This window comes from Uloborus diversus, chromosome 5 (assembly GCF_026930045.1).
Source record: "Uloborus diversus isolate 005 chromosome 5, Udiv.v.3.1, whole genome shotgun sequence".
Taxonomy (NCBI): Eukaryota; Metazoa; Arthropoda; class Arachnida; order Araneae; family Uloboridae; genus Uloborus; species Uloborus diversus.
The window spans coordinates 156253195-156541552 of record NC_072735.1 but is presented as its reverse complement, the minus strand read 5'-3'; the positions used below and the strand labels follow the sequence as shown (position 1 = coordinate 156541552).

At 33.0% G+C, this 288358-nt stretch overlaps 5 protein-coding genes and 1 long non-coding RNA gene across 10 annotated transcripts; 4 read left to right on the top strand and 2 right to left on the bottom strand.

Annotated features, from left to right (window-relative positions):
* The first annotated feature begins 3581 nt into the window (after positions 1 to 3581).
* Positions 3582 to 21766, top strand: LOC129222329 (apoptosis regulator Bcl-2-like). Of its 2 annotated transcripts, none has more exons than XM_054856822.1 (5): positions 3582 to 3694; positions 6148 to 6507; positions 9746 to 9863; positions 13323 to 13550; positions 20893 to 21766. In XM_054856822.1, the coding sequence occupies exons 2-5, from the start codon at positions 6164 to 6166 to the stop codon at positions 21001 to 21003; spliced, it is 801 nt and encodes a 266-aa protein (XP_054712797.1). In that variant the 5' UTR covers positions 3582 to 3694; positions 6148 to 6163; the 3' UTR covers positions 21004 to 21766. The 2 variants fall into 2 exon arrangements, with proteins under 2 accessions (XP_054712797.1, XP_054712798.1); XM_054856823.1 differs by lacking the exon at positions 3582 to 3694 and adding an exon at positions 3846 to 3940.
* Positions 21767 to 61738: 39972 nt separating this feature from the next.
* LOC129221943 (zinc finger protein 474-like) lies at positions 61739 to 175434 on the top strand. 2 transcript variants are annotated; one of them, XM_054856329.1, is made up of 6 exons: positions 61739 to 61811; positions 65988 to 67258; positions 159298 to 159561; positions 167423 to 167591; positions 171336 to 171419; positions 175051 to 175434. In XM_054856329.1, the coding sequence occupies exons 2-6, from the start codon at positions 66038 to 66040 to the stop codon at positions 175230 to 175232; spliced, it is 1920 nt and encodes a 639-aa protein (XP_054712304.1). In that variant the 5' UTR covers positions 61739 to 61811; positions 65988 to 66037; the 3' UTR covers positions 175233 to 175434. The 2 variants fall into 2 exon arrangements, with proteins under 2 accessions (XP_054712304.1, XP_054712305.1); XM_054856330.1 differs by lacking the exon at positions 171336 to 171419 and having other exon boundaries at positions 175051 to 175432.
* A 1903-nt stretch (positions 175435 to 177337) lies between these two features.
* Positions 177338 to 199982, bottom strand: LOC129222398 (secretory carrier-associated membrane protein 1-like). Of its 2 annotated transcripts, none has more exons than XM_054856903.1 (10): positions 199889 to 199982; positions 198038 to 198148; positions 192346 to 192495; positions 192114 to 192180; positions 190440 to 190568; positions 188720 to 188879; positions 186752 to 186853; positions 182241 to 182379; positions 180199 to 180364; positions 177338 to 177567 (listed from the first exon to the last, which is right to left on the bottom strand). In XM_054856903.1, the coding sequence occupies exons 3-9, from the start codon at positions 192430 to 192432 to the stop codon at positions 180200 to 180202; spliced, it is 849 nt and encodes a 282-aa protein (XP_054712878.1). In that variant the 5' UTR covers positions 192433 to 192495; positions 198038 to 198148; positions 199889 to 199982; the 3' UTR covers positions 177338 to 177567; position 180199. The 2 variants fall into 2 exon arrangements, with proteins under 2 accessions (XP_054712878.1, XP_054712877.1); XM_054856902.1 differs by having other exon boundaries at positions 199598 to 199963.
* A 234-nt stretch (positions 199983 to 200216) lies between these two features.
* On the top strand, positions 200217 to 205069 carry LOC129222315 (probable 28S ribosomal protein S16, mitochondrial). The gene is made up of 2 exons (XM_054856809.1): positions 200217 to 200629; positions 204833 to 205069. The coding sequence occupies exons 1-2, from the start codon at positions 200368 to 200370 to the stop codon at positions 204949 to 204951; spliced, it is 381 nt and encodes a 126-aa protein (XP_054712784.1). The 5' UTR covers positions 200217 to 200367; the 3' UTR covers positions 204952 to 205069.
* A 5080-nt stretch (positions 205070 to 210149) lies between these two features.
* Positions 210150 to 225617, bottom strand: LOC129223363 (uncharacterized). 2 transcript variants are annotated; one of them, XR_008580628.1, is made up of 3 exons: positions 225476 to 225617; positions 222121 to 222354; positions 210150 to 210899 (listed from the first exon to the last, which is right to left on the bottom strand). It is a non-coding gene; the product is annotated as an uncharacterized LOC129223363 (long non-coding RNA). The 2 variants fall into 2 exon arrangements; XR_008580627.1 differs by having other exon boundaries at positions 225453 to 225557.
* Positions 225618 to 225767: 150 nt separating this feature from the next.
* LOC129223362 (3-phosphoinositide-dependent protein kinase 1-like) lies at positions 225768 to 259376 on the top strand. Its single transcript, XM_054857940.1, is given in 15 exon segments — positions 225768 to 225921; positions 226281 to 226302; positions 226305 to 226438; positions 236167 to 236209; positions 236322 to 236468; positions 241322 to 241466; positions 243621 to 243718; positions 243852 to 243945; positions 245239 to 245307; positions 245391 to 245487; positions 250502 to 250678; positions 252745 to 252981; positions 256828 to 256925; positions 257024 to 257078; positions 258472 to 259376. Coding segments are annotated over 15 exon segments (1536 nt in total). The 5' UTR covers positions 225768 to 225903; the 3' UTR covers positions 258574 to 259376.
* Positions 259377 to 288358: the final 28982 nt, after the last annotated feature.

Here is a 288358-nt window from a genome sequence, read left to right as displayed (position 1 = left end):
ATACAGTAAATTCACTAAGTGGTTTTTTATGCATTTTTCACTTTAACTTTTATATTGGAGGCAAAAAAAAGAAGAAACACAGTTGAAAACATATGTTGTTTAAAGTAATGTAACAGTGTTGGACGTAAAAAAAATTTTACGTTCAACACCTAGATTTTAGTAAAAAATATTCACTTGTTACAAAATGAAAATAGATTACATCAATGAGACTGAAAATCTTACTTTGTACCCAAAAATACATGCGTGTAGCTTTAAAATTATTAGCTCAGCATAATTAACTGCGCATTTTGGTGTCAGATGTAAAACACTTAATGTACCCCAGAGGAATTCTTTTAAAAATCAAAATGAATTATATTTTGACACATTTTTGCAATATCACAAGCAACACATTGTATCTTTAAATGGTTATTCATCTCAATTCATAATATTAGTATGCATTTTTTGGAAAAAACAGTATTTCTTCGAGAGTCACCAAATATGGTTTGAAAATACTCAAGATGTTGACCATAGTTTAACCTCCTGTAACTTATTTATAACTGAAGTGATCAAATTTTAGACAGGCATTCCAAAATATGCAACTCTTTACCTTGAAAATGACACCTCATTTGTTTAGAAATTTTAATTTTGAAAATTTGATCATCTGGTTGACCTTATCATGGAATTGCCCAAAATTATAACAGAAGTTGTTTGAGTAAACCAGTCCAACGTGCTTAATGAGGCAGACCAACGTACCCACAACACACGTTAGGCTTGTTAACCCCTTTTACAAGGCTCCATTAAAAAACTAATAAAAACCATTAAAAAACTAATACAAAAAAAGTTAAACAGGTCGAATTTCAGAACAACCTGTGATGATGAGATATGTTTAGTGAAGCTTAATGCAGGGAATCAAACTGCTCATTAAATTTTTTGATGAGATAAAAATTAAAAGTAGAAAAAGCAACAATGTGTAATTTGGTAAGTTATTAATTAAATTACCATTGTTTACAGTATAACAAATTAGTACAACCAATCATAACATTAATCATGACATTATAACATTTAAAAATGCATTGTAATATATAAATAATGTACAAAAGTAAAAATTCTTAAGCTTGCATGCTGCTTTAATTGTTTTATTCAAGCATGATACAGTTACCTCTTCAAAATTTTAAAAAAACCCAAGAGACCGGCTAAAATCTTCACATTATTGGTAAGCAGTTTCCACAACATTCTTAAAAGTTTAAAGATCGATGAAAACTTTCGACATAAAGGAATATTCAAGTTATAAGGTGTAGAGTTATCATGAGTTGACTCTAATTAGCAAAGGGTGATAATTTGTGTGGTTAGTATGAAAATGAACCGCAAGTGTGATTAAAATGTACCGACCCCAATACATGATAAACCAGTATGGATTGTGCACAGGCAAGAGTTTCATGTAAACTAATACAAAGGTTTCAAAGGTTCTGCTGTACTCATGTAGCAAAAAAAAAGGGGGGGGGAGCAGCATATTGCTCTTTTTATCCACTATAACGCAGCATTATTTATACGGGTTATTATACGATTTACATATGTGTAGCAAAATTAATACTCAAGTATTCTGTGAGTAGCATATTAGATGAAAATTATTATATTGGCAAAAATCGTAACTGAACATTTCATCCATGCATAAAAAAGTGTTGAGCATCTCAGTCAATGTTAGGTTCATAAAGTTTTCGTAGACTATCAGGGCACTACCATTTCTTTTCTTGCAGTTTCACGCACTTTATTAGAAAAATATTCCAAGTTCTATATGCGTGAAAGAAAAGCAAATGTTGGGTATGTATGATGTGTAAGAAATAACCTACATTTTATGTATTGACTGTTCCACAATGCAATTGGTATTCAAGTAATTTTTACACATTTGTTTCTCCCCAAAATACATCTGTTTTAGTATATTTCACAGTACTAATACAACGTGATCCTTAAAAAAATATATTTGCTGTTGTTTTTGTTGGATATGCAAGCAGGAAACGCTTAGAGATGTAAAAAACTAGAAGATAACAAAAATGAAGGTTTCATACAAATTTAAATTATGATAAAAAATTTATGACCCATAATACGAAAAGTTTTTTATGATTAAAAATTTTTCTGTTAGCCTGTCTTCAAAATGCTGGCGGGACTTTAAAAAAATGACTCTTTAATTATGATTTTATTAAACAAATTGCGTAACAGCTTTCAAAACGAATTTCAATTTTGGGGCATCATGGATGCAGCAGAAATGTTTTATAATTTCATGAAGAAAAATATGTATAAATGTATGATGGGTATAAATAACTAGCCCGGAAAGTTAAATCTTAAACGTTTCAAAAATCTTGGTTCTGCTTCAAAAAAAAGTAGTTACCCCGATATTTGACGCACCAGAGACGTGGGATTTAAAAGTATTTGACACATTGTGCCTCATCAGATTTCTGTTAATCATATTGGATGGTGGAGGATTGATGGTCTTCAGATTCCACACGCTGTTGCGAGTGCACTGACCATTTGTTGACATGTGTAAATATTGAACACATACCGGTTAATAAATCGTGGCACTTACACAAATTGAGCTCCGAAAAGATGTCTTTTCTGTATGCATTATTTTTATTGTTTACACCTATGTTTATACATTATTTTATTCAGTTTCATAATAAAAACAACAGCACAGCCAATCAACATGGCGGGAAACAGTTGATTTCCAATAAATATAAAATTTAATTTTACACCACAACTGTTTTTGTATTAAAGCTCCTTTTTATTCAAAATATGAATTTTAAAATAGTAAAAATTTGTTTTAGAGAAACTGGTTTTTGCTGTGCCTACCATTATTATCTGCGGGATAGATTTAATTAACAGAAAATGGCAAAGATGAACTACTGCTGCCACCCACGACAATTCTGTGTCGTAAAATCCAAATTTAGTAAATGAATTTTAAAAATAAATTTCAAGTGAAATAAAAAAACGGATTTTTTTGAGTGTCAATCTTATCGAAGATCTTAGTGGACCTTTTTTTTTTTTAATGTTTCTTCCTTCAAGTAACTTATTATCTTTAACCTTTAATTTAACAAATGGAGCACGATAAAAAGAAAATTTGCAATGAAAACCAACGCCGTGTTTCAGAAATGCAAGTAGCACCTTCTTCACGTCAAGAAAACGGAACAGTGACAAAAATATGGTTTTGAGTTTCTCTCTCTCTTCCACAGACAGGAAATTTCAGACACGGAAAAGAGGAGTTTCACATTTCTCCGAAACAGTAGAGTACATGTGTTTCGGAGCAATGAGAAACTCCTCTTTACCAGTGCAATCCAAATTTAGTGTAACACTCTTTATTTACATACTGAAATACTTTGGCACACAAATTGATTTAAATTAGCAGAAAAATAAATAATAATGGCAATAAAGGTGATAAGCTCACCAAGCTAGCAACCTTTAAACCGTTATTTAGCGCCGCTTGCCTCTGATGATGAGATCAACTACGCGATATTATTGGCTGTCCAAGAGGAATCGAAATGTTTGCGTTACAAACCATTGGCTGTGTTGCAAACCCAAACTTGAAAGAAGCAAATGCTCTTTAGCAAATTAGTAGTTTCGCGCTTTCGCTTTGTGTTTGTATGGATTTAGATGTGTGCATGTAAGAACATGTGAGAAAATATTAATTTTCATTTACATTTTGGAATAACCCATGCTCTATCTTTAGGTATGTATCTACAAAACATTTCATGAAACAGTTTCTGATTGATTGCATTGCATATCTGGTGGCAAATTTTTTTGTAAGGACTTGAAATGTGCAGAAATTATTCTGTTTACAGTTATTGGCCGTTTCCCTCAGATTTATTGCGTAAGATGACGCAATGTTGTTTTTTGCTACTTCTCCATCACTCACTAATATAGTCCCTTTTAAAAACTTGATAGACTTTGTGCATAATTGATACGATGTTGTCTGGTAAATAAAAAAAAAGCATAGAAATGTGCTATAAAAGTTTTTTCTTTCTTCGAACTTCGAAGTAAATGTAATGGATTAGTTACAATATTCATTTGTGCAATTTTGTTTCTTTTGATAGTTTGACAGTTCATGTCATACATTACAGCTTTGTTTTTTTTAAAAAATTCCTTTTGTAGTTTATGTGACAGTTCAAGGTGGTTATATATCCGTCCCTAAAGGCTTCACATTGCTACTAGTTTTTTATGTTCCTTCATAAATCACTATTTTTCAGGGAATATTTTATACTTTTCCATGCATGTCTTCAATTTTGAAACAAAAGCCACTATGTATTTACGGGAGGAAAATTAGTGTCTGTATCAAAGTTAGTGTCCGTATCTTTCGTGTCTGTTTCTCGGAGATCACCATTCTAACTAAGTCTGACTAGGCTAAAAAGTTTTTTGTCATTGAATGCCTAATGTTTCAAATAGGGTTTGTTTTGACAATTAGTTTAATCTGTCGCGTCAAAAATGTCAATTACTGTCGAAAATCGTGTAAAATCTAAGTTTGCAAGAAAAAATTATTTTGTATTACTACTAGTGATGTGGATCGGGTAAATACCCAGCGGGTAGGTAAATATTTTTTGGGTATTTACCCAAGGCCTGGGTAAATACCCAAAAACTGGGTATTTAATCAAAAAAGCGAATGAGAATTTTTTTTTTAAATCTAAATATGAAATAATTGGTAAAACTGATATATACATATATATTACACAGTTTATAATATTTTTTATTGGAAGACTTGATGAAATCATGAAAGAAACATATCGTGAACCAAAGAACCTTTCTTTTCAATGTCATAATTGGAGAAGTATAAGCAAGCATTATGAACTTCAGGATTTCAAAATCACAATCTAGGTTAGTCATATCCAAAATGAAAAAAAAAAAGGAAGCATGAGGGATGTTTGGAAGAATAAACTGAGAAGTTATTATGAAACTATGGTGTTATTTATTTTATTGATATTTAAGTGATATCATGGAAAATATAGAAAGTTTTCATATTAATAAACAAAAAAAAAGCAAAATTTTCTTTTCTGTTGCCTTGCTCATTTGCATTTGCTCCCCTGTAGGGTGGGAAGGTAAATATTTTTTTGGGTATTTATCCGAAGGCAAGGTAAATCCCCTAATAACTGCGCATTTTGCAAAAATTTTTAGGTAGTATTAAAAGGTGACTATTATCTTTTTTAAACGTAAACCCTAAAATAAAAGATTAAAAATTTTAAATGTTTATGTATATTATGTGTGTGTGTATATATATATGTGTGTGTGATACAGAATACACCTGAACAATTGAACTAAGTTTGGAGGAAATTTCTGCATAAGATATAGGTAAATAAATTGTAATAATAAATTGAGCGACATTTCGTTACATTTTGATGTCATGCATGGACATATTACTGGGTTATAAAAGACTAGGACCTTAAAAAATTGATGTTTGCTTTTTTTTTTTTTTTTTTTTTTTTGTAACCAGTTAAGCTTTTTTCTTTTTGTAGAATGGCTTTTTATATCTGAAATTTGGCTATCAACATTGATTAGGCATATCCAACACATTTAATGTGAATATCATATTAGATTGCTAAGCTGTTTCACACAATAATTCTTTAAATATGTGATCAAAATACAATTTTGGGGCAAAAATTTATTGTTTTGTATATGGTTGGTTGTATATATACAGAAAAGTATTTTAGATGAATATAAATTTTTGAAATAAATACCCGGGTATTTACCCATTTTGGGATACCCTGGGTATTTACCCCTAAAAATAAATACCCGAGTATTTTACATCACTAATTACTACTATTTAATTCTAAATATGCTAAAAAAAAAATATTACATTTAGTAATTTGTTGGGTGGGTTTCTTTTAATAACTTGTGCAATTGAAAAGCTCATTAAAAAGACAAAATAACATAATGGCATTGCATAGTTTTTGTGTACTTTTGACCAAGCAATGAATAAAATTAAAAATAATCTCCAAATTGAAAAGTGCGTCGAGTGATGCACCTATGACGGAAAAGTACCATTTTTGTTTTTGTAAAAGAGAGCGAGATTATGTTCGGCAGTACAAAAATGCCTGATTAATATTTTTGCATTCATCAGAAACATATAGCATTTTAGAAATTTTTTAATTTGATATTAGATGCTTAAAAGATCTTAATTGTGTTTATCTTTAGTTTCTAGACCACTTCTATGGCAATCGGTTTACAGCCTCCTGGTGATTACTCACAACCTGCAAGTACTTCTTCTACCAGTGAAAATTGTCCCCAACTTTCAAGCATGAACAATCTCAGGAGCACCCTCACCCTTCCATTGGACAAGATGGCGATTCCAATTTATACTGCTTCACCTTCTCAAGCAGAAGTCCAAGCGAGTGGCCAGGTGTTATTTCAAAGATTTGTTCATGTAGAGTTAGAAAATGAAGGACTAAGTGATGTTTTGAATGTTGAAGAGTCGGCTGGTGAATATGAAGATATTGCTCCTAATCTATATTCTCCTGTAAATAGGAGACGTGCTGCTTCCCCGTTGTTTGCGAGGTAAATTTGTTTTCTTTTTCATTCTCTAGGGTGTGTACACTCTTTAAATTCTCCCTAATTTTCATTTTAAGAGACTGTAAAATACAGTTAATTCGGGATAACTCGAATCTAAAGGGACCGACGAAAAACTTATAGTTATTGGAGGTTCAACTTACCACTAATTTCGGTTTTCAACATTTTAATATTAAAAATCATCGAATATTTAAATTAATATCATTGACAGAGTACTTGCTTAGACATCTTTCATAGTAAAGAAGACTCACTCTGTCTCTCAGGAACTAGTCAGCAAATGATAAAACAAAAGAACGGATGGGAATGTATCTTAACTTAGGTCAGCCTTTGAATAAAGGTACAATCAGTTAACTTGACAGCTTAAAAGCAAATTCGTAGCCCAGCAACATGTCAAAGTGTAAACAGTACCGTAAACCGCCCATGTAACTAATTTATCACACATTGACTGAACAGGTGTTCTCCTAGCTTTACAGGTTTATTGTGCAGAAATTGCAAGTGAAGGTGGATTAATTTTTCTCATAGTCACTTGATTGTTTCTTTATTTATTTATTTATTTTTTTTTTTTTCGTTCTTTTGAAATAAATTTCAAGTCATCTTGGAAAAAACTTTGAATTAAAGGAAGTTGACTTGGAGATATTGAGAATAATTAGTGTGGAATTAAAGACAAAGGGGTCGGAACTTGATAAAAACTTCGAGTTATAGTAATATTCGAGCTATTGCGAATCGACTGCACCTTAATCTTTAGTGTTTGTCTCTTTGATTTCTACTTATTTTCATTTTACCATCAAGTGCTGTGAACTTCCTTTGCTATTCATTTACAAAACCCTATTTCAAGCTAGATTAAAATACATTTTTTATTTACAATATTTTAAAAACATAGTAAGAAATATTTCTACTTCATTTTTTCATTTGAAGTGGAATTAAACAATGTCATCATTTGTCAAAAATAACTAAATATTAATATTATAGCAAGTTGTATCTTTTGTATAAGTATACAATTTTGCTAGGGGCAATACTCCTACCCTAGAGATACAAGTAAAACTACTAGCTTAACTACTTACAATGCAAAAAAAAAATAATAACTATAATAATTATTCAAAAGTTGCATTTGCCACTCTTAAGATCTGCAGCCCCCTTTAGTACTGCCTAATTTAGAAAGCTTCCGCTGGTAAAAAGGTTCCCCATCAATGAACCCTAACAACTTTGTCATCCTGCCAGATGCACAGGGTTTAAGCTAAGTTCAAAAACTAAAATGTTGATGATTAATGAATATGTTTGTATATCTTTCTAACTACTTTTATGTGTTTCATCTTCAGTTGAATGCGGCATTCTGAATTCAACCGAAACATCTTTAAAGAAAGAGACAGCAGCTAATATTTTTCCCAATTTTGAAATAAAAAAATTTCTTCCTCGTTACAAATACTACAGGATACCCAGGCTTGTTTTGTGAACGATCTTTTAATTTCCTTTTTCGAGTTGATATACTTAAGTCAAAATGAGCTCGGATTTCACTCTCTAAAACATTTCTCCATAATTAAATCTGGACACAATTGTAATTTTTCCTCTTAATAATCGCATATTTCCTACTTCAAAGCATTCTTTTACTTTCGGACTATTTTTATCCCCAGATCTGTGCATGTTATCGGGTATAAATAGTAACTAACCTCTTTATTCTAAAAGATTACAAACCTTACTTAACATCCTAATTTAGTGATGAAATGTGGTCTGGGGCTGCTTGAACGCTGGGTTCAAGTAGCCCCATTTTAAGGCAACCAGTGCACTTTTACTAACTTATATTAGATACTGTGTTAATTATATAGCTATAACCTTAAAACACTGTTTTTTTATTGAGAATTAGAATGCAAACATAAAACTATCTTTACCTAGATAATATCAGATATTTCCATGAACTTGCTTGTGAAAGTTTGCAGACTCTAAAAACAACTGTTTAGACTACTTGCAATCATAACCTCAATCAGAAAAAGACGGGAGTAGCAGAAACTTTGTTTCATACTCCAGCCTCTGCCTAGTACTGCTACCTGTCATGGAGAAGGTATTTTAAGTCTATACATTGAGTTTTATAGGACCAGGGCGGATTTTAAACACTTTTTTCTCATGAGTTCAAGTAGCCCAGTTTACGGTATTTAGTCAGTATTTTATAAATTTTGGTCAGTAAAGTTGGTGTTTTTTCCCCTCCAAACAGTTTTACCCCTGTGTATGAATTAATTAACATTAATTTTTATGACAGTCTTCATTATTAAAAAATATTAAGAGTATTTTCATACTGAGGCTTTTAATTAAAAATTTTTTTTTCTTTGATAAAAAAATTGCATTCTGAAATGTATTAAACCAGGAGAAATATTGCCAACTAGTGGTACCCCCCCACGGCTTTGCCTGTAATAGAAAAATTAAAAGGTCTTTTGGTTCGCCTATATATTTACAAATAATGTCTGGTGAATTTTCTTCCGACCCAATCACATGTGGATATATGCCTAGAAACGTAGACACCCGAAATATCCATTTTGACGATCCTCGAGTTAATTACAACGAATTTTCTCGTGATGTCCGTATGTATGTATGTGCGTATGTGTGTATGTATCTCGCATAACTCAAAAACGGTATGACCTAGAAAGTTGAAATTTGCTAGGTAGCCTCTTAGTGGGGTCTAGTTGTTCACCTTCCCTTTTCGTTGCATTCGGATGTCCCTAAGGGGGTCTTTTGCCCATTTTTGGGGGGAAATCATTGTTAATTTCGATGTAAACTCAAGTTGTGTTATAATTTGTCGGACATTTGGCGATATATCGCCAGTGCTGGCGATGATCGCCAACGGGTTGACAAATTTGGCAATTTTTTTTTTTTTTCAAATTTGGAGGGTTTTTTTTTTTTTTTTTTTAATAAATTTGGTTTCAATTTGTCCACTGTTGGTGATATTTAGGGAATAAACAACTGAATCACATTAAAATTGCCAATAATGGGAAAATGACATTAAATTGGAGTAAAAGGAAGTCATGTGATGCACACATCAGCTAGTTTTTTTTTTAATAAATATAGCAATAAATTAATTTTCTTTAAACTTTTCTTCCTCATCTCGCAACCCCCCCTGGACGCATCCCGCGCCCTACCGCTTGAGAACCCTTGTATTAGGCCCATTACATTATTTTTGAACTTAACAATGCACTTCATATCATAAAAAGTACAATTGTTTTTTTCCCCTCTCTCTTATTAGCACTCCTGAAGGTTACAAAAATGCTCATTTGTTGGAAATAGGTGCCAATATTAGAGAGTTTGCTAATGAATTCAACAGAAGCAGAGAAAGACAAAGAATTCGAGAGCAGGCCGACCAGGTGATTATTTTTCTCCTCAATCTATAACAAGTAGTTTTCTAATTATTTCTTAGTTGATGCATTTTTAAAGGTGCAACTATTGTAAAAAGTTATCAGGGGTCTGGCCAGAGGATATTTGGGTCCGTTAACGGACCCTTCACAAAAATCCGATCAACCAAAACGGACCTTTCACAAAAATCCGATCAACCAAAACGGACCTTTCACAAAATCCCGATCAAACAAAACGGACCTTTCACAAAATCCCGATCAAACAAAACGGACCTTTCACAAAATCCCGATCAAACAAAACGAACCCTTCACAAAATTCTGATAAACAAGATCGGATCTGTCACAAATTGTTTATTGAAAGAGCAAATCTGAAAGCAAAATAACGCATATTTCTGTGTATAAACCGATAATTTTTGGAGCCTTTTTTTAAGTCTAATTAGAGGAACCAGCTTATACAAAATCGGCTAATTTTGAAAAAAAAAAAACGGCACTCTTGCAATGCTCCTGCAAGCGATAAATAATTGCTACTGCCAAATAAATATAATGGTTGTTTGTTTTATCACAGCTAATTAGCGGCGGTGTTGTAAACTTTTCTGAAAAGGCATTGGTAAGCACTTTTCTCCGCTCATGATTTAATAAACAATAATAATATATATCTGCGAAATGAACTTAGAACTGCAAAGGAATAGTAAGGATGAGGAAAAAATATGATCGCTTCAGATAGGGTTACCAAGTTCAAAATTATCACCACGTCTGGCGTTGAACCTTTATAATGACTTGATTAGAAAATATTCTCATCATTTTGCCAGCTTGTCAATATTTGCGTTTTTACGGTGCGGTGCGGTGCGATGTTTAATTGTTATTTTGGGAGAAAAATTATATGGATTTTGATTTTTTGATGCTAACAAGGATGATTAACTTTAAACTCTTTTAATTACCGTTTTTTTTTCTTTAGATGTCTACATTTTGAAAAATGCAATCTTTTAACATCCGATATGAGAATCATATTTTGTTCTTTTTTCAAGCTAACTTCGCTTTATTAGGATTCAAATAAATGAAAAGTCTCTTTATTTCTGTTAGAACTCTCATTTCAAGTTTTTAAAGCTAAATTCCATTTTCTGTTATGAGTCAAAAATTAAAATGCTGCATAGATGGTTTATTTTATTTTATTTTTTGGGTCAACTGTGTCCACAGATATTAATGATATGTTTATCATAGGACTCTAAAATGCAATTTTAAAATAATTTTATCAAAAACATTTCTTTCACAAGCCGTTTTTATACTTTTGATGCCTTCACTTTGAGAATTGCGATCTCTTTGCATCCGCTATGGGAATCCGATTTTACGAAATTTTGATGATTATTACGCTTTGTTAAGAGGTAAACAATTGAAATATCTTTTTATTTTTGTTAAAATCACAGAATTTATAAGTTTTTAAACGAAATTCTGCTTTTTAAGAGTGTCTTGGGTCAAAAAGTTGAATGCTGAACCCTATTCTGAATTTTATTTTATTTATTCATGTTTTTGTTACAATTATTTTAAGTACTGTACAGAAATATATCTAGTATAATTTAACATAATGTAGAATGGTAGATAAATATTGATACTTGAAACAGCGATGCCCCCCCCCCCCCCCCGCCAAATATCAGAAAAAAAAATCCAGAATGATTTTCTCGACGTAGAAGAGGAAAACACTCAACTTTAAGTTTAATTGATGCCGTTTGTGCCATCTCTAAATTCTAAAATTTTGTTTTGACAATTTTTTTTTTTTTTTTTTTTTTTTTTTTGCGACATTTTTTGACTTTTCACAAAAAACGGACCCTGTGAAAAATCCTGGACAGACCCCTGGTTATTTATAATTTTGTTAAGTTGAACATTATAACAATTTAAACACACTCAATAACTTATTCCCTTTGTTAAATTTTATTGCTTTTAAGTAAAATATAATCTAAAATTAGTTGCACAAATATGTAATTTTTTTTTTTTTTTTTTGGTTTATAAAATTATGAAGTATACAATCTCTCTCTTATAATTAAACGATTAACTGACGAAGTATAATGTATTACCAATTTTATATTCATTTTATTACATCAAAACAATAAATTTATATATGAAACGTATTGAAAATTAGTTGATTTTCATTTTTGTCCAATTTCTTCCGGCGTCCCAGACTTTTTACAAAAAAGTGGAAAAAATAGCAACCCTGGCTGCTCCCATTGTTATGACCAAAGGTAGCCTAAAATTACGTCTTTTCAATTTTGGTAATGTCTAAAGGATATTCCTAAGTGCCCCCCCCCCCCTCCCCTTCCCATCGGAATAATTTTTGTCTCTGAAAAATCTAAATCAATTTATTCATTCATCCAATCAGTGAGTTGATACATGAGTATCAGGCATGCTTGGGAACTAAACCCTAGAGGTTCCACATTCAGATGACCATCTTACTGGAACATTTGCTTAGCACCCCAGAGGACTTGGTTCGGCAGACTGAAGTGGGCACAGTAGGGCTTGGCCTCTAGAGGCTATCGTGCCACTGGGTTTGGTTTGTAAGAAACTAAAAGAGCCCAATATTGCATTTTTAAAACTTCTATTTCAAATGTTTTCAGGTGAGCTTTACCCAAACTCCTTTTTCGCAACGTCACCAAAGGCAGCTCAAAATTTGATTTTTGGATATCTTCGCTCAAAGTCTTTTCCGAAATATTTATATTTGACTAATTTTGGAAAAAAATTTGGGTATGAACCTCCAATCGCTCATTTCCTATTTCTCCAAGCCTTACCAAACAAAGCCTAAGTCGCATTTTTAAAACCTCAAATTCGCTTTTTTTTAGGAGAACAGCCGCCTAACAAAATTTTGATGACAGCAAGGCTTTCTTCAAACATCACCTAACATAGCCTACAATTGCATTTTTAAGATTTTCAAGTTGAGATCTGTGCTCATTCCTCTACTGCTTCTAAACATCGTCTAAACTTAAGTTATTTTAAAACGTCAATGTTGAACATCTTCCAGAGGTTAGCCGCCAAATCCCTTAACATCAACTAAGTAATCTGAAATTGTGCCTTTTGAACTTAGATTTTGAAAAGCTTCCAAAGGAGATCACCAAATTCCATTCCATCTTCTAATGGGAATAAATGTAATATACAATTGGGTCTTTAGTTCAATGTCGAACATTTTCTTCATAGAACTCTCGATCCTCCCTGTGTCTTAAATATCACCAAGGATAGCCTGAAATTGCCTTCAGTTTTGAACAAGAAAATTCCTTTAACCTTCACAAAAATTGCCTAAAATTGAGGTTTTGAGTGTCATTTTATAAGTTTCTCAGGGGAGGGAACAAGAGTTTCCCTGCCCCGACCCTCTTATTTTAGCAACACAAAATTATGTTTTAAGACTGAAATTAATGTATATTTTTGTGTAGTTGATGTACTTTGTAAAGTTGTAATCTCTTCCCCACCCCCCTCCCTTTTCCTATTTTGTAGGTGGATCTTGGTCACATCAATGAAAACACTTTTTTTAGGATGCTTGAAGAGGTGTTCAAAGACGGAATCAATAAACATTGTTTGGTTGCATTGTTTTTCTTTTGCTCAGATGTGTTAATAAGGTGCCTAAAGAGAAAGATGACGCAACTGGGTACAGAACTGTTTTTATGGTCAACACAATTTGTTGTAGAAAGAGTTTGCAAATGGGTCTATGAACATGGGGGTTGGGTAAGTATATTTAATTTTTTATACTTTTCTAAAGATTATTGCTAACAATTTAAAAGTTTATTCTTGTTATCTTTGGGTATTTTCAAACTGTAATTTTCTTTTTTGTCTCTCCTCCCTCCCCTCTTCTTTTTAGTATGGGTATTGAATAAGGCAGTGAGAAGTAAAACCATGTAAGTGAACATTTTCAAGTTTTGAGTAAAACGCATTTAAAGTTGAGGTCTTAAGTAGGCTTTCATGGAAATTTTTTTCTAAATAATGCTATATAGCAGCACCTATGAAAACTATTAGTAGGGAAACATGGGGCAAAGTGAAATGGTGAAATATTTACTCTGCTTTTAGTTTCACCTATCTGGCATTATTTTAACTAAGTAGTAGCATATGTAGTCTATTTCTGTCAGGAAAAAAAATACCGCTGAAGATTAAAGCATTTGGTAATACATGCAATTTTTAAAAGTTGATACACATATTGTAATATCTTGTTGTGAGCAGGATTCAAAAATATCATATTTTCAAAAATATCCAATATTTTGATATATATCAGATATTTTCAATCAGTAAACTAAAGTCTTTAAAATAATAAATACATCCTCAAATCATTCTTTATTTTCTTATATTGTTATTACATTATGTAGACTAAAAAAATTAAGTAGAGTTAATTTAGCATTAGCTGTTTTCCTTATTTTTCTTCTGTTAGCTACTTTTTCGCAGTTATATGATTCAGAAATAAAAAAATATGCGTTAGTTAGTGCACAGTCATTAGACATTTTCTTTTTTTCAGACCAACATTTATTACTTAACTAAGCCCTTTTTATATGAATTAAAATTGTTATATTTCTAATAATTTTAAGAATATAAAATAAAAATTATATTAATAATGTATTAATTCATCATAAAAATATTGCTTCGGCAAACAGAGTTCCTGCTATTATGAGAAATCGGAAAGCCGTAATAAAAGTACTGAAACTTACGGAAAACTCACTCAAAAACATGAAGCGGCATTACAGTTGGCGCAAATTAGCTTTAATTTTAATGTCTTAGGAGATTTTTATGATAAACTAAGATTGTTTCTATACATCGAGTTTTTTTCTGGCAATTTGCTACTTCAATCTATGGAGGTCCAACTGTACTTTATTATAGAAATATTTTATTTTTCACATTGCCCCATGAAAAAAAATGAAAATTTTCAACTTCTTTCGAAGACTCAAAGTTACTGCGAAAAATAAAAAATACTGCTTCAGTGCAAGTTTTATTTTAACCTACAATGTTTTTTTTTCTGCACTGTAAGTTACAAAACAAATTTCAGATTTGTTCGTTTTGAAAAAGATCGGTCATCTAAACCATTTCACTTTGCCCCACATTCCCCTACTATTCTTGCCCCAAAGACAGAGCAGAGGTTCACCAACCTCTTGTTTAATTTTGGATCTTGCATCCCTTTGCATCTCACTGCTTCATATGTGTATTTTCTAATGACATTAAAAACTGTATTTTTGATTTCTCAAATGACATTGAAACAATACTTTTGAATAACTGAACAATCATAGCCAGCTCAGTTGTGAGCCTAAAATCTACCCCCTCTAGGGTATGAAATAGCAGATTTTTCACCCTGCCTTATCGTGTAACTAATCAGCTACATAGAGCAAGCAAACCATTTTTTTAATATTTCTAGGCTGGATCTTCCAAGAAAAAGCTTAAATCAATAAAGATGCCTGAACTAATGCCCTGCTATTCAGGCCATTTATGAGAGGCATGTTGCAAAAATATGTTATAGGCGTAAAAACTTACATGAGTTACATTTACTCTCATCACACCCTAAGTAGTTCTAAAATGCAGAAGTAAGAGGCGTTCACTGGAATGAAGTTTTAAAATGCTTTTTACTGGGATGGTGATATTCTTTAGACTTTTATGTGAATTACAATTTTTTCTTTAAAAAAAATTTCAAACTTTAAAAATTTATAACTTTTGACCAGGGTTGTTTGGTTTAAACCACCTTGGTTTAAACTATGGTTTAAACCAATTGGTTTTTTTTAAAAAACCATGCGGCTTTTTTAAAAAATGGTTTTTAAAAAAAAAGCCCAAAAAAATCACTTTACAGGTTTACATTGATTTCCCCACACATATTGAATAAGAAACAAATTAGGATTGGAAAAAGTTTCAAAGCTAGTCTTTTTGTTCAAGGCTTTCAACTAAATGAATTTTTTCTAAAGACTGTTGGAGAAAACAACGGTTCTTTTGGTTTAAAGCAAAATATTTTTAATCTGTTACAAACGAAAACTGTAAAATTACATTTATAAATAAATATACAGGGTATAATCAGTAAATTACCGCCCATCAGCCAGGGTTAAAGCAAAAATACGTGAAATACACCGCCAGCTCAGTCATTTCCAGCCGAGGACTGCAGTTTCGTGCTTATTAACACTCATCAGCACGGCATAGGAAAGTGACTGAGCTGAGAAAGAGGTTTTCCATCTCCAGCTCAGTCACTTTCCTATGCCGGGTTGATGAGTGCTAATAAGCACGAAACTGCAGTCCTCGGCTGGTAATGACTGAGCTGGCAGTGTATTTCACATAAATATACAGGGTGTCCGAAAAGTCCTTGACACATTTAACCTAAAATACCATTATTATGTGTCGAGGACTTTTCGGACACCCTGTATATGTAATGCATTCAACTCATTTCAGAAATATGTGTATAAATCTCTTTTACATTTACATAAAATCAACTTTACACCACAATAACATATGCATAAATACATAGCAACTTTTATGTTATAAATTAATATTATTTTTATGTTATTTAGTACTTTGAACAAAAAGCAAGTTTTGAAGCTTTTCCAGAGCCTAATCAATTTTTGAGTTATGAATGATATCTAAATGACGAAAATATATGCACTGCACTTTTCTGAAGCTGGTTTTAGTAATGTTGAAGACTTTTAAAGACAGTTGCATTGCATTTTTCAAATTCTTTTTCCTGGCTTTTCCACCACTCACAGTTGCAGAAGATATAACGTTTTAGGCAAAAAAATTTCTTGAAATAGAATTTGCTGCACATTTATTTGTTCTTAAGAGTTTGCATTTAATATTTTTTAAACTTCAATGCTGGATGCAACATGTATGCCAGTAAATAAGCTGTAATTTAAGCCATGTTACACCAATTTTTGTATTTTTGATTTGGTTCTTTGTTTTAGCGATAGTCGATATCTTTTCCAAGTCTTTCCAAAATAAGAACGGAGTCGAATATAGAGCAGCACTTTTTTAAAAAACTTTGTCAGTACAACAGCAATCGATTTTTTGACTGTTCAATCAAGTACTGTTGTACATTTTGCTTTACTTCAATATTTGCGACGTGTATATAAAAATCAGCGTTATGTAAGATCAGAAAGAAAAAATATGAAAATTGTTCTTTTGAAAAGATTATGCTTAAAAATATATTTTACCTATATTCGATAATTATTCATATTATGTTGGTTTTATAAAGTTTTTTTCTTGGATCTTCATTATATTTTATCTTAACCCGCATCACAACCACTTCTTGAAGTATTTCGTATCATAAAGGGTCTATACATACATGCATACTAATATGTTAATCAAGTCAAACATTTCAATCAATTTTGTAGTAAGTTACCACCCTAAAGCCAGGGCTAAGGCAGAAATACTTAAAATACACCGCCAGCTCAGTTATTCCATCCGAGGACTGCAGTTTCGTGCTTTTTAGCACTCATCAGCCCGGAATAGGAATCACATGAGCTGGAGGCGAAAAATCTCTTCAGGGAGCCAAGAGAGCCAAACAAACTGGTAGCTAATGCAGAATTAGACAAACCAGATGAGCGACCGCAGCAATGGTGCGGTTCAACTCAAAGATTGATGGCAAAGCTAAGGTATTTTGTAGTAAGTTACCGCCGTTTTAGGGCGGTAACTAAAACTAATTGATAACTAATTAGTCAAGAAATTAGGTATAATGTGACTATTGAATAACTTAATTACATGGAACCTTAATTACCTTCCGAAAATTAATTGTTTTTCTCGCAAATAGTATTTAAACCAAAAAAAAACCCGGTTTAAACCAAAAAAACGTTTTTTTTTTTACCAATCCTGTTTTTGACAATTTTCCTCTTTTTTTAATCATTAACTGCATCTAGCAAGATAGACAGTCATCATTGTACTCAAATATCTTCAACCTTGAAAATAAACTTTTAGGTTCATACACATTCTGAAGTCTTCTTTATCATTTGCTCTATAAAAAGTACACCTGAATATTGTATTGTTTTTTAGTACAGCATAAGATATTATAAACTTTTTTTTTTGCAAGCTTTAAATTTCATATGTATTTTCAGACATTTTGTGCTCATTGCATTCTTATGTCAGGTTTTTGAAACAAAATATCAATGTTTAACTGTCTTATCAATAAGGACTATAAGGAAAAGTAACAGGCTTTTCCCAGACGGGAGCTACCTTTGTAAATATTCCCTCTTACTTTTCCATATTATACCTGGTAAGGAACATCTCTGATTGTCACTTCTTATCTGACATTTGACAGTCTGAATTAAAGTATAGAATTTGGTCGAAGGACTAATACCAACCTGCTTTGTGTACTCTAAGCACTCACTAAGAAAAAATCTAAAAACGAGTCTCAATTCACTGAAATTGGATCAAGTAAGATTTAGTATTAACTAGGCCACAAGAGCGCCCATATAGGGGGGCTCAAGACTCCCCCCCCCCCCCGTTGAAATTAGAACTTCCTTGCTTTTAGTATTTTTTCTTTCTTTGCAAAAAGGTGAAAACATTTCTTCTCCTACCGTTAATGAATAAGTTATTAAAAACATCAAATTTTAATAACTCTAATCTGCACTAAAATCAGTTTCCATGGAGAAAATATCCTGTTAAACTATTGGGAAAATATCTGAGCCCCTCCTTACAATTTTGCATATGGACGCCCTTGCTAGGCCACATAACAAGAATGTTCTATCTGTTAGCAGAAGCGGTATGAAACTGCACTGAATCATACATTTGAAAGGTTATGTAACACAAACCTCCTTCAGGAATCTCCAGGAAAATAATCTGTTCATATCAAGATAATGCTGATAATGTATGATTAATTAAGAGAAATAATCTGCTTGAAAGCATGAATAATAAGGTGTAATATTTGTGATTGTAGTAGCTTGAATTCATTTGATAGTGACATAATTTAGGGTTTTTGCTGGAAAGAATTGAAATTTTTTAGAGAATTATGTTTAATGCTGAACATTTAATATAAAGCATGTTAGCCTTAAGATAAAAGAAGAAAATTCTGTTCCAAGGTTTGCAAATATGGGCCATAATTGAAGGTTAAAATATTTGGCAGTTCCAGAATATTTGTTGCAGTAGCGTCATCTTTAACGTAAAGTCTGAAATTGTTGCATAAGTAAAATATTTGATTTCCTGCAATGCACTAAATTGTAGATTTTAAAAAATATTTTGAAATTCATTAATTGGATTAAAATGTTATTGGAAAAAAATTTTAGCAAAGCAATGTGTCTTATAAAAATTAAGCTATAACATCAAAGTTTTTAAAAATATATATGTTCTGGATGCTAAATTTTTAAAGAACTTGGCAGCCCCTGTATGTTAACACACACACACACATGTTACAAGAAAAAATATAAATAATAAAATAAGGAATAATAATGTACAAGCGCTGTAGTAAATGATTCCTGAACATAAAAAAATAACAATAAAGAAATGCAATTTCATTCATCCCTGTCAAGGACAAAGGTCAGACATATCCACCAGAAACCAAATTGCAATAAGTGATGCCATTACACAGTGTGTAAAATATAATATTAGTAAACATAAAATGGAGTCTGTGAACAAAACAATATTGGCTTTGTTTGTGTTATTCTTACTATATTAGGATTTTAAATTGCAATACGGAAATGTGCAAATGTGCTTAATTATTTGCTAAAGACATCATGTCAGACATTATACAACAGTCTTGATATGTATATAAAATACCGTATTAGGGTTGGCATTATGCGTTCAAACCAGTGGTTCTAGTGAGTTTGCTGCACCCAGAAATAAGCAGGTACTTTTTTTTTCTCAAGAAGTTCTTACAAAGTGCTTGGACTAAAATATTGCTACACAGGCCCGTGATTGCCATTGTTTTTAATTTGCACTTTTTAGCCCCCTGATGTAAGCTCCCTAACCACTGAGGGTTCTCAAACCACACATTGAGAAACTCTGAAGTACATTGAAACTTCAGTAAGTCGATCTTCGCTGAGCCAAAAACTTCCTTAAGTCGAAGTGAATCTTTTATCCCTTCTAACTGAATGGAGAGTTTATGTTATTTGTTTTCGACTAGCCGAATTTTGATGAGTCTAAATATTTGATAAGGCAAAGTTTATTTCATGATCCTCTGTCGTCAACTTTTCTTTCCTACCATAACTCCATTAGTCAAAATTGTTGTTTTCCACAAATAGTATGAACAAAAAGAAAGAAACGGTGCTGTTGCATTTAAAGCGTCTGGACAAAATGAATCTAATGAAGTCTCTTTTTCAAAACAAGTGGCGTTTTTACAAAAAAAAAAAAAAAACTTTCCTTCAAACGTAAGTTTTATGGATTTTATTGCAATTTTTGATGGAATTTGAGTCACAGAGTACCCTACTGATGTAGATAGTTGATTGAGCATAAAGGGAAAATAGTGAAAATGATTCTGGTGAAAAAGAGAAACTTGATTCACACACACACACAGTGGCACAATTACCTATTCATTCAAGATGCAAGAAGAGCAGCAGATATATAGTGTGGTTTTATAAAATCCTGCCCGTATGATCCTAACTCCTCCTTTGAGACACTAAAAATATCCAAGGACTATTTAATTAAAAAACAAATTTCTGCTCAGAAACAATTATTGGTTACATATGTTTTGAAAAAACTTTTTTTTTTTTTTGGTAAGTAAAAATTGTTACATTTCAGCATAGAATTTGTTTTCCAACCTATATAAACGTTTGAATTTATGTAATTATATTACATGAAAATTATGTCAAGTAAAAATGTAATCTCCTTCATACATAATTCTATCAATTTTTGATCATAATGGAAATTAATGATTTTCAGTAGTGTAGTATTTTATTTTAGTCTAAGTTATGTTTCAATGCGTCGAATTTTCGATAACTTGAATTTTTTTCACTTTTTCTGCAACTTCTTCTTTTCAAAGTTTCACTGTAATGTACTTTCTATGCTTTCATCCACACCTGTGATATAAGTAGTATAAATTATAATCATGGTTTATGCCTGAAATTTGTACTTGAACAAAACTGACAAATTGTTATAATGAAACTACAAAGATTCAAATAATTTTTATTTTTAGGCAAAAGTGATGAAAAGCTTTTGGACTGGATTTAAAGAAGTCACTGCATGGACTTGTGCTGTTGTTGTAATCATCTGTGGTATTGTGTATGTCAGAAAAAATTTGTTTTGAGCAATATAATTTTGTTCCTTGTATTTGTATGCTATATGTATATTTATATGGAGCTTTTGTAAATAGTGTATGCTTAGTTGTTTTGATGTTAAAAAATTAAGTATAAAGTTTTCTACTTGTGACAAGTGTGTACTTTATGTTGAAAATTGTATTCTCTTGAAACATGAGTGCTAGAGGCATAGTACTGTATGTCGAGTTTTTTTGTGTGAAAATGTCTAAGACTAGAAATGGAGACAACACTGTTGAATGAACGGCTTTTCTGTGTCAAATTTTCTATGCATGTATTTAATGCTCAAACTCTTATGTAGTTTTTTTTATTAGCGTTATTATTAGTAACTGCAAATAAATCATTTTTTGTTAAAAGGGCATAAGTCAACATGGGTCATAAGGGGGGCTTGAGCCCCCCCCCCCTCTAGACATTGGTACTGTCATTTTTTTAATTAAAAGTTTGAACATAAATATCATTAAAACATTTCAACATAAGCCTTTAGTGAATGACTGTTGTTAAAACCTTCTTTAAATTTTTTAATAATTTCAATCTCATTTATTTTTATTTTGGAATTATAATAATGTTTTTTAAATAACAAATTTCCACCTGTTTTATGAAGAAAACAAATCTAGGAATTCCCTTTAAGTGATTAGAAGTTTTTTTTGAAACAAATGGTTGATGATGAAGGTTTTCATGAATCAAACTTTCTTTTCTTTCTTCATTAACAGAGAAAGAAGAAAGTAAAAGTTTTTTTCCCTTTGAAGTTAGGCCTTGAAACATTTCTCAGCCCCCCCCCCCCCCTCCAAAATAAATTACACATATGTGCGCACACTGTTTGTGAGTTGACTTGGGCCCATTCAACAAAACTGGTTCAAATAGTCTCTACACTTGAACTTTTTGTATGAAAATACTCAACCAGTGTATTTTGGTTTTTATGAACTGCCGTCCAAAAATATGAAACCCATAGTTCTTCAACAGCATCTTTTGTACAAATTTTTACTTTTGTATGCTCATCTTTGTATTTTAATAATCGTATAAATATGTTTTTAAAGCTGACAAAACTTTTGTAATAATTATTCACATTTTTTTGTGACAATCTAATTTTTTTACTTAAGCCATGTATATGTTTATAAATAAACATTCTGCCATTTTGAATTTAAAAATTGTGGTACAAAATATTTTGATATTGTCTTTCTTTAAGGTTATGCTTAATTTATATACGAATAAGAGTTGTCACTTAATACCACTCTCAATAATCAACAAGTAATTCTCAAACTTTTTTACCTCAGTTTTATGGTCTACATGACACTAAATTAATAAATACAATCAAAATCATTTGTAACAAGCTCAAAGAGCAAAATCAAACACACTTGCTCTCTAAGATTTTTATTTCTGTGCGGAACCAAAGAAGTCAGTTAATATGCCTTGAACTGTGAACTGTCTTATTGTCTCTTTCTTGCAGTACAGTTTTTCCAGAAACGCTCCTGACTCGCAAAATATCGTCATTTTTACCCAGCTTCCAAAATAGTTTGAAGCTTTTCTGCATATCAAAAGCCATTGACTGTTTAGCTTGATGCAAGTGTGGTTCAGCTTGAAATTCTCCTTCGAATTGAATTTGTGGTTAGGGACCATTCATTAATTACGTAAGGATGATTTTGGCAATTTCTGACCCCTCCTCCCCCATGCAAGGGTATGTAAGATTTTTCAACCCCCTCCCCCTATCCTTACGTAAGATTCTATTTCGTTTTTCAAAATAATAAAATAATGAATCTTATATTACTAGAATTGTTATTAGATTCACTATTATTAAATTAAATCTTTTTTGTAAAGAAATATTTACTAAAATGTTAGAATCTAGACTGAATATTTTTTCGACATTTTTTTTTTGTATGTGATGCGATACTAAATAAAAATAAAACATGCCTTACATAGTGCAATTCTTTTTTTCACTTTACACCCTTCATTCTTTGTAAAACAAATAAAAACAGCTCATCCTAATGCATTTTACCTTCCAGGCGTAAATGAAATATCATCCCTGCCATATCACTTGAACGCGAGATTTCTAATGTAAAATACAGACTTGGGGAATCTTACTTAAGAATGGGTTTGAACCCCCCTCCCCCCAAGTAAGGGTATGTAGAGATATTTCCAACCCTCCTCCCCCTCGGGACCGTTACGTAATTAATGAATGGTCCCTTATGTTTTAGGTTTCATGATTTCTTCTGTCTGCTTTAGCTTGAATTAGAGCTACAATAGCCTCGGAAATATCTCAGAAGTGGCAGCAACTAATCAACAAATATTTTTCAAATGCTCCTCCACTCCACAAATTCAAGAAAGTGCAGCAATTATTTTTCTCAAGATTTATGACTTACCACTAACTTTTGGTTACCCTCAGGATGATTAAAAAGCTTTTTTAAAAAAGAACTCAGTTGGAAGTCTATAGAAATTTTATGAATCGCAAAATATTGCTCACTTTAAGCAGGGTTTGCTCGTTAAAAGCGAGTTATGCTCCCATAGACTTATTGCACCTACCAAGTAGTAATTCCAATCTCCTCAAATCTGGCTGCTTGTTAAAAGCGAGTTCGACGTTACTGTCATGTGCAGGTAAACAGCAGTATCTGCAGAAATGAGTTTTCGATATATTTGAAGAAATGTGTGTCGGATTCAATATTAACTTTTTTCGTGCCTTTTTTCAGCGGAAACCAAATAAGCAAGCTTGCACAATAACGCTAATGTACAACAGGTACAAAAATGCAAAAAAAATGAAAATTTGCAATTACTGCCATTCACCTGCACACGACAGTCTATGTGCTTACAGCAAAGTCATGTTATCATGATTAGTGTACAATTACTAATACTCTAAAATTCAATGGTTTTGTTATTTAGAATGCAAATTTTTGTGTTGCTTTTGACACTTTTTTTTTTTTTTTTTTGCTTATTTGAAAGATCCAGATAGGCGGTTAGTACTCACCATGTAGCTAACTTATAAAAGAAGTGGTGACTAAAAGTTTTGTATCATTTCGCCACTTTCTCGAGCCGCACTTTGGTTATCAATTAGCATTACTACTGTTAATTAGTTGTATAAACATTTACTTAAACGAATAATTTTCTGCTGCAATTTCTTTTTTGGTGTACAAAAGAATGGTGACTAAAAATAAGGAGTGGAGACTAATAAATTGGATTCTACTCACCACTGGCATCCAGAAAAATTTCCTAATATTGGTTTGTAACTTATGGCCTTAAGAAGCTTATTGTAATTTTCTTGACTTAATAAATTTAATGCAGTACCCTCTTCAAGTTTTTAAGATATTCATGACTTAGCAAGAAGAAAAAAGTAAGGGACATGGATTGGAAATTGAAACTCAACCGACTTTTTCAAACATTAAGGATATTTTTTAACCACTGTTTAAACTCAATCTAATATTTCCTCTGTATACTCGATAAGTTTTGTTACTTCATATCAGGGATCAGAGTTGTTCTATTTTTCCAGGGGTGTTTGTGAGCAGAAATTTCCGACATTTGCGAAAATATAGGGTTGCCGTTTTCGAAAGCTTTGGACTGGTAACATTCTAAAACTGAAAAATTATGCAGTATAACCCCGATTTAACGATTGTCAAGGGACTGAAAAAAGTTATCATTCAATCAAAAATATCCTTAAATCAAAGAGCAAGGACATTCAATGAGCCAAATCCGGACGAGTGAAATGTTTTGTTAAATTGGGGAAATCTGGTATCGTTAAAACAAAGTTATATTGTATTTAAAAGGAGAAAAAAAAATATAAGCTTTTAGAGAATTTTATATTTATATTGGAAGAGCTTTTATGAAGGAGGGAGGGGAGGAGCTTCCAAAAGTTTCACACTGTCTTCAGAAAATTTTACTTAAATTCACTTGGTATTTTTCAAAAAATTTACAAATTTTTAATAGTTTCCTAGCATTTGAACTCTGTCCTAAATATCCTCAAGTTTTCGACATTTTAATTTTTACAACCTTCATATTTTTTTTAAATAAACAATAAAATGCACTAATAATAAAATAATAGTTTAAAAAACTAAAAAAAAAAACATGCTTTTGTAGCAAAATGAACTAAAAAGTTAAAAATAATCTTTGGATGATAGGTATATAAAGTAATTGACCAAACACTTAATTTTAATGTAATACAAAAAACTGTGGGGAGCTGTCGATTTACATTTTTGCATGGATAACAAGTGGAAGAAATTCAAAACAACTGATACGAAGCTCCCCCCCCCCCCTTTTTTTTATTACATTAAAATTAAGTGTTTGGTCAATTACTTTATATACTTATCATCCAAAGATTATTTTTTACTTTTTAGTTCATTTTGCTACAAAAGCATGTTTTTTTTTTTTTAACTATTATTTTAGTTACCTTTTTTTTTCTTTTCTTTTTTTTTTCTGTTTAGTTTAACTTGTTTTACGAAAACATATTCATTTCAACATAGTTCAAAATCTTTTAGATTCATGAAATTTGCCCAAAGAAAGCTACTAAAGTCTTGGGCAGCATTAGAAATGCATTCTCCCGAACTCCAAAAAGAGTAATTATGCTCCTTAAAGTGTAATAGATGAGATACATTCAACTGCCTCGATAAATTGCCTGTAGAATTACAGTCCAACCTCCATTATCATAAAAATCTCCTGAAACATTAAAATTAAAGCTAATTTTCGTGCATGAAACACAATTTCTAATTTATACGAGCATTGGATTAACCAAAAGTTAATAACTGAAAAATTAACAGAAATTACATTTTTGTGCCTTCATACATCTTAATTCTTCTGCAGTTCAACTTGATTCGCAACTTGAAGGGATTTTCGTTTTGACAATGTAATAGAGAGAAAAGCAAGAAATCGATCTACTTAACTTGAATGATTTTTACTGAAGCTAAAAATACTAGGAATTATAATCAACAGACAAAAAGGATTACTTGAAACTGATTTTACAGTGTTACTGGTTACAGCTAAGATTTGAAATAAACTTGAGGGAATTTAAGAACTCCAGAGCGGAACAACGACCTATCTACACACCCCTCAAACCCAGATTTCTTATGAGTTTCTTAGCAATCTTTAGTAAACATAATTTTCTCCCCTAACCTTCATTTTTCATGAGACAAACAGTAAAGTGGTAAAAAAAAATCTACGAATGTCTCGAAATTTTTTTCGATATATAGAGATTTTTTCGATATATAGAAACAATTTTTCTATGTAATGAATGGAAATTTGCTGGGATTTCGATATATAGAAAATTTTGATATGTGGAAGTTCGATATATGGAGGCTCGACTGTATATTTGTCTAATCCATCTCAGTCATCGATGCATGTGTACGGAAATCATATTTATATTACTTGAAAATCTGAAATGCATTTTAACAAAAGTTTTGTTCAGCAATGACCTGATCAACGATGAATTTCCAATTGAAGGCTCACCTAAATTTTGGCATGAAATTTGTTAAAAACAATAATAACTCATGTTCTAATTACCTTGGAACATTGGGAAAAATTTTGTCTGACACAGAAAAATCAGGAGGTTTTTACAAATATTTTTAAATAATTGTTTTGGGCATTTTTTAATATATATTTTTAATTTTTTTTTTCATGTTGTTGGATTTGTGCCAAAATATTGATTAAAATCGGAATAAACTAACAATTAAAATAGTTAATTTGATTATAGAATATTGCATGGTCATCAGGTCTGAGGTGGCGTGCCAAATTTTAAAGGAATCTGATCGCAGGAGTGGGCAAGATTCCGTTACAAGATACATACATATAGGTGAAGCTAATAAAAGCGTGTTATTAATAAAAAGGAGCAACTGCCCCTGATCTTAAAGGTACAGTGATCTCTCGCTTATACGCGACATCTGTTATACGCGTTTTTCGTTTATGCGCGTGTTTCTCACGGGCCCGACCAGCGATGTAGAAAAACAATGTTGACTCTTGTTCATTTATACGCGAAACCTAAAATGTAACTTTCACTTATGTGCGATAAAATTTTTTCAAGTTTTTGTGAAATCCCTTATCCATGCTTTGCTTATTGGAAGATTCGTACCATTCTTATTCTTTCCCTTGGAATACGTTCATACGCCTTTATTTCATTGTTCAGATTCTTCCAAGAACGCATTCTTTTTCGCAGAAGTGTGCAATTGTGGGTGGAATTAGTCTTGTAATTGACATCGAGAGGGGAGAACGGGTTACATACGAAAAGGATGACTGCACTAATAAAGTCGTTGTCAATAAGGCCCCTATAGGGGATCTAGTGGTCAAACGGTAAGCATTGACGTAGACTATCGAGGATCTTTTGCATCCTCGTAGGTTATAGTATTGATCACGTACTGTACAGTGTGTAAAAAATGACAAAACGTACAACTTCAAATTTTATATTTTTATTAAATTACAATGCATAAACAGAAATTATGAGCGTATTTAGCCATTAGTATTATTATTGTACTATCAGTATTACTATAACTAATGTTAACTTATTGCATTTAAGCTTAATTTTGGGTTTTTCACTTATGCGCGAATCTCACTTGTACGCGAAAATTTCGTTGTCCCGTTTGGTCGCGTATAAGTGAGAGGTCACTGTATTATTTTTCCTAAAACATATATGAATCGATTCCTATACCTGTATACATAGTTATATTTTGTAAAATTTAAACTGAAAGGGAAGAGAGTGATGCACTGCAGCTAAAGCTCACAAAACTAGTGGATTTTAGTCTTAATTCACGCCCAAAAATTTCCATTTAACGGAGCAAGGCTTATCTTCATGGGTGACATCTTTGTTTGATCCCTTAACAAGGTGTCTACAGGTCATGACATGAATTGGAAATTGGGTCATTAAAATCCCGAAAAAGGTACGAAACTTAGAACTTACGAATATATCGCAATTTTTTTCTACCTCTGTTTAAAAAAAAGTTCTTAAAATCTTTTCAATTTGATGTGACTCCCCTCCCCCTCGTTCCTACCCTCAACAAATTTAATCTAGCTCAGACAGAAAGCCTAAGGACCACTCCATGAAAAAAACAGGACATTAAAAAAAAATAGTTTTTTAAATGTTTTTTCAAACCATTCATTGACTACTAGTTTAGAATGTTTTGGAAAAAAAAAAAATAGAAACATAATTCACACACACAAGATGGAACACAACCTGGAATTAAATTCTGGAAAGAATCAGGGAATTTTAAAACCTTCTCCTAATATCATGGAGAACGAAATTGAAGGGAAAATAGCTTAGTAGTTTTGCATAGTCTGCTTTCTATTGCCTACTATTCATGAAATAGAAAGTTGTGTGAGAAACCACTAGAGCAAATGTGGAAAGATTGCCACTCAATTGCAGAATGACAGTCATAGTACAAAACTAGCAAAAAAAAAAAAAAAAAAAAAATGCTGACACATGTTTCAGGTTTACAATTGGGGTGCCCCCCCCCTAAAAGCAAAGGTCCCTTAAATATCACGAAGACCCTCCCCCTAAACTTCAATGCCTCAGTCTGCGCCATGACACCCCCCCCCCAGGTGGGCTTCCTTGGTTACAGGGATTTATCCCTCTTATGTATGACGAATGGAGTTAATGGATAAAAGACACGGGAGCATTTAAACATTGCTTGTTGCCCTTAGTCAAATGTTTTTTATCCATTACTTCCTCTTTTTTGCGTTCATAGAAAGGTTCTAAGTAATCCGAAAACGAGTCTCACAATTATGTTTGCAAATTTTGTGCTACATTAATGTTATTGTTTATATCTGTGCGAAATTTGCCGATTCCTACAAAACTTGAACATATCTGCAGAATTACTCAATTATTGATGCTTCAAATCAGCCACCACTTTTGCTTAGACAACCCTATATGCTGTTCGCCTCTGAGAAGTTGAGCTATAGCCTAGAGCAAGTCTATTTCGTTCAATGGAGGGCATCAGTAAGAAGAGGAACTGTTTTGGCGCAGACTTAGGCAACTATTGCAACCCTTTTATTTGCGAGAAAATTCCGTACCTCTTGACTTCTTACCTGAATATTGTTCGTCAAATGGGCAATAACCCTGCAAACTAAATCCGCAAGTTCTTAAGCCGTTTTTCCTCACCCCTATTTCAACTAATGGAATCGTTTAATCGCTCAGGCAGCGGAGCTCAACTTGCCAGAGGTGGACAGTGCCATCATATGTTTAAAATTTTTATCTACATCTCTACAGGATAAATTGAAGCCTCCAGAAAGTATGTGTGTTTAAACGCGCAAAACTCGAGAACTATCCGGCCGATTTTGCTGAAATTTTCTTTTAGCACTGGAAATATATGCAGACCAGTTCGTATAAACTTAATGGAAAGATTAACATTGAGTCTGAAATAGGGGGGCCTCTCCCCCCGGAAAATTTTCGAAATTATAGTCTTAAAAACTCAATTTTAGACAATATTTGGTGATGTTAAAGAAACGTAGGTTCAGGGTTTCTCTTGCTGCCAGAGGCGTAGGAACTTTGTAGAAGTAGGGGGAGCTGGGACACATTATGAGAAGTGTCTGGTATGTAAGAGGCAGAAGCAGTGGCCCCTTAAAATAATTAATGGGGGGGGGGGACTTCAAATTTTTTTTCTACATATGAAATTAGCTTCGAAGCTTCCATCTCTTTTTTATCTTGTATCAATTGTTTGTGGAGAGAATGAGGTGATAAAACTTCTGGTTTTGAAAGAAGGTCAGTCAGTACTCGATGATGAGCACGTAGAAATAGAGGAGTTTCGGGGATCCTCCCCCGCAAAATTTTCAGAATTCTTGTTCTAAAAACGAATTTTTAGGCGATCTTTGGTAATGTTAAGGGGAGAAAAGGTTTAAATACCTTCCCTGAACATTTTTCGAAATTAACGTCTTAAAAAAGCAATTGTATATCATATTTGTTGACTTTAGTGAAAATATGACTCGAAGGATTGTCCTCGATCGATTTTTCGAATCGATTTACATCTCCCGCCCAATATTTCGATTTTGAAGTCTTAAACGTAATTGTAGACAACCTCCAATGATGTCAGAGGAGAAGATTGTCCTCGGGCTCTACTTTGAAAACTTTTAAACGTGAAGTCCTACTAGAGAGCGTTTTTCAGTCATGTTATCAGAAAAGGTTCAGAGGTTCCTTCTCGTTGATTTTTTCGAAATTGTAGTCGCTAAAACACGCGACTGTGGATCATATTTGTTGGCGTTAGGGGCCCAGCAATTTTTTTAAATTGAAGTATCAAAAACGGAACATTACATAATCTCCAATGTTGTTGGAGGGCAAGGTATCCAGGGACTCTCTTCCGGTAGTTTTCAGGGAATCGGAGCCTTGAAAGCGAAATTTGAGGTGATTTTGGAGGAAAAGGGATGCTTCGACAGCGTAGCATTTAGAAGAATTTCTCATTTTCTGAGAACTAGAAAAAGGCGAATAGATGAAACAGGAGGGCAGAGAAACAGAACGTTGGAAATGTGTTAAAATTAAGTGTTCGTTATATATTATATTGTTCAGATAAGTTTTTGTAAACGTCTTTGATAGAAACTATAAAATATTAATATAATAATATTGTTGGGGTTTTTTTTTTCTGCAATAGTAGACGAAAAGTAACAATTTTGTCATGAAAATATATTTGTAAGTGACGAAAAAATCGTAATTTAGAAATAAAAAAAACAAGAATAACTGTAATTTCGTAAAGTATAATCTGAGGGGTCAAATAACTTAAAATGAGATAAGTTTTTGGAAAGTTGAAATTATTTGAACAAGTACAAACAACCTTAGCAATCTTTTTTAGTTATGTCTGGAGCACCCATGCTATTCATATTTAAATGCCAAACTGACTCATCACCCCCAGCTTAATAGACACTTAATTTTTTGTTGCAGAATTATAAAGAAATTAGCCCAAAAATCAAAAATATGATTCTTCTAACTTGTGTGGTCTTAAAAATGTATTCTAGATGATCTTTGTTAATACTAGGGTGGAAAAGTGGCCTGGGAGCGTTTTCCTCGACATTTTTCGAAATTGAAACTTGAAAAGTTTTATATTTTTTCTCTAATTACGTTAAGGAGGTTGGTATTTTAGGGTTCCTCCTGGAATTTTTTTTAAAATTGTTGTTCTGAAAACGCAGTTTTAGACATTATTATGAGATGTTAATTAGGGGAGAAATACGGGGTCCCCCTCCCAGAAATTTGTCGAAAATGAACAATCTAAGAACGCAGCTGTGTGCCATCTTTGATATCGTTATGAAGACTGGAAATTTTTCCAAATTGGAGCAACAAAAACAATTTAATTTGACTTTTGATGATGTTAGGGGTGAGTTTTCGTGTGATTTACCCCAGTAATTGTTTGAAAGGTAAGGCCTTAAACGAAATTTAAGATTATTTTAAATTATATTGGCGGAGGTGGAGGGGGGGGGGGGCTGAAGCTCATTAATAAAATTTTCGAAGTTAGTTGTCAAAACGCAGTTTTAGATGATAGTTGGCTATGTTACTGGGAGGAGAGGTTCGGAATCCGTCTTCAGCAATTTTCCGATAATGAAATTTCAGAAACGCAATTTTAGATGACTAGTTGACCCACGCGAAGCAGTCGAGTTTAAAGGAAGAATTTTCTGATTTCAATGCAACTTCGAGACGCTATAGACCAAAGCAATGCGTAGTAAAGCAGCAAAATAAATTGAAATTTATTCTTCTGCAAAGTCAAACTTCGATTTACCCTCTTAAAATCAATGTTTTGTTTCCTGATTTTAACAACAACAAATATACAGCTCAGAATTTTGCATATTAGTGGAAACTTGGATTAAAATTCTGCTGAAAAACAAAAACCCATTAAAACGATATTTTTCGGCACAGATTTGAACTCCCACAATTCCCTCATTAGCACGCTGCTTTATCCAACCAAGCCAATGTGTCTTCGCTCTCAGATGCGATTCATTTCCAAAATTATTTGAGTGGTTTGTTTTTTTCCATAATGAAATTTTTCAATTTCTAGCCTTATATTTTTATTTGTTTGAAATACAAGCGGTTGCGGCCCCCGTCAAAAAAAAAACTTTTAACATTTTGAATTTTTTGGTAGCTCAGACTTATCTTAGTTTTTACTTTCTTTTATTTTAGATATGTCTCCAGAACATCGCGATAAAATTTTTGTTTAATTTCGTCTTTTGAATTTAAACACTTAGAACTAGCACACTAGCAGTGGTGTGACTAGTCATGACATTTTTAAATCTCGCCTTACTCTGTTTCAACTTTTTCTCTAATTAAAATGTATTTTGGTGGCACATATATTTTTCATTTTTCTCTACTTAATCACTATTTTCATAATGATATTTTTACAAAAAAAAAAAAAAAAATGCCGGCAGCCTCTATGAAGTTATGTTTATTTACGTATTCATTTTTTACTTGACTGACGCTAGTCATAGATTTGTACTAAACACTGAATACTGAAACGTTCGTTTCAGCGCGTTTAATGCATAATGCATAACCTTGCTTGGATGTAACTAAATAATATTCAGAGATTGCATTTGCTTTCAAATTTAACAGAAAAAACTCTTTGTTCACTTATCATTTCTATTACATGTTCTTAAGATCGTAAAGGTTTCCTTTCTGCTTTTTTTCCATTACTAATATGAAATTGGTGACACTATTTCTTAAAAACTGTGCAGGGGGGGGGGGGGGGGAAGGTTAACAAAACCCTTCTTGGTGATGGCTCTTGCCCCCCCCCCCCCCCCAAAAAAAAAAAAAATATTTGGTTATGCTACGCCTCTGACTGGTACTGAATTTCGCAGACAGCGGAGTAGAGTCCTTTTTCTCGCATTTCGGCAATCAAGAGTGTTTAAAAAGTGAAAATGAAGGTGAAGGTGAATTCAAGTGCACTGACCTCTCCGTCTGCTCACTGCTTTTGTTGCTCATTGGGTAGAAATTCCCAAAAAAGGCAGATCACATTTTTGAAATCAGGTTTGAGGTAAACAATGCACGGCAAAAAGCAGCAGCGCAAGAATTTTCCGGGGGGAGCTATGCCGGTCTCAAATATTCCAGGGGGAGCTCAAGCTCCCTCTGCTCCCCCGGTTCCGACGCCTATGCTTGCTGCTGTTTTTCGGAAGTGAAAACTCAAGTCTTAAAAGCCTTTTTTGGTAAAAACTAGAGAACCGGCAGTTACTCGAAAGTTAAGTTCCAAGAAACGAAATTTTTGCTGACTTTCAGTGATGTTAGGAAAAGAAGTTTTGAGGAGGCTCACCCCGAAAAATTTTCGAAATTGAAGCACTAAAAACGAGATTTTAAACGTTCTTCATTGATGATGCCGAGAGAGAGGAGGGGTAGGGGGCACTTTCCTAGAAAATTTTTGATACTGTTAATTTAAAAACAGTTTTAGACCATCTTTGGGAATGTTAGAAAAATGAAAGAGGTTCGAGTGCTTTAATCCAGCAAATTTTCGAAACTGGAATTCCATGTTATGGAGGGAGTGGATTCGGCTGGTTCTCTTATGAAGTTATTCAAAATTGAAGCCTAAAAATTTAAATTTTACACGATCTTCTATGATATTAGGAGGGGGGGGAGGTCCTGGGGACCATCGGGGGCCCGAAACCGTGAGTTAGTACAGCGTACAGAATACTTCATGATTCGTCAAAAAATGTTTGAAACTCACATTTCGGCGGCCTTTGATTATTTGATAATCTTAATAATGTACAGTCTTTCATGCTCCTCAATCGTATTTTATAATTGCATTTTTTTTAAATAATTTTACGGAAAAAAATATTTTGTCACTTTCATTCCAAATGTTATAAACAGGGTCGCCGAGAGCAAAAGGGGAAAAAATGACATAGGTCAATTTTTTTCACAGGCCCCCTTCTACACCTTTCACCATTAAGATATTTTACCCTCTGCACGAGTTCAATTCCGAGCCGGGCCCCTATTCTCCAACTGAGCTGACATGACCTCACGTCGGCCCTTGTTGTAAGTAGCATTTTTGAGCAATTGTGAATTGTCATTTATAAATAAAACCGTCAAAGAAACCAAAAGTATTTTAACTTTTTACGACCGCTAAGGTTTCCCTGTTTTTTTTTTTTTTTAATTAATTAATTTATTTTTTACTATACCACTGAAAATATATTGACAGCCCCAGAGCCCGACTAACTAAAAACGAGGCTCTAGGCCCACATTAATTTGGAGGCCCCCTGAAGACTATGCAGTGTTTAATTTACTTTTTTAAAGCACGAATGCACTTTCGGAGGCCTCTTTGTCTAATCACACAACTATGTATAAATCACTTATGTGCATTTATGAATCATCTTTGGGCTCCCTCATAACCGTGACCAAGGAAATTCGTTACTGGCAGAATGATTAAAAATTTCCCTTTAAAGAAGTTTTTTTCCAATTATTTTTTTTTTAAATACATGTATTTTTCATATCGTTGCAATGCTATGCATAATTCTTTGAAAAATTTGGGGCCCCTTAGGAACATGGGGTCCCCGGCCTAAGCCTAGTCAGCCTGTGTGGTAATCAGGCTCTGGGAAGCCCCGTTTCAGAAACCCCCCCCCCCCCTCTTGGTGACGGCCCTGCCTCCCTCCATACGTAAGCTCTAGCCCATGCGTACAGAGGAGCTGAGGCTGTGTTTTGCGAATTTGCGTTATTCTAAACACATGCGCGCAAAATTTATATTTTGCTGTTAGTAGACATGCCCGAAATACTTTGCTGTTAGTAGACAGGCCCGAAATACTTTGCTGTTAGTAGACAGGCCCGAAATACTTTGCTATTAGTTGATCGGTCCGAAGCATGACCGGCCCACCGGGCAAATGCCCAGTAGCCCGCCAGCTGTATCCGCCACTGGCGGCCAGTTGCGCAACGGCAACCATAACTTTCCAAGTTCTTTAGGTATATTTCTTTGAAGTAGAGTATAGTTTATTTTAATAACAAATGCGTCATTTTTACCCCAAAATGTCAAACAATATTAATCTGATAAAAAATACTTGCGGGCACTTCTTGCTAGGCAACCTAGCCAAAACACATTGCCCCTTTTATTATGTAATATAAAAATTTGATTTCGACTTTATACTCGATGGGTTCAAAATTTTGTAATTTGGATCTTAGACTATAATAATAAAAAAACTTAATTTGAATCATTTCTCATGCATTGAATTGATTAATTAAAGTTTATGTGTTGTGACAGAATGACTGGCGGAGTGACAGAAGTTCTTAAGATCTATTTATTGAAATCGAATTGACCATATTTTTAAAGAAAGAAAAAAGTTGTTGTACTTGGCTCAGATGGACACGTACACTACTGTTTGTTGTTTACGTGTCCATAGCTAATAAACGTGGAAAGATTGGGTGGCATTGCATCAACATGTTAGGACATTGGTGGAAATCGAACCCACGACCTCCAGTATATGAAGCGAAATTTCTACCACGGAGGCCCCTAACGTTAAAAGCATAATAAGTGAAATAGTTAATCATTCCAATAAAATTTGAAAATATTCGGAAAAGTTCTCATTTTCGTGGAATTTGCCCTTCACTGAAGTTAGACCAGTGGCGGCACTACATTGAGGCGGTTCGCCCCGGGTGTCATCCGCCTGGGAGGTGACACCCAACGTGGAATTGCAAGTTTTTGGAAAATATGAAGCAAAAATGCATTTTTAAGACCACAATTTTGAAAATTTTCCGGGGGTTAAACCTCCGGACACCCCACTTATATCTGTTTTTTGTACATTAGCCGACTTAAAAATTTCGTAATTTCACAAATGTAGTTGTTTCTGAATTGCATGAATTTCATTTTCACTTTTTTTTCTCTTTTGTGTCTGTGTGTGGGGGGGGGGGGGGTGACACCACAAATTAACGCCCCGGGTGTCACCCATGCTAGATACACCACTGATTAGACGGTACGTGAAATATGCGAAAATCTTTCATAAACGTCGCGATTCTTTTTAGTAGGAATATATGCGCGGTAATAAAAATGTTTTGAGGGGAGGGGGGTTCCTTTCGACAGCGAATTATTCATAACACCAACTATGCTATGTTCACGGATTGAATAATTAGTGAATGGGGGGGGGGGGGTATTTATTCCATTTATGAATATAAAAAAATCATTTTATTCAATTGTATATTTTTACTTAAACAATCTAACAGTAGTTGATTCCACTCTTCATTTATTTTTGAGTTACTGCTTGCTAACTTGAATCAAGTAAAAATAGGGGGGAAAAAATGATCTTACCGGAAGTTCGCCGCTACAATACGTCATTCGTCTCCCTAGAACCAGTAGAGAAGTAGAGCTAAAAATATCCCTTTATTTGTGGGTATTGTCTTATCGGACAATAGAAAGAGGATTTTTTTTAATGAGTTTTCATAATTTCGTTTGATAGAAATTAGCTCATAAATCTCATCTGAAAAAAAAAAAAAAAGTTTAAACATTTTAACCCTTCAAAGGAAGGTCTTTTTAGCTTTGCAGTAGAACTTTGCTGCCCCAACTTTTCTTTACCCGATGGCCGGACTTTTGATTTGATGAATCTAGCTGGTTATAGAACATGTGCAATTCTCTAAAAAAAATTATTTTTGTCTTCAATTTTTATAAGGGTTGCATGATGTCATTTTTTAGAAAAATGGTATATGTTCATATTTTTGTCGAATTAAAAGTATCACAAAACACCTTCATTTGTTTTAGAGATATTGTGGGGAACATGGAAAGATTGGGTGTTAATTTGAATTTGTTAATTTGAAAAAAAATTGCTATTTTGCAATTTTTTTTCTCATAGTTTTCTTAAATGTTTGTCATATGAATCAATTGATTAATTACTACTTCATTAATTTTTTTTTTCATTTAAAATAAAAATAAGTATACTAAAAATGTTAAAATACCGATTTTTTTTTTTACTAATCATCGACTAATTTTTCTCTAATCAGCTTCGATTAAACTTATCTAATAAAACACATCCATAGTTTTAAAGAAATCACTTTAAAAAAAAGAAGCATCTAAATTATTAAAAATAATGCTTTTAGTATCTTTTGGCGTCATTCCAACCACGTGTTTTTTACTTTTGTGCTGGATGGTTATCATATTTTAACATATTTTATCAGACAAGACATAAGCAATGCTACCTTCGTTGAAATTTTACATGTTTTGAACAAAGGTTCATTCTATATTAGCACAAAAAAAAAGCAAAAAACACATTTGAATAATAATGTTAAAAGTAACTCAGTATGAGAAACAGGGTTGCCAGATTTAAGAACAGTAAATACGGGACAGGTTTCGAGGAGTAAAAGGGGGTAGGGGTATATTTTTGAGATTGAGGGCAATTACTGGTTATGTATTTTTAAGGGGTGATAAATAATCATGTTTTAATAGCTTTCGGAAGATTCATCTTAGTATGTTTATGGGTGAGCACATTTTTGGAGGAACTCTAACTCAAAGAATAAAGCAAGCAATAGAACGAAGTTCAGTAAACAGATCGACGTTGATAGAAACAGGTACTAATTAGTTTTTTTACTTGCGTTCGCTATAAGTTCGACGGTGCAATTGAAAAATTTTCTTATTAAATGTGACTACTTTATCTGAAATAGTAATGCAAGGAATCGTAGAACAAAACTTGGTTTTTAATGCCATACCAGCCAATGGAGAAATCTGAATGAATAAAATAATTTTAATGCACCATTTGCCACTTATCGCCAATGTTCATAGTTTTTTGTGCAACAAATCAATTAAGAACTTCCTTTATTGTGAAAATTCATCGTATAGATCATCTACTGATACTTTAATTTCAATATGTAACTGTTCTACAATAGCTGTTAATCAGAAAACTACTTTATCCATTAAAGCCATTGGTATTAAAATAAAAAGGGAATTTTTATTTGTGAAACCAAACTACTTTTTGTTTCTCATGTAATTCACAGCTGTTTCAAAAACTTTCTGTTATCCCTCAATCAGACATTGTTTTTTTCTACCGTCTAGATGTTTTAAGGTTTTATTGACGAACGATTTATAAAACTTATCTTCAAATCTACTCTCTAACTGTTTTACCATATGTGTTATAGTATCATACAGTTATCAGCTACAGTTGTAGATTCATTTTGAAGTTTTTTACTGGCAACTTCAAAAACGGGGGACATATTACTAAGAAAATGGAAAACTAATGGAACCTCATTGGTTTCAAATGTTGTAGCTGTACTTTCTTCACTTAAAAGCAATAATTTTCTGAGAGGCTAGGGGATGGATTCTTCCTTGCTTATAAAATAATTCATCAGAGCAGGCCAAGATTTAATGAGTCGATCTACAGCAGGAGTAAAAAACTTAGTCATCGCGTCGGGATATGCTTTAGTACCTAGCTCTTTAAACTCTAGGTTAGCAAATTCAAAAAACTCCTTCGGCTCATTCCGCTTAACTGCAGATCTAGAAATAAATTTTTAAAATAATAGTTTTTACATCAATTTCTACAGCATCATCATCATCATGGCGAAATGCATTGTTAACTATATGAGCTAAACACCCTGACATAAGTAAATTTTTGTTTTGCTCTCTAAGTAGGGTATATGTTGACCGCTTTGATTCAAAATTAGCGTTGATATTGTCGGTTGGAAATGATGAAACTGACTAAATCTAAGTCTGACTCAATCAATGAGTTAGTTAAGCAGTTTACTATATAGAATCAGCCATCTATGAATTTTTTGCTCTTTAATTTTCTTATTGCTCTTATTGCTTCACATTTTTTGTTTAACTTTAATTTTTTCCCTTTAAAATAATGTCAAGTTTTGTAAAATATTGTTATTAACTAGAATACGGGACTTAAGCCGTCCCGTATGGAAGTTCCCCGGGACGCGGGACAATTTTTCAAAATACGGGACTGTCCCTTGAAATCCGGGACGTCTGGCAACCTTGATGAGAAATGATAATGGGATGTTAATGGCAGCCAAAAAAAAAAAAAAATTTTTTTTTTTTCATTTGAAATACACCCTCGAAGCACAGAAGCTTCTCCGCACAAAATTCTTGTTTTATGAACAAAGTTATGATGATTTTACTGAAAATTAAAATTATCTGGGCTGCCATGCGCCTAATGGTCATGAAAGCCTGCAAAAAAATTTGATGTGGACATCACACTACTTTCTTTTACACCTATTAAATAATCCATGCTTACTCAAAAAAAAAAAAAAAAAAATGGGCGCGTGCACTTATGCACGTGCTCATTAGAGGTAAGGGAAAAGACGAAATATGGCTACTTTATCCATAAGAATCCCTTGGAGTAAACAAGGAAACATTTTAAATATTTTCAACCCTTAGTTTGTCGATGCGAAAAAAACGTTTTACCGAGATTAATTTTCCTGATATTTACAATTTTGACGTGATTCAATGGAGAACTCTCTAAATATAAATCTAATAGCGCCAAATTGAAACCAGACTGAAAGATAATTTTTTTCGCCAATTTCGTGATTTTTCGCCAAATGTTTGCCAAATTATAACATTACTTGAGTTTACGTTGAAATTAACTGATTTTCTGCAAAAATGTGTAAAAGACCCCTTTTGGAACTTCCGAATGCAACCAAAAGGGGTAGCGCATCACAAGTAGGCCCCGCTAAGGGTCTGCGTACCAAATTTCAACTTTCTACAGCATACTGTTTTTGAGTTATACGAGATACGTACATTCGGACATGCAGACGTCACGTAAAAGCTCGTGCTTATTAACTCGGTTGCGATCGGGCCGAAAAACAACTCAACGTTTATTGGGAGGTGAGCAAAAGGGAAATTTAGGCCGATAGTTGAGTAAAACTCTTTTCGCGGATACAATACTTCCTTTACAATGTAAAAGGAAGTAAAAAATGACGCAAAATGCCGTGGACAAGTTTTAACGTTGCAAAAAACATATTTTGGTATGCAATCAAGCAAAAAAGGAACTTACGAGGATCGATCCAAAAGTAAGGTTCCCATCAATTTTACAAATATGCAGCCTGTCTATTCTCATTGAAATTTACATCGTTGGAAAGAAAAAAATGTTTCTCTATTATATACATAATCGCCATCTTTTTCCGTGCATTATTGTCGACGGTGCCTTAACTTCTGTATCGAGTGTCACAGAATTCCACCTTGTAACACTTGTGTAAATGGGTGGAGCATATGTGTATCTATTCTATAGTTCATTAGAGATGCAAAGTTGAATCTATTTTCCAAAATTTGATTCATTTATTATTCAACTCAGGAAGTATTTGGATAATGATGGACGTTGCTACATTTAATCTTCAATGGGTAGGGTAGTTCTCGAGTTTTGCGAGTTCAAACACACAGACGTTTTTTTGGAGACTTCATTTTATACTATAAAGATATTTTGGATGGGGTAAAATGGGCCATTGTTAAGCTTAGCTGATTTTAATGAATATTTAGTCAATAAGTTGTACATCACACATGCTGATATTGTGGAAACAAAAAATATTGAACCAAATCAAGAATCTCGCATTGTTATGTATCCCCCCCCCAAAAAAAAGAGAGGATAGGCTTATTTTCATAAGGACTTATTTTCACTCAGGAAAATTGAAAATTTCGAAATTTCCCGCGCATAACAATGTGAAAAAAAATTATTTTATTTACATTCCAATGTTTTTTTTTTCAATCTGTTTATTTATTTTTTATGCTCAGTATCTAACATGAAAACACTAACTATGATAATGCAAGCTATAAGATACATAATTCGATTTCCCTGTGCACTCAAGTATTATTATATGCCGCGTTTCTCACTAAAACTGAATGTATACACTGGAAAAAACTAAGTCAATAATATGAATTGGTGGAAATGCTTAAGTCAAAATTTTAATATATTTTCCTTAAATGCGTGCATATATATTTGAGTGTGCAGGAGACATGTATTGTAACAACTTTTAGAGAAAGAAAAACAATTTCTTGTTTAAAAATAATCTCACAATTTATTTAAAAAAAAAAAAAAAAAAAAAGCTGTCATAGAATTGATTTACCAATTTATTCAAAAAAAAAAAAAGAAACCTTTCTCAAAATTACAAAATTAACTGCTAAATGATTATTGGATTTAATGAGATTTTTTTTTTTTTTTTTTTGTGTTTTAAACTTAGAAAACTACTTCCTATTTGAAAACAAAATTTTTTCTATTAGTAAAAGTTTTATGTATATTTTTGAGAAGGAAAAATTATGTAGACTGCATATGTTGGTCTTTTTGCACTAGTTGGCTCTTTTTAAGTTTTGTGAGAAAATGCAGCGATTAAACTAATTTTTATTGGTAAAAAATTAATTTTCCGAGGAAAAGACTCGAGAAAATGCTTTTTTTTCCCATTGTTTCAAAATTTCCGGAATTTCTATGCATCTAGCACGGTGCTATTGGAATTAGAGTATCTACAAAACAACAGGTAGAAAGAGGTCACATCTTTTTGACTCTTCCGTGCTATGAAAATATTGTTACAGGCTGTGGTGAGGTATTATGCTCTTTATAGTCAACTTCTGCTTTCAGGCCTGTTTTATTCAGTCAAATTTATTTCATTTAAACGCAGAGACGGACTGGCCCGCCGGTCATCGGCAAGCGGGCCGATTCGCTCAAGAACGCCCTCTTTGCCCCTTCATGTTTTTTTTTTTTTTTTTTTTTTTTTTTGTGCCCTCAAACCTGAGCGCCTTTGTTTTTGTTTGCGCATTCAAGGCCTGTGCGACTTTGCCCCCCCCCCCCCCGCTGGAACTTTTTTTAAAAATTTTATTTGCGCCCTTTTTTTTCGCCCTCGAGCCTGTGCACCTTTGTTTCTTATTGCACCCCTCAATTCTGAGCGCCTTTTTGTTTTTTTTCATTTTATTCTCATTTTGTTATTGTTATTATTATTATTATTATTAATATTATTTTGGCCTCAAACCTGTGCGCTTTCGTTTCTTTCTCTTTCTCTCTCTCTCTCTCTTTTATTTTGTGCCCTCCAGCTTGTGTGCCTACGGTTTTTTTTTTTTTTTTTGTGCGCTTTCCCTTTTTTTTTTCGCCCTCCAACGTGCGCTTTTGATTTTTTTTTTTTTTTCCACCCTTTCAAAGTGAAGGTTGGCACCCTCTTGGAGGACCCAGTTCGCTCCTAGGCGGATCCAGCTTCTGGTTTTGGAAGTATCATTATCGGAAAGGGAGGGGTTAAAGTACAATTTTCTGCTCAAAGAGAGGGTCGGGGCGAGTTTTTTGAAACTTTGGAAACTTAGCTTTAGGCAATATTTGGTCACTTTAGGAGGAGTTGGGGGGCGTATGTTTCTAAATCTGGATCCGCGCCTGCTGTAACGATGCATTTTTTTATGTATTTAATTAAAACAGAATTTCCTTTTCGGCTTTTCTCCTATTTATTTAGGTTTATCTCAAGCACCACAAACATAAAGCAATTTGTTCAACTGGCGATCAGTCATTTCTTCAGTAGTTACTAAAGTCGCAACAATAGTACTGTCTGACCACGGATTGTATGGAAAGACAAACATCCGTTTTACAGCCGAAAATGGACGAATCTATGATTTTTTTTACCAATGTCAGCTTTTGCAGAAGCAAAGTCTCATTCAAATGAGCGGAATAAGCGCATCAAATTTTTACTTTTCTCCCTTATTCACATAGATTCGTCTTATCTGGACGTTTGAAAATTCCATGCAGTCCGTGGTTGGACTATATTATTGTTTCATTGCTTTAGAAGGTGCATATGAATGAGTAGAAAACATACCTCCAAAAACGATAAACTATACAACTGTAAAATTTATATCTTATCAAAATTTGGAGAAGATTAACATGATATCAAATCAAAACAATATTAATCAATAAATGAACATTATTCATTTCTCTCCTGATAGATTGGAACGGAGAGTTACTGATTGAAAAGAAAAGGAAAAAAAAATCAATTCTAGAAAATCTTTACTAGCTGTATGTAGAGTAGCAATTCCAGATTTTCCAAAAATTATCGCAGGGAAAGTTAATTTATAATTTTAAAATATATCAGCTCACAGATCTCTCTGTGATCTTGTAAAGTCAGACCCGTCATTTCAGAATTTTCTGGGGGAGGAGGGGGGGGGGGCAAAGGGCTGTGTTCAATATGTTTTATTTGGAAGAAACAACAAAATAAGTACAAAAATGCCTAATTTCATTGTGTTTTCTAAAATCCAGGAGGGGGTCATTTGACTTTCCACTGATAGCCAGGGTAAAGTTCTGATGTCACTAATTTAACAACAACAATTCGTACCATAGCGCTACATGATGTGAAACTAATTAATTTAATTGTTAGGGCACCTCTATTATCAGTAATTCCCTTTCAGAAGATAATTTCTTGAATTTTATCTGAAAAGAGAGAGTACGTCAAAAGTTTTCAATGAAACTTTCTGACAGATGTTCTGCATTTACAAGGTGCAAGGTACCCTCTTCTTCTCCTTAGCAACATGTGGATTGTTAAATAAATTAAATAAATTCTTTTTTTTTTTGCTACGTCCTGAAATATTATCTATACATCTGAAAACACCAATTAAAAAAAGTGTCGGATAAAAATTTATGGAAAATGATGCCACTGAGCGCCAATGAACTATCGCACCAAAGAAATGCGAAGAACTGTGGGAAAAAAAAAACTGATTGGATTTCGCAAAGCTTTTTTTTGTTTCCAAAGGAAACATTCTCACTATTCATATACTTCCTTGGAAGTTCTGTCGGCACATACATGCACAATGTTGTTGATTATTTGCAAAAAACAAAAAATCTTCAAAGGGGTTGTCATATAAAAGAATATTATGTCTAGAAATTCCAAGATACCAAGTTTGGTTAACTTATACCAGTCAAGATATTCTCAAAACATTCAAGTAAAATTAAATTTGTTTTCAAGATGTTCATGAATCATATGTTAAAATAAATACTTTTATTTACAGATTTACAATATAGATAATGGTTTTCATAACTGCTAACAAAATGTGTGAAGAATTGCTAACATAATCAAGAAAACTAAAACGGCATTCAGCCTATTTGAAGGACACATATAACTTCATTCTGGATCACATAGTTTGCATAAGTTTACCTCAACTTCAAAATAAACTGAAACGAGAAAATATACATTCAAATTACAAATGTTAATAAAAATAATTAACAGCCCACAAATGATGTCCCTCTTTGACGGGTCTCGTGAAATTGTGAGTTAATGACAAATGTGAGGGAGTAGGTAACAAAGGGGTGACATCACCAGGACCAGATTAACGCCCAGGCCAACTAGGCCTGGGCCTAGGGCCCCATTTTTTTAAAAAACTTATGCAGAGAATTTAAAAAAATCATGCATTTTTGTGAGAAATAAAAAATCCTATTTTAAATATATGTTGAATGTTATTTTCATTATTTTACGTTGACTTAAAGTGATAGAATACAGAAGGGGCCTCCAAAGCATTGTGGCCCTTGATCTTCACTATTAGATATTCGGGCCCTGGACCATCACCATTTTTTTCCCATAAGAAATGTTTATGAACAATAACATTTGGTAAGGGGAAGGTTGGGGGAAAGTTTAATTTTGACACTTTGCGATAAAAGGGGGAAGAGACGTCAAAAATGTTTAAAAAAAGTGACATCAGGCCCTTAGCTACAAATTTTGGGCATCCCTGCAGAACATACGAAGGCATCTTTCCACCAACAAAATTGATCACACTGGATTGGACCGTGGGTCTCTCAGTGTCGGGCCCCCCGCACTGCGGGTACGTAGATCCGACAGTTCCAAAGAGGACGGTTGAAAAAATGCAGAGCTCTTACTTTATTTGCTTAAAAATAATCTTGCTCGGTCGTTGACTCACTTATTAAACCGCTATTGTATATTATCTTACGAGTGACGATCGTTATTCATGGTAGCGAAGATACCGATGACAGTGATGTTTGTCTAGAATTGTTTGTTTCATCTTGAGTAACTTGTTTACTTTTTAAAGCAAATAAAATCTCTGAAACATTGCACACCTTGATAGGTGACGCATTGAAAAAGGAATTTTAAAATGATTCCGAAATTGTTTCGTTTCTAAACGAAATGTTCATTTAAATCTGATTTTCGATGATGTTCGCAATAAAATAACTTTGTCATGTCTCAGGACTTGTTGAAGGGCGATCAGTTCAGCGTTGAGTCATTGTAACGATGTAGTTTGCTATAGTGCAAGAAATTAGTGTTGAGCATAATCGAGTTATAATCGAATCACTGGATTATTCAAGATCACTCGAGAACTCGGTTATCTGATCTCGAGTTCTCGACTATTACATCTCCAGTTCTCGATTATTACATCTCGAGTTCTCGATTATTACCTCTTGACTTCTCGATTATTATATCTCGAGTTCTTGATTATCACATCTCGAGCTCCCGATTATCACATCTCGAGTTCTCGATTATCAGAGATCGATTCTCAATTTCAAAAGATCTCGATTATACATTGCTCGAGTTCTCGATCTCAAATGATCTCGATTGGCAATCGCTCGATTCTCGAGACTTCGATCATCAAAAGTTCTCAATAATGCCCATCAGTTACAAGAAATGTGATAAAACATTTCGAAGAGTTTGGAAAAAAAAATAGCACAACATCGTTTATCTGGACTAACTTCTTAAAAGCAATATGGTAAATTCATGTAATATGGGTAATAATTAAAATATATCCCTTGAGAAGTAAATTTACAGTATATTATGATAATAAGAACGAATAGAGAATTGTTTACAAGACATCAGAAGTATAAAATTAAATTTCTTATCATTTCTTAACAGAGAATTGATCTACTGTCCTCAGAGGAGCCCCGAACTTAAACGGAGGGGGAGGGGGATCCTAAATTTATAGAATGGAACTCGGAATCTTACCAAATGATAAAATAGAAGCATGAATACCAGGGTTCGCCAATATATATCGGACGATATCTATCATGATATATACCACGGTATATATCCGATATTTATTTTTAAAATATCATGATATTTTGATATTTTCGATATTTATTTTTTCAACTATGGTATTTTCCATATCAAAAGTACATTAATCATAGTAATATTGTTCATTTATTATTAAACATAACCAAAAAGTTATGCACTATATTTTTATGATGCATTGATACATCATTAAAACAATAAAGTAATATAACACTCCTTTTTACTTCCTTTTACAAAAAAGGAAGTATTGTATTCGCGAAAAAATTTTCACTCAAAAATCGGCCTTAATTTCAATTTTGCTCGCCCTCGAACTAATATTGATTTTTTTTTTCAACCCGACCACGCGTGGATACATGCCTAAGAACGTATCGACACCTGAAGAACCATTTTGACCATTCCCTGAGTTAATTACAACGAGTTTTCTCGTGACGTCCGTATGTACGTATGTATGTGCGTATGTGTGCATGTGTCTCGTAAGTTTTGTCGCCAACTTAGCGACAAATTTGGCGTATTTTTTTTATTTATTTAATCTGGTTTCAATTCGGCCATATTTAGAGAGTTAACCATTGAATCACATTAAAACTGCCAACATTACGAAAATTTATCTGTATAAAACGCTTTCTTTGCTTCGGTTCGCAACAAACTTGGGGTGAAAATTAAAGTAAGACAAAACAACGTTAGAAGAAGCACAAATTTGTAAATTACAGCAGACACGTGTTTCGGCGTTACAGGGAACGCCTTTTTCAATGCAAAAAATAATGAGCTTATGGATGAAAAGACATCCGACAAAAGCCAAGAGCAGATAAGCATGCAGCTTAAAAGATAAAAACAGCGGATTAGCCAAACACCAATGACAAAGTTATAAACCGATCAGGAACCAATAGGAATGCAAGCAAAGGCCAAGAGCTTTCTCTTAGGAACGAACCCAGAAAGAAAAAATTCAATTGGACAAAGATTAAGCCGAAGCTTAAACAAAAAGAAAAGAAATTGTCAGTAACCGTGAACCGCAAGAAAGGAAAAGCTAAATGGAAAACCATGAAATAAAATAAACAGAAACAAAAAATATTCGAAAAAATGAAAAATAAAGATAAATAGAAGAAAATTGGGGGGGGGGGGGCGGTGTCAATCAAGACAAAAAGGTAAAAATAAACAAAGGAAGATCGATAAAAATAAATGGGGAAAAAAGGGGGGATGGGGAAAGGACAGCATTAAAGATATGGGAGCCAAAAGTTAGAAAAATATGGAACTGCACTAAGATCGTTAACTAAGTTAGAACTGTTCCTCAAAATATGAAAGGATTCCCAAAAGTCAAGATCTGATGAATTGGGGCATTTTTGGATAATCTGATAAGAGTTAAAATCAAAAGAGTGATTCGAATCCCAACAGTGTTGAGCAATACTAGACTTATTTAATTGTTGTTTTTTCACATAATTTTGATGCTCTTTCAAGCGAATTTTTAAAGCACGCCGAGTCTGTCCAATATAGGCAAGTTTACAACTACAATTAATTCTATAAATTCCACAACAGTTAAGAGGGTGAATAGGATCTTTAAGAAAAGAGAATGAAAGTTTATTAATAGGAGAGAACACCACCTGGAATTGGAAACGTTTTAGAATCTTAGCAACCTGATAGCTTACAGATGGAAAGAATGGCAAAACAACCAATTTCTTTCTGATGAAGATTCGGTTAAGAACATTAGTTTGGGATTTATTTGAAAGTTTTTTATAGATGGAATCAATCAAAGTTGGCGGATAGTCTCTATCAATTGCCACAGCTTTAAGATAATTAAGTTCCACTTGGAGAAGTTCCGACGAAGAACAAATATAAATTGCGCGATAAACAAAAGAATTGAAAGCAAAATATTTTTGATTTGGAGGATGAGACGATAGTCTATGAGGAGGTAAAGAAACAGCAAAAGGTTTGCGATAAACAGTAGTTTCAAAACCAATTTCAGTACGAGTACCAAGTACATCAAGAAATGAAATGCAATTATTCCGTTCTTTCTCACAAGAAAACTGAATATGAAGATCAATGGAGTTTAAAATAGATAAAACCTCATCAATCTCAAACTGATTTTGGTTCATTAGAACAAAACAATCATCAACATACCGAACATAAAATTGAAACAACAGTTTTTGGAACAGCTTAACCTCAAAATAATGCATGTAAATATCACTAAGAATGGGGCTAAGTGGGTTTCCCATAGCCAGACCATCAAACATAATATAAAATTTCCCATTAAAAACAAAAGAACATTGCTTAAGACAAGTACGGGTAAGGAAAATTAAATCCTCAATTTCCGTATTGGTGAAATGAAATTCAGAAAGTCTTCACGAAGGCATAACAATGAACCCTCGACGGGAACGTTCGTAAATAAAGAGTTAACATCAAAAGAAGCCATAAAAGAATTATTTGGAACGAAACTATGAATTTTTTTTAACAAACTCAACAGAATTTTTAATAGTAAATAAATTGTGACTCCTAAGGGGAGAAAACACAGAGACTAAATATTTTGCAAGTTTGTACGAAGCCGTTACCAATATTGGAAACAATCGGCCTGAAAGGAATACCAGCTTTATGCACCTTAGGTAAAGCATAAAATCTAGCACAATTAGCAATAGATGGAACAACAGAGCGTTTAACATTTGAAGGAATAGACTTAACAGACTTGACAGCAGATGAAATAGTTTTTAAACTCTTTATCACTAGGATCTTTAGAAATTTCAGCATATGGCCAAGAAGAAATCAAATCATTAGTTTTATCAACATAAGATGATTTGTCAAGAACAACAATTTGGCTACCCTTGTCAGCTTTGGTAACAACCAGATCAGAATTCGAAACTAAGTCTTTAACAGAACGGCTAACAGTATTTCGGTATGTTGATGATTGTTTTGTTCTAATGAACCAAAATCAGTTTGAGATTGATGAGGTTTTATCTATTTTAAACTCCATTGATCTTCATATTCAGTTTTCTTGTGAGAAAGAACGGAATAATTGCATTTCATTTCTTGATGTACTTGGTACTCGTACTGAAATTGGTTTTGAAACTACTGTTTATCGCAAACCTTTTGCTGTTTCTTTACCTCCTCATAGACTATCGTCTCATCCTCCAAATCAAAAATATTCTGCTTTCAATTCTTTTGTTTATCGCGCAATTAATATTTGTTCTTCGTCGGAACTTCTCCAAGTGGAACTTAATTATCTTAAAGCTGTGGCAATTGATAGAGACTATCCGCCAACTTTGATTGATTCCATCTATAAAAAACTTTCAAATAAATCCCAAACTAATGTTCTTAACCGAACCTTCATCAGAAAGAAATGGGTTGTTTTGCCATTCTTTCCATCTGTAAGCTATCAGGTTGCTAAGATTCTAAAACGTTTCCAATTCCAGGTGGTGTTCTCTCCTATTAATAAACTTTCATTCTCTTCTCTTAAAGATCCTATTCACCCTCTTAACTGTTGTGGAATTTATAGAATTAATTGTAATTGTAAACTTGCCTATATTGGACAGACTCGGCGTGCTTTAAAAATTCGCTTGAAAGAGCATCAAAATTATGTGAAAAAACAACAATTAAATAAGTCTAGTATTGCTCAACACTGTTGGGATTCGAATCACTCTTTTGATTTTAACTCTTATCAGATTATCCAAAAATGCCCCAATTCATCAGATCTTGACTTTTGGGAATCCTTTCATATTTTGAGGAACAGTTCTAACTTAGTTAACGATCTTAATGCAGTTCCATATTTTTCTAACATTTGGCTCCCATATCTTTAATGCTGTCCTTTCCCCATCCCCCCCTTTTTTCCCCATTTATTTTTATCGATCTTCCTTTGTTTATTTTTACCTTTTTGTCTTGATTGACACCGCCCCCCCCCCCCATTTTCTTCTATTTATCTTTATTTTTCATTTTTTCGAATATTTTTTGTTTCTGTTTATTTTATTTCATGGTTTTCCATTTAGCTTTTCCTTTCTTGCGGTTCACGGTTACTGACAATTTCTTTTCTTTTTGTTTAAGCTTTGGCTTAATCTTTGTCCAATTGAATTCTTTCTTTCTGGGTTCGTTACTAAGAGAAAGCTCTTGGCCTTTGCTTGCATTCCTATTGGTTCCTGATCGGTTTATAACTTTGTCATTGGTTGTTTGGCTAATCCGCTGTTTTTATCTTTTAAGCTGCATGCTTATCTGCTCTTGGCTTTTGTCGGATGTCTTTTCATCCATAAGCTTATTATTTTTTGCATTGAAAAAGGCGTTCCCTGTAACGCCGAAACACGTGTCTGCTGTAATTTACAAATTTGTGCTTCTTCTAACGTTGTTTTGTCTTACTTTACTGTTCAGCACAAAGGTATTTATTTATCTTGGGGTGAAAATATTTAAAATGTTTCTTTGATCACTCCGAAGCACTATTTATCTTTCAATTGGAGTAAAAGGAAGTCATGTGATGCACACATCAGCTCGTTTACCTTGTATTTTATACATATAAAATTATTACCAATGTAACAATTGTAATTAAGATTAAAAGTGCCTAGTTAAATATTAAATATTGCTCAGAAAAAATGAAAATGTCTTATGACTGTGCACTTTCTAATGTATATCCTTTTTTCTGAGTCATATAACTGTAAAAGTAGCTATCAGAAGAAAAATGAGTAAAACAGCTAATGCTAAATTAACTCCAATAAAATTGATAGAAATGTAAAATGAAAAATTAGATATAAATAATGAAAAAACCTTAATTTTAAGTCTACATATTGTAAATATAATATAACAAAATAACGAGTGATTTGAGGATGCATTTACCATTTTGAAATCTTTGGTTTGCTGCTAATTGAAAATATCGGATATATATCAAAATATCGGATATTTTCGATATTTTTGAAAATATCATGATATTTTCGAACCCTGATGTATACACAATCTACAACTAATGTGAAAGGACAATAGGCTCATTTGAAGAAAAAAAAAGTTTTCCGACACTGAACAACTTGATATACTTGGAGTTGGAGCAATTAAAGAATGTTTGGGATAAGGGTCACCGGAGATTCTGGTTTGGGAAGGGCTGCGACACCATAACTCCCTTTCTGGATATGCTATTGCATAGCAGTCATGTGAAGAGACTTAAATCTGGTTTAGCCCATTTTCAATTGCATATTCAAAGACAATTATTCAAAAAACACTAAAATACATCTTTCTTATTACTACTTACTAAAAAAATATATATGTGTTTAAAACTATTGACGTTAGCGTTTTTCAAAGGCAGCGAACGTTTTTGGGTGCAGTGGCGTACCTAGGGGGGTTGGTAGAAATGGCAATTCCCAGGGGCGCAATTTGCCTAGATTATTTCGAAAGAGTATTATGACTTTTAAGTAAAATATTTTTTCATAGAAAAACTAGTTAGAACAGAGCTGGACAGAAAAAATAATAGTTTTAAAAACTAAATAAACGAGCTGATGTGTGCATCACATGACTTCCTTTTACTCCAATTTAAAGCCTTGGAGTGAGCAAAGAAACACTTTAAATATTTTCACCCCAAGTTTGTTTCCAACCGAAGCAAAGAAAACGTTTTATACAGAAAAATTTTCGCAATAAATGCAGTTTTTAATGTGATTCAATGGTTAACTCTCTAAATATGGCGAAATTGAAACCAGATTAAAAAAAAAAAAAAAAAAACTTAGCTTAAAAAAGCTTGGCGATATATTGCCAAGTGTTTGCCAAATTATAGCACCGCTTGAGTTTACACTGAAATTAATAATGATTTTACCCCAAAAAGGTGTAAAAGACCCCCTTTTGAAAATCCGAATGCAACCAAAAGAGAAGGTGCACAACTAGACCCCACTTGGAGTTTATATACCAAATTTCAGCTTTCTAGGACATAGTGTTCTTGAGTTATGGGAGATACATACGCACATACACACACACATACGCACATACATACATACATACACTGTAAAAAAAATTCGGAAACGTTTCTGAGTATATCGTGCAGCTGCGGTTCATGAAATTTTCGAAAACGTTTCTGAGTATTTCGGAATTCTCTTTCTGTAATGTCCGGAAAACGTGTCTGAGCATTTCGGAATCCTCTTTCTGTAATGTCCAGAAACGTATCTGAGTATTTCGGAATCCTCTTTCCGTAATTTTCAGAAACGTTTCTGAGTATTTCGGAATCCTCTTTCCGTAATTTCCAGAAATGTTTCTGAGTATTCTGTGCAGCTGTGGTTCATGAAAGTTTCGAAAACGTTTCCGAGTATTTCGGAATTCTTCAAACAATTTTCAAAAACGTTTCCGAGAATTTCGGAATCCTTTTTCCGTGATTTTTTCTAAAATATAATTCTTTATTATAGTATTGCATACCATATCAGTTTCAATTCTTTCATATCTAAGAGCAATAATACAAGCAATTTTAGAATCATTCGTGGATTTTTTTTTTTTTTTTTTTTTTTTGGAATTTCTAATGACAAATAGCATGGTTAACAGCATAACATATGCACAGTTATAAATTTTTGAAAAATTATGAAATAATCTACTAGTTTCACTCCTAATCACAAAATCGTCGGGGAATTGGAGTGGGGGGTACCTTCTGAAAAGTGGGGATTGTTTGTTAAACAATCTTAAACTTCAGTTTTTCTCTCAATATTTTCAAGACAAAACTATCAACATATTGTATTTTTAATGCAAAACTTAAAAACATATCTTGTATCAAACTTGATAGCTTTTATCTTCGGATAAAATTTGACAGGACTTACCTACCCTTCGCGTTCCGGAATTCGTTCACCTCAAATCAATTTCTCTGACGAACAAAGTGTACCGAAAAGTACCAACAGAGAAATTGATGAATTTAAATATGACACCAAGTCCCCCTGCTGGAACCATTCGGGTTGATTCTTCTGTTCTTGCCCTTTCCAGCTCATCACAAATATAAATACTTATTCAAAATAGGTTACTGATTTTCTTTTTACAGTGTGCGCAAAATGCATTATATATTTTATTTATTAAAACATTGAACTCTATTACATGATTATTCCATTTTATATATACGAGAATACCCCCCCCCCCACCATAAGAGTGATGGTGCACCCATAAAATGCTATGAAGCACCCCCCCCCCCTCGAAAAAGCAACATCATATACATTATAAATCAAAGTATCATATACATTATAAATCAAAGTATCATATGAATTATAAGTCAAATACTTTAATATGGTGTAAAAATACAAAATTATTTTATTAAGTCTTTTTTTTTTTTTGCTTTTGGTAAAATTGGGGCTCGTAAAACGAAAAAAATGAAGACACTTTTAAATACATACATGTATTTATTTGTTAAATAAATTAATACACATTTAACTAATTTAAAGCGTTTCGCTAATGCAAATATTTAAAGAGATATCGTCATTTAGATAATACTGAAGCACTATGTTCCTAATTACAAGAGATAGTTTTTTTTTTTACTTCATACAATCTAGCTACACTGTTTACAAGAGAATGAAAACATGCAACCTTAAAGACGAACTATCAAACCTGACAATTTGCATATTATAACATTTAATTCATAATGCTTGATACATAAATGTTCAGCCAAATATTAACTGAGATTGACACATAAAAACAAAGTACACAATAACACTTATTTAAATTTTTTTATATGAACTAAATCTCTTTAAAGTAATAGAGTTGCAAAGCGACTTACCTATTCGTCGGTGGTGGTCTTTTGCAGGCTTTGGTCACCAAAAAGGTGATTTTTATGACAGAATAAAATTCTGCCAACAAAAATTACCCATTTGGTAGAAAGAAGAAAAGTATCCAAGAAAAAAGTAAATTCCCTACACAAGTTATGCGACGCAATGAATTTACATGGCGTCCTCTCGGCAGTTTTTTGGTTTTTAATTTCAGTTTGTATTCCTTCCGCGAGCATGCGTCGAGAATTTGCACTTCGTACTTAAAAATAAGTGATATAGCATAAAATTCAATCTCATGACGATACATATGCAAGAAAAGTATAAGACTTTAAAATTAATCTTCAGTGAATTCATGCGAGGAACAAAACTTCTACTAATCCCCTTGATGAGTGTTACTTCGCATACATGAGTCAGCACTTGTTTTCATTGCGTGCTTTCGAAAGTTTCAGTTTAGATTTGCTGCTGGACTATAAAATTGCCGTGTAATCTGCGCATGCGTCGACTCTTACTTTCTTGCTAAACGGGAAACGTTTCTGATTATAGCAGAAAACTGCGGAGGGCGTACGAATCTGTGTATTACGGAAAACTTTTTTTGTATATTCAGAGAGTTTTCCGAGATTTTTTACAGTGTACATACATACGGACGTCACGAGAAAACTCGTTGTAATTAACTCGGGGATCGTCAAAATGGATTCTTCAGGTGTCTATACGTTCTTAGGCATATATCCACTTGTGGTCGGGTTGAGAAATGAATATCAATATTCATTCGGGGGCGAACAAAATGGAAATTAAGGACGATTTTTGAGTGGATGTTTTTTTACGAATACAATACTTCCTTTTTTGTAAAAGGAAGTAAAAACACGCTTTTGTAGCAAAATGAACTAAAAAGTAAAAAATAATCTTTGGATGATAAGTATATAAAGTAACTGACCAAACACTTAATTTTAATGTAATAAAAAAAACCGTGGGGTGCTGTTTATTTACATTTTTGCATGGACAAAAAATGGAAGAAATTCAAGATAACTGATAAGAAGCCCCCCACGTGTTTTTGTATTACATTAAATTTAAGTGTTTGGTCAATTACTTTATATATTTATCATCCAAAAATTATTTTTTACTTTTTAATTCATTTTGCTACGAATTTTCTTTTTTTTCCTTCTTTTTTTCAGTTTAATTTAACTTGTTTTACTATAAAATATTTATTTCAACGTAATTTAAAATATTTTATATTCATAAAATTTTCCCGAAAAAGTGACTAAAGGTCTGGAGCAGCATTCGAAACGCGGTCTCTCGAACTTCAAAAAGAATAATTATCCTCCTTAAAGTGTAATAGCCATGCTCTAAAAATATTCAACTGCGCAAAAAAAAAAAAAAAAAAAAAAAAAAAAAAAAAAAAAAAAAAAAAGATACTGATTTGAATTCTGATATAATTCAAATTATGTTTTTCACTATCACGAATTGCGACAGGACCCTACTCATTGAAATTATTGTTTCTAGAAACTGCTCCTGTCCGCCCCCCCCCCTTTAACCTGCCCCTTCTCCTTGGCGGTTACGTTAGTTGTGTGTGTGTGTATTTGTGTGTGTGTAGGCGCGTGCATGTGTAGGCTTGTGTGTGCGTAGACCTGTGCATGCACGTAGGCGTGTGTGTCTGTGTGTGGGCACGCGTGCATGTGTAGGCTTGTGTGTGCATAGATTTGTGTATGCACGTATGCGTGTGGGTGTGTGTTGGATATGGACGCCATTGACCAGGAGAAGCGGATTTTGGGGGACATTTCTCAGGACCGGAGGAGCTGCGCCTGCAGAGGTCGGTGGGCGGGAGTGCTGCAGAGGGAGGCGGGGGGAATAAAATCAGCGTAACGTCAAGGACAGTCAAATGAGAACAATAAGCAATCGTGATTGCTCAAAAAAAAAAAAAAAAAAAAGCCCGTCGAGTAATAATTACTATTATCCAGTTTATTTTATCTCAGTCATCGATGTGTGTGTGCGGAAATCATATTTATATTACTTTGAAAATTTGAGAAACATTTTAATAAAAGTATTGTCCAGCAATGGCCTGATCAACAATGAATTGCCAATTGAAAGCTCACCTAAATTTTGACATGAAATTAGTTAAAAACAATTATAACTCATGTTCTAATTACCTTGGAACATTGGAACAAATTTTGTCTGATGCAGAAAAAATCAAAAGTTTTTATAGATGTTTTAAAACAATTTTTGCAAGTATTTTTTAATACATTTATTAAAAATTTTTCTTCTTCCCATTGTTGCGATTAATGCCAAAATATTGGTTAAAATTGAAATAAACTAACAATTAATAGTTAATTAATTAATTTGATTATAGAATATTGCATTTTCATCGGGTCTGAGGTTGTGTGCCAAATTTCAAAAGAGACGGATCGCAGGAAGAGGGAGCAATTTGAGTTGCAAGACTCCGTTATGAGATACATACATACATACAGGTGAAGCTAATAAAAGCGTGTTTAAAAAAAAAAAAAGCTGTTTTTAATGCTCAGGGGGAAAAAAAACAACTTTTCCTGTACAGGACAATTTCTATTCCCTGCATCAGCTTAATATATTGAATTTCTATGAATTAGTGTGGAGGGGGAGGGGGCACCACCCCTAAAGTTCGCCAGGGGCTCTATTATACCCTATAGGTACGCCACTGATGGGTTTGGTGGGAGGAAAACTAATGCACACGGTTATATTACTGGTTGAAAAGCAACTGAACTAAGTGAATCAAATTTGCTTCCAATGTATTTTTGGGACCCCAGCTCCCTATGTTGTTGGACCCAGGGGTGCCCCCCCCCCCCCAAATCAAAGGGTGCACCCCCAAATGACCCAACTCCCTCCAAGATTACGAGCCCCCCACCCTCAAAAGAAAAAATACCCTGAAAGAACCCCCTAACAATTTCAATGGCGTAACCTTTCTCTATGCCCCCTCCCCCCCCAGATGCAGGGGTGCCCACCCTAAGAAGGCTCATGGCGCAAACCGTGCCATTGAAATTTTATGGGCTTGTTTTGAGAGGTATTTTTCTCATTTTTTGGGGGGAGGGTCTTTTGCTTTGGGGGGAGGGGTATCCGCTATTCTGAGGGGGTGCGCCCTTGCCTTAGGGGAGGGAGGGTGAGCACCCCTGCCCAGGTGAGCACTCAGGTAGCTCCTTTCGCAATCCGCAGGACTGGACATTGTATGTCCCCTGCAGCACACCATTTTAAAGTATTGTTTGAAGTATCTTACGTCACACATGCACTAAGTCATCATAATATTTGCTTTATTTTTCTCATGGATAATTACGAAATTTTGATAACATTAGCTGATAAAAATTTCCTCCTTTTGTGATACAGGACGCAGACTCTTTTTATGAAACAGATAATTTTCGATGAATAAAACTCAGTGCGGGGAAAAACCCATCGGTCGAAAATAATTCAGTGACGTACAATCAGAGAAAAACATCTGTGTGATAACGGATCAAAAATAAATTCAGCCCTTCAATTTTTATTTTTAGCCTACGCTTTTTTTTTTTTTTTAAGGATATATGGTTTAATAATAGTGCTGCCATCTGTTATCATCTCTACACACTTGAAACATCATATACATGCATATGGGGTCGTTCACAAATGAGTTCACACTTAGAGGATAAGGTGGATTCGTGAAATTGTGACTGTTTGTGACTAGGGATAGGGAGGTGGTAATTTAGTATGAGGTAAATACCGAAAAATTCTTTGTGTGTAATTGCTTTGAAGAAATATATTTCAATTTTTAGTTATCTTTCGTGGCATTTGTGGAGGAGCATGGGGGTTCTCCCACAGAAACGTTTCGAAATTCAAGCCATAAAGCGCAAATTTAGGCTCTCTGGCCTCGTAAGCAATAGGTGTACTACTCAGAGGACAGCCACATTTATAGATCAAAATTTTAGAAATAAAATAGTTTCTTTCGAGGAGGATATAATTTTTCTCCATATTAAAACCTAAATTTCTTTTAAAGTAAAACTAATATGTTAAATTTTGTTACTTTGTTTTGATATTACTCGAAAAAAAATAAATCTCGCGGCTCCGAACAAATAAATATAGGCTGAAAATGAGCAACTGGCATTCATTACGTTAATGAAAACGATTTTGACTGCTTCAGTTTTTAGTTCTGTGCTGGGGTCATCAAAGAGGTAGAGTGTTCTTCTTCAGAATATTCTCCCTTCAGAAAATTTAATTTTTGGAGTGCAAAAAAATAAATAAATAAAATAAAATAAATTGAATTTTGACATTTTGAATTCAAATTACAGGTTTCGCAATCACGAGTTGCGATCGGACCCTATTCGTTGGGCTTCTTGTTTCTGCAAATGGCTCCGGTCACTCGGGATCGACATTTTTTTCCTCAACCCTATCGATTTTATTCAAACCTCTTGAAACAAAAAGAACATCCGACGCGCAACAAACCTCTGCGAGCGTCTCCTTCCTCCTGGGTAATAGCGTGTGTGTGTTTGTGTTGACCCACGAGTGTATGCGCATGTGCGTTAGGGTGGGTCGAAAACCAACTTTTTTTTTAAATTTCGATGATGGGTAGTGCGGAAAAGGTACCATTGGTGGAGCAAAGTGCACATAAAAAATTTGAATTTTTTCCGACAATTTCTTGATCTGCCGCAATTGGGTTGAAGTTTCGAAAAAATGCTGATTTTTCATGTTTTTAGCCAAAATTAGTAAAAATAGTTTGTTTTTATTTTAGATGATGAGTTGCACCAAAAGGTGCCATTGGTGGCACTAAACCATAACAATTTTGGAGTGTGTAGTGTAGCTCTTTCCTTTGCCACAATTGAGTAGAAGTTTTGGTAATTTTCAGTTTTTTTAACGTTTTTAATAAAAATTCCCAAATAATAAAAATTTTGTTTTCGCCATATTTTTCTGCCATAATTATTACATTCTGCCATATTACATATTAAAACATTTAAGCAATGCAAAATAATTAACATACAGGAAGCGAAAGAACATTCAAGTTATGTAAAATAAACAACCTTCAGCCAGCGTACTGTCTCTATTGGTGAATCCTACTGTAAATATTGAGATTCAATGTGTTGGCGTTGAGAAAAAAAATCACAGATAATCCGCGGCAGCGTGTAATCCGCGCCTCATTAACTTTGCACTTTTTTAACAGATAATCCGCGGATATACGCAGGAAAATACTATGTTACATAAAATGAGGGGCGCCTTGCGGTGCCCCCTCATTTCGTGGCGCCTGGGGCAATTGCCCCGCTCGCCCGCCCCCCCCCCCCCTTTGGACGGCCAATATTGATATTAATGGTCAATATTAATGTGTTATACATCATTTTAAAAATAACATTCTGAATTTTTGAATCTGGAAACAATCTTTTTAAGATGGATGCCTTGCAAAGAATAATTGTTGTTTGAAGATATTCAAGAACAAAATTTAAATATTCCCTATAAATTATTCAAGAAAAGCGTTCTTGCATACATTTGATGTAAATATATATATATATATATATATATATATATATATATATATATATATATATATATATATATATATATATATATATATATATATATATATATATATATATATATATATTATTATTATTATTTAGATTTTTTTTCAAATATTGCTTACATTTTAAACTTTTACTTTCTTTAATTTCTTTCATTGAATTTTTATTTATTTATTTTTTCCTCATTGAGCCTAACTTGAACTCTGTGCTGAACGACTTGTTGCGTTTGGCCGAAAACATCATATTTTCTCTTCCATACTTTGTAAAGCACCATAAAAAGAAAAATTGTGCTTTCTTCTCTTCCCAAGAGCTACCTAAAATGCATTTGAAATGTTGAATTTTTATTAAATTATTTATAAAATTAATTGTCAGCGTGACAAACGTAACAAATTTTTTGTGACGGAAAAATCGTTTGAAACAAACACTGAGGTTTTTGAACGCTTCGTTGAATTAGGAATACATGAAATGTATATTTGGATAAATCCAAAGATTAGTTTAGTTTTTTTTTTCAATGTCACCGTATATTATTTTATAATTTGTACAGGAATTAACTGGATCCTTTAACACTTATTTGTGGAATTTTCTTGGGAAGTATATTATGGAGAAAACGGCTACTCAAAATAAGAGTTAAAGCAGATCAAGAATGGCAGATAAACAGAAAATGACAGGAAAAAAAATAATAGTTTAAAAAACTAAAAAAACATGCTTTAGTAGCAAAATGAACTGAAAAGTAAAAAATAATCTTTGGATGACAAGTATATAAAGTAATTGATCAAACACTTAATTTTACTGTAATAGAAAAAAAACGTGGGGGGCTGCCTATTAACATTTTTGCATGGGTAACAAGTGGAAGAAATTTAAGACAACTGATAAGAAGCACCCCACGGTTTTTTTTTTTCTATTACAGTAAAATTAAGTGTTTGGTCAATTACTTTATATTCCTATCATCCAAAAATTATTTTTAACTTTTTAGTTCATTTTGCTACTAAAGCGTGTTTTCTTATTTTTTTTTTATTAAACTATTATTTTATTTTTTACTTTTTAGTTCATTTTGCTACATAAGCGTGTTTTTTTTAGTTTTTTAAACTAGTAATTTTTTATTTCTGAAAATATAAAGTCCTTATTACTGTTTTTTTTTTTTTTTTTCCAAATAAGATTTAGATACTAAATATTGCTAACACTTGTAACTCTTAAATGAAATCTTTGTGCGTGTGTTCGATTTTTATAATGGAATGTGTCTTAGTATTCTATTGCATTATTTGCATCAAACATTTAGAATGCTTTCTGGTAAATTCATGTGCAAACATTGTTACACACCGCAGCTCTGATTTGTACATTGTAAGTAATTCTAATAAGCCTCTGGCTATTTGTCCAAAGGGAAGTTAGACCTACAAACATACCCACAAATATACAAGTTAAGGTAATAAAAGCGTATTAATTAGAATGAACTAATAACTCATCATTAATAAATTAATTTGATTATAGAATATTGCATTGTCATCGAGTCTGAGGTTGCATTCGAAATTTTAAAAGAATCCGATCAGAAAAAGTGGGCGAGAATTGAGTTGCAAGATTATAAATTTAATTTCGGTGTCGACAGACACGCCCAATGATTCCCGGAGGTGCACGTCAGCGAAGACCGCGAAGACCCGCGCCTTAGAGCGCTCTGCCACGAACGCTCATAAAGTGGTAGAATGTACTAATAGTAATAAACCACTATTTCTTTAGTCCAAAGGAGAGTTACTCACAAACATACAAGTGAAACTAATAAAAGCGTGTTAAAAAAGCAGCAGAACGTATGCAAATATTACGGCAAAGTAAAAACAACGATAAGAAAATCAAGAAGAAAGAAAGATCAAAAATCAGAATGAAAGAGATGAGAATCAATCGAAGGGAAGCTAGTAACTTAACTTTATAGAGAGTTGTAAACCCATGTAACTTCGCTTTTCTTAACATACCAAGGTTGCGGAAAGATTCCAAAAAACACGCTCTTCCAAGTAGTCCCAGGAAAACATATCTTGCTAAATAATAACAAAACTGAATTTACTGTGCCAGAAATGAAAGGGATTAAAATTCCTGGAAGAAGCCTTCTTGGTAAAACAATCCTTACAATTTTTTGTTTGTAAAGAATAACATTTCCAAGTAGTTTAAGAAAGGGGGGGGGGGGGGTGTTAAAACTCACGATAGAAGGGAAACTTTTGTCTTTTCTTTTTCTTTTTACATTCTGATCTGTCACCTCATCCGCACTTTTTCTCTCACGGCAAACTCTAGATCTTTCTACGCCTGACTAAGGCATATTCAGAACAGAGTTGTATGTTTTATTGAAGAAAAAAAATTATGAGAAGCAACAAAGTAAAAATTTCGTAAAATTAAACGAATCACCTTTAGTACTTTTGTTTGTTTATTTATTTATTTATTTTCTATTTGAGGCAATCGGTAGTGAGAAAAAAAGGGATTAAGTGTCAAAATTTAAAAAAATATATCGGTATACCCAGTACAATAGTAATGAATGGTGGATGAACCTATCCTTTGTTTTGGGGCAAGAGATGGTACTAATAACGTAAATTACGTTTCCCCGTATTTTACGTTTTTTTTTTAACCCAGTCCTTTGAGAAACGTAAAATTCGGGGTTCAGTTCACTGTATATTATATCCCCACTCGCGAAAAGTTCAGATATTAAAATATAAAACGTAGTTTTGATGTAGTCAAATAGAGGTCGCCACTGTAGCAAAGGCATGCTGGAGAATTATGTTTTGGTTTCGAAATCCAGTGATCGCTTCCAAATAACTTAAACGCAGCCTGCAGCTCCAAGCAGAAGCATCTCTTAAAAGTTGGTTCTACAGTTTATCAACATTCATGCGTGACAGGTAAATTTTATTTCTTAAGGTAAATTTATCTGAAATATGTAATGGATTTTCACGAAAACATGTAAAAAGTATTATTGCTGCTGTGTTTTGAATAAAGAATAACTCTATAAATTTAAATTTCCATTATTTTTATTTCTTATTAAATGTTAGCTTGCCGTGAGGTTTTTCGATATTGTTAATTTATTATGCATGCACACGTTCTTTTAGAATTTAGATGTACGCAAACTTGTAAACGATCTTTTAATACAGATTATCTAAATGGTAAATATGTTATTTTTACAGTAATGCTTATACCGTTTCCATTAATATTGTGGTTTGCCAAGAAACTATAGATATCATGTGATTTCGTTCATTTCCCATTTTTTAAGAGCTGAAAAAGAAACCTATTATTTCGCAAATCGAAATGACTTATATTACACATTTTTTTTAATGTTAATTATTGATTCCATTAGAGTCGAATTAATGGACGAATCGAGATATTATGTTCCCTCAAATTCTAAACCAGGGAGTTGAATGTATTCTGCAGTCATTTCGAATTTTCCCGGGCGGGAGGAGAAAATCAACGGGTCTATACGCAATGTAAATTTTTCGAAAAACCGCAAAAAGCACGCCCATTTATGTATAAATTCATTATTTTTTTAATTGCCCTATCAATTGCCCCTACTGACCTCCTAAATGATGGGCCTTATAGTATGATTTATGGTTAATAGAAAATGGTTTATTTAAAAAGTAATATTTCTTTTTTTCTCTTTTATAAAAATGTTTAACGGTTTCTTGTCAATAAAATATTTGTTGGTTTTTTTGTGCAATAAAACTAGCGTACTGATTACTGCCATTTTCGCTAGTTTTCCATTATGTTCTTCATAAAGCAAATGATTTAATTTCTTCCGAAATTCGCGCAACTTAATAACATTAATGACGACTGATTAAAGTGACAAACCAACGTAAATAAAGCCAAAATTCTCAAGAAATTGTTTTTTTTTTTCCTTGAGAATTTGTGCTTTATTTATGTTGGTTTTTCACTTTTATCATTTTGTAGCACAAAGCTTTTTTGATTGTTTTTCATTTAAATAATGAAAACATAAAAAAAAATGTTTAATATGTTTTAGCAAGTATCATAAGAACAAAAGCATAAAGAGGTTTAGAAAGTAAAGTATTGCTGAGAACCGTGTACCTATCCGATTAGTTTTTAATTTATTTATATTTTTTAAAACTATTTATTCGTTTTTTTCATTTATACATAAAATGTAACAAATTATAAACTGAGAATGTTTCAAACTTAACATGAATTATGCTGCCGGGGGCAGGTAAACGGCAGTATCTGAAAAAATGAATTTTCGAGATATTCGATGAAACGCATTTTGGGATTAAATAGGGAAATGTTGGAATCACATCTATTTTTCGAGCTTTTTTTTTCAGCGGAAACTGAACTAGCACACACATAACACAATGAAGCAACTATACAATAAGTGACAAAAATGCAAAAAAAAAAATTGAATTTTTTGACGTCTTGAATTTAAATTATGATTTTCGCAATCACGTGTGTGTGTGTCTATAGGCGTGTGTGTTTGTGTCCAGGCATGAATGTGTGTGTATGCGCATATGTTTGTGTCTGTGTGCAGGCATGAGTGTGTGCGTATGTACGGCTGCGTGTTTGTGTCTGTGTGCATGAGTGTGTGTGTATGCGTGTGTGCTTGTGCCTGTGTGCAGGCATGAGTGTGTGTGTGTGCGTATGAGTGTGTATATATGCGCGTATGTTTGTGTCTGTGCGCAGGCAAGAGTGTGTGGACATGTGTGTGTGTGTTTGTGTCTGAGTGCATTCATGAGTGTGTGTGTGTGCTTGTGTCTGTGTGCAGGCATAAGTGTGTAAGTAACTATGAGTAAGTATGTATGTATGCGTGCGTGTGCGTGTAGGATACTATTAGACGCAACCTGGAGACACTGCTCGCTAGAGGAGCAGCAACGGGAGGGGCCGGTCGACGGTGGTGCTGCAGAGGGAGGCGAGGGGGGGGGGAATAAAATCATAGGACATCAAAACTGTCAAATAAGAACAATAAGCAATGTGATTGATTGCTTAAAAAAATGCAGTTACTGCCTTTACCTGCACATTGCAGAAAAAACCTATAACCAGACAATTCCTTAAACGAGGATAAAACAACCATAGGAGTTGGGGCACGTTGGTCCGCTTTTCTAATTCTAATATTTTTATCTCATCATAAATAAACAATTTAGTCTGATTTGCAACCATAATATTATTTACATAGTGCTCATCCTCTAAGCTTTTTTTTTAAACCTTTTTGATTCTAATATTTTTTATGTACCATTTGTAAAGAGAATTTTTGAAAGTGGACCAAGGTTTCCCGCGTTCGGGGTACGTTGGTTCCAGGACCATCCTAAGATATGTAGGCGCTCGAGGCGAAGATACTCTGAAGCTCCCCCCCCCCCCTACCTCAAAAAAAAGTTTGCAGCAAAAATTGATTTTTAAAAATTTGGGAGCGATTCATTAATGGGATTTAGTTTGGTTTTCAAAGTAGGTTTGTTTAATTTTTTGGAGAAAGAAAGAGAGAGAAATTTTCATGTGTGTCCACCTATAGGAGCACATGGATCTGAATTCAGCTCTGATCACTTAAAAGACAAGAAATGAATCTATCATTAAAAAAAATTTAATCCTTTAACATCTTGTATAAACCTTTTTAAAAAGATAAGCGACAGCGAAATACTTGTGTTTTTAATATCTAACATGTGGCGTCCTTTCATGTTTGAGCGCCCCAAGAGACCAGCCCCCCCCCCCCTTCCGGTATTCAACTTACAGACAGATTAACAAAATCAATGAAACTTGTTAAAAGTTATTGTATTGCAAAATATAGCTGTGATTGTAAAAATAAATATGAAATACTAACTTTTAAGTTTAAAAAAAGGGGAGTGGGTAATTATTCAATGAAATAAAATATTTGGAAGTTGGCATTTATGGTTTGGCAAAGTTTCTTCATGTTCAGGTCACCATAGATTCCCACCTGAAAATGTACCAAATTTGCAGACCCCCCCCCCCCCCAAAAAAAAAGAAACTTTATATGATACATTTAAATCTTATTTTCTAATACAAAGTGCTACGAATTGTTCTGTGCATTTCTTAATTTTTCTATATTTTTTTAGAATTATTAATAGTTTTCATCACTTAACAATATTTTGGGCTGTATTAGAAAAAAAAAAGATTCAAAAAATTAATATCTAGGAAATAAATGTTCTCAATATATGTCCTCTTCAAAATTACTAGTTCTATCGGACTTACTGGAGTTAGTAAACAAATAAATGTTAGCCTTGTTTAAATGAGATTTTTCTTCATAGGAATTATACAGCAATGCCGTATTAAAATTTTAAATAACAACACAGAAATGTATAAATGTGTCTAACGATAAATAACGTATGAGTGTTCAAAATGTTCCCAAATGCGTTCCTAAAAGTGTTCAAAAATTGCTGAGCCAATACGATTTCAAAAATGTGGTCTCAAAAGGGTTCTGAAAACTATTCCTGAAAGTGTGTCTCTAAGAGTTCTAAAAAAAGGAGAAATGTCTTTGTTAAAAAAATATTTTGAAACATACATTAAAAGAATTTGCGATTTATATTGAAACTTTGATGATTCATTCATTTTGGATTATAAAAAGTAATTTCGCTATTAGATTTGAATGAACACGTGGTATTGAATATTTTCTCCTTAAAAAAAATTCAGAAATGAATTCTTCAGGAAAGTAAAAGAACGAATTCTTAATGCATCATCATTCTGTTATGTAAAGTTTGTCTTTTACATTGACTGCTGCTATTGTAGTGCTTATTTGTAGCAAGAAATTTTCCCAATTTATTTTGATATTCTTTCAAGCATTGTAAATACTTTTATTTATGAGAAGTAAAACGTTTATCTTCGTGTAGAAATAATAATTGTCTAACAACATTAAAGCATCAATTTGAAAAATATATTGCATGTACGTGTTTTGTGGTTATTAGGAACTTGTTTTAATGCAGAAAACAATTTCAGATTCTGACAGCTGCTAGCTTTAGAACGTCTGTTTTATCATGCACAACATTGATTTTTATCATTTATAATTAACAACGCTGTTTTTGTCGTTTATAATTTTATTTATGTACTCCAAAGCATAAAACTGCAACTCTCTTTTTTTTTAGGAGAAACACTTAAAGCATGAAGCTTTTAAAAACAGAAAACTGAACTTTGAATGGGTCCAAAATCTTTTGTTGCTTGTTATATTTGCTTTAAAGAGTTCGGAACTAGTTCAATACCATTCCATGAACCCAAATGCTTAGAACGTTGGCGTGCCTCCAATAGAAATTTACCAGTTGACAAACGAACCACTACTCCAGTCAAATCGTCTGGTTGGAAACACAGCCAGGCTAGCACTTGGGTTTGCTCCCACTGTCAAGTCAGCAATCCTGTTGCGAAAGGGGAGAAAAATAACTCTTGCCTGCAGAAAAAGTGTGAATCCTGTTCTTTGTTGAACAACAGTGGACCATTTAATAGGATGACAGGTGTAGTCAAGTCGGATTATTCCTCGCCCAAAAAGGGCAAAGAAAATAAAAACTTTTCTAATCATATTCCCACGTCTAATGTGTCCAAAAAGAATGCCAAAAACGCATCCAAAACAGATGCAAAAGAACTTGAAACTTCGAAAGGCGAGGACGTTAGCGATCAGACAGCACAAAAGACAGAGGATTCATCTGAAAATGTAGACCCAAAGAGCGAAGAAGTGGTGAATTCGACAAGCAAGCGCTCAATACGACCACAAACCAAAATTCTCAGAAGGCCAACTCCCAACCTCAAGCATCCAGTGATACAAGTTGATTCGGATGACAGCAGTGGAGATAGTAGTTCCTCAGACAAAGGGAAAGAAGACAATCCAAAGCGACTGAAGATGGGCAATGATGTGAACGAATCGTCACCCAAACCTAAAAATTTCATAATGTATAACAAGTACAACGTGGAAAAGAACATAAAGAACGGTTCCAAGGAAAGGACTTCTGCAACGTCGCCATCTTCCATACCGAATCCTTGCAACAGCTGCAACAGAAGCCAGGCTCCAGAAAGATTGCACAGTCATGCGAAAAGAGATGCAAGAGGACTTATGCACAGGAAATCACCCTCTTTAGACATTAAAATGGCATCCCCTCAAAAGAAAGTTCTGGATGCAATAGACAGAGACAAAGTGAAAAATAAGGAATTAAAAAGTAGTGTACCAGAAAGTGTTAAAAAAGAAAAAAATGTAGAAAAACCTTTAACTCGACTCAAGGAGGAAAGTGATAGTGTGTCAGACAAAGAGTTATCCATAGAAGAATCAAAAATGCCCGAAGAAGAGCTTGTTGAACAAGTGAATAAATGCTACATCTGTCAAAAAGAGTTTAAGGTTTCTTCACTACTCTTACATGAAAGTAAATGTCTGGAGGTAAGGATTAACCATTTTACTTTTAATTTATTAATCATTTTGATGACTGATATTTTTTCAATACACCCATAAAAATTGATTTCCAGCTTTATGCTATAGTTTGAATTTTAAAATATGGTTCGAATATTTGCGTTTTTTCGTATGTAGATGCTTTCAATGAAAAATAGATCGGCAAGATGGGAGCTGTGTCTGATGTTTTTGTTTTTTAAAAAGTGCACTATAAAAAGCTTGGAATTTTTTTTAAAAAAGTAATGTGATCTTCTTTTGTGGTAAAAAATGTCCTGAACAGTTTAATTTTATATGGAAAATATATTAAAGGCAAATAAAGAGAAAAAAATCATTATTTTTTTTAATGAAAATACATAAATAAAAATTAAGTAAAACAGATCTAAAAATACAACCTATTCTATCCTAAGTGCAACAGAGTTTCAATAAAACACGAAACCATGATTATTTTGCATTAAAACTGTCAGAAAGTAAATTTTATTTAGGAAGATTTTTTATTAATTTTAATTTTGATACATTTATAAAGCAACTGGTAAAACAAAAAACAGAAAATCAATGAAATCTGTACCAAGTGATTGAAATTTAGAACATTATTCAACTGCCCGTATTCTCAATATTTTAACGAACCGTCAACCGACGCGGAAAGAGACGAAAATTAACGACGAATATATTTTAAGTCTTGGTTTAAAGATTAAAAAACTCATTTACAGCGTATCAAAAAGAAATTTTAAAAATGTCTTCTTTGAAGTAAAAGAAAGTATTAAAACTTATAATTTTAGTCATAGATGCTGTACAACGTAAAAGATTCTTGTGAAATGAAACATACTAGTATTCTTTGCTTTTTAAATGTTTTTTTCTTCTTAACTCAAACTTATTTAAAGTTTTAAAATGTATGGGATGAAATCATGTTTTCTTTCAAAACTTGCTTCTAATTATCTAAATAAACATGGCTTTTTATGGACAAAAAATGTCCGAGTTATAGTCGAATTTAACGAATGTTTTATTCACACCAGTGCGATTTGATAATAATGTTTTTTTCTTCTTGAAATTTCACATTCGTTAAGCAAACACCATTGTTATTTGAAAGGAAGATTATTTTAATGGAAGAATTGCCTTGTTGATAAAAGTGTACCACTGCCAATGTTTGGAAATCAGTTAGTCTTGCACTTTAACCCCTTTCTTTCCGAAAATTACCCTTTCCAAATCCAAAAGCTGGATCTGCCCTTGCTGGAAGCGATTTTTATGAAACTTGGTGCGCTTTGCACTTTTTTTCCGGAGCGAAATGTAATACCTGCCAGAGGTGGCAAAGCACCATGGACATTATAGATATAAACTTGTTTTCTAGTCAAATAATATCTTCTTTGAGAAGTATGGCTTCAAAATTTTAAAATTTTAAGCAAAAATACAAAAATGTTCACTGGTTTTAGTTACTGTAAAAAGATTATATAGTATATTTGAGTTAAGGAGTTGTGAGCTGTAATGAAATTTGATGTTCAAACCTCAAAAGGTCAGTAAAGCAGAGATACTCACCTAAGGAGGGTCATGGCGCAGACTGCGTCATTGAAATTTTTAGGGAGGGGCTGTTTTGAGGGGTACAGTCAAATCTCGAAGCTTATAACTCGAATATTCCTTTATCTGTAAGTTTTCATCGGGTCCCAAACTCTTGAGACTGTTGTGGAAACTTCCCATAGCTCAAACTACCAATAAATTGAACGTCCTTTGTCCAATAAATCTAACGTCGAACCAATAAATCCTTTGGGACTTTGAGTTATCGAGAGTTGACCGTAATTTCTCTATTTGGGGAAGGGGGGGGGGGGCTGTTGCTCTTGGTTTTTTTTCGCAATATTGAGAATATTTAGGGGTGGGTACCCCATGTGTTAAGTATTCTTGGAGAGCTGACAAATGCCATCTTTGGCGCTTGAAATGGGGCGTGAACTCATTACAATTAGCAAAGTTTTTAGATTTACGATGTAAGAACTTGCATTCGTTTCATGTTTGGATTACAAGTGTGAGCGGATCACATTCATTGCAGCTTGATTCCACCTATAACTTTTTTCTACTCTTCCAGAAACAACGCAAAAAGCGAAATTAATTTCACTTTTATCAAATAACAACACGATCGACGTTGACATTAACCCCAATGGTGTAATTAAGACCCTCAGCATTGAATGTCGGGTCCTTTCCGGTCGGCTGTGATCGACCCAAAATGAAACCTATTTACAGGCGCGTCCACACATTAAATGATATGCAATTAAGCTGCGTTTATGGCTCTTTTACCGTCTAATAATACATCTTTTACAAGCCCTACGAGCACTAAACCCTTCTTTCTTTTCTTCTGTGGGAGATAATATTTTAGCGGTGTCATGTTGATGAATAGGTCAGTAGGTTAAGTGGATTATTCGATGATGTCACATCCTTCCGACGATTTCTTTTACGCTCAGATATCGAATTTTAGAACTCTTGGTATTTTCCCGCCAGGGTGGTGGTTTTATTTCACTTATTATACGAAGAGGATTAACCTTTAAAATGTGATGCATGCGTGTAAGAATTCAATGATCAATCTATGAAAAGCAAAAATTGCAGTTGCAAAATTGCTGTCGAAATGTATACATGTATTACAGGATCATGCACTGGGACAAAAAAGGAACATATGTTGACCAGGGCGCGAGATTTTTAAAATTAGGGGTGAAATATCTGTAGGGAAGTAGGGGTAAATAATATGAAGGGGGGCTCGTAAAAGACATTTGTGACGGGCTCCAAAATGTCTGTGCACGCCCCTGCATGTATAAATGTCTAGACTATAGATTCGAAATCTTGACTGATATTTCCTCTTGTAATTTTTTTCTTAAGCAGGCTTTATTTTGTTCAAACGTCAATGAAAATAACTCTAAAGAAGGACTCCAATATTACTATTACTGACACCATCACTACTACTGCTGCTGCTGTTGTCAGTAATAATAATAATAATATAGTAATAATGTTCTGAACAATAATTCGATTACAAAAATACCTTGAACATTTTAAGGTATTTTTCTCTTTTTGGTTTGCATGCACGAGTCATGTCGCCGTTAGTGGATGTGAGGTTTGTTTGTATAGTAACAGCAATAGTAATAATAATAATAATAATTAATGTTACTATGGTTATTGTACATGATACTAAAAATGATATAAATAATAAATTTCCCCTCAGACCTCCACAAAATTGAAAAAGAAAGAATCTAATAGTTGCAGCCAAAAACTTTAAAAATCGGGGAATTACACAAACACGGTGCTGGTCTTGTACTGACAAATAAAATTAATTTAAAAAACTGCTTCAAATTTAAATACAATTCCCCTTTTATTTTGATCCTTGACCCGAAAAGTTTTTTCCCCTCACAACGTTAATACACATCTACGTGTGCACCTTTGGTTGTTCCGAGAACATTGTTTTCAAACGTTTTTCAATTTCGCGTCACGCACTGGCGTAACCAGAATTTACAACCAGATCCACGCACTGGCGTAACCAGAACCCCTCTGGGAGTGAGAGTTCGGTCATAACAGTCCTCATAGGGATATAAACTGTTTGTGTTAGGATTTGCAATGTGCACAATAAAACGAAATGATTCGGGAGGGGGGGGGGAATGACCATCAAAACTACTGTCGTGGCGCCCCGGGAGGCTTTTTTTTTTTCCATACACGCCGTTTTCAAATTTCGATGTTAGCGCCATCTGATAGCCTTGAGCTAATAATGTATTAATGAGGGAAAAGAATATGATGTGATTAAAAAAATCAGGATAAAAAAAATTATGTATAAGTCAAAAATAGTTTATTTTTAATACATTTTCTTTATTAGTGTAAGAATTTATAAACACCCTGTGTTTTGGAATAATCGTGCCATATTTTATTCAGAGTTGGCCCGATGGGAAGTCACCGTGGCCTTCCAAAAATTACATATTCGGAAATTTTGTCCGACAATTCGGCAAAATTATCATCAATCGGTGATATTTTTTTGAAGTTCAATTTGGCAGAAATATCGTCATTGGGAAAACTCATCATCATTCGGGCGATATTTGGAGTTCCATTCGGCAAATTTAGGAGTTTCATTCGGCAGATTCAGAATTTCCGCCCTCCCAAAACTTAAGTGTGGGGCGCCCCTGATTTTATTGTGCAACTTAAAATGACGTTATTCATTATGATAGGCGCATTGATGCTGACCAGTTTTTTATGTTTCACTCAAAGCATCGTGTTCTATGTTTGATGCATGAATTATTAATGGAGTAGAAAATGTCGTTCGGTTTATCATCGAATAAGAAATTGAAATGTCTTGTAAACGTTATAAATAGACATCAAGGTTGAGACTGGGTCTTAAGCTATTGGAAAGGAACCAAATGAGTTTTGTGGCTCTTGAAATTCAAATAAGTGAAGTTCCCTTCCAACACTGATTTCCAGCCTAGATAATGGCCGTTATAAATAACTCATGTGTTTTGAGCTTCTTATCTGCAACTGTCTTATTTAAGCAAGAACTAAATGGAAGGTTTAAGTGAAGTTGATTTTTTAGACTCGGGTACTAACTGCTTACAACACTGTAACATTTAGAGTAAATTAGTGAGGTGGTTTAGGGGACAGCTAATTACTTTATTCTTTTGCACGTTGCGAAAACTTTTTTTAAATTTGTTTTTCGGTATGTTTGCTTGAAAAGCTATTTTTTCTTTTTTTTTTTTTGTTAGTTCTTACTTGTTAGTTCTTTTGTTAGTTTAAGGAAGCTGAAGGTGGTATTAATTTTTTCATGTCAGGGGAAAAAAGGGATGAAAATCACGAATTTTCATTACTTAGAGCTACATGTTAAATTTTTGCCACAAATATTTGAGAAGAAGAAGAATAAAGCATTGAGATTAATTTTGAGATTGTTTATACTTCTTTCTTTTTTTTTTTTTTTTTTCATGAATGTCTCAAATAAAACGAAGAATGAAAATTTGAATTTGGTCTCTTTTTCTTAGATGTAAGAGAATTAAGAGGTACATATAGAAAACGTTCTGAAACTGTACTGTCCTACAGTTGCAGAACGCCAATCATTTATTTTTTTAAATCAGTTTTAGATAAAATATGCGAATAACACTAAGATTAAAGAATTTTATGGCGCAAGGTCACAGATTTCGCACTGAAAAAGGCAGTTGGAATTATTTTTAAACAATTGGAGCCCATTACTATAATGATAGATTGGTTAAACAGAAACTTGCTCTACAGCAGTAACTGTGCCCATTTATAAACTATTAAAAAATGAAACTTTTAAAGATGTATTATGCGCAGCGTAATTTCTTCAACACATGGAACCTTTTTCACTGTCTGCTCTTTTTTGCGGAACGTCTCCCCCCCCCCTGACAATAGTTTTTCTTTTTTTTTTCCAGCAGAAATGAAACTCATGCCAAGGATTTTTGTTGTTTAAAAGAAAAGGTATCGAAAATTATCAAGTTAAAAAAGTGCCTTTAAATAATATATTTTAAAAAAATCCAGTTTTAATTAGATAGTGACACTTGTAGAAAAATAGATCTGCATTATTAGACAGAAGAAAGGGCTGTTGTATTTCCTAAATTTTTTTTTTTTTTTTTGCTTTCTGTTGAGAGCTTTATTTTACACGAGTTTTTAGAGATAAATTCGAACTGAGAGTTTCGTGGAACCCTTGAGTAATCTCCGTGAAAACCTGGGTAAAAACACTGACATATTAGATCAACGCAACTGTATAAGCATTATCTGTAAGCTTATTTTTGTGAAAACAAGCGCCGAAACATGTCATTCCTTAATTTACCTTCTTGACCCTCCCTTTTGTGAGGAGAACCTTCCCAAACATTTAAATTAGATTCAAATATTTCAAACTAGCCGCCTGCGGCGACCAGCTGGTTCGCCTTCTTACGCCATTCGCCTTTTATGCAAGCAGCCCCCTACGGCGGCTGTTTGGCTAACTTTTCCTTTTTACTTAGCGTTTGCCGCCTTCGGCGGCTGTTTAAATAAATTTGGCAGCAGTATTAATCAATCCATCTCTATCTTTTTTTTTATGCCATTCACATTTTTATGCCAAGATTGCCGCTTTCGGCGGCTATCTACCTTTACGATCCACCTCTATTTATGTTAACCTCCCCGCCCATTTTATAATAAAAACAAAGATCATTCAAGAAACCGCTTTTTTTATTTAATTTGAGCAAAAAAAAAGTTATCTCCAAAATTCCCCGTAGTGTGCAAAAAGTAGCGTTTGACAAAGAAAAGAAAATCTCGCTGTTTTTATTGAATTAAATGCGCACAACTATGAAATGTTTCGTTTTATAGATGCAGCAAAACGTCCAGCTTGGGGGGGGGGGATGGAAAAAGAAATAAATGCAATCCCTAAATAAAACAAAAAAAAAAAAAAAGGGAAAGAGAAAAAGCAAGCGCTGCCGGAAAAACACGTGGTCATCACGTCATAAAATGTAGAAGTAAGCTATATATTAAAAAAAAAGATTAACATTGTTTGCGTTTAAGATTTCGTCGTAAATATCGAATCGAAATCTAAGTAGTGACGTCAGGGGCATAAAGGAATGAAGAACCTTTTCTCGACCGATGCGTGGAAAGACATGATGTGTTCAGCTTAAAAAAAATTGTAAAAAAAAAAACTATTGCTTATTCTTAAGAACTTTTTTCTTTTGAAGAGGGCGAAATGTTTTTACTATTACCAACTTAAATTTTAGAAATGAGGCTTTGATACTTATCGCAGGATGATATTAGAAAAAATAAAACTCGGGAAAAACTGCAAATTAAAGATTTTTTCAAAAATTCGTAAAAAATACAAAAATTGCTCTGTCTTCAAATTTTTTTTCAGTCTTCATATTTGAAATTAAATTTCCTACACTACAGTACAAAAAATATTTGTGTAGTGTGATTGGTTCGGGGTCTGTGAGGTAAAAAGTACTAAAAAGTGCAAAAAAACACATAAAACATTAAATAACTTTTTTTCTAATTAAAATATCAAAAATCAAAGCCCGAGGTGCACATCTTTGGCAAAAACAGCACCTGTATACCAAATTTCATCTTTCTAGGCCTTACCGTTTTCCTGGGAAGCGCGCCACACACACACACAAACATCTTATTTTATTATATGTATAGATAATATAATATTCCAATCATACTCCAAAAATATTTAAGTTAGATTCCAAACTTGGTAACTTTCAAACAAAATTGAAAGAATGTACCGAATTGGATTTTACTAACTTGGAAAGAAAGAAATCTGTTATTAGCTGTGGCAATCTTATTTTATGACTTTCTTTTTAACGTAGGTTTAGCTACTCAAACTTTTTATTCTGGATTATTTGAAAAGTTACTTTTGCTGTAGTTCAGCGTTTCTTATTTTCTTTGATTAGTGGAACCCTTTTAAATGCTCATCTTTTTCGTGGAACCCTTAGTTTTTTGTCAATAGTTTGCAGTGGCGTAGGCAAGGTTCTGTTTGAGAGGGAGCCCAGGTTCTTTCTTCGAAGAGGCTATCTCTTTAACTAATTGTCGTTAAATTGATAATTAAATAGACTTCATTATTGACCATGCTAATTATTGCTAACTGCTAATTATTATTTATTGTTATACGTAAAACACCAAAACACTCCTATTTGTATAGACCCAAAAAAGGGGGGGATCAAAGGAGATGCGGGGCAGTTTTGGTGGGTGACACCCCTAAAGTTAAATTTTTTCTTAAAAAATTGGGCAATAGAATTTTTGCATCATTATTAATTAATTGACCTTCTTCCAAAAATTCGAGAAACGGACTCAAAAAACGGGACCTGATGGCCACAGAAGATTTCTTCCTACCCAAAATCAAAGTTCCATTTTTATTTTTGCGAAATAATAATAATATGAGAAAAGCATAAAACAAGCACTTATTAAGTTAGTTCTTTCTTTAAATACGTGAATAGATCATGACTATCATTTTTCATCCGACCCTTAAATTTGAACTTAGAGAAGTGGAGGAGCCCCTTTACTGTTGAAAGTGAGAGGGCAATTGCCCCCTCTTACGAGCCGCCTCTGCATATCTGTGATTCTGAGTATTTTTAAAAAGGATAAAAAACCTCAGAATTTATGCTTGAGTTTTATGATTAAAATATTTTCTTGATTAAAAAAAGAAATACTGATGTGTTTCACCTACATTAATGTTAATTTTTTTACTAAAATTTACAAAGAAAAAGTTTTTAAAACTTAAAAACTAAAATGTCACTAATTTTCCAACAATTTTTTAAAATTTCTTTATAAATCAGAGATTTTGATGTACTGTGTGTTATGTTGATTTAAATTGGTCCTCACTCGTTAAATGTTAAAGTTGTACTTTCAACTGCTGCCATAGATACTGGGAGAGTGGCTAGTATTACGACTAGAATATTTGAAATTTACGTCAAAAATAGTAATTTTAGCCAATATTTGGTAGTAATGTAGGAAAGGGAACTTGGGGTGCCCTCTCAAAAGTTTTTCAATGACGAAGTCATTTTTAAATGGCAAATTTGAAAGACGTGGAATGGAAACAAGCAAGTCTCATGGAACCCCTGGGAGAGCTTCGTGGAACCCTGGGGTTCCGCGGAACACAATTTAAGAAACGCTGCTCTAGTGCATGTAATGGTGCAAGGTTAATGTTGTAGATCAACATGATGCACTTACTCAATTTCTAACTTTTCACTCCAGGGTTCCCCGTACCTTCCGCTGTTTGTAGTTTAACCAGCTGGATGGGACCGTGAAGACAGTTCTGACTTTTAATTGAAACCTTTTTCAACTGATTGTTTGTTGTGATTCAAACTTCGTAGTTGACTGAGACATGAGAATGCAGCTATTTTTCATGTATAAAATGCTTAATTCTGTCCTCAAAATAGAACAACATTGTAAATTTGCATTTAAAAAGTAAATTCATTTCCAAATGTATTTATTTTAAAATCAAGTTTCGTTTCCTTCAATGTATAATTCGGTGCAGTGATTGAAGGGGTCCACCAACACTGATTTTCAAAAGGAAAATCAATAATTTTCACAAAATCAATATAATTTTCACTTCAAAAAAATAACTAAACTCACGAAAAGAGAGGGGGGGGGGGAATTCTAGAGAAATTTAGGGTATTGAAACAGCAAAATCGATAAACACGCGTTCAGTTTTAACGGAAATTAGTCGTTTGCTCAATTTTTATGTTAACTCTCCAGAACCTGACTCCCGAAGTACACAAATGTTATGTGCTAGTGTGTGTCTGTAATTCAGTTGAATAATAAAGGCTAAAAGCAATTCTATACAGCATCTTACTTCCATGAAAATTAAGCCGTATTTCAATGTAATGAGACAAACAGATGAAATCTCGATTCAATAAATTGGTTTCACTCGACAATGGCGGTAATCGTAAGTAAAACGGTAATCGTGTCTGTTCCCTTTATTGGGATAAATTAATGAAGTTTTATTAACTGCCTACTAAAGCACCAAATACATTCAGTCGTTATATTATCTCATTATTACAAGTTTATATTCCATTTCGAATATCTTGCAAAAAAGAAGTTCTGAGGAAGGCATAATAAAATAGAAAACCAAAACCGTGACTATGTCCAATTAATGTTATTAATAAAAAATAAAAATAAAAATCAACGCAATAGAAGCGAATTTGCAAAACACTCACTCACACGCACTTCACGCGTCAAATTTGGTTGCCAAATTTGGCGACATTCCAAATATGGAAATTCTTCCTGGAACTTAATTTAAAATCCGTCTATTGTACGAGATTTTAAAAAGATCACATTTAACACATACGAGATTTCTCGTCTGACGTCTGCTTTGATTAATCTTCTCGGGCTGTCAGAAATAATTTCAAACAAAATGAAAGAAGCAGAAGTTTTTAAAAACTGCACCCAGCTGCTCACAACTTTATATAGCTGAATCCATCTGGCAGTAACTTTTTTTCCCGGGGAGGAACACTCATCAGTTTGATCAATTGATTCCAGCCAACGTGTGCTCTGAAGGGAATATATTTTCTCCGAAAACTGGATAGCATCCAACTCAATGCAGCGGGAAAAAATCACGGAGGTATTGCCTATGTAGAATTACTCGTAACTGTTGATAATGGATTTTCGATCACACAGTTCCACGAAAATAGGTTTTATTTTTCGACAAAGGGCAATGCCTGCAATGGATTTTTTTTTTTTTAAATATATGTAATTTTGATCTGGACAACATCTATAAATACTTCGACTATTAGATCGGTGCAATCGGAAAGATCTGTGGAAAATTGAATTTTAATACAGAATAAATAAGTTTCGTATAGTATTGGATAATAATTTGTTTCTATGAATGTGATTTTACTTTTGCAGATAAAATGAGCGTTTTAATATGAATAAGTACAATGATTAGATAAATTTTTCTTTTGCGTGATCCACACTGGGGACGGCAGACTTCCTTATCCAATTCTTGCTGAACTTTTTGGAAGAATGTTTTAGAATACTGCCCTGGGGAAGGTAGACAACTGTATATGAAAATTTTTATTTGTTTATTGATTGAGCAATCACGATTGCTTATTGCTTTCATTTGACTGTTTCTGGCGTCCTATCATTTTATTTTCCCACCGCCACCCTCCGCATTATCACCGTCGACCGGCTCCTCACGATGCTGCTCCTATAGCGAAAGCCGCCTCCAGGTTACATCCATATCCTACACACACGCGCATACATACACAACTACACACACACTCGCACACACACATACACACACACAAAGACATACACACACATACACCTACACACACATACAAACACATACACACACGCATACATACAGACGCCTACACATACACACACGCAAAAACATACACACACACATACACACAGCTACCCACACATTCATGCCTGCACACAGACACAAACACACATGCCTACACACATACACGTACCCCCTACACACAAACACACACGCCTACATACACACACTCGTGATTGCGAAAAACATAATTTGAATTCAAGATGTCAAAATTCAAATTAATTTTCCTTTCTTATTTTATTTTTAAATCTATTCCACTTTTGATTTACTGTACAAACTTGCTAATTTAGTTTCCGCTGAGAAAAAAGCATGAAAAGTCAGATTCCAACATTTTACCAGTGTTTCTAGAGATGCCAAAACACGTTTCTTCACCTATCTAGAAAACTCATTTTTATAGATACTGCCGTTTACCTGCTCATGGCAGGTTCCCCCCCCCCCCCCGTTTTTTTTAAATATTTTATTTTGAAGTGTTCCAAATGATATTATTTACTTGCTGCTAATATGAGTCTTCGAAATCATTATTACCTTTAGTACATAATACAAAATAATCTTTTTCCAACACCAGACAATCTATCCTAATTATTTAAAACGTTTTTGAAGTACAAAATACGACTGTTTCTCTAAAGCTACCAAGTTGATTTGACGATAAAAATCAAGCTTTTGTTTAAAAAACTGGATTTTTAAAAATTTATGTATTAAAATTTAAATGTGATTTTTCTGATCTCAGTCGCTTATTTTTATTTGAATACAATGAAGTATACAAATTTGTGTACAAACGCATTTTAATTTTTGAAAAGTTTCAAGAATAGCGAATGCTGAATAGGTTTAATTAAAAATTGAAGAGTAATTTAAAAACCAGTTTAAAAGAATTAACATTCTTTAGACTCATACGAAATTTTCTTTAACGTATTTGCCGTAAATAATCCAAATTGAAAAATTATCAAGACTCCTTGGAGCGATTGGCGCCAAAGACTGATCAGCGACATTTTCGATCGGGTTTCATCCGTACACCATTTTGTTTCAATTCTTGCATCAACATAGTGAATCGAATCCAATAATTTCTTTCAAATACTTTATGCATAACGGAAAGTAAAAATGACATCATAAAGGAACCTAGGCATTTAGTGAGATAATTTATGAAAATGAATATCAACAATTTTGTAAAGGCTCGAATTTTAGTCCAAACAGAAGATTTATCTAGACTTGATTGCTCAGATAATCGTTCCACGTGAATTTTTCATTTGCTCTTAAGTCACATAAAATGGTTTTTCAGCATAAAACTGATGCCAATTTTTTTCTGTATCTTAATTCTCAATTTTTTTCTGTAATCGTAACACCGTGCAATCAATTTTGATATAGGTAGATGCATTTAAGTCCTGAGCCTCTAAATAAAGCATTGACACATCTAAAAAGTCCATCATTAGAACTGTCATAGCTATGAAATGTTGTTAGAAAAAAAGTCGCGTATTTCGTTTACATAATTGAAAAAAGATATTTTATAAGGAGGATGCGCCAATGGCCATGTAGACCAACCGTGACGGCGATTCGGGGAGGGGGGGGGAGGCACCGCCCCTTACTTTTTATGGTCTATTTGTTGTTTTATTTTCCAATTAAGTAACTTTTTAGCACAAGCAGTAACTTTTAGATATTAGTAAATAGGTTATTTTACTTAAAATAGCCAATATCCGTATTTGTTTAATGAAATTATTATCAAGGTGTTTGTGACGTCTCCAAATACTTTCTCTCTTTTTTTTTTTTTTTTTTCATTTTTTGCTGCCACTAATAGTCCTATGGCTTTTAGTTGTCGTTTTTTTCTTTTCTTTTTTATTTTTTGGCTTTTCCACTTTTCAGTCCAAATCGCCGCCTCTGTATACCAATAAGGCCCCCCCCCCCATTTTTCTATATAGAATAGCAAAAAACTTATTTAACAGTTCATTTTGTTTTTTCAAAAGCTCGCTGTGGTTAACTAGGATAAAAAAAGTTAATTGTTTCAGAAAGCCAAATTTGTTTAATTGACGACTTCAAAAAGAAAAATGTCACTTTGTACCATCACTTTTTCTTGTTATTCGATAACCTTAGAAAAGTAGACTGTAGCCGAATAAGGTCATGGTCGGCATTATTAGGACTCCTACGTCCTTACGAAGGCACCGGAGGGTCGGGTGGAAAATATGATCCTTTGCTGCGTATGCTGACCATATGTGAAAATGAACTGTAAGCAGGGGTGACCAAAAACCTGAAAATAATGATTTTTCAGTGCCCCGAATGTGAAGATTGATGTTTCTCCTTTTGATTGAAATAAATATTGAATTTTTGATAATGTTATGGAGTTTATAAAATGCAGTTTTGTTTTTATATTGTCAATAAAGATTTTTAATTTTTTTTATTTTTAAACTTTGAAAAAAAAAAATCTGTTTTTTCAGAGTTAACCTTATTAGGGCCCCGTGTTCGTAATAGAGCCAATTCACCATTTTTTGTTACACTTCTGAAAAACATATTTTCAACCTAAATTTTCACAATGGAATGATTTTTTTTTTTCTTGTTTGCTTTGAATCATTTTACCCCATTGAATCATAAATGAAGGCCCTGAACCTTAGGTTGGCCTTACTTGGCACATTTACCTTACCCTAAACCCACTCACTTACTATGTAAGAGACTGTCTTAACACAGATAAAAGGTATGCTGATGAAACTAAAGCATTTGACCATGACTTTTCTCCGCTACAAAAACATCTATGCCGAAAATAGAGCACTTCCCTGAAAAAATAACAGTCTGCGAATGTATCGTTCTTGCTTATTCAAACCAATAAAAACGGTTATAAAACATCTTTTTTCAGCATCATGTGTTGAAGTTACATTTTAGGACGTCTTTTGCAATTTGTCAGAAAAGCAGAAGTTGAGTAACAATGTTGGATTCGTTTGAGTTCTAAAATATCTTTCACTTTCCTGAAAGAACTTGAAGTTCACTTATTTTTACAAAAGCCACTGAAATAAGTTCTGTTACTTATCAACAGTGATGTTCCCATCATTTTTTCTGAGGGCATACTCCCAGTAATCAGTTATGCACAATATGTGTATGCGATCATATACATAATGTCATAATATGAAAATGTTTGAAGCTTGAGGGTATACGCTATATGTCCAAAAAATGTTTGAGAGTAAACGGCGTATATAGAGTACCCTATGGGAACACCACTGCTTATCAACAAAACAAGTGTTAGGATCGTAAAAATTCTTAAATAATATAGACACATGTTATTATGTACTTATATTGACCAATATTATTACAGTCGAACTCATTCATGACGACAGCAAAGGGCCGGTGATGGTTACTCGTTATAACCGAGTGCTCGTAAAAAACGAGTTCGTGAAAAAAAATCTTAAAAATTCATCATACTGTCCAACTACGGATTGCATGGAATTTTCAAACGTCAGATAAGACGGATCAATGTGAATAAGGGGGAAAGTAAAAAATTTGATGCGCATGTTCCGCTCATTTGAATTAAAGCCCTCGATCCGTCGAGACGGATACAGGGCTTTAATTTGAATGAGACTGCTTCTGCAAAAGCTGACATCGCTAAAAAAATAATAAATTCGTCTATTTTCGGCTGTAAAATGGATGCTTGTCTTTCCATACAATTGGTGGTCAGACAGTAGTTGCCATTTTTCTTCTTCTTTTTAATCACTGTGCTGTTCCAAAGAAGTTGATTAATTTGCTTTGAGCTGTCTTAATGTATCTTTCTAGTGTCATTCTTTTTGAGGAATACCAAAAAAGACGCATACGATTTTTTAAATTCTTTTGTACTCCACAAATTAAAAAAAAAAGTTCTGCTATCACTTGTTCTCAGGATTTATGATATATCCCTTACTTCCGGATGATTTCGGAATATTAGAGAAAATTTACCAAATAAAAGGACAAGCTAATTTTAGAAAATAAATACGTAGGATATGTTAATACTAAAATATTCTATTACACATAGACGTTCACAGAAATTAATATTTTTTTAGCTCTACTAGTCTTTTTTTTTTTGTTAAAGTTTTCAAAGATTTTCCCCCTTTCTCTACAATACTAGATCCTACTCCACAAAATGAACTAAACATATTAATTAACTATTCATGTACGCAAGAACCTATCCTTTATTAGTCACTATATAAGTATACTGTATATTGATAATCATATAGCTAATTTTTTTTGCGTAATCACATTGCTTATTGTTCTCACTTGACGGTTTTGATGTTCCTATGATTTTATTTTCCCCCCGCCTCCCTCTGCAGCACCACCGTCTACCACGCCCACACACACACGCCTACACACACACGCATACATACACACACCTACATACACACGCATACATATACACATACACACATAAACCCCACACACTCATGCCTGCACACAGATACACGCACATGCTCACACACTCATGCCTGCACACAAACACACACACCTACATACACACACTTGTGATTGCGAAAAACATAATTTGAATTCCAAATGTCAAAATTCAAATTAATTTTTTTTATATTTTTTTCATTTTTGAGATAGTAAAAACTTTTTTAAATGTATTTCTTTTGTATCGGGAAATGAGTCCTGGCCGTGTATTGTTCTTTAAATTAAATCCGAATAACATTCTAGTAATAAATAAAACATTTCAGGCGTAGTACAAGTAGAATCCGAACATGGGCCGTTTAACCAATTAAGCTACTGTTGGATCGACAAATACGACTCTCTTTTCGACGGTAGCGATAAGACATACTACTGAAGATACTGAAGATATAAAGTTATTAAATTTCAGGTAAATATTTCGAAAGAAAAACGAAAGGAGAAAACAGTGAATTCATTTTTAAGTAACCTTAAAAGACAGATTTATCAAGTCAAAACCCTTTCTTTTTTTGAAAATATACTGTAGACCCTTGTTTTATGCGGGGGGTTACATTCCACGGAAATGCCACGTAAATCGAAACCGCGTAAATTGAGACCTAATTATAGTGTTAAAATAGGGGTTTGGTTCCGTAGATAACACAATACATTTTAGTGATGACTAATTGTATAATAAGTTTAATGGGTACTTATATCGACTCTAATGCACAACATGTATAAAGAAAATATAAATTTCGTGTTCTGTTTATAAAGAGGAGCTGGCTATGATAGTCTTTTGGCAGTCATCAAGAATTTTTCTCTGTAAATCTTTACAGGGCATTAACGCATCCATGATCACTTGCGTCATTTCCCTGATAGAAGCTTCCTTCACTAACAAATCAGAAAGATCATTTCTATTGTTTAGGAATGGCTCGAAATTTTCAGTGTGAACGTTTTTGGTTGTGCGTCACCGACGTCGGTATCCTCGTTGGTTTTTCCTCCTTTGTCACTCCTAAAAGCTCTTCTTCCAGTGAGTTCTGAACTGTGCGAGTTTAATAACTTTACTTCCTTAAAGAGTTCTGGAACCAATCGCATAAAATGTCTCTAGTGGCCCAAGCTCGATTATTAGTACGCCAAAATGCAGTTGATTACGCGTTATCTGCAATCTTTAGAAGTTTGGATTTTGAAAGAGGGGAAAATTTTATCTGTTTGCATTGCCGCATCCGCGTAAAACCGAAACTGATCCGCGTAAAATAAATAAAGGTGTCAAATCTTAAGTCACGTATAATTGAAACCGCGTAAAATAAACCCGCGTAAAACGAGGGTCTACTGTATACATTTTCAGAAATCTTTCTAGCGACCTTGATCTGATCTGTAATTTAAATGCCCTGTACCGGATAGAACAGGGCTGTGGAGCCAGAAAGAAAATGACCGACTCTGGCTCCCTGGAATTTTGGAGTCTTTGGCTTCGACTCCGCAGGCACTGACAGAGTAGCGAACTTTGACGAAAAATGAACGACTCCAACTCTTGTAATTTTAAATCTTCGACTCCCGCCTCCGACTCCTTTACCCCAAAACCAGCCCGACTCGGACTCAAGGACTCCGACTCTGCAGCCTTGGTTTAGAAAGTTTTTTTTTTTTTCAATTATCCTCATATGTATAATAGCGAATGGTCGAGTAACGTTCCTGACGCCATCAGCAATGAAACTCGCGCTCCACGGCATGATAATTTGATAATATTTTGTGGTAATGTTTGACATGCAGGGAAATGCTTTATTTTGACAGGGCTGAACTGGATCCGGTCGCTTAACTGTTTTACTGGTAAAGCTGTCATTTAAGGAGAGTGAAGAAACGAAAAAGTGGTCAACTATTAATGCTATCTACTGGAGTTTAGAGTTAGTCCGTTGGAGTTAGGGTTAAAATTTCAACTATCAAAATATCACTAAACAAGCAATTACTCCGTTCAAATGTAGAAGCAATTTTCACCCGTCATCTTGACGGGCGATTTGCTAGTTTAAGCATAACGGCCGAAACTCTTAGAAGCAACATTTAAAACTTCTCAAGTTCAACTGGGGGGGGGGGGGGGTTTACAATTTCAACTATCAAAATATCACTAAACAGGCAATGGCTTCGTTCAAATGTAGATAAGCAATTTAACGATTTTCTAGTAGCTATGAAAACCACATCATTAGCTAATTTAAACATAACCCCCTCAGAAGTTCGGGTGAAAAGAAAAGTCATTAAGCGTTAATTGTTTTTGGAAATTAAGAGCTTGTGTGTTATGTAAGCCTATAAGAAGCATTTTAACCTTTCAAAGCATTGTTGTACACTTGACCTTTCTTTTCGCTTCATTTGATTGAAAGCCCCAGGCCACGCCTTCCATGCAATCAGCTGGGGATGTGAAAAGGTTGAGAGGGAGGCTATTTTTATCTCAAAACAGTCAGTTACCTCCCAGGTAGTATTCTTTTCGCGAACAGCTGGTATTTTAGATCGTGATGTTTGGGCGAGGCGGTCACCTGCTGATTATTTCGATCGTTCCTCAATTTTTATAAATCTTGACTCACTGATTTTTAAAGCAATAAATGGCGCTGATGCTATTTTGGGGGAACAATTCAGCCGTTTTCCATAGGGAACGTTCGTTTATTATACCGAATATGCTGAAAAAATACTCTCATTGTATTAGTTTTTCCTTTCGTTTTGATATTATTATTATTTCCTCTCGTTTTATTGTTATTACTATTATTATTATATTATTATGATTATTATTGTCCTTGTTGTTATTTTTATAACTATTATTACTGCGATAATTATTGCTATAATAATAATAATTACTATTCGTATTATTGTTTTCTTATTATTATTCTCTAGTTTTAAAATTATAATTATTATCATTATTATTATTACTATTATTATAGTATTGTTATTATTCATATTCTTATTAATAGTACCATCATTGTTATTGTTATTCGTATTATTTCTATTATTATTATTATTATTCGTATTATTATTACTATTACTATTATTAATATTCGTATAGTTATTAGTATTATTATTATTCGTACTGTTTTGTTTGTATTATTATTTTTGTTATTCTTGCTGCTGTTGTTGTTATTGTTATTATCATCACCACCATTATTAATAATTTGTTTATTCACTCATTCATTGATATACTTCACACTTTTTTTTTCCGAGTTAGGACGAATAAAAGAATGAATAAATAAATTTATCCATGGAATTAATCAATTAAGAAGTTTTTAGATTTTTTTAATATATATATATATATATATATATATATATATATATATATATATATATATATATATATATATATATATATATATATATATATATATATATATATATATTTTTTTTTTTTTTTTTTTGTAGTTTGATTTAATCAAGGGCGAATCCAGTTTCTACTTTTGGAGGGGAATCATTACGGAACTATGACCTCACAAACCGTAAGGGAGGTCATAATTGCAGCTGGAGGCACCAATAAAGAATACGGGGCTCTGCCTCAATAATTTGTCCAAACTGAATTACGACATATCGTCGCATCAGAGCAACAGTAAGATATCTTAGTGGTATTCCTGGGATTAGATGTCTTACTGTTGCTCTGAGGCGACGATATGTTTCGTCCCTTTAAAAAGGATCCCCTCCTCCCCTTTGATTCACGCTTTGTTTCGACACAAGTTAATAAATTAATCACTTTGTGATAAGCGGTTAATATAATTACTACAATTATTTTTAATTTAAAAAGCATGTTGAGTTCTTGCTCATTCGGACAACTTAGATAGTAACCTGAATAACTTTATTTGCAATAGCTGGCCTTGGAAAACATATCGCTCATTAGCCTGATTTCCAATAAATTTGATCTTATACCAGCAGAAGTTCGTGAGTACTGGAAACTTAATTAATTTATCCTTAAGCAATAACATATTGTAAGGTATCGTTTAATGTTGTTAAATGTTATTTCACGTAAAACATTACTGCTTTGTTTAATACAATTAGAATGATGTAGCACGCGACCTAATCGGCCGATATGATAATGAGTTTTTAAGAAGTAAAGTGTTTACTTTTGCGCAAAAATCAGCAGCATTAAAATAAAAGTTGCAAAAGGTTTTACGAACATGTTTCAGGATTATAAAAAACTCTTTTTTCAATGTGAAGAAAACTTTCACTGATAAGTTGAGAAGCAGTTAAAAGTTAAATTACTTTATTGTGACTGTTGCATAACATCTGAAAGCTCAAATTTTCTTTGTACTGAAAACGAAGTCCCTTGTGGTCCTGAAACACTTGTACGCAATATTTTATGCAACTTGTGATGAGCAATGTTCATTTTCGAACTCAGACTCGAGTTGCGATAGTGCAATTGTTTAGTTATATTAGCTTACCCTTAACCTTAATTTTTATATTGATGTGCTTACATTAGAGTAAAGAAGCAAATCAGAAGAAAGGACGAGAAAAAAAATTGAGCAATTTTACGATTGTTTAAAGGCATTACATATGTACCATTTTCCCAAGAAATCAGCTTATGAGCATTAATTCTTTTTCAGCCGTCCCTTTCAGAAATTCTCAATTAAGCGTCATGGGCACGTTTCACATGAAACGTGACTTTTTTCTGTAATTAGTAAAAATCTTTCATAACAGAATAATTACTCCATTTATGTTATACCAAAAGCTGGAAAGCTTCGAGACAATAAAGCTTTCTATAAGAATTTTTCTCTCTCTATCTTTATTTACATATGTAGTAACATATGAAATTACAGAAAATATTCTTGTCTGTTACGTAAAAAACATGCTGTTCAGCTATAAATACTTTTCGATATTCAATACCATGTCGATATGAGTCATTTATGAGCTTGACCGTCCGTCACGATCTGCCGGTCATCGGTGAGCTTTTGATGGTCAAGTTGTCCACAACTGTCTCGCTTTGGTGCTCTCCAAAGCCATAAGTTCCTGAAAAATGAAAGGAAGTTGGTAATGGATCGTGTCGTACGCTTAGTAATATTTCGATTAAGTAAACTAACTATTTTACACGGAGCCTGATTGAAGTAGCGACATACGGGAGACGACTGTTTTGGGAGAAGTAAAGCTCTAAATTAAGGGGCGATACGTCCACCATCTTGGGGCTAAACGCCATTTTCTTCATATGTCTGCTATGGTGAAGTAGCGTACTTTGCTTCTTGATTCTGAATTAACTGTATATTGTATAAACGGTTTCAAATACGGTAATACGGTTTCTAATTAACCGTATACTGCGGATTAACTGTACGTTAATCCGCAATCTAGAATCACCGCAATCAAGAAGTAAAGCAGGCTAGTTCAGCAAACACAAGAAGAAAGCGATTTTAGTTCCAAGATGGCGAACGTGTTGCAACTTAAGCTGCAATCTAGGGTTTTAGGCAAAAGTAGCAAAAGAGGTCCTCAAAACACAACAGCAAACTGAATTTTTAATATTGTCAGAAAACTGATGATTACCAGGCGTTTGCTCAGGTATTTATCAATATCACATTCGACAATAAGCATAGGAAGAAAGCGATTTTTGTCCCAAATTGGTGAACATGTCTCTACTTAAGCTGCAATCTAGGGCTTTAGGTAAAGGAACAAAAGAGGTCCTCAAAACACAATAACTAACAGAATTTTTCGTCAGAAAACTAGATTATCACCAGGCATTTGCTCCGTATTTATTAATATCACATTAGGTTTCGAACAGTCATGTTCATCCTGAGACCCGCGGACCATATGTGGCCCGTTATTATTTTCAGTGTTACGAGTCGAAAACTGTCTTTTTGTTATCTTCCAAAACAACCGATTCTCTTCATTCACAATTCTGGGGTCAAGTAGTCAGAAATCATATGTGAAGAAATAACATTTCCGGGCTTATTGGGCCATGGTAGAAATGAAAAAGATTTTAAGATGAAAGATTGAAAGATGATAGAAAAAGGCACTTTTCCATTTCGACCACGGCTAATAAGCCGGAAATGTTTTTTCTTCATATAGAAGCCGGTCGTGAAAGCCTTAAGCAGTTTTTAGTCAGGAATCGGTTTTTAAAAACAGGTGGAAAATTCGTATTGATTAAAAAAGCTTGCAGGAATGATGACAACAGTTCTTGGATTGAAATTTTTTTCCCTTTTTCCCGTTTTTTCAAACAATCTAGGGAAAAAAATAAATATATTTAACTTTAATTTGAGTTCTGTTTCTCATGATGCTGATAAATACATCTCTGCCATTCTGCAAGTCTTGGAGGAAAAAACATATGTACAGAAAACATATATCGATGATTTAAATCGGTAATTTTAACCAATTGACTTAAAGGTTTTATGTAGAAATCAAGCGTTAAATTCCTTTAAAAAGACCTAAAGGGTCATTCCATAGTGACTAACGTAACATTCGCAGCTGATTTTCTTTCTCTTTTTACTTACACCGGGAGTAAAAATAAATGTTTTTTGATTTAATATGCAGATTTAAAATGTACAAAGTGACTATTATTCATTTCTACCAAGAATTTGAAGCAAAATAAGCGCTGGCAGGTTTTTTTTTTTGCCAAAAAAGGCATCGTGACTAACGTAACATTTTTGCAACCCTGAGAAACAATGCTTATGTTACGAGGCAAATTTTTCTGAAAGTTACGCAGGCATTTAACATTGGTCGATATATTTGTAAGAGGTAAACAGTCTATTTTTAAAAATATACTACAGATTTATTACACATAAATTTTTTTTGGCCCTTAATGGTGCGTTTACGAAAAACTGTGTGTGACTAACGTAACGTGACTAACGTAACCATCGGATAACAAGCAAGAATGCATATAAAAAAACTTTTTGCAATTAATCTTTTGCTCTTATATTACTTTTACACTTTTTAGGAACCTCCTTTGCGTTGCATTATGGTTCTTTCTTTACTTTTTTTCTACATTAGTGTAAAAAATTGAATGGAAGGATTCAGTTCAATTAACTGAATTTGAATGTGCGAAAAAAAAATAAAAACTGCTTTTACAAACTGAATAACATTATTTTGGGCTAATTAAATCTTATATATATATATCTCTTTTAAAAAATTAACTTTATTCAAGTTGATAGTTTCGCCGAATTCTAGTATTCTGCAGATATACTAGTTATCGTCATAAAAAACTCCTAGTACTTATCAATGGCATATTATTTTTTAAGGTTTACTGATTCATCGAACGAATAGTGTTGTGCATCCTGAATGAAAATGTAACATTGAAAAAAAAAATATTCAAACATTTTTGCAGAATGAATTTTAATTCCGGATATCACCGCAAATGTTTGAATTTCTAAATGATCATTCTTGCATTTTCTGAAATACATGGCAGCAGTGCTTATTCTCACTGTATCATGTAACATCTTCAAATGTTTTCCAACGAGCTGCCATTACTTCATTTTCATAATAGGTGGAGATGTATTTTTCTAAAAAATAGACGTTCTTCTTTGTTAAAACTGTCTTTCTATTTTCTTAATTATTTAGCTTGGATTCTTGCGTTGAATGCACGCACATTCAGCAGAGTACTCATTTTGTTTTATTCACTCTTTTTTTTAAAATAATAATTCTTTAAATTGAAAGTATATTTTTAAAGACCGTTAAAAAAGTATTTTTTTTAAATAGACAGAAGGTCTACAATGTAATATTACTGGTATTTTTCACCCTTTATATTTTTTATCAATATAGAATGCCTACTTATTCAAAATTGTTCATGAAAATGTACATTAAATTAAATAAGTTTTAAATATTAGCAGTCATTTTTAAAATGTTACGTTAGTCACATGCAAACTGTTACGTTAGTCACATCTCAAATGTTACGTTAGTCACACTAACTATTTTATATCTACTGATACAAAAATAAATATTTTGCACTTTTTAAGTAGATATGACATAGATGTAAGAAAATAAAAAGTGATGTTTGGTTCAATCATCTGGTTTCGTTTTTATGCAAAAAATAGTTCATTTTCGTGACTAACGTAACGCAAATATTTTCAGTGAAATAACCAAACTAATTAAAATACTTATCTCATAATGTATGCAAAAAGAACAGTCAATTTTATTGGACCAACATCTAATATTTTAGAATAAAAATAGTTCTTTTAAAAATTTGCAAAAACTTTTACGTTACACAAGAAAACATAGACGCATGTTTTTAGCGTATTTTAAGCCTTTTCTACTACCTCGCACGTTTAGAGCCAGAAGAAAAATACCGAATGAAATTTTTGCAAACTGTTACTGGATTAATGTGCTAGAAAGTATGCTGAATGAAATGATAAGTCACAATTAGGGCTTTGTTGAAAAAAAAATTCTGAGGTTGAGGTTGACATTTCTATGGAATGACCCTAAATCTTCTTTCTCCTCCCTCCCCTCCCCTATTCTCAGTCCGTACATCCTTGAATTTATATTTTTGATTTTATCACTAAGATTTACTCTCACTTAGCCTTTTGCCCATCTAACATCTGCAGTGATTGAAAAAATATTTTTAACCTCTCTTTTTGTGCACAGAAAAATAAGGTTTTTGCAATGATTTATAGTAAAATGTGTAGTCAAAATTATATTTCAAATTGTCGGATTTATTTTTTTAAACCTCAATCGAAAAAATTCTTCAATATAAATTACAGTACTTTTTCTTATTTTACTGTCATTGCATTTTCATCTCATAGAATATTATCTGATTTTTTTTTTTTTTTTTGTTCTGTTTTCCGCTCTTTTTCTGCGTTAATAATTTACGACTATAGCTCATACATTGAATTTAATTTGAAGCATATGCATGTTTACACTACATATTTGCATCTTATAAACGCTTTTTAGAGGAAAAAAATTTAAACCTAACGTTTTACTTCAAACACAATGTTTTTCTAAATTTTTAAAAAAATTTAAATACGAGCATTAACTTTAAGTGTAGGTATATAGTAGACCCTCGTTTTACGCAGGGGTTACGTTCGACGGAAATGCTGCCTAAATCGAAACCGCGTAAATTAAGACCTAATATTAGTTAAAATAGGGGTTTGGATCCGTAGATAAAAAAAAAACTTCATTCTAGTGATGACTAATTGTATAAAAAGTTTAATGTGTACTTATATCGATTTTTATGCATAACATGCATAAAGGAAACATAAATTAATTTTGTGTTCTGTTTATAAAAAGAAGCTGGTCATGATAGTCTTTTGGCATTCATTAAGAATTTTTCCCTGTAGTTCTTTACGGAGCATTAATACATCCATGATCACTTGCTTCATTTCTTGCATGATAGAATCTTCCTTCACTATCAAATCAGAAAGATCATTGCTATTGTCTAGGAAAGGCTCAAAAATTTCCATGTGAACATTTTTGGTTGTGTGTCACCTATGTCAGTATCCTCGTTGGTTTTGTCTTCCTTTGTCACTCCTAAAAGCTCTTCTTCCAATGAGTTCTGAATTGTGTGAGTTTCATAACTTTACTTCGGGAAAGAGCTCTGGAACCATTCGCATAAAATGTCTCCAGTGGCCCAAGATCGATTATTAACTCGCCAAAACGCAGTTGATTACGTGTAATCTGTAATCTTTAGGAGTTTGGATTTTGAAAAAGGGGAAAATGTTATCTGTTTGCATTGCCGCATCCGCGTAAAACGGAAACTCGTCCGCGTAAAATAAAATAAAGGTGTCAAATCTTAAACCGCGTATAATCGAAACCGCGTAAAATAAACCCGCGTAAAACGAGAGTCTACTGTACTTATGAAGGTATGTTAAGTAACTAAAAGGACCATCTTAGTCCACAACTCTGCCAGTGCTGTAGTGCTGTGGAGTCGAGGATCGGACTTATTTTGGGGTAAAGGAGCTAAATTGCAAAATAACTATCCTAAACTTCTTTTTTAATGGCATTTTTTATAATTTTTACCTTTAAAAGTACCTTTTATGTGGTGCATCATGCCTTCAGAAAAACACTTAACACACTCTTAATGACGAAACATATTCAATTTTACTCCATATGTACAAGCTTCTTCAAATCACTCATGCTCCGCTTTAGGCTTTTGTCATTTTAGGCTCTCTTTATGAAACGATGTGACGTCAAGAACCAGGAATTCATTACAAGAGGTCTTTTTTTATTTTTATAGCCACTTTTCACTTATTTCATGTCCTAATGAAATTTCTTACCACTGGTTTCGCTAATGGTATCTAGCGATTCCGGAAAATAGTCCAAATGGAAAATTTATAAAATGCACTTTCAACTCATGAAACTCTAAATTTTGTACTTTTGCAACATATTCTCAGCAACGGGAAAGAAGTTTAAATTTTTCTTATTTCTCAGAAACTTGTTACTACGTGTTCTAAGACTTAAAATATAAAATTTAAGAATCGTATTGAGAACATTTGGGAAACAAAAGTGAAACGGATGAGAGCGGTTCGAAGAAACTTGGGCACTTGGAATAAAATTAGAAAGCTTTTCACACATATTTCGTCTGCAAAAGCTAAGATGGGCGAGTACGGAGAGATGTCTAAAGGCACAATAAACCTGGTTAAATTCATTTATATTAAAAGAGTTAAAAAATAAACTAAAAAGATATTTAGATAAGTTTTATTGCAACTTTCAATAGAGTTCAAGGGGATATAGCGACGGTCACGATCTAGCCCTGTTCCTTTGATGTACCTGTTTAGTTATTGTACTATTATAATATTTAGTAAAAATTAAAAATGAAAGAATACTTTAAAAAAAAAACATTTTTTATCTTTTTTAAAGCCACAGTTCGTCAACTTTTTTGTAAATTTCGAAATTTGCGATTTGAAAAAAATCTAACTTGATGGATGGAAAAACGAAGATTTTTTTTGGATTCATGTCTGAAAAATGAATTTGAATCAATTAATCAAAACCTAACACTCTCCATCATTTCAGTATTAACCATTTTCTGTACATATGTTTTTCCTGGCTTAACTCCTGGCCTGGTAGAGATGTAAATTGTAAAATAACTATATATATCTAAATCAGCGTTTCTCAACCTTTTTCGATCCTGTACCGGCAAAAAGTTTTGAAAGAATTTCAGACCATTGAGGCTTTTTTTTTTTTTTTTTTGGAGCAATCACGATTGCTTATTGCTTTCATTTGACTGTTTTTGATGTCCTATCATTTTTCCCACCGCTACCCTCCACAGCATCACCGTCGACCGGGTCCTCACGATGCTGCACCTTTAGCGAAAACCGTCTCCAGGTTTCGTCAATATCCTGCACTTACACGCATACATACACGAACCTACACACATATACATATATACACCTACACACATACACAAACACATACACACACAAACACACACTCACATACACACAACTACCCACACACTCATGCCTGCACACAGACACAAACACATATGCCTACACACACATACACATACCCCCACACACACATACACACAACTACCCACACACTCATGCCTGCACACAGACACAAACGCGCATGCCTACACACACACACATACCCTACACACACAAACACACACGCTTACATATACACACACACTCTTGATTGCGAAAAACATAATTTGAATTCAAGATGACAAAATTCAAATTATTTTTTTTTTTTTTTTGCAAAAGGAAATGGAAAAAAAAGGCTTTCAACTCACAGACCTATAAAAGTGTATGTAAAATATTATTCAGACGGGCTAGGTTTTTTCCTATCGTTTCTTTTCTTTTGAAAAAAAACAATTTTGACTAGCGGGTCATTAAAAGCATGTAAAACAAGTTTTTAGATCTATGAGAGTTTAAAAAATAAAGAAAGAAAGAAATTAATTTTAAAAAATAACTTTTTTTGATAGTAAAGAGCTGTTATAAAAAAGTGTTAAATGTGAAAATAAGTCATTGTTACAGTTATTCATAAGCAAATAAAAATTTGAAGAAAGTAATAGAGATTAATAAAAATCGATCATAAAAATTCAGGTAAAAAATGTGTAGGATACTATATTATTACCCCCTCTTTTTTTGTGTGGAATTTTTTTTTAACGTGAACAAAATCTTTGAAGACCGGTCAAAAGTTTCTGCTGATCGGTTGTGGTTCGCAGGACCACTTGTTGAGAATCACTGATCTAAATGAATCTTAATATACCTTAAAAATACATTTTCAATGAACTTATTTGAAAAGAGTAAACAGCTCTGTTACCAATTGATATTCTTATCTAAACATCCCACGAAGTGAGAAAATTTGTAATTTTGAAATATCTAATATGTTTCCTCAATTCTTTAAAATGTGTTCCGTTAGGATCCTTCGGATACTGCGGTAATTTCTTCTGAGCTACTTCTCATAGAATACACTTGTGATTCCTTTAGATTATAGCTATCTTAACACATTTATATTAAAATTTGACAGAATTAGGACACTACAGACACTACAAAGAGAAAAAAAAATCACTTACATTGATTGATTAAATGTTTCAAAAATCTTTAAGATTAATGATCAAGAGCAAATACAAAGAACTGTCGAAGCTTTCTTGAAAAATGACCATCAGGAGAAAAGTCACTCACTTTATAAGAAATAACTACTATCATAAATGATAAATGAAGTATTGAGCGCTTCTCTTTATTAAAGAAACGTAATCAGTTGAACTTGAGAAGTTTTAAATGTTGTTTCTAAGAGTTTCGGCCGTTATGCTTAAACTAGAAAATCGCCTGTCAAGATATGACGGGTGAAAATTGCTTCTACATTTGAACGGAGTAATTGCTTGTTTGGTGATGTTTTGATACTTGAAATTTTAACCCTAACTCCATTGGATGAACCCTAAACTCCAGTAGATAGCGTTCATTGTTGACCATTTTGTCATTTCTTCATTCTCCTGAAATGACGCAGTCTTACCAGTAAAACAGTTAAGTGACTGGATGCAGTTCAGCCTTGTCACAATAAAGCCTTTCCCTGCATTTTAAACATTACCAAAACGTACTATCAAATTACCATGCCGTAGCGCGAGTTTCATTGTTGATGATGTCATGAATGTTACACGATCATTGGCTATTATATATATGAGTATTGCATACTAGTGCTTCAATTGTATACTAGTGACAAACGCACTGGACGCACGAGGTTCAGCTGCGAGGTACAGCAACAACTCATATGTATGGTTTAGCTACGAGTTATGGCAAAAAAAACTCGTTATGTATGGAATATGGATTTAAGAGAGACTTTTCATGTTAGTATAGACGCCGCGCCCGCTGAATGGTAAAATGCATTACTAATTGTTTGAAGCATTGAGAAAAGAAAAAATGGAGGGAGTGAAGACTTTCATTCATGAAACCAAGACCCCCCCAAGTCACGTGATAGATTTTAAAGCAAAGCATTAGAAGAAATCGCGTTCTATTCGCGTGTTTCACGCAAAACGTGCCAACCATTCGTCGTTGTTGAGTCATGTGACTTGAGGTCTTTGGGTCAGCTTTTGCAAAACCAATGAGTGGACTTGCTCCCTCCATTTTCATTCCTGCTCTAAGGTTCAAAGTTGTCCGACTACTTTAAGGTAACTTTGGACTGTGTAAAAAAGATGATGATCAAACGCTTTAACTACATTGGAAACCAAACAAATTTCATCTCATGCAGAAAAATCAGGGTTTTCTATTAATGCATAATATTATTATGGATAAATATATTTTTTTATCCTTATATTTGACGTTGTATGCGAAAATGTTGCTTATAATTGGAAAACTAATTGTTAGGTAATAATTAATTAATCTGATTGCAGAATATTGCATTTTCACCAGTTGTAAGGTCGCATGACAATTTTTTAAAGAATCTGAGCACAAGAGTGGGTAAAAATTAAATTGAAATATCCTCTTAAATACAGATATCAGTAGATGGGAAAATATAGGTGAAAGCTATAATAAACGTGTTAGTAATTGAGTTTGACTAAATAATTCAATCTCGGAAAGATCCGATGGAAGCTGTGTAAGCAGTTCTGGGGGTAGGTTAATGGCAGCGAGCAGAGGGCGGTAGACGCCTTGTTATTTAAAGTTTCACGAGCCCGAAACCAGCGAATCTGTTCGCAATTCCATTAAATTATAGGAGGAACTGCAGTCTCCAGATAATGGCGGCTGAAAGGGGTAAAACCAATACCGATCCACTTAAGTAGGATCTGTCCAATAAGAAATCTGTCTTTGGCACAAAATCGAAATATTTTACCTCTTTGGCTGATTTCTTAAGTCATCACAAGGTGGCGTACTCAATCTCTGGAACTGCGAATGATTGCTTAAGCTCAGCATTAAAACTAAATTATTAACTTTTAACAATGAACTTAACAATCTCTATAATTTATTATTTTTATTTTTGGCAACGATTTAAAAGCTTGTACCGTCCACCAATGACAGAGTAAGTTTAAAAAAAGGTAATAAACAAATTGAGAACATTTGAAAAGGAATTAAGGAGTTAGGAATTAAACCTATAAAGATGATATATTCGTTTTCTTTCGTAATTAAGCGAGTATATTAATTTACCTCCAATTCCCAGAACTACCATACTTCAGACATGAGAAGTGACCTTCGCCACATTATCTATATTATGAAAAAAGCCACTCTGGCGCTTTGCGATTCTAATGACGACTGTTAATCGAGCCATTTCGTGACGCTTGTCTATCGATTACGCTGCAAACACAATGAACAGGAGAATGGATTAAAGAAGTTTTATCTGTTTTACAACGTTGCTAGAGAAATTTGGAGCGGGCACTGAGATCGGAAGGATCGATATTTTTTTTCCTTTAAGTTATCGAATCGTCATCGAGAACAATGATAAAATCAAAGCTGGTGCAGCTTTAGAGATGGGGAAATAGTGGGACGAAGGTTACACATATTGTAAAAGTTGACAATTAAAGTGCATACAGAATGCTTCATGAATATAGGAACAAAATGTAGGGGTGATGATGATTTTAAAGGGCAAAATAGGATGACATAGGAAACTACGAAGGAAAACATATTGCAGGCATACCCCGACAACAGAAGTAACGCAGCTCAAAATAAATAAATAAATTTAAAAATTAAAAATAAAACGGGGTGGAGAATGTCATGGTTTTAAGCAACACTATTTTTAACTGATTTATTCTTAGACTAGTTGACATATCGAAACGTTCGTACTTGGTAGCGGTAATTCAAAAATCCGATTTTTTTTAATGGTAATTTTTCGAAAAATAACCACAATGTGAATTGTTTGTTTTATCGCTGATGGTGGTAAAAAATGAAATAATACTTTACTTATGTAGTTTTACAAAAAATAAAGGTAGCTGCAAAAAAAAGAACTTTTATAATATATCATTTATGAAACTGTGATTTACCATGCTAAAATAAACATTTTCGTTTTTGATTTCAGTGCAACAGTACGACTGTAGTTTAGAATCCTGCTTGGAGTTTAGATTATATATTCTCGGAAATTTGAATCACGATCAACCTGAGGAAAAAAGTCATTCAGAAACGACAAAGCGTACGGTGAATTCGAACTTACGATGCTTGCGTTCCTAGCACGACCTTCTAACAGGGACGAATACATACTAACTGTTTAGGGAGAGTCATGCTTAGCGATGCACCCTCCCCCCTTCCCCTCCGCCTACGAACGGACCAATGGTTTTGGGTGAGACGAATTTCTGAAACTGCTTAGGTGTCAATAAACACCACTAAATCGACTAGAAGTAAAGCCCCTAATAGAGCAAAAACATTTTCATGTTCAATGAAAAGAAATGATATTTCAAATATTAACTTAAAAATTTTTTAAATAAATTTTTACAAAATCTGCCATTGTTTAAATTTTATTCATTAATTGTTTTAACACAATGTGGATGTATAATAATACTTTCGACGGTTTTGAGAGGAGGTCATGACCCCTATGAATCTATCCTCGTATCCGCCCGTGCGTTCTAACCATCTGAGCCACACGACTTCTCTCGTGATATTAAAAAAATGCTTATAAAAAAAAGTAAAAAAAAATAAGTAAAAAAAAAAAACCACAACAGAATAATCCAATTTTTTTTTCGAAAAGCCACTACACAGTGTGTTTTCTATTTATTTTTCGCCGAAAGCAGTGACTAAATGTTTTATAATTATGGCTAACGTATGAAGTTACATCATAGTTCTTAGAAAAATGTTTTCAATAAACAAAATTACACAACAATATTTTCAAAATGTCTACCCCCGGGTGCAGCCACATGTCGCAGTCGGAAGAAAAACTGAATTTCGATCCTTCTTTTTTGACTTAGACTTAATATCTGCAGCGCCGTCTATTGAAAAAAAAATGAACTAAAAATTTTTTGGAACTCTGGGGGAAAACATTTACGGCTCACCACATGAATTTTCTGCAAGAATTTGTTTTTTATCATTAGCCGTTTTCCTGTTATAAATTCTTGAAATCAGTCCGTCTTTTTCAGAACACCCTGTATGATGGTACTAAAATACGTGCAAAACATTTATGATGTTATGTTTACTGGTTGGTTTTCGTCATCTAAATTAAAACATTAACACCGTTTTCTGATAGATAAGAAACTTTTCTCCTGTTTTAGGCACTTTTGATGATGTGCCACTGTTTATTATATTAGACGTTTAGAGTTAAAGTGAGTCAAGTCACCCATGGGATTGATCCACTTAAGATTGATCCACCATGGGATTGAACGCCTAACATCGCTAAAACGCCACCACGTAAAAGTGAGATGTGCCACATCTGTTGCCTGGGTATAATATTACATGAAAACAGTAACAGAGATTCTGTACCGTCTGACCACCGATGAGATGGAGGGGTAGACATCCGGTTTACAGACGGAAACGGAAGCATCTATTACTTTACAGAATGTCAGTTAGACTTTTTCAGATGTATGTTAGCCTCGAAATTATTTATTTATTTATTTAAACCCCACCAATTACTGCTTCGAAATAATGCAGAACCTCATTGAGATGAACGAAACACACGCATCAAATTTTTCTTTTTTCCCTCATTCAGACAGACTCGTCTTAACGGGTAGCTTGCCAATTCCACCGCAAACGTGGGCAAACAGCAAAGGGTATTCCAAAATGAGCCGACATGTAAATGTTCACCAACCCACATTTTTCGTTGGAAAATTTGTAATTTGTTTGTGCAATCAAAAAGCAAAAAAAAAAAAAGTGGCTATAAGCTTTCTAAATAAACAGATGCATATCTTTAGTCAAATATATTTGAAGAAAACTTCAGGATACGCACAATTATTGTACGTGGCTGCAAATTGGCGATTTTTTGTTTCTAAAGAAGCTGCGCAAAAAGAGCCCCTCACCGTAAAAACTGAGGTGTAATAATACTCCGAGTTTGGTGTTAAGCAACTCCAAAAATTGTGCAAATCAACTCTTTATTTCAAGTCAACACCATATCTAGCTTTCCCATTCACCAAAAGTGGTGTAACTGAAACCAAACACCGATATTGGTGAATTCTTACACTTACGTCACATGCGCAAACACCATTTGAGGATCCGTTGACACCAACTTTGGTGTAAGATTGGAAAACAGCCGGTGGCAGCCAAACATTAATCAGTCTCAAGCACGTTGCAACGTCGTCAACACACAATCGTCGTGTGCACAGGATGTAAGTTTTCAAAAGGTATGTTTAATTTTATTTATAATGAAATGTCAATTACCGTAAACCAAAGCTACTTTGCACCATTGTTAGAAAAGTCTTTAGTCCATCCGAAAGATAAACTAACGAATATATTATTTTTATGAATGATCGTTACAACTTTAGCAGCCATTTTCAACATGGCTGCTTTACGGCTGGGTTTATGGTATATCAATTCATAATAAAATAACATGTTTGTGTGTATATGCGTGTGGCGCGCTTTCCGGAAAAACGGTAAGGCATAATAAACACTTTTTTTTTTGTAATATAACTTTTTTGAGGAGCGAGAAACTTTATCGTTATCGTATCGTGATTTTTGAATTTTTTATATTCTGCTGGTTTTTGTAATTCGTTTTTATGTATACCAGATTTTTAAGACTGATTAAGAAATCTTCTTGAATAAATTTGATTTAAATCTTAAACTGTTCCATTTTTATGTTGTTTTTTGAAAAGTGTTAATTTTATTGTTCTAATATACAGATAATTTTAGTTTCCTTAAGTGTTTTTGAAAGTTACTTTTTTGAACAACTTATAGGCATAAATGTCCATTGCTCGTATTAAAAATAAAAAGTTGAGAATCTCCATGTACAAAATAGTTATATGTATTTGTGTTGTTAATAATCAATTGGAAAATTAAAACTTGTATAATATGTTCACTGTAAAAAAAATTTAGTGTATCTCAACACCAAAAATGGTGGCAGCTACTTTACACCAAATGTCGTGTAGTGAAACAACTCAGATTATTCTTGGTGTTAGCAAACACCAAGAATTATCTGTGGTGCATACATCATCTGTGGTTTTATTGCAACATACTTTGTTGCAATAAAATTTATTAGCTCTTTTGTTCAAAGAAATATTGCAACATAGTGCCAGAATTTAGAAGAAGACAAGCTAAAAATAGGTTTTAATAATTCTAACTTCATATGTTCTGGAGACAATTTGAAACCTCAATCTAAACTAAAATAAACAACAGTTAAATAAACTGTAGCCACATTTCTAAAAAAAAAGAGTAATAAAATAAAAAAAAAATCCTACTTCATAACAAACTAGTATGTTGTGGCCATTACGAAACTTTCTTCTATATATATATATTTTTTTTCCGATCCCTCCCCATGCTTGATGAAGAAGCAATATTCCCAACAAAAACAAAATTACACATGCAAAAACTTGACGACCATTCCAATGTCTGAATTATTGCAAAAGCAAAGCAAAGAGCGAAAATTGAAAGTTATTTTAAAAGCCTTGCTTGAATTAATTACAAATATTTTATTTGTTAACAAACATAAGATGGCAACAGTTAAAAATTTTAAATCATTGAGATAATATTTCCGATCATAGACTAATAATAAGAGTAGACCATAGACTAATAATAAGAGTAGACCGAGCTATGGCAACCCTTTTGCTGCTCATAAACCAAACCATGTGACTGGTGGATATCCTAGCAACAGCGGGCGTTAATCGTAGCAGACGATCAACGCCAACGCGAAATAAAATAAATAGAACTGATGGAACACGGAAGAATGATCTTTTATGGAGTCCGATTTGGGTATAACTTTGATATACCCCCCCAAAAATTACGCGCCAAATCTGGCACTCCCTACGGACTGTTTAGGGTTGCTGTTTCTTATTTTGGTGTTGCCAATTTAGGCTTTTTATTTCAGCTTTTAGGTTTTTGTTGTTTCCAAATTTAGTATTTTCTTGTATTTTGTACCATTTTTTGAGTTTTTTTTTTTTTTTTTTTTTTTTTTTTTTTTTTTTTTTTTAAGTTTTGTGGCAAAAAAATTTTGGATTTCATTATGTTTTTGCGCCACTTCATTCATTCGCCATTTCTTTGTGAAGTGATCAAGCAGATTTCTGACTTGCTGTATTTTGCTGCAAATCTGGTTGTATTTTCCAATTATATATTTTTTCTATTAATCATTTTTATCTTTTAGCTTTCAATATGCTTACTATATGTAGTGTTGTTGAAAAGTTTCAGGGAATTTTGAGCCATAAAACAGGAATTTTGCTTGGCGAGAAAGAAAAGTCGCCGAATTTCCGATTTGGGGGGGTATATCAAAGTAGTTCCCCGATTTGTAAATTTGTTATTCTTAGTTGTAAATATTTTGTTAATATAGTGAGTTTTTCGTTTAGATAGTATTGTGCATTTTCTTTAGTCAATTTCAATAACTCTCTAAGCAATAAAAGATGCAAGCGACCAAGAAGAATCAGCAAACGGTAAGATTTTTACCTACAGTTTCAATTTAAGATACCGATTAGTACATTTTTGCGTTAACGCAAAAACGTTTACGCCATTTCGTTCACGCCAACGCTGACAGCTCCAAATGAAATAAAAGTTACCGAAAACTGATCAAAAACTATTACTAATGTCAAAATAATGCATAACTAAAAGAAAAACAGTTCAATCTCTGCACCTGGAAGTTTTTTTTAATGAAAACACATTGTCTTAAAATACATGTCGAGTGCCAAACTATAGATAATGCTGCCATCTAGCAACCATGCTGCCAAAGTCTTCGCCAAGTCCTTCCACTAGTCACATGATACATCTCTGAACCAATTTTCTTCATCAGCAAGAATGAGAAAACTCGGTCTACTCTTATTATTAGTCTATGGAGTAGACCATAGACTAATAATAAGAATAGACCGAGCTATGGCAACCCTTTTGCTGCTCATAAACCAAACCATGTGACTAGTGGATATCCTAGCAACAGCGGGCGTTGATCGTAGCAGACGATCGAAATAAAATAAATAAAAATTGATGGAACACGGAAGAATGATCTTTTATGGAGTCCGATTTGTAAATTTGTTATTCTAAGTTGTAAATATTTTGTTAATATAGTGAGTTTTTCGTTTAGAAAGTATTGTGCATTTTCTTTAGTCAATTTCAATAACTCTCTAAGCAATTAAATATTCAAGCGTCCAAAAAGAATCGGCAAACGGTAAGATTTTTACCTACAATTTCAATTTAAGATACCGATTAGTACATTTTTGCGTTAACGCAAAACGTTTGCGCCATTACGTTTACGCCAACGCTGACGTAGTAGTTCCGAATGAAATAAAAGTTACTGAAAACTGTGACCAAAAACTATAACTAGTGTCAAAATAATGCATAACTAAAAAAAAAAAAAAAACTGTTCAATCTCTGCACTTGGAATTTTTTTTTTAATGAAAACACATTGTCTTAAAATACATGTCGAGTGTCAAACTATAGATAATGCTGCCATCTAGCAACCATGCTGCCAAAGTCTTCGCCAAGCCCTTCCACTAGTCACGTGATACATCTATGAACCAATTTTCTTCATCAGCAAGAATGAAAAAGCTCGGTCTACTCTTATTATTAGTCTATGGAGTAGACCGAGCTATGGCAACCCTTTTGCTGCTCATAAACCAAACCATGTGACTGGTGGATATCCTAGCAACAGTGGGCGTTAATCGTAGCAGACGATCAACGCCAGCGCGAAATAAAATAAATAGAATTGATGGAACACGGAAGAATGATCTTTTATGGAGTCCGATTTGTAAATTTGTTATTCTAAGTTGTAAATATTTTGTTAATATAGTGAGTTTTTCGTTAAGATAGTATTGTGCATTTTCTTTAGTCAATTTCAATAACTCTCTAAGCAATAAAAGATGCAAGCGACCAAGAAGAATCGGCAAACGGTAAGATTTTTACCTACAGTTTCAATTTAAGATACCGATTAGTACATTTTTGCGTTAACGCAAAACGTTTACGCCATTTCGTTCACGCCAACGCTGACAGCTCCAAATGAAATAAAAGTTACCGAAAACTGATCAAAAACTATTACTAATGTCAAAATAATGCATAACTAAAAGAAAAACAGTTCAATTTCTGCACCTGGAAGTTTTTTTTAATGAAAACACATTGTCTTAAAATACATGTCGAATGCCAAACTATAGATAATGCTGCCATCTAGCAACCATGCTGCCAAAGTCTTCGCCAAGCCCTTCCACTATTCACATGATACATCTCTGAACCAATTTTCTTCATCAGCAAGAATGAGAAAGCTCGGTCTACTCTTATTATTAGTCTATGTTTCCGATCATTTCCATACAATTAAAATCACGAGAAATACGCAGACGACAATCTATTACGATTTATCTTTATTATTGTTGCATTAATAAAGCTATTTTTATTCGCTAAAAAATAATGATAATAAAAATAAATCAGCACCTCTTGGCGCGATTGGCGTCAAAATTGAACCAAAGCCTGTTTACATATGGATTCACATATATTCCAAATTTCAACCAGAACGTAGCATTACTTCTTGAGATAGGGCACTCACAATGGAGAAAAAGAACGGACGATTGCGCTACCCCCTTTTTACTTTCTTCTATATCTAATATATAGAAGAAAGTATTGGATTCGTGCAAATTTTCTAATTTCGAATTTTGACGGATTCGAACGTTTTGAGGTGTGCTGAGTCCATTTCGACTATTTTTGGAAAATGTCTGTCTGTCTGTGTGTGTGTGTGTACGTGTGTGTGTGTGTATGTGTGTGTGTGTGTGTGTGTGTGTATGTGTGTCACGTCTGTGTGTGACCAGTTTTTTGTGGCCGCTCTACAGCAAAAACTACCGCATGAAATCGAACGAAACTTGGTACACACATGTGCCCCTATGTGAACTTGTGCCCATTGGTTTTTGGCGCGAATTCATCCAAGGGGGGTGGAGCAATGGGACGTTTTTTGAGTTACGCGTGATTGCTATTCCTCAGGAAGTAACTGGCGGAATCAAAAAAAATTTGGTCCATATGTTGCCAGTAGCAGGAACAGGTGCTGATTCAATTTTGGTGTCAATAACTCAAACGGGGGTTGAGCTATAGAACGTTTTTTGTCGTCAATTGGGACTGCTGTATCTCAAGAATTAATGAACGGAATGAAAGAAAAATTTATCGGCAAGTAGCCCTTAGTGGGTATAAAAGCTGATTTTATTTTGGTGTCAACAGCTAAAAAGGGGGGTAGCGCAATCGCCTGTTCTTTTTTTCCATTGTGAGTGCCCTATCTCAAGAAGTAATGCTACGTTCTGGTTGAAATTTGGAATATATGTGAATCCATACGTAAACAGGCTTTGGTTCAATTTTGGCGCCAGTCGCGCCAAGAGGTGCTGATTTATTTTTATCATCATTATTTTTTAGCGAATAAAAATAGCTTTATTAATGCAACAATAAGAAAGATAAATCGTAATAGATTGTCGCATGGACTAATAATAAGAGTAGACCGAGCTTTCTCATTCTTGCTGATAAAGAAAATTGGTTCATAGATGTATCATGTGAATAGTGGAAGGGCTTGGCGAAGACTTTGGCAGCATGGTTGCTAGATGGCAGCATTATCTATAGTTTGGCACTCGACATGTATTTTAAGACAATGTGTTTTCATTAAAAAAAACTTCCAGGTGCAGAGATTGAACTGTTTTTCTTTTAGTTATGCATTATTTTGACATTAGTAACAGTTTTTGATCAGTTTTCGGTAACTTTTATTTCATTTGGAGCTCTCAGCGTTGGCGTGAACGAAATGGCGTAAACGTTTTGCGTTAACGCAAAAATGTACTAATCGGTATCTTAAATTGAAACTGTAGGTAAAAATCTTACCGTTTGCTGATTCTTCTTGGTCGCTTGCATCTTTTATTGCTTAGAAAGTTATTGAAATTGACTAAAGAAAATGCACAATACTATCTAAACGAAAAACTCACTATATTAACAAAATATTTACAACTTAGAATAACAAATTTACAAATCGGACTCCATAAAAGATCATTCTTCCGTGTTCCATCAATTCTATTTATTTTATTTCGCGTTGGCGTTGATCGTCTGCTACGATTAACGCCCGCTGTTGCTAGGATATCCACCAGTCACATGGTTTGGTTTATGAGCAGCATAAGGGTTGCCATAGCTCGGTCTACTCTTATTATTAGTCTATGGATTGTCGTCTGCTTATTTCTCGTGATTTTAATTGTATGGAAATGATCGGAAATATTATCCCAATGATTTAAAATTTTTAACTGTTGCCATCTTATGTTTGTTAGCAAATAAAATATTTGTAATTAATTCAAGCAAGGCTTTTAAAATAACTTTCAATTTTCGCTCTTTGCTTTGCTTTTGCAAAAATTCAGACATTGGGATGGTCGTCAAGTTTTTGCATGTGTAATTTTGTTTCTGTTGGGAATATTGCTTCCTCGTCAAGCATGGGGAGGGATCAGAAAAAAAAAAGAAAAATATAGAAGAAAGTTTCGTGATGGCCACAACATACTAGTTAGCTGTTGACACCAAAATAAAATCAGCTCTTATACCCACTAAGGGCTACTTGCCGATAATTTTTTCTTTCATTCCGTTCATTATTTCTTGAGATACAGCAGTCACAATTGACGACAAAAAACGTTCTATAGCTCAACCCCCGTTTGAGTTATTGACACCAAAATTGAATCGGCACCTGTTGCTGTTAATGGCAACATATGGACCAAATTTTGTTTGATTCCGCCAGTTACTTCCTGAGGAATAGCAAGCACGCATAACTCAAAAAACGTCCCATTGCTCCACCCCCCTTGGATGAATTCGCGCCAAAAACCAATGGGCACAAGTTCACATAGGGGCACACATGTATACCAAATTTCGTTCGATTTCATGCGGTAGTTTTTGCTGTAGAGCGGCCACAAAAAACTGGTCACAAAACACACAGACGTGACACACACACATACAGACAGACATTTTCCAAAAATAGTCGAAATGTACTCAGCACACCTCAAAACTTTCGAATCCTTCGAAATTCGAAAATTTGCACGAATCCAAGTAACGAGAGACAATTTAAAACCTAAATCTAAATTAAAATGAACAAAGTTAAATAGAAAGTATCCACAATTCTAAAAAAAAACTAGTATGTTGTGGCCATCACGAAACTTTCTTCTATATTTTTCCTTTTTCTGATCCCTCCCCATGCTTGACGAGGAAGCAATATTCCTAACAAAAACAAAATTACACATGCAAAAACTTGACGACCATCCCAATGTCTGAATTATTGCAAAAGCAAAGCAAAGCGCGAAAATTGAATATTATTTTAAAAGCCTTGCTTGAATTAATTACAAATATTTTATTTGTTAACAAACACAAGATGGCAACAGTTAAAAATTTCAAATCATTGAGATAATATTTCCGATCATTTCCATACAATTAAAATCACGAGAAATACGCAGACGACAATCTATTACGATTTATCTTTCTTATTGTTGCATTAATAAAGCTATTTTTATTCGCTAAAAAAATAATGATAATAAAAATAAATCAGCACCTCTTGGCGCGATCGGCGCCAAAATTGAACCAAAGCCTGTTTACATATGGATTCACATATATTCCAAATTTCAACCAGAACGTAGCATTACTTCTTGAGATAGGGCACTCACAATGGAAAAAAAGAACGAGCGATTGAGCAACCCCCTTTTTAGCTGTTGACACCAAAATAAAATCAGCTTTTATACCCACTAAGGGCTACTTGCCGATAAATTTTTCTTTCATTCCGTTCATTATTTCTTGAGATACAGCAGTCACAATTGACGACAAAAAACGTTCTATAGCTCAACCCCCGTTTGAGTTATTGACACCAAAATTGAATCAGCACCTGTTCCTGTTACTGGCAACATATGGACCAAATTTTGTTTGATTCCGCCAGTTACTTCCTGAGGAATAGCAATCACGCGTAACTCAAAAAACGTCCCATTGCTCCACCCCCCTTGGATGAATTCGCTCCAAAAACCAATGGGCACAAGTTCACATAGGGGCACATATGTGTACCAAATTTTGTTCGATTTCATGCGGTAGTTTTTGCTGTAGAGCGGCCACAAAAAACTGGTCACACACAGACGTGACACACACACACATACACACAGACAGACAGACATTTTCCAAAAATAGTCGAAATGGACTCAGCACACCTCAAAACGTTCGAATCCTTCGAAATTCGAAAATTTGCACGAATCCAATACTTTCTTCTATATATTAGATATAGAAGAAAGTAATAATAATCGCTTTAATTATAATATTCCCTTTCTAAAAAGAAGTTAATGCTAAAAATATATGAATTTTAACAAATTTTAATTAATTAACCATAAATTTTAATTAATATATTTTGGGACTTTTATTTAACCTTCCCGCGAAGTTACAAACGTATACAATAAGATCAAACATAACTATACACTATCTGTATTACTATTATTACGGATAGAATAACGAAAAGCACTTTTTCATGTAACGCGGAACTGAAAATCGCACTTCCCTATCCAGCGTGACCTATAATTTCCAATTATTTGAACTTTTATACGCATATAACATTCCTCATAAATAAAAGCACTTTTTTTATACCTTGTCTTTGGAACAATTCATAGCATTTTGGCTTCATTTATTAAGGTAAAACAATGATTTTGACAGAGATTATCTTACGAAACCGTTGTATTTAGTTGTCTATCCGCAACTAATGCTGCTTAATTCGACTGGTGAATGGTACCAAAAGGCATCGGAATAGGTAGCACTCGTACTGGAAATAAATTGTTCGTGCCAGTTTGTCAAAATAAAAAATATCATGAATTTTCAAAATCGTCATTTGAACTAAGACGGGAAAAAGTTGACACTGATTCGCTTATATTTGTCAGTCATTTAAAATTAGAGTTTTCAATCCTGTGCCGAACACAATCCCGCGTGATTTCAGGACTGTATGGAGCCAATCCCGCGGGATTGACTTTATACTCTTCTAAAAGTTAAATTTTAATTTCAAATAGTTTATAATAGTTGTACTTTTTCGGAAGCACTACTTTTTGCTCTCCAGTGCCCCTTCCAAAAATTATTTCTGTATCCGAACCTGTGAAAAGGAGTAGCATTTGGGAAATGACACAAAAAACATTTTTATTGTGTATCACTATAAAACGAAAAACTAGAATGTTTATGCTTCAGGTTTCTTGATGGCAAAAATGAAAAGTGACGCAGCAGCCAAGAAAATTAACATTTCTTGCAATGCTAGTGACCAAACACAACATTTTCCATTTAATGAACAACTGCGAAATTTTGTTTCAAACCAAAGTTCCACTCAGGCTGCATCATATTCTGTAACAATTATGTACTCATATTTTGTTTTAAATTCTCTAATTATAACTCCTCTTTTGTTTTTATTGGTTTCCGGCGTACAGTCCTTCAGGATATCTTTGAACCAGTCCGGATAACTTTGCGTCAGCTAATATTTTTACTTCCTTTTACAAAAAAGGAAGTCTAGTATGCGCGAAAAAAGTTTCACTCAAAATTAGGCCTTAATTTCCATTTTGCTCACCCCCGAATTAATGTTGAGTTTTTTTTCAACTCGACCACACGCGGATAAGTGCCTAAGAACGTATAAACACTTGAAATATCCATTTTGACATTCCCCGAGTTAATTACAACGACTTTTCTCGTGACGTCCGTATGTGCGGATGTGCGTCGCATAACTCAAGAGCAGTATGTCCTAGAAAGTTGAAATTTGGTACGTAGACTCCTAGTGGGGTCTAGTTGTGCACCTTCCCTTTTGGTTGCATTCGGGTGTTTCTAAAGGGGTCTTTTGCCCCTTTTTGGAGGGAAATCATTGTTAATTTCGATGTATACTCAAATGGTGTTATAATTTGGCAGACACTTGGTGATATATCGCCAGTCTTTTGGTCGCCAGGTTTTGTCGCCAAGCTGGCGACAAATTTGGAGATTTTCTTTTTTTTTTTTTAAATCTTGTTTTAATTTAGCCACTGGTGATGATATTTATAGAGTAAACTATTGAATCACATTAAAATTGCCAATAATGGGAAAATTACATTAAAATTCGAGTAAAAGGAAGTCATGTGATGCACACATCAGCTCGTTTATATTACAAATCAAGTGCCCATACTTGGGACAGTTTTCAATTTTTACCTTTAGTTGCACATTGAACATATGTTTTCAATTTGAATGAAGTACTGTATTTTTAGGATGTGCCTTAGTATTTTACCTCAGGACAAGGTATAGATGTGTAGATATGTTCCTTTAAAAATAAAACAAAAAATTTTCATTGTCCCAAGTTAGGAACCCCCTTTCTAACTTGGGACACTTAACATTTTGATCTTCCTTTCAAGTATGCAGCAATAGATAATCGTTTGGGACACCAACTATCATTTTAAATAAGTTTATTTTACAACCCAATAAAGAAAAACATCATTAGACAGAAATAATATAATCTTGTAAACTTTCAAAGATTTCAGAATGTATACTTGCCCCTGAAAAAATTGAATGTCTCCCTAGTCATCTTAATTCTTTTGCATGTAATATTTCCACTTTTTCCTTCATATTTGGAAGCATAAAAGAAATTGTGAACTCAAATAATTCTTAATGCAGCTGATTTTCAGCTCTCCGTGTTCCTCATTTCACATCCATTTTCATTCCTTCATAATACGCACAATTCACAACAAATAAATTAGTCTCATCAATTCTTTGAGTCTCATTTTCATTAGTGGAACTAATATATAATATTTGAGAAAAACGTCTTTTGCTCATCAATACCATTTTTTTTAACAATGACAACTTTTTTGTCCTGTTACTATATGACACATTTGTTGTCACCAGAATAGTCGTTCATTTTTAAAAATTTTGTATCTATACTTTTTTTAAATATAAATATACATTTTATTTCCACAATATTTCTTATAGTCACTTTTTATGCCTTAGTACCCTAACTTGGAACAGTGTCCCAAGTTTGCAGCGCATTTGCCATTTCTCAAATTTATGAATAAATAACTTAAACTGAATTAGTTAAGTAGAAATGAATTAGCCCAAAAAGGGAACAGGTACATATCCGAGATGAAGTGTGAAACAAATTCAAACTAACGCTGCTCAGTTAGCGTTGGTAACCAAAGTTATTTCCATAGTTAAAACTCGCATATTTTTTCGAAATTTTCAAAATCATTAAACTAACAGATAAAGCTAAAATATCAAAATTTAGGTCAGATAGCCTCAAAAGATAATTTTTCCTTTATTCTGTAACACGTTTATTTCTTACTGCTGAAATACTGACAGGTGTTCCAGCCCTCTGAACTAACTTCGGCAACTGTCCCAAGTATGGGCACTTGACAAGTAATTTTTAAAATCATAAAGAGCAGAAATCTTATTTTATAACGTCGCCGACAGGAATGCATCACGGGGACTCCTGTAGTTTTTTTCCCCCAATTCGAATAAGCTAGAATATATGAGGTGGTGCTAAGTTATCCGGACTATCTTAAAGACACAGTGACTGACTATATAGTAGATGACACCTTGATTTTCTTCAACTCTTTAAACCGGAGCTGCGTCTCGACCTTTTTCTTTTTTTTTCTTGCAATTGCATCTGAAAAACCAAATGTTCTGTGTATTTCCATCACGATTTTTTATCTTCATTCCCCCTCCCCTAAATTTCCTGCCTTGCTTGATATTTTGACTTTAGGTATGCTTATGGGCCGTGGTAGCCCGATCGGTAGAGTGTCGGATTCGGGGCCGGAGGGTCCTGGGTTCGAACCTCGATGGTCGAAGACCCACCGTTGTCATTAAAGGGGACTGGGCGACGTTAAATATGCTCGTGGTCTCAATGTCCTCCAAGTGAAACGATACCTCTGGGGGTGCTAGTACCAGGTAGCTATTAGCTCCTGGACTATTTCTAAATTCTCATTAACTGTTCGATCCGGTGATGGTGCTGCCATCTATCGGTATATAAAATAATGGAGGCAAGGCACTTAGTTTGCAGTCCTCGACATAAATACAGTTGTAGTCAGTTGTGACTCTGAATAGGAATAGGTATGCTTATGCTAAAAATTCAAGTTCACATAAGAGATCTGAACAAACGAGCTGATGTGTGCATCACATGACTTCCTTTTACTCCAATTTAATGTCATTTCCCCATTATTGGCACTTTTAATGTGATTCAATTATTCACTTTCTAAATATCACAAACAATGACCAAATTGAAACAAAATTTAAAAAAAAAAGAAAAATCGCCAAATTTGTCGCCAAGTTGGCGACCAAAAGACTGGCGATATATCGCCAAGTGTCCGACAAATTATACCACCACTTGAGTTTACATCGAAATTAACAATGATTCCCCCCCCCCAAAAAAAGGGGCAAAAGACCCCTTAGGAACATCCGAATGCAACCAAAAGGGAAGGTGCACAACTAGGCCCCACTAGGAGTTTACGTACCAAATTTCAACTTTCTAGGACATACTGTTTTTGTGAGTTATGCGAGATACATACGCACATACACACATACACATACGCCGAAACGCACATACATACGTACATACAGACGTCACTAGAAAATTCGTTGTAATTAACTCGGGAATCGTCATTATGGATATTTCGCTTGTCTATACGTTCTTAGGCACTTATCCACTTGTGGTCGAGTCGAAAAAAAAAAAAAAAAAACTCAATATTCATTCGGGGGTGAGTAAAATGGAAATTAAGCTCGATTTTTGAGTGAAAATTTTTTTGCGAATACACTTCCTTTTTGTAAAAGAAAAGTAAAAACGGCACAAAAAATCATCAAAATAAAAGCCCATCAAGTCGAAAATATTTATGTGTGACCACAAAATTAAAAAGATAGTAATTTTACTTTGTTATACATACACGTCTTCTTTGAAAGTTTCTCCTACGCCACTTATGTTAAAAACCGCTGGTATAAATAACATTTTCTTTCAATTCTAGGCTACTTTCGTATGTCGTATAAGAAGTACATCAGTAGTCTCATACCTTATTACTCATGCATGAGAAGTTGACTACCAAAGAAATATTTTTAGCAATATACCGGAAAAAGTCATTTATAGATGTCTTTTATGATAGTGTTCGCGAAGATTTATGAAAAGTGAATTTATACAAATCGGAAATCGTCTGAGATTGTTTTCAAAGTTTGGAAATAAATTGCATAAATATTTAAAGCTAAGATATCAAACACACACACGCATCAGATAGATTGGCACATTTGATTGTTGATATTTTCATAATTCAAAATTGGTAGAAAAGAACTTTACAATATTGGGATGAAAAAAATATATAATTAATGCTCGTTTATATAGGAACTTTAAATTGCGTGCACTGATTTTTTTCGCGTAATGGAGTAAAAGATTCAAATTAAAATATTAGTTTACGATGAAAAAGTTAGTTTTTTAACCGATTTTTTTTTTTTTTTTTTTGCAAAAAAAAATAAAAAAAATGTAGTTTTCTATTAATCTATTTTATGACAGTCATTTGCGGTAAATTTGAGCTACGATATTATAGCTTAAACTTTGCGCCATTTCAAATTTTTTAGCATATTTTACTTTAAAAAATTTTAAATGTTGCGCTGTCCTGGTAAAATTATAAAATATTTTTTTTTTAAATAAAAATGGTTGAAAATACTATACGCAGCTCACTGCATTGTTTAGTAATGATGCTGAAGCTACTGTTTGGAGGCTATTTTCAAGCTGTTAAAATACTATTCGTGTTTTTTTTTTTTTTTGTAATATTCTATGCAATGTTTGAAGTGATAAACGTTACATAATGTTTGTACAAAGAAATAGTTTTTAAACATTTAGAAATTGTATTTTGCTGCATTAAAGTTGCACTACTTTCATTAAAACAATTTATTTTGCTTTCCATTTCAGAAGTAACTACACTAAGTTACCCCAAACGGTAGTATAGTTTTGAACCGAATACATTTTAAGTCGATTGAATAACTATATTGTTTTTTGATTTTGAATGATTATACAAAAATTAGAAACTGTTTCTTACTTTATATAAACAACAAACATATCCAGGCAAGCACGATTCGTTTGACAAATGTTTTAAAATAGTTGTTAACGTTGCGACAGTCATTTCAAAAGTTTATGAAACGTTAAAAAGTTACGTGTGCTACTTGGGTAAAATAAAGCTTTCGAAATAGGAGTGTGGTAAAATGAAATAGAAATATTGGGCCTTAAAGGTAATCTGAATGACTGCTACGGTTTTAGTTCGGCAAAAGTTGACTGAATTGTATGAAGTGTACAATGAACAACCAAACGGGCCTGGCCTGTATGTTTCGTTCAGAGATTTGTAAATTAAAAAGAGATAGGGTCTGGTGGGGTAAAGTGGTCATAAAATCGTAGATTTTCAACTTAGGTGGATAATAAATACAATAAATTCTTTAAACGCTTCAACTTTTTACTTCCTTTTACAAAAAAGAAAGTATTGTATTCGCGAAACAATTTCCACCCAAAAATCGGCCCTAATTTCCATTTTGCTTACCCCCAAATGAATGCTGAGTTTTTTTTTCAACCCGACCACACATGGATAAGTGCCTAAGAACGCATAGACACCTGAAATATCCATTTTGACAAACCACAAGTTAATTAAAGCGAGTTTTCTCGTGACGTCCGTGTGTACGTATGTATGTATGTGCGTACGTGCGTATGTATGTCGCATAACTCAAGAACGGTGCGTCCTAGAAAGTTGAAATTTGGTACGTAGACTCCTAATGGGATCTAGTTGTGCACCTTCCCCTTTTGGTTGCATTGGGTGTTTCTAAAGGGGTCTTTTGCACCTTTTTGGGGCAAAATCATTGTTAATTTCGATGCAAACTCAGGTGGTGTTATGATTTGACGGACACTTGGCAATATATCGCCAGTCTTTTGGTCGCCAAGTTTTGTCGCCAAGCTGGCGACAAATTTGGCGATTTTTTTTAAAACCTGGTTTCAATTTGGCCATTGTTGGTGATATTTAGAGTTTTCTATTGAATCACATTAAAATTGCCAATAATGGGGAAATGACATAAAATTGGTGTAAAAGGAAGTCATGTGATGACTTCCATTCGTTTGTTGTTATTACATGGCATTATTAAAGAACACGGTGCATTGAATTTCAGGAAAAAAAATATTGATTTAAGCAGTTTTATAACACTTTCATTTCCCTATGTATTTGTGACCACTTTACCCCATGGGGTGGGGGAAAGTGGTCACAGCCAGGGCCTGATTACCGCACAGGCCTACTAGGCCTGGGCCTGGGGCCCCCTCTTCCTAAGGGCCCCCAAATTACTTAAAGAATTAGGCATAGCATTACAACTACACAAAAAATACTCACATTTTTAAAATAATAGCCTTCAGGGTGCCTCCAAATTATTGTTCACCTTGGGCCTCACTTTTAGTTAGTCGGGCCTTGGTCACAGCATGGGGTAAAGTGGTCATATTCAAAAATAGCTGCAATACCAAAATATAAATAATACTAACATGTGTGTATTTCGGTTGTTTATATAGTTACAAGTACATGCACAAGTACATGTGTGTATACACGAGTATATACGTGTCACGTGTATATACGACTATATACGTGTATAAACGAACATACCTGAGTATATTCGTGTATGGTAAACGTATATACGCAAATATAAGTGTGCATTTATACATATACGGGTATACACGAGTTAATTCGTGGATACATCCAGTGCGTCTTTGGGGTAATGTCTAATCATATATATATATATATATATATATATGTATGGAAGCACGAGTAAATACGTATGTGTACGTGCAAACATGATTATATACTTGTATAGACGCATATACGTACGTTTACGCTCATACACCAATACATGTATGTATATACGAATATGTCCCCTTACATACATGTATGCCTACAGAGTGAATTTAAGCACTTAGACAAAAATCTAAGGGGTGTGAGAGGGGAGGAGAAGAAGTAAAGAATCATAAGGAACTTATGGTCGCTGACGCGCTACATGCACACAAAGCCAGAAGCTGATGGATGCAAAACAAGTCACAAATTTGTTGTACAAAGATGATTTTACCCAACATTTTAGCTTTTAAGAAATATTTAGAGCAGTTGTTAAAAGTTACGGCTTGTAGTAGCTCTAATACAGGCATCGCAACAAAGGCGTAGCGACTGATTTAAGTTTTTCAAAAGTCTCGTTATTGCAACAGAGAGGGGTTTGTGATTTGCGACGCATGTAAAAAAAACTGGAGGCCGCAAATTTCATCAATCTTTAAAATTTTCTTAAGACCTAAAATGTTGTGTAAAATTGTGTTAGTGTAACAAATGTCTGACCTGTTTTGCATCCGTCAGTTTCTGGCTTTGCGTGCATGTAGTGCGTCAGCATTGTGTTTGTGACTACGTGTTCCTCGTGGTTTTTTCTTCTTATCCTCCCCTCTAACACCTTTTAATAATTAGCTGAAGAGTTTAAATTCACCCTGTATACTTTTGTATCATATGCTTGTATGTAAGTGTCTACTCGAGTACTTACGCGTATATACGTGTCTACCTGAGTATATAAGTATTCGTATCTATACGAGTATAAGCGAGCATATACATGCTTAGTCCAGTATATATCTGTATAGATAAAAAATACTTGCAGATATCCATATACGTATTTATTGGTGCATTTATGTGAATACGTCTATATACGTGCCTACACGAGTATATATGCGTATACATACGCATATACTAGTATATTTAACCCCGTTTACTGTAAAAACAATACATATTAAGTGAAATTAAAATTTAATTTATATCTGTCTTATACTTAAATATTAAGTGACATTAGAAGATTAATATTCATTAAGCCTAATATTATAAACATTTTACCCTATCTTACTTAAATTGTTCTAAAAAATTATCTGAAATAGATTCAGATAACTGCTAATGAGTAAGAGTTCTTGTGACATGTAGGAAGCTTCCTGTACAGTCAATCTGTTCGTAATTTTAACAAACAAAATTTCCCAAGGAAGTTAAAGGAAGTGTTTAGATTTTTAAATTTTTCATATTCACTCAAAATATTTTTTTTTCCAAATAAAATTTTGCCAGTTGCAAAATTTTGTATTCAAAATGTAGTTTCCAACTGCTGTACTCTAAAATAAAATTTTCAAATTCATTCGAACATTTATTTCCAAGCTATAGCCATTTATTTGCCGTATGACCACTTTAATAATTTTTATGCAATATCCTTTTCGCTTTATTTATTTTTTAAGGCTTTTTTTTTTCGCTTATTCCTTATATAATATCATTTACTTTTCCAGGATGTTATACGTTTTTTTAGGCTCTTCATGCAATAAAAATTGATATTTTTGGCTTTTCATAAAAATCATTTATTCTTGAAGTGTTCATGCAGTATATTTATTCCTAAATCATTTCATGCTGCACAGTATTTTATGAACGTTTAATGACATACCTGTCACGCATTCCTTAATAACTATCTACCGCATTTTTAAGCTTTAAATTTTTGAAATGTCCACGGCACAAATCGTTTGCTTTTGTCATTGATACTTAAAGTAAAAATATCTAAAATGTTTCATCTCTTTTCTCAACAGCAAAAATATTTTCAGTTAGTCCTTTCACTTCAAGGACATAGTGAAACGTGTTCCACATTTCTCTTTAAAATAGATTGTGCCATGGAGTACAATGTAGTATTTGTTAAAAAAGAAAAACGTGTTTCCTTTTAGAAAATAAGAAACTTGTCTTTCTTTTTCATATTTTCTATTTTGTTACATAGTTATGCTTCAATGCTCTTCTTATTTCGCTAGAAGGTCAAACTAATTGTTAAAAGGCCACTGTGATAAAACGTACATACAACTCTGCGTTATCGTGGTAGATTCCTTTTCACGAATTGTACTCCCTAGTGCAAATCAATTAAAGAAAGGCCGACAGCACTTATGAAATCGACAAAGTTTTCGCTTGGAAAATAGCGGCAAAACGCGATTGGTCTTCATTGTACTTTCACATGGGAAAGTTTTTCCCTCCTTTTTAGAATAAACAGTTAAGAGATATTTTCAGGATTAAAAAAAAAAAAAAAAAACTTTTGTTTGATCTGTTAGTATTGATGGAGAAATTAGGAACATGGGAACGGAACAATTATCAGTTTTTGTTCAGATGATAAAATAAGTTAAAAACCCAATTCAACCCGCTATAGTGCTTACGATTGAATGTCATTAGTTCCTTTTATGAGGTGAAATTACTTTATTCATACAAAATTTTTCCTTAAAATAATCTCAACCTAACTACCGAACGGCACAAACTTGAGGGTCACGGATTTGGATAAAATTCTAGACATAAGTCAATTCACACTAGGTATGAGCGCAGGTAAAGCGGTTTGACTGCATAGGCCCTAGTTCGGCTGCAACGGGGGTCAGAAGTTGATAATTTGGACCCAGGATGCAACAGAGTTTCCTTTAAAATTACCATTTTTATCCATTTTCTGCTACAGTACTGCAGTATGAGCCATTTGCATGCTTACCTTCGAATTAATTATGTTGGATACTAATTTTTAATAAGCGGTTCTCAAATTTAAATTGGTTACTACTTTTAATTTCAATAACTTGAATGCCAAAATAACATAGTTACAGGATATTTATTGTTTGCAAATGAAACTAATTATTTTCGTTTTATATTAATCGTGTGCTAGTAAAAAGTATTTATCGTTTGCTGATAAAAACATTTACTTAAACTGTATATTTATCGTCTGCTATCAAAGATACCCCACATTTATAAGCAAAAATGGGAGAGGAGAAAAAGCTCTGATTTATTGCACATGGCACACACACAAAAAAAAAAAGAAAAAAATACAAGAGCGTTTCGACTTTTCAAATAACTTAGATAGTGCCCATAAATAAATACGAGTTCCCTCTTATACTCAATTTACTAATAAAAGATGCCAAAGGTGTTGGGAGAACGAACACAGTGTCGAAGTCTGAAATTCCAATGGAAACGCCATTGGATTTCTAGGACCAAACTAGCAACTTTGGGCCCTCGTTGCAGCCAAACCAGGGCCTATGCAGTCAAACCGCTTTACCTGCGCTCATACCTAGTGAGAATGGACCTATAGCTAGAATTTTGTCAAAATCCGTGACCCTCAAGGTCGTGCAGTTTGGTCGTAAGTTTTTACCATGGCTCTACTTTGACTCGTGTTTTCATGATATCAGTACGTATTTGTGCATGTACGAACGTATATAGATGAACTAAATATTCATTTTGACAATTCCCCCAAGTCCTTTTTTACATTTTTCCCCCTTGACGTCTGTATGTGCTTATGTATGTATACATGGGCCGTAGTGCGACTGATCGGTAAGGCATTGAACTCGTGACTAGTGGGCCCGGTTTCGATACCAGCCGGGCGAAGATTCCCCGTGTTTGCAAATGGCAATTGGGGCACGTTAAATATGTCGTGATCAAAAAGTCCTCCAAGTTCCCAACCCAAATCATTACCCCTGCCCCAAGGGTTTCTCAGTTCCTGCTGGTCTGGATAAATAAAAAGAGCGCTCTTCAGTGCCGATTATTAAAACGCATGTAGTGGTAGGTACAGGGGAACCTGGAGTGCAATAGATTGTTCATATATTTATTTCATTAAACATGTAACTCAAAGAAAATTTCAATCGTAGAAGGACGAAATTTTGCGTGTTGGATCTGGACAACTTCCAGTTGTGCACCGTTCTTTTTCACAATCGAATGTTTCAAGACGGTTTATTACTTGTGGCAAATCAATGTTAAATTGAAGTCATTTTTTGCATCCAGGTTATTTTCCTGGCATCTCAACCCATCTCTACATTTAGTGGCGTTCACAAATGATATCACGCTACGAGGGGGAGAGAGTTCGTGAAATTGTGACAGTTTGTGACAAGGGGAAGCAGGGGGAACAAGAAGTGTCACATCACTCATTTTTCCGAACAATATGTTAATATATTATAGCGTTGCATGTGACAAGGGAAAGAGAGGAAAGACAGAGGGGGAGGGAGTCAAATATGATGGGAAAAAATAACAGTATTTATGGACAGCCCTTTGAACGAATTTTCGAGCCATTTGGCGCGTCTTGCAGCACATATGCTTCCCAGCTAAATAAATAGCTTTGTGCGCAAAATTAAAATGAGAAATAACAACGTCAAAAAGTACAAATTGCAGACAACTGCAAATACGTGTTTCGGCTTTACAAGGAACGCCTTTTTCAATGCAAAAGAAATGAGCTTATGAACTAAAAGACATCCGATAAAAGCTAGCACAAGTCTTTTCATCCATAAGCTCATTTCTTTTGCATTGAAAAAGGTGTTCCTTATAATACCCAAACACGTGTTTCTAGTTATCTTGAATTTGTGCTTTTTGACGTTGTTATTCCTTATTTTACACATGCTTCCCGTTACCTTTATTGCTTTATCACGCACCGTTAAAGAATTTTTCTAATCCTAAAAGATTTCGGTTTTCATATTCAACGGAAATGATTCTTTTAGCGACTAGAAATTAAAAAAAAAAGTTTGAATAAAAATATTATGTCAAATTTCTGTAGATCAAAATTCACCGAGGCTCCCCATTTTTATTGATGTAGCCAATTTATTGAAAAAGTTGCGTCTATGACATGCGTCCATTGAAAAGTCCTTTATTTTTATATGAAATGTGTTTGAAATCTGATTTTTAACCTTGCAAAAATAGTGGAACTTTTTTTTTTAAGATAAATTTGGCTTTTATCTCTTTTTATTCTGGAATCCCCAGCGAATATCGAAGCGTTGAATTTCTATACGTGAGACTAGTATCGATTCCGTTTCTTCATATTTTTGTCCTTTTTTGGGTCAGTGTGCCGACCGAGTTTACCTGGGTCGCAATCATTAATATCTAATCCCTTCCCATCGGTAGGCTGCCATTCATTCAATTTCGTCGCTGCATCACAATTTTCAACCGAAGCGGATACTAACTATCCAACGAAATCGTTCATAACTTATTGAAACCTGTCACATTTTCGACGTTCCAAATCGCTACAACTTTTTGTAGCGATATGTTGGAGATCATGGAATGAAAAAAAAATCTCCCGTTTTGTGTTTTTATAGAAAGGAAGAAATTCAACAGTTGTCGAAGGAAAAATAGCGTCAGAACTGGGGCAAGATTTTCAGTTGTAGATAATCCTTTATCCTAATTTTACAAGAGTGGCATTTCATTTTTCGAGCTTATTGATTAAATGAACATTTATTTGTTTCTTTTAAAATCTCTTTTTGGTTAGCATCTTAATATTACTAGACGTAATCAAAAGCTGTCTCTAGTTTAATTTAGTGATACAATGAAACCCCGATTAAGGAACTGTTTGTAATGAACGTGAAACACGGGAAAATGTAGAATACGGAACCTATGTACATAGAAAGCAAAAATCAAGAATCCGGGAGTTTAGGTTGAAAACAGTCTGCAAAAGTGGATTGTTTTTTAGTCATTGAGTTCAAAGTAAATGCAATTTTTTTAAAGTTTGACATACTTAACATGTTTTATTCCTGGTTTTTCTGAGAAAGAAAATAGTCTTTCACTATTTGTAAGCTCCTCAATGCAATATTGAAAGAAGGGGCAGGCTATTCTTCGAGTTCCCTTTGTTCATCTTCATTGACGGACGAAAATTCAAGTAACATTTCTGTTTTCATAGATTAACCTTCAACAACGTGGATTATCTTTAAAAACGCACAAATGAGGTACTGAGAAGCAAAGGGATGCAAGTGGCAAAGTTAAAAATTTGGAGATAAAAAGTACAAATGGTAGGTGAACCCCTCCTTTGTCTTGGGGCAAGAGATAGTACTAGTAGCCCTGATAGGTGCCGCTGTGCAGCATGATTTAGAAAAGAAAATCAATGAAAGCCTACCTAGGACGTAATCTTTATACGCGTTTTACTCAAAACTTGAAAATGTCCACTCTTACATCCCTTTGCTTCTCACTGCCTCAAATGAAACATATAGCTTATTTTAGAACATTTATTTTCTTTTTTTTTGCTTCCCAGGGAAAACGTAAAATGCGGAGAAAATCATAAATGACAAACTTACACTTAGGTTTAAATTAACATTATTAGTAGTATATGGAAAAAAATCAACGTGATGGAAAAGAACCCCGCTAAATTTAAGAAAAACATGGATTCGAGGGACGTAAAGTCGCTGTTCCACTGTAGTACATATTAGAGGAAAGGAACGAAATTTATATCATTCAAATTGTACTGGGACACAGATGTGCACAACAAAGCAATTTTTGAGCAATCACGATAGCTAACTGTTTTCAGTTGGCCGTCCTTGACGTTCCGGTACCTTTTTCAACCTCACCGTCCTCTGCAGGCGCGGCTCCTTCGGTCCTGAACAATGTTCCCCGGTATCCGCTTCTCCTGGTCGATGGTGTCTATGTCCTACTCACACGCAAGCTCATAGACATACACACTCACACACAGTCACACACATGCGCGCGTCTTTACACACATACACTGCATGCACGCCAACGTGCATACACACAGGTCTACACACACACAAGCATACACATACACAGCAATATAGCTATACACACGTAACCGCCCAACAGGAGGGGCAGGCTTGGGAAGATAGAAGCCGTTTCTAGAAAAAATAACTCCAATGAGTAGGGTCCTGCCGCAGCTCGTGATTGCGAAGAACACAATTTGAATTAAAAACTTCAAGATTCAAATTATTTTTTTTTCTTCCGATTTTGTTCTTTATTTCAATTTAAGATGCAATTTATCCATACATTTCCCGATTTGCGGGTAAGAACCCCTCACACTTTTGATTTTTCATATTAATCAAAAAGTCTTTACTATTGAAACTTTCTAAGTTGATTAGAGTGCCTGTAATTGACGTTTAAAGAATAAGAAAACTAAGTTTACTTCCCATTTTTTGTTTGGTGGCGACGAGTATATATACTACGCATGGTAGGTGGGAAATTTGTCGGTGAGATTCAGTGCCCTAAAAGCACCATAAATAAACCTAACTATTAGTAGGTGGAATTCTCGGCGGGGTTTTCGTTTTGAAGCAAAAGTTGAAATTATTGTATCTTAATACGTTTTCAATTGAAAAACGTAATTTCATTTTTTTTACAGTTAGTCAAAATTTTCTTGTTTATTGTTAAAGTGTTGATGAACCACATTTATATTCTTTGATCTTGTTAAGTTGCATTTCATCATTAGTACGGTCAAAAAGTTCGGGGATAAGTTGTATAAAACCTTACCCTGAATAATTCACATCACCGAAGTCCATCCACCTTCAAAATAGTCACCTTGAGCGACTATGCACTTCTGCCAACGTTCGTATAACTTTTGTAAGCACTCCTGGAAGCAATTTTTCGCTACCTCCTGTAAGACCTCCTGCGATGCAGCTTAATTTCATCGTGGTGAAGAAGGCGACTTCCATGTTGAGGATGCACGCTTCGATTGGATGTTACACAAATAACATCAGGTTTCGTCGGACTTAGTCCCGTGTGACTTTTACCTATTCCCAGCAGTTAAAAAACATTTCCATGGGCGCCGCTTTCTTTCTTCAGATGAAGTTAAACCTGAATCGCAGGAGACCTTACAGGTAGTTACGAAAAATATATTATAAGAGTGCTTCCAAAAGTTATACGAAAGTTGGTAAAAGTTCAGAGTCGCTTATTTGAAGGCGGATAGGCTTCGGTGATGTGAACTATTCAGGGTAAGGTTTTATACAACTTGTCCCAGATTTTTTGGATCGTACTACGCATATGTAAGTATATAAAATAAGTTCATTTTGTCGTACGCAGGTACTTTACGCGCAGATATCAACTAGACTTGCGGTGCAAAGTGATCTTTGCAGAGTCAGATCTTCCTCCACAATTAAGTGCTTTGAAGTTCAATATCCACTAAAGAAACAATAAAAAATAATAATTTCTTCATTTTGAGTAATTTTCAATCTGCATTTTTGAGGAGCAAAGTAAAATAAAATAAAATGAAAAGCAACGAGAATGGACGCCGGAAATAAAGAACAATGTTTTGTTATCGTTGTTTCCCGACTTCACAAAGCAAATAAAGCATATAGAAAGTCTATCATTCTAAATGACTTCAGAACATTATTACTTTAACTCATTCACATGCAAAAACTTAAGAAACTCAATTATAATGCTCAATAATTACTCCAAAACTATTTTCCATGGCGTAAAAAACAATAATGGAAGTGCATACATAAATAAACTGATGCATGAATACTGAGTATCTTACCGTACCGAGTCTATAACTATCAGTGATACTTTAATGATTAATACCAAATATTGTGCTACATTTTAGTACGATCAATGAAAAAAATCCAGAAATTTGGAAATGGTACTTGGTTACGATTAGTGATGTCTCTATGATTAGCATATTTTGTTGAAGACTACATTATCTTGTAAGAGCACGCAAGCACTGGAAGCGTTTCCATGCAAACGTTTCATAAACAAAAAACATTTGCGTTTTTGAGCTTATTGTCTTGCTTTTACACAACAATCAGTGTTGCAATATTTCAGATATTAATAATAGGAGTTCATGCTGGCACAGTTTTCAAAGAAATCCCCTCCAAGTGTATTTGGTTGTATTTGCTTTTACATTTCATTTAGCTCGCTATGTAGGTTCAAAAAATCCAATACTTACGTAACACGTCGAATCATGGAACGAGAGAGTAAAACAAATAAGGTCGGTCGAATAAAAAAAACGTAGGAAATAGTAACCAATCATACATTTTGAAAATGAGCTAAAGAGGTTAGTTCAGTGATTCCCAACCTGAGGGCGATCAAAGGGGCGATTTGGCTCCTTAAGGGGACGATAAAGTCGTGGGAGGCGATAGGAAGGCGATGACTATTTAAAACATAAAATAACAATAATAAAGAAAGCCATTGAATATATTTCCGCTATCACTTCTCGTTAATTGCACTATAGTAGCTCTGGTGGGTGCTATTGTACGGAATGGTTTAGAAAAACAATTCAATGAAAACCTACCTTAGGATCTTATCTTTTAACGCGTTTTACTCGAAACTTAAAAAATTTTCACTTACATCCCTTTGTTTCTCACTGCCTCATATATACATTCAACTCTAAATAACTCGAAGTTTCAAGGGACTCGCTAAAAAGCTTTGGTTTACTGGTCGTTCGAGTTATGGGAAGTTTCCACTCAAGAGCTTGCACCAATGTTTACTTCGAGGTAAAGGAATATTCGAGTTATAAGGCTTCGATTTATCCAGAATAGACTGAACTAAGACAGTATGTTTTGTTCACTAAGTAAATTGGTTACAGTGTAAGTGGAGTACAACATTTTAATTAAAAAAATAAAGAACAATAAATGTATCATTACAAGAAAAGAATACTACCAAGAAAGGTAGTGTATACGCAGACCTTGTTTTCTGAGAGACGAATTTGGGAACTTTACCCCAGGACCCCTGCTATTTTAGGTCTCTCTAATCCGGTTTTTTTTTCCTCTCTCTAGATTTAAGCTGCTGTTAAAAAAAATATTTGGCAATGAGTTTGATTGGTATGTTTCACAATATTTTATTTCCTAAAATTAAACATATTTTATTTGACAATAAGATTACTCTATGTTTCCAAATATTGGCATTATATATTTTTTCCCCAAAAATTTAGCAAAAATCTAACCCTTGCACATAAGCCAAAACCAAATCTAAAACTGACGCTAGAATGAAGGTTGACTTAATAAGTGTTTTTTTGCAAAACCAAGCAGGTTTTTTTTTAAGAAGACTATGCAAAAATTTCACCAATATATGTGTAAGAAGAAAAAGGTTCATACAGTAGAGTATAAATAAGTCTAAAGAGGTAACTTAATAATGCTTATTCCTTAAGTCGTTTAGATCCCTTTTTTATTACAATATCTGATCATTGATATTACAATATCTGACTACAATATCAACTGAAATATCGTTCGGGGAGGCAGTGCACTATTACAATATAAAATATCATTGTGTACGCTTCTCTTACGTAACACATCAGTTCCGAGCGATTGAGCTAGCTAATAATTTTGACGTCACATCTACGTCACACGTGAAAAGACAACACAAACCTTGATTCCCTCCCATCATCATGGTGATGTACGAGCAGATAGTTTCCTCCCTCTTCAGCGAAAAAAAGGAAATAGACTTTTGTTAATAATAAAACCCCGTCTTTTATCCACGTGTCACTTTCCTTTTAGCTTTGTTTGTTTTTATTCCTAAATGTTTCGTCCACAATTTGAACGTCGCTTAACAAACGCGGGATACGGCCGTGACATTGGAAACGAGTTTTTTGCCAGCAGATCGATAAAATATGTTTTCCGTTGCCATGGATTTTTCCGTCACACACGTGGAAGTCGATTTATTCAAAACTCAACCGTGCAAAGAAAAAATGTTTGAAAATTTTCAGAAAGGCAATAGATACGTGTTCCATGTTTAAGAATCATTAAAGTGGAAGAGTTGTCTCTTTTGAGGAAAGCTATCGATGTGGTTGGATAAAGGAAATGGTTTCGTAACGAGTTTTATATGGAAATTAGTCTCAATGTTTTTAAAATGTTTATTATAATTTTTTGAGGAAATTGTATTTTTACTGCAAAATGAAAGTAAAAATAAAATTTTAATTTTTCTCTGAAGATTGTAAACTGTTTTCGTTGTTGCAAGGAATAATTACTTTGGCATGGGAATAAGGAACAAGCAAAAGAATACCATGTAGTAATTTTCTCTAATAAATTAGAAACACCTGGATAGTTTTCAGCGTAAAATTTGGACTTTTGACTGTCGTTTCACCCGAATTTATACTCGACGCAAAGATAATGATGAATTTAAAATTCACAGAATAATGGAGTATGGCGGACTGCATACATAGCAAACAAAAATATTCAAAGTAATATTTTTTGTTTTATCCCAAATGCGATTTATTTATTTTTTTTTTTTCTTTTCTTTCCTTCCTAATGTAGTTTCATCGCTGAAACTGTTTGCTAATTTACACAAATGTCATTTTTGTTTAATTATACTTAAATATACTACGACATACATTAGAAGAAGATGGAGGGGGGGGGGGTGGTACTGACTGCGCCATTGAAATTTTTACGGGGATATTGTTATAGGGGTGTTTTTCTCTTTTTTGGGGAGTCGGGCTCCCGATTTGGGGGTCTTCGTGGTATTCAAAAGGGATACAGCCTTGCTCTTGGGGGAATTAGCACCCCTGCATTATTTCTATTCTTACTACGATGTACTACATTAATTAGATATTTGTATGTTTACTTCTGATTTGTTTCTATATGAAATAACAGATTTTTTTAAAAAAAATACTAAGCACTTTTCAAAATGCACTCGAAAGGACAAAATAATTTTTCAGGGTCCGAAAGGGCAATTTAATTATTCCTTTAGTTTTCGAAAATTCCAAGAAAATGACACCACAAACGAAGAAAAGTGCGGTTCTAGTCATTTCAAACCAAACTTTCCCGACAAGAAAAATATTCATGTTTCAACACTCAAAGTTATGATTGGAAGCTAGATAACGATAAGAAATCTCTTCATGATTTGAGCCGCACTTTTATTCGTTTGTGGTGCCATTTTCTTGGAATTTTCGAAAACTAAAGGAATACTAAAATTACCCTTTCTGTCCCTGAAACGTTATTTTGTCCTTTTGAGTACATTTTGAAAAGTGCTTAATATTTTTTAAAAAATTCTGTTATTTTATTCTTTTTAGCGTAAATGTATTTCAGAAATAGAATAATTTTACCGTCACGGAACTTCACCTTATTTTTTCATGTAAATGCTCGGTACTTAAAGGGAAAAAAACTATATACGTGTCTTAAACTTTAAGCAGTTGGCACTAAAATTTAATTCTTGTTCCTCTCTAGGATTTATGCTTGCTAATTTCATCCTTGCATTCGAGAAGCCTTGATTCATTACTGTTGCAAGGCAACAAAATTTGTAACAATGGGTTTTATATTTAAACATTTAATGGGAAAATTGCATGAAATTTGCTATTTTCCATCCTAACCAAAATATTAATTTTATTTCAGAATTTTAATTTTTCAGCGTTAAGTTGTACCTTATGATTAAGCAAATAATTTAGTGAAATCCAGAAGTCTCTAAGTGATCTAGTTGCTGAAATATAAGCAAAACCAAGCCTCAGATTACTCCGTGACAAACAGGCCAAGTATAATAAAAGTGCTTAAAAAAAAAGTTTTTAAAAGCGAGTAAATGTCGAGTAAGTTCCTGTAGTTGAGCAGAAGAAATGGAAACCTTGTATCTTCCAAACATGTGTGTAATTTCCGTTGAAAATTTGAAAATTACTCTTTATATTTGGATCGACAGACCGTCAATCCCACCTGTTTTCATTTGAAGTCTACTTTTTTATATTTTTGTTGGTTTAATCTAAACTGAGTTTTTTTTTGTAATGGATGAATTTTTTTAAAGATTTAAATTTGCATATAAATTGAAGTTATTATGTAGGTACATAGAGAGCCATACTTTCATGAATATAGTTAATATTTTGTTCAAAAAAGTATTAATTATTCATAACATCATTAACTCTCTTAAGAGTAATAATTTTTTTAAAGAGTCCACTGATGTTAAAAATTAAGGAATATTAAAAAAAGGGAAAAAACCTTTAATTTTCGAAATTTAATTTCTGTTGGATATTTTGTTTAATGTTATTTTCAATGCGGACGTTTGAAGTATTCCAATATAAAATGGCTTATGAAAATGTATTGAGTATAATTGAGTTCCTGAGTCCTATTTATGTTTTTTTTTTAAATAAGTCCATGGGTACAAAGGCACCTGTCCGCGAGGTGAACGGGGCGTTGTACCCACGGATAAAAAAGATGGTTTTTAAGAGAAAAAATTTTTAAAGTTGGAAATTTTGATATTTTCACCTGACAAAAATTGCCAAATTAGATGATAAGTTGTAGATTCTGCCAGAAAATTTACCGACTGATTATCCATTCCCAGAGACCAGAAAAAATTGAAAAGTAAATTTTGTCCGCAGGTACAGCAGCTCCCCCAACGCTAATTATAAGACAGGGGTGATTGTGTTCCGGTATTTTACCGAATTTCCGGTATTTTCGGACGTAGTTCCGGTATTTTTATGTCCGAAAATACCGGAATTATGTTTTTTTTTTTTGTTATGCTTTTATCTCCCTACCTCCACATTTTTTAAAAATTATATAATACTCATCAAATATACCTGCAAGTGCCTTAAGATGGACACCTATCCCTTAAGATGGACAAATGTCAAGATAATTTGTATAACACCAACTCGTAATTTTGTAATCCATTAAAAATTTAATCAAATGTACACACAATATTTTGACTAGAACTATTTAATACTATGGCAAAGGTGCACTTAAGTAATAGGGACCATATATTCCCCCCCGCACCCCCCCCCGTTCTCGATTTGAAACTTTCAGGTATTTTTTGATGAACTCACAATCACCCCTGATAAGAACAACACTAAGGATAAAAAATCAGAAGAAATGTTTAAACATAAATTTCACAGAAAGTGTCCTGTAGTTACAAAAATATTATTGCTCTGAATCACTTTTAGGTTGATAAAAAATAATGAATTACTCTCTGAATCGCAAATTAGTCTCTACAATGGGATCGTTTTTCCGAAATTTTAAAAGCATTTTTCTGAAAGAGCATGCTTAAAAACATACGATTTGACCATTTTTTAAATAATTTGACAAAGTTTAATATTTTTAAGCATATTTTAATCGGCGCGCATATTCAATTTCCTTTTTTACACCCCTGCACATGACATCACAAGTAGTGAATGCAATGCCGGTATACCGAATACTGGTATTTCGAACAATTTTACAATTTCGTAATACCGGTTTTGCTGAGGTAAAATACCGGTATTTTCGGTAATAGCTGAAAGTAATAAATAGTTTAAATTAAAGAATTTTCAATTTAACTTATCAAAAATCTGCTTATATTTTAAATGTACATGTCTTTTCTCCTGACACAGAACCAAAATCAATCTATTGAAGTAAAAATGTCGCTTCAAAAACACGAGTTAATAGAGTATCATCAAACAAAAGTAGCGGAAAGATTGCTTGCAAAATTATATTTTCGTTTCTAGATAGCCAGATGAATCGCATTTTTTGTGCGTTTGGTTTATTTTTTCTATTTCCCTGAACACTCACTTTCTCTTCAGGGAAAGTTAATTTAGACTGTAATTTCGAACGCATTTGTTCTGTGAATAATTTATTTCAACTATCAATAGCAGTAATACTTCATGATATTTTCTTTAAATATTTGTCTTAACTGTACTGAAGCTTGGCAAAAAACCTTTTCTTGTTAGTAAAACAAATGGTAATTTGTTGTCACCGGTATTGTTTTGTTGTCATGTCTCGCTTTATACTCGGCTAGATAATATTTAGAAGTTACATAGTGCCTTCGAAATTGCATAGGGGTTAAGCATAACCACTTGAAACATATTTTCAGACATTTACATCATTATAATAGTAAAGAATTTTGAAAAGAACGCAAAGAAGAATATGAGAAACTAAAAAGACCAAATTTAGTCAAGTTTATTGTAAATTTCAAAACAAAGGGCTGATATTAAAAATGAAATCTCTCCTGCTCAAGAGAAAATGATATTAATGTTGAAAAAGTCGTCTCTCGCGAAGAAAGCACAACTAGCTATTAATCTTTAAAAAATTGTAATAATAGTACACACAATACAAGAAATACACACACACAAAAGGATTTTTCTGAAAATAACACGCAAGAGACCAAATTAGTTGAAGATGAAGGACTTTTAGACTATTAGAAGAGGTGTATCGCGCATTGTTAACATTACACCGACCTGCGTGAATTCAGAAAGAGTATTTTCAACTGTAGGAAAGTTGAGCACTAAATGAGTTCCAGGCTTAGATCTAATTCAAATAGATGCATTATGTTTTTTACTATTATTGATTTTTATTATGACATTTGATCCTTTATTCTATATTTGTTCCTAATACGTTTTCGTAAATAATAAAAATTTTGTGCAAAATTATGAAATGTGGCAACAAAAAGATCTGCTTTCAAGAATTTTTTGAGAAATTTCAAATACTGGTATTAATACCGGTTTTTTTTCTCTCTCTCTGTCTCTCATTCTATCACCGACTTCGGTGACTTAAAAGTTGTACTTTTGACTGATGGAAACCTTCACATTAAGTCAAACTTTTGTTTTAAATTAGCTGCTGCATTTGAGCATTTTTATTAATTAGTGATTCTGATGATTTTAAGATTTTGTTCGAACATTTTTTACGTATTTGAGGATTCTATGCTATCCATTAAGAGCATTTGCATACCAAACATTCCCTTGTCTTAAATCAGTACCAAATCAATTTCAAAAACCCGTGACTTGAATGCTCTTAAATCACGTCCCATTTTGGGAGGATTCTTCCACAAAAAATGAGGCTTGGCTTAAAAATTTGCGAACCCCGGGTAGTTGAAATTGATTTGGTACTGATTTAAGTAGAGGGAGTGCTTGGTGTGCAAATGTTGCGAATGGCATAGCACCCTCAAATCTCTATTTTCAAAAAAAACCTCAAACACAATCATAAAATCATCCGTATAAAAAGTTTCAAGTGTAGTAAATAATTTGAAACGGGGGTAATACAAAATAAGAACGAATTAATTTTGTTATGTTACTAAATTATTGCAACCTCCAAGATATTTTTATGAAAATAGGTGGGAATAGTAAAGGTTTTCAATTCAATCTAACTATTTCAAACTCTTTATGATCATAAGAAATGTATTGTATTTAACGCAATAAAATCTCAGGAGCCTAAGGGAAAATTTTAGTCTCCAAATTTTTCCTCGCAGTTTATAGGAAAATTCACTGTAACATGTAACTTGGTCGAAAGAACTAGTCGCCAAGGTATTTTATTTAGTCTTCTGGACGACCTGGTGCCACACATTTTTTTTCTTTTATCTAAACTTGATTGTTGAACATGCATCACTCGACACAACTTTTATTTTCGTGGTAGACCGTGCAACGTCAGGCAATGCAGCTAGTTATAAGTAAAATACTCCATTGCATTGAAAACTGTTTGAAGTACTCGTACAAAAAGGCTTTGTCTTCATCGGTTTGCAGCTGCCTCCATTTCCCGCATTTCGACAATGATATAAAAGTGTAATCTTTTGAAGTCGAAAGGTTTTTGACAGAATCAATCATTTCAGAATAAATATCTTTTGTCCATTTACGTTTGAAAAGAAAGAAACGCTTCTGTTCTATATTTCTTTCATGTTTTCCAAGGTTTCAGAAATATTTGATATCATTTCAATCGTAGCTATCGATTTCGGCAACTTTTCTTTCGAACTCGAAACGCAATACTGAAATTTATTTTTCATTGCCAGTTTGTACTTAATATTTAACTTTACGGGGTTTACATTCTTTATAAGCTATATTACATGATAAATTCTTATTTATAATTTTATACGTTCAAATTGTCACCGCTTTCCCGAGCAGTAATAATTTTAGTGAGCTACAAAAAATAATTTGGTTTATTTAAACCAATAGTGATATTAATTTTTTTTATGTCACATTTTTTCCCCCGAGTTCTCCGAACTCTGATGTTTCTGTAAAACATACATGCGAAGCATTTCGTATCAAAATCAGCTCAATCTATATTTTTGGAACTTTTTTTTCCGTAATTTAATAACTTTTGGTGGATACGCTCTGTTTAAGTTTACTGTAGACGATATTATTGTAGCTTTGTGCCGCAATAATGATTACGGGAGTGCTAAACTTTCTTGATCACTTGAACGAAATTAATTACATATTTCTCTTTTCCCTTGAATGAAATTATTTGAACGTTTGCCGTATCCTGTAGTCGAAATTAGCTATACATTTTTATTTACCCTTGGATGAAATTACTTTTACAAATTTTCTTCGTTTCGAAAAATGCAATATTAGACCTTGAAGCTTTAAGTCTGTAGGAGGGACAGATAAAGAAAGTACGTTACTTACAGACAATTTTTTCTCGTCAAAAAAAAAATATATATGTATATATTTTTTTTTGAGGAATCACGATTACTTATTGCTTTCATTTGACTGTTTTTGGTGTGCTATCATTTTATTTTCCCACCGCCACCCTCCGCACCATCACAGTCGACCGGCTCCTCACGATGCTGCTCCTATAGCTAAAGCCGTCTCCAGGTTGCATCCAAGTCCTACACACACGCGCATACATGCACAACTACACACACGCATACATACACACACAGAAACATACGCACACATACACACAACCACCCACACATTCATGCCTGCACACAGACACAAACACACATGCCTACACACATACGCATACCCTCTACACACAAACACGCATGCCCCTCACACACAAACACACACGCCTACATACACACACTCGTGATTGCGAAAAACATAATTTGAATTCAAGATGTCAAAATTCAAATTATTATTATTTTTTCTTTTTTTCTTGTTTGACTGAAGTTTGCGTTATACTTTACTCTTACGATCTTGCAATACTTTCCTTCTGTATCATTACTAAAAATTGCTACGCAAATAAAACTACGAAACCAATGATATACTACGCAACCAATGCATATTAAAAAATTTTTACTCTCTACAAAAGAGAGGAGAGGTCGTAATATGATGATGGAGAACTGGCAAATTTAAAATAGTTTTCACAAATTTAAAATCTGCAGCGAATAAACTGTTTTCATGTGAAAAATCTAAGATGTTCAGGGGTTTCCAACTACGACATGTTTGAGGGCCACAGATGAAACTAAAAGTTTAGTGGCGGGTCAGTTATACCTATAGATGTAACCAAAACCCCTTTTTTTAGTGCCTGGAAATGCTGAAGAATTATACTGAATATAAATTACAAAATAGAAAAAGAGAAATTTTAACAAAAGTATATCAAATTTTCAATAGAAAAACTTGGCTTTCCTCTTGTTGCAACAAAACACGATGTTCATCTCAACCTCTGGCGAGACGAGTCATTACTATTTCGCGTATAAAAAGCAAATGAGTTTTAGATGTGCATCTTATAATTCCTTAAGATGCGGTAAGAACAGCATTTGGAATCGATATAGATTTTCTCAAAACCTGTGTACGAACATGAAGTTTGATGATGCAAATTATTTTCTCCAGAGGCATCGCAGGCCGACAATCGGAAAACTCTAACGTTGATGATATTTTTTTTTTTTTTTTTTTCATTTTTGGCAGATTCATTCTTTATGGGAAATTTTTTACAAATTTTCGGGCATTTTTTTAAAAAATAATTTGGATCATTGATAAGCGTGCCAAGTCCAAAATTTTGCTTTATTTCGGAGTTTTTGCATTTGAATTTGATCAATTCACGATCTGGCAAATCAGTGGTGATCCAAGTCGAGTTTTAAGTTTGGAAGTTGAGCGAAACAGCCCTACATATATAAATGAGTGAAGTTAATTGCGAAAGTTAAAATCAGTGCGGAAAAGAGAAAAGACACGCAGCCCCTTACCTCTGAGAACGACAGAAGACTATAAACGTATGAGTTAGTAACTATTTGTGATATAGAAAAAAGTAAATTAAAAATGACAAGTGGTGATCAAACCTTGAAATACTTCGGTCGTACTGACGATTTTTTTTTTGAAGTTATTTATTGAGCTCACATGCATTTGGGTCACAGAAGAATAAAATCGGGTCGCAGGAGGATTTTTTTTCACTATGTACATACTTTTTTAACTAAAATTTCAATACACACACATCATTAAAACGAAATTTTAACTCATTCCATTCATTTCCATTAGTCAAGTAATTAGTGTTAAAAATGTTTTTTGATACTTAGTTTTATTCAATTATAGATGTGAGGTTTGTTTCGACCTCTTTAACGCGTGAAATTGAACTTGCATCTGTGCTGATTTGCCGGATCATAAATTTATCCAACTCAAATGCACAAACTCCGAAATAATATAAAATTTCGGATTTGACCCATCAGCATTGTGAGCATTGTTTTTCGGACATTGTTTGAGTTCAGAGTTATGTTCCAATACATAGATTTTTGTAAAATTTGTGTCTTTTATGAATTTTGATTGATATTTTCATTTTAGAAGCATTTTACTTGTAAAAAATTAGACTTTTTCTTAACTGGAGAAAAAAAATTGAAATACAGACACACGAAAAAGAAAAAGAAAAACGTGGATGAATGTTTATTTTAAATGTGCGCCTACAAAAATATTGATTTGTAAAGGAGTTTTCTTCAAAACAAACGATTTTTAAACAATAGATGTCCTTTCGATTTTAAGAGTACAATAAAAAAATATTAAATAAAGCAATGCAATTCTGATGTTCTTGATGATGTATCTCAAGTTTAATGCATTCTTATTTTCAATTTATTTATAAATTTTATTATTATTTTTTAATTATTAGTTTATTTTTTGTCAAATATATAATACATGAGCACACATTTTTATTACATTTACAAATACAGGCTAAGATTAATATTAAAAAAAAGTTATTACAAAACGTTTTCTTGGAAATTTAAAAGCATTGTTTTTCTTTTTCAATTTTCGATGATTTTAGCGGTAATTTTTGTATTTTTTTAGAAGAATTTTTTAAGAATTTATCGGCTATCAACATTTTGTTCCCGGTTAGAAGAATAAGACAATTTTTGTAAATTTCTTTTCTCTTAACGCGAATTCTCCGCATATGTGTTAATTATATAAATGGAGAAATAAATATATTATTTAGCAAGTAATCTTTGATTAGCTAGAGCTACAGCTTCGATGGACCGATCGAAAATAACATTTAATCTGTGAAAATAAGTTTAGTTTTTCTTTTGTTTTTAGTTTGTAGTGGGTTTATTTGAACATAAAACAGCTTTTTGAATATTGATTAGGCATCCACGAAAAGAGCTTTTGCAGTGATAAATTTGTTTGCATTTAATTGGTTAATCATGCACTAGAGGAATTCTGTATTCTTCACACTCATGGTCTGCCATAAAACAAAAATGATGAAATTTAACAATGGCGTGTCACTCTCAACTGTTTCAATTTTTAACACAACACTAATAGTTTTTAAAATAAGCACTTGGGTATTTGAAATGTATAGTGAAAACCACACAAAATTTTTATTTGGTCTTTTTTCGCAATGCATTGTTTGGGAAAATCAAATCTACTGAAATACATTCTTTTATGTGGAACAAGCCTCCGATAAAACTTATTATGGTATGGCTATTGATTAAATGTATCGATCAAAAAATTGTGAAATTGTCTACTTTTTTCCCTCTTCAGATAAAGAACATCAAAAATCAAAGTACTGGTAATTTGGTAGCTAAACATTTTACGCAATATATAAATAGCATAGCGTGCAATCAGATATCTAATATCTTTTCAATATTTTTTTGAAATGGCAGCACAAAACAACTAATAAGTAGGGCAAGTTTACTTTTGCGTGTTTACGGAAACATTGTTTCAGAAGTTCCACATTAGATTGTTTATTAATGAATGCTTTTTCTCTCGATATTGGATTGTTTCTGAATGTAGAGTGCTCCAGATATTTAAGAGATGCATTTCTGTTTGGGGTCACTTTTGCGAAACATATGTGTACAAGAAAAAATATTTACTGACCTAAATTGAGAAGTGATCAGAAATCGGTGTTTCTAATGAAAGTTGCTTTTATTTTTGGTTCGCAAAGTCAATTAGTTTTTTCTTTCCGTTCAGATGTTAAGTTTTACTTTAAACTAAAAGCATTAATTCAGGTCTCTGGTGCAATTAAATTCTTATGGTGTGTGCCCTAAATAAGAAAACTGATTCTACCGATAATGTGCACGAAAAATGTGTTGTTTATCGAATATTCTTCAAGAAATGGGGAGAAAACTATTTATTGCAGTAGACTACTTTAGTTACAACATTCTTTTACAAATGATATGTACGTTTTTAAAATAAAACACATTCTAGCAGTCTATTAGATGTCAGTGAAACAATTTGTGCTAAATTATAGTGAGTGTAAAAGAAGATAATGCACATTAAAGCATACAGTGCTGGTAAAAAAAATTGCATCACCCTCGTATTTTCACAACAATGGGATTATGTTAGAAGTTTTGGTCGACCGATTAACAATGAATGGATGTGAAATTCTACAAAACTTATGAAATAAACATTTAACAGCAGGAATCCGATAATTGTTTACGTAGATCGGGGCTGTTTACAGGCCAAGGCAAACTGCCGACCCCATGCTAATTTTTCCATTTCTGAACCTGCGTGTGAGTTTAGAAAAATAAAATTATATAACCCCATGTCAATTTAAATCTAATGGCAATATAAAGGTTTTTAAATTGTTACTTACCAGTTTTGCACTATGGTACGGAGCAGAATCATCCTGGAAAATAACGTTAGGAACTGGAGTAAAGTGATCCCGGATAGTAGGAAGCAATTTCTCCTCCAAAATGCCAATATACACCTGAGCGTTTACCGTTCCTTGCGCTAAATGAAGCCCACCAACTCCTTGATCAGAAATACATCCCCAAATCGTCTGGGATACGGGATTGACTGTATGTTGAATGCATTCGGGATGATATTCCTCTCTTTTGCGACGCGGGTGATGCAATTATTTTTACCACCACTGTAAATAAAAGCTAGGGGCAGTTCACAAATGATGTCACGTTATGAGGGGGGAGGGGTTTCATGAAACTGCGTCAGTTTGTGACAAGAGACATGCGAGTTTCAATGAGTTTTCCTATTTTGTTTAAATCGTTTAGGTGAACTTTACTATGCACAGTAAATTATTATGCACATTTATTTATGCACATTAAAACATAAATAAAAGCTAGGGGCTGTCCACAAACGATGTGACGCTTTGAGGGCGGAGAGGTTTCATGAAATTGTGAGAGTTTGTGACAAGGGATATGCGAGTTTCAATAATTTTTCCTATTTTGTTTAAATCATTTAGGTGATCAATTTGAAAAGGACTCTATGACTGCCTAAGGTTGTTGGCCTATCTAAAAATTGCACTAAAAAAACGTATTTGCGCAATGGAACTGGAGATACAGCAGAACTTTATTAATCTGAACTAACTACGGATTAAATAAGATAACTTACAAATTGAGCGAAGGTATACAAACTACTGTGCACAGTAAAAGTTAGATATTTTTGAATTTAAGAGAATAAAATATTTAAAACTGCATAGGAGAAAATCCCAAAATGCAAAATATCGCCTTCAAAAACATATTATGGCACTTACTCGCCTTTTATTTATGCAGTCTGTAGGTACATCTAAATGGCTATCCGGATTAAACGAAGTCCAGTTTAATAGGGTCAAGATTAATGAGGGTTTAATTTTACAGCTACACGTTTCAAATATTCAGAGATGAACAAGCTGTTCAAAAGTAACTGAAATTTCAATCTAAATAATCCTATAAGATGAAATTATTGAGTAGAAATCACTGATATGTAAACAAAAAATTTAGTGACTGAATGGGAATAAACAAAAAGTGAATAATGATATTAGTATAAAATTATTTGCTTTTGTTAGGTACAAGAAAAAGGGTTTTATTTTATCAGTTCAAATAATAGTTTCATTGCTGAGAGCAGCGACTCACAACAAGTGGTCCGACGGACTGGTACCGGTCCGCATAAAATTTGACCGGTCCTCAGAGATTTTTTCTCGTGAACGTAAAAAAATTTCCTTATTCAAAAAAGAAGAAAGAAGGAAAGAAAGAAACCATAATAATGATAATAATATCCTATACGACACCTCTTTCGTGAAATTTGAGATTAAGTCTCATAATTTTCTATGAGTTTTCAGCAGTGTTTATCTTAATATATGAAAATCTTCCGTGCGGAAGTTTGTCACCATAAGGCTTTTAAACGGCTGGACCGATTTTGATCAAATGTTTTGTGTGTAATTAAGTTGTGGCAAGCATGGTTTCGAAGCGCGATAGATCGAATCGGAAACGTTTTTGTTAATTAATTAACTAATTTAAACATTGTATGGTTATATCTCCCAAATGATTAATATTTATTTTAACCTATTGTTGAGCGAGAACTGAAATTGCTCAAGGACAATAAGAAAGCCAGCTCTGCTTTTTGTAATGAAATTTCCTAGTGTGATATGTCAATTTATTGGGAATAGATAAAACGTAGAGAGAGAGAGTGAAGCCCTTATTTCCTGAAAGCAACGGTTTTAGGTCCCATGATATAGTTTAAAGTACTGGAAGGTTGTTCACGTAAAACGTGTGTTCTGTCGTAGTAGTTGAACCATGTGACCGGATCGGTGCTTTAAGTTTTCCTAACCAAATGATCAGAAAGTACCTTATCTAGCAATATTTGTTTCTCGGCTCAAATCCATCTGAGTTTTGGCACCAATGTCAAGAATACTTTAAGGATTATCTAACTAATCAGTACATTATTAAAGGAAAAGATTATGGAACTTAAAGATGAAACAAATTCTCTTTTCGTCCAGATAAATTACAACAGGGTAGTTCTTTACACAAAAGATCAGTGCAGTGGAAGATCTTTATCTTTGGTGGAAAGAACAAATTAGGCAATATTTGAAGTTTTAAAAGTTTTCTTTCAAAAGATCGGACCGCTAATCGGTCGGAATTAGCTTTGCTCACTGATTGACTGGATTACAATAACGTGGTGGCTTGGCGACTTTGGCTATAAACAATAGAGTTGCTTGATTATTTGTTTACATTTTAAGCTACTGTTAATATAATTTATTGTATTTTTTGTTCGTTTGGCGAAATATTTCAAATTGCAAAGAATTATTTCTCGTTTTTAAAGAGTGTTTAGTCATTTTAGTTGAAGAATGTATTTATTTTACATCGGGAGGAGGGTTTCGCTTATTCGGAGAACTGTTTTTACCTTTATCATTTTTTTAAACGATACCTTTTCGATTGTTTTTGTTCTTTTTCATATGGCGGACGTTGCAGCGGGATTTCCTGTTTGTTCTAGGTGGGTAGTTAGTTTTTTACACTTAATATCTGAGGACGCTTTTTATGCTTTGAGTATGGCTGAAGGAACAAACCATCAAGTACGGGAGGAAAAATAGTTAATAAAACAACTGCTCAGTGGGCATTAGATAAATCAAGTTGTAATAAATACTATACGCATTCTGACACCAAGCAGCTTAAAAGATTTTCTTTTTACTTATTTTTTTTTCAACAAAACGGTTCAAACACCAGGTAGTTTATTGAAATGTTTTAACTTTTCAATTTACAAAGTTTGAACAGAGCAACGTCTGTCGGGTCCTCTAGTTACTTATGTATTTTTTACGATAATTATATATCTTAACATTTAAATAATTTTTGTAAAAGTTCTTTAATACTAACTAAATTTTTATCTATATATTTATTTATTCATTTTATTACTTAAAAAAAGGAAGGGGGGGGGGCATCCGCTGTTTGCAAAATCCTTTCGCAAGTCGGTATCCGAAGGGGTTTTTTTTTGAGAGAGAGAGAGAGAGATAACAAAGGAGGACAGAAAAAAGTGAGAAGCTTCACCGGTTAATTTAAAAAAAAATCACATGTTTTTAATGGTTCGTGAACAAAAGTTTTGTTTTAACCAAAAAAAAGAAAGAAAGAAAAAATACTTGTCCGCGAGTTTTTTTTTTTTTTTTTTAAAGTTTTGAGTTCCGCGGGTCAAAAAAAGTTAAGAAACGCTGGCAGGTTGCTGATAAAACAATTTTTTTTTATTCAATGCGTTTTCGTTATCTACATGTTTTGAGCTGCTCCTTAAACAGGTGTTTGTGTTTGTGGATCTCCCTGATTCATTTGTAAGGATTAAATGAAGAAAATCTCATTGAGTTTCAGTAATAAATCCGCAGTTTCATCGCGTGACATGCTCATTTCGTCAGAAACAAAAGTTATGACGGAAGTGTCCGAAAGTAGGGCGTGTCTTTATTTTAAATTAGAACCCTTTTACCATCCCCCTTCTTCTCCTGAACTCACGTTTTCAGTTCTAAGTTGGATTACAGAGTTCGATGATATAGCGTGTGTGAAGGTGAGAATAAGTCTTTCATCGAATGATGACATTAGAATGTTCTATTGTTGAAGAACGGATGTATTTAAAGATATGAAAATGAGAAATCAATGTACAAAATCTCTGATGTATTTTTAAGTTCCGTTCCGTTGAAAATAGTTGCTGGTGAAGACGTACGAAGAGTTGTAGGATTCTTAGAAATGTTTGACTATTAAGGTAGAAATCAAGAGTTTCTGAGAATATGTTTAACGATTTCAAATTCCCCACAGTTAAATAAATATGACATAAAAACGATTAAGTAATTTTGAGCTAATGAGTACTAGAACACAATTTTATGTCTTGTTTCAGTGAAAATTTTGTTCTGTGAGCAGTAAAATTAGTTTCATTGGAAATACGAATGAACTTTTAAGAATGATGCTTGTTTTATTCTTAACATATCTAAGGATGCCTTCTTAGAAACATCAAACTATTAAGATAGAAATCTAGAGCTTCTGAGAACATGTTAAGTGATTACAAAATCCTTGCTGTTAAAAAATCATTTAATTATCTGGTATTATGTCATAAGCTTAAGCTAAGAAGTTATAGAACATTGATTCATGTCTTGTTTCAGTTATAATATGGCTTTGTGAGAAGTCAAATCAGGTTCATTGGAAATATGAACGAGCTTTTAAAAATGATGCTTGTCAACATATCTAAGAATTGGTAGCATTCGTAGAAACTTCAAACTACTATTCGCGTATAAATGGAAAATTTCTAATAATATGTTAAACAATTATTAAATCTCCAGTTAAAATAATATTTAATTAACTTGTTTTTATGTCATAATTTTGAGCTAAAATAGTAATACAGTAAATCCAGTAATAGGACACAATTTTATGTCTTGTTTCAGTGAAAATGTTGTTCTCTAATTAGTAAAATTAGGTTCATTGGAAGAATAATTATTAATGATAGTCTTCTTAGAAATATGAAATAACTAATGTAGAAATTGAAAGTTTCTGTGTGAGAATATGTTTAGCGATTACAAAATCCCCACAGTAAAAAAACCATTCAGTTACCTGGTTGTATGTTATAATTTTAAGCTAAGGAGTAATAGGAATTTCACGAGAAAAATTTATGTCTTGTTTCAGTGAAAATTTTGTTCTGTGAGTAGCAAAATCAGGATTGTTGGGAATACGAACGAACTTTTAAGAATGATACTTATTCCATACTTATCATGTCATTCCATAATAATCATCTGTGGTAGACTTTTTACACATGTCAAACAATTAACGCAAAGATGGAGAGTTTCTGCGAATGTAATTAGCGATTGCAAAATACCTACATTTAAAAAAAACTAATTTGAATTCTGAAATTGTAAATTCAAATTATGTGTTTCGCAATCACGATTTTCGGCAAGACCCTACTCATTGGAGTTATTGTTTCTAGTAACGGCTTATGTCTAATCAAGCCTGCCCCTCCTCCTAGGCGGTTACGTGTGTATAGTTGTGTGTGTGTGTGTAGGCGCGCGTACGTGAATGTGTAGGCTAGGCTTGTGTGTGTGCGTAGACATGCGTATAAGTGCACGTAGACGCGAGTGTATGTGTATAAAGGCGGGTGTGTGTGTGTGTCAGCGTGTGTGTGTGTGTCAGCGTGTGTGTGTGTGTGTCAGCGTGTATGTGTGTCAGTGTGTATGTGTAAAGGCGGGTGTGTGTATGTGTGTGAGTAGCGCGCGTGTGTGTAGGGCATGCACACCACCGGATTCTAGGGGACAGTGCTCAGGACCAGAGCAGCCGCGCCGCTGCCGGTGGGCGGTGGTACTGCGGAGGCCCCTGTTCCAAGTTGAAAAAGGAACCGGACGCCAATGACAGTCAAATGAGAACAATAAGCAATCGTGATTGCTCAAAAAAAAACAAAAAAAAAACATTTTATTACCTGTTATTATGTCATCATTTTGAGCTAAGAAGTAATAGGAATTTCAAGACATAATTTTATGTCTTATTTCAATGAAACTTTTGTTCTGTGAATAGTTGTTTTGTTCATCAGAAGTTTCAACAAACGTTTGAGAATGATATTTGCTTTATACTTATGTTTTAAGAACAATTATCTATGGTAGACTTCTTACAAATATAAAACAATTACTGCGAAAATTGAGTTTCTGAAAATATGTTTAGCGATTACAAAATCCCCACAGTTAAAAAACCATTCAGTTACCGTGTTGTATGTTATAAATTTGCGCTAAGGAGTAGTAGGAATTTTAAGATACAATTTTATGTCTTGTTTTAGTGAAAATTTTGTTCTGTGAGTAAAATTAGGGTAGTTACGTAATGTAAAAAAAAAAAAAAAAGTTTACTAAGAACTACATTGTTTTCAGTCGTATTGCGAGTAATCCTGATATATATATATATATATATATATATATATATATATATATATATATATATATATATATATATTTAGATCCAAAAAACAATTCATAAATAAGTCATTGATAATGCAAGACATAAATTTTGTTGCGTTGAGTATTGCAATGACGAAAGTTGGCACAACGTAGCATTTCCTTTTGCAATATAATTACATTTTTAACGTTAAAAAATTTAAGCCTCTTTCTCCCCATCATCAAATATTCCAGGCCCCACAATGTATGCCCGTAAAAATTTTTAGGTCCAGAGATTTTCTCTTAAGAATCTTGATCTGTAGGTGTTCTAATGTGAGAATATCTTGGGTAGACATGTTGAATCCTGCGCGAAATAATTTTACAGGCCATCAAAGATAGCGGCCATTTTGGTTCACTTGCTCATTACGTTTTTCGCAACGTGCGTACCTATAAATTTATTTTTAGTTTTGAACTGAAATTTTTGGGCCTTAGAAAGTCAATTAATGTAATAGTTATGTCATAAAAACCGCTCTGGCGTTTTCTACAATTTTTACGTGAGGTATCTCTAACGTTTTTTGTTTAACATTCTAGTTACTTAAAAGTATACAAAAATTAATAACTCTTAATGAAACCAAACGATTTTAAAGTGGAAAACCTTTTGTGTAAAACAATATTTTTCAAGGTCACCAGCGTAGCCAGCAATATCTTCTGTAGGGGTTTTTTTCGTCAAAAATACCTTCTAAAGGGGGGTTTTTTGATTAAAAAAAAAACCTTCTGAATGGATTTTTTCGATCAAAAATACCTTCTGAAGGGGATTCTTTGATTGAAAATACCTTCTGAAGGAGATTTTTTGATCAAAAATACCTTATGAAGGGGATTTTTTGATCAAAACAGCCTTTTCATATGCATAAGCTACTGTATTAAAATTTGCATTCATGTTAAAACCAGTGGCTATAGGGATTCCCCCCCCCCCCTCCGTCCACGCTGTTCAAGGTTATTTATCGTCTGCTATCAAAGTAATTGTTTTCGAGTAAAAATGTTCCACAGTTCAAAAAACTTTTTGTTTCATGTTTTTCTGTGACAATAACTATTTTAGCAATGGATGATATTTCTAAACTGAGTTCAGAAAGTTTTGGTAGGCAATTGAAGACATCTTGAAGACAGTTTTAACAAACGAATAGTAGTTTGTCAAAAGGAATCAAGAGAAAAATTATGTTCTTCGACCAAAAACGAGTTCGGGAAGCTGCTGAAATACGCAAAGACGCAATATTGAAAAACGCGGCAAGAAAATATAGTGTGTCATTGCAACTAGTGCTATAAGAAATACACGAGAGGAAAAACGCTAAAAAAAAATGGTAGAAAAAAATGCACAGACAAGTTATTTTGAAAGTGAAAACAATATTTTAGAAAAATCAGAAAATACTGAAGGAGATCCAAATCAAGACGAAGTTTTTGACAGAGTAGCAGATCTTAACCAGCGATATGAATGTTTCAGCTGCGAATTCATATGCACATCCGAACTGTATAAGTTCTTATATTCGAAAGTATAAGCGAGAAACCAATACACAGTCTGCGCAACATCTATCCTCAAAATTTGAACTGTTTAAAAAGGCAAATGAAATATTAAAGCCTCTGTTAAATGCTGGGCATGGATTTATTCTTTCAGAAATAAAAGACTTGATGCTTAATGCTCAATGTACATGAAAATGCATTGGTTTTTATAAATGAAACAAAACTATTTCTCGTAGCAACGTATAATGAAAGGATTCTTTTCTGTGCTTCCAAAAGAAAGAACGACCCTTTGTTGGGTTTTTTTTTTAGTCATTTATCTCCAAAAGTACTTGCTGCTGCCTTTAGCTCACAAGAGGCTGTGAAGACTGCAGAAAATCATTGATAATCTTGAGAAAATCATTATAAGATGTTGATTTTAGACTACAAGAGAAGTTCTGCTAAGCGAGTAAAGACGGTTCAGGATGCTCTTGGCTCAATGGATGAGGAAAAAAGTCAAATAAGGATTCAATCGCTACGCACAAATATTGAAAGCTTGAAAACAGAGATTGAGTTTTTGTTAAAGGATGTAGTGACAAATCAGAACTGTGCAAGTGTTGGGAAGTGTTTCGTTCACTGGTATCACTTGTAAAACACTTGATTATTGCTGATCGCGAAGAAAATTACAAATTATACGTTCAAACTGTTGAATTACTGTTTCCAGTCTTTCGTGTATTTGATTGCATCATTTATCTACTATATGAAACATGGTACGTAGAGAGGATAAGGGCGCTAGAAAATGAGTGTCCCTACCTATAAGAAAAATTCATTCAAGGTAAATTTGTTGTTAAAATTCAATGCTGTGAACCCAGAGATGAAATTGGAACAAACGATTCAACGGTCACAGAAAAGTGCCGGAGAAATTGAGAGCAGACGAGAAAAAGTATGTTGCCGAGTGGCATTTAGAGTATCATGAAATTTTAATGATATGCAATGTGTTTCGTGGTCTTACTAGTTCTCATTTAATGGATCACTGTGAGAGTGTCCCGCATCCTTATTTTTATAGGCAATCGTAGCCAGTATTTTGATGAAAATGTCAAAAGACTTGTTGATTTTATCCATCAACATGTAAATCCCTATGATATTTCTGAAACAGAGCAACTTTACAGCTTTCTCACTAAACAACTTGTGAATGGTAGTGTCAAGATTCGCCTTCTCAGCATCATGAATCATTGATCAGATCAGTACCGCCAGTTTCGACTGGATACATTTTGTTTCAAAAGTTGTCTGATTTACTTTCCAAAGTCAAGCTACCATGCTCTGAGGCACACAGTTCTTCATAAAATATCACTTCTAAGCTAATGGGGAAGAATCAACTTTAACAAGGGTACAGAGACATGGAAATAGCGAAAGAAAGGGGAGAATGCATTAAAAATATTTTAGCTCATGACTTGTTTCCAACGAACACATTATGTGATGGTCAGGGGCGTGCAAAAAAGTTTGGGGCCCGTCACAAATGCCCACAAATGTTTCGGCCGCCCTTCCATATTGTTTAAGCACATATTTCATTCCTAGTTTTAAAAATAATAGGACCCTTCAGGCTCAGGCCCGGGCAAACAGGTTTCTCTTATTCCCCCCCCCCCCCCCCCGTGCACGCCCCTGGCGGTGGTGATTAACCTACGAAGCTAGATTGCAGAAATATCCGTTCCCAGAACATTTTTTATTTAGCAAAGTATCCCCAATAAAAACTGCCCTCGTTATATATTTCATGTCACAAGTCCGCCAAATAAAGAAAACTTTTGGCAAAGTTATCATCAATGTTCTGCACGGATTAATTCCTGTATGCTCTTTTCATGAACTTCATCCTGTGTTCGATAGTTATTTGCAGCATGTTGTGAAATAATTCGAAAAGATGAGAGGAGAATCAACTAAGGGCAGAACAAACATTGCTGTAATTGACAGAAAAACACTAGTACCTATGCAGGTAGAAAAATTCTGATCTTCCGTATCAAATAAGGAAAATTTACAGTAACTAGCACGCAAGGAAATAGAAAAAATGTCAAAAATGCTACATTTTCAGCTATTGCTAGTGGTTTAACAGTTAATGAAGAAGCAATCTGCAATACTTTTCATAGGAGATTTGAGACACATCATCGAAGAGCTTAATTAGAATAACTCAAGAGAAGATGCAGATCTACAAATTTTTCCACACATAGACTGGGCTGATAAAAATTGCTCAAAAAGAGTGCATGCGGCATCAAATGATACAGACGTTCGTCGTAGTGCAATAACATGCAATGCAAAAACAGATCGTAACCTTTTTTAAAAGTAACTAATCTTGTATTTTTCGTTTATTGTGTTGTTGAAGAAACATGTATGTGATAAACAGGAGTATAAAATGAGCATTTTGGATTATTTATTAATTTTTGTACCCTTTTTAGTAACCAGAATATTCAACAACAAATGTCGGAGATCTCTCCACGTAAAATTGAAGAAACAGCTAGACCGGATTTTATGACATAATTAATACATTAATTGACTTCCTTAACTCCAAAAACTGCAGTTCAAAACTAAAAATAAATTTGTAGGTACGCCCGTTGCGAAAAACGTAATGAGTGTTGAAAGGTTGTGTAAAGCAGAGATTCAGACAGCTGAACATAAACAAATACGTTTAATACGAAACATGGGGACACACATACAGTAAGACATAGAGAAAGTAGTGAAGACCCTGATAAACAGACTGCGGCTCTTTAAATAGAATAGAGGGCAGATTTTCAGCATCCAATGATGTTTCTTAAATAGCAATAAGCTTTCTCCAAAGTCCGATGGTGGATTAAAGAAGAGATTTTGCGAACTCCGTGGAAAGCTGCAAATGTCTCTTCCAATAAGAAATAAGCACAGTTCTTTCTTTTAAACCAATGGAGAAAGCGATTACATTCAACAATGAGCAAGTGAACCAAAATGGCCGCTATCTTTGATGGCCTGTAAAATTATTTCGCGCAGGATTCAACATGTCTACCCAAGATATTCTCACATGAGAACACCTACAGATCAAGATTCTAAAGAGAAAATCTCTGGACCTAAAAATTTTTACGGGACTGCATTGTGGGGCCAGGACTAAAAGCAGGGGTGTTTATCTTCCTTTGTTTATTTATATAGAAATTTTGAAAGTAAACTAAAAGTTGCAGGTAGAAGGAGAAATATTTTTTTAATTGATAATTACACACTGAACGATTTGAGAGTTTGTTGGAAATTGAAAAATGCGTTCTATATTTTGAATTCTCTATTGCAGGGCTGACTAAACTATATGTTCCGCAGACCCTTAGTAAGGGGTCCACGTAAATTTTGAAAAACAGAAAAAGTTAAATGATATTGAAATATGCTTTGGCATTTGAAAACAAAAAATACCAACCGGTCGTTAAAAAAGCAAATCTTATGATTCATTTGCCACAACTTACCTCTAGCGAATCCGCAATTTCCAATTATGCAACCGCCAAAACTAAATAGCGAAGTGGTCTGGATGCTTAACTTGACATTCGACTTCAGATATCAAAAATTAAATCCAATACATTAAATTGTGCCAGCTAAAACAACGCGTCACTCGTCCAATTAATTCGCTGTTCAATTTTTGACTTTTAATCGTTTTGTTACCTATTGATTTCTGCCTGATCAATTTGCATTTTGTAGTTCAAAAATTCTAAATAAATTTCAGCACTGAGTGTTTTTTAAATCGCAATGTTACCCTCTAATTAGTAACGGTTAATTTAATCTCATTCAGTTAACCCCAAGTATCTATCTTTCAGATGACACGGGGTCCGCACTGAATATTGGTCTATGAAAGAGGTCCGAAGGGAAATTAGTTTGGATAGCCCTGCTCAATTGCATTCCAAACAGTAGTTTCAATTAAGATTAACTGAGGTCCTAATCTCACTTTATTCCGACTGATTCACTGCACCCAGCGTGAATCAGCGTCGTAGTTCACTTGGTAAAGCCTTGATTTCCTAGGAACGAACACGCCGAACGTCGGCGTCGCTCCTCGCCGTGACGAAAGCTTGATTCTTCTGCGCATGCGCGCCTGAGCTAAATCGACGTCGTGAATGGCCACGCCGGATTCCACATGACTTTCACTTCAGCGACACGGCGAGAATCGACGTCGAAGATCGGCGATTCGCTCCTAGGAGCGCTCTTTATGGTTCAATTTATGTATTCATTGTTTAGATATTAGTTGTTATACTTAAACATATTAATACTTAAACTTATATTATTGCTTTACTTAAACAAACCATAATTGTTCAATGAAATTATTACCAAGTGTTTTTGACGTCTCAAAATACTTTGGCGTAAATAATGTAAGTCGAATTCATGTCGAAGTATTTTTTCGGGGAAAGTTATTGTGTGCATAATTCATCAAAATCTTAAGCAAAACGTGAGTTAAGTTTTTAGACTTACATCAATTACTAGATTACTACTCATCTGCTTTCAAAGCCAACCATAGCAAAATTTTATACTTTTCTTCCCACCCTCTTTTTTTTTCCTTTTTCTGCTGCCGCTAAAAGCCATATGGCTTTCAGTTGTCGTTCCCCCCCCCCCTCCCCACCCCACTTTTCAATTCCAATCGTCGCCTCTGCTTGGAAGCGATGAAAGCAATTTCAGCTAGTGAACCGGTTCACCGGCGGAAATCTTCACGCACTATCTCTGTAAATGTGTCTTTTTTGTCGTTGCTTTCAGTCAGCAGTGAAACTGAGTTGCCAAATATTCCAATGGCGTTGTTTCATCTTGCTTCATTTCTTTTACTGAGGGTGTTGATACTACGGTGCTCGCATTCGTACAACTCAATGCTTTCAGAAATAAACTTTCACACAAGTAGGGCAATATCGGAAGTAACCCATATTGAACGATATCGGAACTTTCTCCTTTCGTAAAGGAAAGATCCAGCATCTTTCAAATTCTACGATATGCTTTTCATTTTCAAAATTCCAGTGCTTTTTTTTATATTTCGCCTCCTATTCGACAGCCTTGACAGTGAAATACTTTTATAAAAAATTTTAAGACAACGCTGGTTTAAGGTAATAACACTGACTTATCGTCATTTTTTATTCTAAACGAAATTTTGAACCCAACGAAATTTTGATTATTTTTTTAACTTAAAGGTTTCACGTGATAAGTTAAAAACGTGAAAGTATTAATTTAGGAAAAATAAGCCGATTCATTAAGCCTAAACAATCCGCTGATAGAGGTGCCACATGAAAGAATGGTTGACTGTTCTTGAGTTTGAAAATGGGGATATAATCTATTCGCAACTCCAATAAACTATAGGGGGCGTTGTAGCCACTTTCTAATGGCGGACGAAAAAGGTAAAACAAACGCACGTGATAACGAAGAAAATGCTAATAAGATTTCTATCAAAGTTTTTCGTAACACCTTGATTAATGAAATCAATAGAATTAAAACTATCTGCAACAAAAATGATTTTGTCTCCAAAAATATTAATTTATTGAAAAGTACTTTAGACTATAATAAAATTCCTCAATCTTTTTATTTAAGTTACATTAGAAAAGTAAGGAATTGCCCTGCAGAGTTAAGTATAGCGCAATTGTATTATTGCAGTAAGGCCACTTAAGCTATGAAGGTTTGTTGGGACCTATCCTGAAAATTTCTGATGTAATTTCCGATCCAAGTTTTATCTGTATTATTTTTATTTTTATTAGCATTTTTACAACTCCGGTTTTTTTTTTTTTTCGACTCCAGGTTTTTTCATCTCCATGTTTTACAAATCCAGGTTCTGCCGCTGTCGTGTCTTAACTGCATGTATGCCTGGCACGTGCAGATCATTTCTTTTTCAAAGTCTACTTTCTGATTGTTTCTTCCTTTTGATGGTCCACCTGAATTCGCTTTCGTTAATTATTTTCCAGGTACGTTTTCTTGTTCAATTTTCCTCCAAGGCTCTCAGGGAGGATAACAAGTTATTGGGACCTTCCCTCTTGTTAAACAGAAAGAGCCTTGTGAACTTAAGGACCAATCCTCCCCTTGGGAAAGTGTTGGTCCCTGGTTCACCTTTTTCATTTGTATGTTCTTGTGTTTTGCATCTTCAATTTCATTTAGATTGTTTATTCATGAATATGTTTGTACTGTTTTTGTTTCTAGCAGCTTTGCGCTGGCATTACAGTACATTTTAGTATTAATTCTTTCATTTTTTCAACGCCTTTGAATTATATTTAAAATATGTATCTCATGTTGTATATATATATATATATATATATATATATATATATATATATATATATATATATATATATATATATATATATATATATATATATATATATATATATATATTATGAGCTTAGAGATGTAAAGACATTCAACTTTCACGTTGTAGATGATATTTTTATTCACCTTTTTCTGTTGAACAATATATATACTTGCTGAACCATTATTCCAAAACCACCCGTTTTATACTCCAAAACACAAGTGCTTATCCCCCTGATGGGTGCTCTTCAATATAAATTCGTCGACATGAAACCTGCACGCGCTACCACACTGAACGTGCTATTGATTTATTGCGGAAACAACACTATCTCGCGTGTGAAGTATCATCTTTCTACTTTTCCCCTCTCGCGGATTACGATCAAAACAATACGTCATACCTCATAACCCACTCCACATCACCAACATTCGTATAGTTTTTGTTTCTCTACTTCCTACCTTTTTTACCGCTGCGTTTAAAATCCCACAAACAAATAAACCTCTTTTTTTTTTCCACCGAAACTTTTTGGAACTTCCAAACGCGGAAGCTAATCAGAGGGGCCTGTGCGTATGTATAATAAATGTTAAGAGCCACTGACCACAAAGATTAAAGTGCGTTGACCTCCGAGGAGTCTGTTGGCACGTGACTGGAATGGCGGTTGTCCGGTTTTATGATTAGAGGAATCTCCTTATGTGCCGGAATTACGTGCACTTTTCTTCGCTTCACTTTTTGATCGCTTGTTGAGTGGCTAATCGATCTGTCTGTGGGGATAAATCACGGGCTTTGCGTGATGGGGGACGATGTGACGTAATGATGTGTGGCTCACCCCACCCGACCCAATAGGAGTTTGAGATCTGAGAGTATGGTAACTAACTCGTTGGACTTCGTGATTGATAGTCAACAAGAACTAATATTAAATTTAAAATAAAACGACCCTCAAGGCCGAGCTCATATCCGCAGTTCCAAACTTAAATATGCCACTTTGTGGTCATACAGGTTAACCTCGATTTTACGTTGCTCGTTTCATGCGTTATCCCGCTTCCGATGTCTTTTTCTGCTGGTCCCTGAATAAGGCTGTACTGATAATGTAAAAATATTCCAGATTTTACGTTACTCTTTTTTTCAGAAAGTCCGCTTAATATGTCTTTCAAAAGCATATTTTTAAAAAAAGTTCATCTACAAGCCTCACAAGTTTTTTTTTTTTTTTTTTTTCAAGATAAATTTGTGTTATAGCTGTTCGAAACCGCTCTGGCATTCTTTTTGTCCCGTCTACTTGTCCTTCGTTTGTGAGAGGAATTTCTTCTGTCTTCCTGCATGATCATTGAGGACTAGATCTGCTGACACTCTTCTTGAAAAATGTTCAGAAGTTGGTGACGCTTGTATCAGCTCGTAACATCACGAATTACTACCTGCTTTAGATGATAATGATGAAGACGAAGAAAAAATAATCGAGGGCCACAGCTGATCAAACGATTCTAAGCATAAAAACTCCAAAACTGTTTTTTTCTCTTCTGAATGCCAACTAAAATGCGGATTTGCAAAAGATAGTTCGTACAGATCATGTTAGAAATGAAATTGTCAGAACACATATGAAGTTTAAATATATTTAAAAAGTTTCTGCATTACACGGTACAATACCAAAAAAGAAAGACAATCACAAGTACTAAGATTTGCTCGTCGCATAAGCAGAATAAAAAGGAAAGATTAAAAGAAATATTTTTAAAGTCTTGCTCACTAAAATTAATCGAAAGTATTTTATGTTTTTAACTAATAGAAAATAGCTGCATATAAAAATTCTAAATAACTAAGCTTTCTTTCCTTGTCATGAAATCAATAGCAATCGAGGGTGAATTAAGTCTTGCAATTGATTTATAATTCACAATAAAAAAACTATAATGGGGTTGTATTCTTCAGTCAAAAGTATTACTTTTAGTCACTGACATTGATAGAATAAGCAAAAAAAAAAACATGGAGCAAGAAAAAAAACTTTCATTTTCCCAAAGCCTAATTTTTAGTTAAATATTTTAAACGTTCCGATTTTGAAAATAAGGCGTGGTCTTTATGATGTCACAAATGATGCACTTTGGCTCATCTGTCTACAGCGTTTCCACGCTATGATAATCAAGAAACGAATTTAATATTGCGCTCTACGCTTGCTATCAACCATATCGTTGCCAGTACATGTGAGTAAAGAAGTGAATTAAATATTGTGCTCTGTGAATGGCAATTCATCATTTGTGATGTCATCTTCAGAAGCGTAAACAATGAAAGCGCACTGATTAAAAAATATTTTTTTTAATATTAAACTTAGTCAAATTATTTAAAAAATGGTCAGATCCTATGTTTCTAAGCATGCTCTTTCAGGAAAAAAAACGTTTAAAATTTCGGAAACGACTCTATTCTAGTTCTATATAATTTGGAAGTGTTATCACTTGCTTGCAAGTAAGTTTCTCCACCAAAATTGCGAAATAATGCTGATTTTCGACTTTTCTAAGAACACCCTCTTTCAAGTCACCTTTCAAATAAAAAAGATTAATCAAAATCAACTCATATGCTTAGAAGCTACAATGTGTGCTTATAAATTTGGTGTGAATACAACTATGAATGCATACACTAAATTCACTACTCTCTTCCTTTTTGTATCGGGGTTTGAAAATTGATCTATTTGATAGAATGACTACATGATAGTAAGAGACGCATATTTGTTGATCTTGCTCATTCAACCACACTCTTAGAAATAACTCATTTTTCAAGATTCTTTGTTTTTATGAAAGACTAGATTTTTTTATAGACTAATTGACAAATAATTCAATTTAAAGGGATTGTTTCCCATTTTAAATTGAATTATTATTCATCTTTCTCTCACTTGCTACGAGTTAAAGCGCTATCATCAGAGCAAAAATCAGCAATCCAAATAATAAATATATGAAATTAAGTGTTGCCATATCTGAAATTTTGATTTTTCCTAATTTTTTGGTTAGATGCATTTGGATGAATTTTTTTACGTTGAATTTTACCCTTATGAAAACACATATCAAGTGCAATTTCTTTTGTGTGATAGCATTTAGCTTTTTTTACAACACAGTTTCGAAATTGTAGCTTGTGAGTCGAATTTCGTACATAGCGTTTCAAAGGTGGCTTATGTGATGTAATCGCATTTGAAAAGGAAAATATATATATATATCGGCGAACTATTTTTATCTCTAGAAAAGTAATGCGATGTTCATTTAAAAGAAAAAAAAATTAATTAAAAATAAATTACTTAGAAAAAAAATACAATAAATATTTTTTCAATCCCTATCATGGCTTCACCTGATCTGAAAATTTAGAAAAAAGACATAGCAGAACAATGTTGTAATGATAAAAAATAAAACAACACATGGAGAGCCAAATAGTACTCTATTATTTTAGTTAGGATTTTTTCCCCTTAAGGTGGCCATCTTAGGAACATGCTTAATGGTCAGCATTTGCATAACTTAAAATTATTAATCAGCTAAATTCATTTTAGTTGAAAGTGAATATAGTTCATGATAAGGAAATAATCTTTTAGAAAACGTATCTAAAGTCAAAGTTCTAAGAGGCTAAACACATGTCAATTAAAATACATTCTTACCTTAAAATTAGAACTACTCCTCCGTAAAAATAAAATCACTGCACACAATAGCTACCGATCTAGGTACTCTCTTCATATTCAGCCATTCGCACTGCAGATACATGTTTTACAATGCAGTACTGCTATTTTGTAATAATTAATGAAATTATTTCCCTTTTTTAGGGATGGTCTACCTCAAGAACACAGCCCCCCCCCCCCCCTTCAGCTGACCTACCTTACTGTAGTTGGGGCAAACGTAACTTGGCAGGGTCGTAGTGCTGCGATTAGGATTTATGTAGTCTTCACAATGCTTCCAGATTCAGTTTGCCTCAACTATAAATTGGTTTCTTTTGTACTGCAGTTGAATTTTTGAGATAAATTGTAGAACGTTTCTGAAAATTTACCTCATTGGCGGAAGTACTTAGATAAAACAAATGCTAGAAACAAACAAGGTCTTTGGGCTTTCTATTGGGAAAAGCCGTTAAGTCTGTATCCTAACTGCAGGTTTCTGAGCTTAAAAAAAGGAGAAAACAGTTATTTTTAGGGCGGAAAAAAAAGATAAACTTTGTTTATGTTGTCATTGCATAGCTCGATCCATTGCAGGTGTCGCATTTGTATACTTCTTTTTTTGCATTTTATTTCAGGAAATTTTAAACTTTAGTTTTTCATTTTAAGTAAATTAAACGTTACGTATCTTAATATAGAATATTAGCTTTCTAAAAAAAAATGTTGTATTTTAAAAGTAATGATTTATACATCTTATGAATGTGGCTTTTTAAGTCACACCCTTAACACGCACAAATGATTGTTTTTTACTTCCTTTTACAAAAAAGGAAGTATGTATTGTATTCGCGAAAAAAATTTCACTCAAAAATCGACCTTAATTTAAATTTTTCTTACCCCCGAATGAAGGTTGAGATTTTTTTTCGACCCGACCACACATGGATATATGCCTAGGAACCTACAGACACCTGAAATATACATTTTGACAACCCTCGAGTTAATTACAACGAATTTTCTCGTGATGTCCGTATGTACGTATGTATCTGCGTATGTGTGTATGTATCTCGCATAACTCAAGAACGGTATGTCCTAGAAAGTTGAAATTTGGTACGTAGACTCCTAGTGGGACCTAGTAGTACACCTTCAATTTTGGTTGCATTCAGATGTTTCTGAGGGGGTCTTTAGCCCCTTTTTGTGGGGAAATCATTGTTAATTCCGATGTAAACTCAAGTGGTGTTATAATTTGTTGGACACTTGGCAATATATCGCCTGTTTTTCCGCCAACTTGGCGACAAATTTGGCGATTTTTTTTAAAATTTTAAATATGCTTTTAATTTGTCCACTGTTGATGATATTTAGAGAGTAAACGATTGAATCACATTAAAATTGCCAATGATGGGGAAATGACATTAAATTGGAGTAAAAGGAAGTCATGTGATGCACACATCAGCTCGTTTGATATTATGTTAAGATACGTAACGATTTCTTATATTCAAATATATAGAAATTAAAAGCCAAACTTTAAAATTCATGAATGCAAAAACGTATATGTGTGTAAAAACTCACAGCCGCAATAATATGTTGAGCTACATACATTTTTAATTGCAATTGTCATTGCAGTTTTCATTAGAAAAGAAATACAACTACATTAAAATCATTTCCATAACTGATTTAAATAAACCATTCTAGAAGTATTGGGCCTTTGAGAGTTGAAAAAGTATATACATGATCTGCATTCCAATTAAATGTTCATAACAACTCACGCCAAATACCGTGAACAGCGTAATGAATCTATTTAAATGTAACATAGAACGTTGGAAATGGTAGTAAAAACCATCGATTTTTCTCAACTGAAGGACACGACTAGCCTTTCTTCAAAAAAAAAAAAAAAAAAAAAAAAAAAAAAAAAAAAAAAAAAAAAACACTTCAACTTTCATATTTTCGCTTAATTTCTTTAAGGTCGAAGACCTTGTTTTGAATTTCTGTCGATCAAACTACGAGATGATGGCTGTAACTGTAACTGAGAGAAATTGGAATTATCTGCTTAAGATGTGGGAAGGTGGAAGTAGAAGGGATATAAATTACAAGTTCGCGACGGATTTTACTTCTGGAATACATCCAAGACACTGCAAGTGCTGGGCGTTGATCTTTGTTACACTGTTTAATGAGAAATGGAAAATAATGCCCCGGGAAAAAAACTACCTTTGCAGAAGAGTTTTATTAATACGTCGGGTGCCTATTTCCTGTTGTGATTGGGACTCTAACCTTTATTTTAAATACACACACATTTATTATCCTGTGGGCAGATAAAGCGCAGTGTCTGCAGAAATGAGTTTTGAGCTATTTGTGTGTGCGATGTTTTCAAATTTAAGAATATAATTTCATTTGTGGTACGTTTTTTTAGCAATCACGAATTACTTACTATCCTCACTTGATCAAAGTTGATGTTGTTCTGATTTTTCGAAGAGAATAAGCTAACTCGTTGTTTTAATTTTATTAAAAGAACAAGTTTTCGTCGCCATGGTTACAAATCATTTGCGTTCATTGAAGGCTAAGCAGATTTTACTTTTAAAAAGGAAGGGAGGAGGATGGTGTAAAATTACGTTTTATCAGAAAAACATCAACTAGATAAAAGCAAAACTTCATCAAAATACATAATTTCCAGATTACTAATTCCCCATGATTTAAGATGGATAAGGAATAAAGATACATAACGTTATGCGCTGTAAATAATATTTATAATAAGTGTGCTGGTGGATATCGGCCATAAAACTTTTATTTTTATTACCGCATTCTAATGACCATTTCTTTTTGAAAGGATATGCCTCGTATTATCTATTCTAGAAAATCACCAGCTGTAATAGCCATGAGCCCCAACGGGCTCAAATTTCCAGGCCATTTCCATTCTATTCCACTTCTAGAAACAAGAAACTTAACGAGCAGGGTCATATCGCTATTCGTAATTGCGACAAACATAATTTGAATTCAAAACGTCAAAACTCAAATGAATGCTGGGTGGTTTTTTTTTCAACCCCAAATGATAAATTTCTTATTAAGAGTAGTTTTAAATGGAAGTTGAGATACAGTATGGCTTTGAACTTGATATCGTATAACAACTGACAGATTTTTATTTATAACTTCTTTATCTTTACTAATAATAAAGCTGAAAGTCTCTCTGTCCGGATCTCTCTCTGTCCGAAACCCCGGCAGTCAGGATCTCTGTGACGCGCATAGCGCCTAGACCGTTCGGTCAATTTTCATGAAATGTGGCACAAAGTTATTTTTTAGCATGGGGGTGTGCACCTCGAAGCGATTTTTTGGCGAGAAAATTCACCATACATTATTTGCAAATATACAGGCGAACCAAAAGACCTTTCAATTTTCTATTACGGGCAAAGCCGTGCGGGTACCACTAGTAATCAAATAAAAATAGCATTTTCTGAAGGAAAAAAAAAGAAAGAAATTATTCACGTGCACAGTGGAAGTGGTCCTTTATTATTTTTAAAGTAAAAGTAGAAAATTATTTAAAATGTTGTGGAATTTCTTAAATATTGTGTTTTTTCGTGTGAGTAGATTATCAATTTCACACTCAAATCTTTCTTCTTCTGATTTAGAACACTATTAGTTTAGTGTACCTCCTCCAAAACCTAGAACTCTCTAATTTTCATAAAATAAAATTTAAGTTCATTTTTTAAGCATTTTGTCTTTACTCTTCTAAGCATTTAGCACTAATTAATGCAAAAAGGAAAATTAATAAATTATTATTCAAAGTTGGATTTATTACTGAGGAGATAAATATAGTAACATATTGAACCTGAAAAAAGAAATAAATGCGCTAAATTGCAGAGTACTTCAGACACGTTTTTCGGGGGCACACTAAGCTCACTTATTTTGCATTGAAAAAGGGGTTCTTTGTAACCCCGAAACACGTGTCAGCAGTAATCTGCAATTTGTGCAATTTCAAGTTGTTGTTTCTTTTTTACTTTTCATGCACAAAGGTATTGATTCAACTTTATATTAAACTTGATTTAAGCATATTAAAAGCGCCTATTGGAATATTTATATTAGGGAAGAATGTTGTACCTTTGGACGTTCGTACCTTGTGACACGGCTAATTTCTAAGAATCTATTTTTAGAAGCCATGTTTTTGTAATCTCTAATAGTAACTTCCACGACTAAATGGTGTCATAGTAAAATTCAGCATTAAATGAACAAAATTGACGATTTTAAGAGAGAAAAAAAAATTTCATGACTCCAAAGTAAATATTTTCTTCATTTTTATTCCATTTCCTGTCTTTGTATTTGTAAAAAACTAATCAACTGAATTTTATTTTGTTATACAAGAGAAGTATTTTAAATATTTTGGTTATGAGAAAATAACGATAGTGCATCTAGATTGACCATCATTTCGGTTTTCCTTAAACCACGTGGTGATTGTACCTTAGGACAGCCTAACATATTGTACTACCTTAAGACACGTTGTAAGGTACAACATATGCATGGTTCTTAATAATTAAGATATGTTTAGGAACATGAAACAATGTTCCTAAACATATGTAGTCTTTTAAACACATTTAATGTTTGATAATAATTCATAATTCATTGTTGATTAATTATTCATGATTTACTACCATGATTTTTTTTTTTTTTATTTCATTTTATTTTATGGTACAAAGTTGGTTTAAGTATATCGCTGTTTCCTGAATCATGAAGACTTTCCCAAGGTACAATAGGATGTTGTATCTTGGGACAGCTTGGAACTTTTACTTTAAATGGCTGGCGATATTTTATTTTCAGACTGTCTGAATTAAAATATATATATATATATATATATAGCATAGAAATGTGTTGGGGTATTTTGATGTGACTTTTAGATTTTAAATTTGATTCAACTAATTGAAGTTAAAAATTGAAATATGAAAAGTGTCCCAAGGTACAACTCTCCCCTACTAATTCTCCATCTAACTAATCTGGAAAATTAATGTTCGACTTTCTTTCAGAACTGGAAAAAAGCAAATAACTCCCTGAATCCGAATCTTCGACAGCTGCCACCTCGGAGGACGGAAGGCGTCGATTTTCCGGACGACAGCAATCCGGCATGGGTCGCGGTCCAGTCGCAGTTGGTGCCCTGCCCTCTCTGCAGCCGGACATTCTTTCCCGAAAGGCTACCCGTCCATCGAAGGGTTTGCAAGGGCAAGCAGAGTCCGAGGTTGCTCAAGAGGGCTTCGTCGTTGAGGGAAAAGTCTGCGTCTTCAACGGACGGAGTAAGTTCAGTATTCTATTATCAGTGGGAATAAAATATTAAAAAATTTGTTTTTTATTCTAAAGACTATTTCTACAAACTTGGTTCGCACAAAAAAGTCTGAAATAAAACAAGCAGTGGTGTCACTAGGGGGGCGGGGGAGGGGGCGGTCCACCCCGGATGTCACCCGTCTGGGGGGGGGGTTAGTTTTTGAGAAATATGCACCTAAAATGCATTTTTAAGACTATGAATTTGAAACTTTTCCGTGGGTAAACCCCCAAACCCCACATTTTTTTTAAATTTTATTTTTTATTTATTTATTTATTTATTTTTACACTAGCCTACTTAAAATTTTGTTATAACACAAATGTAATTGCTTGTGAAAATTGCATAAATATCATATTTTTATGTTTCCATATTTTTTTTCTTTTGCGCCTACAGATTGGGGGGGTGACACCACAAATTACCGCCCCGGGTGTCACCCATGCTAGGTACGCCATTGAAAGCAAGTACATATGATTTCTTGATTATGACACTCTAAAATGGAAAGTTAATCTTACGGTTAATTCTATAGCAAATTTTCAATATAATTTTTTTATTTCCAAAATTTATATTAAAAATTTGAGAGAAGAAATAGGTGGGTATACGAAATTGTACAAAAAGCTTTTACTATACTATACTATCTGTATTTATTCTTTTCACAAATATTCATTTTAAATTTTTTAAGATGATTTAGAATTTTCCTAAATATAACGATATTACTATTAACTGCAATTATTAAAAGTTGTAATCAAGAAATCATGCACTTATTTTATGTCATACTTTTTGGTGCAAACCAAGTGTATAGATATGGTCTTTAGAATTGGAAAACATGGTTTTTTATACTTTATTTTCAAGTTTTATCGTTTTGAATTAAAAGCAATTTTGAACCATGGTGGAAAAAGAAAGATATTGAACATGCTTTTTAACTGATGACTAGCTTGAATCAAAGAAACATTCTAAAACCAGCATTATTTGAAAAGTTTAATATGCGCAAAATCTACAAACATTTGCCTGTTTAGCCCAGCTTTGAAATTTATTTGTTCATTTTTTTTACAAAAATAACTTTAAAATTACTATTATTGTTCATTGTTTTGGCAACAATTGAAAAGAGGAAGTATGTTAACCTTATAAATACTATTATTTTTACATTGTTTTTGGCAGCAATTAAAAAGCGGAAGTAAAACGCAGGCATTATGACAGAGAAAGTAACTCCACAAATTGTCTTTAATAAAAACTTGGCCAGATGGGCAATCCTAATTTGATCTCTAGATATTGTTGAGACTAGACTATAAATCTGTAAAACGCTATAATTCACTTGTGAACTCGTAAATTAAAACATCAATTTCTAATTTAAGCACCATCAGTATTAAAAATAAAAAATTAAAAAAAAACATTCATGTTTTGTCAAGCTGCTTTTTGACATCGCGGGCTAGGGAGTCGTGGAGTGGGATTCGTTTTGGGGTAAAGGAGTTGGAGTCAGGAGTCGAAGATTAAAATTCCAGAAGTCGGATTAGGTCATTTTCCCTTCGTCAGCGGCCATACCATGTTGAAAATACACTGGTTCTCGTCATTTCCCCTCCGAGTCCACAATCTGCCATGGCTGCGGAGTGGTTTTGAGGTAAAAGAGTCGGAGTCAAAGACTTTAAAATTTCCGAGGTCGGTCATTTTCCTTCCGATTCAGCAGCCCTTATCAAACAGCATATCTATATCAAATAATTTGCCAATAGCTGTCAGAAAGTCGGCTAAGATCGCAGAGATCCCTCCAGAAAAAAATGTTGATAAAAATTTAAGCACTATCAGATGTCACGAAAACTTGCTCGATAATTTTAGAGCTGGCTCTCATTGTAAATTCTTAATTATAATCGATATTGTTTTGTGACAACAATTTAACTTGGTCATGTACTATCTTAATCGGATTTTTTTTATTATTGTCATTATTTGGCAGCAATTACTTTCGGCTATGCTCTCCATCAAATGTGACAGCCACATCAGAGCCAAGCTATAAACCGCTGTTCAAGAAAGAGAAAAAAAAATGTTCCGCATTGTCGTCTTATGACTCTAATAACAAAAAAATAATTGAGAAAAAACGTTTGATTTTCTGATGAGAAAAAAAAGGGGGAGTTGACCGTTTTTTGAACTCAAAAACAGAACACGCGCACGCACACACATCGTAGACAAACGTATCTAAGCTTAATATCAAGTTTAAGACTGATTTAAAAAAAAAAAAACTTTATTGTCAAAAATTTAGAAAGTATGAGGAAAACAACATTTTAACACCATAGCTTTCAGCAGTTTGTTCTCTGCAATTTTTGTTTGAGAATAAATAACCTTTTGAAAAATTTAACATATCGCACCCCCGGTGAAGAAAGTGACCCAACACTAAATTTTGGACTACTGATTTAGAATCTAAATTTAATGCTCTTTCTTGCCACAAAACGCGCAGAAAGTTGGCTTACATAAGTGGTGCGTGGTGTCGTAAAAACGAAGTAATCAGTGAAATATTAATTCATCCCCATAGTTTTGAAGAAAGTTTTCGAGCTTTAAGTATGTATCTTTAATTTGGACAACAAAAACTAACTGTAACCATCACATCATAGTTTTTTGCGCGTATAGTAATATTTGAGACTAAATAGCTTAAAACTGCTGCTGCGTAAAACCTTAATTTTCTGGGGTTTTTTGAGCAATCACGATTGCTTATTGCTTTCATTTGACCGTCCATGGTGTCTGGTTCCTTTTTCAGCTTGGACCAGGGATACCAGCACCACCGCCCTCTGCAGGCGGCGCGGCTACTCCGGTCCTGAGCTATAAGCTTCTCCTGGTCGGAGGCGTCCATGTCCAACACAGATGCGCGCTCATACACACACACACACGCTCATACACACATGCCTACGTTCATACACACAGGTCTACGCACACATACAAGACTACACATGCACGCACGCGTGCTTACATATATGTATACACACACACACACACGCTCATACACACAAGCCTTTACACACATACACACACGCCTACTTGCATACACACAGGTCTGCGCACACACACAAGAGTACACATGCACGCACACGTGCCTATATATACACACACGCCTGCACGCACACACACAACTAGACACACGTAACCGCCTAGGAGGAGGGGTAGGCTTGGGGGGACAGCAGCTGTTTCTAGAAACAATAGCCCCCAATGAGTAGGGCCCGTCGCAACTCGTGATTGCGAAAAACATAATTTGAATTCAAAATTTCAGAATTCAAATTAATCCCCCCCCCCTTTTTTTTTGAGTGCCATTTTCGACACCATGTTGCGAAATGCTGCCAGTTACACGATGATAATGATATTACAATGTGTTCAATGGAATTATTTTTAATAATATTTGAACAAAAGAATATTTTTTACAAACTTTCGATCACTGCATCCGAACGAGTACATTTGGAACGAAGATGATAACGCAGTTTTTTTGTTTTATTTTTTAAATTTCATTGTTAGATTCTTAAGAGTTAATTTTGGTGGTAAAAACATTAGCTTTCTCAATACTCCTCCCATTCGGTACGAAGTAAACAAATAAATCAAACGGAAACTAAAGAACTTTTGTCGAATTAAGAACCTCGGTGCAAGAAGAGATCAGTTCTACTTTTTGAAAACTTTAAGGAAACACAAAAACCGTTTTAAAAATTCTTTCTCAAAGATTGTGTCTGTCAGAATTTGCCTCTGTGAAACCAATGTCAATCATATTTTAATAAAATATTACCTATGCGCAATTAATTATTACGTATTAGAGTTGTTCCGTTCTATCTCCAAATACATATCATAATCTAAATAATTCTGGATTTTGAAAAATTATCCAAAAACTATGGTTCTAATAAGAATGGCCGATTTGGCGCTTTTTACTGACGCCCAAGCAGTTTCAGAAATTTTTTGCAACCAAAACCGTAGGTTCGTTTGTTGGCAGGGGTATCCCCCCTCCCCCCCAAGTTCAATGGTGCAAATCCAACACCCCCCCCTCCATTTTTTTTTACTCAACGCTCTTTCCCTTTTTTTATTTTTTCGCTTTTTTTTTTTATTTATTTTTAAATTTTATTTATTTATTTTTCTTTTTCAACTATATTATTTTTATTATTTTATTAAAAAAAGTTATGTGCTATGCCAATGACATACATACACACACAAAATAAGTGAATAAATGAAATAAAATTTTAACAGAATAAAATTAAATAAATAATTTAAATTGAAAATAAATCAATAAATAACCCCCCCCCCCCCACAAAAAAAAAACTTTGATGGCGCAACTTGCACGATAATCCCCTTCCTGTAGGCACCCCTGTTCGTTGGGGAGGGCTCCCCCCCCTCCAAGTGGTAGTCTATATCTGCCCTTGGTTGCACGGATATTGAAAAAGGAAAGAAAAAAAGGAAGCCTAAGGTTATTGACATGAAGATTTTCAATGCTCATAACATTCTGAAATCGCTGTTTTTCATCACCAACTCCCTTTTCTATCATTTTACATAATCAACACTATATAACAATCAGTAATAAAATGACTATCGATTTGCGATTAAATCTACGCGTATTTGCCCTAAAGGCAGCTTCTTTTCACAATAAACATACTCTCAGAATCTCAAAAGACATCATTATGAACGACTACTAGAGGTTGTCGGAAGTGATATGAAATAATGATTGATATCCGCACCATATATAATGTTGTTTTTATGAGTTTCTCTTTACACAGTTAAATATTAATTCCTTTTCATAGCATTGAAAGATCTAAGTACATTTGAATAGCATCTATTTTTTATCTTAATCGATGTTAACAAAATGAACTGTCCCTTTCCTTTCTCGTTTCAGACAAAGCTTTTAATAGATATGCTGCCGTGTGCAGGTAAAAGGCAGTAACTGCAAATTTTTCATTTTTTTTTTTTCATCTATTATACGTTATCTTTATTGTATGAGCTCGCTTATTTGGTTTCCGCTGAAAAAAAAGGCGTGAAAAAAAAAAGTCTAATTCCAACATTTTCCTATTCTTACTATTGAATCCACCACACATTTCTTCAAATATCTCGAAAATTCCTTTCTGCAGATACTGCCGTTTACCTGCACACGGTAGTATGCTACTAGATATGATTGTACAAATGATAATCGATTTCGCAAAACATTGATCCGTTTTCAGTTTTTCCTGGGTATTTGCTATAAGCTGGGCTTAATTTGCATGGGAGTTCACGGGAGCTGAGCTTCTTCTCAATTTCAGTTTGACATATTAGACGGAATTGAGGCCAATTTACGTATTAAAACAAGTTCTGAAATCCGTTGAGCTCATGCATTTCTTTTCTTGACAATTAAATCCTGGTCTCAAGTCAGCTATTACAGAACAAATAAAGTCACTAATAAGTCTTATTGGGATAGCAAAAATTTAATTACATGCGTAAATTTAATGATACATTTTTTTGCGCTGATTATCTTGTGCAGACGATGACAAAATAATAATAATAAATAATAATTTAACTTTAAAGTACAGTTGCAGGTTTGAAAATGCTTTTCTATCCCATTCTATTAAATTTAGGATTTCAGGCTAATTGGTAACGCGACGGTAATTTTGTTCATATTAAAAGAGCAATTTTATGCATTGTTTTGGTTCTAAAATCAAAATTCGAAAGTTTGGAACTTTTTAATGTTCCTTCATTGAAGTATAATCGATTTGCTTGCCATATGCAGGCTCCATCTAGTAAATTTTTCTAACTATTAATAAGACAAATATGTCGGAAGCAATCCTTGTTTCAGAAGCCTACACTTGCTTTAGTAATGCACAAAATGAATTTAAAACCTGCACGTTTTTGTTATAAGCTGTAGCACTGATCTAAAACGTACAGCTGACAGAGAAAAATTAATTTCATACTTCGATTCAGCTCCTTAAATGAAGCTAAATCAGTTCTAAAACTCTAGGCACAATTTTTTAAAATTATTATTATGATTGTTGCGCTGGACATTGCACCATCCAACTTCTTTTTATTCCAATCCCTACACTTTCTACGTGATGGGAGGGGAGGTAGGAACAAAAATTCGGCTGATATCCAAAATGCCACCTCCCCCAGATATTTTGCTCCAAAAAGTTGATAAAAGAATGTTGGTAATGAGGGTAGTTATACCTTTGATTAAAAATATAAACCGTTAAAAACTTATTTGTTCGAAAAAACGAATTACTTTTACCGGTAACCATAATACACAAATAAAAGTGATAATCAATACAAGTGAGTGTACCCCAACTTCATTTTTAACATTATGTTAGTTATGGTTGAATGTTTATGGATTATGGTGAGTGTTCAATTTAACTGTTTGTAATAAACAGTAAATTTGAAATCTAAAGCTTCATAAACACCGCAAGAAGTCTTCCATCCATGTCGTAGCTCTGCAAGGTTGCCCACAGGGAAGGGATTATAGTGCAAGTTGCGTCATCTAAATTTTTGGTGGAGATTTTAATTTTTAAATTCATTAAAATTTATTTATTGATTTAAATAATTTATTTGATTTCATTCTGTTTACATTTTATTTCAGTCATTTATTTAGTTTGTGTATGTGTGTGTGTGTAAATGTATGTCATGCGCACAGAACTTATCTAGTAAAATAAAAATTAGAAATAAATATATAAAATAAGAATAACAAATATTTTAAGAAAATTGTAAAAAATAAACTAAAAAAAGGGAGCTAAAAATAAAAAAGGTGTTCAGAAAAATCTGGGAAGGGGGAATGGGCACCCCTGTAGTTATACCCCGCATTCTCACAGATGTCTTGGGAGTACCGGAAATTTGCAGGTGTTTTGCCGTAAGACATCTGCGAGAACATGGTGCAGAATTCAGCTGTGTTACGACATGGATGATGTTCTACCGATGTTTATAACACTTAAGACTTCAAGGTAAAAGTTGAAACAAACATTCAACCATAACTAACTTAATGTAGAAAAAAAACATGATGGGTTTGCCTACTTAGGAAACACCCTGTACAAAGTCAAGATTCATTCAGGGCTGATTAAAATGGAAATTTTAATTCAAGTTGAAATGTGAGTGTACAAAACTTTTGTCGTAAATGCAATAGAGTAATGGCACAAAACACAGACATGCTTAAGACATCGCTCTCAGGTTAACTCAATTTTCTGAGTCTTTTAATGTATTTAAACTTCTAAAACTATTTTTCTCGCATGCAACTACATCTCGTCTAACGTTTGGCTGCTTCTTGATCCTCTGAATTAGTTAATGCTATTTTTATTTGCTCAATTTCGAAAAAAGGTCCAATCCCAGTAATAGATAACGACAATTCTGATGATACCCAGTAACAGATAGGATGAGGAAAAGATGAGTATAATGGACAAAATTCCACCCTTTTTTCTTCAAAATGCAAAATTTCTTTATTTTTAGATCTAAAACCTTATTAAATGCTAATGAACATGAAACACCGGCAGACCTCGTGATGACTGTTCATAACCTTCCCCCACTGCCTTGTAAATACCAACTGACTCATAAATTCACGTTGATAATACTAGATGGTTTCACCGTAGTCATGGGTCGCAGCAACATCGGTTTTACCCGCCTTAAATTCTTATTATTTAAACCCAAACTTAGGACTGTGTTTCTGGACCCTTGTCTGTTACTGGTGCCGTCCCCCTACTTCCTTTACAAATACGTCCTTACAATAAAAATACGAATTAAAAAGTATTATCGAAGTGGATGTATCCTACGTATGTCAGAAACGTATTATTTACATTTCTGATTTTAACCATTCTGATTTGAATGAAAATAAAAAATATATGAAAATAAGAAAATGTCTAATTTTTCTCCTTTTTTTTCTACCTTTTGTTTAGGAGGAGCCAAAACCTGTAGTATATTTGCCTTGCTATGTATGCGGCCGAAATTATGGATCATGGGTTTTACCCATGCATGAGCAACAATGCATTCGGAAATGGAGAAGAGAAAACAACAAGTTACCAGATGACGAAAAAGAAGATGAACCACAAAAAGTTACCACTCAGGGTAAGACGGAATTATTAAAATTATCCCTCTTTCTCTCTCTAACAGATTTTTTTTTTTTTTTTTTTGAGTGATTAAGAAGAATGCTTTTGTTTATTGATCTCACAACGCCCGAAGCCTGACCTTTCATTAATCTAGTGTTTTCGTGATTGGTATATTCCAGTCAAGTGAGCCTTTTTTAATTTGTTGAATAATTCGTAAAAAAGTTATCACATGACCTTGAATTTTTATGTTTGTGCTCTAAAATGTTGTCAAGAGTTTCAAGGATTTTGAAAAAGGAAGCCTTTTTTCTAGCTTTGACACAGTTATTACATCAGTTGAAATTACGCCAATGCTATGTCCTGCAACGCTATTCTACCTGAGGTAAAAGTTTTTTGTTAATAAATTTTCTCTTTAAAACCACTCAAAAATATAAAATAACTCAAATGTACAAAATTTCTATATACAAAGGGGGCAAAGCCCCTTTTGACAGCTTTATTAGCCCCCCCCCTCAACGAAAAAAGTACAAGCAAGGTTTAAAGTCTTCTTCCCACACATAATTATTTGTGTTCTTCAAAACTTAAAACTCTCCTAACTATTAAAAAAAACTTTTCTTGCTCAACATTAAAAATTCTATGAGACTACTCCTATTACCTCATGTCCCTTAATTTCGTTTGTTGTTGTTTATTGTGCCGGAGCGCTCATATTGTATTGTTTATGCCCAATTTCAGAAACACTGATTTTGTCCCACTTAGGCAGAGCTTAAAAGCGGTATTTTCGTCAGGATTGGAAAATAGCAAAGTAGATAAGAAGTGGACGGAATTTAAGAGAAAACTAGCAAAAACGGTTGGGGATTATGTTCCATTTAGGAGAAAAGGAGTTAGTACTAAATATGTGGTTCTCCAGGGATATAAAAGAAGCTTTAAACTATAAACAAGCTGCTTTTCGTCAGTTTAAAGAAACTGGTCAGAGTGCTTACAGGCTCCAGTATTGTAAGGCAAGACGTAATTTTAAGTATTTGGTACGGATTCAGAAAAGGGAATTGGAACAAAGGGTAACATTTACAGAAATACTAAAAGGATTTTTGCTTACGCTAATTCTGGGAAAGATTGAAGTAGTCAAATTGGGCCATTGGTTGATGAGTATGGAAATGTATTCAAAACGATAGGGATATTGCAAATGTTCTTAATAACTTTTTTCCAGTGTGTTTAATGATAACTATCTCAACGGTTGACACTAACAAGACACAAGCTATTATACAGCTGGAGGATTTTGTATTTTCCAGGGAGGAGGTTCTATTTCATTTGAAAAAAAATAAAGCAACTAAAGCCGGGACCAGATAATATTTATCTAAAAATTTTAGTTGAATGTGCAGAGGAATTAGTGTATCTTTACTAATAATAAAGCTAAAAGTCTCTCTGTCTGGATTTCTGTCCGGATATCTGTGACGTGCATAGCGTCTATACCGGTCAGTCAATTTTCATGAAATTTGGCACAAAATTAGTTTGTAGCATGGGGCTGTGCACCTCGCAGAGATTTTTCAAAAATTCGATTTCTTTCTTTTTCTACTCCAATTTTAAGAACATTTTCCCGAGCAAAATTATCATAAGATGGAAGAGTAAATTACCAAATTATCATAACGTGGAACAGTAACCTGAGCAAGCCAATTGGCGAGAAATTCATCATACATTCTTTGTAAATATACAGGCGAACCAAAAGGTTTTTTTAATTTTCTACTACAGGCAAAGCCGTGCGGGTGCCACTAGTTTTAAATATTTTCAATGCTTCTTATAACTCGGGGACAGTGCCAGAGGACTGGAAGCTGGCTAACAGTGGCGGCTCGTGGGAGGGGCCGGAGGGGGCCCGAGCCCCCTCACTTTTTTCAGACAATAACTTATAACTTTTATTTATTTTCCTTTTTTTTTTTTTGTGCGTACGTGCTTGAAATTAAAAAAAAAATAAATGAATTGTACCGAGTTTTCTTGCGTATAATCTTCGGATTATCTGTTAAAAATGCGTAAAATTAATGAGGTGCGGATTATATACCCTACCGAGGATTGTCTGTTTTTTTCCCTCAACAACAAGGCATTGAGCCTCAGTATTTTCAGCACGATTCGCCGAGACCGTTACCCTGCCTGTATGTTGTTTATTTTACATAGTTTGAATGCTCTTCTTACGGAATTCAGGTAAGTAAAATAAACAACATACAGTAAAGGAAGAAGCCTTCATTTGCGCAATAGACCATTTGTTCCTTTCTTGACTCTTTGTCTTCAATTAATTAGAGTACTGTAATGACAATTTAGAGAAAACGTCATTATATTTAGATTTTTTTTGAATAAACCTTAAAAGTTATTACTTCTTCATGTTTTAATTTAGTTGCTAAAATTGTATGTTAAATCAAAACGTATCTAAGAAATACAACAGGGCAGAAAAGATTTTAATTCGAAAAAAATAATGATGTTAGGGTAAATCTTAATTCCTTTCAAAAAGAAATCTTTGAATTAAAAATTTTCAATAGTTACAGTTAATTTGTCAGTTAGTCCCCTCCCCCGGCCCCGTCCTATTTCTTCCTTCATTCTCCAATTCCGTCTGAAAATAAAAGTATCTCCTCCTAATCCCTCTCTCCTGCCAAAAATATTACGGAGCATCAACTTTCATTTTCAAAACTTCAATTTCGCAAAATTTCCAGAGAAAGTCTACGAATACCTTACAACATTGCTTAAAACTGTGTTCAAAAATCGCTTAAAATTGTGTTTTGGGAAAAAACAATTTTGAAAAAAATTCCAGGGGAAAGCTGCAGAACCCCTTCTCGTAAAAATCCTCGAAGTTTGTCTAAAATTGCGTTTTTGGAACTGCAATTTCGAAAAAATAGATGGGGGAGGAGGAATTGATTTTTTTTTTTTTTTAAGAAAGAAAAAATGATCGGGGAGAGTCCTGGAGCTCCATCCCTTACCCTAACGTCAATAAATGTGGCTTAACGTCAATAAAGGCTTACCCTAACGTCAATAAAGGCTTCAATTTCTACAAATTCTTTTGTACCGTTCTTTCCCCTAACATCACCAAAAAAAACGTCTAAAATTGCGTTTTTAAAACTACGAGTTTCAAAATTGAGAGTTTTGATGATCAAATCAATCAATGTGATGAGATTTTTTCCCTATTGTGCTCCCCCTCCTCAAAAATTATTTTCTAGTTGCACCACTGTTGTTTGTTGTGTTGTAGGATGTACATGTGTGCGTATATTGTTACAAGATTTTTTTTTTTAATTCAAAAAATGTCTTCCCATTGTTACACAGAAATTATTACTTATTTTAAATTATTGCTCATGTAGTTTTAAAGAAAATGTGACAAGTTATCAGTAATTTGAAGAAAATAAAAAGATCGATTTTTTTCCCTTTGTCTGCATAAAAATTCTGAATCTGGCTCATGGCGCTGGCAGATTCATATGCAGATGGGTACATGAGATTTTTACAAATTTTTTGATTTATTTATTTTTAGTTTTTTTAAATTGAGTTTTATCTATTTTTATTTTATTTATTTTAAAGTGAATACTGAGATGTATTTTTATCTTTGATAAAGTTAATTAATTTATAATTTTTACAAATCTCTCTGATTACAATATTTTTGCACTTTTGTAGTTTGGTCTTGCTTAAAATAGAATTAATTTTACTCATCCAAAATTTTTTGTTATTAAAAGATTAAAAACAATATTACTATTAAAAATATTAGATTAAGATTGATTTTTAAAATTTATTTATTTTGAAAAACCAGGGGGTGAAAGGGCTTCCTTTGCAGCCCCTTACCGGTGCTGCAAGGAGGCGTACTGTAGCGCCGGAAAGCGTACTGGATATAAACGTGAGATTATTAATTTTCGTGATGTATTTTGTAGCTTTTCCCTATCTGATTAATTAAGTTTTATTTGAGATAGTCAGGGGGTGAAAGTGCACCACGCTGCCGGCAATCATAGACATAAACATCAGATCAATATCTTTCGTGATTTACTTATAGTTGTTTAAATATTTTGGAGCTTGTCCTGTTTTTAAAATAAATTAGTTAAAAAAGTTTAAATTTAAAAAAAAATCAAAAACCGGAGGGGGGGGGGGGAGCGAGTGACCCATGATGTGGCCCCTTCACTTTTTCAAGGCACGAGCCGCCACTGCTGGCTAATATTACGCCACTTTTCAAGAAAGGGTCTAAAGGTAAAGCAGGGAATTATAGACCTAAAGTCCGATTTCAGTGGTTTGTAAGATTTTTGAAACTTTGATCAAAATTAAGATTATGCATTTCTTAGAGACTAATAGTCTGTTGACTAGTTTGCAGCATGGTTTCAGGAAAAGTAAATCGTGTGCTGCTAATTTATTGCATTTCTATGACAAGGTTACCTTGGCTTTAGGTAACAAAAAGTGTGTGGCTGTTGTTTATAATGATTTTCAAAAAGTTTTTGATGGGGTACCACATGTTGCTCTTCTCAGCAAACTAGTTAGTATTGGAATAGGAGGAAAAACCTTACTTTGGGTTAGGAATTGGCTGACTGGAAGGAAATAAAAAGTAGTTGTAAGAAGAAACCATTCTAAATTTAGTGATGTTTTAAGCGGGGTTCCTCATGGATTAGTTTTGGGGCCTCTTCTGTTTATTATTTTTATGAAGGACATTGTGATGAAAATATTTCTGGAAACATTGTTTTGCTGATGATGTAAAAACTATAGGGGTTGTAGAGAATGAGGAACAAGTAAAACAGCTTCAAGAGGATTTAGATCATATTACTCAGTGGACGAATAGGTGGGGTATGGCAGTTAATGTAGGGAAATGTCAAGTGCTACACTTAGGTCATGGAGATAAGCGTACAAGTTATTATTTAAAGGGTTCGGTCATTAATAAGGCAGAAAACGTTATGGATCTGGGTATCTTAATAAATCAGGATTTCAAATTTAGTCAACAGTGCAGCATTTCAAGTAACAAAGCCAGCAGAATGCTTGGGTTTATCACTAGATCTGTTTCAAACAAATCGAAGAAGGTTCTTCTGCTGTTATATAGGAGTTTAGTAAGACCTCATTTGGAGTATGCTGTTCAGTTTTGGCCTCTTTATCTCAGAAAAGATATTTCTGTGTTGGAAAGGGTTCAAAGAAGAGTTATTAGACTAGTAAGAGGACTTTCATATTTAGACTTTGATAACAGACTTAATAGGCTTAATATGTATAGCCTGGAGCCAAGGAGGGTCAGAGGGGACATGATTCAGTTGTTTACATTTATGAAAATGATGGATGTTAAGGGGTTAGATTTTCTCACGGAAAGCAAGACAAGGGGACATTGTTTTAAGCTATTCAAAACTCAGGCTAACCTGGAAATTAGGAAAAATTACTTCTTTAGTAGGGTCGTGGGCACTTAGAACAGCTTACCGGAAGAAATTGTAATGAGCAAGGGGGTGGATAGCTTTAAGAGAGCCATTGATCTTCATTGGGGACTTATAAACTGACTAGGACCAGTCTAGCTGGGCCCAGAGTCTGTTGCTGGTTGTCACATTTGTATTTGTATGTCTCAGGCAGCACCTTTTGAGGGTGAGAAATTGGCATGACGTCCCATAAACAGACCAAAAAGAATCTGTGAGATGACTAAAAATTACCTTTTTAAGACTTGAATTTCGAAAGCTTTAAGGAGAGCAACCAATATCACACCTCGACTTACCAAAAATACCCCCCCCCCCTCGCAAAAAAAAAAAATCAGGGATACATAATTTTGGAAAGGGTACCCTTTCCTCTCTGCTTTTTTGTCGGTTGTTATTAAATTTAGCCTAAAATTATATTTTTTATACTTCAATAGTGGAAAAATTCCGGGAAGTGCCCCCAACTCTCTTCAGCCAAAGATAGCTTAAATTTGGCTTTAACTTTGAAGAAAAAAAAGTGTGAGGGAACCCAATTCCCCTTTTACACTACAAAAAACTGCCTAAAATTGCTTTTTTTGACATCAGTTTTGAAAATTTCCTCAATCCTTCTGGGGGGGGGGGGAATTCAGTTGATTCAGTGAAGACCTGCTCCCCTCACTAACCCACAAAACTATTGTAGATTGACAAACACTGCATTTTTAAGGCTTCAATTTTGATACATTCACCCTATTCCCACCTCCCCCTAAAAAAACCATAATAGAAAACTCAAAGGAAGAAGGGTCATGGCGGCAGCTCCAATTTTTAGTAATTTTAATCTTTTTACGGAATTTGGTGAAGATGAAAAGAACACATAAACGTGTGTTCCTTTGATTTTTAAATCTTAGCACAATTTTTTGGCTGGGGTTGTTCTTTTAAAGTTTACCGGAAAAATGGGGGCAAATGGTGCACACTCAATACTTATTTTAGGAAGAAAGCAACATAATATGTGCACAAAAGTGTATTGTAAAATTAAATTTCTGAAGTCAAGGGGTAGGGATACTTAGCTCCCCCTGATTCCCCAAATGACAGCTCTGGAGCTTATCCCTCCCTCTCCCTTCCCAAAACGCAAAAATCTAACTCTGCCCATGCACTGGTTGCAATTCTTTATTGGAAAAACTTGAATTTGTTAAAAACAAACTATTTTCTTTTAGATCCTTATCCATTATGAACATTTTTTTGAAAAGTGAAATAACCAACTCAGATTTACATTTTGCACAATTCCTAGGACAGCAGGAAACAACTGCTAAGGAGATTTGAAATCTATTTTCTAGTAATTCTGGACTTTTTTTTTTAATGTAGAGCTGTCCCCTTCTTACATAGGTCTTCAATTATACCCACAACAAGCCCTCCCCAGGGGAATCCTCTTTTTAAAATGTCTCCAATGAGCCAGGTTTTTAGCCAAGGGACAGTTCTTTTTCAATAGATTTATCATTTAATGTTGTAAGATTCCGTACTGTTGTGATCCGGCTTCAGATTGAAAATGACCACTGCAGATGCAGCCGAAACGTTTGGGGTAAAAACACTCAGACCATGGCACAACAGCCTGGAATCTTACAACATTATTGACACCAGCTGCGAAAGCCTTCATTCTTAGATTAATCATTCGTTGCACAAAACACCCCAAAAAGAATCCGAACATGTTGGATTTTTGTTTCATTTCATGAACTAATGAAGAACATGGACCTCGACTTCAATGTAATGCAATTAAATTTTAAAGACTTCTAGAAACATTTAAATATTTTTTGGCTCGGTAATGGAGGTATCTTTTGAGATACGTCCATTACAGAGCAAAAACAAATATTTAAATACTGTTCCTGGCAATCTAGAAAATTTAATTACATTGAAGTCAAGTCCATGTGGTTCATAAGTTCACGAAATGAAACAAGAATCCAATATGTTCGGATTCTTTTTTGGGGTGTTTAGTGCAATGAATGGATATGTCTGTTAATGTGGAATTGCCTCAAGATAAACAAACTCATTATCAAATCCCATCTCACAGTACTGAACTATCATAGCTTGCTACCTATTAAACTTGCCCACATATGCTTAACTACTTTTTTTTTTCAGAAGAGGATGTGGCCAGCCTCATTGAATTGGGAGACAACGCATGGGAAAGTCATCTGCAGCAGCTGGTGCCCTGTCCGCAGTGTTCACGTACGTTTTTCCCAGACAGACTAAAAGTGCATGAACGCAGTTGCAAAGGACCATCACCTGTTGCAAGGCGCCCTCGCAGCAATAAAGGAGGATAGGAATTAAGCACCTGAAGACCTTTATACTACGCAAGCTGATATTCAGCTATTTGTCTGTAATATAAATGCACAGTGGACCGTTGTTGCATGCAAACTAGCCATGTGGGACATAAGAGCTACAGCATCAAAGCAGTGCAGCATGCACCAACTGTACGGATTTTGAAATAAATTTCAAAATGGAAATGTAAAACTAGATCTCGTTTTTTCTAGTACAGTAAAAAACCTGTAAAGTTGATCACCCTTGTAAGTTGACCACTATTTTCAGGCACAGAATTTGATCTTATATAATTCAACCTCTATAAGTTGACCACTAAAGTAGTGCACCGCAAGTTGTCAACTTACACAGGTTTCACTGTATTTAACTAAAAACGAACAGATATTAACATATCCTTTGAAACTTGATAACTTAAAGGAAAATGTCGAAAAAAGAAATATGATAAACAACAAAAAGCATTAAAAACATATAAAATGTACCAACAGCAATTCTAATACAGACATGTTTTGGAGGTTACTAGGAACCCCTTTTTGCACAAAGGTAAACAATTTACTTGTGATGTGAAATTAAGTAATTGAAGCTTTTATTGAAAACTAGGGTTTTTGTAACTGATTGAAAATCACTTCAATCAAAGCAATGTATTTTGTATTATCACATTTATTTAACATATCTGAAACGCGAGTTTGATTAGTAACCATTACAATTATTTGTTTCATTAACAACAAAGATGTGAGACAGTATACACTTTGCAGCACTTCATTCCTCTCCCTAAGGCACCCCACGGTTCTGCATTTCCCACTTAGAGAATGTCCAATGCAATAGTCAATCAGGATTTTATTATTTCCCAAATGTATGTCATCTACCTAATAATGATTTTGCAGGCTTTCCACAGGTGGCTAAAATTATTAACCACACAGACGCTGAGCCAACGAGAAGCAAAGGGATGTAAGTTTCAAGGTTTCGAGTATATAATTAAAGTTCCAATCTTGGGTAGGCTTTCATTGATTTTTTTTAAATCATGCTATACAGCAGCACCTACCAGTGCTATTCGTTGGGGAATGTGAGGCAAAGAAAAGTAGTTAAGATGACTTAACTTTTTCAAAATGAACAAATTGGAAATTTGTTTAAAAAAAAAACAGTACATAAAGAAAGAATATGAATAATGTATTTTATAATAAAAACTTACTTTGAAACATTGTTTTTTATTTTTAGCAGAAAATTTGTGCCTGTAAAAAAAAATGGAAATCGTTTTGTGATGAAATATTTCCTATTTGATTGTAAAACATGTTTTTGATCTAATAAATGAGTAAAGAAAAGAATGAATGAATAAATGAAAAAGATAAAATATTAACCAAATAAAAAAAAAATTATTATTTATTTAGTATATGAGGAAAAAATAAATATGTGAATAAAATAGTGAATAAATAAGAGAATGGATGAATAAATAAGTGAGTTATTAAATGAAGGATTGTAAATGAATTAAGTAATAAATATTTAAAAAAAGATTGTATTAATAAACAAAATGAACTATTTCACTTTGCCCCGCAAGCATTTGATTAATTGTGCAAAATATTTAAAACACAAAAACTTAATATTAACTAAATACATACTCCACTGAATATTAGTAAGGATCAATTAATAATTCAAATGTTAACAACAAGAACTTGATCACTTGATAATAACAATACAAAAAAATTGACTTAAAACAAAATATTACAGTTTTAGTATCAATTTTTGAAATTTGCTTGTATTATCATATGCCTTTGATCTTCAGAGGTAATTTTCCCTGACTGGAATAGACAACATGTAATCAAAAATTCACACAGAAATAAATTCACATAGTTAACATATTACAAGATAGATGGTGTTAAAAGCAGAATAAATATTTCACTATTTCACTTTGCCTCACATTCCCTACTATCTCTTACCTCAAATCAGAAGCGAGGTTCTCTGACTATTTGCACAGATTATCTCCAAATTTTTAATTTCAGCTCAGCACTTACATCCCTTTGCTGCTCACCGCCTCATTTAGTCACTGACAGCTAATTGCATGGATCGAAAAGTAAATTCATACATAACAAATAAGGAAATACAGTACATATATGTGTGATTTCCTTTAATATACATGTAACACATTTTACACGGTCATGCAGACATTTCTTTATATTACAGTCTTTATATTGGAATGTCATGCAAAATGAAGATAATACTTTCCAACAATGCTAGTAATTGTTAAATAAATGTTAGCAAACAGTTAATCCCAAACACAAGGGTTGTGAGATCATGCTCAGTTGCATTAATCTTCATACAGTTGCCAGCTCCGTATCTACACTGCTTAACCTACAAAACAAATTAATGTTGAATGAAAATAACCATCAAATTTGTACAGGGTGTTTAACCTGCAAGACTTTTATTTTCGCAACCGTTAGTCCTAGATGTATACTTCCAACTGCAAAAATGTTCCAAATCAGCTGCAGAGTTAAGATACTGAAAGTTTGAAGCAAAAATAAAAATGGGTCAAAAAATACAAAATTTAACTTTTTATATGGAACCTAGGTAACCTAACTAATATTTAGAGAGATAATCTCCATTAAAAACAATTACTGTTAACCGCTATATTTTCCCCCAAAGGGTTTTTATTGAGGGCGAGTGAAAAGTGGTGTAAGTCACAAAACGCTGCGTTTCACATCTCCCTGAATATTGGCCATACTAATTTCAAACTTTTTGTGTTGGGTTTATTTTTCAATGAAGATTATTTCCCTAAATATAAGTTAGGGGACCTGGGGCCCATATAAAAAGTTAAATTTCGTATTTTTGACTCATTTTTAGTCTTGCTTCAAACTTTCCATACCTTAACTCCGCATCTGATTTTGAACATATTTGCAATTGGAAGTATACATATAAGACTAACAGTTGCTAAAATAAAGGTCTTTAAGGTTAAAACGGAACACCTTGTATAGTGGTTGCAGATTTTTTCCAAACAAAATGAAATGTTAATTGTAATAAGTAAAACGAAGTTTTGTCATTAAGACATTTAATTTTTGCAGGGCAGGTAATTAAATCAACTACCCAATGGTTTATAATTTCATTTTCTGTTACATGTTTATTCATAAATCACATTCAGTAATTTCTTTCTATTTCACAATCAAGTTCTTCAAAACAAAAAAAAAAGTTTTACAACTATACATAAAAAAATCTGAAATTAAATTTAATAATAATAATCTCTGCTTAAACTAAGCAACAACAATACAACTTAATGACATTTTATGAACTGGGAATATAAGTCAGCTTAAACTGCTTTTATGCCAAAATAAGAACACAAAAACAACGTTAGATGGAGAAAATGAAGAGGCCAAATTCATAAATGTCATTGCATAACAGTTTTAAAACAGTTTAGTTAAAAAACTGTTTAAATTTTTAAGACTAATAATTAGAACACTTTTAATTACTTACACACACACACAATCACAACTGCAAACCTCTTCTCCCTCAAAAGAAAAAAAACCTTGATTTAGGCGGGGGAAATTTACATTCTTGTAACTTTCCCTCTTGAAAAAATTCTGAATAATGTGGGTTTTTCTTTCTTCATTTTATTATTTTTTTAACTAGCGCTCTACTTGCATAACTTCATTTTACTCACATTATTTTAGCAAATAATATTTTATCATTTTCCATGTATTTTTTATGTGTCTTAAATAACAAAGCAGTGTTATAAACAACTTATAAATTCAAAACAGAAAACAAGGAAAAGTTGATTAACCAATGTTTATACATAAAAATAAGCAAGAATTGAGTTAGTTTCAAACAATGTTTACATCAGTAACCTAATTACATGGGGGGGGGGGCAGTCCTCCCCAGGTGTCACCCTCCTGGGGTTGACACCCGAAACTGACTTACAAGTTCATCAAAAATATAAATTCTAATAAAAATACCCAAATATTTTTTAATATATTTACTCTATCAAACTCAGTAGCATCATTGCAGGAGGAGGAAGGGGGGGGGGGTGCACCATTGAAATGGATTTCAGAATTTATGAAAAATAAAAGCACTTCAAGTCTAAAATTTTTTACCACTATTTTCACTACCTTCGATCTATCAAACACAGTAGCATCACTGGGGGGGGGGGGGGGGATCGAATGACCTTCTTCTGTGGAGAGACACCTAAAATGTATTAAATCTAAAAAATATATTTATTGAAATCCCAATAAATTTTTAATTAAATTTACCCCCCCCCCTCCCCAATTAAAAAAAAAAACTATTTTACTAATTCAGTGTGCAAATTAATTTTTGGTGAGGAAGAAGAAAAGCAAAATTTGTCCAAATGAGAAATCTAAAGAAGTACAATATTTTTCCAGTGGTTTCCAATCTGTGGGGCATGTTTCCCTAATTAGGCATAGAATAGATTTAGGGGGGCACCCAGCTGTTGCCAAAATTCTATTTAAATACATGAAAAAAAAAAATCAGATTAGTGTCAGAAAATAAGAATCAGCAATATGCAATCGCTACTGCATTTGAGTTTGAGCATACAAACTAGGATAATCAATATTTTTTCAAGGACACCACAGTTTGATAAAATTTGAGTTCAAAAGCAAGCACACACATCACATTAATATTGCATTAATATTTAATGGGACACTTTGAACATAGATTATTTAAAGCAATTTTGTGTTTTGTTAATGTAGTAAAATCAGCAAACTTTTCATGCACATTACGAAATAAATATGCTTTGATGTAAGAAAACTGTTTCATAGAAATAATGTTATTGTTTTCCTAACCCATTAAATAAATTGCATTTCCCAGATAACATTTATAAAATTAGATTTTAATGAAAATTGAAGAGAGGCAAAATAATTTCCTTATTAAAAAAAACCTGGGGGAGGGGTGCAGGCTCAAAAATTTTGGAAACCATTAGGTTACTCAAGTAGCTTTTTTTAAAAAGATAAAAATATTAACAAAATCTGCAGAACTTACTCTAATAACGCAATCCAGATGCACTGGTGTTAAATGACTGCTGAGCAGCTTGAGTTACAGCAGTTGTTGCTGCATTTTGAACATGTGGATTTCGCATTACCCCGGTAGCAAGCTCTTCCTGCGCTTTTGCAAAGCTTGCAGTAGTTCCTCTATACATACGATGTATCTACAATAACAAAATCAAAACCACAAATGCAAATTTTTCTCTAATAAAACATTTTAAAATATAATTTTTATAGCAACACTATAATATTCTGAGACATAATGTAATATAACCCTTGAACTCATAGAATTACTATCTCACATTGGAAATCCAACAGTACATTGCAATAAATTAATTTCTTTCCTCCTCCTGACTAGCAATAAATGGAATTTATAAAGAAGTTTAAACTATACTAGTACACATGCTACTTTTTGGAATGATTAGAGATATTAAAATCAGGGTGGGTACACTATTTGCAGAGTAAAAATCTGAGTACTTTCAAGGACACTTCACAAAATCAAGGATGTTGTGGAATGAATGAGATAAGTAGAACTAAATTATAATATATATATATATATATATATATATATATATATATATATATATATATATATATATATATATATATATATAAGTTACATTGAGGCAGTGAGAAGCATAGGGATGTAAGTGTACATTTTCAAGTTTTGAATAAAATGTGTTTAAAGATAAGGTTCTAGGTAGACTTTTATTGAAAAGTTTTTCTAAATCATACTGCATAGCAGCACCACAAGGGCTACTAGTACTGTCTCTTGCCCCAAGACAGAGGAGAGATTCACCTACTATTTGTACTGGTTATCTCCAAATTTTTAATTTTGCCACTGGTATATCTTTGCTTCTCACTGCCTCAAATCACTCAGATGCCTTTTAACTACAGTAGACTCTTGTTTTACGCAGTGGTTATGTTCTTCGGAAATGCCGCGTAAATCAAAACCAGGGGTGTTAAAACAGGGGTTAGGTTCCATAGATAACAAAAATACTTCATTCTAGTGACAACTAATTGCATAAGTTTAATGTGTACTTATATCGATTTCTATGCACAACATGCATAAAAAAAATTAATTTAGTGTTTATGAAAAGGAGCTGGTTTTGATAGTCTTTTGGCAGTCAAAAAAAAAAAATTCTGTAGTTCCTTGCAGAGCATTAACGCATCATGATCTCTTCCATAATAGAATCTTCAATGACAGAATCTTCCCTCACTAACAAATCAGAAAAATCATTTCTATTGTCAAGGAATGGTTCAAAAATTTCAATGTTAACGTTATTGGTTCTGTGTCATCGATGTCAGTATCCTCATTTGTTTCGTTCTTTGTCTCTTCTAAAAGCACTTCTTCCAGTTGGCTCTGCATTATGTGAGTTTAATAACTTTACTTCTGGAAAGAGCTCTGGAACCAACCGCACTAAAGGTCTCCAGTGGCCCAAGCTCGATTATTAGAACACCAAAATGCAGTTCATTACGTGAAATCTGTTAGGAGTTTGGATTTTAAAAAGAGGGGAAAATTTTATCTGTTTGCATTGCCGCATCAGCGTAAAGCTGAAACTCATCTACCTGAGATAAAATAAAGGCGTCAAATCTTAAACTGCATGTAATCGAAACTGCGTAAATTAAACCTGCATAAAACAAGGGTCTACTGTATTTAATTTCACAATGCTAACTGCAATACATTAACTTCATAACTAATACTGTCTATGTTAAAAATCTTAAGCATAGTCAGCAAATTTTTAAAATATATGTTTTCCAGGAAGCTCATACTCATCCGCTTAAATTTTGTATTAAAATAAAATGAAATGTATTTCATAAAAGATTAAAAGTGAATGAGCTTTACTTCCAACTATGTTTAAAACTTAATATACTAATATGTAAAAGAATCTATTAATTTCAGTTGAAGACACATTACATAAAAAACTTTAAAAACTACTGAACAATTAAAATTACTCGAAAAGATAAAATTTTATTCATAAGACATTTTTTTAACATACGGTTAAAATTCACAAAAATTTTAAATACAATTTAACTTACTTTAGACAGCATAAAGAAAGAAATTATGGCATCGATAGCCCACAAAAATCCAATAAATATTGCAATTATTCCAACGGCATATACATCAACAGTGTGGTCACCTTGTTTGGTAAGTGTTGAAATTCCATTATATAGGCCACTAAGAAGAGCCAATAAATAAATGAATAAATAAAAATAAGATTTACAAAACAAGTTTTTATAGGTACATAAAAATTTATGCAGAATGAACATTTTCTCTAATAACAAAAATGAGAAATACACTGAAATTTTGATAATTAGATGCCCCAACTTAAATAACAAAATTAATAGTATCAAGTTCCAAAACTTTGTGGGGACGCCTTGGGGTCAGGCCTGGATCCGCAGACCCCACAGTGCAGGGGGAGGGGCACGTCCCTAAAGGGCAAAACAGCCCCAGAAATTTGAAAAAAAAAATTGTAAAAAACTAGCACTAAGATTTATTGATGCTGCAAATATATGCTGCTGGCCTCTGGGGAGGGGCCCTACAGATTTTGTGGCAGGGGGGGCCCAACATTTATAGATCCAGGCCTGCTCAGGGTACATTTATCTCTCAACATTTTTAGCCTTAAGATTGCTTTAATAGCGAAAAGTGTATAGCCTGACTCCCCAGGGAACAAGGAGGAATCCTCAAAAGAAATGTTCAATGGGAAAGAGTATCACAAGAAAAAACAGACTAACAGGTTATCTCACAGGAATTTCTGTAAATGTACAAAAAGTTAGAGAGTTTTTGACCATTTAATTCCCAACTTAAAAAAAATAAATAATAATAATAACTAAATTTATCAAGTAAGTCAAGTTAACAGAGTTTCACTGTATTTTATACCATTAACTGTTATGTGAACTCTTTTTTTTTTTTTCTGAAATAATTAACTCACTTGTTTTAATGCAGATAAAATTAAGGTTTTCTAAAATTGTGTGATATAAATCAAATCTTCAAATATAAAAACAAACAAAATGTGGAATTATTAAGGTAGCATTATAGTACAGAAGTAGAATAGCTACTTTGGAACATAAAACAATGATTATCAACAATGAGAACTTTCTTAACCTGCTTCTTGCATGGGAGGACAATCGTGGGCAGAGTTCTAGAAATGGGGGTACCAATGTAACAAAAGGTTAAAACGACGTTCATAAAAGCTCTCTCACAATGCTTACGCATGGAAAATTTTCAAACATGTTTAGCAAAAAAGTATTTGTAAACCATATGATTGGTTGGTTAGTTGGTTTGTTTGATTTTAATAGTGCAAGAGCCATTGAAAGTATACTGCGCCAAACAATTCTTTATTTTATACTATTCAATTTTCATTTAAGTGTAGTTTGATAAAAGTAAACATATTTTGAAGTAAAAGGCATTAAATTTCAAGTACTGTTTGACCACGGATTGTATGTAATTCGGCAATCTGCCGAGTAATGACGATTCCATGTGGATGAATCTAGCAAGGGAAAAGGGAAAATAACGATGGGATTTCGATGCACGCGTTTTATAATGTCACTAGTGCCTTATTCATTATTGCATTCTCAAAAATAAAATAAATGGAAAAAAAAATGGTTACCATTGAAACAACAAAAAGAAAATACAATATTTTCATTTCGTTCAGGAACGTAAAAGCAAAATGGAAAGCTCAAAACTTTGTTGTGAATAAATAAATCAATTTTTGCCGTGAGAATATAGATCCAATATACTTTAGATTTAAAAAATGTTGCTGTGAGCAAATTTTCATTTTTACAAAACTAAGACTAAATAATAGAGAGGCAAAAGTGCACATCTGAAATAAACCAACTAACACCCCTATAAACTAATAGATACGTCCATTTTCACCTATAAACCGGATATTAGCCTTTCCATGTAATCGATGGTCAAACAGTAGTTTAAAATATAAAGTCATTAAAAACATGTAAACATTAAAAACATTTAAACAAAGTATAAATTTACAAAAAAGATGAAAAAATATTTTGACAATAAACTTTGAAAAATTAGAAAATAACAAAATCATATAATGACGAGATGAGTACTAAATTAAAAAAGAGAAACCAATCTTCTGCAGGAAGGAGTACAGCAAACTATATGAGGTCTGAAATTAATAAACCTAAAAATGCAAAAAAGTTTCTCCAGTTCGGTATTAACCTTCATATCAATGAGCTAATGAGAATACCTCCGGTGACCCCCTGCCCATGCCTTTGATGAGAATACAATTTAGTCATTTGACATCCAATTTTGGCTAGTAACTACAATTAAAGTCACAGTGTTTAGGATACAATGCAAGAGAAATGCAACACTGCAGATCAAAGCTCAGGAGTTCGCCTATGAACACTCGCCTATGAACACTCGCCTATGACATGAGACTGACAAAGCATAACCCTGCTTTTCAAACATGGCAATATTTGCCAGTGTTAGTTGATAAGAACCTAAATTCAGCTTAATGGGAGTGACTCATTAATATTGATAGTTTGTACATGATTTACAGTAGCATTGGGGCAGGAACGAATATCGATTCTTTAACACTTAAAAAGAAAGCTTAGTTTTTTTTTCCTTTTTGAAAATTATTTTTCAAGTGAGGTGAACGTTCTTAGAGGAAACAGTTCTACAAAGTATTTTGTCAAACTAAAGACAGCAATTTTTATGAACTGGTTACACTTAAAGACAGATAGTTTATTACAGTAGTGTGCAACCTTTGCAAACGGGCCACATGCTGACTCGTGTGGCCCTGTTATTTTGTAAATATTACAAATCAAAAACCACAATGTTGAGTTGACACCAAATATTTAGAAATTGCGTTCTTAAAAACAGAAGCAAATTTTGTATCAATAAAATAAGCATAAAGATATGACAACCATAATTCTTGGTTTGTAGTTTTCTTTCTCTTTCCATGCTTTGCCATGCATTTTTGAAAATTTTAAAATCTTTTAGATTTTTATATGTCCCCTGGCTGGCAGGTGAAATTCATCTAAATATGAAGTGCAGTCCTCAGGTAAAAAAAAATGTAGCATCACTGGTTCTGGATAATGTATGAACAATGTATTCACACACACACAGCTCACCAACATTACAATTCCACTCACCCAACATTACAGCCAGCATTTAGTGTGGTTGGAGCCTCAAACAGTCCAAATGGAAACAATTGCAGTTTCAGAAATTGCCAGGCAATATCAAGCAGGGGGTGAGGGGGGAGGGGCAACTCTCTTATTTAAACTTAATTGTTTTTAACATTCTTTGGTAAACACAAACTTGGTTGTTCTTAACATTCTTTGGTAAACACAACTTATTTTCGTCATCTTCTCGATCTTTTACAAATCCTGTTCTTCAGTACATAACAGTATTTTCCATCAAGGGATGGTTTGACAGTTCTGTACCTCAGAGCCAGAAGGACATAAGACACGTTATGATAATTTTACAGGAGAGGGGAAAAACTTTTCTGGCGCATGTAAAGGATGGGATGCACGCTCGTTTAAGGGGTTACAGTACCTCAAAAATGATGAAACGAGCAAAAAAAATTTTATTGCTTATTTCAAAACTACAAACTATTCTGAACACAGGGAAAACGTTTCATTGCTTTAGTTCAAATATTTAAAAAGTTATGAGTGGTTTTAGGCCATGCTCACTATGTGTTCTTATGCAAAAGAAAAACTTTAAACTGCTTTTTCTCGATGATGGTATTTTTATGTTTTCCTGTTACTAGAATTCCTAAGGATTTTTTTCTATTGAAGATACAGCTTTAAAGTAATACTTTTTGCAATTGGAATAACATATTTGACAAAACTGTGCATTGGATAAGCATTTTATTAATTACTCAAATGTTTAGAGCATATTAAACCTTTAAAAACCAATTTTTTAAAAAAAAAAAAAAGCTTTGATTTTTTACACAATTAATCACAGAAAATTTTCTAACAAACTCATAAACAAATGAATGCACAGATTTTTAGAGATGATTATAGTGATCGTTTAGCAAAAAAAAATTTTTTAACTAGAGCAAAAATAAAAAAGCCTTAGGGATTTGAAAAAAATGAAATTTCATTCAATTTTTTGAATTTTTAAAAAAAGTAGGCAATATTTTTAAACTTTGAAAATAAATTATTGATTAAGAAATAAGTATGCATGTTATGGTTTCAAAAAAATATAAAATGTACTTAAATTTTAAAAAAATGTTTGAAAGGTACTGTGACCCCTTAACCCTAGTAAAAAAATAAAAAGGATTTTTTTGAAAGAACTGCATTCCCATGGCTCAATGTGGAACAGGCTTCTACATACAATGCACTAATAAACTGAAAATCGCAACTTTTGAATTTATACATTAGTCTGGCTCTGAGGTACAGAGTTTAGCCACATTTTTCTTAGAAGGCTGAAAATGCCTGGATGTTCATGTTGCCTATTTCATTGTCTTATATTAAACATAGTTCATGAACAAGAATGCTTATAAGCATTACTTTGAAAGCACTAACATATCATTCAAAGCAGTTTTAGGAATTTAACTAAAGCAAATTTTTCTTTTGCTTACCATGATCCAAAACTTGGTATTCCAACAGCATAAAATACTGCAACAACAAATTGGAAGAAAAATACAAAGAAAAACACCATAAAGTTGAATGAACTGTCAGTCCTAAAAACGAAGATGAGTAATTGAGTATACAAGTTGTTTTTATTTAATACAGTCCGAAAATGATGATAAATAGAGTACAGTATACAAGGTTAATTAACCTTCAAACTTAACGTTAATAATTTCTCCAATTAAGTAATAAATAGTCATTCAATTCTAAGATTATACTAAAATAAACAAAAATATTTTCTAACTAAACTGTATTTTTATTAGTAAAAAAGATTTTCACCAATGACCGTCAATAGTTGCAGCCCAATCAAAATAGCATGTATAAATTACATTTAAGCCTAATTGTTCAATTCAGCTTGAAAAGAAAAAAAAAAACATGTAAGAGAGTAAGAAAAAAAAACTTTTTGCTGAAAATAAATTCATATAAAACTTTATAACGAACAAAAATTACAAATTATTGCATGTGAGTGTTTCAGGGTTACAAGGAACCCTTTTTTCTGTGCAGAGAAGTTCAGTGAAAAATATCTAACAGAAGCCAGGACATCAAAACCTTATGCAGAACTTGGTTACTGTAAAAGCACATAGTTTTGGGAGCAATAATTTTTGTGAAAATACAGAAATAGGAGATTTCTTGGGCTGAAAGTTTGGCAAAGTTTATATAAACTAAACCAAAAGTTGATTTTATATATAAAGGTGAAATACCTTGAGAGGGTTAAACTTTCGCACTGGCTCGCAAAAATCGTGAAAATTAAAACTTTGAAAATAACTGCTTTTACGGTAATTCAATTTATTTTTAAATACCAATCCCCCCCTCCCTGCAAAAAAAAAAAGAGAAATAAACAGGACAAAAGGTAGTGCAATTCTTTAAAATTCAAAACAAAAGTTCAGACATATTTTAAACAATGTAATGTTTTTGATAAATTATTATTTAGCTATATATATTTAGTTGATAGCTATTTTAGCTGAAAAAAATTATTTTTATTTTAGTAATTTTTCTCCTATGATATTGAAAGTATAAGAATGGGTATTAAAATAAAATGCATTGAATAGCTGAAAACAGATTTTTTTCATATGATCTGTCAAAATGAAAATAAATATAGGGTGAACATCTTTCTTATTCTAATGATTCCATGGTGTCCCTTGGCTTGCTCCACAATTTAGCCCCCTTACCCCCATAGTAAAATATCCATAGCGAAAAATTACTTCTATATTTTAATCATAAAGAACATCATGTACTTTAAAACTGTTCACTTTGTATCTCAAAAGCCTCCTTTTCCCTGTTATAATTTAAAACTATCAGTACGCAGAATCTTTTTCAGCAGTCTGTGACACAGATTAAAAAACTGCAAAATGGTCAGCAAGGTAAACCAGTGTTATATCAGTTGTAATGCATATTATAAACTATCACCAAGGAATGTCTGATAAGAAAAGCACTAAATTCAAAAATTATGAGTTAAACATAGGCTACAAGTATTCAAACTCAAATGGAGAACTAGGGTAGCTGCCAGAGCAAATGCTATTGACCTCTCAACCACTGAGGACACCTTCATAGATTTTAGTGTGTTTTTTGTTTTTACGTTTTCTTTCTGATTTTTTCTAAATTGTGCTTTTTAACTTCAAGTTCTGCAAATTCATACACAAAACCATAATTAACTTTCCTATTCAGAAATAGTCTGCAGACCTCTTCAAGAATCTGCGATGTTCATCGCGCTGGGTTCTGCTATCAGGTTTAAATAGTCAGACAATTTCAGCAAGTCAAGCTTAATACATCTGAACATTTAGCTGTATGATTGTAATAATATACTTTTAAAACAGTATATTACTTTTAAAACAGTATATTTTTTGTACTTGAACATGACATGAGACATGAAAGCACACATATGCTCAATGAAACAGTAGTAAAGCATAGTTATTAGTTACCTGAAAGCTTTATACAAAGGACGAAACCAGCAAACAAAAGACAATGGACTGAATAGGAGAAACACCAATATTGAGACTCCAAAGGTTGTAACAGCACTTGAATCCGCAATTAACATTGCCAATGCACCCAACATGTTCAAAAACAGCAGGAATGCATAAACTAATAAGAAAATAATTACATACATTAAATATTTTGCAGTAAGTTACTGCCCTAAGGCAGGGCCTAAGGCAGAAATACATAAAATACACCATCATATTTATATGCATTAAATATATTTAAGTTATTGCTAATTTACAAAAATAACAAATTGCATTCAATTTCTTTTTTCTCAGAATAACTGAACTATGAATACATAACACCATTTTCAATTAAAAAAAACATCTAAAAATCTAGCACACTTAAAAGTTTTCAATTACCATTTTAGATTTAAAAAAAAAATTGTTCAATGTCTACTTGATGCAGCTGCTGCAAGTTAAAGAGAATTATCCTTTCCTTTACAAAGTAGCATGAAGGCAATAAAAATCTATGAGGGAATAAAATAAGAAATTATATTCTGTAGTTTTATACTTTTTCTTTTATGGATGTTTAAACTTTCAATCATGGAAGGGATTGTTTGCGTGACAGTACTGCTAAACATAAAATAATAAAAATTATTTTTTCTTAAATCTATTCATAAACTTTATAACATTTATCATATTAAAAGAAAACATAAATAGGAATGAGACTGAATTTGATGAGTTACAAAATAGTATATTTGGGCAATTGCATGGTAACAGATGCATCATTTGTTGCACAAAACACCCCAAAAAGAGTCTCAATAATTTGGATTCTTTTTTCATTGTATGAACTTTATGAAGAACATAGACTCGACTTCTATGTAAAACAATTAAATTTTGAAGGTGCCCAGAAACAATATTTAAATATTTGTTTTTGCTTAGTAATGGACTCTCTCAGAAGATATGTCAGTTACCGAGTCAAAAACTGTTATTGAAATAATGTTCATACAAACCTTTGAAATTTAATTGCATTTTACAGAAGTAGAGTCCATGTTCCTCACAACATTCATGGAATGAAACAAGAATCCAAAATATTTGGACTCTATTTGGGGTATCTGGAGAAAACCAACGTAAGTAAAGCAAATATACAAATTACTGCATACATATGTTTTGGGGTTCCTTGTAACCCCAAAACATATATATGCAGTAATCTGTACATTTGTGCTTTAATTGTGTTGGTTTCCAGATACTTTTCAGCACAAAGGTATTTATTTATTTCTCTTTTTGGGAATTTTTATGCAACAAATGATAAATCTATTAAAATGGAATTCCCTGTTTGTGACAAATATCAAACAGTGAAAATATTTTAGGAGGAAAAAAAAGTGTTTATTTTTCTAAAATACACAGCCTATTACAGATTGACTTATATCATAGATAAATCATCATAGACTTTAAAAGCTATTAGTTTTCATGTTTTAACACAAATATTGGTACTGACGGATAAACTCATTTTATAATTATTAAACACATGAGAAACCAAATATTACCTGATTTACTTGCCATCATTTTACAAAACGAAACAATTCCTTAATCAATGTTAGGAGAAAAAAACCCTAATATTTTTTTCCTAATTCAAAATTTCTTCATTTTCTTTTTTGGCAGTTTTAATTTGCACAGTGCCTTACTACACAATCCAAATCAATCAATACTGAATGAAACTTACACATCCACAAGTAATACATAGTTCTCACAGTGCTCTGATAAGCATTAGGAATTTCTACAGAAATATCTTGATAAAAACATGGACCAACACAGCATTTTTGTGGAAGAGGTGGCCAATTTTTAGTTACTCCTAAAAGGGAAAAAAAAGGAAAATGATCATTTTGACTTTCAAAATACTTAAAAATTGTGGAATACTTAATTCTACAAATGTATGCAAGAACAGAGGTAGTAAAATCTTTGATGGTTAAAGAACTACATAAAAATTACATCTTGTATAATCAGTAAATAGGAAGATATAGTTTAGATACATAAATTTGTCTTTACATGAATGCTTTTCCTACTAACGAACAATTTAACAAAAAATAATCTCATTGCATAAAAAATGCAAATTTTCTGCTCCTCAGTCAAATTTGGAAGCAGTTGAACCGAGGATTCTATCAGGTAGCCAGCGAGTCTATGACATATATTTTTAAATCCTATGTCTATTTGTTCTTCTTCCCCATATAAGTTACTTTAATATATAATATCAAAGTTCTCTATGGTAGGGAAAAATGCCTGCCAATTAGTGAGTACTGTATATAGACAACAATTAATTCTTTTGATTGCTATTTTTATGCAGGCTGTTAAAACATTCTATGTTCAGGAGTACAGGACATAGTTTTGAGACTAATGTTAATGTTCCCTTAGAGGCCACTTTTTTTTTCTTTCTAGCCAACTGAAGTCAATCAGTTGGCTGAAAAAAAAAAAGAATTGGAGGACTAAAAAAGGTTTTAAAAAATGAACAATATTTAACTTACGAAGGTTATTTAATAATGCAGATCCAAAAACATGGCTAATGATCATCATATTACAACAGGTTATATCATATTCCAAATTCAATGTTTCGTGCAATCTAAAAACATATCACAACCCGATTTATATGCCAGTCATATTTCTGGAAATGAAGAATGTAAACGCCTATTCAGAATTCTCTTGCATTAAGTGCGTAGTTGCAATAAGAATAACACATGTGAAACTTAAAATTAGTATTTTCAGCTACATTAATAAAATTTATCATCATACAGTCTACTAACAATCATACATTAACACTCCAATAAAGCTATTTCAACAACATAAAATTTTGATTTTACAGACATTTTAATAAGATTATTCATGGGGGAAAATCATGACAAAATTCTCAAAACGACACATTAAATTCTAAATAAATTTTCGACATTAATGTTAATATTTCAATTCTCAAAATAATTACTATAAATAGGAAAGTCAAAATAAAATTGCAAATAGGCTTTATAAACAGTTTTGATGCCTTCTGTTAATACAATACTAATGACAATCAAGTACTGGAATATGATGGAATAATTAAACTTTGCACTTACTGTTTTTTTAATGTTATTTAGGGTTTTTTTAGGTCTTTTTTTTAATACTCAAAATTAAAATAAAAAAAAGGCAAAACAAAATTGATTTTAAAAAAACAAAACAAATAGAAACAAGTTGTTCATTACATGTACACATATCCTGCTTGAAAAAGCAGCATTCATAAAATTCATTCAACTGCAAGTTAAATGGCTTCTAGCTCTGTTTTATAAAAGGAAAAAAAAAATCAAAATACCAGACATTTTTATTTGAAACAATGATTTCTGCCTTTTGCAATGCATGGTAAAATAGGGGAAAATACCTGTCACTGAAGAATTAGCTAACTGTGCTTCTCTAGCTTGGAGCTCGTTGGCTTTTCTTTCCAATTCCTAAACAAAGGTAAATTAAGTATGAATTTAAACTAGAAACAAGATGAGTAATAATATTGATTTCATCCTCCAAACAAAAAAGAAAAATATTTTAAAAAATGATTCTATTTCTTCCCCCTTTTCTAAAAATTGAATTCTTGAACTGCAACTAAGAAGCAATCTCACCTCTTGCCTTTTCTGTAAATCACTTGCAAAAGCATTTTGTCCTCCGCCTTCCGTATAAGGTGGTGGATTTGAGACAGGTTGCTGCATTTTGATTTCTTTTGGAGCAACAGGTTGAGGGGTAGGATTTATTTCCTGTGGTGTATCTCCAACCTGAAATTTAAAATATTAATGTCAAAGAATAATATAAAAAAAATGCTGAAGCGTACTTTGCATATAATCAAAACAAATGTACTAAATGTTCTAAACTGAAAATACATGCATTAAATAAATAGCCCAACCAGGAGACATATACTGTAACATACTACAGTCAGCCCTGCTTAAACAAACATCAACGGTCCCAACATGCCTTATTCGATGAAGTAAAGTATTCGATTACACAAGGAATAGAAGAAATGTATTTTTGATGTATTTTGCTGGTATTATATTCATTATTATTACGATAAATGGTAAATGACTCTTTGTTACTCAAATATACACATTAATTTCACCAAAATTAAAATACGAGGGTCAGTCAATAAGTTAGTTGCACTGCCCATGAAAATAAAACAGGATATAAATTTTTGCAATAATTTTTTGGCATCTTAAAGTTCTTCAAAATCTATTTTTCTCTCAACACAGTTACCTTCGTCAAACACTTGTCGGGGCGTGGTACAAGATTTCCGATGCCATCTGTAAAGAAATACTGTCCAATGCTCGATAACTATCTTTGGTGAGGTGCAGCTTCAACCTCATCATCGAGAGGTATTGTTGCTTTAAAAGTTCATCTTTCATTGTTCTAAAAACATCAAAGTCAAAAAGTGAAAATGTCTGGGCTATAAGGAGGATGATCTCACGTATAAATTGTCCAGTTGATGGTTTTCTCTCAAGCTCAGTGTTGTCAGTATCTGTAGGTCAATCCTCAAACATGCTCCATTTCGCGATAGCTTGACGTGACATTGCATGTTACCATACACTTCATGCAACTGCCCATAAATTTCAGTGCAGTTGCACCATTTTGCCCACAAAAATGAATCACTGCACGCATTTTCAATTTGGACGCTACTTGCAGCTGTCTAGACATATTTGTGACTAAATATCAGGCAAACAAAACTTGCCTTGAGGAAGCCACTACATCACGCAATAAAGGTAGGGGAACATGGGGCAAAGTGAAATGGTGAAATATTTTCTCTGCTTTTAGCTCCACCTATCTGGTATTATTTTAACTATGTAGTACCACATGTAATCTATTCGAGTCAGGAAAAAAAATACCGCCAAAGATATTAAAGTATTTGGTAATACAGGCAATTTTAAAAAAAATGATACTCGTGTTTCTTGTAAGTCAAAATTAATTTTCTTACTATGAAATGATAAAGTTCTTGTTATTAATATTTTAAATATTAATTGAGATCTCTTTATATTCAATGCAGTATTAATTTAGTTAATACTAGCAAAAATACCCGGCGTTGCCTGGGTTAGCAATAATTATGAGAAACAATCGTTACTTGCATTTGTTTTCTGTTTTAAGTGAAAGAACTTAAAACAAACCTTTTTGACGTGATTTAAAATCTAGCTTCTTCCTTACTCATAAAACTAAAGTAACAGTAATTAAAAAGAGCAAAATAATATTCATTTAGAAACGAAAACACGAAATTTAAGCGTATACAAATTTGAAGAATTTCCGAAATATGAAATTGAACTTCACATGTTTAAAAAGATTTATCAGTTAATACTTATTTCTTTTTTTTTTTACATTGAGTCTTACCTTCTCTGCATGTCTATTGAAGAACGAACTGCTTAAAAAAATGTAGCCGCGCGCCCGTGATCCCCTTAAACTTGCTTTAGTTATTTTGGAAAATTTCAATTATTGTGGGTTCTTGGTGCGATTTAAAATATTACCGAATTTGCGGAAATCGTTTCGGGATACCTTGGATAATGCTCCCCCTCCTTACTTTGTAAAACGGTATGTTACTAATTTTTGTTAAAGAGATATTGTCACCAATGCTAAAATACTTTTGGTGACCATAAAATGGCGCTAAACAATTTCATCCGTAATGTTTCCAAAATAAGTAGTAAAATTTGGCGTTGATTTGAATTTGTGCACAAAGTCACATTAATGGAAGTTTTGTGCTGTTTATGGATTTGCCTAATTTAGTTGCTGGATTATTTTACATTAAAAAAAGTTTTTAAAGATTCTTTGATTGGCGATATTTTGTTTACAATCTGAAAGCTGACAAACATTATTACATAGTCTTTGGCTCCAAAAACCGCGACTGTTGAAAAAACTGCCAAATGCATCCGCTACTGAAATCTTTCTGCATAAATTTTGGCGAGGTTTCTGCTGTTAGATTGGATAATGATTAAGTGTCCAATCAGCACAAATAATTATAAAAAAAACCCAGTAATTACAATTAAAGTAATTAATTTAAATGGAAAATAATCAGCCAAATCTAGTTATTATTAACCAATCTCGGGGAAAAAACGTTACTTTAAGATTTGACTTGAGAAAAGCCTCAAACAGTCAGACGAAACACAAAAATATTCAACAATTCTAGCTTTGAACTGGGAGTTGAGATGATACACTAAAAAATGAATTGTATTGAGGAAAGCCTTCGAACATAGAACAAAAAAAGTCCATAACTCGTTTTTCATACAACTTAGAACTTTCTAACAGATGCCATCTTCAGCAGAAAAATAAGCACTTTCGATGGACACATAATTTTAATATGTGCACGTATTTTTTAACCGTCATATTGGGGAATTTATGCGAAAATTTGGACAAATTAGAATAAAAAAGGAACTATCAATCGGATTTTTATCGAACTGGTCTACAAACCTCCACAGTACCAAAAAGAACAAACGGTGAAAGTTTCAGCCAAATCTGCCGGGTAGTTTTTGAGATCTTAGGGAACAAATTTACCAAAGTCCATTTTTATATATATAGATTAAGCTTATTTGTATTTTTTAAAAATTGTACAATTAGTCAAGTACATGTGAGGAAAAGTGGATGGGGCAAAAGGAAATAGTTTGTTTCATTTACTCACTCAATAAATCACTTACGTTTTCATTTATTAAATGATTCATTTACATTCCTTCATTTAGTAATTCACCTATTTTTTCATTCATTCACTTATTTTCTTATTCTTTCATTCTTTTACTTGCTCATTTATTTTGCTTCATATATTAATTGATTTACTCATTTAATTATTTGTTTACTGTTTCATTATATTTTCATTTATTCATTTAACTTTTTATTTACAGATTCTTTTGATCAAAAACATATTTTACAATCAAATAGAAAATATTTCATTAGAAAAATATTTTATTTTTCACTTTGACACACGAAAAAAAAGGTGAACTTTTTCCACTTTTTTTTAAGGTTCAAATTTACGGCCAAAAATAAAAAATACCGTTTCAAAGCAAGTTTTATTATAAACTGCAATGTGCTTTCTTTATATACTGTAATTTACAAAAGAAATTTCCAATCTTTTTCATTTTGAAAAAACTCAGTCATCTAAACCATTTCACTATGCCCCACTTTGCCCTACATGTCTGAAATGTTGCCACACAGTATCATCAAAATAGGCTTAGACGGAACATATTTATGAAGTAGTGCAGCTAACTTTCTGGCTGACCTACATACTTAATGTTTTTATGTAAATGATAAAAAATTGCATGTACTGCATATGTGAAATGCATAAAAAATTTATATTTACTTAGCTCCATTTCTTTTGGCACATCTCTTCCTCAATTTGTGTTTCCTTTTCGTATTCATTTTACCACACAATCAGTACAAAGCAGAGCAGAAAATTAACAATTAACCGATTCGGAAAAAGCCTTTCCGTATTCCAGTGTTGCCAGATAGGGGGAAATTTCCCCATTTTGGGAAATCTTGTGCTCTCTGGGGAAATTTTGGGGAAATAGGTTTTGAGGGTAATTCTACGGGAAAAAAAAAATTTCTTGGGGAAATCCTGGGGGAAAAAACCTTGGGAAAAAAGATTTTTTTTTCGTATTTAAATTCGCGTCAAGAAGTAGTAGTTACATTGTTTGTATCAAAAAACGTTGGTTTAGCTTTGCTCAACTTTATGGAATTCGCATTATGTGGAACATTATGCTACGGAATTCGCATTATTGTTCTGTGTGAGTGACTAGTTGATAGGCGAAAGAGGTAAAAATAAATGAGATGAAGAATGTTCTTGGATAAATATATACAAAAATAATAGTTTAAATGTACATACAGAAGCAGAGTAGTAAATGCGAGTAGGAAAAAAATATTTGGTTATTTCTTATCTTTCGGTCAGGCGCTTGTATTTATGACTTGTGGTACCCGCACAGCTTTGCCCGTAGTAGAAAATTAAAAGGTCTTTTGGTTCCCCTGTATATTTACAAATAATGCATGATGAATTTCCCGCCAATTGGCTTGCCCACGTTACGGTTCCACGTTATTATAACTTGTTAATTTACTCGTCCATCTTATGATAATTTTGCTTGGGAAAATGTTCTTAAAATTGGAATAGAAAAAGAACAAAATCGAATTTTCGAAAAATTGCTTAAAGCTGCACACCCCCATGCTACAAACTAATTCTTGGGCAAATTTCATGAAAATTGGCCGAACGGTCTAGGCGCTATGCGTGTCACAGAGATCCTGACGATATCCAGACAGAGAGACTTTCAGCTTTATTATTAGTAAAGAGAAAGAAAGATAAAGAAGACAAAAAAAAAGAGAAAATGGGAAGAAAAAAAAAGTTGGGGAATTTTATAAGAAAATTTGAGTATTTGGGGAAAAAAAAATTTTTCAAGAGACAAAAATATTAGAGGGAGTCGATTCATTTTATGAAAATATTAGTGGAAAAATAATTTTTGAATTTGGGGAATTTTGATAGAAAACATCGCCTTTTGGGGAAAAGTTGAAAGGGAATTGGGGAAATCTGGATTTGACCATCTGGCAACACTGCCGTATTCTACTGCTACAACGTATTCAAACATCAAACCAAGTCTAACAATAAGATAAATAAATGCCTTTGTGCTGAACAGTAAAGTAAGAAAAACAACGTTTAAAAAAGCACAAATTTGCCATTTACAGCAGACACGTGTTTCGGCGTTACAGGGAACGCTTTTTTCAATGCAAAAAGTAATGAGCTTATGGATGAAAAGACATCCGACAAAAGGCGTTTGTCGGATGCGCATAAATTTGAAGAGTTTTTTTTTTACTTGTTTCAATTTCCTGCATGAAACATTTCAATGATGAACAATTTTGAATGGCAAATAGCACTCTTCTAATATAAACTTTTTCTTAAAAAAAAAGAATCAAAAACTTTCTTACAAATGCAAACTGCAATACGACAGTAAATCAGTTAATCTTATCACTATAACAAGATCACACATTTCAGCAATCTATCGACAAGATTTACAAAGTTCTGCCAATATAAAATACTAGCTATTATACTAAAAAAGAATTATCTTAGCTGGATGTGATACAATCAGTATAGAATCAAAAAGTACTTTTTGGGAGCAGGGGCGTGCACAGAAATTTCGGGATCCCTCACAAATGACTTTTCCGGGACCCCCTTCATATTGATTACCCCTATATTTCACGCCCAGTTTTTAAAATATTGAGCCTCCTTTGGGTTGGGGCCAACAGGTGTCCCTTCTCTCCTCCCCCCCACGTCACAAAAAGGAAAATAAATTAATTGCTTGCTTAACTGTATTAAATTACCTGCTTTGCGACAGTTCCACCAACTTTGGTACCGCTGTCAAATGGATTATAAGATGCTATGGAATCTTGACCCACTGCTGGCTGATCTGTCAAGTGTTTAATGCTTGGATCCTGAATATTCCAAATTAAAGACAATGTTTTAATTTTGCAAATACATTAATGAATTACATAAAATACAAAATTTATTGGATACAATGTTAGAAATCCGTAAATATCTCAAAGGGAGAAAGAACACATTCACAATTTACTTATACCTTTCCAAAGTCTAAGTTAAGTACTACAAAATAAAAATTCATATTTAAAATAGAGCATGTTAACTCTGTTTAAATTTTTCATAAATAAAGCTACAATAGCCTTTTGGTGGGGGATGGGGGAGGGGTATAAATATACAACTATAGAAAATTAGTTGTACAGTTGAGAAATATTACATATAAATTTTTCATCACATTTTTCCTAAACCTTTCTAATAATAGAAGAATTTTCATGAAACGAAATTAAAATCTCACATTTAACAGTTACAAACAAGAGTTATTTAATGAAACTTCGGATGCATCTTAAACTTAATTTTACTTAAGCAGCTTATATTTTGAACCTTTTTTTTCTTTTGAAAATTGTTTTCATCATTTCTAAAAATATAAATTTATCCACATAAAAAACTTTTAAAATTGTGTCCCCCCCTCAACTTATAACCCGTGATGTAATTAAGGGAGTTTGCCTCCCCCTAAGTTGTATGCTTTCACTCTATTACTGCCTGAAATTTTGTATTCACCACTGCTTATATCTGTTTGCTTGCATCCCCCAATTTTTTTCCCAGAGCTACACCACTGCTTAAAACTCAAATTTACAATTTAGCACTAAAAAGTTTCAACTTAGAAAAGTTTGAACTTCAGCTTTAAACACAGTAAAATATAATTACCTTAGATATTGATACAAGATTAAAAAAAAAAATGCTTTGACTAATACTATAATAAAAAAAAATCTGTAAATGCTTTTATAGAATTTTTTCTCAAGCATAAATATCCAAGTTGAAAATTGAAAAGAAGAATACAGAAAAATATGGTCTTTATTAAATACTTGAGGTTCATGAGATTTTTGCTGACCATGTTAACATTTAAGACTAAAACAATATAAACACTCATTATTTATCAACTTAGCTGCTATAAAGACACTTCTTGAATAAAATCAATCAAGTTATTGGAATTCAGCTTTAAATCAAAAAGAAAAAAAAATGTGCATTACATTTAATGTTTTTGGTAAGAAACAAGAAGCAAATGAAGTGCCAGAGATGAAAAAAAAAAAGATTTTATTAAGGAATGAAATGTAATTATGCAAAATGTTTTGCGAAAATAACTTTCAGAAAGTTTGTGTGTGTGAGAGAGAGAGAGACAAAATAAACATAGCTGTTGAAGGAATTTAATATCAACGGACATTTTTTGGGTGTGTCATACTTTAAAATGCAGAAATTGAAAAGTCATTCTAGCAGCAATTCACTGCATAATTTTTAATCTTTCTCGATGAAATTTGTCTAATTCATTTTAAAAAATCAAACAATCATATTACCTCAAAAGGATTAAAATCATCCTTCGAAGTCATCTTTCATTTGAAATCTTTCGTCAAAGCAAATTCAATAATTGCTCTTCAAAATAATGTTTAAAATAACAAAACAGTAAAAGAAAGAATGAAAGAAAAGTATTAGAATCAGCGATAGATTGAGTTAGTGACAGATGTCAAAGAAGTAAACAAGTTATACATCATTATTTTCAAAAGAAGCTTTCAAAGAGGAAGGCATTGAAAACCACTTCAGTCAACAAAAAAAGTGCCGCTTTATAAAATCTATCTCAGAAAACTCACGTATTATTTTACTGAAACCACAATAACTAAAGATATGGGAGTATTGACCACCACATATACGCATGACAACCACAACATGCCGCGGAGCAAGAGGATTCAGTTGTGTGGAGGAAGGACAGTGTTGGGGAAATTTAAAAATATATATGTATATGATAAATAATGAAAATTTATTAAAACTAAAGCTTGCTTTGTGTAAGAAAAATTACAAAAAACAGATACATGAGACAGAGGTAGACGGAGTTTACCATTGCACATACTGTGGAGTAATTTGCATTTGAAATGAAATGGAGAAACACCACAATATATTACTCGGCAATTACTGGCAACATTTCGTTTCATAAGGTAAATAAACAAAAAAAAAATTCTTGTGGAGCAGAAATTGATTTTGAAAACAAAATGACTAAACTTTTCTGATTTCTGTTCATTTTTTCAATTTATTGTTGCTTGGTTTAAAATTTTGTTTGCAAGCACAATTCAATATGCGAATTCCAAAATTCACAAAAATACCAAATCAGTTGGCAATTCGTTTATTTCGTAAAGGATGTGCTAATCGTCCGTTTTATCACATCATTGTTTCACCCATCGAAAAACATAGCTCTTATGAAGGTATTGAACAGTTAGGAGTATATGATCCGATGCCCAACGAACGAGATGAAAAACTGTTGTCTTTAAATGTCGAACGTTTTAAATATTATGTAGCTCAAGGCGCCTGGGTAAGAGCATCAGTTGGCCAGCTTTTAGGTAATTATGACACCTCGTCTTTCATTTAATTTGTGTATCATCTTTAATTTAACGTGTGCTTTAATTTGTTGGAATTTTTCCCGGTACGAAACTGTTAACTGCATATCAGTTGTATAGCATTAAATACTTTCTCACCTCATCACATCACCGAGCCTAAGCGCCAGAAGAAGAAGAAGAAATACTTTCTTCTACATTAAGCCCTTTTTGTCTAATAAAAGGTAGGGGATATTTTGATAATTGGGTAGCTCAGCCGCTAAATTTTTGGTGTAAATAATTTTATTTTTGTTACCCTGTTGCTTTATGGTAACACACTGCAATAAGCAAATAGATAGAGGGAGACGAGGCTCGTTGGATTGCAGGACATGTTAGACTGGTCTCAATAATTTTAATACCCATTAATTTTTTTTATTTTAATTTGTGATCAACAAATAGTACCTATTGTGAAGAATGGAGTAATGAATTGAACTCCTCTCCTAAAGTAAGTTCTTTTGGTTCATAATATTATTTAAAGTTTCTTTATTTTTTGTCATAAATAAAAACATTATGACAACATTTCTTCAGACCAAGAACACAGGGTACTTTAGTCCACTTCTAGAAAACACAAAAAAACAAAAAAAATTTTTAAAGAATTAGAAAAGCAAAATTCTAATAATGGCAAGGGTGAAGTTGATGAAGATTCTAGTTGTGCTGACTCTTCAGAAAATGAAGATGGTTCTGGCATAAAAAGTGAAAAAGTAGAAGTTGGTCAATTTAATATTTTATTATGTTATATCTTGATCTTTAACCTTATTTTTTTCAGTTGGTTGCAATATTGATAATATTTATCGTTAAAATATTTATAGAAGTTGTTTTCGTAATGTGGAGCAACATGCCCCATGCTCGGGGGACATTAATCTGCTTCACAGAGTTCTGTTAAAAAATTAATATAAAACAAGTTAGTGAGTTGAACATTTTCAAAAAAAAAAAAAATCTGAAATGGTGAGAAATGCTTGATCAACCTCATGGTGGAAAATCAAACTGCTCATTTAATTTTTTTGATGAGATAAAAAAGGAAAAGTAGAAAAACGAACCAACATGACCTCATTTCCCCCTACTGTGTGTTTTCCTTAACTGAAACCTCCTGCAAATTTGTTCGGCGTCAGTTCTGCTCTGGTTTTATTAAAATAGGGGTAGAAATCCAGAAGTAAAAAGATACAAAACTATGTGTTCAGCAGTTTTTTCAAAATAGCTTCGAAAAAGACAGAAATAGCTAGTGTGAGCAGAAAGGGCCCATCCTCAACCTACTGCTCCCTTTTAAAATAGAATCTATCTCGAGTGCTAGTCATTGCTTTCGAAAATGACCAGTATTATCCAGTTATTTAATGGCCAGTTTATATATGCAAAGGGAAAACATTGCTTGCACAGGCATTGGTCCCAATAATTTAAAACCAGTTCATAAAATCGCCAATTTCCTAGCTATTGATTGATAGCTATTTCCTAGCTTCCAAGTGTCACCTTTGTTTTTTCTGTTTTAAAATTTTATTGTTATTATTATTGCTACCAAGTCCATAGGAGGCTGGTGCACCAAAAAAGGGAGAAGTCGAATTAGGTGTGGGAGAAGGGAGGGGGCAGGTTGGGAAGGTGGTGCTCGTAAAATTGAATTTAGTATATAAAAAAGGGCAATTAATTTTGACATCATTATTGAAAAAAATGATTCTTTAAAAACGCGAATCAATCAATACTTATTTTTCGACCAATCCTTAGTTTTGAGCTTAGAAAATACAAGCGGCAAAGCCCCATTACTTTTGAAAGTGACGAGACAGTCGACTCCTTATGATCAAGTCTTAAGTCTGAGGTGTCCAAAAATTAATTTATTATTTTATTTGAATTTCTTTAATTGTAATACTCAGAATTCAGCCTGTACTATTTTTTATGACCATGAAACCTAAAAAAAAAATTACTAATTTTTGGAAAAGAAACACATTAGCTTTTACCTTTTATTATGGGGTGATCAAGCTTTAGGTTTTAATGCATTTTGACTTGATGAGGATGTCAGTTTTATTCCTTTGATGCTAATGAAGCCTAGATAAAAGTGAGTACAGTCAAACTTGCTTATAACGCGCTCAAATGGACTGTGATAGTTACTCGTTACAACCAAGTGATCATGCGCTCCTAGAAAACGGAGTCCTGAAAAAAGTCATAAAAATGTATACATGCTTGCTTTGTTATTTTTATGTTTCTATACAGTACCAAATAAGTGGTTATTTGATTTGAACTGTCGTATTATCTCTTTCTTTTTATTGTTTTTGAAGAATGAGGGGTACGAAAAACAACGTCTTTTGCATCAGTAGCATCTGTTTTTCTGCACACTTTAGGAGCCAAATATGACAAGGGCTATTCGACTTCAAATTCTTCACATTTGTCGTCATAGTGATCGCTTTAATTCTTTACCTCTCTCTTGACTTTCAGTTACAATACATATATATATCCTCAGAAATGATAACATTCTTTACAACCAATATATACAAGTGCTCCTCTACTGCACGAATTTCAAAAAAAAAAAGGACCATATCATCACTTGTTTTCATGATTTATGTCTCATCTCTAACTTTCAGCTAAATTCAAAATGTTAATGGAATTTTCCAAAAATAGAAAAATCTTTTCTGAAGAAGAAATCAACAGACATTTTATGAATTATAAAAATACTGCTCGCTTTAAGCGAGGTTTGCTCGTTAAAAGCGAGTTTTGTTCCTACAGACTTGACCTTGTACCGACGAAATCTGTTTGATTTCCTCGCTAAACCCCGAGTTCTCATTAAAACAGGAGTCGCTATAAGCGAGTTTGACTATAGTTTAAACACTAAACCAGCATTTCTTAATCTTCATTGATCTACAGACTGGTTAATGTTTGAAGGAATTTTGTGAGCAGATAAGTTTTTTTACAAAAAAAAAAGTTTGAAGATATTCTTACAATAAGTTCATTACAAGATTGTTCATGTAACTTGCTTACATTAGTAGGAAAGTAAATAAACCTTTAAAAAGAAAAAGAATAAAAAATTACAGTAAAAAAAATTTAGTTAAACATTACTTTTTTTAAAATAATTTTTTTACATGAACAGTGAAACCACCCTTAATGATGCATCACCAAACTTCTTCATAGTTTTGTGAATTCTTCAGATTGCCCCTAAATCATTGCCACAGCAAAACAATGGCTTTCAAAGGTATAATTAATAAAAACAAATTTGACTTTAACAATGGCTAGCTCTCTCCTTTCATCCTTTACAACAATTTCTATTGCAGATGATCTAGCATCCTTGGATTTATCAGATTTTAAGTAGACATTTTTACTGCTTAAAAAACTATAAAAGTTTGTATAAATTTCTTACTCATATCTGTAAATAAACACTTTTTGAATCATATTATTTCTGTCGATCCTTGAGTCCTTTATCAAATTATCTTATTCCTTTATCAAATTTCATGATTTACCCCTCATTTTAAAGCTTATCATGCCGGCTAATGGCATAAAATAGACACATGGTCTAAAATTGTTCAGCTTCTCTTAAATTTGAGACTTAAAATCATCTAAGATGAGGTCCTTTAATCAATGCGTTGATTTTTGGATAGATATCCAATCAGAACTAGGGTTGTCAAAAGGGAGAGCCGGACAGCTCAGTTATAGAGTATTCGGCTTTCAAATGAATAGTCCTGGGATCGAGTCTTTGTTCGAGTAACATGCCTTTATAGCATATTAAAGTAAGTAATTTGCGTATAACATTTTAGGCGTTAATATTAATGCAGAGGGAATTCTATTCCCTTTTTTGATTTCTTGAGGCAGCCTACAACTAATTCATTAAATATACTGAACTATAACAGATTATGCATTTTTAAGTTATTATCAAGTTTGTGAGTTATTGAGTCCGGTAATTTTCTAACTGGCGAATAAGAAATTTTATGTGGCATTTTTAAAGCAGGGCTATAAACTTCGAGCAAGAATGCTTAATGTGGGTCAGCAAGTGGAGTTAAATTACACATTCTTTGAGGTTGTTTTCTGCACATCTTTTAATAATAAAAAGGTATTAATATTAGTATAATGTGGCACACACACACAACTGTTTACTACTTTCCTAAAGAGATGCATTTGTGTTGCATTTTCATTTCAAAATATGCTGTGTGATAAAGTATGAATATATTTTTTACTTAATGTTTTACATTCTTTATTTTGTAGGTGTAGCTGGCGTTATGCCTATTCATCCACAATCACTTACTGTGGCCTGGAGAAATCGTAAACGTAGTTTGGAGTCTTCTGAAAACAGCACCGAAAGTAATTCTAATTCAACACCTTAAACATTATTTACTACTTGAAAAACTGAAGAGTGAGTTACACGAACTTAGTCATGCTGTATTATAAATAACATTACTTGAAAATAAAAGTTTTTTTAAAGCAAATTTTCAAGCTGTTTCAGGGGTGTTCATGGGAAACAATTTATTCATGTTAATAATATAATGGAATGTAACATAGATTCCAAGTACAGAGAATTATGCACTAAAGCATGTTATGTAAAGTTTTTTGGAAGAAAAATCAACACAAAATCATTGCTTTAGAATTCAGCTTGAATATTTATCTTAGTTTTTTTCCATTGAAAAAAAATGTTTTCATCTTATGAAGTAAAATGCAAAAATATATATTTCTGCAAAAACTACACAAAAAATATCTTTAAGATTATTGTAATGAGGGAAAACTTATTTCTCAATGACAGTTTAAAATCAAGGGTTCATTTAAAAAGGTATTTGGTCTCCTCTATGGACTTCTCAGAAAATTCCAAAGTTTAAAAATGGTCCATCACAAAAATCTGACTTTGAAAAAAGGAATACAGTGAAATCCTATTAAAACAAATACCAATGAACAAAATATCCATTTTAATGAAGTAGAATATCAGTCCCAATTTAATTTCTATTACATTGCTAGCCACACAACAGGAGTGTTTTCAATATTTTCCGAGTCAAAATCCAAACTCTATAAAGGTTGCAGTCCTGAGCATTCCAGATTTGAGGTCCCATACTAAACAACCATGTATGAAGCTCAACACTTTTTGAAATAATAATGATGTTCCTTGTATGCTCAAAAAATGCACTCAAAATTTATTTTGTAACTTTTCTGCCTCCCAAGGTTGTTACTCTTGCATTTAGTTTTAGCCAACTATTTAACATATTTTTGTCTCAAAATCCTAATTCTTACTAGAGGACCTTACTTGATGGTTTGTTCCTTCAGCCATACTCAAAGGATAAAAAGTGTTCTCAGATATTAAATGTAAACAAGAAGTTCTGTCTAGAACTAGACGAGCCTACTTTCCCGTATACCCATATTACTTTCTAGTACCTGATCAATATTCTCAAAAATAGCTAAAATCGCAAATGTTTTCAAACATATTTTTAAAATACTTTAAGCTGTTTTCGAGGAATAAAATATTCCTCACTCGTCTAAAAAAATTAGATACGTAAAAAAAAAAAAAAAGAAATAGCAGCAACTTTTAAACAAAGCAGCTAATACACTTTTTTCCATTAAAAAAATCTTTAACAGCTTTCAAAACGAAAAAATAATAATTAAAATTTATCAGATCATTAAAATTGATACATCATATAAAAAAAAATCGTTTCTTTTTCCCTGTTGCCCAAAACAATTTTTTAAATGAATTAATGCACTTACCAAAATAAATAAAAACAATAAAATGTCAACTTAAAGAAATAATTTTCATTGTCAAAAAAAAAATCGTCTGCGCATAACTTTATGTAGAAACATAAATGACTTTGAGTTTATTCACCGAAAACTGAATACCTAAATTAAAACTTTAGCGTAAAAATAAAAACAAGTCAAATCAACGATAATTATTTCACAGTCAAAACCATAGTTGCGGAGTCGGAGTTGGAGTCAATTTCATTTTGGGGTAAAGAAGTCGGAGTCGAATATCGAAGAATCAGAGTCAGTCATTTGTCCTTCGTGTATGAATTTTTGCCAAAGCTACAGAGTCGAAGTCGGGGAGTCGGAGTCCGATTAATTGTCAGGCACAGGAGTCGGAGTCAAGTGCCCCTAAATTATCGGAGTCGAAGTCTGGAGTTTGGCGTCAAGAGCTATTTCCAATAAAATTTGTTTGAAGTAAATCCGCCTTCAAGTACGGAATCTACATTGATTTTCAGTTTCCCCGTAGGCGCTAATGTTAAGGGATTTGAGCTGTTCAAAATTGAACAAAAAATAGTTCAAATCAAAAAGTGAAATATGGGAATGAGGTGTCCTCGCCGAGTTCTTTCGAACAAAAAAAAATTTGTTCGAATCGGACTATTCATTCGAAACTTATTAGGGGGGGGGACAGACAGACAGACCGACAGACATTTTTTCTCATCTCAATACCCAACTTTCCAATTTTTAATTTTTCGATATTTAACTATTTTATTTATTTTTGACTTTCTTTTTGTTTTTCGCAATATTTTTAAGATGCATTAAGCCTTCTTTCATGTTTTTTTCTTCTTTTTCTGACTTTTACTGGGAAAGTAGGCTAAAAACTAACTACCCATCTAGAATAAACGTGAAATCCCACTGCAACGTCTGCCATATGAAAAAGAACAAAACAATTGAAAGGATATTGTTTAAAAAAAGATAAAGGTAAAAACAGTTCTCTTAATAAGCGAAGCCCCCCTCCCAATGTAAAATAAACATTCTTTAACTAAAATGACTAAACACTCTAAAAACAAAAAACAATTCTTTGCAATTTGAAATATTTCGCCAAACAAACAAAAAATACAATAAATTACATTAACAGTAGCTTTAAAATGTAAACAAATTATCGCGCAACTCTATTGCTTATAGCCAACGACACCAAGCCACCACGTTACTGTAATCCAGCCGATCAGTGAACAAAGCTAACTTCGACCGATTAGCGGTCCGATTTTTTGAACGAAAACCTTTTAAAACTTCATATATTGCCTAATTTGTTGTTTCCACCAAAGATAAAGATCTTCTACTGCACTGATCTTTTGCATATAGAACTACTCCGTTGTAATTTATCTGGACGAAAATAAAATTTGTTTCATCTTTAAATTCCATCATCTTTCCTTTAACTGACTGATGTTGTAAAATGTGAATGTACTGATTAGTTTGATAATCCTTAAAGTATTTTTGACATTGGTGTCAAAACTCAATGTTGCTAGGTTCGGTACTTTCTGATCATTTGGAAAACCTAAAGCATTGATCCCGTCACATAGTTCAACTACGACGACAGAACACACGTTTTGCGTGAACCTTCAAGTACTTGACTTTAAAATATATCTCGGGACTTAAAATCGTTGCTTTCAAGAAATGAAGGGGCTTCACTCTCTCCCTCTCTACGTTTTATCTATTCTCAATTGACATATCACAGTAAGAAATTTCATTACAAAAAGCATAGCTGGCCACCTTATTGTCCTTTGGCAATGGGTTAAACATTTATTTCTGTTCTCGCTCAACAATAGGTTAAAATAAACATAAATCATCTGGGAGATATAACCATCCAATGTTTAAATTAAATAACAAAAACATTTCCGATTCAATCCATCGCGCTTCTAAACCATGCTGGCCACAACTTAATTAGACATAAAAAATTTGACCAAAATCGGTCCAGCAGTTTAAAAGCCTTATGGTGACAAAGGTCCGCACAGAAGATTTATATATATTAAGATTTAGAATTGGGAGTTACTCTATATACCCTCTGGCTAGCTACTCAGGTCAAAGCAAAATCTTAAAATATGACATTGTTTTGCAATGAAGGTTTTTTTTAAATAGAGCACATGGGTTGTTACTTATGAGTTAATTTATGATAGTAATTACCAGTACCACATATGTCTTTGTTAAGCACAGTGAAATACATTTTACACAAGAATAATCGACATGCAATAATATTACGGTCTGGACAGAACACTGCAATTTAATTTTTAAAAGAATTTTAACACTTATTTCTTTTGGCAAGAAAAAAAAAATACCTCGATTCCTACAGTTTTGTGTTAAAATTTCTTCTAGAGACGTACCAAGTAGCACTTTGGCCGAGTACCGAGTTCTCGGCCGAGTTACCAAGTACCAATTATGTTTTAAGAAGAACCACCGACACACGTGTGATGAATTTTGAACTTATTGGAATAGTAGTATAGACCTCCTGGTCCATATAATAGTTTTTAAAACTAAATTCCTGCTGAAATTTAATCACGCATTACATAAACAATTTTGTTTGTGTCAAAAATTTTACAAAAAAATTATTTTTAAAATTAAAAATAAATAAATAAAAGGTATGATTAATCAAGTTGGAATTAAAACAAATAACAGTAAAATCCCTCTAATGCGGACACTAACAGGACAATTTTTTTTTTGTCCGCAATAGAGAGGTGTCTGCAGGACAGAGGTTTAATAATGTTATTTGCATTGGAACTGGGGAATTAAAAATTGTCCGCATAAGAGGAGTGTCCGCCTTTGAGGGGTGTCTGTTAGGAGGGGTTTCACTGTATACCAATCATAGTTCTAGTCCACCAAACATAAATAATTTTTAAAAGCAGATAAAACAAATGTGCAGGAGCACTGCAGACACGTGTTTCTGCCCCCCTCCCCTCCCGTTACAAGGAATGTCTTTTTCAGTGCATAACATGAGAGTTAAAGAATGTAAAGACATTTGACAAAAAAATCTGACTTTTGTCGGATGCCTTTAAATCCACAAGCTCCCATTTTGTGCATTGAAAAGGGAATTCCTTGTAATGCCAAAACACGTGTCTGCAGTATTCCTGCAATGTGCTTTTAACGTTGTTTTGTTTCCTTTTATTTTTTAAGCAAAGGTATTTTTATATTTTTTATAACTAATTTTTGTTTGCAGCAAAAATCCATTTTTAATATAAAAATTCCATATTTTCTATACTTACCTTTTTTGCATAATTTCTAATAATAAGTTTTATTTACTTTGGGGACATTAAAATAAAGATTTACTCTATTGAAGCATTACAAACTGAATTACTCTCAAAATTTAAATTTGACTTATAAATTTTAATTGTAAATGATTGCAGAATATAATGCTTGCTCTTTTTTAGACATTTTTGTATCTGTCTTGGACAATATTCAATTGTTTGCAACTACTCGGTATTGGCCCAGTATCTGATCAGAATTTGGTCGAGTACTGAGTAGTTGCCGAGTACTCGGTACGTCTCTAATTTCTTCCCTGCAATAAACTTTATTACATTGCCTTTAGCGAATGTTTAGAGACCTGAAAACAAGCTCAAAATGGCTACTGGCAAAAAATGACCATTAATAATGCATCTATGCTGCGTTATTAAAAGTTTAAATTAAATATGCCTTTAAAGATGGTCCCCTAGAATGTTCATTTAACAAATAAAAGCAAATTGTTGAAATGGTTTGATTGCCAGAATTGGTGTACTGAAGAAACCCCGAAAACATGGTTTGGCCCAGTTTTTAAAAACACTTCAAATGATAGAAAAATCAATATCAATTTCAATGCAAAAAATACATCATAACATTTTACTTACAGAAAATTGTTTATTCAATTAATTCCTACATATAAAATAAAAGGAAAAATACTGTCAATTCAATTCATGCATTGACATCGCAACAATTGATACCATGTAATAATTACAATAGAAACGACAAGTGTAAGGTAATAAATAATGTACATAAAATCTGGAACACTACTCTACAAAAGAGCATTTCATTTCCTTTTAATGTAACATTGAGATGAATCCAGCAAAAATCTTTTATGTTTTACAAATTCTTAAGAAAATTAAGACCTAAATAATATACAATATTTATCAATATAGATACTTTATGAGATTAATATACTATTAGTCTCAAAATTTTTTTCCAGAATTTGAATAAAATGATTATAGTATGACTAATATTTTCAGGTTCACTAATGTATTTACTGTACATTATTTTCATTAAAACGATTTGAAAGACGGGTGCTTTAGCAAGCTTGCTTTTATATGCTAAGTTAACTAATTAAAGATTGAAATCAAAACTAAATTCTCAAAACAGTTCATCCAAATCAGGTATAGGTTCCCTCCAGTACAAGAACGAGTCAAACTGGCTCAAAACATCGATTTCTTCTTTTGTGTTCGAGTCGCATACTTCAAAATCATCAAGTGATAAATCTATGATTGGTTCGCGCCAAAACTGGAAGTTGTTGTACTCCTGCTCGGTAAAGCATTCGTTGACTTTGTTTTCAGAAAGATACATCTTAGCTTGTTGGAGTTTTCAAGAATAACAAAGTTAATGCCTGTAATAAAGTATTTTTAGTTTTAAATATAGTGCAACAAAAAAGTAATGCCTAGAATTCAAAAGTTAATTAAAATATTTTAACTAACAAGTAAATTTAGAGTTTACATGATTTTTTTTAACAAGATTTCAAAATTTGTTTCTACTTTTAAAATAGCAACAAAAGTTTGAAATACAAACATAAAACAAATTAGCTACTATAAATGTATAAAAAAAAGTGAATAATTTAAATGTTTAAGAAAAAATTATTTTAATGAAAAAGCTATACATTAATCTGAAGAAAATTTAAATTTATGAAGATATTTTGGAGATGATATATTCTAAAACAGGGGTAACCGCATATTAAGGGGGGAGGAGGGGTCAATGCGCAGACTGCAACATTGAAATTTTTAAGGTATTTTTCTCTTTTTACTCCCCCCCCCCCCCCCCAAAAAAAAAAACACCTTGTGTTTTGTTCATTGGGGTATTAGTCTTTGTATTATTGAAGGGGTGTCTAAAATACCCAAATAAGGACACTTCTATTCGCTGCACTCAATCTTCTTCAAGGCATAAATATTAAGCATATTACAGAAAAAATTTTATTCAAGTAATCAATAAAAATTACAACTCAAATTTGTAAAATAATTCCACATATATTTTAATTTATTACTTTTAAATATGTAAACTATCTAATATTAAATCAATAATACATAGTTACACATATATAATTACAAAGTAGTTGCAAAAGTACTGAGCTAAAATAGTAGAAAATTCTTATTTCTTTTTTTTCAACATTGTTACACATGATTTCAAACTTTTATAAAACACTGTTTCCACAAGTTTTCAGAAGTATGCTTAAAAATCTATTCAGCATAAGGGGCAGTGAAACTCAACATTTAATTGCAAGATTGCAGTGGAACTGCAAATGTCTGTGTTGGTTAAAGATATCAAGGTAATATTTATTATCAAGAAAAATTGTGAGATATGTAGAAAATCTGAATCCAAAATTCAAATTCTACAAGGAACAGTCATAATTTCAAATTCTGGTGTCATTCACCACAGCTTGAAAGTTATCTTAAAACATTAGAAAAAATAGAATTAATGGAATCTATAGTTTGCACATTGGTAAATATTTATTATCGAGGTGAACATTTTTTTCATAAATAAATGACACAACTTTTTTCAGCCTCTCTCCTATATAAAATTAATATTTATTGGAAGCTTATTTTTTTTAATTGTACACTTACTGTTTTAAATTATATGATTTTTAAATTTATTTAATCAATGAAATATAGTTGAATAACTTAAGAAATGGGAAAAATCTTCTCCAAGATTATGTTTGGAAGGGATCACAATTTTTAGAAGAGAAAAAGCAACAATGTTATTTGACTACTCTATTCTAATTCTTATCAAGATGGGGGAGGAGAGAACCAAAAGAATTTTAAAAAAATTTAAAAAAACACAAAAAAAAATCCTCCTAGAAATGCAAAAATAGATTATCAACAACATACATCACATCAAACCCTAAAGTATGCATTTTTCAAATATCATTGGTACCTATAACATCTTATATCGTTAGCAACATGATAAACTAACAAATGAAAATTTGCACTTTCCTGTAGAGCCAAAACACTGAATAAAAATTTTTTTCCACATGACACACAGCCTTGCATAATATAGACGAACGCGCGAACAGCGTTCGCAGAAAATTTTTGGCTCTGTAGAAATTTTTTTTCAAACTGCTAATGTTAATTTAAATTTTTTTTAAGGGAATTTTTAAGAAAATCCCAGAGTTTATTTCTGTTAAAGCCTTTCTCCAAAAGTCTTTTAAAGCACATGCGTAAAAAAAATAATGGTTTTGGCAGTTTTCTTCAGTTGATGAAAAATAAGCAAACTATATGTTATTGTAAAAAAAATTAAATGATTTAAAGCACTTTTCTTTTGTCTCTTTCATATTTGAATATAAATTTAATTTTTTATTCAAGGGTGAGTCAGGCAAAATAATTATTTGCAGAAAATTTTCCAGTTAGGAGTTGTGTTCGCAGAAAGCTTTTCATTTTATCTAAGTCTGGTGACACATTAAGTTATTTTCAATGTTTTTATTTTTAAAGATAAATTTAGGAGGAAAATGACTATCGTTTGAAGTAGTTATAACTTGTTGCCCCTTTTGAGTACTACCCAGGGCTCCCAAATGGTCCGCTTTTAAGTCCGTTTTTTATGGTAAAGTCCGCTTTAGACCGCTTTTTAACATTTTGGTCCAATTAGTCCGCTTTTATATTGTTTTTACTTAAATATCAGATTTTAAAAGTTTTTCATTTCGTTAAAAGTTACTGTACACCCAAACACGCCGCTGCAGCGCACGTTAAACAAGGTTTGTACGCCCATAAAAGAACCTTGAAAAGTTCTTAGGTGAAAAAAAAAAGAGGTCTCTCATTTTCAAGTGCTTGAAAACCTTGAAAAAGTATAAAAAGTTTCTTTATTGCTTGAATTCTTTCAAAAATCATTGGATTGTGCTTGTAATTCTTTTAAAAATATTTCATTAGTGCAATTTTCTGAACATATATATTCGATATAATTTATCGCGAAAAATTGCTTTCGTGTTTGAGGTTTCAATCCTTTTGCATCTTGTTAATATTTTGATGCTTTTTACAATCTAAAGTGATTTTGACATGTGCTTACCTTAGCTTTTCGTTTAATTTCAATAATTAGCGAAGGAATTATTTTGGAAACCATGGCAACATTGAACTTACTCGGACTTTGCCGAAAAATGCTTCTCGCGTTTCAAATTTCAATCCTTTTGCATCTTGTAAATATGTTGATGTTTTCCACAATTGGAATTATTTTAACATATGCTACCTTAGTTTAGCTCATTTCTCGTTTAATTTCCATAATTGACGAAGGAAATATTTTGGAAACCATGGCAACATTGAACTTGCTCGGACTTTGCTGAAAATTGCATCTCGCGTTTGAAATTTCAATCCTTTTGCATCTTGTGAACACTTTGATATTTTTGACAATTGGAAGTTATTTTAACATATGCTGCTATAGCAGGGGTCTGTCCAGGATTTTTCACAGGGTCCGTTTTTTATGAAAAATCAAATAATTTTGTGAAAAATGAATTAGTTTTGTGAAAAATCAAATAATTCCGCAAAAAAAAAAAGTTAAAACGAAATTTTAGAATTTAGAGATGGCACAAACTGCATCATTCAAACTTAAAGTTGAGTGTTTTCCTCTTCTATGTCGAGAATATCATTCTGGAGTGTTTTTCTAGTATTTGGCGGGAGGGGGGGGAGGGGGCTTGCTCTCTGAAGTATCAGTATTTATCTAGCATTCTACATTATGTTAAATTATACTAGAAATATTTCTGTACAGTATTTAAAATAATTGTAATTGTAACAAAAAAAAAAATCAGACAAGGGTTCAGCACTTAACTTTTTGACCCAAGACATTCTTAAAAAGCACAGAATTTCGTTTAAAACTTATAAATTCCGTGATTTTAACAAAAATAAAAAGAGATTTTATTTGTTTACCTCTTAACAAAGCGTACTAAACATCAAAAATTCGAAAAATTGGATTCCCATAGCGGATGCAAAGAGATCACAATTCTCAAAGTGAAGGCATCAAAAATATAACAATGGCTCTTGTACAAATAATATTTTTGATAAAATTATTTTAAAATTGCATTTTAGAGTCTTATGATAAACATATCATTAATATCTGTGGACACAGTCGAAGCAAAAAAATAAATAAATAAATAAACCATCGATTCAGCATTTCAATTTTTGACTCATAAAAGAAATTGGAATTTTGCTTTTAAAACTTGAAATGAGAGTTCTAACGAAAATAATGAGACTTTTCATTTATTTTTCATCCTAATAAGGCGAAGTTAGCTTGAAAAAAGAACAAAATATGATTCTCATATCGGATGTTAAATGACTGCATTTTTCAAAATGAAGACATCTAAAGGAAAAGACGGTAATTTAGAGTTTATTTGAAGTTAATCATCCTTGTTAGCATCGAATATTAAACCCATATAATTTTCTCCCAAACTAACAGTTAAACATCGCACCTCACCATAAAAACATAAAATGATGAGAATGTTTTCTAATCAAGTCATTATAAAGGCGCTAAGTGGTGATAATTTTGAAGTTGGTAACTCTATCTGAAGCGATCATATTTTTTCTCCACCCTTACTATCCCTTTGCAGTTCTAGGTTCATTTCGCTGGTACATATTATTCTTCTTTATTAAATCATGAGCCGGGAGAAAAGGGCTTACCAACGCCTTTTCAGAAAAGTTTACAACAACACTGCTGCTAATTAACTGTGATAAAAACACACAAACAAAATTATTTAAAACCAAACTTAATTTCAGGTGTTAATTTCTTTCCAAGAAACAAACAACAAGCATTACTAGTCGACCCGTGCGGAACTCCGCACTGTGCTTCGAATCATTTCATAAGGTATTTCGCTCTTTAAGAATTTCAAAGGATGAACATTATGAAGAAAAACCGAAAAAAAAGTAAGCGCAGAAGAGAAGGCATGTAATTTAAAGATATCAGTAACAAAACCTCGTTAAATACAACGTTGTGATAATTTGATCATCGCTCACCTTTTGGTCGTACATATTTTCAATTCAAACATAAATATCATTAAAAGTGTGGCTGAGTAGTGACTCATGAAAAAGCAAAAATTGTGCATGTAAAAAAACAGGTTGTGGCAAATACAGTCCTGCCCATGTGAGCATTTGACGGGAAAAAGAGAAACATTAAAGAGATATTTATTGGAACGGATTCGAATTGGCGCCATTCTAATTAACAACCCGACACACCAACAAACCTAGCAATTGCGCCTTCCTTTTCGAAAGCTATTCATTGAAGGAATACGTAGTAAAAAACAGCAAAAAAGCTTTTTACCAAAAAAATAATAATAATAATAATAAGAGCGTGCTTCTATGTTTTGTCATTAACCAGCATGATACGATTTAAAATTATTCGAAAAGCATGGAATTTGATTAAAGAATGACAAAAATCTCACGTAGCGATTGAAACGAACATTCTAGAGAAGTAATAAATTAGACTGAAAATAAGTGTTTTTATCTTTGAATATTGAACTATTACACATAGAAGGTTGCTTTAACAGTTACGGCTTAAATGCCCGCACATGTTTCACTTTTAATCGAACACTTAAAATTCAAAACCAAAACCAGTTGAACTGAGTCCGTTTTTTAAGTGTAATTTTTCGAACGTAGACAAAATGTTTTTTTTTTCAGCAGAAAGCAGAGGAGTAGAAAATGATTTCTTGCTAATGAAGATGATAATAATTTTAATGCTTTATATCGTATTCGCGCGAATGAAAAATTAAAGGTTTACTGGGTGAAACTCGTAGTTTTAATTTGGCGTAGTATTTTTTCATTTGTACAAAAGGTCGAACACAGCTATTAGAAACATTTACATTTCAGCATACAATGAATATGTTTTTTTTGCACAAAAAGGATTTCCTTTAGGTAAATCTAATACTTTTTATGCTTACATTATGCTCAGTGGTCTGGATGTAGTCAAAGCTTAAAAAAAAGGAAGAACACTCGTCGATTAACAGTCAACTTATCCGAATGATAACTTTAGCCTGCATAAAGGAGTCGAAACACCAAGTAGCATTCCCACTGCATTTATTTTATTACGTTTGTATGTTATGAGTACATGTAATGCGTAATACTAATATAAATTTGATATTATATGGGACAGTCAAACTTGCCCGAAGTTCAGATAGTTTATAGCCGAACGCTCTACCGAAAAAAAACTTATCAATTTAACCGAACAACTAAGTCCAGTGCTTTTAAGCTTTATTAAAATATGAACACACACACACACACACAGGCTATTTTTTTTTTTTTTTTTTTTTTTTTTGCCGAAAGCGACGTAAAAAATGGAAAACTGCATTAGAACTTTGCTTTTAAAAAATGCATAAGAACTACAGGCAGCATCAAGGTTTTGAAACAGCAAGGGGCGTTTTCGAAAACTTGATTTTTCGACCGTAAGTCTATTTTTCTTCATTAGCCAGCCTGATAAGTTTTAAAATGAGAAGGGAATAATATATAAGATAAGATATTGAAGAAACATTTTTTTATTCTTGAAAATTTTTACAATTTGTTACCGCAGGCTGCTTGAACCGTTATGACCTAGATGGCAGCACGTGTTCATCATTAAACACCACGGTTAAAATACAAAATAAATTGAACTATGCTCTTTTTTAAGCGTAGCTTTTCGAATGTAGTAAAAATGTGATAAGCTATTTGTTTGTTTGCAAAAAGAAGAAAAAATATATATTTTACCCTTCAAATTGAGGTAGTAATTTTTTTATTTGTACAAAGAGTCAAAAACTCATTAGAAGAATATATATTTCAATATGCGATTTATTATTTTTTTCTGAACAAAAAACCATTCTATTGTAGTCTGAAATCTTAAACTTGTTACTTATATTTTCGCTTACATTATGCTTTAAATTTCTTACCCGAGCCAAAGCTTAAAAAAAGAAAAAAAAAAGTACAATTCCGAAATACTTTAGCACAAAGTCACATCAAGTTTTCATACCAACAAAGAGCATTTCCTTCTCATTTATTCTATTCCTTCATAGTTGTTATTCACTTAATTAAGTGTTCATGTAATGCGCGATATTTCTCTAATTTTTTTGTTGCAGATTGTCCGGACATGGGCCCGAACTCGCATTCTCCTGGTTACGAAGAGAACGCTCTGCCGATCAAGCTATTCAGCTCTGTCGATCATAGCGCAAATTAAAGTTATAAGTTTAACCGAAAACCTCATTCTGGTTCTTTAAAACAGGTTTTTCGGCTGAAAATAACAATTTTTAGACCGTGGGTCTTTTTTCGTCAGTAGCCAGCACCATAAGCTTTAAAATAAGGCGTAAATCAAAGAAATCGATCAAGAATTGAGGAAAATCTGGCGTAGAAACCAAAAACAGGCTACAGAAATAATATATAAGGATATTTATTTGGCAGTAGCAATTATTTATCGCTTGCAGGAGCATCACAAGAGTGCCGCCAATCTTTTTTTTTTGCAAAATTAGCAGATTTTGTATAAGCCGATGCCTCTAATTTGACTTCAAAAAAGATTCCAAAAATTATCAGTTTCATACACGGAAAAATGCATTATTTTTCTTTCAGATTTGCTCTTTCAATAAACAATTTGTGAAAGATCCGATCTTGTTTATCAGAATTTTGTGAAGGGTCCGTTTTGGTTGATTGGGATTTTGTGAAGGGTCCGTTTTGGTTGATTGGGATTTTGTGAAAGGTCCATTTTGGTTGATCGGATTTTTGTGAAGGGTCCGTTAACGGACCCAAATATCCTCTGGCCAGACCCCTGTATAGATTAGCTTATTTTTCATTTAATATCAATAATTAACGAAAGAATTATTTTGGAAACCATGGTATCATTAAACTTACTTGGACTTCGCGGAAAATTGCTTTTAGTGTGTGAAATTTCAAACTTTTTGAATCATGTAAATGTTAAAATTTTTTGCCCAATCGAATGTTATTTTCCCACATGCCACGTTAGATTAGCATGTTTTATGTTTAATTTAGTAGAAAATAAATAATTTTATTTTATGGGAAACATGCCAACATTAAACTTGGTTTGTGAAAATTTGCTTCTCTGAGCTTTCAATCGTTTTGCATCTTATAAATATTTTTATATTATAACAATTAGAAGTTATTTTGATATGCTACGTCCGAATTTGTTTTATCCCCCCCATAAAAACTCAAAGCACTTATGACCCTGCAATCATGGAGTATTTTTTTTAATGTAAGCTTTGTTATTGTATGTTAAGATCATGAAGTTCTTAGAGACTAATAGTCTGTTGACTAGTTTGCAGTATGGTTTCAGGAAAGGTAAATCCTGTACTACTAATTTATTGCATTTCTACGACAAGGTTACCTCAGCTTTAGATAACAAAAAATGTGTGGATGTTGTTTGTATTGATTTTCAAAAAGCTTTTGACAAGGTACCTCATGTTGCTCTTCTCAGCAAGTTAGCTGACATAGGAATAGGAGGAAAAACTTTACTTTGGGTTAGAAATTGGCTTACTGGTAGGAAGCAAAGAGTAGTTGTGAGAGGAAATCATTCTAATTGGAGTGATGTTTTAAGTGGGGTTCCTCAGGGATCAGTTTTAGGGCCTCTTTTGTTTATTATATTTATGAATGACATCAATGAAAATATTTCTGGAAGCATGAATTGTTTTGCTGACGATGTAAAAGTTATGGGGATTGTCGAAAATGAAGAACAAGTAAAACAGCTGCAAGAGGATTTAGATCATATTACTAAGTGGGCAGATGAATGGGGTATGGCAGTTAATGTAGGGAAATGTCAAGTGCTACACTTAGGTCATGGAAATAAGCGTATGAGATATTGTTTACAGGGTTCAGTCATAAATCAGGCAGAAAATGTTATGGATCTGGGTATCTTTATAAATCAGGACTTCAAGTTTAGCCAACAGTGCAGTATTGCTAGTAACAAAGCCAACAAAATGCTTGGGTTTATCAATAGATCTATTTCAAACAAATCTAAAAAAGTTCTGCCTTTATATAGGAGTTTAGTAAGACCTCATTTGGAGTATGCTATTCAGTTTTGGTCGCCTTATCTGAAGAAAGATATTTTTGTATTGGAAAGGGTTCAAAGAAGGGTAACTAAATTAGTAAGGGGACTCTCAGAGTTAGATTATGATACCAGACTTAATAGGCTTAACATGTTTGTGGGGAAAGCAGGACAAGGGGTCATTGTTTTAAGCTATTTAAATCTCAGGCTAACTTGGAAATCAGGAAAAACTACTACTTTAGTAGGGTCTAGGGCACTTGGAATAGCTTACCAGAAGAGGCGGTAATGAGCAAGGGAGTGGATAGCTTTAAGAGGGCCATTGATCTTCATTGTGGACTAATTAATTGACTAGGACCAGCCTAGCTGGGCCCAGAGCCTGTTGCTGGTCGTCACATTTGTATTTGTATTTGTATTTATGATTCTTGGAAATATACTTTGGATATGAAAATTGCAAAACTAAGCCTCATGTGATCTGCTTCTCTTTGTGATTGAACATTTCAGACATTTTTAGAAAAATTTTCAATACAGTAGATCTGTTTGGTGTGTGATAGTCATATCGGTTGAGAAGGGATATATAATGCTATTAAGAAGCATTACAAGACAGAAAAACACAAAAATAATTTTAAACTAAAGAAAGATGAAGCACAGCTTCATCTATCATTCAGTGAGACTACTAGCATCCCTGGTTCAATTCAAAATGTATCATTACGCCTATTTAGTTCTAAGGAGGCTGCCTTAAGAGCTGAACTAAGTGCTTGCCCCCCCCCCCCTCCCATCTAAATGTTTGTGTAAATATTATTATTCAATGGATAAAAAGATCAGTTGTACAGAAGGTGATAAAGGAATTGTATCATTAAAAATCAGTATTATGGCTAATTAACAAATTATCTTCACGGATTTAGCTGCAGGCAGCTAATTTGCCTTTTGGTTCTTCCTTGGGTTTAAATGAATGGTCCTCCCAAGGTCCTCTTTTTAATCCTAATTGGTACTCTTTAGTCCTCTTTTTGATTGAAAATGGTCCTCTTTTACCCTTTTCTGAAGATAAAATGTGTTGGGAGCCCTGGTACTACCATAACAGTGAATTAGAAAAATACTATTTTTTACATTCCCTGCAGACGATGTTATCAGCATCATGATAAACTAACGAGTGTGAAAAAGTGCGAGATGTTTTTTAAATTCGATGGTTTGCTGTGGTATCTAAAAGATCTACCTACTTATTATAACTACTTCAAACAATAGTTTTACCCTGTCTAGTTGTCTATGAAAATTAAAATATTTAAAATAACTAAACACGTCAGGTGGAAAAAAAAATATTGTTTTGCTCTCCTGAAAAGTGCCAATTTTCACAATCGTTAGTTTAGCATGGTGCCGACGATATATAAAGTTGATTTCAATATTTTCAGACATTTTTGAAATCTGCTCCTTGCAGCAGTGTTTCACCCAAGGTATTTTCAAGGAGAGGATCTAAAAGGAGAGAATCCTGTACTGAATTTTAGCTTCTGATTTGATGAAATAGAAGGACACATTTTAAGCAATACCTTTCCAAAGAATGTAGACTTAATAGACAATAATATCGTCAGCACCATACTAGACTAACAAAATGTGAAAATTGGCACTTTTTAGGAGAGCCAAAAGACCGAATATAATTTTTTTTCACTTGATTCGATAAGTTATTTTCAATGTTTCATTTTTATAGGAAATTTTTAGTAAAAAAACTATTGTTTAAAAAGTAATAACCCGTAGTCCATTTTGAGTACTACGGTAAACATCAAATTTGAAAAAACTCAATTTTTCACATTTGTTAGTTTATCATGGCGCCAAAGATATTTATTTTCAAATTAAAATAATTTAAAGACTTCATGGAGAATAATCAATTGGTTGTGAAAATTTCAATTATATTTGAATGACAAATCTTTGCTCCGCATGTGAATATATAACTGCAAGCAGTACCAGATCAGGGGAAGCAAGGCGCTTTGCCTAGTTGCGGTAAATTAATCCTGTTTTAGTCGGGGGGGGGGGGGGGGGGGTTCAGTTGAAACTTGATATAAAACTTGAAAGAAGATGGGAAATGTTGATCTATGATTTTTCTGAGCCAGCGCAAAGGCTTGAAGCTGCAGCCCTAAAACATCTTCCTTCAAGTTTATATATCAAGTATCAAGTGTGGAGGCCAGAGGAAGAAATTTGATGAATTTGTAGACTGGGCTAAGACTCAGGCTTGAAGTGAAATTAGGGAGATTTGAGCACTGCGACAAGAGATCTATTGAGTTTTGGCTCTATAGAGGTACCAAAAAGCTCTCACTTGCTCTCATCTAGATCCGGCACTACTGATGGGTAAGGGCGGAAATTTTAAAGATTTCCCCTGCTGGGAAAAATCAAATGTCTGACAAGAACTATAAACTAAAATAAGCTTGACAAAAAGAAAATATTACTTTTTTACATACAATAAAGTATCCTCTTTTTTTTTTTTTTGTTTAATTTTAATGAACTACTTCAGGGCATTTTCAATGTACTAAAGCAATTTTTAAGTTTTTGTACGTTATGTGTTACATGTGCAAACATGTGATGATGCAAAAGCAGCAAATGAAAATAACACTTAATAACATAAAATAAAGAAACCAAAAAAGCAACTAAAAGCTTACCTTTTAAAAAGCTTGGTGAAATGCAACATAATAAAACAAAAAAGTAGTAATAGCTTAGTCTAAGGCAACATAATGCTGCAATTTATGTAATGCCTTTTCCCCTTGACATTATGAAGCTTAGCAAATCAAAATAACTAAATATCCAATGAAAATTTGGCTGGAAACTCATGATAAATCCAACTAATAAATATCAATCACAGATGTTGCATACTGTTGCTCTCTTTTCAAGCTTTCCTGAAAATAAATTAGGTAAGTTTTTGAAATGACTTAAAGCTATGAAATACTATTGTAATACTGTTAAAAAATCTTAGGAATCAATCTTTTCACAAATTATTAAAAACACATTGTTAGTTTAAATAATTAAGTGTGTACATAAAGGTTTTGTTTATTTACTCAAATATAAAGGTGAAGCAGATTATTTTATACCTAAAACTTGACATTCAGCTTTCCGTGTGTAATTTTTTAAATATATAAAAGGAGAGGGAGAAATACAAAATTTATTTCAGAGCTTTCATATCCCGGCTGTAAAAAAAATAGTTTTCCACACTTTTATAAAATTTATCAATTAAGATGAGAAAAATATTTAAACTAACATTATTCACATGAATAATATAGAGCTAATGTAATAAATTTTGAACTATTATGGGATAAGAAATCTTCAATATACATTAAATAGGTACTCCAATCTAAAAATTATATTCCTAAAAGAATATATTTAAGTTATACTCTATAGTTCTATATATACTACATTATAAAATCAGTTTAAGTGCGGCAGGTTTTCTTCGGGTAAAAGAATAAATGAAGTTTACAATTATTTTTAGTAGTTTGATAAAATTAATTTTGTATTCTTTTGTATTAATTTTGTTTTTTATTGACAATTCCATAAGACTAGGAATATTAGTTATGAAAACTAAGTGTTGAATTGTTTTAAATCAACAGTTTAAAAAATTCTATATTTTATAGTTACAGCAAACTCTAGATCAGCGGTCAGCACCTTAATTGACTGAAGATTTACTTTCCAAGTTTAGTGGGATTATAAGATCAACTTGTATGTGTGTGTGGGGGGGGGGTGCATCATACACTATAGGCTTAAACCGACATTTTGCATATGTGGTTAAGTGGAGAAGGTCAACTCTTAAAGAAAAAAGTATACTTAGATAGTTATTATGTTGTTGCTTTATATTGCAAAAATAATGTTTTGTTGAACATCATCAGAATATTTTCAGACATAAGTATACTGTTTGCTTTAAAAATGATAAAATAATGAGTGGAAAAGTTCCAATGTCTATAAAAAGTTTAGAAGTTTTTCAAATAACCTTTGATTTAAAAGTTAAACCAAATTTTGTTCCTTGAATTAAGGTATAATAATTCTACTTAGACAAAAAGCAAGGCTCAAAATATTGTCACAATCGACTCAAAATAGGCTCCATATTGACCAGTCGATCGCGATCGAAGGGTTGCCTACCGCTGCTCTAGATTCTGCTGACCTGAAACCTGCAACTGTTTCTGCAATTTGCACAAGGTTTGAGATTTAAACGATGAATTTCACTACCAAATATTAAGTAGGAATTCATGAATGTTAAAGAGGAGAAATCTATTTTTTAAGGTTTAATTAGCATAAATATAATTTAAATTACGATCTATCATTATTTTCTGTAGCCATATGACAGGTTTTATTGTTTTATGCTAACTCGTTGGTTAGCCTTTTTATTCATCCATCATTTTACGAAGTTCAGATTTTATCCCATCATTCTATGCCTCGAACTATATAATATGCAATAAACTAGACAGCCGGTTATAATATCCAAAAGCTGCAGTTTGGTTTTTGTTAGAACTTATTACTCTGGAATAGTGAATAACCGAGCTGAAGGCGGAGATGTTATCTCATTGAAGCTGTTTACAGTGGCATTGAAAAATGAAATCATAATTAGCAGAAATCTTACACAAGCAAGAACTATCTAAAACTTCTAAAAATAAGAATAAAATAAATTACATAAAATAAAATGACTTTTTAGAATAGTTTTATTGGGTACTATATAACATATTTTTATTTTTACATGTAAGGTGTAAGCAATGGTTTCTGAGAAAATGATGACGATTTTGCAATAAATGTATCAACAAATTAATGACACAAAAGAGGCAAAAATTCTAAAATCGATAAGTCTCTTGGTACCAAGCTGTGAAGATTTGAGCTAACTAGATGTCTTTGGATTGAATTTAAAAATAAAATGCTTTTGTCTGTAAGTTATTTTTGCAATAAACAAAAGTTTCATAGAAGAAAATTCAGCATTGATTAAAGCTGAAAAAAAAGGCATTTGAAACTGATTCAAAAAAAAAAAAGGTGGGAGGTTTTTCACACTGAAAAGTATTTAAGCTTTTCGAGAAACTTCATGATCCAGTATTTTAATGATGAAATGACTTAAAATTCAAGAATTGTTGTAAAAAGCTATCAGTCACTTTACTAAATGGAACTTTAAAAATTACTTTTCTCTGGTTCACAAAAGTTTTAACAAGTCCTCATTTTGCCAATGGTTGGTTTTACAGCTATAAAGTATACCCTCTTTAAAAATTATATGTATGATCTTAAAAGACATTTTATTATTCAACGTGAAAATTATGAAGTACTTTTGATAAAGGAAAAACATAAATTTCAACCTACATAAGATAAGCATCTTAAATCTTTGTGTACAACCTTCAACTTGCTTATAAACACTAGTTATATTACTATTCTATAATTTTGTAGGTACGATAGTCAGTGGCATATATAAGACAAGGGGAGGGTCCACAGAGTTCGACCCTCCCCAAAATCAAAGAACGTTCAAAAATGAAAATGCCTATCATTTCACAGATAAGTTTTCGTTTTTTACGCATAAGAAAACTCATATTTGAGGACATGTAATTTTCATTGGACACCCTCCAAAATAAAAATGACATCCCGGCTACGCTAGTGACAAACTATATTGAAAAAACATATTTCTAAAGAGAAAAACATAGTTCAAACTTCATTGTACCGCTTGTTTTTGCTTAACCACTGAAAGAACATAAACTTAAGAAATTTAAGAAATGTACAGTAGGATAGAACAGGTACAGAAGTTCATTTACTATCGAAATAAGAGTTTGCAATTAAAATTTCTGCTAAAATTATCTAAATGCTAAACAAACTTTCAGAAATAGTTTTGATTTTCATTAAAAATTTACTTTGCCAACAATCAAATTTAAAAAGACTATAGAAATTAAACAGAACAGACGAAAGAAACGAATTGAGAAAGAGACTTGAAGAAAGATTTTAAAAATAATCAGTTTCACAAAACAGGAAATATGTTTCAAAATACCTGATATATTCAGAGAGTTTTACCTAATTATTAATTAATTATGCTTTTACGCCCTTTTTGACAGGAGACAGCTGAACAGCTTCAGGCAATGCAGATCCGAGCGACACCGAAACAAATTTAAAAATGCATTTAAAAGGGGAAAAAAAACAATTTGCGTGTTTGAAAATGTCACTAAAATGCATCAATTCATTGCTTATCACTTCTAAAAAATTGCAACACTTTCCTATTTTTGCTATCAATTAAATCATTTCTTTAAAGTTAACATTTAACTTAACTATGGTACGAAGAGGAAGGACAGAAACAACTCTACTTCAAAAGAAAAGCGTTTCTTACAAAAAATTAATTTTTTTGTTAATATTAATTTATTCGTGTAAATTTTATATTGTTTATTCAATGGTTGAACATTGTTTTACAAACTAAGTTTTTGAATGTAATTTTTTAATACAGAAGCATGAACGCAGGAGAAATAGTAAAGACATTTATTCAATTTATTTGTTGACTTTTTGTGTCTACAAATTTCCGAATAATTTCTTTTTGCGAATTTTATGTGGTACATCTCTTTCGTGTTATGCGAAGGAGTTTTTAATTTTTAGGAATTTTTATCATGAGTGATATAAAAAACTTTTTGCGGTGCTATCAGTAGTCTGATGTATAATGTACTTTGTCCATTCTGTACAATATATAGCATTAGCTCCTTTAAAAATGTAAAGAAATGTTGTTGCATTATGGCATGTAGAAGTTTATCTTTTGTTTATGTGCACATTTTTCTTGTTTCTGCTGTACACTGTAATATCTTTATCGGTGAATTTTGTCATTTATTTTTTGTAGTCTGTAGAATGTCACATACAAAATTAGAAGATTCTGCTGGAAATGGAGCAAGTGTTGGTGTAACAGATCAAAGTTCCAATTCTTCTAAACGGCCTTTAAAAAAGTCTGCAAAAGATTTTCGCTTTGGGAAGCTTATTGGTGAAGGTTCTTTTTCAATGGTAAATATATATGTTTTTACATTGGACGATTGTGTCCTTTTCATTTGATTGATTAATTTCAAATGTTTCATGTCATGACCCTAAAAACGATCCATCTGCACTTATGTGTCTGCTATCCCCCCCCCCCCCCCGCCCAGTTGGATGGAAAAGTTTCAGTAACTGTCTTATTGCTGGGCAGTTCTCAAAAGGTGGGAGCAAACACAGATCTCTACTTTGAAGCTTCAACACCAAATAACTTTCATTTTAATTGACTCAAAAATTTTTGAGTTAAATAATAATACTGTATAGAGATAAGAATTGACATAAAATTATGGAAAAAATGCTCTTCAAATACCTTTAAAAAAATATTTTCTTTGCTAAAAGGCACAATTTTGGACTTTCAAAATGTTAACTGAGCAAATGTACCACCAAAAAAATTTCTTTTAATTATTTCCAAACGTTTCAAAAAAAATTAAGGGTATGAATCTCAAACTGAATATTTTTTTGATAATATTTTCTACAAATTAAAAAAATTAAAGGACAGATTATTTATTGTGTAAAAAATTTTAGAAAAAAAGGAAGTTGGAAGTTTCATGTATGTCCAAAAGTTACGATCCTGACAATGCTATTATTGAGTACTAAATATATGATTTATATGATTTAAAGGTATTTTTCGATGCTCAAAATCAATTGTTGATCATTTTAAAGTGTTTTTCATATGTTTTTATGCAGTATCTTTGAAGAAAAATCATTTTTCTTAAACATATATGTGAGATGTCCAAATTGCGTTACGATCTAGACGCCGATAATTCTGTGCATTTATTCAATATTATAATATGATCATCTGTCTTGTAACCTTAATAAAAAAAGGCTATTATAATGTTAATTTCTTTAATCCATTGGTATTTTGCACAATTAATACGTTATGCATTGAACATTACATAAATAACAGTAGAAACTCAAGTTATGATCGTAATGAATAGTAAACAAAGGCGGAAAAACTTGCCAGCAAACCCCGATTGGCAACAACTCACATCATACGATAAGAAAAGGATTACCAGAGAGGAATTCAGGTTTTCGCCAACAGCGTCGGTTTTGGCGCTTTATCACCTGCGCTGGCAAAATGGATGAGTTTTTTTTTTTTTTTTGGATTCTACGAAACCATAACAAAATTTTATTATTTTAAAACCAGTATGTAAGGTCATTCATTTACTTCATAAATCCTCTATTGTTCATTGCAGAATTTAAAACAGATAAAATTTTCATTGGAAAAGTTCAAAAAATGAAACTTTCATTATGATGATGTCTAAAATCTGTTATCTACAGACTGATCATTAAATTTGCTGTTTATTAATTTTTATCAATACTTGCTGTCTTTTTATGTTTGTGAATGATGTTCTAGGTGTACATGCTATGCATAAAAGGAAAATTGATTTCAAATTCCAAAATTTTAAAAATGGCTCAAATGTAACGTTTTTGTACCCACCTTTTGAGAACTAGCCTGCTATAAAATTCTTCTGCTAAGAATTAAATTATTCCAACAACAATATGTTTAGAGCTTTTTGTTACAACTTGATTAGTATTGGTGTACACAGAACTTCAGTAATTGGGATATTACCTCGGGACACTATACCTCAGAACTTGGGGGTTTATGCAACCACCAAAACCGGGGGGGGGGGGGGGGCAGGTCCGTGGTGAAGTCAAAAAATTAAGGTGAGTGTATGACATTGATGCCGTCTGAATTTTTTCAACGGCATCTTAAATACAGAGGACATAGTTTAACTTTTGGATTAAAATGGAGTTGGGGAGTTAAAACTAGATCTCAGTATTAGAGATACAAACCTAATCGTAAGTATAATATTCACGCAGAAATGGGGGTTTCTCCCCTGATAATTTTTCGAAATTATAGTCCCAAAAATGCATTTTAGACTATCCTTGTAATGTTCGGAGAAAAAGGTTCAAGGACGCTTACCCCTTCCATTTTTCAAAATTGAAGCTTTTAAAAACGCAGTTACTATCTCTGATTTTGTTGAGAAGTGGGGGGGTAAAGGGACCTCTCTAAAAAATTGTAGTTCTAATGATACAATTTTAGATGATCTTTAATGATGTGGTACAAAAGATTAGGGGCTCTCCTCGAAAAGTTTTTAAAAATTGATTGAAGTACTTAAAACAAAGTTTAAGACTATCTTCAACGATGTTTGGCGAGAAGAGGTGATTGCTCTCCTGAAAAATTTTTGGAGTTAGCTTTTTAAAACTCATTTTTTAGAGGATCTTTGGTAATGTTAGTGGGTGGAAAAGTTCGAGGACCCTCCCTTTGTATTTTTCGAAAATTCAAATGCTGTTGTAGATGATCATCAATGATGTGTTACCAGAGAGTTCCAGTGCGTTCTCCTGGATTTTTTTTTTTTCTTTTTTTAAATTTAAAGCTCTAAAATAGAAATTTTAAATGATCTTTGGGATGATATTAAGTTAAGGGGTGATTCGGGGATTCCTGGATAATTTTACGAATTGAGGTTCTGAAAAACGAAATTTCAGACAATCATAAATGAGTTATAGGGTTTGTTTCTCACAGATTTAGGCTGGACGTTTCTCAGGGATTTTTGAGAGAGCGCTATCCTTGAAGCTTTTTGGAATTGACGTCCTAAACACAGTTAGTTGGCTCTCTGTTTAATGATACTCTATTAAACGACGACTTTTCACGGTCCCTGATGGTCCACTGTAGTGTTAAAAGCATTCTATTTAAGGACGATTTTTTGTGGTCCTTTGAAAGTCGTTAAACAGAGAGCCATACTTGTGGACATATCTTGTAAATTAAAAAAAATTAAGCCAACCGTTACTAGGCCCAGTTCTAAAAAACTTGGGGTTTTTTTGGGGGAAAAAAACTTAGCCCGCCTGGGTTTTTGATCAAATTTTGATCAATCCTTGATTTTTTCGGAGTTTTTCAAGAATTATTTCAAAACGAATTTACAGTAAAACCCCTCCTAACGGGACACTCCTCAAAGGCGGACACCCCCTCTTATGCAGACAATTTTTAATTCCCTGGTTCCAATGCAAATAACATTATTAAACCCCTCTGCTATGGGAATCCTGGTACTGCGGACAAAAAAAAATGCCCCTTTAATGTCCGCATTAGAGGGATTTTACTGTATTTATACCAAAATAATGCTTTGCTACTTTTACTTTGCATAGAACCATATATTATTTTAAACTCGTTCTATTTTTACTGAAATATTTTGTAAATATGCCAAAATTAAAGAAAAAATATCTTAATTTATGAAATATTATCAAAATTCCTTGTTCTTTAACGTGGCCAATCTAGAAGGGAAAATATGTTACATAGTTGTACATATGTTATAATTATTTGTTATTATATTTTTTAGTATATAATTATTTCATGTATTTATACGTAATTTTTCTCCTTTGTATCATTGTACACTCCTTTATTGTTTTGTTGTTGATAATTTTTCTGTTTTTATATGTTTTAAAATTTGTTATAGTTTCTTTAATTCAATTTTTAGCTCCAAATCTCATGTATCTGCTATACATGAAGGCCCATGATGTAAAATCAACTGCTTTCACAATTAAGCAAAAATACATTATGAAGGACTACTTCGGAATATTTTTTGCAGTTCGTTCTCACAACCCGTAACTAACTTTTAAAATAAAGGGGACCGCATAAACATGAATATTAAAGAATACTAATTATTTTTAAATCAACCAACTCAAGAAAAAATTTTTTTATTAAAATTAAGTACGATTATAGTTTAAGGAATATGGTGCAGTCATCACACAGGTCGGCTAATTTGACGATTATTGTAGTCTTAATTTTTTCACTTGCCAACCTTGCAATAAACTGCCATTAAAAAAGAGATTCCCTGACAAAGTTTAGCCGAACATTTTCCTACAGTGCAAAAAAAAATGAAATTGGTTGAAGTAATTATTGCTTTTTTTTTTTTAGAAAAATATTCATTGTGAAGCCCATATTCAGTTTTAATTTCTAATTCTTAATAAAGTGTCCAAAAAGAAAGATGACAATTTTTGGATTTGGTACTGATCAGTATTGTTATAATATTGAGTTTGTTTTTTTAAGTAAATGTTTTCAATGTGGAGTTGATTTTGAAAAAAACCCTCTTTACCGAGATAATGTGTTTTTTTTTTTTTTTCAAGTGGACCCACCCGGGAACCCGGGGGGGGGGAGTTCGGTCTGGGTCAGCTTTGGCAAACCCCTGTCACAAGGTGCTCTGGTTTTTATCATTTTCATTGAACAAGATAGAACCTAAGCAGTGTTGGAAAATCCCCAGCTTTATAATACAGCATCTTCAGATAAAAGTATATGACTGCTTTGGTATTCAAGATAGCATTTCACCAAAAAATTTCATTAAACTTGATGAAAGAATGGACATGTAATACATGCATAGGTTTGTAGCATCTTTAACTAGTTTTCAATGTTGAGTTTCTTACACATTCAGGTGCGACGAAGAGCAATCACACTTCTCCTTTGGTGTACCAAAAATTAGTGTGATCACTCAGTTATTTATTGATATAACTTTTCAAATTGCTTATCTAGTCTATAATTTACATCAAGCTCTAATGAAGTAAACGAAAAGAAGTGGTTAAGAACCAAAAATACTATAGAAAATGTAAAAAAAAAACTTAATGCCTGGGTGAAGAGTGGTTCTCAAACTAGTAGTCAGCGAGCCAATTTTCATTTGGTCCACAACCAACTAATGAAATTTAATATAGTTAATTTTTACAGTCACAAGTGAAATTTATTAAAGAAAACTTTTGGATTCTTCTTATTTCACCTATTCCAATTGTAGTGAACTTGGTTTTACTCTGTGTGACTTAAAAGGAGAGGTTTGGGAAAGCTGTACCGTATCTTCGAGAATAAGTGCTGCGGCGCATACAAGAAAAAAAGTTAAAGAATTGCTGGTGCGGCGTATGCAGTGTTTTTTTATTTCCTAGTTTTTAAAAAAAGTTCCAAGTATTTTTTTTAAAAAGTGGAAAATGCTGTTTATAGATTGCACCACATCGTTTCCTTTCATTTTGCGAAATCCTTCGACCTTCGCCGACAAATAAAGCAAAAAGAGGGGATAGAAGGTGAGTCAGCGGTTGCACGTGTTTCACTGAGGAGAGAAACGCTGATCCACATGGGCGAGCAAGCCTTATCGCATGGGAGGGAAGGGGTCAAGAAATCCTTTGACCTTGGGCAACAAGTAAAGCAAAAAGGGGGGGAGGGAAGGTGAGTCAGCAATTGCATGTGTTTCTTTGAGGAGAAAAAAACTGATCGACGTGGGTTAGCAAGCCTTATCCAGTCTGAGCAAAGGGGTCAGGGAGAGGAGGCAGCAAAAGTACTAATAAGGAAAGGGGGTGGATGTCCAGTTTTGTAAAGGGAATTTACTAACTCACTCACAAAAGTGGGTTGCTCGGTCAGGCAACTTAATAGAAAACTTGTCTCCTACTTCTAATTTTATTATTCACTCACATCGTCGCATTTCATCTTTTGCTGTCATTCATGCGTTCTTGGTATATCTTTTTTTATGGAACTTTTTCACGGAGTTGCTTTTGAAATGGCTCCTAAGCGATTGAAAAGTTATACTGCAGCCTGTAAGTTTAATTTAATAAAGGCAGAAGTAATAGGAAATCATCTTGCTGCCAGAGAGTTTGGCATTGTGGAGAGATGCGTTTGCCGTTGGAAATCGGATTGATTAACCGTCTAAAGTGATGGCCAGTCGAGCGATGCCAAAGGGAAAAAGTGCAAAATGGGGATTTTTAATAAACATTTGATCCAGCTTTCTGAACTACTGATTGTGCTTTTAAGTTGTTTAATGTTGAATGCGCACTTATGGAAGGTGTGGCGCATACACTGAAAAAAAATTTCTTTGAGAATATATTACGATACAGTACTTGCACCAAGTGCTGCACTTATTCCCCAAAATAGGTAGTCTTAAAATAGCATTTAGGCATGTCTTAGGTGATGTAAAGATAAGAAGGGCTCATCCCGAAAGAAATCCCTAAACTGGTGTTGCATATTTAGACTATCTTTAGCATACTTAGAGAGACTGGTTCTGGTGTTCTCTCCCCAAAATTGTTGAAGTTGAAGCCTTAAAAACACTATTTCAAGCTATCTTTGAGTGATTCAATGAGATGGAGAAGGTTTTTGAGGTTCCTCCTGATTTTTTTTTTTTGGTCAGATAAAGTCCTAAAAACAAAAAATGCAGTTTTCGACTTCAATTTGTGACTTCAGAAGAAGTGTGGGGGACCAACCCCGGATGGATTTGTCCTATAAACAGAATTAAGTTAAGAGAAGGAATGAGCATGTGTTCAGTGGGTGTTTCCCGGAAATGTTTCGAAACTGAAGTCACAGACTTTCAGTTTCAAGCTAACTTTACAGGGGTGATTGTGTTCCGGTATTTTACCGAATTTCCGGTATTTTCGGACGTATTTTCGGTATTTTTATGTCCGAAAATACCGGAATTGTTTTTTTTTTTTTATGCTTTTATCTCTCTACCTCCACAACTTTTTTAAATTACATAATACTCATCAAATATACCTGCAAGAGCCTTAAGATGAACACCTATCCCTTAAGATGTACAAATGTCAAGATAATTTATATAACACCAGCTCAGAAGTAACTTTGTAACCCATTAAAAATTTAATCAAATGTACACACAATATTTTGACTCAGAATTATTTAATACTATGGAAAAGGTGCACTTAAGTAATAGGGGCCAAAGATTTCCCCCCCCCCCCCCCCCGGCCCGTTCTCGCTTTGAAACTTTCAGGTATTTTTTGATGAACTCACAATCACCCCTGAACTTTAGTAATACAGTGAAACCTCAATAAGTAGTCGACCGGTTAAGTGGTTACTCCGTTTAAGTGGTCGTTTTTCTTTGGTCCCGAAAAGGTCTCATTCACAGTAATGTAAAATGATCCTCCTTTACTGGTCACCAAATTTAATTTTACCCGCTTAACTAGTCACTCAAAAATTGTTTTCTAAAATTCTTTTTCCTTATCAGATCTTACAAAATAGTGTCGGACTTAGTTGAAAGGCTGTTTGATAGTCATTTTTCCTTGAAATCTCGATCCTCCGTTCTGGTCATTCTTGCTGTGACTCTGCCGAGTGCCAAGAGTATGAATCAAACTCCTTTCAGCAAGACATACAAAATTTATTACCTGGAGAAAAATAGTCAGTATTTAACATCCGTTCAAGGAACTACAAACACAGAATTTAAAGTTTGATGTATGTTAGAAAAGATCTTTCTTTTCCGTAAGCAACAACTTCATGAGTCAACATTGAAGGATTGTATTAATGTACTGTAACTACATTAAAATAAATTGTTGTTATTTAGTAATGTATAAGTAAGAGAAAATGAAACAAAGTAACTATTATTAGTATTTTCCCCACTTTTCAATATTTTCACTAATTTATAGACATTGATTACATAAGCTATTGTTTTTCTCACAGAATTCTACTGCTATTCATGAATATTTGTAAGGCTTTTTTTTTTTCTTCCTTAATTTCCCACTCCACATAAGTAGTCACTCCGCATAAGTGGTCAAAAATTTTTGGCCCCTTGAGTGACGACTTAACGAGGTTTTACAGTATAAAAGATTGGTGGAACTCCACAGAATTTTTTTGAAATTAACTTTTTAAAAATTTTGGTGATAGAAAAAATGTAGGGGGATCATCCCCCCCCCCCCTCCCCCACCCTTGCCTCGAGTCACCAGCACTGTGAAAGTACTATTTCTATTGCATACATGGGCGATTTTGGATTCGGAACTATAGCAACCAAGTGGTCCTCGATAGTGAAAAGGTTAAGGACCACTGACTTAGACCACAATGCAGTACGTAGTTAAAAAAAAACAAGAAGTTCCATCTAGAACTAAACGAGCCTACTTTCCCGTATACCCATACTACTTTCTAGTACCTGATCAATATTCTCAAAAAAACGAACAAATAAAATAGCAGCACCTTTTAAACAAAGCAGCTAATGCACTTTTTCCATTAAAAATTTTTTCAACAGCTTTCAAAACGAAATAATAATTTAAATTAATAAACTCATTAAAATAAATACATCATATCCAAAAAAGAAAAAAATCGTTTCTTTTTCCCCTGCTGCCAAAAATATTTTTTAAATGAATTAATGCACTTACCAAAATAAATAAAAACAATAAAATGTCAACTTAAAGAAGTAATTTTTGTTGTCAAAAAAAAATCGTCTGCGTATATCTTTATGTAGAAACATAAATGATTTCGAATTTATCCGCTGAAAACTGAATACCTAAATTAAAACCTTACCGTGAAAATAAAAACAAGTCATGTCAACAATAATTATTTCGCAGTTAAAACCATAGCTGTGGAGTCGGAGTCAATCTCATTTTGGGATGTCGGAGTCGAGTATCCAAGAATCGGAGTCAGTCATTTGTCCTCTGTGTATAAATTTTTGCCGAAGCTACGAAATCAGAGTCGAAGTCTGAGAGTCCGATTAATTGTCGGGCACAAGAGTCAAAGTCTGGAGTTTGGCGTCAAGAGCTATTTCCAACAAAATTTGTTTGATGTAAATCCGCCTTCAAGTACAGAATCTACATTGACTTTCAGTTTCCCCATCCATAAGCGCTAATGTTAAGGGATTTTAACTGTTCAAAATTGAAGGGAAAATTGTTGAAATCAAGAAGATATTTTATATACAAGTTCTTCATCAAAAGCTTTTTCCTACAAAGTTTGTTTGAAGCAAATTCGCCTCACAGATCGGAATTGCCTTGAATTTCCCTATAGGCGCTCATGTTAAGTTTTTTTGAACTGTTCAAAATTGAACAAAAAATAGTTCAAATCAAAAAGTGAAATATGGGAATGAGGTGTCCTTGCCGAGATCTTTCAAACAAAAAAAAGTTTGTTCGAATCGGACCATTCATTCGAAAGTTATTGGGGGGGGGGGGGGGCAGACAGACCGACAGACATTTTTCTCCATCTCAATACCCTACTTTCCAATTTTTAATTTTTCGATTTTTATTTATTTTTGCTTTTTTCTTTTGTTTTTCGCGATATTTTTAAGATGCATTAAGCCTTCTTTCATGCTTTTTTCTTTTTCTGACTTTTACTAGGAAAGTAGGCTAAAAAGAAATCAATGAAACAATGGAATTAAATCATGCAAATTAATTTGTGCTGTATGCATAAAAGAGAATCATGAAATTTTCAGAAAAAAATTGATTGCAATTTGTGAGCATAAGTTTTTTTGTGGGGAAAAACTATCTTTTATATAATAATTAGACTTAATTATAGATTTTCTATTTTCTGTTTAAATAAAGTAAAATAAAAATTAACTGCATTATATTCCACAAGGACAAGAAAGTTTTTCAAACTTGTACTTATACAGTTCTAGTTTTGTTCTTATTATAAACAACTGACTGAGCAACATGAAGCAAAAAAAAAATATTTCAAATTCATTTTGTGTGTGTCTGTTTTTTTTGCTTATTATTAAGTACTGCACAAGGGATTCACAAATTTCTTCTAGACATTGGATATTGAAAGGGGTTCGAAAGGGAAGAAGATTGAGAACTGTTTCTGTAGATATCATAATTTAAAAATTTTGTTGAGACAAAAAGGGTCATTTTCAATATTGTGCATCATACTACTTAAATGTAAAAAAGCAATTGACTCTCCCCACCTCTAAAAATTTTAATCTTAGAACCTGTATGTTACACATAAATACTTATGTATATTTATATAAATCAATGTATCTTTTCAGGTATATTTAGCAAAAGATATTCATTCAAATAAGGAATATGCTAGTATGTATAAATTTTATTTATTTATTTATTCACTTTTGCTTCATCTAGGAAAAAAAATCATGCTTTTTTGGTCAGAACTGCGTAATATTTTGTTTTTAAAATTTCATTTCAGTTAAAGTGTGTGAAAAGCGACACATACTACGTGAGAAAAAGCAGAAAGCTGTGATGAGAGAAAAACAAATAATGAACATTCTCAACAATCATCCTAGCCCATTTTTTATTAAATTGCATTGTACTTTTCAAGACACTGATAGGTTATGTATCCTTTTGTTTTCCCCCCTAACTATTATGTATTAAATTATGTCTTTGTCATTTAATTATGTTTTAATCAAGCAATAAAATTGTCTATTTTGTATTTCATATGCACTTTACAAGTAAAAAAGCTGATGTATATTGTATGGATATCTTTTAGTTACGTATAATTATTACATATCTACACAATATACCTGTAGATTGTAATAATTGTTCTAAAGAGTTCGAAATCTTATGAAAAATATAGTATTAAATGTTTCAGACAGCATTTAATAAGTAACTGATTAGAGAAAGTTATGCCTATATTTTTGAGAGATTTTAATATTAAATTTCCTTTCATTGAAATTAGTCAGTATCGCTAAAATATTGAGATTCAGCTATATTATAGATATGGAGCTGCTCCAAAAGCTTTAACACTACTCCAAAGTAATAATTTTTCTGTTCCAAAATTTACTCCAAAACGCTTTGAAGTTTTTAGGATCAATGATAAAGTATTAGAGCCTCCCCCGTCAAAAAAACAAGTAAAAGGCTACACTTTCTTGTACTTCAGTTGCGTTTTGATGTGACCCTTGGATTGCTATATATATTGTTTCCTCACTCCAATTATTTAAAATATTTTTAATTGTTAAATTTTGTATGATCTATTCAATAAATCTTCAAATTAACCTACAAAAGTAAACATAGCAAAAACAAATATTTGTATGTGATCATTTTATGGCGTCAAATTATTTGAATAACAGTTATCGATTTATGTAGCAAACATTTTTCAAAGTACATTAAACTCCCAATTATTCGCGAAATAGGATGGCGCAAGTGTCGTGGATTATAAAAATTGTGGATAAGCCACAAAAAGGCTAAAATGAGGGTCAACGAAGGTAAAAAATTTCTTCCACACAAACATGGCTGTGTTGATACATTGTACTTTCTACCATGAAAATAAATGCAGTACAGTAAAAATGTTTTGTATTTTTTCCCACAACAGAACTTAACATCAATAAAGAACAAGTGTATGTAGGATAAATGAGACAGTAACAACTATGTTGAACTTTAAAGTTTTTTGAAAACAACACTGCCATTGTCTTTTGCTTTTGCTGTGAAAATACATGTTCCCAATTTTCGATTTCCTTGTTGGGGATTTGACCAGAAGAAATTTGGGTCTGTTAAGGGACCCTTCACAAAATCCCGATCAACCAAAACGGACCCTTAACAAAATTCTGATAAACAAAAACGAATCTCTCATAAAATGTTTATTGAAAGAGCAATTCGCAAATCAAAATAACGCATATTTCAGAACCTTTTTTAAAGTTAAATGAGAGGGATCAACTTACACAAAATCTGCTAATTTTGCAGATAAAAAATCAGCATCAACCTTCTCTGAAAATTGTGTCCTAAGCACTTTTCTCTCTGCTCATGACAAACAGTAATATACAAGGAAATGAACTTAGAACTGCAAAGAGGGGTGGGGCAAAATGGTATCGCTTCAGATAGGGTTAACAACTTCAAACTTATTGCCACTTAGCGTCTGGTGGTGGGATATTTAACTGTTATTTTGGGAGAAAGTTAAGGGTTAGATTTTTCGATACTAAAGAGGATAATTAATTAAAAATAAACTGCTTTTATTAATCTTTTTAGCCTACATTCCCATGAAAGTCAAGGAAGTAAGAAAAAAGCATGAAAGAAGGCTTAATGCATCTTAAAAATATCCCGAAAAGCAAAAAAAAGTCAAAAATAAATAAAATAGTTAGATAAATATTGAAAAATTAAAAAGTGGAAAATAGGGTATTGAGATGGGGAAAAATATCTGTCTGTCTGTCCCCCCCCCCCCCCCCCCCCAATAACTTTTGAATGAATAGCCTGATTCGAACAAATTTTTTTGTTGAAAAGATCTCGGCGAGGACATCTTATTCTCATAATTCATTTTTTGATTTGAACAATTTTTCGTTTAATTTTGAACAGTTCAAAAAAACTTAACATTAGCGCCTACGGGGAAGTTCAAAGCAAAAATAAATCTTGAACTTAGAGACGAAGTGGCTCCAAACTTTGTAGGGAAAAGCTTTTGATGAAAAACATGTATCGAAAATAGCTTTTTGATTTGAACACGTTTTCGTTCAACTTTGAACAGTTCAAATATCTTAACATTAGTGCCTACGGGGAAACTGAAAGTCAATACAAATTCCGAACTTACAGGCGGATTTACTTCAAACAAACTTTGTTGGAAATAGCTCTTGACGACCTACTCCCAACTCCGACAATTTTGGTGCTCCTGACTCTGACTCCGACTCCTGTGCCCGAAAATTACTCCGATTTTGAATCTGACTTCATAGCTTTGGCAAAAATTTATGCACGGGGGAAAAATGGCTGACTCCGACTCCTGTATCAAATAATAAGTCCTACTCCGTCCCTGCAAGTATTGGCAGACTTGCGGACTTTTTAGGGAAATGACCGATTCCAACTCCGAGTCTTTGAATTTAAAACTTTCGGCTCTCAAATCTAACTTGTTTGTCCAAAAATCAGATGGACTCCGACTCCACAGCCATGGTTTTTACTGTGAAATAATTGTTTTAAATATGTTTTGATTTTATTTTCATGCTAAAGTTTTAATTTATGTATTCAGTTTTCGGCGGAGAAATTCAGTCTTTTATGTTTTTACATAAAGATATGCGCAGATGATATTTTTTTTTTTTCGACTATGAAAATTATTTCTTTAAGTTGACATTTTATTGTTTTTATTTATTTTTGAAAGTACATTAATTCATTCTTAAATTTTTTTTGGCAACAAACGAACGATAAAAAATTTGTTTTCGTTTGTTTTTTGGTTAAAAACAGACAATATTTTTTTTTTTTTTTGATATGATTATTTTAATGAGCTTTTAATTTGAGTTCTTTTTTTTCCTTTTTGAAAGTAGTTGAAGATTTTTTTGATGGAAAAAATGTATTTCGCTGCTTTGTTTAAAAGGTGCTGCTATTTTATTTGTTCTTTTATTTATTTTTTACGTATCTAATTCTTTAGATGAGCAAGGCATACTTTATTTCTTGAAATCAACTTAAAATATTTAAAAAATATGTTTGAAATAATTTATGATTTTAGCTAATTTTGAGAATGCTGATCAGATACTAGAAAGTGGATATTGGTATACGGGAAAGTAGGCTCCTTTAGTTCTAAACAGAACTTCTTGTTTTCTTTAGATGCCTACATTTTGAAAAATGCAATCTCTTTACATCCGATATGAGAATCATATTTTATTCTTTTTTACGCTAACTTCGCTTTATTAGGATGCCAATAAATGAAGTCTCTTTATTTTTGTAACAACGCTTATTTCAAGTTTTTAAAGCGAAGTTCCCTTTTCTTTTATGAGTCAAAAATTAAAATGCTAAAAATGGTTTATTTATTTCATTTATTTTTTTTTTTTTTAGACAATCACGATTGCTTATTGCTTTTATTTGACTGTTTTTGACGACCTATCATTTTATTTTCCCACCGCCACCCTCCGCACCATCACCGTCCACCGGCTCCTCACGATGCTGCACCTATAGCGAAAGCCGTCTCCAGGTTGCATCCCTGTCTTACACACACGGGCATACATACACAACTACACACACACGCATGCACACACACATACACCTACACAAACACATACACACGCATGCATACAGACACCTACACACACCTACACAAACACATACACACGCATACATACAGACACCTACACACACAAAAACAAACACACACACATATACACAACTACCCACACATTCATGCCTGCACACAGACACAAACACATATGCCTACACACACATACACATACCCCGCCCCCATGCACACTCATTCATACACACAACTACCCACACACTTATGCCAGCATACAGACACAAACGCACATGCCTACACACACATACACATACCCCCCACACACAAACACATACGCCTACATACACACACTCGTGATTGCGAAAAACATAATTTGAATTCAAGATGTTGAAATTCAAATTAATTTTCCTTTTTTATTTTTTATTTTATTTTGTTTTATTTTTTTTGCTTTAACTATCTCCAGATATTATTGATATGTTTATCATAGGACTGTAAAATGCAGTTCTAAAATAATTTTATAAAAAATATTTCTTTTACAAGCTGTTTTCATACTTTTGATGCCTTCACTTTGAGGATTGCGATCTTTTTGCATCCCCTGTGGGAATCGGATTTTTCGAATGTTCGATGTTTAGTACGCTTTGTTAAGACTTAAACAAATATATTTTTTAATTTTTGTAAAAATCACCGAGTGCATAAATTTTAAACGTAAATCTGTGCTCTTTAACAGTGTCTTGGGTCAAAAAGTTAAATGATGAACCCCTGCCTGATTTTTTTCCTTACAATTATTTTAAATACGTATAACATTTCTAGTATAATTTAACATAATGTAGAATAGTAGATAAATATTGATACTTGATGGGTGCCCATCTCCCAGAGAGCAATTCCCCACCCCCCCCCCCCCCCCCCCCCCCCCCCCCCCCCCCCCGAATACTAGAAAAACTCTCAAGAATGATATTCTCAACAGAAAAGGGGGGAAAACACTCAACTGTAGATGCCAATGATGCAGTTTGTGCCATCTTAAGATTCTAAAATTTCATTTTTACAAAAAAGAAAAAAAAATATTTTTTTGCAAAATTATTTGATTTTTCACAAAATTATTTGATTTTTGACAAAAAATGGACCCTGTAAAAAATCCTGGACAGACCCCTGCTTGTGCATAATCCGCTCGTGGATAATCGAAAGTTTACTGTACACTCTTCGTTGTATTGTGTCTCTTGTTTATAGTTGTTGCATCTATCATTCAATTTTTTCCTTCACTGCTGTTTCATAAGATTTTGTAATGAATTATGCAAAACATGGAGAACTTCTGCCTTATATAGTGAAGGTTGGATCCTTTGATGAAGAATGCACACGATTTTACACTGGCGAAATCCTTCTGGCTATTGAGCATTTGCATAGGTTAAATATAATTCACAGGTAATTTGCTAAGTTATCTTCTTTTTCTGTGTTTCCGTTCACAATTATTTATGCCTGTGTTTTAAAATTGAAAAATAATTCTGGAATTTCAGAATTTTTTTTTTCTTGTGTTCGCCATTTGTCATAGAAAGGGATGAAATATAAATATTCTAGCTTTATTTGTTAATGCCACACTTACTTTTCAAATTTTTGATTCACTTTAAGACGAAAATAAAATAAATTTTCGGTATCAATTTTTATACCAGTTTTTAAAAATTATTATTATTTTGTATTAAGAATTTAGTTACACGCCTGTCAACTTTTGTGCATTAGGCATTGAATTTATGTGTTTTAGCTGTTATTAGGCATCAGTCCCTGTCTTTTACACATTTAGAAATCTGATTGAATCTGCTGCCATAACACTCGCTCAGTTTTGCTTACTATGCGATTCTACCTCTTATATTTTATATTATGCTACCTTCCTATGTTTTATTTTATGCTATGGACTTGCATGTCCAGTGCCCATGAAACATTCTATCCAGTTGCATCTAGCTTAATTCAAACCAGCATCATTACCAAACTTACCAGACTTACCAAAGATATAGTTAATGAAGCAGCAAGTTGACTATTCCAAACTGATGAGTGTCTGTCAAAGATGAAACTGCAAAGGCATAATCAGGCTGTCACTATAGTGCATTTGGTTTGTATGAAGATTTAAATAAAATTAATTTTATCCAATTATTAAAAATATTTTGGATGGCTTTAGATTTCTGAACGCAAGGACTATCTTCTGGGAAAAAATTGACAGAAGTTGGGAAAATTCGAGAGTTACTCAAATACAAGGATTATTTTCAGCCTTTTACAATCATGTCGATTATTATTGTAACTGAGAGATATGGTCACTTTTTTAATAACAGCTCTTAATAATACGTTCTAAAAAGAAAAAAAACAAATGGCGGGGGGGGGGGGGCGTGTAATAAATCAATTTAGATTTATTACACGCAAACCATTTTATATTGAATTTGAACCGTTTTATATTGCTATTTTTCCTAACTTTTCCGTTTTTCCAAAGTTTTGTAAAATGACGACTCAAATATATTTATAGAGAGAGAGAGACCTATTAATAGGAAATACATTACTGAGGTTTAAAAAAAGGTTGGGTGTCACTGTCTCAACACATTGTTAATAGCGAAAAAAATAATCACTGCCGCATTTTTCAACTTCAAAAATCTAAACTGATAAAAATTTCAAACTAGCAGGTTTCATTTTTTTAAATAGCAAATTTATCTTCAGCTGAATATGTCAATATTTTGAAGTCTTTAAAAAATCATTGTTAAAAATTTCCCATAATCACGCAGAAAGATTTGTGAAGAAAGTGCTACTTCTTTTTCAAATGATAACATCAGAAGAAAATTACCCGGAAAGATATCGTTATCTGAAGGGATTTTTCGCAGCGGAAATATTCGTGTTAATAACTTTGGCAGTGGATGTTATCATTTAGAATGGAATTTCTTTTGACACATTAACCGAATGATAGTGTATGCTGTGAACAGCACAATGCTTTGATTTTTTTTTTCTCTTGAGACAGGGAAACAAAAAGCTAAAAGTACTATTTTAAATATTTGAATGTGGACTAAAAATTTGTTTAAAAATCTGAAACATTTTCTGTACACTACAAAGCTTTTGAAAAATACTGCTTTCTATAAAAAAAAAAGTTAGCTGAAGGGACTTTTGGAAATATTTATGTTAATTACTTTGGCAGCGGAATTTATCATTTAGAATGGAATTGAGGAACTTGAGATGGTAAAGAATGTTTTTATGGTAATTGTAAAAAATAGTTGTAATAATAAATAAACAAGTAGTGCAGAAAACCTTGAAAAGTTTTTCGAATGTTGAGCATTCAAGTTGTTTCATGAAGCTAGTAGAATTTACTACGAATATGATCTGTCAGTAATCTTAAGTAACATCATATATGTTGAGATTTTCCCTCAAGTTGGAAACTATGTAGTTAAATCAACAGTTAAATTCCTAATTCTTTGTAAATATGTTTAAATAAGTAGAAAATACTAAGCCTAGTTCTACTCTAGCTGTGATACTTTGTAAATTAATAAATCATTTTTACTTTTGTATTTTGATGTATATTTTATCTGTACTATTTTTTTCCTTTTTTTAAAGGGATTTAAAGCCAGAAAATATTTTATTAGATGAACATATGCATATTCAAATTACCGATTTTGGATCGGCAAAGGTCATAAATATTGAAAACAATGACGGTAAGTCTTTTTTTTAAAGTGCATGTTTATGTTTCAAACATTTAATTTTAAACAATATTATTTTCATTGTAACTAATAACAACATAAACTTACTTGCTTTATGATATTGATAATTTTAATTTTCTTCTTACAGCGTTATCTAGTGAATCTAGTCGAAAAAACTCATTTGTTGGAACTGCACAATATGTTTCTCCTGAAATGTTAAGTGATAAGAGTGCATATCCAAGGTAATTTATTTCAATACTAGAATTTTTTTTAATCTTATATGAATATAACATTGACTTTAACTCATATTCAGGTAATCGTATGATATCTCAATGTACGAACTCGCAAAACAAATTATGTTAAGCGTATTATTATCCCAGCAATTGTAATCATGTAGCATATCAAAAATCATTCTGGTGGCATGTTTCTGTGTGATATAAAATTTGTGGTTTAGTTATGTACTTGCTGTCTGATTTGAAGGGAATTTAATGGATATTATCAAAAAATTGTGAAGTAATGTCAAACCATGTTGGCAAAAACAAAGAGACTGATGGGTTATCAAAAGTGCAAGAATACTTCCTTTTTTTTTCAATACTAAGGTGGGGGCGGGTGAATTACTCTTTGATTTCCAAAATTGTATTGTATGCTCCCTCAATACACAATTTTACAATAAAGTGCAATCATCATATGTTCTTATCATAATCTATCAAGATTGAAGCTTTCCCTGGGTTAATCCAGAAATCTTCATTGTTTTAATTATTAACAAAGCCTAAATTTGCAGCAAGAATACCTAGGGATATATTTGTAATTGTTTCTTAGGGTATGTCAAAATGGCAGCTATTAATGATACAATTAAATACCTTAAAATTTAAAAATGTAACATAAGATGCACATTCTCTACAGGTAGCTAGCTGTCTAGAAGGGTTTTCTCCCGCCAGGAAAAAAAAAAAAAAAGATTTTTCTTTCACAAGTAGCAAAATATGTATTAGGATAGTCTCCAACTTTGAAAGGGGAGGGATAAAACTTTTATTTAACCACTTTTATTTATGTCAGTTCTGTTCTAGCATACATGTAGCACGTTATTAATTTGGACCTGTATCAGTTTCACCCCTGATAAAATAACCTGTCAAAGCTCATTCTATGGTAAGGTGTAGCATGCAACTTTCTCTTTAAATGAAAGAGCAATGTCTGAACCAAATGGGAAGTTCAGAGGATTATTGGTCACTTAGAAATAAGCCACTGACAAGTTGGAACTTGTGAGTGTATTATATAAATGTTTTTTGGAATATGTGAAAAGAAAGTTTAGTGTTTAATATGTAATTATAAGGGAAATGTTAAGAAAATATTTTGTTGATAATTAGTTCTTAGTTTAAAGATTTTGTTACGTTTGGAACAAAATTTCTTTCATGAATTCAAAATTTAAAAGAATGTTTTGAAACTAAAATATGGCGAACTGAATTAAAATATGTTTCAAATTCAGTAGTATTATTTTACTTAATCAAAAATATTGCAATGTTCTTATTTCATTATTCTAGTGTGGATTTATGGGCCTTGGGTTGCATAATTTATCAAATGGTTTCTGGTCTTCCTCCATTTAGAGCCTCGTAAGTAGAGAATTTCCAGTTGCTTTACATATGAAATGTTAGAATTATCTGTGTATGCTATTAATATTTTTTTTCCTCTGCAGGAATGAGTATCTTATGTTTCAAAAGATAACAAAGTTAGAGTATGATTTTCCTGATGGATTTTCAGAATTAGCAAAAGATCTTGTTCAACAGTTATTGGTAACAATGTCCTATTCTTGCCTATATTGTTACACTTTTTACAGTATGATACCTTTTACTTGAAGTGCTGAGTATTGTTTTATGCCTGGGTGCCTTATTTAATTACTTGAAGTTTAAATTAGGTTTTAATAAGCATTTTCATTCAGCAATGCATTAGCATTTAGCATTGAAGTAGTCTTTTAAGTTTTTCATTCTCCTGATTCTTTTAAAACTGTACCAAACATAGAAAACTGAATTGCTTTAGTTCACCGAAAATTAATTTTTTAATAACTTTTGTACTTGCACTGCTACCAGTTTCAATACTGGTGCTTAAAAATGTTCAATTAATTTCCATCAAAATCATCAAATTCAACATTTAATGTTGCACTTCAATTAAAACCAAGACCAGACATGCCAGCTCACCTGCTGTAGGCAGAACGGTCCTTTTTATTTTTTGCCTTCACCTCAATTTTGAGAATTCAAAGACCCTAAAGAACAGCTATTAATGCAATAGAATCACATGCTTGTTACGCCAAAAGATAGGTCAATATATTTTTTAGAAAATGCTAAATCAACTTTTGTAGCAACTTTAAACAATCACTAAGCCTGATATCAATTTTTGTTTTCAAAAAATTGTCGATGGCTTCTATTTTATAACAAATTTTAATACAGTAGACCCTCATTTTACTAGGGGGTTACTTTCCACGGAAATGCCGCGTAAATTGAGACCTAATACTAGTGTTAAAATAGGGGTTAGGTTCCTTAGATAAAAAATAATTTCATTCTTGTTTTGACTAATGATTTTTATGTACAACATGCATAAAGAAAACATAAATTAATTTCATGTTCTGGTTTATAAAGAGGAGCTGGCTGTGATAGTCTTTTGGCTGTCATTAAGAATTTTTCTCTAATTCTTTGCAGAGCATTAACGCATCCATGATCACTTGCGTCATTTCCATGCTAGAATCTTCCTTCACTAACAAACCAGAAACATCATTTCTATTGTCTAGGAATGGCTCAAAATTTTCCATGTGACAGGGTTGGCAAAAACCCGGGTTTTTTTTTTAAAAAGCCCATGGACCCAGGGTTTTTTTAAATAAAACCCAAAAGAACCCAACTAAAACTGGGTTTTTTAAAAGAAATGTGGGTTTTTTTTGTCTTTTTTTAGGAAAAATATGGGGTACTTGTAGCATATTGTAGCGTAAGTATAGGAACAAAGCTTAAAAGTTGTCTTGAGGTAAAAAAAGCTGAAAATTCCGTGTTTTCTGAAGAAAGGTATGAAAGACGACGAAACCCAAGAATGGTGAAGTTTCAGATTTTTTAGTTTCCATGATTACCAACAGCTAAGGTAAAGTTACTTCTCGAGTGATAAAATCTTTTGTTTGTTTTTAATTACAACATTTTTTTTTTTTTTTGCATTTTACTTTATTGTATTTCATTTTGTTATGCAAAACTACTGTAGAACCTCAAGTATTTTAAATCTCTTTTTACTGAATTCCAGCTTAATCAACATATTTCTTTGAATTTTATGCTGCCTAATTTTCTATTTCTGTGAACAGAGTAAGAAATATTAAACTTTTTCGTAAGATAATGAAAATACTGTACATTCTATTCTGTTTTCTTTCTGACCATTTGTAAAACCTGTTAATTTCTAAAAAATATACCTTGTTTATTCGAGATTTGTGACGTGTTGGTTTGCAGAAAATAATTTGCATGAAAGCCTTTTAGCTAGAGTACTTTCCTCTGTACAATCTACAAATATGGAGAAAATCAGACGTGACAGGACTTAGTCAAGATAATTTGAGTTATTTATTGACCAGTTAAAAAAGTTAAATATATTTATTTAAAATCTTTGAAGTATTTTTTAATGCCATTAAGAGTTAAGAAATACTATTAAAGTTCAAAATTCATTTTTTATGTCCATTGTCTGTGGTGAAGAACAAATAAAAAAGAAGTTTAAATTGTGAAAGTATCTAAATTAATTAATTTTTTCAAAAACTTCTCAGAAAATTTTAAAAAACCCAAAAGTGGGCAAATAATGAGGTTTTTTTTAATGGGTTTTTTCAAAAAAACCCATTGGGTCCAATCCGGCCAACACTGTTAGCTAGAGTAGTTTCCTCTGTACAATCTACAAATACTGAGAAAATCAGACGTGACATGACTTAGTCAAGATAATTTGAGTTATTTATTGACCAGTTAAAGAAAAAAGTTAAATATATTTATTTAAAATCGAAGTATTTTTTTAATGCCGTTAAGAGTTAAGAAATACTATTAAAGTTCTTTATGTCCATTGTGTGTGGTAAGAACAAATAAAAAAGAAGTTTAAATTGTGTAAGTATTTAAATTAATAAAAAATTTTAAAAACTTCTACAAAAAATTTAAAAAAACCCAAAAGTGGGCTAAATAATGGGTTTTTTTAAATGGGTTTTTTCAAAAAAAAGCCATTGGGTCCAATCCGGCCAACCCTGCCATGTGAACATTTTTTGTTTGTGTGTAACTGATGTCGGTATCCTCGTTGGTTTTGGCCTCCTTTGTTACTTCTAAAAGTTCTTCTTCCAGTGAGTTCTGAACTGTGAGTTCAATAACTTTACTTAAGAATATTAGAATATTACATACCAGCATTTATCTTTTATTTTGTAAGGTTGGCAAGTCTACAGGACAAGTGCTTACATTTATAGTGTTTAAAAGGAATTTATTATTGGTTGTCAAAATCAAACTTTGGTTCTCAACTCATTTAGTTATAATGTTAATTCGTATACTGTCGCAAGCATAAACTCACAATTAATTTACATTCAAATTCCTAATGACTGAACATCTTTCCATACCACACTTTTATTTGAAAGCAGAACCAATGAAATCTTCTATCTAAGCCATTATTTGAAACATTTTTATTTCTTATGCATATCAATTAGGTTATAACACACATGCTGCCTGAAATTAAACATTTATTAATGCACATTTCATACGTATTAGTCAAAACTTGTGTTACAGTAATATGTCAAAAATACAAATGCTCTGCCACGAAGTTTTAATATAGTCCTTTATGTTTTGTAAACAATGGGAATTAATTTTTTATATAATTTGTTTAAAAGAGTAATTACATTCTGTAGAACCACCTGCTAAATGGCATACTGTTTTCCTAAACATCTTTTTTTTTTTTTTTTTGATAATCCGCTAATAATCGACTCTTCTACTACCTAATAATACTTCTGCTAATTAGTTCAGATTTTTAATGAGCTGCTGTAAAAAATGTGTTGATTTTAGAAGAGAGGAAATACAGCTGACATTATATGAACATTTATTTGGTTCATTCAAATGACAATTTAAAACAAACTGAAAATTTTGAAGCAGTTCTGGAAAATGTTCAGTATTATGTTTTGAATTTAATTTGTTAAGATTAGAAATATTTGATTTTATTTCTGTTTTTTGCTGATTTGTTGATGATTTTTTAATTTTGAACTCTTAATTTTTTTTTATCTTTAAATGACCATGATCTCCAAAGGAACCTCCTTTTAACCCTAACAAGGAACAATCTTTGTAAAGTCATTAAATTTGTTCACTATATAGTTATAGCTTTTCATGCTAGAATAAATGTTATTTTATTTGTTACAAACAGAGAGGAAATCAGTATCTAAAAGTTCTCTGTTTTGCATTTGGTAATTTGTAAGCTGTAGATTTAAAGGGGTGCTTCTCATGGTTTGGGGATAGTTTTTTTGGGGACTTTTACAATGATTTAATTTATTGGCATGTAATAGCTGAAGTCCTTGTATGTTTAGTAATTTTAACAGCTGTCTGCACTCTTTCAATTCCCAACTAGTGGCAAATTTTAAAGTGGGCCTTTTGTTGGTATATTTGTTATAATAGTCAATTTTGATTGTATGTGTTGGATATTTTTTGTTATCCTAGTAATATTTTATTTCCTAATTTCAATATCGAAAAATGACAATTTTTTTTTTACTTTAAAAATACAGTTGACACTCAATATTAAGATCACTGAAATGGTTAAAATAATAAGTTGCAGTAATAATTAGTTTTTGTCTTCTGAAGCAACTTTTAAAATTGAATTTTTTTGCAATCGCTAAGAACTTAATGTTGAAAATCTTAAATATTTTTTGCTAGGCAGAATTAGAAATCATTTTTATCAACTTCTATTTAAAAAAGAATTATTCTACTATTATATTTGTGTAAAATAACCATGAAAAATCAGAAATATTTGTTTTAAAGTTCAAAGTTTTCATAGCAATAGCATTGATTAGAAATAAATACCTTTGTGTGAAAATCTAAAAACGAAACAAGTTTGGAAAAGACACGCTAAACGCTTTCTTGTAGCCCTGAAACGCATGTTTCAGGGATACAAGAAACCCCTGTTTCAATACAAAAGAAGTGAGCTTGTGGACGAAAAACATCTGAAAAGCCATCATTTAAATAGTATTATTTGTACTAAATTTTTTGATTTGTACTTTGTGTATGATTTGAATGATAAGAATGTTTATTTGTTTTGTTACAAGTCCAAATTTTCATGAATTTATTTCTGTAAACTTTTGAGCACTCTCATGCCTGTAAAAGTCTTGGAGTATATATTAAGCATGTGAAAAAAGGTACAGATCTTGGCAAAATTATCATTCGTTAAAGTATCTAAGTAATTCATAAGCATATCTAAAAGTAATGAACCTTTGTTTAGTTCACTTCTGCAGAAAAGATTTAAGTTTCTGCTTCGATGTTAGGTTGAAATGTATGGTTCTCGTTTGTTTTATGCAGGCATGCCTGTCATTTTAAAATTTACTGGGAAAGGGAAGAAGACAAAAGGTATTAACTCTGTGCATATTATATGGAAAAATAATTATTAATAAATGCAGATATCTCTCTAATCAGAAGCCATAGGGTAGTTCTCCTTCCTGATCCCCAAATGTCTGACCTAATGGTGGTAAAAACGTATGGAATAAATAGGGGAAGTTTTAACCATCTCATTGGTCTTTATAAAGAGCTTGCACATTAATTTCATCTTCACTCTTATCATTATGTGTTCTACTTTTAGGTTTTAGAACCATCACAGCGTTTAGGTGCAAATGACACAAATGGTTATCCTTCAATACGAAATCACCATTTTTTAAGTAGCTTACCTTGGGACACATTGCATGAATGCACACCTCCTAGAATACTACCATATTTGCCTGGTACATCTAGCAATGAAGAATTAAGAAGTCAATATCAGGTAAGATGTCTTAGGTCTAGATGACTTATTTTTTAACAAATATTTTTTTCTTGCAAAATATGTATGTTTTTTATGTTTTGAAAAAAAAATTAAGAATTTTATATTGTGATAGCTAAACTATAAGAACGCAAACAACACCTTTTTATTCTGCTTAAATGTACAATTCATGCATAAATCAATAAATTATAGTAACCTGACAAACTTCTTGTGACGTACCTGGAGCTTCAGTTCGACATCACTGCTGCTGAACTATAAATAATAAAGTATTTGCATGAAACAATCCAATGTAATTATTTTTCACAGCATTGTTTTTTGCTGTAAGTAAGTTTGTTTATGTTTTGCCTCTTACCCATATCAACCAGATTTTTATTTATCTGGGTTGTTTTGCTCCCAGTTGAACCAGATAAATAAGGTTGTACTGTACCAAAATTTATTTTCTGACTTATGTGAAAAAATGAAATTTATGAGTTGAAATAGAGTAACAATAATGTATGAATAACATGTAATACTGAGTAGAAATGAAAGATGAATAGAATGTAATAGAGATGCTAAATAATTATTATGTAATCAGTGATATTTAATTTTTTAATTTTATCTTATCAGTTTGGAAAAGTCAGGGATATTAAAATCATATCTGGAATGGACATCCTATTTTTATGTTGAATGACACTCTGAATTATATTTATATACATAAAAGAAGTTTTTACAAAGAAATAGTTGTCTGTGGCTGTCCCATGTCCAGAATACCACATAACACATACAGTTTTGAACTTTGGTATGAAACTGCTTTGGACCCCAAGGATTTGAACCTCTGAGCGATTTTTCATTTCAAATTAGCTTTTTTTTTCTTCTTTGTAATTCTTTAAGCAGAAATTTCAGGTTAGCTGCCTAATAAGGATCAAAAGAATCCATGCACTCCTTAACATTCTATGTTATTTCAAAAGATTGTGGTTTGTTAAAAAAATTTCAATCAATTAGAGCAAATGTTATAACCGTTTCTAGCAATTCTAACTTCATGAAAATCCTAGGCAAAACTCGGTTCAATCATTGAGCTACACAGCAGACGTCCTGGTTTTCAGACAAAATTCCGGTTTCCCGATCGGTTTACTCCACGTCCCGGAAAATGATAAATTTGACTAATAGATGACCAAAACAGTCTGAAAATAATTAACTGTGAAGGGTTATTTAGGATAATTACTTTAGCAATTGTAACATTAATAGGCAAAATTAATACTGAATTAGCTTGTGAAGGTTTTCACAACAATATTAAAACCAAATGAGTTCTAGCTGATGAAAAGTACATGCAAATATTGTTTTTCCTTATTTTATGTGTTTCTCCTTTCTTAAGTAACTTGAAAATATTAACATGTGTGGGAAATAAAATGTTTAAATTTATTTGCTTAGGTCATGTATTATTACTCCTGGTTTTGGTTCATAATTTAGAAACCATTTATTCATAGCATCAAGAAGAAACTACCGTCTAAAACACTCTAAAAACTAGCCAAGGGTGTGAACCCTTTTGAATATCAGCAACACAGGGGGAGGGGATGGGTTCTACTCTGATGTCTCCGGTTGAACATTTCCGAAATCTGGCAAACCTAGTTAGGGGGGAGGCAAACTGTATGTGTTTCTGAAATTACTCACATATGAAATGCATGTCTAAGATTTTAAAAAAGTATGAACCTGCAGGAAATGAAAATAGAAAATTTACAGATTCTGTAGCTGAAGAAGCAAGTTTGGATGGTTCCCATTTAGTTTGAATGCCTTATATTATGCTTTTCTAAATTGTACTACTGTCTGACCACGGATTGTATGGAAAGACAAACATCCGTTTCACACCCGGAAATGGACGAATCTATTATTTTTTAGCGATGCCAGCTTTTGCAGAAGCAGAGTCTCATTCAAATGAGCAGAATACCGGCATCAAATTTTTATTTATCCCCCTCATTTAGATAGATTCATCTTATCTGAGCGTTTGAAAATTCCATACAATCCGTGGTTGGACAGTATCTCTGATACTTTGTAATTTTTAAAATTTTAATACTAGCTGTTTGCTTATTGTTTAGGTTCCTGACCATTTAGAGCCTGGCTTAGATGATAAGCAAATGACACGATTGTTGGGCCTAGCTCTTCAAGAAGATGAAGAGGAAATAATTTCCAAACCAATGAAAAGGACTTCCATTGTAGATATTCCTTCTGATGAAATGGGGCAAAGATTAGAGCAACAAGCTAAAACTAATAGTTGGCATAAATTTGTTCAAGGAAATCTTATTTTGAAACAAGGTCTAGTTGACAAAAGGAAGGCAAGTGTGAAATTTTCTTGCATTCTGTATTTTTAAAATGGGTAACAAAAGAGCTCCCCGTATTGTTCAAGAAATAAATGTGAGCAAGGGCACCCATATGCAAAATTTTAAAAAGGGGGGGGGCTGGGGCTCAAAAATTTTCCCCGCAATTTAGCAAAATATTTTCTCCGCGGAAACCGATTTCAGTACAGATTAGATATTAAAATTTGACATTTTTAATAACTTATTCATTAATGGCTGGAAAAGAAATTTTTATACAATTTTTGCAAAGAAAAAAGCACTAAAAGCAAGGAAGTTCTTATTTCTAAGCGGGGGCTTGAGCCCCTACCTGCCCCCCTATGTGTGCGCCCTTGAATGTGAGATTTATATTATTAATAACTATTTATTTTTTTATCAATTATGTTACCTAAAATTATAGTATCATGTTTATAAAAGATGATAGAAATTTAATCAGTTATTTCAAAAAGAGCGTAAGTTGCATTTTTTGCAAAATTGAGTTAAATGTGGTTTTACCTTACTTTTATATAGAGAAATCGTCTAGTGTTGAAGAAAAGTGAATCCTTGTACAACAGCACTTTATTTTGGAGACACAATTTTTGTTTAGTGCAGAAAGGGCCTAAGTCCCATACTTATAATGTTTCTGTTCTCTGGCAAATGAAGAGATAGTAAGGCGTAATACAACTATGGCATGATGATAGAATAGATTTTTTGGCATCATGAAGTTCAAACAAAAAACACCTTCATTCCAGCAATATTTTGGTGGAGGTGTAGAGCGTTAGTACGGTACCACCTCCCAACCCTGGCTTTGAGAAAGTAATTATTTTCCATTTTTGTGGGCATGGTTTTTATTGCTTTCCGATAAATTTTGCTTTGAGTAGACACCTTTTGCCCCCCCCCCTCCCCTTGGAAAATTTCAAAATCACAGGCAGATCAATGAGTAGGAATAAGGCAGAAAAGTTTCTCAATGTATCTCGCTAATTTTTCCTAGATTTTATTATTTAAAGCCTTTCCTCCTTTTTTTTTGCCTCTTTCAGGCCATATTTTTCTCAAAAATCGGAAAAAATACAATTTTTTTATATTTTCAATCTCCGATTTCTTATTCTTTTTATCCCCCCCCCCTCGAATCTTCATCTTCCGCGATACCTACGTATGATTTGGAATCATGCCAATGGCGTCAAACACGTGCTCCGCCGATAGTTGCATGACTCATTTGAGGTTTCAATCTTTTTGCATCCTGCAAGCATTGCAATTATTTTTAATGTTGGGTGGTTTTTTACTATATGCTACCTTATATCTGCTTATTTTATTCATCATTTCAATTATATTTTTATTTCTTTCATTTATTTTAGAAAAAATGCAAAAGTCAATCAAAAAGTGGCTTAGCACCCACAGTCTCGAATTTTATTGAAACTTGGCATTGTTACTTTTTTTTGTGTATTTAAGAAAGTGAAGAAAATATGTATGGTGAATCTCAAATGAGTTAGGCTTTACAGCCTGTTAAAAGTTTTGAGATTTCATGATTAAATGAGACAGCTGCAAGTTGTTCTTTTGATTCCGATGTCATATTAGGAAGTTTTTAAAAACAAATTTTGGGTTCCAATGCAAGGAAAAAGATAACCAATCATTTATATACATACATATTTATTTTTTTTTCTATTCTTATTATGAAAAGTATGTTCTACCACATAAAGAAATTTTAGATTTTTCTCTCTGTTGTAAATTTTTACTTCACAAACCAGATCTAATTTTAAAATTTATGTTCTCACTCGTTTAATACTATAAACTCAAATGTTTTTAATGAAAAAAATGTATTTTTCTCTAAGAAATATTAAAAGTTGACACTATTGTGTGATGCAGCCAAGATTGATCTCTGGCTCCCCCAACCCTCTGTTCAAGGACTCAGGGGTTAGAAATTGTTGCCTCTTTTTCAAAATGCAGATTTATTTAGGAATAAACCCTCTTGCAAGAAATGGTACAATGCAGTAAATTGTACAAAATTATTACAAATATTTAATTAAATACGTATTACCTTCAAAACTAGTAAATTAGCCATTTTTTGTTAAATTTTTAATATTGTGGCTTCCAAGTTCTATTTTGATGTGGTTTTGGATATCATCCTGTTCACAAAATTGTTTTGGATATCATCCCTTTTACAAAATGTTTTTGGATTTCCTCCTTTTTGCTCTCTGACCACTCACCCTGAACTCAAGGAACTAAAAAAGCTGTACACTTTCAGTGATGTCTACTCTGTTCAGAATAAGAACAAATCTGTAGTGAGACTTTTCTAAAAATAATGCTGAAGAAATTTTACAAGATTACTGATGACTTTCTTCTGAGGGGAGATTCATTTGTAGTTTGCAATCAGGATTTGGAGACAGTAAAACAAATGTTAAACAGATATGACAGACATTGTCATGTGAAATGCCATCTTTAATGAGTGAAATTCTGAAATTATATTGATTTACCTTCAAATCTGTTGAAACCAATCAGATCTGTAACTGCTATAACTGGTACCCTTCATTCTTTAAAATGACTTACCTCTTAAATTGAGATTTTGAAAAGAACAATTCATCCCGAGGACAAATATTTTCGTTTCTCAACGTTAATAATGTTTAAATATTCCATAGAACACCAAGGAATGGTTTCAGATTAGTTATTTCATTGACAATTTTCAAGAGCACACTTTCATCCTTGCAAAATAGTGTTTATCTGCTGAACTATCTTTGCCAGTATTGGGTACAAAGAGAAAGTTCTCGTAATGTAGAAGAAACTTGCTGTAGATTAGAAACAAACAAGTGTATTCGGCAAATTGTGGACTAAGGTTTATCAAAGAGGTGTTTAGAATTTGAAAATGTATTATATAACTATTTAAAATAATTGTTACCCTGCAAAATTAAATGCTTTCCTTAAAAATTAGTTTTGCTTGGTAGCAAGATGTTAGCAGAGTGAATTCTTGTTTCAATTTAGTTATTGATATTGCCATGCATAATGTAAATAATTATCAGATAAAATGCTAAATATTATAAAATACTTTAGTAATATGCATATTGCACATATTAATGAAATAAATTTCAACAAAAAAACTGCTGAGAAAATTTGAAATGTTTCTGAATTCTGAATTACTTGTGACATTTCCTATACTATGGCTAATGTTTAATTATGGGAGTCATTGAGCACCCTCTTAAAATTGGAGTAAGAAGCTAAAACTTTTACAGCATTATACTATTAGTAAGTCTAGAAATAAAAAATATTAATAATAATAATAGGGGGTGGCCTGGACTTCACCTCAAAAAAACTTTTTGAACCACCGAATGTACAAGCAAGTATTTTTTTTTTTTCAAAAATCATGTTGCACATATTTTTACTAGTCACCTCTGTTGAAACTATTTAAAACAGCAAAAAAAATCCCCCCTCTACCCTTATTATTTTATGGAGTTAATCTACATTTTAAAAAAATCAAAACATTTAATTGTAAAAGTGCCTTGATATTGTGTAGCAAGGATATCTTGAAAATATGCAATGGTTTTATTTTTCAGCATTAAACTTTGTATAGAAGTAATAATATTTAGCATTGTTTTTTTTATTTAATCTTTTCACCATCTTCAAGTTATACAAAACTTCAAACACAAAACTTCAACAACATCTTGAATTAAGTTATCTATGAATTAGAATATTTTATCAAACTATGAAGCAGTCTTAGTAGCGTTAGATTATTTCCGAGATTATGTTGCAACCTTGAAATACTATGTTTTGAAATGAATCAGCCGAATTAGTTAAGAGTTTTAAAAATAGTTTCAGATGTTTTTAATGACACACTTCTGTTTTAATTTTGTGCATGTTACTTAGGGTTTGTTTGCTCGTCGAAGGATGCTTCTATTAACTACTGGACCCCATTTGTTTTATGTGGATCCACAAAATTTAGTACTTAAAGGTGAAATACCCTGGTATGAGCCACTTTTACATTTCAATACCTATCATTTTCTTTTCATTGAGTAGAAAAGACTGAAGTAATGCAAACAATTTAAACATATTTTCATTACAGGTCCCCTGAATTGCGGGCTGAACCAAAGAATTTTAAGATATTTTTTGTTCATACTGTAAGTATTTTTCTTTTTTCACAGATATTGTGTTCAGTTTAATTTTAATGATGGTTTTGAACCTGGTACCCTTAACTTGCTTCACTCAATCCTATTCATTTCATCAGCAACGTAGTTCTCTCGGTGCCTAAACATGCATCTCTTTGACTATCTTTCCACATGAACATAGATTGCAGTTTTTGTTACCAAATGAGCTAACTCAGATGGAATGAAGTGAAGCCAGATGATGGGCCCTGATTTATATATCATTCAGGAATTTGTACAGTAAAGGCCCCAAATCCAAAACCCTCGGGGCCACGACCTTTCCGGATTTTAGATCCTGACTCAACCTCATCAAGTAGGAAAAATCAGCTTATAGTGCAATTATTGGCTTGTTTTTCCAAATATTGCTCATTTTCCTGCCCAATTTTTCTTTTCTTTATCAGTCAATCTTAGTGAAAACGTTCTTTGAAATACTAAAATAAGTCTGAGATTATTGACATCAGGTATGATCAGGAAATGTTTTTTAATATATGTTGTGCGAAAAGTCTATCAATACAATAAATAAATAATTTTTATGCTAAAAACACTTTATATTTTTATCCAATATCCTTTGTTTTACATACTAATAATACAATAAATAAAAATATTGTAAAGCAATTGTGGATGCTAAAAGATTGCTGCCCAATTACAGCAAAATTCTAATATTATGCAAGGGACATGGCTTCAAAGAAAGGTAAAAATAAGTTATAAGTTCTATGTTTTCAACAAGTAAAAAAATGATTGTTATCAGTTTTGAACAGAAAAATAAAATAAAGAAAAAAGTTCCGGGTCTGAGATTTTCCGAATTTTGATTTTCCAAAAATTGGTTTCCCATACCGTATTACAAATTCAACCTTTTTTTTTTTTTTTTTGCATGTGTTTGTGAAACATTATTAAAGTTTTAGAAGTAATGATATAATAAATTGATTGATTGTTTTGAAATAAATTTCAATAACAATTTACTTATACTTTGAAGCAAAGGACTGACCTTAAAACAATCAGATGATATTTTGAAATTAAATATTTGAGCTATATGTGTTGGGGTAGTGTGGTATTAAGAGGCATTTGAAGTTTACACAAAAAGAGAAAATTCTGACACTGCAGTAACATTTTTTGATTTTCTTATATGTGAAAGTAGGTTATGAGAAAAAAAAAAGCAAAAATCAGTGCCCAAATATATAAACTAACAAAATAATAATAATAAATATATAACTAGATAAATGGTAATTTTTACTTTAATTTTTTTTTTTTTTTTTTTTTTTGTTAGAGTAAAGATTAATAAGTTAATTTGTAGTATCGGGTGACAACCCTGTGAGAATATTAGTTATTTATTTGTTAAGTTGTATTTATTTTGTTTTTCCTTTTTATGCAGCCAAATCGTACATATTACTTGGAAGATCCTGAAGGAAATGCTTTGAAATGGTGTCGAACTATTGAAGAAGTTCGTAAAGCAACTTATTCGCATAGCTCCTAACCCTAGATTTAAATTAGCACAATTATTAAATTTACAAATAATTCTCTCAGAATCTTTGTACAGTAATAAGGAACAATAATATTTGATTTTCCAAGCCTTTTACTGAAATTCATTTTCAGTTATATGGAGAAAAAACTCTGCTGGTGGTTATTATATATGTATGTTATCCTTTTATTTATTTCCTAAAATGTGTAAATTTTAGTTGAATTAAAAATGATTTGTAAATTTTGTATGGATTCTTCCACTGCAATAAATTTTAACAAGAATCTTCAGACTTATCAATCACTTAGTTTAATGATTATTATTAGAATATTGATTTAATTTCTATTCTCTTAAGTGTAAGCTAGAATCTTAATTTTGTCATGTGCCTTTTTATTTTCATTCTTTCATTTTTTATTAACTTAAATTTAATTCTATGCCAATACTAATAGTTTCGACATGGGAAAACAGATTAAATGTGTAGAATCTGGAAAGTTCATTAAAATTTCAAGCTATGCTGTGTTTCAAATATATTTGAAGATTATAATAATTGCATGTACAAATCTTTGAATTGCTTAAAACATTCAGATCTTAGCGTTTCCTTAAACTAGTACAATAAAATTGCTGACAAAAATCAGTAATACAGTTGAACCTGTCTGTCTCGAATGTCGAGAGTTCAGAAAAAAAATTGAGAAAGACAGGTTTTGAGATATGGAGGTTTTGATTTTTACATTTAAATCTAACAACTATGAGTTGTTCAAGCAATGCATGCACTGTCAGTAAACTAAATACAGGGGTGATTGTGTTCCGATATTTTACCGAATTTCCGGTATTTTTATGTCCAAAAATACCGAAATTATGGTTTTTTTTTTTTTTTTTTTTTTTGTGCTTTTATCTCCCTACTACCGCAATTTTTTTAAATTATATAATACTCATCAAATATACCAGCAAGAGCCTTAAGATGGACACCTATCCCTTAAGATGGACAAATGTCAAGATAATTTGTATAACACCAGCTCAAAAGTAACTTTGTAACCCATTAAAAATTTAATCAAATGTACACACAATATTTTGACTCAGAACTATTTAATACTATGGCCAAAGATTACCCCCCCCCCGTTCTCGCTTTGAAACTTTCAAGTATTTTTTGATGAACTCACAATCACCCCTGTAAATAAATGTATAATGTACAAAAAATAAAATTAGTTAATTAATCAAGTGAACAATTTCACATTCAAGAACTGGTCTACTTCCATAAAGTGGTATAACAACTTCCAGGAAAACAATAATCCAGAATTCTTCTGATCCTTTTCTTTTACTGCCCTACTGCCCCCTACCTGCATTCTTCCTGCCCCCTACTCTTTCACTCACCCTTTTTTTACTTTGCAGGAGGAGTGTTTTCATTTCGTCACTTTGGATTGACATGTTTCATCTCTCCTTCCCCTCATAGTATTGTGGGCCATCTGGTGTGTTTGCACCTTGCATTCGCCCTGTCCCTCCCCTTTTCCTCTCCCTGCCCCGATAGAGGCTGTCTATTATCCTCCATTATTTCTTATTTTAGGCTTATCTCCTGCATACTTTTGAACTCTAAACAGTGAAAAAACAAACCCAAAATTGTTCTTCAAATTTTTGCAGCAGCGAATTTTGAATTTTGAAAAATAAAGGTTTTGAGCATGAAGTATTCGAGAAAAGCAGGGAAAAAAGCATGAGAAATTAATTGAGATTGCTGAGGAATTTCAGAAATCGAGATATGCAGTTTTTCGAGATACACAGGTTATGAGATAGACAGGTTCGACCGTATATTATGAAAATGAATTCATCATATGGTATTTGCATCTCCTCTTAACTATGTTTTTAAGTAAATAGTAGATAGTTTAAATGAAAGACAAACTAATCAATTGCCGTTTAAGAAATTTGATGAAATGAAAGCGTACTTTTGCAATCTTGATTTGCTGCTTATTTCATATTTTCTGACTGCTGTAAAAATTTCAATTACTCATATTTTGTAATTTGAAACTATTTTTGTAAATTTTTAAGAATATTATGTAACTGCATTTGAATATAAAATTTAGTAGTTTCTAACTTATGTAAATAGAAATTTAATCTTTAAACCTGAATATGTTCGCTGGTTGCATGACTTTGGAAGAATTCTTAACATGTTTAAAACTTTCATTCATTTTTCTTCTGCTTAAAAATCATTCATTTATTTGAAAAATTGAAAAAGTTTTCACTTGCTTAAAATGTTTTCACTTGATTTGGTGATACTATGTTACATTCCAGATAAATATTTAAAGGATTTAATGTTCCTTTGCAACTTTTCTTATTTGAAAAGTTAAAATATTTTTGTCGTTATAAGAAAAAAAATAAGGTTCAATCATCAGTAAAGAAAAAGATGTGTTATGTTAATAAAATTATTCTCCAAGCGTTTTTGTTTTTATAAAAATTTCTAGAATCTCTAGCATTGTGTATTGTTGTTTTTTTTTTTTTTTTTTTTTGAAAATAAGTAACAGTGGACACACCGTTATGGCATGATTTCCAGTTCTAATGTCTCAGTTATATATCCATAATCCAAACTTAACTCTCTTATCATTTATATTTGCTTTTATTTTAAATTTAATTACGATATGTCGTTGCCTCAGTGCAACTAAGATATCTTAGGGTTATTCCTGGGATTAGATGCCTTACTGTTGCTCTGAGGTAACGATGTATTGATAAGTAATTATTAAATACACATAGCATTTTTCCAGAGATATAATTTTTGGTATGGGTTCAACTGAAATAAAACTGCTTAAATTTCAAAATTTGCCTACATTTAGAAAAGTAATAAAAGGAACTAAACCAAGTTTTATTTATTTATTTATTTATTTTTAAGAAGAACTTCTGCGTAGTCTGAAATTTTTTTCTGACTTTTGTTGATCATTAAAGAGATTAGGATTTTCCTGTAAAGAATTGGATTTCAAGAAAGCAGTATAGAACATAGTAAATATATTTGAAATTTGCTTGAACCAAATTCTCCAGCTTCACATTAGCATATAATCAGTGATCGCTGATTAGTTCTAATTAAGAAAGAAGAACCCAAAATTATGCAAAAACTTACAAGGCAAGAATTCAAATATACTCTTGAAAAATTGGTGAAGATATGGACAACATCTTTACTAATAATAAAGCTGAAAGTCTCTCTTTCCGGAGGATTTGGGGGGGATGTCTGGATGTCTGTGACGCGCATAGCGCCTAGACCGTTCGGCCGACTTTCATGAAATTTGGCACAAAGTTAGTATGTAGCATGGGGGTGTGCACCTCGAAGCAATTTTTCGAAAATTCGATTTTCTTCTTTTTCTGTTCCAATTTTAAGCCCATTTTTCACAGAAATTTAATAAAATGGGAAAGAATCTTTATCTTCTTTACTAATAATAAAGCTGAAATTCTCTGTCCGGAGGATGTCGGGATGTCTGTAGGATATCTGTAAGATGTCTGTGACGCGCATAGCGCCTAGACCGTTCGGTCGGTTTTCATGAAATTTGGCACAAAGTTAGTTTGTAGCATGGGGGTGTGCACCTCGAAGCGATTTTTCGAAAATTCAATGGTTCTTTTTCTATTTCAATTTTAAGAACAAAAATATTAGATGGAGGAGTAAATTGCGAAATTATCATAACCTGGAACCGTAACATGGGCACAAGCCAATTGGCGAGATACGAAATTATCATAGCATGGAACCGTAACATGGGTACAACAAGGCCGTATCCAGAAATTTTTTTCGGGAGGGGCCCGGATTAGCACATTGCCCTAACACACACACACACATATAGTATATATAGACACACCAAACGCATAAAAATGTTAACATAGAAGATTTTTGTCTCTATTTTTAATGATTCCACTGTTTGGACTGTTGTTATTTTAATTTCTTATTATTTTTCTTATTCACCTTGTAGTGGTAAGGATAACAGGAGAGTGTCCCTTAAAGTCGGATGTAGAAGATCCATAATTTCAGGGGGTCCGCGGGTTTTTCCCCCCGAGAAATTTTCGAAAAAAAAATCTGTATTTTGAGGCCTTATATTAGGTAATTGAGACTACAAAAATATGAAGAAAAAAAAACAGGCAAATAAAGTCTTTTAGAAGTTATACATTCTTTTACAAATCAAGATCAAACAAAATAAAAATTGCTTGCTCGACAAATCATGGAGGAAAAACGAGAGAGGAGAAAAGAGAAGCACTTCATCATCTGCTCATATCGGCTTTTAGTGAAGTTCGTTTTTGATCACTCCCCCTACCCCCACTTTTTTTCATTAAATGCCCTACAGTATGAAAATTGTACAAAATAATTTAAAAGAAATGGTGTAGACATTCAGAAAATGAGAACGGAAGAGTAATATTCTGGCCATTTGGACAATTCATACTTTATTTTCTTGATACGATACAAAATTTGAAGAACATTTCAAGGAATTTCAAAAACTTAAATAATTTTCAAAGACTCTCGAACAGTTGAAATTATTTGAAGCTCTTTATTTACACTTTTCAAAAGTTGATTGCACAGTCTTACAAAATGATTATAACTTTGTAAGACACCCCTGTTTTAAGTTTAAAATAGATACAACAAAATATTTCTCGAAACAAACTTTTTTTTTTCAATCACAAGTAGTGCAGAAAATGAAAGAGGGTAGAGTAAGTGTTATTTTTTTTCTCATACTAAAGATATTAATAGTATGCAGTAAAAGTAAGAAAAAAAAACAAGCAATAACAAAAGAACTTCCATGATACTGAATTCGGCATTAAATAAATGCAAGACAAGAAACATATCAGTCACAAAAATGATCTTGAAAATTATGCTACAAAAACGCGAGAATCGTGATTTTTGCATTTTTTACTCAGGATGTATCAAGGAGCTGAATTTGGTACATCTTGGTAACAAGATACTCGCCTAATCGGAAACTAGGGGCCCAGCCTTTGGGGAGTCCCCGGCTCGAAATCAGTACAGTGTAAGTTACAGAGGGGAGAAGGGACATCTGTTGGCCCAGGCCCGAGCTTAAATGGGGCCCAATATTTTTAAACCTAGGGTTGAAAATATGGGTAAACAATATGGAGGGGGCCCAAAAAAAGCATTTGTGACAGCCCCAAAATTTCTGTGCACGCCCCTGGAGGAGGAAGTGCACAGAAGTCAGTTTGGTAGACTTGAAAAGTTTACCGAACTGACAAAGGGTCTGCCTTAACCCTGAACTGCCCTGAATTGAATTGGGAAAGAGAGCAGCAAGTCCTAATTAAAAGTCTGAATTTCAAGTGTGCCTTGCAGCTAATGAGAACTAGAACTGCTTTTTCTGTATTTCTTCAAAATATTATACATTTTGAATAGTAGCAAAATTAAGAATAAAAAAAACTTTGTCATTTTCCTTTTCTGACATTAGGAATTTAAACAAAACAAACAAAAAAAAAAACCTTTTGTTTTACGGTACAAAACATTTCGGGTTTCGGGGGGGGCCTGGGCCCGTCAGGCCCCCCCTCTGGATACGGCCCTGGGGTACAAGCCAATTGGCGAGAAGATTCACCATACATTATTTGTAAATATACAGACGAACCAAAAGACCTTTTAATTTTTCTATTACGGGCAAAGCCGTGCGGGTACCACTAGTAAGTAATAAAATATGTTGATTTACCAAAAAGTGGGAAGTTGCTTTTTTTAAGAGATTGAGTTTTGCACGAAAAAATGAAATGTCTCAATTTGTAAACGGAAGAATGTTGGCCCAGAAATCCTTAAAAACCTCAATTACTTTATAAAAAGTAGTTTTAGAAGCTTTTTCTTGAAGTTTTAATGATTTTGTCAGTAATTATTAATGATGGTCAAAACAGCCTACCTGAAAGACAATTTTAAAATTATTTTATTAAAAAGGTTCTTTTTAATGTTTTCGTTCTTCTGGTTCATCATTTTGAAAATGCAATCTTTTGCACTTGTTCCAAAAATTTCGATTTTTTCCATTTTCAGTTCAACATTTTGCTAAAATATCAAGGAATTAAATTTTATTTTATTGTGATTAAAACTTTTACACAAAACATTTTTTAACAAATTTAAATAGGGTGTAGAGTTTGAGTTTACAAATGTTAGTTAAATGCTGAATTGCAACAGCAATTTTACTTTTCTTTCAAGTCAGTCAAACCTCCCTATTGTGCCACCCGAATTTCACAACATGCGATATGTTACGCTACTTTTGCAAGGCATCATACAATATTGCTGTTAAGTGGCTCGAGATTTTATGACAGTGCTTTATTGTGACACTCCAGTTCGCATGACAGTTTGGACTGTTTAGACTTCATCAAATTTTTGTTTACAACTGAAGTATTTTCAATAAAATATTGAAAACATCTGAAAATGCTTATTGTAGGAATTCCTGATCAAGTGATGAAACATTTTGTTATAGACCATGCATACCACCTTGAGAACTAATGCCGGGAGAGGAACATAGTTTCTGAAAGTGGCAGATGTGTGTTAACCTTAACTAGGGCTAGGAGACTCTGTCCTCATAAAGGTAGAGGGTTAAGAGAGGGTGGAATGGCTTTTCCTGCATCGGCTAGTGTGGCAAAAAAAGGTGGGGGGAGGGGGCAGGTAAGTTGGGCAAAGATGACTCAAAAACAAAAAGTGTGCATTTGAATTTTTCCTTTATAATGGATTAAATGACCTCTGAAAAAATACCCCACAGTTGAGCCCTTTCTTCAATTCAATGCTGCATTTTAGTTTTTATGCAGTAATAATATGAGAAAAATGTAAAACGCATGTGTAGTCTATTCTTTTTTCTTTAAACACTTGACTCAATCATTTTTTGATTGATCTTTAATTTTAAGCTTAAAAAATTAGAGGGGCAAAGTCCCTTTACTCTTGGAAGTGAAGGAGCAGTTGCTCCTCCCGCAGGAGCAGCCTATGTTCTCCTCGATGTCCTGCATCCAACAGTGCTAGTATTGACCTGGTAGACATGGGCAGTCCAGAGGAGATAGGGTACTCAGATGCTCTTAGAAATTAATAGTATAGATAAGGAACAATAGAAAAGCCTGTAAAACTACGTTGTAGTTTTATTTGAAGCACAATTGAACATCTCAAAATTGAAAAGCTAAGCTTATAAGAGGATTAAGTAATGGACACTGAACCCTTTTAGAATATTTTCTCTTAAAATGAACGGAAATAAATATTTAATATTAAGAGATGTTGCACGGAAGACAAACACTTGCTGACATCTTGCTTCTAAAAGGGTTATAAAAACTGTATTTAAGAATTGGCTGCTGTAAATAGTGGCGTATCTAGGGGTTGGCAAGAGTGGTTCTCTCCATTGGTGCAACAGCAAGAGGGGCGGCAAGTCTCCAAGATCTTTCAAATTAAAATTAGGGTTTTAAGTAAAATACTACAATGATTTCCCCTTAGAAAACTTTTCAGGAATAGAGCTAGAGAGGAAAAAGAAACTCCCTAATCCACAAAAATAAATAATAATAATAAAACAGGAAATGGAGAATTTTTTGCATTTATAGAGAATTTTCCGGGTTAGCTAGCTCCGGGTCTACACAGCAGTGGTGCACAGGGCCTGATTACCACACATGCTAACTAGGCCTGGGGCCCCACATTTGTTAAAGAATTATGCATAGCATTGCAACGATATGAAAAATACATGTATTTTTTTTAATAAAAAATTGACTTATTAATTGGAAAAAAAACTTCTTTTAAGTGGAATTTTTAATCATTCTGCCAGTAACTAATTTACTTGGTCACGATTATGAGGGGGCCCAAAGGGGATTCATAAATGCACATAAGTGATTTATACATAGTTGTGTGATTAGACAAAGAGGCCTCTAAAAGAGTATTCATACTTAAAAATGTAAATCAAACACTGCATAGTCTTCAGGGAGCCTCCAAATTAATGTGGGCCTAGGGTCTCACTTTTAGTTAGTCGGACCTAGAGTCCCTATATGAAAACTACGTTTTCATATAGGGACTCTAGTCGGACCTTGGTAGTGTATCTGGGACTCTGGGAGAGGTGAAGATCGGCGTTCCGCTACGGATGATCCCACTTTATTGGGAAGGGGCTGACATTTTAATTCTCGATGGGGAAAGGAATAATTTGAAATGTTTTTCAAATAAGATAAATTAATACAATATCTATTACAATTTAAAACAGAAGAAAACTCCTCTCTCAAACATCATCAAAGATTATTAAAAACTGCATTTTTAAAACGACAACGTCAAAAAATTTCCGAGCGAGCGGCCGAGACAATCCATCAATAAGGACCTTATATAGGAAGGAGTTCGGAGATACTCTCTCAAACATTTATACATTTATTTATTTTTTTTTTTTTTAACTGAAGTATTAGAAACTCGAGCAGAGGCAATCTTTGGGGAAATGAAAGAGAGGATTCTGAGGTTCTCTTCCAAAATATTTTGAAACTGAAGTAAAACTTTTAGACTTGTCTTGAATAATGTCAAGGTAAAGGGAGGACAGCCCCCCCCCCCGAAAATATTTTATATCTTGATTAGTTAGAGCTATCTTTCGGCGACTTGAAGAGCGTATTCGGAAGCTGTCTCCCGAAAATTTTTCAAAATAGCAGTCTAAAAACTTGTATTTTGTGGAGATGTTAAAATAAGGGCAGGGTGCTCTTTCTAGAAAAAAATTCAAAAACTTAAGCGTTAAAACCGCAAATTTAAGCCATCTTCTGATGAGTTTAAGGGCTCTCTCAAAAAAAATTTCGAAGCTGAATTGTTTGGAACTCTGCTCTAAGCTATCTTTCTGTGACTCAAGGGAGAGGAAATTTCCGAGAATTGAAGTCTTTTAGGCTATTTTTCGTGATGTAAGTATAGGAGGGAGGGAGAGATTGTTTAGAAAAATATTTGAAACTGGTGTCTTAACAAATGCAAATTTTGTCTATCTTTGGTGAAAATGGGAAGGTGTTTTGTGGATTCTCTTCCCTTGGAAGTGTTTCAAAATTAATAATTTAAATACCTTTATTTTAAGCTGATATATTTTGTAAAGTAAAGGGTTGCGGGGATGTCCTCTGAAGAACTTCAAAAGCTGAAGCATGTAAGAAACAATTTTAGGAAATCTTTCTTGTGGGGGGGGGGGGGGATTTGTGGCCTCTCTTCCGAAAATAATTTGTTTTTTAGTTGAAGTAATGTCGTTAGGGCTCTTTTTTGAAAATTTCAAAAACTGGAATGTTAAAAACACAAATTAGGGCCTTTTTTAATGAACGTAGGTTTAGCGGTCTAGGAAGATTAGTCGCTGTCGCTGAGCACATTGTGCTTATGTCCCCGGAACCCAATCTTCCTATTTCGTTTCAGGAGCTCTCTGGAGAAAATTTCGTAGCTGAAGCATTAAAAATGCTATTTTCGGCTATCATTACGTGACTAATGAAGACTGAGAGGATTCAGGGATTCTCCTCCAGTGGCGCAGTGGGAGCACAAGGCCCAAATGCTCGGAGCAAAGGCCTCTCCAAAATGCTGATTTGAAAGTTTTTCAAAACTTTTCTGTATTATCGAAGAGAAGAAAGAAACGGCACGGGTGGGGGGGGGGGATTTTATTAAATAGAAAATTATTATGTTGGTGGAAATCTTAATTTCTTTTAAAAAGAGGTCTTTGAGTTTTCAATAATTACCCCTCTCTCCTTCCAATAAAACCAAGGAAAAAAAGCCATTAAATTCACGGCTATACGAAAATAATAGGTCTTATTATACGACTATACTAAAATAATAGGTCTTATTTGAGTTTATGCCGCTATCGTTTTAGAATTGGGGAGGGGGGAACCAGTGCCCTAACTGCGCAAATGATGGGCTTGTCCAGGGGAGCCCCAAACTTAAATTTTTGGGAGGGCAGAAATTCTGCCGATTGCAACTCCAAATTGTCGCCGAATGATAATAATTTTGCTGAATAGAATTTCAACTTCCACCGATTTATATGATATTTTTGCCAAATTGTCAGACAAAATTTGCCGAATAAGGAAAAACTTTCGGGTTTCATAGCTATCGAAATAATACGTTTGAAAACTATTGACAAATCTTGTCAAGAAGCTGTTTTGCGATGTTGCTTGAACGGTTTTGCACAGAAACATATTTTCGCTTTATTGGCAAACGTTACCAATAACGTTATGCCTTTCACAATACGTTTTGAAACGTTTATGCTAACCTTCGGATTGTCATCCGATATAGTGTTTGATTCAGAAATCATACTAGCGTTAAAGAAACGTGTTGAAGAACCTCGTTATCACGAAATTCGAGACAGCATGTTTAATGAGTTCTTATTCATGTTAACCGGATAAATTATTCAGTGATTGTTTATTTACGGGACCAAAATCGTTGGAGATGCTGATACTTTAGAGGTATTTTTCTCTTTTTTTTTGGGGGGGGGGGGGGTGTTTTCTCACTATTGTTGGAGGGAGAGGGCGCCATTGCATTTGAGGAGATGGGCATTCTCTACAATTTCTAAATTAAAAACTTTCAAAAGACGTCCTTTTTATAAGGTTTTAAGCCCCACAAATACATAGTCAGTCTGCTTCAGACTTTCAATATGATACCCACTGTCAAGAGGGCTCTATCATTTGCTTGAACCTCCCCAAATAATGTTCCTTGGCTAATTCGGAGACAGTATATTGTTTGCACTATTGGATTTCTCTTCTTTTTAATATGATATCTCGAAGGAAATAAAAGCAGAGCAAGGAGGACTCTCCCACAGGTGCCAAAAAAAGTAAATTACTGAGAATGAGAGCAGAAATGCTTGAGAGATTTTGATTCTCATTTTGAAAGAATCTATCAGTTTTGACGAAATTATTAGCAGAAAAATTTTTTCTCAAAAAATTAGTTCATAAACTGTGCAAATGATTATTCCAGTTTTTTCTTTAGCGCTTGCTTGCCGTACATAATAAAAAAGAAAGTAAAAGGAAGAAAAGTGACATCTTTTTTTTCTCTCTCCTCCTCTCAAGTATCAGTAATTTAAATGTGACGTCACTGTTGCACATTACGTCCGGGCATTTGTAATGGCCGCCGTCATAACTGATGCTGAAGATCAAATTCAAAATGTGAATAATTTGTCAAAATTCAAGCAGTTCAACCTATTTCCGAACAAATAATTTTAGCAAGGAGATACAGGGTGTTGGAAATATTTTTCAGCCGTATTCATACAGTTCCTCTTCGCGAAACTTTCCTATGTTGGTAAATATTTATGTTAAGTTGCTGCTCTTTAAAATTCAAATTATGTAGTCTCATCAATATGTTTTGTATAATTCCAATGGAAGTTAACAGTCACAGAACTTTCCTCCGGTTGAAGAATATCAATTGGTAAGTCTCAAATCTTTCCTTTTTTTTTCTTCTGATGGATAGAAAATCTGGATATTTTTATTTTTTCTAAATCAGTGATATTTACATAAACTAGTTGCTTTTTAAATGCTCCAAATGAGTGGATATATTGACATTTGTTGCCTTCAACCAACTCAGTAAAATTAATTCTTTGTAATTTGAAAACAACGCTCTGGGGCGTGCAATCTTAATATTTGTTTATGTTGTACTATCGTGTCATAACTAGACCTCATTGATAGTAGCGACTGAATATAATAATATTCATGTATCATTTCTTAGACCCTAGTATCCATTCTTTAAGCTGCTTACTTTCAAGCGTAGAAAGATTTCTGTAGAAGCACTTTTTAATATTGGACTGAAAAAATATTGCTGATATTAAACTATTATTACAATCGAAGGGAGTGATTCTTAAGAACGATTTCGAGCTGCACATCAGCAAGGGTGTCCACCTAGGGGGGTGGGGAGGTCATGACGCAGACAGCTATTGAAATTTTTAGGGGGGTGTTTTGAGGGGTATTTTTTTCATATGGGAACTGGGAGGGGTCGATCTTTGCGATACTGGGGGGTGGGGGCACCCCTGACTTCAGAGCAACAATTTGCAGTCTTTGTTGCACTCTGGATGTTGTAAATTTAGAAATTCTAAACAGTGAGTCATTTTATATAAATTGCTCTTTTTCATGTCTGATTTGAGTAAACGTTAATACAACAGATCATCTACATCAGAGGTTCTCAATCTGGGGGGCTTTGCAGAATTTCAAGGGAAGCGTGAATGTTTAAAAAAGAAAAATTTAAAGTAAAATTAGTTTTAATTTGAAATGTGATCTATTTCATGATTTATATGAATATTTTTGGCAGTATTGCCCTTTTTATGAGATTTTTAAGGGAATTTTTCTCTCCATATCTTCAAATCTGGTTTTTTAGCATTAGCATGAATAAAATCAAAGTATCGCCTTTGACATTGTAAATATCCCGAGGCGTGACAGTCTTGTCTAGACAAACAGTGGCAACCCTCCCATTAAATTACCTCAAATCAATTTGCATTTAGTTCTTTCATTCCTTGTGTTAACAACATGTTAAAAGTAGAATTATTTGTAGTGCTAATGTTAAATGTTGTGTATAAACTTATCTGCATTTTCATTTAATAACCAGCTTTAACTATTGTTGCTAACTTCATTTTCATATTTTGATTATACTACTTGAATTGACTACATATTGTAATGTTGGCAAGTGAAAAGAGAGATGTGACCTAGTGATTTTATATCAGTAATATACTAAGGGAGTGCAGCAGTAAGCAGTCCCTGAAAGGTAAATACAAATACGACCAGCAACAGGCTCTAGGCCCAGCTAGTCTGGTCCTAGTCAGTTTATTAGTCCCCAATGAAAATCAATGGCCCTCTTAAAGCTAACCATTCCTTTGCTCATTACTGCCTCTTCCGTAAGCAGTTCCAAGTGCTCACAACCCTACTAAAATGTAGTAATTTTCCCTAATTTCCATTTTAGCTTGAGATTGCCAGGATAGCCTGTGGTTGAGAACCCCTGATTTAGATTGTTGACTGAAAAAAGCTGTATCACTTTGTCAGTGTCATCAAATCAATGGTCGAAAAAACTTTTTTTTTTGTAGCCAATTACAGTATTTTTTGAATTGTAGCAACTATGAACTACTTTCAAAATGTAGTCGCTACTTAAAAGAAAAAAATAAATAAATAAAACGCATATACACGCACACCTTTTGAGGATTGAACAAAAAAATTTGAAAAGTGGTTTAAATTAATAAATTAACTGATTTGAACATGGAACATTGCAAAGAATTAACTATTCTTTGAGCCAATTTGACATTCTAAAACATTTTTTGTTACGGTAAAAAAATATTCACTGCAAAAAAGGATTACAAAGTTGAAAGTTAACAGATTTCAAACTTTAAAATTTTAATATTTTTTTGCCTGTGAATATTTGATTCCAAAAGTGCTAGAAATTTATCAAAACTTTATTATTTTCTTAAATATTTAAAGCTCTTTAATTTCCCCTAAGAAGTAATCTGCATCGAGAGTTGAGATCTAAATGTGTCCTCCTAAATTGGAATTACCTGCATACGTTTTATGGAACTAATGTTGGAGTAATGTCATATACCCCACCCTTGCCGACTTTTTCCTGTTGGCACCAAGAAAGCGTCCCCAAGAAAAGTTGTCTGACGACATATGTCTGTTCTTAGCGATGCTTTTTTAGTGCCAACAGGAAAAATTCAGATAAAAAACATGAACAAAGCACTTTAGAACACAATATATATAAAAACAACATAAAACCACAGCAAAAAACATCGGGAATATTTGCTTCAAAAATATCAGAAACTAGAAAGTTTTTGCACACAAAGAAAAATTACTAGAAAGTATTTAAAATGCTTAAATTAACAAATTATTATCACAGCTCACCAAAGAAATATGTACCAATAGAAATAAAAGCCATTTTCCAACATGCATTTCATCGAACAAAAACTTTTCTCATACTATACTAAAAAAGAGCAAAGCAATTCAATATGAGATGTTTAAAGAGGAAAACATCCCCAAAATATAACTATTTCAGCCAAAAAAATGCTTCGTTATTCAAATTTTGATGTATGAAAAGTAAAAATATCTCGAAAGAACATTCCAAACATAAATAATACAAAAATACCATACATTAATTTGCTATTCAGAAATGCTTTCAAAATACCTACCAAAAATATCGACTATATTTTACATAAAATAACCTTCATATTTTTATAAAATGCTTGAGTCAACTTATTTTAAGAAATTCAGTACCTCAAGGAGGCACGTTTACAGAATATGCCTGAATGGTTCTTGGCATCAATAAGAATTAACTTTTAGGATAAAATAACCATACTATTTTTGTAAAATAAATTTACATGCAGTAAATATAAAGTTAAAAACAACAAGAAACCCTCAAGATTTTGTAAAAACATAAAAAATTTTGGGAGTTTTTTTTTTTTTAATTCTAAAAAAAAAAAAACTTACATTTTTATTGTATAAATCCTCACACTCAGTCTGAAACACAACATATGAAGCAATAATGCCTTAACGAGACACATTGCAAGTTGGATTTTGCTCTTAATTAATGGTCAAGTTTGAAGAAACTGGCATTTTCTAATTATTCATCAAAACACAACTACTGAATTCAAACCAACACAAAATAAGCTTTCCTATAAGGTATATTGCACGAAAAAACAAGAATCTATCCAACGTGGAACCGCTAACAAGTAAACAAGTTTGAACCGATCTAAGATTGCTTTCGGGTTGCCAAACACAGGTTAGTTTCGCCAATGATGCCATGCTTAGAAAATTATCACCTCATTGGAAAGAAAAATATTTCAATTTTGTGCAAAAAATCGGATGTCGCCAAATGGGGGGGGGGGGGGGGGGGGTATCACATCTGTACCTGTTTTATTATTTAGATCCTGAGCTTACATTCACATTTGAAGATATGGTTATGCTATGACCAAAAAGGGGGGGGGGAGAGAGGCATTTTTAGAACTTCAATTAAAAAAAATTTCCTGGAAAAAGTAGTCCCAGAACCCCATTCCTTTATTCAAGATGGTCTGTAATCTCACAGATACACATGACAAATGAGAAAGAGGAGGGGAGTACATGTGTGTCAATAGTCGAGCACAAAAAGGGGTCTAAAGCTCTTGATATATGTTTGAAAGTGAAGTGAAAAGCTTTTTTTTGGCTATCTTTAGTTGCATAAAGGGGGTAGTGGAACTTTGCAATCATGACCCCCTTAAAAGATCCACATTTGCATGAGTCTCTAATTCCTCGAAAAAAAAATCCAGCCTGTTTTAAACTTCATTTTTCCAGCTGGTAGGGCTAGGGGTTTTAAGAATTTGTACGCTGTGATGCATCGTCAAACTAACAACCTGATGTTGCAATGCTTTACAATGTTTTTTTGGTTTTTTAGAAATTTTTTTTAGCTCTACTTAAACCTGCCTCAAACCTGCTTGCTTAAATTTTACGTGTAGGAGGTATAAAAATTATATATTATGCCAGACAATTCCTAACAGATTTCAGCACCAGCAAGAATTTATAGTTAAAAAAAAAAGAAAAAGAAACAGAAGTTCAAGATAGCAAAAAATATTGCATACATGTGTTTTGGCATTACAGTGAATCTATTTTTTCAATGGAAAAAGATGTGAGTTTATTGAAGCAAAGTCATGCATTCCATTCACAAGTTCCTTCTTTTTCGACACTACAGCCTAGGGCAGGCCAAGACCGTCTCAATCAGTTTCCTCCATCCCGCCCTGTCAGAAACAGATTTCCTCCATCCATTGAGGCCAACAGTTTTTAAGTCTTTTTCGGCACAGTCGAGCCATCTGGTTGGTGTGCGTCCCCTCTTGCACGTACCATCTGGATCTGTGAATGTGACTTTATGGGTTGGGTCCCTACTACCTTGTCTAAAGAGGTGCCCCAGCCATCTAATGTGATTGGCTTTAATGAAGTAGATAATATCTGGCTGTTTATAGAATTTTTCATACATCTCAAAATTATAGAGAGTGTGCCATCTGTTGTTTTTCTGGATTCACAAGTTTACATCTTCCATTAAAAAAGGGATTCCTTATAACCAGTAGCATCACTATGATGGGCGGTCCACTGTAGGTGACACTCATTTGAAGGATGACAGCAAAAGTGGATTTCAGAGTTTATAAAAAAAATATATATATAAATATATATATATATATACTTTGATTCTAAATATTTCCTCCAATATGTCTTAAATTATATTTAATCTATCAAATTTAGGAAAAATGGTGCCCAATATTGCAGGGAGGGGGCAGTTACATAAATAGGGTAAAATTTTGCATAAAAATGGATTTGCAATTCATATTTGTCTTTTAATTTGAACTTTCGTTTCACCACATAGGTTAAAATAAGTTGTTTCTGAAAATTGTATGAACTTCATAGCACCACATTATAAGTCTTCTTTTTTGGGGGGGGGAAGCGGGGGGGGGGGACCCTACGAATTAGCAGGGCCCGACTAACTAAAAGTGAGACCCAAGGCCCACGTTACTTTGTAGGCCCCCCTCTCTGTTCTATTACTTTAAGTCAATGCGAAGTAATGTTAAAATAATGCTTAACATTTATTTAAAAGAGGAATTTTTACTATTTTTACAAAAATACATGATTTTTTAATGCTAGGCATAAGTTTTCTAAAAATCGAGGCCCCTTAAGAAGATGGGGCCCCAGGCCCGGGCCTAGTTGGCCTGTGTGGTAGTCAGGGCCTGCGAATTAGCCCTTTGGGTGACCCATGCAAGGAACGCCACTGCTTCTAACATCAAAATAGGTGTCTGAAGTTTTTGTAGCTATTTTGGCATTTTGCACTATAAACTGCGTTCTTTTGATGGGTGATTATATGATAAACTTTGTTCATCAATATATTTTTCGTCAAGAGCTAAAACAAAATTCCTTTGTTGCATGTTTTAGGAGAAGTAAAGGTCTTTTTTACGCTAATGATACTTCGAACAGCTTTTGTTCAAAAACTTTAATGTAACTAACTTTTTACCCCTTCGTTTTTGAGTCAGATTGACTTGACATGCTGCTAGTTTAACATTGGTGGGAGAAAAAAAAATAAATGAAACGGTAACGATCGTGGATCGGTGTCTGTATATCAGTGCTTGGATTTGTAGCTGTGCAGTATCAGTGTATTGATTTAGAGAAAATGCTAAATCTATTTAATGATGTGGGATGCGGTTTTTTTGTGATGCATCGTCCAGACCTACCAGCTGGTATGTGAAAAAGATTTTCTAATTTAATTGATTTTTTTTTTTCTCCAATGGTATGAAAAATACAAATGTGACGACCAGCAACAGGCTCCTAGGCCCAGCTAGGCTGGTCCAAGTTAATTTATTAGTCCCCGATGAAGATCAATAGCCCTCTTAACACTATCCACCCCCTTGCTCATTACAACCTCTTCCGGTAAGCTGTTTCAAGTACCCACAACCCTACTAAAGTAGTCACTTGGATCCAAGCTGAATTAGATCTATGAAGAACAAGATGGATCCGAGAGAAAATAAATTATTAGCAAAATTATCGGAACCGTTTCTTGATTCACTTGAAGTTTGTAAAGAGGATATTCATTTTTACCTTGCTTAAGATTTTTTGTACCCTACTTGAGACTCTCACCCTGCGATGGTAATTGCAGTTCAGGAAAAAATAAAAATTTAGTTTTTCTCATACACCATGGCTAATATAGATAGGAAAAGTAATTGTTCTTAACATATTATTTTACCCTTAAAAGGTACATGATGATGGAAACCTTATCTTTAAACAAAGCATAAAACAAACTCACATCTTATCTAAACATTATTATTTATAAATCTTAAATTTTTTTGAAAATTTTGAGAACATATTATAATTTTAAGAGTAATCTGAATGGATTCATTAGTTCAGATTGCTTTATTATTAGGTTTTAACAATTGCCTTCTTCACCCCAATTGAATCCATTTCAGAACTTTTGTGAACTCTAAACTGATAAACATAGAAAACAGACAAATTTTAAGAATTTTTCTTCTAAAAAGTATGAAAGTTATAATTCTAGGAAATAGTGGTACCACTGTTTCCTAGAAGTATAATTGCAAAATTGGTGGTTATAGCTTGTGGTGGTGGTGTTGGGGGGGGGGGGGAGCTAGAATTGAAACATAGTGGTTGATAATCAAAATTTGTACTCAAACATTTCTAATTATTGTTAAACTTCTATCTTCATGTGTGATAGGGCTGGGCGATTCATCGATGCCATTGATTGCCAAAAACCGGTGTGCATCCTACACAGGGTCACGCCGTCCCTATGTGCAAGGTTGTGTGGCGAACGATGGCGCCAAAGCCAGAAAGGCGCCTAGCTCTACCGATCAAAAATGCTCTAAATGAAGGGGGGGGGGACTCCAAACAAAAAAGGAAAATGGAACTCTTCATTATATCTCATGGCGGTGGTGAAATTATAGATACTACTCATTGAAACAATTAATCCGTCTCGCTGAGAATCTAAAAAGAAAAATTATTGACTTGTGTCTAAATGCTATTCAAAAGCACTATCATTTACACTGAAAACAAGTGAACACTTCTTAATGTGGAGCTGTGAATGCTATTTCGGTGTGTCTATAGTACACAAGGTTGAGCTTAGGAGGTGCTAGAGATTTGCTATTCCCCGTTTTGGTTCTTGTCCTGAACCTCTTATATTATAATTTGTACAATTATTGTCTTTTAGGGATTTTTAATTCATGGCAATTAAACTGCTTCGTGTTATCATAAAAAAATACGGAAAGCACATTCACATATTATTTAGATTCGCGTAATATTTATGTATTGTAGACAATAATATAGGTTAACCTCTTACTTCCAAAAAGTAACGACTTGACCATAATTACTCAACCTCCCCCCCCCTCTTCATTTCTTTCATCATTTGTGTCCTAAATTTAAAAAAAAAAAGCTTTGGAGTGACTATGTATTTGTTTTGGATATTAAATTCAATGCCTTTTGTAATTGTTATGTACTTTAGAGTTTTTGGACTTGACTGGAAATGATTTCAGTTTCAGATTTCAAGAGAGAATATCCTCTCCTTCAGTTTAGAAATCTATTCAGTACTCTAGTCCTGCTTTGACAGGCATATAACTTTGAATAATAATTTATCAATTAAAGTTTAGAGAAATATTTAGAGCGGCATTAACTTTGATATTTAAAATATTTTCTTTATTCAAAAATACTTAGCACATCAAAGGCAGGGTTCGTCAAATCGGGCTCAGCCCGCACTCTCCCCCCCCCCCCCCCGGTTTTTTTAGGCATACTTGAAAAAACCCGCTATCTCCAAAATGTTGGTTTTTCACAATTTTCTACATTTTGAAGTATTTGTTTCAGAAACAAACTAAATATTGATCTATACGCAGTCCAGAAATAAACATTTCTGGACAGTATATCAAAAAAATTTTTTTTAAATAAATAAATAAATAAAAATAAATAAGCTGTTTAATATACACTTCTCTATTTTGTTTTTTGTTTTTTTACTTAATACAAAAATATGCAATAATTATTTCCATCAAATTCCAAGATTTTTTTTAACTGTTGGGGTAAAATGCTTTGATTAACTGAAAACGGTAACTTTTTTTAACAGCTCAATGCAAGGTTTCCAAGAGAAAAAGTCAGTTTCGATCGATTTTCCGTTACATCCACTCTTACTCGAAATAACATCAAGATATAAAGTGAAAACGTGCACTGTGTTCCGAAATAAAAAATTTACAGATTGTTTTTCTTTTGATAAATTAAATATCAAACATATTTTTTTCCATATTACATTTGTCTACAAAACCTCACCCAGGTGTTAATTATATTTTGCACAAACGTTGATGCATAAAGGCATTAAAAAGACAGTTGAACGACGGCGCCCAAGCTTTGGTGTGTGGGCCTGATTCTACGTCGTTAAACCGGTTTAGAAATTTTCTCTAAACCGTTTCATCGATACTGCTCCGATGTACAGACACTGGTCCAGGGTTGCTGCCATTTTAATCTCTAATTCTTTCACACTAATGTTGAAAAGCAGTATATCAATCCAATCTGGTTTAATAATGAAGGTGCGAAGAGTTACACCTTTATTTCTCCCAAAACATGTAAGAATTGCAGATGTGTTCTTAGTTATAGACAAAAGATATGTTGATCAACTAGTAAGTTTATCATATAGTCACTTATCGGAAAAAAAGCAAAACTTAAGGAGCAAAATAGCAACAAAAAATGCAACATGTATTTTGGTGTTATATGAAGTAGAGTTTCTAGCACAGAAGTCACACAGGTCAGTAACTCAATAACTCGTAGTATCACGAACTCCCCCCTCCTACCCTAAAAAAAAGAAAAAATTTATAAAATGTTTTATGTAAATATGAAATTTATATAATTTTCAGAAACAATTTAGTTCTATTTTTGTGGCGTAACGAAAGTTTGGAAGACATATAAATTCCAGTTTATGCAAAATTTGTCCTAGTATTTGTATTTTTGTTCAATTTGATGGATTAAATATAATTTTAGATATGTTGGTGGAAAGTTTCAGAATTTAAGTATTTCTATTTTTTATAGACTATAAAATCCTCTTTGAGTGTCACCTGGTTCGGCCTTTTTCTCCCGCTACTGATTTCAAGAAACTTTATTTTTAATGCAAGAATATGTGAGCTTTTGAATGGAACACATGACTTTGTGTCCCATTTACTTACGTCTTTTTGCATTGAAAAAACAGGCTCCTTGTAATATCAAAACTTGTCTATATTATTTTTCCCTAACTTGTGCTTTTAGCACTGCTTTATAATATAATGAATTTCTTTCTGGTGCTGGAGTCTGTTAATTCATATCTGGCATGATATACAATTTTTAAACCTTTTATATACTATTTTGTGAAATGCAAACAAGCAAGTTTAATTTAAAAAAAAAAGAAAGAAACCTTACATCATGATGCATCACTATATCGCGATGTAAGGTTGACGATGCATCATGATGTAGAATTTCTTACATCGCCCAGCCCTAACGTGTGACAATTTTCTTTTTATAAAAAAAGAAAATTCTGCTGGTTAACTCAGGAAAAAGGGGAGAGGAGACTGTGGATAAAAAATTGTGAATAAATAGATAACTTTGCACAATGTACATTAGATTTCCTGATAAACATAAAGTTAGGGGTATTCTTTAGCACTTTCACTAAAAGATCAAAATAAAAATTCTCTGAACCCTTTTTTTAAATCGTAAACGTTAAATTTAATTTTAATCATGCATTTGTATTAAAACTGTTCTACCTATACCTATTATTGAAAAATTGGTACGGCCATGTAATGAAAAAAGCTAAAAAGATGCTTTTTTTAAATCTATTGTATGAAATATATTATGTTTATATAAATGTAAATTAATGTCTAAATTTTTGAAGATTAAAGGAAAAAAAATCTGATTTAAAAAAAAATCCAAGGTAAATTTTTAAAAATTCGACTTTTTTTTATTAAAAAAATTAAAACAATCACAAACCCTATTTGGAGTATTTAGTGGAGTTCAGCACAGTTTTTAAATTGCTGTTGTTAGCAAATCATTTAACTGACATTCAACTTTTTTGCATTTCTATAAAAAGGGTGTATATATTAGAAAATAAAAATATTAATTCATATTTGTTTACTTAGAGCAATCAAAACAAAACTTTTTATGTAGATTTAAATGTTTTACTTTAGATATTCATTTACAAAAAATATCATTTTGTTTTCTTTGTAGACTTGATTTGGCCAAAATACTGTTAAATGACCCAGAAGTAAATTAATTAGTTCCTACCGCCTGCGCGAGGTAAACAAAAACATGTTTCATTCAGCAGGGGTGCACACCCCTCTAAGAGCAAGGGCGCAAAGCCCCTAAATATCGCTAAGCCCCCCTCCCCCCAATCAGAAAAATACCCCTCAAAACACTCCCTGAAAAATTTCAATGGCGCAATCTGTGATATAACCCCCCCCCCCCATAGGTGGGCACCCCTGTATTCAGTGCATTTTCAAATTTAATATGATCATTGATGACAAGAATGAATCAAAGGCATTTCCATGCCATTCCTTTCTTTTAATTATTTGTTCATTTTTTAAGATGGCATTCCGAAACAATTAACCCCGCCTCCTGTACATGTAGGCTTCAACTTGAATCGTTAATAATTGAGATACTTAACGCATGTCGGATTTTGACATCGAAAAACAAGCCTTCCCTGTGTCCGCATCTACGAATTGCGTAACTTGAGTTATGAAAACTTCACTTTTTATTATGTTTACATTACGTGTTGCGAGTGGCAATTAGCTCTGCTGCTGCCATCTATCTGTCCACGTGAAAGTGAATCTCGTAACGAGACCAAACCACTTTTTAAGCGTTTTTATTTGAAAAAGCGCAGATACGACTTTTATGCCTAGCACGGTAGTATTAGTTTTGAAACTTCTAAATAGTAACTATCTTTTTTTTTAAAATTCAACCTATTAATGCTTCTAGTTTCTCTCCTTCTCTTTTTTTATTCCAAAGAATAAAAGTGCGATAAATCTATTGTGTTAAATACTATTGATTAGATAATATTTGTTTTCGAAAACTTGTTTTTGTATAATGGAAATGTCCATTCCCCATTGGTAGTAGAATAAAGCTATCTTTTATGATCGTTTTTATTTTACCGACAATCAAAAAATTTTTTTAAAACTTCTTTTTAACAAAATTTTGATTTTAATTCCAGTGATAAAAATTCTACGTCACATTGTTGATAAAACATTTTTATATCCAAGACTGCCCACACCTCTAAGAGCAAGGGCGCCCCCTAAATATCGCAAAAGAAACCCCCCTCCGTAGGAAAAGAAAGCCTCCCCCCCCCAGAAAAGGAAAAAATGCCCCTCAATAGCCTAGGAACGTACAGACACCCGAAATATCCATTTTGACGACCCCCGATTTAATTACAACGAGTTTTCTCGTGACGTCTGTATTTACGTATGTAGTCGCGTATGTGTGTATGTATGTCACATAACTCAAGAACGGAAGGTCCAAGAACGTTGAAATTTGGTACTTAGACTCCTAGTGGGGTCTAATTATGCACCTCCCTTTTTGGTTGCATTCGGATGCTCCAAAGGAGGTCTTTTGTCCCTTTTTGGGGGGAAATCATTGTTAATTTCGATGTAAACTCAAGTGGTGTTATAATTTGGCGGACAATTGGCGATACATCGCCAGTCTTTTGGTCGCCAAGTTTTGTCACCAACTTGGCGACAAATTTGGCGTTTTTATTTATTTATTTTTTTTTTATAAATCTGGTTTCAATTTGGCTACTGTTGGTGATATTTAGAGAGTAAACTATTGAATCACATTAAAACTGCCAATAATGAGAAAATGGCATTAAATTGGAGTTAAAAGGAAGTCATGTGATGCACAGATCAGCTCGTTTCTGAAAGAGCATGCTTAAAAACATAGGATCTGACTATTTTTTAAACAATTTGTTTAAGTTTGATATTTTAAAAAAATTAATTAAAAATAACTGTTGGGGAAATAAAAGTATTTTCTGAGTTCATGTTATTATTTTTCTGCTTATTCCATCAATTTCAGTGACAAAAAGTACTTTTTTTGACTGAAGGAAACAACCCCATTATTCACCCATTATTCATTCGTATTCATTTTGTCTAACGATTTGAAAAAAAAAAAAAAAGCATTATCATTCGGCAAATTTATGAAATTTGAAGTTCCATTCGGCAAATTAAGGATTTCATCCCTCCAAAAAGTTAAAGTTCGGGACGCCCCTGGTTATATTGTTGATAGAAAGCACGCATTAAAAAGAACAATCGATTGCAAAAAGGAATTTTAGTATAATTACTTTCTAACTTGACTGCAAAAAGAAAATTTAGTATAATTACTTTCTAATTTAACTCCCTATGACGAAAGTGATATGATCGAGAAATAGAATAGAATTCATTTTTTGGTACGATGTTTTAAAAATGTGGTCGTCGTTGTTTATCTTAAACTGGCATAGTCTTGAATTCTTCCTGTCAACATCCTTTTACCGGTATTTACTGGGAATAGAAAACTAGCTGCTGCTGTGGTGATTAGAAAGCACATTTTAATTTCCGTTCACTGTTGAAAATTGGCATCCCCCCCCCCCCCCCCCAGTTTTACCAGTTAGGTCGGAATTTTTATCCTCAAAATATTGTTATGATCATTCCTTTCTCATTGAAAATAGATAATGATAGTAGTTGCAAATTAGTATTACTCCAAGGTTTACAGCCTAATTTTTATGCTTACTTGTTGAAGATGCCAACATGAGATAACAATAATTAGGCAACATTCCACCTGTCGGGACGTATGTTTAGGTGTGTAGTGATTTGAAAAAGAAGTTCAACACATGTAGATTGCGAGTTGAGAAAGAATTATTGCTTTTTCAGCCAACATGTTAAAAAATAGGAAAATCCCGACTTGTTAAGTTTTTTAGCTGCCATTTATTAAGTTTTCTTTTACTCGAACCATTCATGAAAACACGACAAACCGCAAGTTGGGAGTGTTTAATTATGATGATTTAAAATATAATCGAGTTCTCGTACAACAAAAGATCCTTTCAGAGAATTGCTCTCTAAAACGAATTTTTTAGTGGGAACACAAAATATTCTCCATGTAACGAAGTATTTATTTCTCTGTAACGAATGTTTTCAGAAGTTATGAGCTTCTTTTTTTCGATTTTGCCGTTTTTGATTTGAAAAAAAAAAGTTTTTTTGCCGCGGGAATTGTGACAAAACGGGGTAATTTCCGTGATTGGAAATACTAAGTGGTGACTTGATGCTTATTTGGCAGGGCGTAGGTAGCTTTATGTTGCCTTTTAAATCCACCCTGCATTTAAGAACTTCCATGCTTTTGTTGGATTAATATTCATGAACTCTTAATAATTTCGTGCGATTTGTCTTGAAGGTTTTTTTTTTTTAAATTACTATTTATTGATCGCCGTGTTTTTTAATGAGGGTTTATTTTGTGATCGCGAAATTTGAAAAACGTTTATTCCACCAGTGGTTTATTCTGGGATATGTAATGAGTCCTATAGGACCTTTTACCCATATCATTTTCTTTGTAAGTGTACTTGCGATGCCAAAAACGCGACCTAAATTTCTCTTACTAGGAGCACTAACGCTATGTTTGCTGTTCAAATATTGTTATTAATCGTGCGCTGATCTTGGAAATGTATTTTACCAGCACGGCTACGTCTGCGAGTTTATTAGCACGTCACGCTTACAGTTGTGCTAAGTCAGTTTAAAATCAGATGTCAAGGGCACGACCAACTAAAATCAGTTTCACTCTATCCCGTATCCTTTTCCCTTCCACGTTTTCTGATGCGTTGCGCATTTTTATTTTTTCGCCTCTCCTTTTCTCTATTCTCTTTTTAACCCGTTGTGCGCACGAGTTCGCCCCTTGCCTCTTACCTGTACAGCGTAAGTCAGTCGCATTTTAAAAGCTAGCACGTGCTTGAAAGACATAAAAAGTGAAATGTCTGTTTATGTAAACATTTGGTCAGAGTTTTTCTGTTTTATGGTTCCCTTAAACAAACTGTTTGATTCAGTGTTTAAAAAGAAAATAAGTTCAAATTTTTCAGTATAAAAAATAGTGGCATGTAAATTTCTTTTCGAAATTTAACTAAAATCTCCAATGAATTAATAATCCGTGATGGCAACTCCACGGGAAACTGACATTTTAAAAGCAAAACCAAAAATATTTTGTCACACTGCAAGCAAAATAAACATTATTTAAAAAAAAAATCTTTTCCATTGTTTTTTTTTATTTTTGAGCGGAATTTAATGATTTAACTCAGAGGTTCTCAAACTTCAGACCTCTACGGAACCCCTCCAGAAAAATTACGAACTTCGTAGACCCTCCCCCCCCCGCCCCTTCTCAAAAAAAAAAAAAAAAAAGTCACAATTTTTCTCTGAAATATATTTTTTCGCTTTTTTTTTCCCTTTAAATTTATTTTTCATTGCTCTGCATATTTATCAGAGCTCTTGTCTGGTTTTCCTTTCTTAAATTATTATTTTGAATGATGAAAGTAAAAAATCTATTTCAAATTAAATTAGGAATAAAAATGTTATCACCTTATTTCTTCAACTAGTTTACTAATAAAAACGAACTTTTGAAGTCAGTGAACAAAACACTGTTACACACTAGTTTAAGTGCGTAAATTTTTCATATTAGTTGTACTTTTATGGCGTATTCGGATTTTAATTATTAATTATGATTTGTGCCAACTTGCCCTGGCAGCGTCGTAATGCTGTGATTAGGATCTCCGTAGCCTTCGCAATGCTGGCTGCTTAGTTTATTTCAATTATAGGGAGCCATCGGTCCCAGTCCCCGAAAATAGCAAGCAGTTTCATTCATCGCAATCAATGCATTATTAATGTTTTAAATATAACTCTAACAATAAAAAAGTATGCTCACCGTTAATACAGAAAATAACATCAACTAATTGCACTTGCACCAGTGCTACAACTTTGCTCACTGCTCCTGTTCATCAGCTCACCACATTCTAACTACTGAGTCCAGCAGGTGCGGGTTCAATGTAGCATGAAGTATGCTACTAATATCAATGTATTCTGAGCACTAAATGTTTTAAGTCATGACGATTTGGCTCGAATGAAAGGATGAATGCCCAAAATTTAGTGACTGTATGAAAATCTCAAGCGTCAAGCGTTTACTTTCACCTCTAATGATTTTCTTTATCTTTACTAATAATAAAACTGAAAGTCTCGCTGTCTGTCAGGATCTCTGTGACGCGCATAGCGCCTAGACCGTTCGGCCGATTTTCATGAAATTTGGCACAAGGTTAGTTTGTAGCATGGAGGTGTGCACCTCTAAGCGATTTTTCAAAAATTCGATGTGGTTCTTTTTCTATTCCAATTTTAAGAACAAAATTATCATAAGATGGACGAGTAAATTACGAAATTATCATAACGTGGAACCGTAACATGGTCACAAGCCAATTGGCGAAAAAAATTCACCATACATCGTTTGTAAATATACAGGCGCACTGAAATACCTTTTAATTTTCTATTACGGGCAAAGCCGTGCGGGTCCCACTAGTGCTGAATAAACGCAAGCATATTAACGCAACAAGTTTATAAAACAATAGTACTCCATAAAAATTAAAGTCGACTTCAAACTATAGCATTTGATCGCCTATGTTTGAAATTTTGAATGTGGCTATTAAATTTAGCCTTGAAAATTTCGCAGCAAGAGTTTAATTTGAAGTATATAATATACAGCTGTAAAAATATGCGTCAATGTTTGGAATGTTTCTTAATATAGTGTTGTAACAATATGAACTTCGTCATGTACACAAAATTAATCAATGTGTAGTGTGTTTATTTCAGAGTTCCGGGGAGGGTGGGAGCTGGTGCGCTCTGCATGTTCTTAAGCAAGAACTTTTTTTTTATTCCTCATACGTTAAATGTGCTTTATTTTTGAATTAAAATATCGTTACTTGTCCTTCAATCTCAATTATATTTAACGTTTTAGCTGGATGGCACCACGGACTCCCTGGCATGGAATCGCGGACCCCCGGGGGGTCCACGGACCACAGTTTGGGAAACTCTGGTCTAACTGACTACGTGACAAATAGAGAATTTTAATGTCAGTCAGTTTACATGTTTTTAACTGTTTTTTAAATCAACAAAAAATATTTTGGGAATTCAATTAATCCATAAACATCTACTTGAAAAGAACAATGAACCAGAGAAAAAGATTTTTTTAAAATAATGTATATTATGTATGGAATGTGACAAAATGCTTATGGCTTTGCTTTGAAAATATCAGTCAGTTACCCGTGGATTTACCCTAATTTGTTATAAAAGAATAGTTTTGCAGTTTCTTTCATGAATTGGCAGTATATTAACTTCTATTCAAGTCCAAAAATAAATCGATAAAATTTCGAATTATTCAACTGAGTAGACGTCTCCATTGACTTAATTTCCTTTGGACCCCCAGAAAACCTGAAGAAGATCCATCAAAGTTCTCTTAGCTTTTTCTTTATAATTACTCATGTCAATAAAAATATTTTAATGCCGTGTACTAAATACTAGTTTTTAAGCACGTCATGAATCCACCTGCACTCTTTTGATCTTTTATAACCATCGAACTCGCGATTTTCCGATCAGAGGTGGACCACAATTGATATCCTGCGAAATTGTCATAAAGGGGAAGGGGCTCAAAAATTTAAAAAAAAAAAAAAATGAATTTCGACACCTTGAATTCAAATTATGTTTTTCGCAATCACGAATGTGTGTATGTAGGCGTGTGTGTTTGTGTGTGGGGGGTATGTTTGTTTGTGTGTACGGAGCATATGTGTCTGTGTGCAGGCATGAATGTGTGGGTAGTTGTGTGTATGTGTGTGTATGTGTAGGTGTCTGTACGTATGCGTGTGTGTTTGTGTAGGTGTATGTATGTGTGCATGTGTGCGTAGTTGTGTATGTATGCGCGTGTGTGTAGGACATGGATGCAACCTGGAGACGGCTTTCGCTACAGGAGCAGCATCGTTTGGAGCCGGTCGATGGTGAGGGTGCGGAGGGTGGCGGTGGGAAAATAAAATGATAGGACGCCAAAAGCAGTCAAATGAAAGCAATAAGCAATCGGGATTGCTCAAAAAGGGTGAAATCATTTGTGGATGTCCTAACGATGTTACGTAATGTCCCCTTACGATGTCCTAACCAATCGAAAAACAGGCGTGAGTGACGTTATAAATTTACGTCTATCTGGTGACTGCTTGGTGATACCAAATCTAGTGTCCGTTTGGCGTTTATTTTAGGTGACATTTGACGCTGTTGGTTCGCTTAGAGCCCAATGTTCAACTTTGTATACATTTCTATCGGCAACTTATGGTGTAATTGTAACTAAATCATGATATGCTTAAATTAAAATTAATATACCTTTAATCCAATTTTTTAAATTGTTGCTATTAAAAGTTTTTTATTGGTAATATACATGATAACGGTTGCGATATTAATCTTTCTGACCGACAGGGTTAGTCAGTTTTTCATCGATCGGAATTGCGGCGTTTACATTGAAAAGGAGTTAAGTGACAGAAGCAAAATTTTGAAACGAGGAGAAAGAGACGATTAGAAGTCATTAAAGGTACTGCAAAAATCATATCAATGAATCAATTACAAGATTAAATACCGTGCAACCTTGTTTATCCAGACTAACGGGACCAAAGTCAATGTGGATAAATGAAAATCATCCTGTTATATATAATAGCCGATGATCGAGTAACCCGCGTATTTCAACAATGAAACTCGCTCAACAGCATGATAATTTGATAATATGTTTTGGTAATGTTTAACATGCAGGGAAAAGCTTTATTGTGACAAGGCTGAACTCGATCTGGTAACTTAACTGTTTTACTGGTAAGACTGTCATTTCAGGGGAAAGAAGAAACGAAAAAGCTGTCAACCATGAACGCTACCCACTGCAGTTTAGGGTTAATCCACTGGAGTCAGGGTTACAATTTCAACAGGGCTGCAAAAAAGCCGGCCTTTTCTTAAAAAAAAAAAAAAAAAGGCCAGGCCGGTCTTTTTTGAAAAAAAAAAAAGGTTTTTTTTGGCTTTTATAAATCATGTACTGTATTCATCTCTATACATTTTAATAAGTTAACAAATATCAATATAAGTAAAAAAAAATACATTTCCTGAAAGCAAAATGATAAAAGGAATAGATAAACAAAAAACTGTAAATCATTTCTGACAAAACCCTTACGCTTTTGTTGGATGATCCTCCACCTAAGCTGACGTCTTTAACACTGAAAACATGTAACTTTAAAACACTTGTATGCAATACTTAGCCACTTTTTATGCCATATTATTGTTGTTGCTTTTTTTTTATGAATCTTGATGTGTATTAGTCAAACAGAACTACATTCTGCATTCATTAAATATCATATTTTAGATTTCTGTTGCTGTAGATTAGCACCTTAATATATGTGAAAACGAAA

Coding starts and splice junctions, on each gene's coding strand:
- LOC129222398 (XM_054856902.1), bottom strand. CDS start 199,630: ATGACTTCGAAGGATGATTTTAATCCTTTTGAG. Junction 182,380..186,751: donor ATACCAAGTTTTGGATCATG/GTAAGCAAAAGA, acceptor GGCTCTTCTTAG/TGGCCTATATAATGGAATTT. Junction 180,365..182,240: donor CTTTCTTTATGCTGTCTAAA/GTAAGTTAAATT, acceptor TTGTTATTGTAG/ATACATCGTATGTATAGAGG.
- LOC129222329 (XM_054856822.1), top strand. CDS start 6,164: ATGGCAATCGGTTTACAGCCTCCTGGTGATTACTCACAACCTGCAAGT. Junction 9,864..13,322: donor TTCGAGAGCAGGCCGACCAG/GTGATTATTTTT, acceptor CCTATTTTGTAG/GTGGATCTTGGTCACATCAA. Junction 13,551..20,892: donor TCTATGAACATGGGGGTTGG/GTAAGTATATTT, acceptor TTTTATTTTTAG/GCAAAAGTGATGAAAAGCTT.
- LOC129221943 (XM_054856329.1), top strand. CDS start 66,038: ATGGGTCCAAAATCTTTTGTTGCTTGTTATATTTGCTTTAAAGAGTTC. Junction 67,259..159,297: donor ATGAAAGTAAATGTCTGGAG/GTAAGGATTAAC, acceptor ACTTTCTTTCAG/AACTGGAAAAAAGCAAATAA. Junction 167,592..171,335: donor ACAAAAAGTTACCACTCAGG/GTAAGACGGAAT, acceptor TTGAAAAACCAG/GGGGTGAAAGGGCTTCCTTT.
- LOC129222315 (XM_054856809.1), top strand. CDS start 200,368: ATGCGAATTCCAAAATTCACAAAAATACCAAATCAGTTGGCAATTCGT. Junction 200,630..204,832: donor ATCAGTTGGCCAGCTTTTAG/GTAATTATGACA, acceptor TTTATTTTGTAG/GTGTAGCTGGCGTTATGCCT.